This window comes from Chrysemys picta, chromosome 12, assembly GCF_011386835.1.
Source record: "Chrysemys picta bellii isolate R12L10 chromosome 12, ASM1138683v2, whole genome shotgun sequence".
NCBI classification, from domain to species: Eukaryota; Metazoa; Chordata; order Testudines; family Emydidae; genus Chrysemys; species Chrysemys picta.
This window is the reverse complement of record NC_088802.1, coordinates 31,145,732-31,396,196: the sequence shown is the minus strand read 5'-3', so window position 1 is coordinate 31,396,196 and position 250,465 is coordinate 31,145,732. Positions and strand designations below refer to the sequence as shown.

The 250,465-nt window shown below is 48.7% G+C and overlaps 2 protein-coding genes across 9 annotated transcripts; one reads left to right on the top strand and one right to left on the bottom strand.

The window, feature by feature from the left end:
• The first annotated feature begins 10,661 nt into the window (after positions 1-10,661).
• GAS7 (growth arrest specific 7) lies at positions 10,662-235,144 on the top strand. 7 transcript variants are annotated; one of them, XM_065562664.1, is made up of 15 exons: positions 10,707-10,920; positions 100,873-101,139; positions 125,885-126,008; positions 162,568-162,645; positions 170,050-170,135; positions 172,668-172,721; positions 192,194-192,283; positions 193,685-193,800; positions 196,351-196,425; positions 201,708-201,786; positions 203,055-203,183; positions 207,551-207,674; positions 221,618-221,697; positions 227,450-227,548; positions 230,704-233,140. In XM_065562664.1, the coding sequence occupies exons 2-15, from the start codon at positions 101,116-101,118 to the stop codon at positions 230,815-230,817; spliced, it is 1,272 nt and encodes a 423-aa protein (XP_065418736.1). In that variant the 5' UTR covers positions 10,707-10,920; positions 100,873-101,115; the 3' UTR covers positions 230,818-233,140. The 7 variants fall into 7 exon arrangements, with proteins under 7 accessions (XP_005305166.1, XP_005305167.1, XP_065418735.1 ...); XM_005305109.3 differs by lacking the exon at positions 100,873-101,139 and having other exon boundaries at positions 10,662-10,920; positions 230,704-235,144; XM_005305110.3 differs by lacking the exon at positions 100,873-101,139 and having other exon boundaries at positions 10,662-10,920; positions 125,888-126,008.
• Positions 37,724-39,899, bottom strand: LOC135974488 (uncharacterized). Of its 2 annotated transcripts, none has more exons than XM_065562665.1 (2): positions 39,229-39,899; positions 37,724-38,345 (listed from the first exon to the last, which is right to left on the bottom strand). In XM_065562665.1, exons 1-2 carry the CDS (start codon positions 39,764-39,766, stop codon positions 37,843-37,845), a joined length of 1,041 nt encoding a protein of 346 aa, XP_065418737.1. In that variant the 5' UTR covers positions 39,767-39,899; the 3' UTR covers positions 37,724-37,842. The 2 variants fall into 2 exon arrangements, 1 of the variants encoding a protein (XP_065418737.1); XR_010591753.1 differs by lacking the exon at positions 39,229-39,899 and adding an exon at positions 38,997-39,112 and having other exon boundaries at positions 38,233-38,345.
• Positions 235,145-250,465: the final 15,321 nt, after the last annotated feature.

Here is a 250,465-nt window from a genome sequence, read left to right as displayed (position 1 = left end):
ACAGAGGGAAAAGTTAAGGTTGTCTTGGTGAGTGTGTCTGAGTAAGGTTGATTTGCTAGCGGGATGGACAGTATATGTCTCTCTACCTGACAGAAGGATCTCTGATGTACACAAAAGGCTGTTTGGGGGGCCTGGACAGGCATCTCAATTGTCCTCCAGAGTCTCAGCTTTCTTCTTTTTCTCTAGCAATTAGAGACTGACTATGCAAAGAAAACCTTCAGAACTTGAATCAAGTGTAATTGATATAGCAATGGCTCCCTGAGTTTGTGTTGAGCCTGAAACAATAATTCTGAGATATTCTGCTCCATTAATTTCAGTGGAGTAGTAACTCAGATCAATGAAGACACTTCATACACCAACATGGTTAACTTTACTGCTCCTGCCAGCATGTCAGAAAGGCAAGGAGGGATCACACCCTGCACACTTACCCATCACCTGTGAGCGAGAGGAATGGGGATTGGGCTGGGGGTGGGATAGTCAGGGAGCACGATGAGCAGCCTGAAGGGGTGGGTACTCAGCATTCGGAAGCCAGGCAAATGCTGCAGTGGGTTAGTGGCCATCTCCCTGGGCAGTGAGGGGGTTGGATGGCGTCCTTTGCTCTCAGCGACTTGCTGGCACACAGGTGATTTCCCTGTGTTTTTAACGTGTGTAATGAGGAGACAATGAGGGATGAGGAGCTGTAGTGCTCTACATGCCTTGGCCATTCCATCACACAGCCCCCTTTGCCTCTATGACACTCTTCCCATATTACCTGTGGCCTCTGTGCACCAGCTGTGCTGCCAGACCACCTCTGTGGTTAATACCCTGGGAATGGCAGCGCCCCCGACAAGGGAATGCTGGTTTCATCAGTTCTGCACTCCTCTCCCCCGAGTCTGTGCAGGCTTGTGCCGGCTGATCTGTGACTGGGGCACTCCTGCAACCCAGTGAATCTCTGCTGCTGCAACAGCTTGAAGGGGGGTGGAAAATGGGCTGGGGCACCAACCCAGGCAGCCCTCCGGCTTCTCTAACCTGTTTGTGGGGTTGGTCCATCTTCTGCCAGCCACAGCATAGGGGAGGAGAAAGGGTGGGGACTGACAAGGAGCTGTGTCAGTTCTCAGGGTGATCAGGACTAGGAGTTACTTGTTCTTCTTTGAGCAGATGCAGCCGTGTATTCCACTTAGGTGTGTGCGTGCCCAGTGCACCAGGGCTGCAGAATTTTGCCTAGCAATACACCTAGAGCGGTGGTGCTCGCACCTCATGGCCGTAGCCCCTCCCTTGGTTATATAAGGTGGTGCCCCCCCCCCCATCAGTTCCTTCTTACCAGATGTGGATGGAGTTGGAGCTGTGTGGACTTAACCTCACATGCTCTCACTACTTTAGTGTTTTTTTCTAGTTGGCAATACCCTTAGTCTTAGTGTTGGTTGTATTTAGTTAGGAATTCCCTGTGGTGCCCTCACCAGGGTTCAAACACTGTCCAACATGTGGGAGGGAGCGAGCCCTAACCATGATCCCCACATGCGGTGCTTGTTGTGCTTTGAGGCCCATGTCAAGGAGTGGCGTTCGACCTGTAGCTTGTTCAGGATTCTCACCTAAAACAGCACCTGCTTGAACAGGCCTTGTGGCCTGCTTTGGCACCAAGGCCCTTGTCAGATTGGAGGTTGCCATCAGGTTCCAAGAATGCTGCTGCCTTGCGCCTCTCTGAAGAGATGGAGAAGCCGTTCCTTATTGAGTGCACTGAGATCACATAAGACCAACTGAGTTGGCTCCAGATCTCATATGGACTTTCTCTCACCTCTCTCAGGAAGAGCATGGATCGGCACAAGTTAGTGCTGGTACGCCGAATGGCAGAGGTGCCTCTAACCATTCCCTGGTGTAGTAGTAGGATTTTATATTTGTATAATTTAGAATGAAGGATAAAGAATAATAAGATAACAATGTAGCATGTATTAAATGTATTGATGTATGATTTGACCATATCCTGCCAGCCACCCTTTTTGAATAGCAGAAAGGAATGGCCTAATGGGCCATCGGTAGAGATGCATCAGCCAGAATCTCTTTGTGTCTGGATTGATTTCAAGGCAGTAACAGACCTTTGAGGTCACCACTTTGTTGTAGGCTTAGCATTTTAAAATAAGTAAAAGGATGCCATGATTGTTTTTCTTCTGCATTGCAATTTGATGTTCCTGTTCAAAATGTTCTCTGAAAGTGAATTCTGTTTTGTGTGTGAATGAGAAATGGGTGTTAAGAGATATGTGAGAAGGCCATCGCTGAACCAGATGTTCTAGGGAGCACCTCCTGGCACACAAGTGTGCCAGGAGGATGCAACATGTCCCTATTGAAATATCAGAGGCGGGCAGATTGACGACTCCAAAAATGAGACAGGCACCTATCAATGGGGACAAGATAGCTGTGATCAAAACCAGCATGGGATAATTCCCTGAGAGACTTGATGAAAGAACAAGATAAAGGATAAGGACAATTTAAGAAAACAAGTACTCGTCAAACAACAATTGATTACAGCATGACAGTGCAAAACTCATTGGTCCCAATGAAGGAAAATCACTATACAAACAGGGTGCCTTGCCATGAAACTTTGGCTTTGTCCTGCCAAGACTTCCCTGGAGCATTGTGTCGTGACCGACAGAACCTGGCTCCTACCTACTGTGACAAAGTTCCTCCTCTATCTTGGTGGGCAGGGCCGGCCCCAGGCACCAGCCTGGCAAGCAGGTGCTTGGGGTGGCTGCTCGGGAGAGGGGCGGCACGTCCAGCTATTTGGCGGCAATTCAGTGGCAATTCGGCAGACGGTCCCTCACTCCCGCTCGGAGCAAAGGACCTCCCGCTGAATTGCCGCCGCAGATGGTGATCGCGGCTTTTTTTTTTTTTGGGCTGCTTGGGGGGGCCAAAACCCTGGAGCTGGCCCTGTTGGTGGGTCCTGCGCTTCTTGGTGGATTTTCTTGCCTCAGAGATTCACCATGTGGGTTGGGGAACAGCCCAGAGACCTTCCCCTCTGGAAGAACCCACAGTCCAGGACAATTGGGAGGTTTGGACTGGACTCTCACTATCAGCTCCTTGCGCTTCTTGCTCCCAGCTCCTCACACTCGCACCACAAACTGAAGTGAGCTCCTTTTAAAACCCAGGTGCCCTGATTAGCCTGCCTTAATTGATTCTAGCAACTTCTTAATTGGCTCCAGGTGTCCTAATTAGCCTGCCTGAACTGGTTCTAGCAGGTTCCTGATTACTCTAGTGCAGCCCCTTCTCTGGTCACTCAGGGAACAGAAAACTACTCATCCAGTGACCAGTATATTTGCCCTCTACCAGACTCCTGTACCCCACTGGTCTGGGTCTGTCACATATCCCTCCCCCCTGCTCAACGCCAAGGGGTTGGGCAGCTTGGGACGCCAGACAGTGCACACGTGACAAACCATTGGCGTTGCCATGACGGCTCCCTGCTCTGTGTTGCACACGGAACTGGAAAGGTTGGAGGGATAAGAACTATCTGGTCACCCTTGTGTTCTTCTCCTTGTTCCGCTGCATCCATTGAAGAGGGGCATGGTCGGTCACGAGGACAAATCTGCGCCCGAGCAGGTAGTAGCACAATGTTTCCATAGCCCATTTTACAGCAAAGCATTCTCTCTCCACCACTGCATATTTTTGTTCCCTTGAAAGGAGTTTCCGACTGAGGTATAGAATTGGGTGTTCCTCCTCCCCGACCATCTGTGATAGAACGGCCCCCAACCCTACTTCCGATGTATCCGTCTGCAGGATAAACTCCTTGGTGAAATCAGGGGCTATCAGTAAGGGGTTACTGCAGAGGGCAGTCCATAGGTCTGTGAATGCTTCCTCTGCTGCATCAGACCATCTCACCAGATCAGGTCCACAGGCTTTCACTAGGTCTGTCAGGGGGCTTGCCCTTGTAGCAAAGTGGGGGATAAATCATCAGTAATACCCCACCACACCTAGGAACACCCAGACTTGTTTCTTGCGACTTGGTCTGGGCCAATTTTGGATGGCCTCTAACTTGTTCACTAGGGGTTTTACCAGACCTTTTCCCAAAATGTAGCCAAGATATTTGGCCTCTGTAAACCCTACAGCGCACTTGGCAGGGTTTGCTGTAAGGCCAGCTCGCCTGAAGGTATCGAGGACTGCCTCCACCTTCTCCAGGTGGGTTTCCCAGTCTGGGGTATGAATGACCACATCGTCCAAGTAGGCAGCAGCATAACTGTTATGAGGGCGTAATAGCTTGTCCATGAGGCGCTGGAAGGTAACTGGGGCCCCATGTAGTCCAAAAGGGAGGACAGTGTATTGAAAAAGACCCTCTGGTGTAGAGAACGCAGTCTTTTCCTTTGCGTCTTCTGCAAGGGGAATCTGCCAGTACCCCTTTGTCAAGTCTAGGGTAGTCAAGTACCAGGCGTTACCCAGACGGTCCACTAGCTCATCTATGCGAGGTATGGGGTACGCGTCAAACTGGGATACTTCGTTTAGTCGCCGGAAGTCGTTGCAAAATCTTGTGGTGCCATCAGGTTTGGGCACCAGCACGATTGGGCTGGACCATTGACTGTGGGATTCTTTGATGATCCCCAACTCCAGCATTTTTTTTTACTTCTGCTTTTATTTCCTCCCTTTTTGCCGCTGGCACCCAATAGGGCCTCCTTGTTACTCTGGCCCCAGGGTTCGTGATGATGTGGTGATATGTCTCGGTTGTTCGACCAGGTTTTGTCGAGAACACATCTTGGTTCCAGAAGATCATCTCAAACACCTCATTCTTCTGGTCTGGTGTTAAATCGGGAGACACTCTCACCTGTTTGGAAGGCTTGTTTTCCTGGGTTAGGTTTTTTTGGACCGTTGTGCATGCCTCTTATGCATGCCAGGGTTTCAGAAAGTTAACATGATAAATCTGTTCTTGTTTTCTGCGTCCTGGCTGCCGCACCTTGTAGGTTATTTCCCCCACGGGTCCAACCACCTCATAGGACCCGTGCCATTGGGCCAGAAGCTTGCTTTCTGCCGTGGGTACCAACACCATAACCCGATCCTTTGGTTGGAACTGTCGCACTTTTGCCTGGCGATTGTAATGGGTTCGCTGGGCCTCCTGTGCCTTCTCCAAATGTTCCCGTACAATAGGGGTAACCTGGGCTATCCGGTCTCGCATCTGCATTACATGCTCTATTATATTTCTCCCCTCTTTGGGTTCCTCTTCCCAGATCTCTTTGGCAATATCTAGTATGCCACAGGGGTGACGCCTGTATAATAACTCGAAGAGGGAAAACCCAGTTGAGGCCTGAGGTACCTCCCGGATAGCGAGCATAAGGTAGGGTAGTAGGTGACAATCCTTCCTGTCCCGACTTACCACCTTCCTTATCATAGCCTTGCGGGTTCGGTTAAACCTTTCTACCAACCCATCAGTCTGCGGATGGTAGACCGAAGTTTTCAGGGTATGTATATGGAGCAGCGTACAGAGGTCCTTCATTAGCTTCGACATAAATGGGGTTCCTTGGTCGGTTAATATCTCCTTCAGTAGCCCCATTCGGGCAAAGATCCGCACCAGCTCTTTGGCTATAGTTTTAGAGGCCGTGTTCCGCAGGGGGACGGCTTCTGGGTAGCGAGTAGCATAGTCCAAAACAACAAGTATATATTGGTGGCCCTGAGCCGTCTTTTCCAGGGGTCCCACTAGGTCTATGGCTATTCACTCAAAGGGGACCTCTATGATGGGAAGGGGTACTAAAGGTGCCCTCAAGTGGGGACGGGGACTGTGCAGCTGACACTCCGGGCAGGAGGCACAGTACCTCCGCACTTCTTCATGTACTCCGGGCCAGAAGAACCGTCGTAGAACTCGTGCCAGGGTCTTCTCTATCCCCAAATGCCCCCCAAAAAGATGACTATGAGCGAGACTTAATACAGCGTTCTGGTGTTTTTGAGGTACTAGGATCTGCTGTACCTTCTGCCCCTGTACTGGTGCAACCCGGTATAAGAGATCCTTCTTCATTATGAAGTAGGGTCCTGGTCCCTGGGTTTTCCCTTCCACAGAGACCCCATCTATTTCAGTCACCTCCTTCCTAATGTTGTCATACCTTGGGTCTTCTGCCTGGTCCCATCCAAAATTTCCTCTCCTGGGGCTAATCTGCCCAAGATCTAGGGACCCAGTCTCTGTTGCCTCTACTGGTTCAGAAGCATTAGGGTGGGGGTCAGACTCAGGTGCTTCTCCCTCCTGCGTGGCCTCCTTTTCAGCTGCATGGGTCCACCTACCTACAAGAGCGACCCTCTGGCTTTGGATCAGTATTCGGGTTCCCAAGGCCCTAGCTGCCCTTCTTTCCCTATTTGTCCTTCTACCCTGTCTGGGAGTGGAGAACAAATCTGGGGATATTTCAGAGAAGATTGGGGGTTGACAGTCTGCTGTGGATGCCTCACCAATTTTAGGGTCCCCATCTTTCTCCAATCCTCCTACTGGGAGTAAGTTTCCAAACCCTGGGAAGTCCCTCCCTATGAGCACCAGGTATGGGAGTTTAGGGACTACACCTGCTGCTACCTCAGTAGTGTTCCCTTGGATCTCGATTTTTACTGGGACGGTGGGGTAGTAACTAGCTGTCCCATTTGATACATGTTATCCCCGTACATTTAGCCTGCAGCAGCTGACTATGCTTCATGAGCTTCCCTGAGATAAGGGTGATAGCACTCCCCGAATCAACCAGTGCCGTGGTCCCAACCCCATTTAGTTTCACTGGTCTGGTATACATATGTGGGGTTAGTGAGACCCCCACAAGGTGGATTAGGGAGCATGGATCTGTCCAGTTCCCCAGGTTACACTGCATAGGCTCCTCAGCATTGGGACACTGTGCAGCTATGTGTCCCCACTCTCCGCAGGCATAACATCTGTATGGAGCCCGAGGCATTCCCCGGTCTCTTGGTTTGGGCAGTCTAACATCACGATCCTCTTCTCCCTCAGTGCTCCGACTCTTTGTGGCCTCTGATGGGCCTTCAGCCTCTCTCTTTTTCCACCTGGGCCCTTCTGGTGGCCCAGTCACCCGAACTTTAGGGCTTGGTGCTGCTAGTTTAACCTGGGGTGCCTCTTCCTTAACTGGTCGGGTCAGCTCCCTCGCTGTCCTTCGCCTCTCTACCAGGGCAACAACCTCGTCATAGGTGGAGGGTTCGTTCTGGCTTCCCCAGGCACGAAGGTCTGGTGGTAGTCCCCTCATGTATCGGTCGATGACCAGAACCGCTAGTATCTCTTCCGGACTCCGGGACTCTGTTTGCAACCACTTTCGTGCGAGATGGATGAGGTCATACAATTGGGACCGCAGGGTTTGGTCTTCCTGGTACCTCCAACCGTGATACTGCTGGGCCCGCACTGCTGTCATTACCCCAGATCTGGCCAGGATCTCTGCTTTCAGCTGGGGGTAGTCTGCTGCAGCCTCTTCAGGCAGATCATGGTAGGCCTTCTGGGCCTCCCCACACAGGAATGGGGCAAGGATGCCAGACCACTGATCTTGAGGCCAGGCCTCCCGTAGGGCTGTCCTCTCAAAGGCCAGAAGGTATGCCTCTACATCATCCTCCCGTGTCATTTTCTGCAGCCAATGGCTGGCCCGTATGAGCCACGTCCCATCATGGCTGCGATTCAGCTCTGTAAGGGACTTTACCTGGTTTACCAGTTCCCGCAACATAGCTCGGTCTTGAGCAGCCTGGTCCATCAGCAAGCGATTAGTTTCTTGCTGCAGCCGCCCTGCCTCCTGTTGGGCGGCTGCGTGGACACAGGTAGCCTCCTGCTGGGCCGCCATAGCTTGTATCAGTGCCCGCACTACGTCATCCATTGTGGTGAAAAAAAATAAACCCTCTCCTTTTTTTTTTTTTTTTTTTTAGAAAATCACCCTCCTTCTTCTTCCGACGCGCTGTGCACCCCAAGATCCCACTCCTCACACCAGTGTGACAAAGTTCCTCCTCTATCTTGGTGGGTCCTGCGCTTATTGGCGGATTTTCTTGCCTCAGAGATTCACCGTGTGGGTTGGGGAACAACCCAGAGACCTTCCCCTCTGGATGAACCCACACTCCAGGTCAATTGGGAGGTTTGGGGGGAACCCGGGCCCACCCTCTACTCCGGGTTCCAGCCCAGGGCCCTGTGGACTGCAGCTGTCTATAGTGCCTCCTGTAACAGCTGCATGACAGCTACAACTCCCTGGGCTACTTCCCCATAGCCTCCTCCAAACACCTTCCTGAGGCCTTGGCTACACTCACGGCAGCGCTGTGAAGCACGAGTGTAGTCGCGCCACGAGAGCTCTCTCGCAGCGCTGCAAGTACTCCACTCTCCTAGGGGAATAGCTTGCAGCACTGCAGGCACTGATTACACTGGCGCTTTACAGTGCTGCACTCACTGCGCTCAGGGGGGGTGTTTTTTCACACCCCTGAGCACAGCAAGTGCAGCACTGTGAATTGCCAGTGTGGCCAAGGCCTTAGTCTCACCACAGGACCTTCCTCCTGGTGTCTGTTAACGCTCGTACTCCTCAGTCCTCCAGCAGCACACACTCTCACTCTCAGCTCCTTGCGCCTCTTGCTCCCAGCTTCTCACACTCACACCACAAACTGAAGTGAGCTCCTTTTAAAACCCAGGTGCCCTGATTAGCCTGCCTTAATTGATTCTAGCAGCTTCTTAATTGGCTCCAGGTGTCCTAATTAGCCTGCCTGCCTGAACTGGTTCTAGCAGGTTCCTGATTACTCTAGTGCAGCCCCTGCTCTGGTCACTCAGGGAATAGAAAACTACTCATCCAGTGACCCATATATTTGCCCTCTACCAGACTCCTGTACCCTACTGGTCTGGGTCTGTCACACTACTCATGATCAACCTAGCTGGCCACTAGATTGATCCAGACTCTGGACTAGTAACTATAACATCAATGGTGGGACAGTGTGTGTGTGTGCAGTGTGATGGAATGCATATACTAATTGTTGTATCTTCAATAAACAAGGCGCATTGCCTTTTCCCTGAAAAAGATCCTGTGTGCTTCTTATAAGCATTACATTTTTTGGTGGAGAATTGCGAAACGGGGAAGACATGCACTGTGATTGTTGAAAATACTGCTAAATACTGCTAAAAGGTATCCCATACATATAAAGTGATTGATCATTCAGGTGTGCACACTCCCGGTTGCAGAAGTGCCAGGCATACCCCACACATGCACCATGGAGTCACTCCCAGCCACCCCCACCTCTGAGACTTTTCCCCCCCCACCCTGGAGTCACTCTCAGCTCCCGATACATCCCAGCAACCCCCCATACACAAACTGTGGTATCACTCCCAGCCACCCCCACCCCTGAGACACCCCCCCTCACACACACACACTGGACTCATTCTCAACCAACCCTGAGACAACCTCCCCCCCCCACCCTGCACACCCCAGGAGTCACCCACGGCTAACCCTGATACATCCCATCACCCCCCCACACACACACCATGGTGTCACTCCCAGCCACCCCCACCCCAGAGATCCCTCCCCTACACACAAGTCACTCACTCTTAGCACCCCCAATACATCCCATTATCTCCCATGACCACAGACCATAAAGTCACTCACAGCTAACCCCAACACCTCCCCCCCACCTTTGAGTCACAGCCATTTCCCCCACACACACACCCCCTGGAGTCACTCCCAGTCACCCTCACCCCTGAGACTCCTCCCCACACACACCATGGAGTCACTCTCAGCACCCCCGATACATCCCATCACCCCCTCCCCCCCACCACACACACCGTGGTGTCACTCCCAGCCACACCCTTGACACACACTTTGGAGTCACAGCCATCCCTACCCGAGACACTCCCTTCTCCTTCCCACAGCATGGAGTCACCAGCCACCCCTGATACATCCCTTCACCCCCCACCACAGAGTCACTCACAGCTAACCCCAACACCCCCTCCAAACCTTGGAGTCACAGCCATCCTCACCTCTGAGACTCCCATGGACTCACTCTCAGCACCCTGCACCCCCGAGACCCCTCCCTCCCACACCTTGGAGTCACTCTCAGCACCCGGATACATCCCATCACCCCCCCTACACACACTGTGGTGTCACTCCCAGCCACCCCCACTCTCCTGAGACACCCTTCCCCCTCACACACACACTCTGGACTCATTCTCAGCCACCCCAGAGAGAACCTCCCCCCCCGCACATCCTGGAGTCACCCACGGTCACCCCTCCACCAACGCACCTTCCACCCAGACCATAGACTCATTCACAGCTAACCCCAATCGCTCGCCCCCACCTTGGGATCACAGTCATCCCCACACCCGAGACACCCCCCACACACCATGGAGTCACTCTCAGTGCTCCGATACATCCCATCACCCCCCTCCCACCCACCCCCCCCCCCTGTCTAGGGTGACCAGATAACAAGTGTGAAAAATCGGGACGGGGTGGGGGTAATTTGCACCTCTATAAGAAAAAGCCCCAAATATCGGGACTGTACCTATAAAATCGGGACATCTGGTCACCCTACCCGTGTCACTCCCAACCACCCACCCCGGGAGTCACCCACGGCTACCCCCGATACATCCCATCAACCCCCCGCTCGGTGTCACTCCCAGCCACCCCGACCCCCATCCGAGTCACTGCCACTCCCGCAGGCAGGGCCGGGCCCGAGGCGAGCGGCGCTGCCCGCGGGAGGGGCGGGCCGGCGGCGGCCGGGCGGGCTGGGGGCGCGGCCCGGGGGCGGCTCGCGCTCGCTCGCGCTCGCTCCGCACTGCCAGCGCCGGTCGGGCGGGCAGCTCCGCGGCGCAGCATGTCGGGCTCGCGCTGCCAGACGTTGTACCCTTTCTCCGGGGAGCGGCACCGGCAGGGGCTGCGCTTCGCCGCCGGGGAGCTGCTCACCCTGCTGCAGGTGCCGGACGGCGGCTGGTGGGAAGGGCAGAAGGAGGACGGGCTGCGCGGCTGGTTCCCGGCGAGCTACGTGCAGCTGCTGGAGGTAGGAGACTGGAGACACCGAATGCCTGGCGCGGGAGGCTCGGGCCGCGGGGGAGTGCGGGGTAGGAGGCGAGTGTAGGATTGTGGGGAAGGGGGATCAGGAGAGGAGTGCGGGGTTAGGGGAAGGGGGATCAGGAGAGGAGTGCGGGGTTAGGAGTGAAGGGGGTCAGGAGAGGAGTGTGGGGTTGGGGGGAAGGGGGATCAGGAGAGGAGTGCGGGGTTAGGAGGGAAGGGGGTCAGGAGAGGAGTGTGGGGTTGGGGGGAAGGGGATCAGGAGAGGAGTGCGGGGTTAGGAGTGAAGGGGATCAGGAGAGGAGTGCAGGGTTAGGGGTGAAGGGGGTCAGGAGAGGAGTGTGGGGTTGGGGGAAGGGGGATTAGGAGAGGAGTGCAGGGTTTGGGGAGCAGGGGGAAGTGCAGGGTTCGGGGGAAGGGGATCAGGAGAGGAGTGCGGGGTTGGGGGAAGGGGATCAGGAAAGGAGTGCCAGGTTGGAGGACTGCGGGGTTTGGGGAGCAAGGGGAAGTGCAGGGTTGGGGGGAAGGGGATCAGGAGAGGAGTGCGGGGTTAGGGGGGGAAGGGGATCAGGAGAGGACTGCGGGGTTAGGGGGGGAAGGGATCAGGAGAGGAGTGCGGGATTAGGGGGGAAGGAGATACATGAACATCAGCATAGGCACTAGGAGGGAAGGGCTGCACAAGTGGGGCCCCGTGATGGAGCGTACATGAAAAACGCTAGGTGCTGTACGAATCTGTGCAGGTGGCTAGCTCAGGATGGAGCTGTTGCCTTCCCCAGACCCTCTGTCTGGGCACTTGCCACTGGCTCTGCTCACACTCCCTAACCTGTGTGCAGGGCTGAGCCCTGGCAGAGCAGTGTTGCCAGCTTGGGGCCCAGCCCTTCCCAGCACTGGGGGAGAGAGGACACCTGGTGTTAAGGCTCTTGTTAAAGTTGCTAATCACCAGTTGTGTGTTTGTTAATATCGCTTTTCACAGCAAGTCCTGGCAAATTAAGACCGGGATGGGGTGGGGATTGAGGCAGCGGGGGCCAGGGAAGATGGATGTGGGGCTGGGGGAGGCAGCAGAGGCCAGGTGTAATGGATGGGGGGCCCCGGCTACCGCATGGTCGGGGGGTGAGGATTGGCGGCTGGGGGTCAGCACCCGCTGCTGTGTGGTCAGGGCTGGGGATTGGCACCCACTGCAATGTGGCTGGGGGTTGGCACCTAGGGTTGGTGCTTGGGGTCGACACTCGCTGCCGCGTGACTGCGAAAGGGGTAGGTATTGGTGTCCAGGGCTAGCACCAGCTGGATCCCGGGGTTGGCGCCATGTGACCAGAGCCAGGGATTGGCACCGGTGGCCAGCATCCACTGGAGCTCAGGGTCGACATCCAGCAGCAGTGTCCAGTTTCAGTGGCCAGGGTTGGGGATCGGAGTGCGTGGCCGGGGGTTGGCGCCTGGGGCCAGCAGCCGCTACCGGGGATGGCGCTTGGGGTCCACACCTGCTGCCATGCAGCCAGGGTTAGGGGTCAGGATCCAGAGCCAACACCTGCCGGAGCCTGAGGCCAGGGATCTGCACCCAGGGCAGGCAGCCGGGGCTGGGGAGCTGCTGGAGCCCAGGGCCAGCGGCTGGGGGTCACAGTGTGCTGCCGGGGATCAGCACCTGGGGACAGTGGCTGCCGCCGGGATTGGGGGTTGGCGCCATAGGCGAGAGCCAGGGATTGGAGCCTGCGGCTGCGCGGCCAGGGGTTGGCGCCTGAAGCCCCATGGCTGAAGGCCAGGGCTGCGAGGCCAGAGAAGAGCTGGGGGTCAGCGGCCGAAACTCTGCGTCCAGAGCCTGCTGTTGGCGCCTGAAGCCCCATGGCTGGAGCCCTGGTCTGCAGCCAGACTCCCTGAGTCCCCACCACCCAACCACACCAGGGCTAAAGTGTGAGCCCCACTAAGTCCCCCTTCCTCCCAGGTAGAGAGCTCACCTTGCTCCTTCAGCATAGTTCTCCACCTGTCTCCAGAGACAATGCAGGGCAGCGCATCCAGGAGCAACAGGGAGGGAGGGAGAGAGGCCGATGCTTTGACCCCCCATCACCGCCCAGCAGGCTGTCATGGCAGCGGGGAAACCCCCTGGTGGCCTCATGCCAGAAACGCTCATTCCTTTAAAACCCTTTCACCTCTGGTATGTTCCACACCTTGCTGAAGTCATTAGTTGCAGCCACTATGCAATGCAGTGATATCACAATACCCCAGGAATACAGTGCTGGGAGCTCACCAAGGGCATTTATTCAACTCACGTCTGCAGTAAAGCTGTGTTTCACAGTGCTCTGTATGAGACCTTTCCTCCTGGGTTAGGGAGCCTCCCAGTTGCATCTGCTGCATAACTATGTACCCCTCAATGGTGAGCTTGTTCGCATCCAGATCCATGTCCTTTGGTCAGACCTGATTTGCCCTGGGTTCATGATTGTGTTATATAGAGTCTTGGTGTCCATGTGACCTCCTGCTTGGTTAGAAACGTGTGTCTCTTTTCCTGGCTAGTGCTGCATATACTAATAATGACAACCCGCCACTAACACAAGAACGCTTTGGTGAATGGAAACACCCGCTTCATAGCAGGTATTTCCATCTTTGTCACTAACATTGACATTTGCTTCCAGCACCCCAGGTCCAAGCTGTCTTCAGGGCTGTCCAGTTTCAGATTTTAGTCCTGCACTGAAAACCAGCCTCAAGTACACCTCACTACCAAGCACTCATGTTATCTGATTTGCAATAGCTAAAGAGCTGCTGAGAAATTCTCAGAGTTGTGTGTCTGTGTGTGTGGTGGTGTAAGTACAGGAGCTGAGTTGTGCGACCACATGTGATCCTGGGAAGCTCCCTCCTTACCCATGGCCCTGGTGTAGGGGGTGAGCTGAGGGCAGAAAAAGGCTTGGCCCTCAGGACCACTCTCATTTATGCCAAGGACTGTGGTGGCTCCTTTGAAGGGTGTAGAGGTGATGTACAGTGCTTGGGCTGTGCTGTGATATGTCCCCAGGAGCTGTCACCTGTTGTCGGATTGTTTTCTAGGAAGTATTCCCTTCAGAGCCGAATAGTGATGTGATTAGGGGTATAGATTGGCTTCCGTATGAGGAGAAATTAATAAGACTGGGACTTTTCAGCTTGAAAAAGGGGTGACTAATGGGGGGATATGATAGAGGTCTATAAAATCATGAGTGGTATAGATAAAGTAAATAAGGAAGTGTTATTTACTCCTCATAATACAAGAACAAGGGGCCACCAAATGAAATTAATAGGTAGCAGGTTTAAAACAAACACAAGAAAGTATTTTTTCACGCAACCCTCTGTCAACCTCTGGAACTCCTTGTCAGAGGGTGTTGTGAAGGCCAATTCTATAATGGGGTTCAAAAGGGAGCTAGATAGATTCATGGAAGATAGGTCCATCTATGGCTATTAGCCAGGATGGGCAGGAATGGTGTTCCTAGCCTCTGTTTGCCAGAAGCTGGGATTGGGTGACAGGGCATGGATCATTTGATGATTACCTATCTGTTCATTCCCTTTGGGGCACCTGCCATTGGCCACTGTCAGAGGACAGGATACTGGGCTTGATGGACCTTTGGTCTGACCCAGTATGGCCATTCTTATGTTCTTATGTCCTTGAGGTAGTGGAGTGTCTCCTATTTCTGTGTGTTTCATACAGGGTGGAAGACATTTACACAATAGCAGTGTCTCAAGGGGCTTGTTTAAAATTACATTTCAGTGTCTGCTTTTCTGATTTGTGTTTAGCCAGAAATCCCTTATATAAGAAGCAGCAGCAGCATATGCAAATTCTGCTTCACTGAAAATTGTCAGCACTTTTTTATAGGTACTGTCGTCTCCCCTAGCTGCAAATCTTTGTGTGGAGCAGAATGTATGTTCCAACAATGCTGGAGATGGCTTGGGAAGCTGCCTTGGCCAGCAGCCAGCTTTGGACCAAGAACTGCCCCATTATTTTGCCTTCATTGGGTGGCACTTTCACATACTGATGTAAAAAGCAATACAAGGCACTTGTAAGGCCTCTGCGACCTGTTTGTCAGCTGTTTAAGGGTCACCCACTTCTCCATGTTGGCTCTTGCAGAGGGGAGTAACAGCACGGATAATTTCTGTGTGGAGTGGAAAGTGCAGTGGTTATGTGGCTTCATTCCTGCCTTATGCCACTCCATATCCATCTCATTGCCCTCTGCAGCCTCAACATACTGGCTGAGCTGCAGGTGGCCAAGGAAAAGCACGTGGGAGACAGCTTCTGCCCATGAAAGTGACTTAGTTACCAAAGAGTTTAAGACTTATGTAGGATCCTAAGGAACAATGCATGCTGTGCCTGGAGTCTCTGGTGCTTTGGGCAGCAGTAACTCTCTCATTATGTAAAAGCAGCAAAGAGTCCTGTGGCACTTTATAGACTAACAGACGTATTGGAGCATGAGCTTTTGTGGGTGCATGCATCCGAAGAAGTGGGAATTCACCCACGAAAGCTCATGCTCCTGTACGTCTGTTAGTCTATAAAGTGCCACAGGACTCTTTACTGCTTTTACAGATCCAGACTAACACGGCTACCCCTTTGATACTCTCTCATTATGGTGTTTTCAATCCAGGGGCTGACAACACCATACTGTCAGGGAGGCCAGCCATTGCAGCGCGACTGGGGGGATGTATGGGGAGCACAGGCCAGCTGAAATGTATGGCTCTGAGCCTTGACAAGAATTGCAGTCTATCCGTGGGCTTGCTCCGGCAGGAAGTAGAAAGGAAGAGCACGGGACCCCACTGATCTTTCTCCTGACCTCTTTTACCAAAGACAGAGAGAGGATGCAGGTCTGAGGGGAATATATTCAAAAGTGCCTCATTGATGTGGGAGCCTGACTCCCACTGGCTTCCAGTGAGTTCCAGGCTCCTAAGCACTTAAGTCACTTCTGAAAATGGGTCTTGGACTCCCAAGTCACTCAGGTGCTTTTGAAAATGTTCCACTAAGCAACTGTCTGCATGTTCATTGAAGCAAAACCAACGGCCTGGCAAAGGCAGGGCCAGCCTGCCGAGAAAGGTAATCTCAACAGAAGCAGATGTCAGGAATTCAGTCCTGTCTGTCCTGCCCTGCCAGACACAAGGCACAGTAGATTTACCTGCTAAACCCTACAAACCTAGCATAATCCAGGGGAGAATGAGCAGCCATGCTGTGCCCACTGCTATCAGACACTACAGTGTTCTGTGTCTTTTAGCAAGAAAAATGTGGGCTAAATGTCTTTATCAGAGGTGCTTTGATATCATGATGATGGGCTTGGTATAGGAACCTAAATAGCACTGAATTGTCTGGATAGTTCATATAGCAAGACTTAACCTGTTCCTTCTAAAAATTCCACAGGTTAAATTTCCAAAAAAATGTTACACAATATGTGCAAACGATCCAGCCAGTGGCCCAGCTTTGGGTTTCTTAGTATGTTCAAAGGTTTATAGTAAGGTTTCAAACACTTTCACAACAAATCAGTCAAACCCTCTTGAGACTAATCATTATTCCTTTATTTGGCATTCTTTAAAACACCAGCCCCATCCCCATCCTAAGCTGGGGCCCCCTTGAAGGACAACAAAACTTACAGACAAAACCTGCTTTATATTCAGCAGCAGCCAACATGACCTTCTACACAAAGGAACCAATGAAGAAAAAGAATCCACCCTCCCAAAAAATCCCTCTTAAGCCCTAAGAGCCTCATGAATAAAGGTGGTCCTTCCAGTGTGCTCTGCTGGCTCCAGCACCATGAGTCGATGACAGACTATGCAGGGAGAAGGCTCCAATGCAGAGGGCCCCTCATGGAGAACACCCTGTTGGCAGCTCTCTCTTCCACACTGAAGGGAATCCAGTTGGAGCATTCCATTATCTTCAGCTGTGGGACGGTGGCACGGGGGGGAGGTATATCTCAGGGAAGCGAGGAGGTGTATGGCGGGGTGGCACAGGGGAGGTGTATCTCGGGTGGCGCGGGGTGGGTGGCACAGGGGAGGTGTGTGGCAGGGTGACATGGAGGAGGAGTATCTCAGGGAGGGCCACCTGGCCACAGGCAGTGGCAGGAGAGATGGTCTGTCTCCTCCCCTTGCTGGCAGGCTGGGGCTGGAGGAGCAGATTGTCCCTTCCTGAGTCTCTCCTGCAGACTGAGGTTATAGACAGGCCAGTAGCTGGGCCTGGCAGTGCTGTGCTGAGCTGTGCTGACTGGCTGCAGGGAGCTCCTTGCCCCCTGCATTCCCGCTGGTCTCTGTGCGGGGCAAGAGCTGGGCTATCCCAGCTGCCCTCTTGCTGTTCCAGCATCAGGGCTTTGCAAAGGGTCAGAGAATGCTTGCAGTCTGCCTGGCTGTCTTCTGCCTCTCGCTGGCTGCTGGGATTGCTGTTGTCTCCCCTTCTCCATTGGCTGAAGGAGGAGGCTTGCCAGGATGACTGGGGGTTGCATCCCCCTCCCCTCCTGCCTGCTGCTGGGGGAAGTCAACAGCACGGGGCTCTGTGGTAGAGCCCAGGGGCAAGCTACAGTTGCTCAAGGAGTTATTTTGGGGAAGTTCTCTGGCCTGTGCTGTGCAGGAAGTTGGACTAGTTGATCACAGTGCCCCCTTCTGGCCTTAGAATCTATGAATGTTATTGGGTGAAGGAAAGCTCCCTCCATTGCTATCATGAGACAGGGCTGGAGGTGAACGGGAGTACATGTAGGCTGGACTAACTGTACGACTGGCCTTGGCTATGCAGTGTGACTTTGGAGAATTTGGCAGACCCATGCTTGTGTGCAGTTCTGGGCAGCTGCTTTGAGTCCTGCCCTGTGCTCTGGTACTCAGTTTTTTTTTTCTGATCATGTGGGAAGCTAATTATCCCCTGCCAATTCAACCTACAGAATCACAGAGGGCAGCGTATAGAAGGGGGAGTGAGGGCAGGTTATGATTGTCAATTGAACAGAACCGTTATATAGAAATGAATGCAGCGACATCACTACCCATTCCAGAAGCATTAGTTGTAGGGTTTAAGGAAATGAAAGTATTAGAAATGCAAACTCACTAGGGACTGAAATTCAGCTTTGGCATTTATGCAACAGAGATTTTCAGAATGTTGATAAAACCAAACCAAGCCATTTTTCTAAGGATCGTCATGGAGCAAATGCTCAGCACTGGGTGATCATAGGGGAAGATCAGCCCCTGCCCACAAAGGTTACGCTCTATGGGCTCGAGCCTGCTGAGCTGGTTAAGTAGCCAGACGGTGGCACAAGGTCAGCAGTCCTAGGCAGCCTCAGCATAGTGATTAGCTGCCTCTGATACTACCAGGTTTAGTGAAGTTAAGCTACTTTGCTCAGTGTGGATCTACAATTTATGTCAGATTAGAAATACTTACATTTGGATAACCAGCTCAGTACAAGACAAAGTGAAGCATCAGCAGAACTGAGTTCAGATCCCTGCTATGCCACCAACTTATTTCATGAATGTGTCCAAAACACTTGAACTGTCTCTCTTTAATTTTCCTATATGTAAATATGGAGGGAAATAATGCTCAGCTGCCTTTGCTTCCATTGATCTCCTACGGATTTATAAACCAAGTGCTATATTCGTGATAATGTTATCATTATGTTCTCAAAACACATGCATTTCCCTTCACTTTGATAGCACTGCAGCATTCACTTCTTGTGTTAAAGCACAGGCAAGCCAGAGCACAATATATCAGAGTAATGTGGGGGCGGCTGGGCGTGGTGAGGATGACTCCCAGTGCTTTCAGGAATACAGCACAATAAACCTTTGCATGATAGCATGGGTGAGGCCTAATAAGGATTTGTAAGTGGCCAGTAACAACTCATAGCTGTTTTTGCAGTGGCATTCTTGGATTTAACTGGAGATTTTATAGTATATAAATCAGAGCTATTGAAGTGTGATAGAAATACTAGCAGACATGTAGTGGGTATGCTGCAGACCCCAGGAAAATGTGCAAGGGTTTGTTTAGAGAAAGCACACTCCGCACGGAAGCAATGCTTGTAGTTAAGATTGCACAAGCATGTCCATTGTAATGGGTCTTTCCTCAATATCTTTAACTTTAATCTTTCAGTCTGAAACTTTGCACATTGAGCACAAACCATTCAGAGGCTCTCATGTTCAAAGACAGGGGGGAAAATGCTGTTTTGCCATTACAAAAACAGGTTTTGCTCCATATTTTTAAGGGTCTAAGGCCCCAGTAGGACATGACAGACACGTGACATTTGTACAGTTATGGTTCCCATGTCATAGGTGTGGCTAGCACTGGCCTGGTGAAAATTGGTTTGGTTTGGTTTGGCTGAGTTACATGGGTTAGTTAGGTACCAGGTGCATCAACACTGGCTGTTGTTACACTACAATAAAGTACTGGCCACTGACCCATTGACTTTGCATGCATGTGCCTATGTACTCCAGGTGAACAGATCCATGAACAAATATGAAGGGGCTCCTACATGCTGGGTGAAGGTCTCTTTGGGAGACCGCTTACTCCTTCTGTATAAGGTGAGAGCTCTGCAGGAGCCTGGGTTCGTGTGTGCAGAGCTTGTGCAGATGACAGTAAACTACTGCTCTCTTGCAAATAGTTGCACACGGTGGAATTTATTTCTCTATTCACTTTTGTAAACACATTTGGAAACTCCATTAAAAAACTACATGAACATTAAGGTTGCAAAGTGACGCACTTGAAAGTCCGGAAATGTCAAAGATCACTTCTGCAGCCTCAATTCTGCCACTTGTGTGTATGTATTAGGATTAGGGTGCACTCTTTAAATAACTTGATCAGAGACTATTTTTTCCAATCAGATCGACCTGTCTCACTCACAGGGAGTTGTATGGCAATGAAGCTGGGGTGCAGAAGAATACTGCCTCATTCAGCAAGGGTCAGTGAATGCGATAAAGTTCCATTTGGCTGCTGTCTCATTCAGTGCAGTAGGCTGGTGGTATATGGTGGCTACACATTGGACAATAAGTGTACAGATACACATTTAAAACCTGCTTCAGTCCCTGAGCTCTGTCTCCCTTGTGCACTGAATGAGGCAGAAGAAACTAGTATGTGGTCATGCAATTCAAGACTGTATTGTCATGCACGTATACAAAGTGGCATGGGCGACCCTAATGCTGGCCTGTCCTAACTTAGAGTGCCTGAATTTGCAACTTTAACAGCATTAATTGCATCTAGCTATCTATATGTGTAGCCCCCCCCAGTCCACCCAATTACCTCCTTCAGTGCCCATCTCCTTACTGGTTCTGATGGACAGGGCTGGGTTCATCTGGATTCCACCTCCAGTTCATCAGGGTGTAATTTCCTTATTTTCTTCCCATATGAACTTATTTGGTGGTGCCTCCACCCCCCTTGCTCCTTTCTGGCAGGGTCACCGGGGCAGGTTGGAAGAAAAATTCTAACTGCAGGCTACCCCCTGCTTTATAAATTAATGGAGATATCCTATCTCCTAGAACTGGAAGGGACTTTGAAAGGTCATCGAGTCCAGCCCCCTGCCTTCACTAGCAGGACCAAGTACTGATTTTGCCCCAGATCCCTAAGTGGTCAATCCCCTCAAGGATTGAACTTACAACCCTGGGTTTAAGCAGGCCAGTGCTCAAACCACTGAGCTTTCTTGCCACATAGTTAGAGACTCCCAAGAAATAACACCAACACATACAATATATTCAATAGAGTAATAAATGGGTTGTAAATATAACACAACAGGGTAAAACACAACTCTCAGGGTCACCGGTGCCCACACTGTTAACACCCATGAATTTCCCCAGTCACGTGATCTGAGATAGCAAGAGTAAATTTCAGTGTCCCATTGATATGCATCCTTGGAGGGACCCTTGATTGACCTGTGTCAAAGATATCTTCTGTAGCAGCAATAAGCAACTTGGGTGACTTGGTTCAGTCCTGCCCAAGGACTCGCAGGTGGGCTAAGAGGATGAGCCCCTCTGCAGGTTTAATAGGCAGCAGGTAATGAAATCCCCAAACCCTTTCCCCTGGTCTGAAGACACAGTTTAGGGAGCAGGGGTCTCGCAAACAATTTCCCTGACTAGCTAAGTGAAAGATAGTGCACTCAAAATTCCGTGAGTGATCCTTGGGTTCAGAGATGGCTCTGGACTCTTCAGCCACTGATCATCACAGTAGGCAGGTGTCCTCTTAATACAGGAATCAGGCTGCTTCTGTTCCCAAGGTTTCCCCTCTCCACAAAGGGGTGCAGGGCTCAGGTAGTAATTATAATAACTCTGCTAAAATTGCTCTCTCCAGATCTCCTACCCCAGCACTCAGCCACATGCCCGGCCGGCAAGCAGCCCTGAGATAGCACCAGAGCAGCACTTGTCATGTGGTGATGGGTTTATCTAGGCGCTGGAGGGCAACTCACCTGGCTGAGGGGGAGTTTTCCAAACAAAACTCTGTACACTGGGTGTTACCTTGCACAGGGAAAGGACCAAGCTGGCGGGGATTGCTGCCTGGCACCCAGAGGCCGGTTCTCAGGGGACCCTGATGCACCCTGGGTCTCACCTACTCACCCACAGCCAGTCCTGCCCTTTCAGTGGCTGGCTCCATACCCCTCAAAATGGCTTCTCCTCTCTCCCAGTGCTCCTGGGGATGGGTGTCTCTCTGAGGACCTTACTGTTGGTCAGAATAACTCTTCTTCCAGAGCATTTACTTGTCAATCATTCAACTCTAACCACCCAGCCAGACACTGCCCTTCCTCTGAGCAGGCAGCTGGTGGCCGTCCAGGAACCTGCCGTGCTCCCCTGAGTAGCCAGGGCCCCTGTCGCTCTGAATTGCAGCCCTCCTCTCTCTTTCTTGGTTGCCTGGTAGACTGAGTCTGCCCTTGGCCCCCTGCCCCCAGTGACAGTGTGCTACTAGCACACACAGACCCCGGGAAGCTCCTTGGGGGGTTACATATGTAATTTGTATTTCAGGTGGTGTGTAAGTAAAGCTTTAGGGAACAACGGGAGCTGCTGGGTACTGATGAATTCTGAAAATCTGGCCACTCCTTTTTGGTGCAGTCAGTAGGAATTTGATGGAGTTTTGCTTTCTGGATTCATTTGAATTATGTTTGTTTGGTAAATAACTGGCCAATCAGCATTAATGAGATGTAGTAGTCATAGACTATACTATTGCTTTGATCTCTCCCATGGCTGTTTGCTTAGGTGAGCATTTATTTAGTTTGCACAGCAATGGCATGTTATCAGGGCCCTACTTTCCTAAGTATGCACTTATACAGGGCTTGTTTTTATTAGAGCGCGGTGCTTTGGACTGCACTGACTGCTCTCAACTGACACTCTGATTGAGAGTGCAGAGGTAAGCTGTTCTTTTATTAGGGCAAGCTCCCATACTTGTGGTTTTAACTCTGCATTACAGCAGCATGGCATAATAACCAGTTTCTATGGGAATCTTTGGGAATTTTGCATTTGTTTTCACTGTGGACAGAATAAGGCCTGTAACTGAGTGTGGTGAGGAAGTCATAGATTGCGTGTTATGGATTTCTGTACATCTGTCTGTTCGCAGTAAGGTGTGGGGTGTGGGGAGCACCACTGCTGAGCATGGAGGTCATTCATTCAGCACAGCTAGTTTGCACCTCAGGGCCAGTGGCTGTTCAGCGGCTTGCTGCATCACTGCCATTGTGGAGTAACATACCACAGCGACATGTGTTTATCTTGAAAAATAAATGCATGATTTAATGGAGCTGGAATTTTTATGTTTTGCCATTGTGTGGCTGAGTGTAAAACATTACCTGGTAAGGGGGTCATTGTGCAAGAAGCTTTGTGTGTGAGAGAGACCTGGGATGATAGCTACCAGGGCAGTGCTGATGGGTGTGCTTGCAGGGCCAGCTGAGGCCAGCTCTACATTACACACTTCTGCTGGCACAGCTCTGTCAGTCGGGGAGTGATCCCTGACCAGCACAGCTGTGCCAGCGAACCCCTAGTGTAGATGCAATTATAGCAGCAAAACTGCCTCTTTATAGCTTGTTTTGCTCAAGGGATTGGAATAAATTTATCAGTAAAAAGCAGAGTTTTGCTGGTGTGGCCCACACACTTTATGGGTGTGGTGCTCTGTCCCACCTAGTGGCACTGAGACCACTTAGATCTTAGAGAGCGATTAATGTGTCTACAGCATTAGCTAAGGGCCATGTGGCTTTTAGCTCATGCGGTAGAGGCTCATGCACTAAACTCCAGAGATCCCAGGTTCAGTCCTGCCTGCCGATGACCAGAGTCTGTCGATGTTACACTGGTATAAACTATGAGCACTTTGCCAGCATAGTACAGCTGTACTGGCAAAGCACTCCTAGTAATGATGTAATTTATATCAGGAAGAAAGTCCTTTGGCCAGCATAGCTTATACCAGTTCCCTGAACAAAATAAGCTATGCTGGTAAGAAGACATGTAGGGTATGTCTACACTTAAATGCTACAATGGCGCAGCTGCAGCGCCTCAGTGTACCACCTATGCCGGCTCTCCCATCAGCATAGGTACTCCACCTCCCCGAGAGGTGGTAGCTAGGTCAACAGAAGAATTCTTCTGTCAACCTAGTGCTGTCTATACCGGGGATTAGGTCGGCAATAGCTGTGTCTCTCGGGGGGTGGATTTTTCACACCTCTGAGGGACGTAGCTATACTGATGTAAGTTCCTAGTGTAAACCAGGCCGTATGCACGAGAGCTATGTCAGTAAAAACTCACCCCACCCCCCCCAGTGGACATTAGTATGCCAGCAAAACTTTTATGTGGAGACCAGGCCTAAATTACACATCTTACAAAATAAAAAGCACTCAGACAAAGCAGCCTAGAATCCAAAGGCCAGACCTGGGACTGAGCACTTCAACTAGAAGATAAAGAGACCTCTGCACCTGGTTCCTCCATTGCTTGGATCATAGCTGTCTTTGGTCCTAAGAGTACAAGCTTCTGTTGCCGATCAGAGCAGAGCACTGTACACTGATCCCAGTGGTATCTCAGATTGTTTTATAACTTAGCATCTTGAGTGCTGGATGATAACACCTAGGGGGCATAGGAACTAGTAATCTGTATTTTGTAGCAAGGCAGGTGTACATGATGTATAGGAACAAGGGAGTATCCTTTGAAATAGTTTGTGAGCCCTCTAGTGGCCCTTGGCAAGAACTGGTAGTAATCACTGTCCATTCCCAGAAAGCCATTTTATGGCTGGGCTGCTGTAAGGAGAAGCTTCAACCTTGGCTGAAGGTGCCTGAAGCCAGCCCAGGTAGCAGTGTGTATGTACCAAGGCCTGGCATGCTGCACACATTTAATAAACATGGCACTTTGGGCTGCACTGTGCCCATGTGGTTCCGTTATATCGTGTGTTGTGTAAAGACAAGAACTGGCGATGAGGACAGGGTCCTAAGGACCGAACCCTGAAACAGAGAGTGACTGCAAAGGCCTAGGGAATGTAAGAAGGAAACAGCAGCTTGGAACACTGGAACTGGCAATAAACTGCTCATTTAGGAAAAATAGAAAAAGGGTTAAAACATATGATGAATGGATGGCCTGATGCACACAAACAACGGTTTCCATCAGACGTTGCTCCAAAAGAGCAGGAAGTGTATCTCATGGGTGCCTGCTGTGTGTCACTAGAGTGGTACCTACATAGCTCCAGTCCCATGTTCTCCAACAATTATACAAAGGCCATTTGGGAATTGTAAGAGTGGAAGTCCTGGCCAGAGGTTTTGTGTCCTGGCCAGGGATTGGTACAAAAATAGGAAATAGCGAACGCTGTTAAGGTTGTCAGCAAGCACAACACATAACTAAACATGCTCTGTTGTATCATTAGGAGTGGCCAGTTACTCCAGGGCAGTGAATCCACATAGACTGTGCTGGACTGTTTATGGGACAAATGTTTTTGTTTGCAGTAGATGCAATTCTAAATGGCCTGAAATATTATGTACAAATTCCTCTGGTTCCGTGCTGATGGTGGAAATATTCAAACTCTTGTTTTCATGGATGGGGGGTCCTGAACAGATTGTAAGTGACAAAGGAACTAATTCACATCCAAAGAGTTTCAGCTGTTTGTCAAAGGAAATGATATCAAACATGTCACATCAGCTCCTCACCATCCTGTCACAAATGGATTAAAAGGAAATGGAGGAAAGATGTATCCAAACATTCAAAAAGAAGAACAGGAGGACTTGTGGCACCTTAGAGACTAACAAATTTATTAGAGCATAAGCTTTCGTGGACTATAGCCCACTTCTTCGGCATCCGAAGAAGTGGGCTATAGTCCACGAAAGCTTATGCTCTAATAAATTTGTTAGTCTCTAAGGTGCCACAAGTCCTCCTGTTCTTCTTTTTGCGGATACAGACTAACACGGCTGCTACTCTGAAACCAAACATTCAAGCAACTTATTTGGGCTGGGGAAGGTAACTTACAACACAAGATTATAGGAATGCAACCCATGCTACACAAATCAGATGCCAGCCATGTTGTTTATAGGATATAATTTAAGGTCTTGCTGGGACTTGTTAAAGCCTCATCTACAGAGAGACACTGGTAAGAAACAGAGTGATCAAATGGCCACAGCCATCCCTGATTGCACAGATTTCACGAGGGAGAAAAGGTCTCAAAAAGAGATGAGGAAAATAATTAATGGCAACCTGGACTTCTGCAGTATTCTTTTTGAGATGGGATGAACAGTCCTGCACATGGGATCCAGATGAGGCTGCATGTTGATTTATATAATGGCAGTAGAATATTGTCTGTATTGTCTCACTCTTATTTGTTATGCTTGATAACACCTTGTTTCAGGCGTGCTGGAAGAATTTGTATAGTGGGGATGCTGAGAGCCATTGAACCAAACTGTATACCCTGTATATGATGAAAATCACTTCAAGCCGGGGTGGGGCAGCACCCCAAGTTCCAGCACCTATGCCTTGTTTGCTCTTTGGATTGCAGCTGCACAGGATTTTGTTGAACCATCTACAAAGATTCCCAGGTCTTTTTCTGAATTGGTACAGTTTAGAAACCCAGTAAGGTGTCTGAATAGTTCAAGTTTTCCCTCTAATGTTCCTTTATCAAGATTGAATTTAATTAATTTTCCATCATGTTGCCCATTCACCTAGAATCACAGAAAAGCGGAGTTGGAAAGGATCTCCAGAGGTCATCTAGTGACTCGCTCTGGGGCAGGATGAAGTGTTCCTGGGCTATCCCTGAAAGTAGGAGCGGCGCCAGGGTTTTTGCCGCCCTAGGCGGCAGGGCTCCTCCTCTGAGCATTCAGCGGCAGGGGTCCTTCCGCTCCGCGTCTTTGGGACCCGGCAGGTCCCGGAGCAAGTGAAGGACCCACCGCTGAATTTCCGCTGAAGACCCGGAGCGGAAGGACCCCCCGCCGCCGAATTTCTGCCGAGGACGGCAAAATGCCGCCCCCCAAATCCTGCCACCCTAGGCAACCGCCTAGGGTCGCCTAGTGGAAGCACCGGCCTTGCCTGAAAGCTGTTTGTTTAACGTGTTCATAAAAACCTCCAAGGATGGTGATTCCGTAATCTCCCTAGGTAGTGTGTTCCAGTGCTTAACTATTCTTAGAAGTAGAAAGTTTTTCCTAATATCCAACCTAAATCTCCCTTGTACAATTCCTGCAGTCTCTGAGGTGAAATGATGAAGTCTTGTTCTAGAAGCAGCAGCCCCAGGATTTGGCAGGATCCTGGATGCAGGGGGAGGAGAGAGAGGCATGTGAGGTGATTGGGAGGGTAATGGAGATGTTTATGGAGCTCACTGCTCTGGGAAATGGCAGAAGTCTCAGTGTGTTCTGTTTGTGGCAGCAGTGGGACATACAGGAGATGTGAGACTGAACAGAGGGAGAGCTCTGACCTTAAGGATGAGCAAAAATGTCACTAAGGAAGGAACAGCCAGAAGCTGGGCTGATGAATTCAGTGCTGTTCACACTCCCAGAGAAAGACGTCTGGGGCTTCCAGAATTTTTAAAAAAAAAGGTCGGTTGAAGAAATCTTTCCAGCACATGATTGGATGATTTCAGGTTTGCCAATGCAATTGACTGCCTAAGCAGCAGATTTGCTTCCCCTGCACCAGCTGTTTTATAATAGGACTAACTCATTATCTAAAGCCAAGTAATCACTTTCAATAGCAAGATTTAGATGAGAATCCATGATTTACCCTGCTGCAGTATGTGCCACTGGCATTCACAGTGGTAACCCCACTGTCAGATTGGGTTTCTGCTCTGAGCACTGCTCAGATATACCTTTGTGAGTCTGGATAATTACTTTGGGAAGCCACCGCTATGGCATGCATGTGCCAGGAGGGTTAGTGATAATTCTCCAGACTCTGGATGGGGGTCGAGACGATATGGCCTCTAAGGCAGCGGGCCTGGCAGGGTTCATGCTGGCACCATGCATTATCAGTGGGTGCATGTTTAACATGCAGGGCCACAAGGCAGTGTGCTGTTCTGAGGCACTCTGAGGAAGAGGGTGGACTGCACATATCTGAGCAATGCCAGCCTCCAGCAAGTAGCTGTTGTTCATTTGAAGGGGGTGAGTTAATTGAGCTGAGGGGCCTTTCCTCTGAGCAGATCAGTCAGCCTTCTCTGTGTTTCCTTATCAGACTCTGGGCTCTGAAGTCTTTGAACAATAGGGCAGGCTGCCACCTGGATCTGGGTTGTTTCCTGATCCTGCAGCTTTTGTTCCAAAGGCCTTTGAACTAGTGGAAATGACTCTTGTCCTTTACTAGCTTTGTCCCTGGTGTTCATGTGTGTTCTCTGTGTCCTAGTGATGCCGTGGGTATTGTGGGGGCTCAAAGCACAGGCAGTGTCAGAGAAAGGGGAATAGTGGGAGGGGACAGGAGCAAGGACTGTTATAGCCATCTCCCCTGGCAGCCAAGGGCCCACACCAGACTTCTGCACCCATCAGCCACCCAGCCAACAGCAGCCTGTGTTCTGAAGATTAAAGAATTTGGGACCGTGTGCACTATGGAAATCAGGGCTGTTGTATTAACTTAGATGGACTAAATGGGCCCAAAGAGTCAAAAGTGTTAACATGATGCTTTCACTGTCTAACACCGGGGTTGGCAATGTTTGGCACGCAGCTCGCCAGGGTAAGCACCGTGGCGGGCCAGGCCAGTTTATTTACCTGCAAGTTCGGCTGATCGCGGCCCCCACTGGGCCAATGGGGGCGGCGGGAAGCCGCGGCCAGCACATTCCTCGCCCGCGTCGCTTCTCGCCGTCCTCATTGGCCCGGGACGGCGAATCGTGGCGAGTGGGGGCCGCAATCGGCCGAATCTGCCACGTCAGCAGGTAAATAAACTGGCCCGGCCCACCAGGGTGCTTACCCTGGCGAGCCGCATGCCAAACGTTGCTGACCCCTGGTCTAACATTAAACAGTTTTAAACAAGGTTTGGGATTTGGTCTACAGAGACCTCTGCCTACTCAGGACTGGTGAGACACCATGCCCAGCATGGGATGGAGGAGACTTTTACCATGAATGCCTGGGATTCTACTGGCAAGAAATTCTCTGCTTCTGTGAGTGTGTTGAACAAAAGCCATCACTCCACACAGGAATCTGCTGCAGGTCATCAAGTGGAGGTGCTAATGTTCCCACAGGCCAGACCTGGTCAAGAGAGACTGGGTGATCCCCCCGGTAAGGGTTCCTGAAAATGAGAGGGGCCCGTTCCCTAAAAATGTGGTTCAGATCAAATCCAATAGGGATAAAGAGACTGACCTCTTCTACAGCATCACAGGGCAGGAGTGCAGACACCCCTCCCGCAGGCATCGTTTTCATTGAGGAAGAGACGGGCTGAGTGAGGGTGACAGGCATTGGACAGAGAAGACACAGACAAATACCATGACAAGCATGAGGAAACATCCCTTAAACCTTTTATTAAAGATACAGAAAAGAAGGAAACAGCTAAAGCCTTTGAAATGTAAAGGAAGGCTTTTATTTTAACAATCTCCCTTATTCCTTTTCCTTTTATCTGGAGAGAGCCTTTTGAAGGAACCTCCCGTGCCTCTTTCTGGTCACAGGCTTACAGCAGGGTTGCAAATTACACAGTTTTGGACAACTAAGCCAGCTCATATCCCAGGCGGTTGTTGGGATTTAGCTGGAGCTAGTGGAGGTGGTGATGTCATATCCCTCTCTTGGCCCAGACTGGTCAGCACATTTCTCAGGATCAGGATGACAAAGGCCCAATAATGTTATGGTAGATCCTGGAGTCCTAGGAGGTGGCGGGAGTGGGAGTCATGATAGAGAAACCTGCTCCTTCACCTTTCAGTAAGCAATTATTGTGCTCGCTTCTGTCCGTCCATAATTTCCCTCCAAAGGGAGGGCCCCAAAAGGGAGTGATGGGTGGAACAGCTCATCCCCTTGTTATTTTGTTCACCAGGTAGGCCTAATTTTTAACACACCAATTTTCGTCCATTAATTTCTGGACCCACGCTTCTCTTGTTTACCTGGAATGATCTTAACACTGGTATTGGGTTATATCAGGAGGCCTTTTCATCAGGACTAGTTCAGTCTTTTTGTCTCCCTTTTTCACCTTCTGAGTGCACATTGGCTAATCTGAGCCTGCAGAAGAGTCCCGCAGTTAATCCCCAGGGCTGGATTAACCCCTTGGCACAATAGACCTACGTTTAGGGTCGCCAGCTCTGGGATCGTGTGTAGCATGGACTGCATGAGGAGATGACTGCCAAGCTGGAAGGGCATATCAAGTGGGGGCCTGCAGGGATCTGTCCCAGGTCCGGTTCTATTCAGTATCTTCATAAATGATTTGGATAATGGCATAGAGAGTACATAATAAAGTTTGCAGATGATACCAAGATGTGAGGAGTTGCAAGCGCTTTGAGGGACAGGATTAGAATTCAAAATGTTATTAATAAACTGTAGAAATGGTCTGAAATAAACAGGATGAAATTCAATAAGGACAAATGCAAAGTACTCCACTTAGGAAGGAACAATCAGTTGCACACATACTAAAAGGAAAATGACTGTCTACGAAGAGAGTATTGCAGAAAAGGATCTGGGGATTATAGAATCACAAACTAAATATGAGTCAACAATGTAATACTGTTGCAAGACAAGCAAACATCATTCTGAGATGTGTTAGCAGGAGTGGTGTAAGCAAGACACGAGAATTCTTCAGTTCTACTCAGCATTGATAAGGCCTCAGCTTGTGTACTGTGTCCAGTTCTGGGTGCCACTCTTCAGGAAAGATGTGGACAAATTGGAGAAAGTCCAGAGGAGAGCAGCAGCAACAAAAAAGAGGTGTAGAAAACATGATCTATGAGGAGAGAGTGAAAAAAATGGGTCTGTTTAGTCTAGAGAAGAGAAGATTGAGGGGGACATGATAAGTCCTCAAGAACATAAAAGGTTGTTATAAAGAGGATGGCGATAAATGTTTCTCATTAACCACCAAGGACACGATAAAAAGCAGTGGTTTTAAATTGCACCAAGGGAGATTTAGGTTAGACATTAGGAAAAACTTCTGTCAGGGTAGTTAAGCACTGGCACAAATTGCCTAGGAAGTTGTGGAATTTCCGTCATTGAAGGTTTTTAAGAACAGGTTGGACAAACACCTGTCAGGGCTGGTCTAGAGAATACTTATTCCTGCCTCACCATAGGGGCTGGACTAGATGGCCTATGGAAGTCTCTTTCCGCCCTACACTTCTATGATTCCATAGCCCTCTGAGGTCACTTTCCTGCCCACTCAGATGTCCCTCAGAAGCAGGAATGCAGGCCCTGAACCAGGTCAGCTCTGCGGCACCTCTCCTTGGTTGCTGGAGGTAACTCCCAGGACTCTGAGCAGGCAGCCAAGACTTTCTCCTCCTACCTCTCCTCCACGCTGTCCTTCTGCTTCCTCCTTTGTGCCCCTTTGGGCCTCTCAGCGCAGCACAGGGGCAGGAAGGGGAGGAACTCAGGGCCAGTGCTGTGCTTCCTGGCCTTGAGCAGCAAGGCATTCCCTGTTTCCCCTCCCTCTGGAGGCAGCTGAGGCATGAGAGAGATTGGGCAGGGGGTGACAGAAAGTCCAGGCTAGACAAGGACAGGGCAGAAAGAAGCCAGTAGGGAGGGTGCAGGGTGCAGCAGGACAAAAGGAAAGGCTGGTGAAGAGAAGTAGCCCAGGAGAAAGAGTGGGTTTGGGGGCGGGGGGATGAATCTGAAGGGACAAGTCAGGGAAGGTCATATGGCTAATGCACAGCACTGGGGGTTTTGGACTCCTGGATTCCATTCCCAGCTCTGCCACTGACTCGCTGGTTGCCATGGGAAAGTACCATCATTTCTCTGTGTCTCACCTTAAAAGTCTACTTAGAATGATAGTGCAGCCTGACCTCCGAGGTGAGAGACAGCTCCTAGGGGAGCGTGGGTGCAGGTCTGTTGTAATTACAAAGGGGAAAACAAGCTGAATCCAAAAAACTGCTCTCTGCACATACTCATCTCTGCAAAGCTGTCACTCAGTGAGCTACTTGAAACCTAACAGCAGTGATCTATTTAGCTTAACAAAGAGGAAGTTAAGGAGTGACTTGATCACAGTCCATAAGTACCTTCGTGGGGAACAGATAGTGGGGATAGTCTAGCAGAGAAAGGTCAAACACAATCCAGTGGCTGGAAGTTGAAGCTAGACAAATTCAGACTGGAAATAAGGTTTGTTTAGCTTGTTTAGCAGTGAGGGTAATTAACCATTGGAACAATTTACTAAGGCTTGTGGTGGATTCTCCATCACTGACACTTTTAAATCAAGATTGGAAGTTTTTCTAAAAGCTCTGCTGTAGGAATTGTTTTGAGGCAGTTCTCTGGCCTGTGTTATTCATTAAATCAGCTTAGAGATCACAATGGTCCCTTGTGGCTTTGGAATGTACGGGTACGTCTATACTTACCTCCGGGTCCGGCGGTAAGCAATCGATCTTCTGGGTTCGATTTATCGCGTCTTGTCTAGACGCGATAAATCGATCCCGGATTGATCCCGGAAGTGCTCGCCGTCGACGCCGGTACTCCTGCTCCGCGAGAGGAGTACGCAGAGTTGACGGGGGAGCCTGCCTGCCACGTCTGGACCCGCGGTAAGTTTGAACTAAGGTACTTCGACTCCAGCTACATTATTCACGGAGCTGAAGTTGCGTATCTTAGTTCGAAGTGGGGGGGGGGGTTAGTGTGGACCAGGCCTATGAATCTGTGGTGGCCAAGCAGCTGTTGGCTCTTGTGTGTGGATTAAGTAGAGGCTAAGAGTGCTTTCTTCTGCCTGATGGGCAAGCAGGGCTTGCCTGTGCTTGTTGGATGTAGGCGCTCTATTCCATTACCAGTGGAGAAGTGTATCATGTTTTGCTGGGGCCACTATGTGTGTGGAACGTTGCTGCTGGGGGGCCATGACACAGAATAGGCTCCATAGCTGCCTTGCCTTCCGAGTCTGAATGAGATGTAATTCAGGGTGGGCATTTGTTTGAAGTAAATTATTTAAGTTTAGTCCATGGACGTATAAGGAATAAGAGCAGTTTAGAAATCACACCTGCTCAGCAACATGAGTGTGCTGGAGGCAGCTCTCCTGCTCAGTCAGTCCCAACTTGATTCAGTTTTATCCTTTTGGGCTCTAGAGATTTGTAAGAGCTGCCATCAAAGCAGAGTGGAAACACTTTGAGCAGACACTGGGCAATGCCATCAGGTGATTATCACTAAGAACAAACCAGAAGTGGCTCCAGCTGTGAAACTGAATTTGCTTCTTTTTTATCAATCCCATGCTTTCACTTGGGGCCCAGACTGCAGTTCCGTCTGTTTGGCAGAGTGACTCAACTCTGAGTGGGTTTCCTGTTTGAAAACTGCAGGGACAATGTAGTGGGAGGGTGGATCTTGGCCAGGGTGCTTGGGAAGAGGAGGCTTTCAAGTTAACTCTGTCCCCAGCAATATGGAATCTTTCACACACTCTGTGCCCATCATATGCCAGCAATGCCCCTCTGCTATGTACATTGGCCAAACTGGACAGTCACTACGCAAGAGGATAAATGGACACAAGTCAGATATCAGGAATGGCAATATACAAAAACCTGTAGGAGAACACTTCAACCTCCCTGGCCACACAATAGCAGATGTGAAGGTAGCCATCTTACAGCAAAAAAACTTCAGGACCAGACTCCAAAGAGAAACTGCTGAGCTCCAGTTCATTTGCAAATTTGACACCATCAGATCAGGATTAAACAAAGACCGTGAATGGCTATCCAACTACAGAAGCAGTTTCTCCTCCCTTGGTGTTCACACCTCAACTGCTAGCAGAGCACCTCACCCTCCCTGATTGAACTAATCTCGTTATCTCCATACTGATTTATACCTGCCTCTGGAGATTTCCATTACTTGCATCTGAAGAAGTGAGGTTCTTACCCACGAAAGCTTATGCTCCCAATACTTCTGTTAGTCTCAAAGGTGCCACAGGACCCTCTGTTGCTCTGTGCCCGTTGCATGAGATGGCTCCCCAGCAAGTGCAGAACTTGGGAGCTTCTTGACTTTTGTGCATAGAAAATCTTAATCACCCACTGAATTTCCATTGTGAATGTGCATAAGTGTCAGCCAGAGGGCTTCGAATTGCAACAATCCAGCTCTTCAACAGTACTTTACACATAAGTAGCATTATTCATTTGGGGATCTCAAAGAGCTTTACAAACACCATTAATTATGGCTCACTGCTGTACAATTTGCAAATTGGGGCATAGAGAGGTTAGGGAACTTGTCCAAGGTTATACAGCAAGTCACTGGTATAGTGAGAAACAGAATCCAGGAGTCCTGATACCCAACCACCTGCTCTAACCACTAGACATGTTTCTGCTCCATTAATGCTAAGCCAAGGAGTGCTATCTATTACAGGGGAGCAGCAGTGAGCCCAGTATTACAGCTGCTTAACACTTTCCATTAAACAAATTCTTCAAACTGTTTTTATAAAGAGCTCTGGTGCCTCCATGGTTTGCAGCAGAACTTTGCAATTTGGCCAGGGGTGGTTGGGATTCAGGGAGGTGCTTTCCGCTGCCTCCTTGAAAATCTGTGCAGATCTGGCTGACATGAGCAAATCGCCATTTCCCCCATCTGTGTTTTGCTCACTACAGCCTATTCTTGGTTTGCCCACCATTCTGAGCCCATGCACTGTACTTTGCAGCGTGCGACCCACACAGCATCAGGACACAGGCTGAGGGATCTGCCTCCTGTGCTGAATCTTTGCCTCAGCAAAACGCCCTACGGCATAGCGCAGTGATGGCCAGCTCTTGGCCTGAAGGCCCCTTGTTGTCCCCAAGGCAGTGAATTGGAGCCCTTGCAGGTGACTGTTGCTCAGAAAATGTCGATTTGATGATGAATTCAGAATGTGTCCCTGAGATCCTGCCATTTTTAAACTGATGTGTGAATCAGCCCTGGTGCTCTAGGGAGAAGGAAAGAGCACGGACTCTCCCACCACCTCCCTGACTGTCCCTTCCCTGCTATGGCTGACCCCATGGTGCATTGCAGGTGTGAGAGGAGAGTAGCTCTGACTGCTCCATCCCCCACTTCGCTACTAGGCTGGGAATCCGAGGGACAGCCTGACAGAAGCGTGACTGGCTCTGCCTAAGGCTAGGGAATTCCCAAGCAAAGGACAGCTCCCCTCTCCCAAAGCCCCCCGGGCATCAGGAGATGGGGAAAGAGGAGAAGCTGAGACACAACAGCTCCCTGCCCCCTTATCCGAGGCTTAGGGACCATGTTCCCATACCAGATCTGGACTGGCTACAGGCCTTACTTATACACAGCTGGTGTGTTCATCATGAGATCCTTTAAAGCTCTGCCAGGTATGGCTGAGGTTTGTTTAAGTAAGGTAATTTTCACACAGTGCCACCTAGTGGATGGCTAAATGCAGTTTAGCATTCCATTGCATCTTCCTCTTTAAGTTCTGCATTCCTATCGTTTACAACATTTATTCTATCATGCTGTCATTGAGGTTCAGTCTGTTAAGTGGCTCTGAATCATGCTGAATTTTTAATTACACATCCCAAATGTGTAACAACTTGGTCATCTGGATGTCCGTTAGTTGCAATGACTGTCTGTGGTAGGTTTGAAATCCTTGAGTAGTCGTCTTATTCTGCATCTGCAATCTGTAGAGTTTGCGCTATTGATTGCTCTTTCTGAGGCACAAACTGTAGATGTCAATGGTTTCTGCTGAACTCTCCACAGTTGGACTTGATCACATACTATCTCAAGTCTTTTTCTTTACAAGAGCTGGAGCTGTCCATCCATTTTCTCCAGCCAGTTTGACATGAACATGGTCCCCAGATTCTATAGCTGGCAGTTCTCTGATTGAGCAACTTCTGTTGTAAAATAGTTCATTCATAAGATCTTTTATCCCTTTTATCTGATTTCCACCATACTTTGCTACTCTCAGGGTATGTCTACACTACGAAATTAGTTCAAATTTATAGAAGCCGGTTTTATAGAAATCGGTTGTATACAGCCGATTGTGTGTGTCCCCACATAAAATGCTCTAAGTGCTCTAGTCGGCGGACCGCGTCCACAGTACCGAGGCTAGCGTCGACTTCCGAAGCATTGCACTATGGGTAGCTATCCCACAGTTCCCGCAGCCTCTGCCGCCCATTGGAATTCTGGGTTGAGATCCCAATGCCCGGATGATGCAAAACAGTGTCGCGGGAGGTTCTGGGTACATGTCGTCAGGCCCCTCCCCCTCCATCACAGCAACGGCAGACAATAGATTCGCGCCTTTTTACCTGGGTTACCTGTGCAGACAACATACCACGGCGAGCATGGAGCCCACTCAGCTCAGCTGAGCTCACCGTCACCATATGTCCTCTGGGTGCCGGCAGACGTGGGACTGCATTGCTACACAGCAGCAGCTGCTAACTGCCTTTTGGCGGTAGACGGTGCAGTAGACTGGTAGCCTTCATCGGCGATCTGGGTGCTGGCAGCTGTGGGGCTGCATTGCACCAGCCCCTTGCCTTTTGGCAGTAGGTGGTGTATTACGACTGGTAACCATCCTATTACAAGTTGGATCATCGCACATTAGCAGAATCTTCCCTGAGCAGCAGATTGTGCAATAGGCCTGAAGGCCATCGTAATACACTAACTGCCAAGCGCCCAGTATTTGCTGCCAAGCACCCAGAAAGATGTCGAGGGCTATCAGTCACGCTGCACCGTCGTCTTAAGATGTAAAAAATAGATTTGCTCTGTTATCATTTGCTTCCCCTCCCTCCGTCAAATCAACGGCCTGCTAAGCCCAGGGTTTTCAGTTTAATCTTTGGGGGGACCATTCTGTGTGACAGTTGTTTGTGTTTCTCCCTGATGCACAGCCACCTTTCTTGATTTTAATTCCCTGTACCTGTACGCCATGTTGTCACTCGGCCCTCCCTCCCTCCTGCCCTCCCTCCTTCTCCTGGTCCGTCAGATACTAGTTTCGCGCCTTTTTTCTGACCAGGCGCCATAGCTAGCACTGGGATCATGGAGCCCGCTCAGATCACCGTGGCAATTATGAGCACTATGAACACCACGCGCATTGTCCTGGAGTATATGCAGAGCCAGGACATGCCAAGGCGAAACCCGGACCAGCCGAGGAGGTGATTGCAGCGCGGCGAAGAGAGTGATGAGGAAATTGACATGGACATAGACCTCTCACAAGGCACAGGCCCCAGCAATGTGGAAATCATGGTGTCACTGGGGCAGGTTCATGGCGTGGAACGCCGATTCTGGGCCCGGGAAACAAGCACAGACTGGTGGGATCGCATCATGCTGCAGGTGTGGGACGATTCCCAGTGGCTGCGAAACTTTCGTATGCGTAAGGGCACTTTCATGGAACTTTGTGACTTGCTTTCCCCTGCCCTGAAACGCCAGGATACCAGGATTAGAGCAGCCCTCACAGTTGAGAAGCGAGTGGCGATAGCCCTGTGGAAGCTTGCAACGCCAGACAGCTACCGGTCAGTCGGGAATCAATTTGGAGTGGGCAAATCTACGGTGGGGGCTGCTGTGATCCAAGTTGCCAGGGCAATGAAAGACCTGGTGATATCAAGGGTAGTGACTCTGGGCAACGTGCAGGCAATAGTGGATGGTTTTGCTGAAATGGGATTCCCAAACTGTGGCGGGGCCATAGACGGAACCCATATCCCTATCTTGGCACCGGAGCACCAAGCCACCGACTACATAAACCGCAAGGGGTACTTTTCAATGCTGCTGCAAGCCCTGGTGGATCACAAGGGACGTTTCACCAACATCAACGTGGGATGGCCGGGAAAGGTACATGATGCTCGCGTCTTCAGGAACTCTGGTCTGTTTCGAAAGCTGGAGGAAGGGACTTTCTTCCCGGACCAGAAAGTAACCGTTGGGGATGTTGAAATGCCTATCGTGATCCTTGGGGACCCAGCCTACTCCTTAATGCCATGGCTCATGAAGCCGTACACAGGCAGCCTGGACAGTAGTCAGGACCTGTTCAACTACAGGCTGAGCAAGTGCCGAATGGTGGTGGAATGTGCATTTGGACGTTTAAAAGCGCGCTGGCGCAGCTTACTGACTCGCTCAGACCTCAGCGAAAAGAATATCCCCATTGTTATTGCTGCTTGCTGTGCGCTCCACAATATCTGTGAGAGTAAGGGGGAGACATTTATGGCGGGGTGGTAGGTTGAGGCAACTCGCCTGGCCGCTGATTACGCGCAGCCAGACACCAGGGCGGTTAGAGGAGCACAGCAGGGCGCGGTGCGCATCAGAGAAGCTTTGAAAACGAGTTTTGTGACTGGCCAGGCTACTGTGTGAAACTTCTGTTTGTTTCTCCTTGATGAACCCTCCAACCCCCCCCCCCCCCGACCCGGTTCACTCTACTTCCCTGTAAACCAACCACCCCACCCCACCCTCCCCTCCCCAATTCGAGCACCGCTTGCAGAGGCAATAAAGTCATTGTTTTTTCACATTCATGCATTCTTTATTAATTCCTCACAGAAGTAGGGGGATAATTGCCAAGGTAGCCTGGGATGGGTGGGGGAGGAGGGATGGAAAAGGACACACTGCATTTTAAAACTTTAAGTCTTATTGAAGGCCAGCCTTCTGATGCTTGGGCGATCATCTGGGGTGGAGTGACTGGGTGGCCGGAGGCCCCCCCACCGTGTTCTTGGGCGTCTGGGTGAGGAGGCTATGGAACTTGGGGAGGAGGGCTGTTGGTTAAACAGGGGCTGTAGCGGCGGTCTCTGCTCCTGCTGCCTTTCCTGCAGCTCAACCATACGCTCGAGCATATCAGTTTGATGCTCCAGCAGACGGAGCATTGACTCTTGCCGTCTGTCTGCAAGCTGACGCCACCTATCGTCTTCAGCCCGCCACTTGCTCTTTTCATCCCGCCATTCAGCCCGCCACCTCTCCTCTTGTTCATATTGTGCTTTTCTCATGTCCGACATTGACTGCCTCCACGCATTCTGCTGTGCTCTATCAGCGTGGGAGGACATCTGCAGCTCCGTGAACATATCGTCCCGCGTCCTCCGTTTTCTCTTTCTAATGTTCACTAGCCTCTGCGAAGGAGAAACATTTGCAGCTGGTGGAGGAGAAGGGAGAGGTTAAAAAAGACACATTTTAGAGAACAATGGGTACACTCTTTCATTACAAGGTCGCATTTTTCCTCTGCCTGCCGGTTTGGTATGAGAGATCACTCACGCAGTGCCCCAGGCAACATATTTCGGCTTGCAGGCAGCCATGGTAGGCCACAGTCTTTTGGCTTTTTTAACCTTCTTAACATGCAGGAAAGGTTTCAAGCAGCAGCGCATTTCCCATATCAAGGATGAATTGGGTTGGCCATTGAAAATGGGTTTTCAATGTAAAAGGAGGGGCTGCGGTTTCCCGGTTAACATGCGGCACAAACCCAAGTAAACCACCCCCCCCCACACACACACACACGGTTCTCTGGGATGATCATTTCACCCCTCCCCCCACCGCGTGGTTAACAGCGGGGAACATTTCTGTTCAGAAGAGCAGGAACGGGCACCTCTGAATGTCCCCTTAATAAAATCACCCCATTTCAACCAGGTGACCGTGAATGATATCACTCTCCTGAGGATAACAAAGAGAGATAAGGAATGGATATTGTCTGCATGCCAGCCAGCAAACACCGGGACCATACACTGCTATGCTTTGTTATGCAATGATTCCAGACTACGTGCTACTGGCCTGGCGTGGTAAAGTGTCCTACCATGGCGGACGGGATAAGGCAGCCCTCCCCAGAAACCTTTTGCAAAGGCTTTGGGAGTACATGAAGGAGAGCTTTCTGGAGATGTCCCTGGAGGATTTCCGCTCCATCCCCATACACGTTAACAGACTTTTCCAGTAGATGTGCTGGCTGCGATTGCCAGGGCAAATTAATCATTAATCATTAAACACGCTTGCTTTTAAACCATGTGTAATATTTACAAAGGTACACTCACCAGAGGTCTCCTGTGTGCCCTGAGGGTCTTGGGTGAGTTCGGAGGTTACTGGTTCCAGGTCCAGGGTGACAAACATATCCTGGCTGTTGGGGAAACCGGTTTCTCCGCTTCCTTGCTGCTGTGAGCTACCTACAGTACCTCCATCCTCATTTTCCTCGTTCCCCGAACCGTCTTCCCTGTGTGTTTCTCCATTGACGGAGTCATAGCACACGGTTGGGGTAGTGGTGGCTGCACCCCCTAGAATGGCATGCAGCTCCGCGTAGAAGCGGCAAGTTTGCGGCTCTGCCCCGGACCTTCCATTTGCTTCTCTGGCTTTGTGGTAGGCTTGCCGTAGCTCCTTAATTTTCACGCGGCACTGCTGTGTGTCCCTGTTATGGCCCCGGTCCTTCATGGCCTTGGAGACCTTTTCTAATACTTTGCCATTTCTTTTACTGCTACGGAGTTCAGCTAGCACTGATTCATCTCCCCATATGGCGAGCAGATCCCGTACCTCCCGTTCGGTCCATGCTGGAGCTCTTTTGCGATCCTGGGACTCCATCACGGTTACCTGTGCTGATGAGCTCTGCGTGGTCACCTGTGCTCTCCACGCTGGGCAAACAGGAAATGAAATTCAAACGTTCGCGGGTCTTTTCCTGTCTACCTGGTCAGTGCATCTGAGTTGAGAGTGCTGTCCAGAGCGGTCACAATGAAGCACTGTGGGATAGCTCCCGGAGGCCAATAACGTCGAATTCCGTCCACACTACCCCAATTCCGACCCGCAAAGGCCGATTTTATCGCTGATCCCCTCGTCGAAGGTGGTCTAAAGAAACCGGTTTAAAGGGCCCTTTAAGTCGAAAGAAAGGGCTTCGTTGTGTGGACGTGTCCAGGCTTAATTCGATTTAACGCTGCTAAAGTCGACCTAAACCCGTAGTGTAGACCAGGCCTCAGAATGTCTGGGCACTTCTGAAATAGATTCTTTTTGAAAGTTGGAACAGTAGTTATGATTTGTCTTCCCATCAGGAGCTGTGCTGGACTATATCCAGTAGCCACAATTGGTGTTGATCTGTAACTCAGAAGAGCAAAGAATGGATCGACCTGCTGTTGGACTTTCGTGGCTGTCTGTAGAGCTCTCTGTCTCTCCATTCACTTGTGGGTAATGTGGGCTGCCAGTAATAGCACAATCCTATTTCATTCGGAAGGACTTAAATTCTGCTACAATCCATCGTCTGCTACTAGTTGTTCTAGAATAGCAAAATGAGCAAAAGTGCATGTCAGTTTCTTGATAATACTGTGACTTGTTACGTTTTTCAAGTATATTATTTCTATATTCCTGGAAAAATAGGCCATGCCGACCGGGTAATGATGTCTTCTGAATTCACATAAATCTGCAGCTATTCTCTTCCACGGGTCTCTTTGGTCAGGGTGTTGTTATTCAATGTTTTTTGTGTTGTGTTGGTCTGTCAGTTCTGCAATATTCACATGCAGATACTTTATTCTTTATGTTCTTGCTGGTGCCAAGCCACCACACTGACTGGCCCACTTCATGGATGAGGTTTAGGATTTCTCCTCTTATTTTGTTTGGAAATATGATGCAATTGCCTTTAATCATGGGTCCATTTGACTTGCTTAATTGCAATGCACCGCAAAGTACTCTCTTTCAGTTCCTTAGCGTCCTTTATACACATGGGGGGCAGCTTCCTCTAATGTAACTTAGATCTTCCTGAAGTTGCCGGTCTGTTAAGGTTGCTTTTTGTAGCTGGAGTAATCTCTTTTCTGACACTGGTCTGTATGTATCTACAACATTCACATATGCCTTTACATTGTCTTTGAGCTCTAGGTAGTTGAATGTTGGGTTCAAATGTAGAGTGTCTGCTACACCAGATAATTCCCAGGAACATATTTAGCAATTGTGTGAAATCACATTTACCTAAACAATAGATGTTTGGCATCTCAGTCGTGCATTATCAGGTCTTTTCCATTGATGAGGGTTACAAATGGTTTATGGTCTGCTACCAGTGTAACAAATCCAGTCTACATAGATATGTGTAAGAGTTCTCACATGCCCATAAGCTTGCCAGGCACTCCTTTTCAATCTGTGCATATCGTTTTTCTGCTTCTGTGGGTGTGTGAGAACAAAATGCACATGGCTTCCACTCAGAGCCATGTTGTTGCAACTATACATCATCTAGGCCACAGCTGCTTGCATCTGGACTGACCACTGTGGGTTTGTTCACACGTAATACTGGGGAACTAGAGCTATTGAGATCATTTATTTTGCCTGGCTGAAGGCAATTTCTTGATTTGGCCCCCATGGCAAAGATGTGTTGGACTTTAGCAGTTCATTCAGTGGTTTTGTCATTGTAGAAAGATCAGGTAGGTATTGACCAATGTAATTTCCATCCCCAGTATATGTCTCAGTTCTGTATCGGGGGTAGCCGTGTTAGTCTGTATCCACAAAAACAACAAAGAGTCCGGTGGCATCTTAAAGACTAATGGATTTATTTGGGCATAAGCTTTCATGGGTAAAAAACCCACTTCTTCAGTCATGCCTCTGCAGAAGTGGGTTTTTTAACCGCGAAAGCTTATGCCCAAATAAATCTGTTAGTCTTTAAGGTGCCACCGGACTCCTCGTCATTTTTGTCTCAGTTCTGGTACATTAATTGTGCATTCAGTTCTCGAATTGCTTTTACCTTCTCAAGGCTAGGACTGATTCCATCTTTGTTTATTGTTTGTCCCAAAACCTCAATTTGGGGTAGGTGGAAAACACATTTTTCCTTGCTTAGCTTCAGTCCAGACTAACTGATTAGGCTTAGATCTTTGTTGAGGGTTTTGTTGTTTTCTTTAGGATCCACATATCAGAATATCATCCATGAAAACTACTATGCCATTTGTGTCCATTAACAGTTCTGCCATCTTTCTTTGGAAAATTTCAGGTGCACTGGTAATCTCAAAAGGTAATCTTCAAGAGCAAAATCTCCCAAAGGGTGTGATAAATGAAGTCAGTTTAGCACTTTTTTGGCTAAAGGAATTTGCCAGAATCCTCTCGAGGCAGCTAGCTTGGAGAACACTGTAGCTCCTTTCACTTTGGGGAGGAAGTCATCCAGTGTTTTTCTCTCACAACTGCTTCATTAAATATTTTAAAATCCACACAAATAAATATTTTTCCATTTTTCTTTATATTGTGTACCTTTGGGGCACACCATGCTGTTGGTTCAGAGATTTTCTCAATTATGCCAATCCTCTTCATTCTCTTTAACTCAGTTTCCACCCTATGAAGTAATGGGATAGGAATTCTGCAAGGTAGATGTTCATGTTGTCTCTTAGGGTTATTTATACTGGATCTCCATTCAAAAGTCCAATATCACCACATATTCCATTGGGTTCTTCCATCTGTCTCACTAGGCCCATCATAGCTTTCACACTGCAGCTGAGAAGCCTGTTGGTCTGTGATCCTTTGGTCACATGCACTCTGAATGCAAAGCTTTTGTTTATGCAAGTTGTCTCTGTGGTGAACTGGCCCATGCAGCTCAAAACTCCTCCAGAGCTAGTCAGAGCTGTGTCAGGTGATTTAATCTATGAGAAGGGATGCAGCTGTTTGTAAATCCCTTCTGAGATGACTGTGATATAAGCTCCTGCGTCAATTTTAAAGTGTTGCCATGAATATTCAGTTTCACTCTCCAGGTAGGCTGTATGTCATCACATATGATAGATCCCAGAAACAGTGGCTCTTGATTGTCCATAATATAAGTTAACTCCCTGACTTCTTTGGTGCGGCAAACAGCTGCAAAATGTCCATATTTCATGCATTATTACTCTGTGTGCCTCTGGCTGGACATGCATCATCTCTTGGGATATGACTTGTTCCACTCCTTGTGCACGTAGGCTGGAATTTGTCCTTCTTAGCTTGGGGATTCTCTCTCCTTGCCTCAAGGGTTTTATAATGATGACTGTTAACATTCAAATGTCTCTTTACAGTTTCTAAGCTAGTTTCACATTTTTCAAGTTTGGCAAGTTGCTCTCACCAGCTCAGAATGTTTTGCTCTTTGTATAGCTGTAGCTAGGGTTAAATCTCTCTTCAATTGTAGTGGCTGTGAATGGTTTTTATCTGTTAACCCAATAACCCAACCTGTCTCTGATATTTTCATGTTTTGGATTCCCCAAATCACAGTTTTCCACCGCTGTATGCAGAGCTCTTATAAAACATTCACCATTTCCCCATGATTCTTGAATTCTCTGGTGAAAACATGCTCTTTCACAAACATTTATCTGATGCATGTAAAGTATGCATCAAACATAGACAGAGCCCTTTCATAGTCATCTTTGGTAAAGTCAAAGGATTTAAAGAGACACTCTTTTTTCTTCCCTATGGCATACATTAAAGATGATATCTGTATATCATCAGTTTCCTTGTGGAGATTGATAGGAATGTAAAATCTTGCAAAATATCATTTCCAGACTGTCTATTGTGCAGGTTTGTCAAAGCTGAAGTTCTCTGGGGCATTGAAGAGTGGCATATTGATGAGATCCTGCAACCTTTCTTGCTGTTTTCCTTCTGTTTCTGTTCTTAGTTTACTCCTGATTCCATGTCATGTTCCTGTACCAGATATGGATGAGTCACAGTGTGACATTACCCAGGGTACAATCTGGACTGATGGACAGCTATGTCCCCTCAATTCTCCAATATGGGGTGCTTTTTACACTGCTTCGCTGTGAGAGCAGCCACTCCTGGTCTGCTCTCACGCAGCCTCCAGCATGTAATTCACTCTCAGCTATATTGGATGAGTGCTATAGCCAGCCACTCCTGAGTTATACTACAGAGCAACATCAGCAAACTCCCAGTCCCAGACTTGTCCCCAGAAATGTGTGTCTTGTACTGCCCAGCACCCTCCTGCACAATACAAGCTCATATAAAGTCTGTCATTTCATTAATAGAAAATGATATGCACAAAACTTATCTCAAATGAAGTTTCCCAAACACTTCAATCAAAACACACTGTTTTAAATAAAACAATAACACAAGTTTATTAACTACAGGAAGATAGATTTTAAGTGATCGCAAGTAATGAGGCATAAAAGTCCAAATTGTTTGCGAAGAAATAAAAGGTAAAATGCGATTAATACCTAACTTATCAAGCTACATGAATTCAAAGCAAATGTTTCTCTCACCACATGCTTACTGGCTAGATTCCTTTCAGCTAGGACCCTTCCCCCAGTTGAGTGTTACTTCCTTTTCCTTCAGGTGTTGTTGGTGCCGTGAACAGAGAGAAAGGGAGAAGTATTTTGGGGCATCTGTTTCCTTTTTTTAGGGTATGTCCTCACTACCAATGTTACATGGCTGTGTAGTTGCGGCACCAGTGCTGGGAGAGAGCTCTCCCAGCGCTGTTAAAAACCCACCCCCATGAGGGGAGTAGCTTCCCAGCCCTGGGAGCCTGCCACTTCATAGCGCTGAAACTTGCATCGCTCAGGGTTGTTGTTTTTTTTTCCCCACACCCCTGAGCGAGAAAGTTTCAGTGCTGTAAAGTGGCAGGGCAGACAAGGCCTTATCGTTCTTTTTCTTTGAAAATCATCTCCAGCAGAAGTTCAGGAGACAGTCTGTGGAGACAGGAAACTCCATCTGTTTCTTTGCTGTACCTTGTTTCTCGCTCACATCTTATTTCCTGCAAAAGAATGGCTGCTTAACTAGGTGATAGTCCATTTGATTTTGTTGACACCTGGCTGAGGCGTCAGTTTACCTTTTGTCTCTGAGGAACTGGTTTGTGCCTGCTTTTCTAAACTTGGAACATGTCTAAGCAATGTAATACAGTAGAATCTTATAACTTTACATATAATGTTGCTACAGATATTTTACCAGGAGGATAATGATCAGCAAATTATGAGTTTTCAAATGATACCTCACAAGGCATACTATGTACAGAATCCATTATAGTTTTGTAAAAAGGGTGAACATGGGGATACAAACTCTCACACACAGACCTTGTGTATACATACTAGTTGTGTTCATCATAAGATCCTTTAATGCTGTGCCAGGTATGGCTGAGGTTTGTTTAAATAAGGTATTTTATACATAGTGCCGCCAACAGTGGTATAATACAATTTAGCATTCCATTACATATGCCAAGCTCTACAGCTGGAACATAACATACCCCAGCTACTCTGTCACACGAGGGACTGAGGGGACTCAGGGACTGCAGGAAGAGAAAGGACAATCTGATGTTAAAGGCAACTGAATGCTGTTCTGGATAACTGGACCGTTTCCCTCCTTAGCCACACAGTTCCTCTGTGATTTTGGTCAAGTCATGTCAACCCGCAGGTGCAGGTGGCCACTAATTGTGTATTCTTCATTTTACAGTTCAAGACCCTGGGGCCTGATTTCACAGATTAGAGACCCATGAGGAACTAGGGTGATCATCTAGTTTGACCTTCTCTATAACAGAGGCCAGAGAGCATCCCTGAATTAATTCCTATTGGAACTACAGCAGATCTGATAGAAACTGTGATGGGGCAAGGCCAGATGGCTATAGAAAAGTAATGGGAGATAGATATATTAGCCCCAGGCTAAACAAATCCCTGGTACCAGGATAAGTAAATGGTAGCTGCTCCAGGTCAATTAAGACATCTGGGGCCAATTAAGATCTTTCCAGAAGGCAGTGGAGATTGCTAGGTTGATTGGGACACCTGAAGCCAGTTGGGCTGGCTGAAACTAGTTAAAAAGCCTCCCAGTTAGTCAGGTGGGTGCGCATGTCAGGAGCTGTGAGAAGTTGTGCTATCGGAGAGACTGTACGCACCATACTAGATACAAGGAAGGAGACCCTGAGGTAAGGGTGAAGTGGATCTGGAGGAAGTGGGGGCTGCTGTGGGGAAGTAGCCCAGGGAATTGTATGTGTCCTGTTCCTAAAAGGTCAGTTACCATAGCTGATAATATTAGGGTCCCTGGGCTGGAGCCCGGAGTAGAGGGCGGGCCTGGGCTCCCCCCTTTGCCCCCTGCTTAATCACTGAGACTGGGAGACAACAGAGACTGCAAGGGAGGATAGCTTCTCCTCACCTCCCTTGCTGGCTTATGATGAAAATGGCTCAGTAGACAGTGACCCTTGTCCCTAGAGAGAGAAGAGTTAAGGGGAGGGTCACAGTGAGCCTCTGAGGCTAGCGAAATCCATCAGGAAATGCAGGACCCACGGAGACAAGGACAGAGCTTTGTCACAAAACATATCCAGTCTTAATTTAGATACAGTAACTCCTCACTTAAAGTTGTCCCAGTTAATGTTGTTTTGTTGTTATGTTGTTGATCAGTTAGGGAACATGCTCATTTAAAGTTGCGCAATGCTCCTTTATAACATCGTTTGGCAGCCGCCTGCTTTGTCCATTGCTTGCAGGAAGAGAAGTCCATTGGAACTAGCTGGTGGGGGCTTGGAACCAGGGTGGACCGGCAGGCCCCCTATCAGCTCCCCGCTCCTCTAAGTTCCCTGTGTAGCAGCTGCCCATTAGGCTACCAATTGCCGGCAGTTCAGCTGTCCCTCCCCCCACTGCCATGTGCTGCTCCTCCCCTCTGCCTTGGAGTTGCTCCCAGGAGCTCCTGCTTGCTGTGCAGGGGAGGGGGGAAGAGGGGGACTAATGTCAGGGTGTCCCCCTCCTCCCTACTTCTGCCTCCCGCTTACCCCTTCTCCATATAGAGCAGGGGGAGACACAACAGGGCTCAGGATGGAGAGAGCTGGCCGCAGCTGCTGTCTCAACTTCCTGATCTTTTTAAAGGCAATGTACTAGAGTGTGGTGTCAGCGTACTTAAAGGGGCAATACACATCTCTCTCTCTCTCTCCCACACACACAGGGTGTGTGTTTCTGTGTCTGTCTGCCATGCTGTCTCCCCTCCCTCCATTCGAGCTCCTTGTAGCGTGTCAAGTATCAGGGGGTAGCCGTGTTAGTCTGTGATACACTAGTGACCCTATCTCTCGCATGCCAAGGAGATCCCAATGGCTTAGGCCATGATTATCCCTTTTATAGGATTATATGGCCTCTATAAATATTCATGAGGATATTTGGCCTAATCTATCCCTATCTAAACTTCCTCACCCTAACAAAGTTGGGGTGCTCTCCTGTCACAAGTTGTTATACCATTTGCCTCAAGCTTATTAGCATATACATCAATTGATTGGCATAGGATTCTTGTGGATGAACATCTGGAGATGTTCCTATCTTAAAATATCCCAAAGTAGCATCAACTGGTATTTTGCTGTTACCTATTGGGAGTTTAATCATATGTGTTTCTTACAGTATTCTATCTTAAGGTCTAGGTTTACTCCTGGTTAGCTGCTTATGCTAAGGCTTGTTAAGGCCTTAGGCCTCAATTAGTTTGGCTAAGTTACTGTCTTACAGGCCTAGAGGCTTGTAGGCTCATTGTGTTACTGAATTACTTAATACCTATGCCATACCTAGTAAATAGCTATACCTATAGGTTAAGGGCGGAGCCTCACACTGGGGCTGGGTTTTGTGGATTCCAGATAAGCTATTGCCAGCAGGCTGCCGGGCAGAGGATTGGCATGTGGCTGCCTCCATGAACCTTGTATGCCTGGGTTTGAGACTTGTGGGTCATCACATCACCCGCTCCCCAGGAGTGCCCTCTGGGCTACTTGGGTCCAGGTTTCTCTGTGTGGCTTCTATGGAAGGTCTGAACCAGGGAGGGAGCATGAACATTCTCAGCAGGCTCCGAAATGTGTTCATTTGAGCTGTAACCTTCCCGAACAATCAATTACCATAATTTGCCCTGCTTCATCTTACAGTTGAGGACTTTCTGCAGTCTATTCCTCCTGACCGTGTACTTGCACTGGTGGGGATGATGATTGGGCTGTATGGGGTGTGACAAAGTTCCTCCTCTATCTTGGTGGGTCCTGCGCTTATTGGCAGATTTTCTTGCCTCAGAGATTCACCATGTGGGTTGGGGAACAGCCCAGAGACGTTCCCCTCTGGAAGAACCCAGAGTCCAGGTCAATTGGGAGGTTTGGGGGGAACCCGGGCCTGCCCTCTACTCCAGGTTCCAGCCCAGGGCCCTGTGGACTGTAGCTGTCTATAGTGCCTCCTGTAACAGCTGCAACTCCCTGGGCTACTTCCCCATGGCCTCCTCCAAACACCTTCGTTATTCTCACCACAGGACCTTCCTCCCGGTGTCTGATAACACTTGTGCTCCTCAGTCCTCCAGCAGCACACCCTCTCAGCTCCTTGCACCTCTTGCTCCCAGCTCCTCACACTCACACCACAAACTGAAGTGAGCTCCTTTTTAAAGCCCAGGTGCCCTGATTAGCCTGCCTTAATTGATTCTAGCAGTTTCTTCTTAATTGGCTCCAGGTGTCCTAATTAGCCTGCCTGCCTTAACTGGTTCTAGCAGAAAGAACAGGAGTACTTGTGGCACCTTAGAGACTAACAAATTTATTAGAGCATAAGCTTTCGTGGGCTACTGCCCACTTCTTCGGATGCATAGTGCCTCCTGTAACAGCTGCATGACAGCTACATTCTTCGGATGGTTCTAGCAGGTTTCTGATTACTCTAGTGCAGCCCCTGCTCTGGTCACTCAGGGAACAGAAAACTACTCATCCAGTGACCAGTATATTTGTCCTCTACCAGACTCCTGTACCCTACTGGTCTGGGTCTGTCACAGGGGAAATATGTTCACAGTGTATGATTATAGAAGTGAGACTTGGAATACTGTGTGGACTCTAAGAGAATCAGGGAGCTAGAGCTCAAAGGTGGCAAAGTTGATTTGTCACCGAATCTGGTATGGACCAAGAAACTGATAGTCTAGTTTCCGAGAGAGTCTGTCCGTATGAAGGTCCTCTGCTGAAAGCTGTACCTTTTGTCCTACAGAGTGAGTAGGGCCCTTTTGTGTACATTTGCCCATATGACTTTTGTAATGTTCCTTTGCCTTGTTCAGATGTCTCTTCACCTCCTCTTGGAGGCGATGGATATGTTGTATTAGTCTGAGGCAGATGGGCTAGGGGAGGATGTGGGTAATTGTGGGTGCAATCTGGGGTGGGACTCGTAGTTGATAAAAAAGGGGCTGTGGGGGGTGGATGCATGGTGCCCATTATTGTATGGGAACACTGCATAGAGTAACAGTGAAGACTAGTTTCAGAGTAGCAGCCGTGTTAGTCTGTATCCACAAAAAGAACAGGAGTACTTGTGGCACCTTAGAGACTAACACATTTATTTGAGCATAAGCTTTCGTGGGCCTACATCCGATGAAGTAGGCTGTAGCCCACGAAAGCTTATGCTCAAATAAATTTGTTAGTCTCTAAGGTGCCACAAGTACTCCTGTCTTTTTAGTGAAGACTAGTCAACCTGGTGATGGTTGATGTAGGATCGGGTTGATGTTGTTTGACTGAGGATGGTAGGCAGAGAACAAGTGTGCATGGATTCCTAATAAATGTAGGGCCTCAGAAGTGGGCAATAAACCATGGCCCCCAGTCAGGAGGCCATGAAGATAAATAGTGTTGTTTATCCAGAGCTGAGTGGTTTCCTCTGTGGAGGGTAAACCCATTCAGGGAATGAAGTGAGGCATCTTAGAACAATGATCTGTCACCATCAGAATGCTCATGAAACAATTTAATTCTGGTAGTTCCACCACTAAGTCCAAGGAAGTTGCCTGCCAGGGCCAAGATGGGATGTCCACAGATGAGAGGAGATTGTGGGGTCTCTGACATGGGATCTTGTTGCAGGCACACACCTTGCAGGAACCCACAAAGGTCTGCATTGTGGGGCACATTCAGAGCCACCAGAAAAAGAGGACATTAATCATTGAGTTTTATATCACCCTAAGTGTCCTGCCAGGGTGGAGTCATGGCACAGCTGAAAACCTGTCACACACTCAAACCCTGGGAGAACATAGATGCGGTCCCTTATGAACATGATCCTATCCACGGTATTGTGCAGTTCCCAGTTGATAATGGCCATCTTGTTGGGCAAAATGACAGAGGCAAAGTGGATGAGTGTCTGCAGGTTCTAGCACCAAGTAGCATAAAGGTAATTATGGGACTTGAGAATGTGGTTGGGTTCTGTACTGGGCCCTTTATGGGTTGGAGCCATATCTTTGGAAAAAGGTGTCAGCCTTGTCATTTCTGATTCCAAGGAGGTAGGTCAAGGTGAAGTTGAACCAGGAGAATAGGGCCCATCGAAGCTGTTGTTGGTTTAGGGCCTTTGCCCTGTGCGGGTATTCCAGGTTCTTATGGTTAGTAAACACTTGGACCAAATTGTGGGCCCCTTCTACGTAGTGTCACCAGTCTTTGAAGATGGTCTTAATTGCCAGGAGCTCCTTGTCCAAGATCTCGTAGTTTCACTCAGCAGCTTCCTCATGTAGTAGACAACAGGGTGCAATATTTGCCGAGGTTCATACCTTTTGGAGAGGACTGCCCTGATTGCTGTACTAGAGGCATTGGCTTCCACAACGAAAGCTTGCATCACATCTGGGTGGGCCAGTACTGGAACAGTAGTGTAGGCAAGCTTCAGCTGCTCAAATGCATGGTGGGCTTTGAGCTACCAATAGAACTGGGTGTTTTTCCAGCATAGAGCAGTGAGGGACTTGACTTGTTTTGAAAAATTCAAAATGAACCTCCAGTAGAAGTTTGCAAAACCTAAAAAAATATTGTAGGACGTGCACATTGTGGGGGGCAGCCTAGTTGCAAACAGTCTGGATCTTATGTGGATGCATCTTGATTCCTTCTGGGGACAGGATGAAATTTAGAAACTTGGTTGAGGTCTGATTGAATGTGCACTTCTCAAGCTTAACATACAGACTGTGTTGTAGTCTCTCCAGGACTGCGTGGACGTGAATGGTTTGTTGGTCCAGATCATCTGAGAAGATCAATATATCATCTAAGTGCACCACCACGAACTGGTATAGTCAGTCTGGTCACACATCATTAATGAAGTCCAGGAACATCACTGGGGCATTAGGTCAGTCCAAATGGCAGAACTAAATATTCAAAGTGGCCGTAGTGGGTCCGAAAGGCTGTCTTTCATTCGTTCTCCTCTTGGATGCAAACAAAAATGTAAGCTCCCAAGAGATCCAGTTTGGTGAATATGCATGTGGTCCAACAACTTAGGGATCAGGGCACTGGGTAACAGTTACAGATTGTGATCTGATTTTTGGATTGGTAATCAACAATTCAACACAGAGGTGGAGGCTGCCATCCTTTTTTACCAGAAGGACCGGGGCGCTAGCCAGTGAGGTCAACTTGCAAATGAACCCTCAGGCCAGGTTCTCTAGGAGGTATTCTTGCAACACTGCCAGTCAAGCTCTGACATTGCGTGTATCCATCCAACCAGTATCTTTACCCCTGGCTGAAATTCTATTGAGAGTCATAGTTCCAGCATGGGGGGAGGTTTTACACATTCATCTTCTCAAAGATAATCGTTATAGTTGTAGTACTTGCAGGGAGGTTCTGTAGTTCCCCCAGTGGGTGTTTCATTGCAGGTGCCTACACCTACTTGAGCTTTGTTGGGTCTGGTGCAATGTTTGCTGATCCCTGGCCATGCTGTTGGCAAAATTCCAATGGGAAAGTGAACTTCTGTTCTTACCAGTGAATAAGGAGATGCCAGGGATTATGGGAAAATTAAGGGAATGGTATTATTTCTCTGTAATTGCACAACAGCCTCCAGGAGGACAATTGGACCTGAAGACAGTGGGGAACCATCAATAGTTTTGATTGTGTCAGGCATGGCCTTGCAGAGCAGGGGAATCTGTCATGCCTGAGCTGTATCTGCATCCATGAAATTGTTTGCTGCTCCCGAATTGATGAAGACCTACTAGAGGGTAATCTGTCGAAAGTCTCCTTGGGTGTGCAGCTGGATACACACCTGCAAATGAGAAGTCCATGGATTGTGTTCAGGGTGTGTCTCAGTGAGGACTAATGTATGGACAAGGTTCACCTTTCCGTACCTGGGTCAGCTTCTTCCTTAAGCTTCTTGGCGTTTGTACTGGCCAGGCCAAGGCGGCATGGCCAGGATCACAACAGAAGCACAGGTGGCACTGATGGCCACATTCCTTTTTTCAAGAGTGAGTTGCTGACAAGTCTTATCTTCTTGCATGCATTTGGCAGGCAATAGAGAAGCTGAGGTCATGGTACCCGGATAGTTGGGCTTCAGGGAACCCCTTTTCTCCTCCGTTCATTCTTGCAGCCGATTATCTATGTGCAGGGTAAGGTCCACCAAGGTGTCTAGGCCGTAGGCATCCCTATACGGACCAATTCATCTTTCATTTCTTCCTGCAAGCTACGCTGGAACTGATGCAGCTGCTGTCCTTCGTTCTATTCTGTATCCACTGTGAGGCGGTGGAAGTGTGCTGCCCCTGCCGGAGTCCCCTCAGGAGCTCTATACGAGTTAACATCATTTGGAGGAAGATATCCCAGTTCGACAGTACTGGGCTATGGCCTTCCAGCAGAGGGAAGGCCTAATTTAACACATTTATTGTCAGCAGTCTGGTTACCAGAGCCACCTAGAGGCATAGATTTGGGGACACATCAGAAACAGAAGGTGGCTTTGGTTTATGAAACCCCAGAACCATCAGCGGTTCCTGTTGAACCTTTGGGCAAGGATATCACAGGCCCCTATTCAGGGCAAGGTGCTGCAGCCTGAACTGCACCTTGCTTGCCCCTGCAGCCACTGGTTGTCCAAGGTCAGCTGCACAGCTTGGGCCTGCAGTGATTGATTATCCGCCTGGAGGTGGGAGGCCCATTTGGGTAAATCCAGGGCTTCTGGTGGGTCCATTCTTCTCACACTAGGCTTAGTCCTTCAGGGTTATTGTCACGGCCAGGTCCTGGGCAGCCAGAACAAGGAGTCAGAGCGAGAGTCCACAGTCATGAGACAGAGTTGGCTAGATCAGTATATCGGGCGGCCAGGAGACAAACTGAAGATCAGAACCACGTGTCAGGAACCAGACTCGGGCTGGGTCACGATACCAGGGGATCGGAAGGAGACAAACTAGAGATTGGGTACCACAAGTCATACGCCCTGGGACTCTACCAATCGAACCTCCCAAGGGGGCTGGGTTTCACGGGTTTCACGTAAGCTATTGCCCGCAGGCTGCCAAGTGGCTGGTTGGGGCATGGCTGCTCCAGTGGGCCCGGGTTTGAGACCCGTGGGCCATGACAACCCACTGGAAATTCACTGGCTCACTGATGATTCCTCATTTACAGTTACATTTCGAGACCAATAGGGTAGCTTGTTTTTAATCTATTTAATGTGTGCCTTGTTGATTTCATGTATGCAGTGTAGTTGTAGCCTTGTCGGTCACAGGATATTAGAGAGACAACGTGGGTGAGGTAATAGCTTTAATTGGACCAACTTCTGTTGGTGAGAGACACAAGCGTTCTCATGTTAATTTTACATCTTTTTGACTTTTAATGAAAATGCCAGAAGGTACCAAGTCAAACAGTTTACAGAAGTCTAAGTAGATTACATCAGCACTATTAACTTTACAATCAAACTTGTAATTTAATTGAAAGAAGAGATCAAGTTAGTTTCACATGGTCTATTTTCTGTACGTCCATGTTGATTATATTTCCCACATTTAATTCTTTATTCCTGGAGTCCCATATCTGTCATTTCATTGTTTTACCCAGCATAGTTACCAGGTTTATAATTACCCAGGTGTCCTGTTTACTCTTTCTAAGTATTGGTACAACAGTCTTCTGGGACTTCCTCAAGGTTCCACAAACTATTGAAAATCATCATGAACAGTCCTGCAATCCCCTCAGCCAGCTTTTTTTTAAATTCTTGGATGGGAGTTATCTGGTCCTGATGATTTAAAAATGTCCAACTTTAATAGCTGCTGTTTAACATCCTCCTGAGTGGAGTGGAAATGTTTCACCATCATCATATGATATGATTACATGAATTGTTTGTTTCCCAAATACAAACCAGAATTATTTATACAAGACTTCTGAATTTCTGCATTATTTTTCACAGTGTATTTCCATCTAGTAATTGGTCAACATCATTGTTAGGATTTTGTTATTGTTGATGGTTTTTTTTTTTTTTTTACCAATGCAGCCTTCTTTCTTGATTGTGGCTCTTCGGGCATCTAGTAAAATGTTTGCAAATAGTTCCCAATTATCATTCACATTTTTCTGTTTACATTCTCTTTACCAACTATTTGGATTATAATTGTTTTTACCTTTGTGAATTTGGCTCTTTTAAAGCACCAAGTACACCAGACCCCCGCTAGAACGCGGGGTTTTGGATCCATGCGCGGTCTTGCATTACCATGGATTTCAATGAAGGTAATTAAATTTGGGATCCATTCGCAGTCCCGTGCTATAACCGAATTCGCGCTATAAAGACACGTGTTCTAGCGAGGGTCTGCTGTATATGTATTACTGGTTTGGATTTTATTCTCTTGGCAGATTATAAATATGATCTAGTCATGATCATTTGTACCTAAGCTATCATTAAATTTTAGTCCTGTGATCATTTCCTTTTTATCTGTCAAGAGGAGGTCTCGTATAGAATTCTTCCACGTTGGATGCAACACTTCTTTAGTTAGAAAATTGTCATCTACTTTATATTTAGAAATTTCCAGGATATTTCAGTCCGTGCAGCATGAGACCTCCAGCATATGTCACTCAGACTGAAGTCTCCCATGATCACACAGAGGTGCTGAGACTGCTGTCTCACAGACAGTCATATAATCCACTGACAAAGTGTGTCTCATGTCCCCCTCTGTGGGCTAGTGAGCCCCAACACTTGCTCCTTCTGTGCTTAGAGGGGAGTTATGAAAGCTGAAGTTTATGACTATATGCAAGTTATTTGTGAATGTGCAAAATAACTCATTGAATAATGTGCATAAAATGTTACATACAGAGCAGGCAAATTACCCTCATTGCTTTCAGACTTTGGCTGTTGAGCGGGCCTAGATGGCCGAGGCAGAAGTGAAGGTGCTATCCTCATTTAGCAGAGTGTCATTCTTGGGGAGCTCTGTTCTGCCTGACCATCTCTTTCCAAGTTTTTTCCATGGACCTCAGTGGGTTTTGGATCAGGCTCAAAGACTTCACAGTCAGTGGATTTTATTAAAACACTCTAGCTTGTTGTGAATGGGCTTCTCATTGCTCCCTCGCACTCTGTCTCAACAGCCAGCATTTTGATGGGAGTGGGGTGGGGGGTGAGCTCTGACAGGCACTGCTGGTCTGGGCTCAGCTAGCTAAGTGGCACATGCTGCACACTGTGCAAAGCAGTAGCTTCTGGGTCCCCATTCTTACGTATCAATGGCAGCCATTCTTGTAGGGAACTAGGGCTGGTTCCAGCTAATGAAGTGGTTGGTTGACGGGTAAGATGAGGAGCTCTGACAATGAGCCTTTGAGATGGCAACATGGGCATCCTAGTGCAGCTGAGGGGATGAGTGAGTATTCAGTGTTTCACCAGCTGTGCATGGGAGCTGGGACTGACTATGTTAGATGGTAAGTGTCTGGATAAAGGCTCTGAGCCTTTCAATCCTGAGCTGCCAGCAATGAAATCAGACAGCTCCAGTACAAGCCAAGTTTCATGAGACATCTAGAATCCCTGCTGCTCTGCCCATTTCCCCATTCTCACACAGTATTCAGTGCCACCTGGGGGGGACCTGAGGGTGGGCTTTTAGCTGGCTTGGTAGAGGTCCAGTTCTGCTAGGACAAACCCATTGCCTTGCATCTTGGGACAAGGTCTGCCCCATGCCCTATTTCTCACCCACGCTCCTAGCAGAGCATCAGCAGGTTGTATGTATGTGCAGGTCTGATCTAGTAATGAGAGTCCCTGGCTCACTCAGCTGCCCATGTCAGATGCCCATTCGCAGTTTGCAGCTGTTCACATACTCTGCTCCCACACCTATGTTTTTAGGCTGGGAGTCTCAGATTTAGGCTTCCTGGGAACTCATGTGGAGCTGTGCCAAGGTGACATGGAAGTTAGTTTGGTAACTTAAGAACCAGTGCATTGGGAAACTCCTTTACCTACCTCAACAGGGGTGTTTCTGGGGAATGTCTGTCACACCTGCTGCACCCAGGCCTTTCTCCACCAGTGTGATGGGCTGAGACTCACCTTGCCACAGGACCTGGAGGGACAACTTCTTCTTTCCCTGCTTTGGAGTTCTTGACCACTGCACTGATCTGCTTGTCACCTTATCTCCAGTGGGCCCCTGAGGGCTGGGTGGGTCTCGGAAGGGCTACGTCGATCTAAGGAGCTAGTTAGGCTGTGTTCCCAGAATGAACAGCCCCTCCGGGGACCAGAGGCCAATCTTCTGCTCCGAGAGTCCAGGAAAGCCAGGCCTGCCCAGCTAGGTGCCACTACCTACAACTGACTGAAGAAAACTGCTTGCTCTGATGAAGTTTAAAAGGCCTGTGCTATGGGTTTGCTATCTGTGTGAGCTGGCCAGGAAGCAGAGACAAAGGGTCTGTCTACACGACAGCAGAGGTGTGGCCGCAGCCCATGTAGATATACCAGAGCTAGCTTTGATTTAGCCAGAACGAATAACAGTAGGAGTAAAAAGCTACAACAACATGGGTGGTAGCACAGGCTGTCCATACCTGCGCTGGGTATGTATTCAAATGGCTAGCCCATGCTGCCACCCATACAGCTGCGATTTCACTGCTATTGTCACTCAAGATGAAAGCTAGCTTGGGTATGTCTGCAGGTGCTGCAGTCACCCCTCTGATTGCAGTGCAGATACATGCTGAGAGCAGGTGGAAGGTGACATAGGGAGAAAGCCCTTGCCTTCCAGTAGCCTGTTCACTGCCTAAAATAGGGCCAGCAAGGAATAAAGGAGGTGTGGCTGTGGCTGCTGCAGCATGCTGGGAACCCTTTGCCTGGTCTTTGCACAGAGAGCTTGGGCTGGCGAGGCAAAGACTTCCTGGGAGCGAGGGTGTGTGCTGTTCCTGCTCTGGTACCAGCCGCCTCCTCTGATTTGTCAAGTTTTCATTTGCTCCTTTTTGATTTTTTTTTTTAAATAAAGAAACTGCAAATCCGGAGCCAGTGCAAAACTTCCAGCAGGGCCTTGTCCTTTCACCAGCCTCTGTGATAATCCAGTCATTGTAGCTCTTGTTTGTTATCTGAATCAGGGGCGGCAAGTTATATGGGCCCATGGTGCCCGGACTACAGCTATATTCAGGGCCCCGGGCCCCAGCTCCACCAATGTTTGGGACTGGGTCTCTCCCCCGGCCCTGCTTGCTGCCTCCTTGCGCCTCCCCCGAGCGTACGTACCTGTGCCCTGGGAAGCAGGTGGCTACCCAGTGCAGCTCCATGCTGCGCTCCGCTCTGCTGGTTCCTGGCATCAACTGCTGCCCCAGGGTCCTAGCACCCCAACCACTTTTGCCAGGGCAGGCTGATCCAGCCTGATCCTGACCTTGCCCTTCTGTCTCGGATGGACGGACCCTTCCCTTTTCCAGTGGGATCCTCCACCAGCACAGGGGGGCCTCCCAGCCCACAGTCACTGCTCCTGCCCCATGCTTAGCAAGGGGCAGCCCCATCCCCCACCACCAGTGGGGCAGGAGCAGTGACTGCGGGCTGGAGGGTCTCTCCCCCCGAGCTCGCTACTGCCGGCAGAGAGAGGGCTGTGGGGCGTCCTCCTCTCTGGCCCCAGCCCCGGGGCAGCCTGCCTGCACCCCAAACTCCTCATCCCCAGCCCCACCCAAGAGACCACACCCCCAGCCAGAGCCCTCACCCCCCGCACTCCAACCCTCTGCCCCAGCCCTGAGCCCCCTCCTGCACTATGATCCCCTCATCCCCAGCCCCACCCTGCAGCCCTCACCCCTGCACCTCAGCCCTCTGCCTGAGCCCCTTCTACACCCAAAATCTCTCATCACCAGCCCCACCCCAGAGCCCTCACATTTTTATGTTTGTTTTAAAAAATATATATCGGCTTACAAGGCAGGTGGGGGTAGGGGGCGGGACTTGGACCCGTTCTGGGCACCACCAAAAATTATACAAACCTGTTGCCACGATCTGAATATGAGAGTCGCCATCTCACTGTCTTCGGCATCTTCCTGCCCCCAGCGCTGTTCAACCAAAGCCTTATCATAGTGATCATTTAAGCTACTGGTGGAAGATTAACATTTCCTTTAACTAAGGAAACACATCGTGTCTGTTGCTCAGCAGAGATGACCACACGATTAACATTCTGTGACACTGTTTAGTTGCTGATTTATTGCTGACTCTCGAAGCATAGAATGTGTTTGAATGGTTTCATTTCACTCTTGTACTGCAAAATACTTTAAATTGTTTAGTTCCCAGCTAAGTAGCAGGGAAGTGGTCTAGAAGTGGGAACACAACCACAGTGGGCAGGTCTGGGATTGGCCCCTTCCCTGCAGAGGTGTGGCTGCTGTGCTCACACATTCTGGGGATTTGCTGCCACTCGGCAGTCTGGTACAGGTGATCACCAGGTGCCATCCCCAGGGAGCCATCTGTGCACAGAACTCCTGTCACAAAACTGAGGCATCGTGTGTGAAGGAAGTGAGTAACCACATAGCAGAGGGAAGACTGAAAAACCCAAACTGGCTATAGGCCTCTGCTGATTCTAACACACAATTGTTTGTGCTAAAGGTCCAGAGGCAGAGTTGCTGAGCAGCTGCAGCTGCCGTGAGCCATAATTAAAGACCAATGCCAGGATTTTAAACAGTGATCAGCAATTTGGGGAGCCTCATTTTTTGAGATCCCAGATAGAGACACCTTCAGTGCCAGATTTTCAGAGGCCATCTGATAATCAGGCCCACTTAGGACATCTCCAGCTCACTAATCCTTTTTGAAAATCTTGGCCCCAGGTAATATCCTATGTCTTGCTTTGAGTGATGGAGGCTTTGAGGGTGTTTTCTAGGTGATAACTTAACACATTTCCTACTGAAAATGGAAGCTCATCTTCTCCTCACTCTAATGCTAAGGCTGCTGTGTCAGTGAGGGTACTGATGCAGTCACTGACAATGTGGCCTGGATGTAATAGACACTGGTTCTGCTTTGGTTCTACAACCTGGGGCATGGCACACTCAGGGTTGGGTTGGTTCTGGAACCCTCGGTGCACTGGTGCTTCTCCATCATGGAAGGAAGCCCACACGTGGCGGGACAGACTTCTTCCAGCTTCCTGTGGCAGCAAACACCTGTCTCTGGTGCTCCTGAAACTTTAGCCGCCTTTTACTTGAAAGGGGGTGAGTCAGGTCTGGGTATAGGGGGACTTATGAAGGGTCCATGTTGCACAGATAGCCATAGGTTTCTGCCTTTGATTTATGGCTTCATATTGTTTAATTATTTCCACATTTTAGAGTTGCATATTCCTGCTGAACTTGCGTCCTCATGTTCTTTGAGTGATTGCTCATGTCCATTCCAAGTAGGGGTGTGTGTGTGCCGCGTGCACGATCGTCGGAAGGTTTTTCCCTAGCGGTACCCATCACGTCGGCTGTGGAACAACCTGAAGTGGCATCTTCATAACTGTGTATATGGGTCCCTGCCGACCAGCCGCCTCTTCAGTTCCCTCTTACCACCAGTGATGGTTGTTGGAGCAGCTCCTCTCTTGCATTAGCAAGAAATTCCCTAGTGTTCTCTTACTTTTAACTATTTACAGAGAGAAAAGAATACTTAGTGATAATGTTATAGTTAGTGTAATTGCTAAGTTTTAGTTGGGGGTTCCCCTCACCACCACTTCGTTTCCGTCCTGCCTCGGTCTCATGGCTTTAAGCCATGCGGGTCCTGCCTGAAGCCCATGCCGAAGAGAGACCCACACGACTCCTCTCTTGAGAGGGACACCAGTCCAACAGGTGTAAAATCTGCAAGGGATTTAAGCCCAGAACTAAGAAGGAGCGGGACTTTCGCTTAAAGCTCCTTCTGATGGAGTCAGCTCTCCAATCTCAACTGCCTCAGGTGGTGTCTGACCTGGTGCTGGATGCTTTGGTGTGCAGCGCGCCGGTCTCAGTATGGGAAGCCTCAGTACCAAGAAAGGATTCAGCCAAAGTGCCACAGCACCGCCATTCCCCAAGACCGAGGACCAGCTCTAGTGCAAGACACTGCTCGCAGTCGCTGGGGCTGCACAAGAAGAGGAGAGCTGACGGGGTGCTCCCCTGCTAGGGCAGTGGAGCAGGCAAGCACTAATGAGGTGCGTCCTGCATCGGGGCACCCAGCCTTGGACCCGCATAGACCAGTGCCGTCGACTCCGGCCTCTCAGGGAGGTCCGTTGAGTCCGGCTATGGTGGACTCCCTGGTGCGGGAAGATTTGGAGGAGGACTTGGATGCTCCCTCTATGCTGGACACATTTGAGGTGGCCAGGGAGATGATTGCCATGATGACGCAGTTTAACACTCCACTGGCAGGTGAACCGGCACCAGCTCAGGCTCCGGGTCCGGCACCGGCAACATTGTCGGCACCAACGCTGATCCCACATAGGGGTAATCGCCTTCGCCACAGCACCAATCCCGGCACCATCTCAATCTGCACCACCCTGGTCAAATTTGGACTTCTCCTCGGAGTCAGAGGCAGACTCCTGTGGTTCCAGGCGGTGCCAGCACCACTCCCAGCACCGCCTTAGACAAGACGAGGAACAGCTGGTGCCTCCACAATGGCAAGGACCGATGCAGTGGCCCTTTTGGACACCATGGGCCTACCGCCAAGTCCAGGTCCCAGGTTCCAGGTCCCTGTCGGTGATGTCAGAGGTGCGAATCCCTCCTTCAGTCACGTCTGTAGCCTGGGAGCCTCCCCGGGGTAAGGATGCACAAGCCCAGGCTGATGAGAATGTCAGCACCGGCTCCAGCACTGAAGCGGCTGTGGCACCGGGTGGTGCAAGAGGATCCCTGTGAGCCAGAGGGGCAAGAGGACCCAGTGCCTCCGAGGACATCATCTTCGTCCTTCCCAGATGAGGCGGTAGCAGGCACCTCCACGCCTCTGCCCACTGTGGAAACAAGGGCCCATCAAGACCTGCTCAGGAGGGTGTCCCAGAACCTGAGCTTGCAGGCAGAGGAGGTCTCTGAGGACAAGGATCCCATGGTGGATATTCTGGCCCCTAAAGGGCCCTTGAGGGTGGCTCTGCCCCTCATGAAAACTATACAAAATACCACCAAGGTGCCGTGGCACACACCTGCCTCTATCCTGCCGACAGCCAAGGGCATAAAGCGCAAGTACTTTGTGCCTTCTAAGGGGTATGTGCAACTCTTCACCCACCCCAGCCCGGGACTCTGGTGGTGGAGGCAGCAAACCACAAAGAGTATCAGGGGCAACCGGGGCCTACCCCCAAATCCAAGGATGCTAAGAAGCTGGACCTCTTCGGTCGAAATGTCTACTCCACTGGGGGGTTCCAGCTTCGCATAGTGAATCAGCAAGCCGTACTGAGCTGTTATGCTTATAATTCCTGGAGTTCTCTGGCCAAATTCCAGGAATTGCTTCTAGCGGACTCCTGTTCAGAGTTTGGAGCGGTTCTGGAGGAGGGAAAGATGGTGGCCAGAACGTCTCTTCAGCCCACCTGGGACTCAGCTAACTCGTCCACCCTGGCCATAGCCATGAGATGCAGCGCTTGACTATAGGTCTCAGGGCTCCCGCATGAGGTCCACAATACAATTCAGGACCTGCCCTGGTACGTCCGACAGTCCTCTATCTTGGTCTCATCCTCTATGTGGCGAAGTCGACTCTGGCTCCCACTCAAAGAACAGAATTAATCAGGGCTCTCCTGGACTCCACCCAGGCCAGGGCATTTCTGCCTGAGTCTTGTTTTCTAGCTATGAGCACTATCATACAGGGTCTCTACCAGTTCCCCACCACAACGGTCAGAAACTCCCTAAAATTGCTTGGACGTATGGCAGCATGCACTTATGTGGTACAGCACACAATGCTGCACCTCTGTCCCCTCCAGGCGTGGCTGGCCCAAGTGTACAGACCAAACCGGGACCATCTGGACAGTCTGGTCACACTTTCTCCCTAGGCTCTAGAGTCCCTCCGATGGTGGCTTAGTCCACGGACATTCTGTGTGGAAGTACCCTTTTCCAAACCTCAGCCGTCGCTGTCGCTAGTCACGGATGCATCGGTGCTGGGGTGGGGAGTGCACCTGGTGCAACCTCAGGACTCAGGGTCTATAGTCCCAGGAACTATTGCTGTACGTCAACGTCAGGGAGCTACGGGCAGTGCGCCTGTCTTGCCAGATGTTTCAGAACCATCTTCAGGGCAAATGTGTATCGCAGTTGATGGACAACACCACAGCGATGTTCTATATAAACAAACAGGGTGGTGCTCATTCCTCTCCCCTGTGCCAGGAAGCCCTCAGATTGTGGAACTTTTGCATTGCCCACTCAATACAGTTGGAGGCGTTGTATCTGCCAGGTGCACAAAACGAACTGGCCGATTGTTCCATGGCTACGAATAGTCTCCCGACTGGACATCATCAACAATATCTTCCTGAGGTATGGCTCTCCCCAGATAGACCTGTTCATAACATAAGGCAACAGGAAGTGCCAGCAGTTCTGCTCCTTTCTGAATCATAGCCCCAGCTCGTTCGTGGATGCTTTTCTCCTCTCGTGGACAGGGCACCTGCTGTATGCATTCCCGCCGTTTCCACTCATCCACAAGGTCCTTCTCAAGGTCTGGCAGGACAAGGCTTCGCTGGTTCTCATAGCGCCAGCGTGGTCCCGCCAACACTGGTTCTCCACGTTGTTGAACCTCTTGGTGGACATGCCCATGATTCCAGACTTCATTATGCAGGACCACGGCTACCTTCAGCACCCCAACCTGGAATCTCTCCCCCTCACCGTGTGGAAAATCCATGGCTAACCCGTTAGAGCTCCAGTGCTCCGATTTGGTTAGGGAGGTTCTACTTGGTAGTAGAAAGCCCTCCATTCATGCCACTTACTTAGCCAAGTGGAAAAGGTTCTCTATTTGGTCCACACAGAAGGGCACCCCTCCACTGCAGTCCTCAATTCCCTTTATACTGGACTGCTTACTCTATTTAAAGTGACAAGGGCTGGCAGTCTTGTCAATTAAGGTGTACCTAGCAGCTGTTTCCGCTTTCCACAGCGGGGTTGTCGGTATTTGCTAACCCCATGGTTGGACGTTTCCTTAAATGGCTAGACAGACTGTGCTCCCAGGTACAGTAGCCAGTCTCCTTGTGGGACCTTAACCTGGTCCTCTCAAGGCTTGTGGGGCCCCTTTCGAACCTCTAGCAACTTATTCATTGCTTTACCTCTCTTGGAAAGTAGCGTTTCTAGTGGCTAATGTCTGCCAGATGAGTGTCTGAGCTCAAAGCTTTAATGTCTGAGCCCCCTTATACAGTTTTTTTTTATAAGGACAAGGTACAATTGCGGTGGCGCCCGGCCTTCTCCCTAAAGTTGTTTGAGTTTCATTCAAGTCAAGACACCTTTTTGCCAGTGTTCTTTCCAAAGCCACATGCTAATGACAGGGAATGCAGACTCCATTCCCAAGATGTTAGATGGGCCTTGGTTTTTTACATTCAGCGAACAAAGCCATTTAGGAAGTCAACACAACTCTTCATAGCTATTGTTGAGAGAATGAAAGGTCTGCCAATCTCATCCCAATGCATCTCTTCTTGGATCATGACCTGTATCACAACATGCTATGACCTGGCAAAGGTTCCAGCCCCAGCACTGATGGCACACTCCATGAGAGCGCAGGCTTCACCTGCAGCATACCTGGCACAGGTCCCCATCCAGGACATCTGCAGGGCGTCGACTTGGTCATCTATTCATACCTTTACAACACACTATGCCATCCCTCAGCAGGCTAGAGACGATGCCGTGTTTGGTAGAGCAGTGCTCCAGTCTGCAGCTCATTGAACTCCAACCCCTCCTCCGGGGGACTACATGGGCATCACCTATTTGGAATTGACATGAGCAATCACTTGAAGAAGAAAAAACGGTTACCTACCTTTTGTCACTGTTATTCTTCGAGATGTGTTGCTCATGTCCATTCCAAGACCCACGCGCCTCCCCTCTATCGGGGCATCCGGCAAGAAGGAACTGAAGAGGCTGCGGTTCGGCAGGGACCTATATACATGGTCATGAAGGTGCCACTCCAGGGGGCTCCACAGCCGACCCGCCGGGTACTGCTAGGGAAAAACCTTCCGACGATCATGCATGTGGCACGCACACACCTACTTGGAATGGACATGAGCAACACACCTTGAAGAACATCAGTTACTAAAGGTAAGTATCTCACCCTCATTTCCCTTTCTGTCTGGGGTCTGCTATTTGCCAGCTTCTTTCCAGTGGGCAAGTGACAATCAGTAGGCAGGTAGCACATGGTAGTAATGTAAAGGAGTTAAATATATCAGTCAGATGTATGAACTGTCATTGTAAAGTTGGCTCTGAACTTAGACCTTCTGCTTTGTGACCAAAGACTTTTCTCTTTCAAGGAAGATCATCGAATAAAATGTCACATTCTTTTCTGTTGCTCGCAGTATGCAAGGATAACTGCCCTCTGTTCTAGAGCCCTGCCGGCCCCCTGGAAGAAGCTAAGCCTCTGAGGAGTGAGAGGCACAAGTCACAGTGCAAGTTGAAATGATACATGCTTTTTAAACAATATTTTTTGGAGAACAATAATATTAACTGTGTTGCCATGGTGTAATGTGAACGTGGCTAATTAGACAGAGTCAATGTGTTCTGGTATCCATGGCAACTATCAGGCCAAAAATACAGCAACTCAGAATAGTTTTCCCCATATAATGTAGTTCTTGTTTTCCATCACATTGTGAAACATTGCAGCTGCACTGACACAAAGTTCTCATCCTGAATCTCTGCAAACGGAGACAATTGGAATCAGCCTAGAACCTCCCCCATTCCAGTTGGTGAAACAGGCATGGGTTAGAACAGAGTACATTTGCTGTCAGGAGTGCCCTCCCTGAAATAGAGGTGAAAATGGAGCCCGGGTGGTGACGGTGTGTGTGTCCGTCCTTCTAGGGGAAGTGAGCCCTGCACATTGTGAGTGGATGTCCCCCTGTAGGAGAAGTGAGCCCTGCACCGTGTGTGGCTCCATAGGGGAAGTGAGCCTGTGTGTGTGTGTGAGAGAGAGAGAGAAAGAGAGAGAGACAGTGTGGTGGTGGGGGGGTTGGTACAGGGGAGAGTGTACCCAAAGGCTGAGCAATAGCCACTTCTCCTCGTTCCTTAACAAGGGCAGTTTGCAGTAAAGCAGAGGGCATGGTCCCATCCTCAGTCTGAGGCTTCAGAAGAATATAAAAAGCAACAGAGGGTCCTGTGGCACCTTTAAGACTAACAGAAGTATTGGAGCATAAGCTTTCGTGGGTGAATGCCCACTTCATCAGATGCAAGTAATGGAAATTTCCAGAGGCAGGTATAAATCAGTATGGAGATAACGAGGTTAGTTCAATCAGGGAGGGTGAGGTGCTCTGCTAGCAGTTGAGGTGTGAACACTAAGCGGGGAGAAACTGTTTCTGTAGTTGGATAGCCATTCACAGTCTTTGTTTAATCCTGATCTGATGGTGTCAAATTTGCAAATGAACTGGAGCTCAGCAGTTTCTCTTTGGAGTCTGGTCCTGAAGTTTTTTTGCTGTAAGATGGCTACCTTTACACCTGCTATTGTGTGGCCAGGGAGGTTGAAGTGTTCTCCTACAGGTTTTTGTATATTGCCATTCCTGATATCTGACTTGTGTCCATTTATCCTCTTGCGTAGTGACTGTCCAGTTTGGCCAATGTACATAGCAGAGGGGCATTGCTGGCACATGATGTCATATATAACATTGGTGGACGTGCAGGTGAATGAGCCGGTGATGTTGTAGCTGATCTGGTTAGGTCCTGTGATGGTGTTGCTGGTGTGGATATGTGGGCAGAGTTGGCATTCACCCACGAAAGTTTATGCTCCAATACTTCTGTTAGTCTTAAAGGTGCCACAGGACCCTCTGTTGCTTTTTACAGATTCAGACTAACACGGCTACCCCTCTGATACTGTGTTTTTTTTGGTTCAGTTGCTATGTGAACCACATCTAGGCCAAAATGTTCAGGGTCCCACTGATACCGAGTTCCTTGGTGTTTGGGGATTCAACCCAAGATGGCAGCAGCTTGATTTTCAGAGGTGCTGAGCATCTGCAGCTCCCACTGAAATCAATGGAATTGAGAGTGCTCAGGTCCTTAGTGACTAAGGCTTGGTCTACACTACCCCCCTAATTCGAACTAAGGTACGCAACTTCAGCTACGTGAATAACATAGCTGAAGTCGAAGTACCTTAGTTCGAACTTACCTTGGTCCACACTCGGCAGGCAGGCTCCCCCGTCGACTCCGCGGTACTCCTCTCGCCGAGCTGGAGTACCGCAGTCGACGGCAAGCACTTCCGGGTTCGACTTATCGCGTCCAGACTAGACGCGATAAGTCGAACCCAGAAGTTCGATTTCCAGACGTCGAACTAGCGGGTAAGTGTAGCCAAGGCCTAAGGGTGGGCAACCTAAACACTGAGTAAATCAAAGTCAGTGGAATAATATGGCCTTCAATGCCTTACCAAGCTGCATTTCCTACTTCTAGCTGCGAGAGCAAGAGGCTCGGGGAAACCATTATGAACTTGTCTTTTGAACCTGTTCTCCCCTCTGGATCTTCTTCTTCCCCTTGGCATTAGGCTGTAGGTGTTTTGGTATTATGGAAAAAGTGAAGTTTGCGCTTGGAATGTCTGTATTTGTTTATGCTGTGGAATGGCTCTGGTTCTATCACATTGTATCAAGTTCTTCACATGAGCCGCTGCTGTAATAGAGCGTTAGGGATGCAAGGCCCATGCTCACAAGTCAGAAAATGACTGTAGTGCAATCACTTTGTCAGCACCCCCACACTCACATACTTCCCTCCTCTTTCCAGCCTGCAGTGCAGCCTTCCCTGAGTACAGCTCAGGCAGTCTCTCAAGCAGCGAGGACCAATCCCATAGAAGGCTTGGAAATTCAAACTGTGACCTTGACCTGGACTCTGTGTTCAACAGGGAGCCAAGCCAGTGCAGAAAGCATTGTACACTGGAACAAGGCGGCCGGCCTCCAGGGCGGCACGCCGGGCAGCAGAGGTGGCCAGCTCAGAAGAATGGTATTTTCAGATAATTTCAAGGGTGCATTTGTGTGTCTAATGTGATGAATTGCTGCAGAAGTATGCACAAAATGGGTAAGTGCATGTGCAAATGGCCAAATCAAGGGAAGAAATAGCTGTGGTCACTGCACAAGTTTTTCCACCACTGTGTGATACTGAATGCAGCAATAGTTGTATCTAAGCTGGACTACTTCCCATCTTGATGTCTGTGCCGACTGCCGTTGTTACCAGCAGGAGAGCTGCCAGCGACCCAGGGTAGTGTATGGTTTGCTGTTTTATATCTGACCCCCAGACTACAATTTAGAATAGAATCTGACCCTCTCCACAAAATGAGTTTGAAATCCCAGGTCTAATACAAACCTTCTAGAGCTTTGATGTGCAGCTAGTAGCAGATCTTTCTCACTGTACACACCAGTATTCCCTGTGGTGAAGAGCCCAAGGGATTTCAGGTGGAATTGGGGGTAGGGTGAGATTGCTTTGGGGTGCCTTTTTGAGAGAGTGCAGACAGGAGAGTTGTGTGAGGGGGAGGTGCTGTATACAGAGAAAGGAGCAGGCAATGGAATAGAGTGGGGCTGCCAGAAGGGAGTTCCCATAAGGGATCCTGGGCCGTGAGACAAAACTGTCAGCTCTGCACGTCAGCCTTTGGCAGACACTGTCAGATGTTGCAAACGTGTCTGCGGCAGGGCCCTAAGGCTCTTGGCAGAGACCACTTGGCTCAATAGACTCCGTCCAGGTCATAGGTTCGTGAAACCCTCTGAATAATGCAGTGCAGCTTGGCTTTGGAGCTGCACCAGTGAGTGAGCCCGAGTTCTCACCAACACTGGGAAATAGGGGCTTCCCTGCTCGTTCAATGACTTTATGCACTGCTGTTTTAGGGGTATGTCTAGACTGCAGTTAGACACCTGTGGCTGGCCCGTGCCAGCTGACTCAGCCTTGTGGAGCTCAGATTAAGGGGCTGTTTAATTGCGGTGTAGATGTTTGGGCTCAGCCAGGAGCGTGTGCTCTAGGATCCTGTAGGGAGGGAGGGCCCCAGAGCTTGGGCTGCAGCCTGAGGCCCGAAGTCTACACCACAAGCAATGAAAGGGCCTGTTAGCCCGAGCCAGCTGCAGGTGTCTAATTGCAGTGTAGACATTACTGTCATTGTCTGTGAGTCCCTGCTAATGTGAGCTAAGCCAGCGCTCCCCACTCGTTCCAGAAGCCTGCCCTGCTCAGAGGGGTGTTGTGCGAGCCCACAAACCCGCCCCACATGAATGAGGAGTCAGCTGCACAGAGGTGACATGTCTGAGCTCTACAATGAACAAGGACCCTCTAAGCCATTTGGAGAATGGCCGTCTGTCCAGTGTCAAGAGAGCAGAGGTTGCATGTTTTGCTAGCGGAAACTGACTTGCTCATGCTACTCAGAATTAAGGAGAGGTCAACACTCTGTCACTGCAGGCCCTAATGTTTTACTCACTACCGCCGGCACTCGACATTGCTGCATTCACACCTGAGTCTGTTACACTCCAGCATAAAGAGCTAGAGTGCAAGGGTGAAACTGCAGCACAGTAAATCAGTGTCTCTGTGATCCCTCTTCCTGCAATGTGAGTAGTGTTATTAGGTGACATTGTTACAGACTGTTTCATAATGCACATGCCCCAGGTGATGGGGTTATGGTTGCCCAGGCAACCTGAATTCTCACGTTTCCTAACTTTGCAGTGCTTGCCTTTGAAACCTGAACAACATTCCATTAATGTAGATCGGGGTGGGGTGGAGGATTATTTATGTAATTAGCTAATTGCTGTTTTCATATCATATGAAAGTGCACCAACCCCCTCGCCCCTCAAAGGCCATTGGCCTGGTTTGAACTCAGGAGCTTTGTAAAGAACTGTACAGGAGTAACTAATAATCTCTATTGGAAACTCCCTAGGGTAGAGCTTGTCTCTTTATCTATGTATGTATATGTACAGCAGTGGGCACAAGGGGCTCAGTCCTGATGAGCTTTGGTGTGACAACCTAATAACAAGTACACTAGCTGGTGGTATCAGAAGGGCATTATCTTCAGTGGGCCAGCCACCAGAGGGGAATATGTAACACACGGGAATGATAGTTATATAAATAAGATAGCACAGCCAAGCATGTAGGTGTGTCAGATTCCTTCTGAGAGACAGTGTGGCCAAGTGCTGAGATGCGAGTCTGTCACAGCAGAGCTGTAGGCTCTCTTCCTCACTCTGCCAGAAGCACACCCTCACTTCCTTCTCCCATAAATTGTGTGGGTGGATACTTGCTTCCTCCGAGGGTAGGAGTCCTGCTTAGTGCACAGAACTATTAACACTGGTGAGGAGAAGTGGTTAGTCTTGAACTCCTGGCACAGTGTACATCCCCTTGGCCAAAGGGCAAGCACATGAGCACCCATTTTGTCTGTGGCCCATCTGAAGGCTCCCGCACAATGACTCAGGAGGGACGGTGGGGCTGGATTCATGAGCAAGGCAGATAGACCAGGGGTGGCCAACCTGTGGCTCCGGAGCCACATGCGGCTCTTCAGAAGTTAATATGTGGCTCCTTGTATAGGCACTGACTCCGGGGCTAGAGCTACAGGCGCCAACTTTCCAATGTGCCAGGGGGTGCTCACTGCTCAACCCCTGGCTCTGCCACAGGCCCTGCCCCCACTCCACCCCTTCCCGCCCCCCCCCCCCCCCCCGAGCCTCCTGCACATCACGAAACAGCTGATTGGGAAGTGGAGGGAGGGGGAGGTGCTGATCAGCAGGGCGTCCAGTGGGCGGGAGGCGCTGGGAGCAGGGCGGCAGGGAGCTGATGCGGGGCTGCTGACGTATTACTGTGGCTCTTTGGCAATGTACATTGGTAAATTCTGGCTCCTTCTCAGGCTCAGGTTGGCCACCCCTGAGATAGACTGTCAGGAAAGACAGGAGGGAGCCTCTAGGGGGCGCTACTGCAAGTAGCAGCTTTTGTGGTTCATAACTTGGCAATGCAGCCTGATGGTCACGTGCCAGCAAAAGGCCCCTCTCAGGGGCCAGCACTATCCCCTGCTACATTTCACTTTCCTGCTCCAGAATCCTGCGTGCTAGAGAACTCTTTACAAGCCGTGGTTAATGCTGGCAAAGTGACTGATTTCCCACCAGCCTCATCTCGGCAATAGCTGCACCATCGCTGCTAAGATATCTAAAAGATCCAAGGGGAGGCAGAGGCCCAACCTGGAAAACTTCAGCTCCAGTGGTTAAAGTGTGGCAAAGTTCTAAGCACTGAAAAGTATGGGCTGGAATGGGAAGTGTTAGGCAACCCCACCACAGGGGTTGCTACCAGTGCCTCCTAAATTAATAGTGTGACTGGAGAAAGAGGAAGGGGAAGGCAGGAGGGTGAAGTGAGAGGAAGAGCTCTGGGGAAATATGTGCCCTACAGAAAAACACCTTTGCGTAGACAAGGGAGGGCAAGAGCATTTGCGAGGCAGCAAGCAGGGTGAAGGGAAGGAAGCGACAAGTGCTCAGAAGCAGCGTTGCTGGTTCCCAGCACATACTGAATGCCAGTGTGGGGTGGAGAGAGGTAAAATATGGGTTGGACTTGAAGAGGTGGGGCTTGGGGGGAGGGACACATTATTAGCCAAGCTTGGCCCTGCCAGGCACTTGGTCACTTGGCTCTCCCATTGGAGCTGTAGCCCAGCTGTGCCCAGGATGTCACCCATTGTTTATCAGTGTAAGTCTGGTTCAGTCATGGAAATGGTGAATGGCTTGTTAAGGCCCTGGCCTGGTTTACATAAAGGCCATCAGGTTCATTGGGCTTGAACTCAGGCTCTAAGTGAGGGAAGGCTCAGAGTGCCGGTCAGCATCACTTCTGCTTCCACACGTGGCCAGGAGATGCTGTCACTCACTCCCTTTGCATACATCTGTAGGAGACTAAGTGCAGTGAGATGAGTCCAGCTCCAGACACCCACAGCTCCAGCACCATTGCAGTGGGCACCAGTCCAGTCCACCTTTGTGGAGCCCAGTCACTGCACTCCATGGGCTGTCGCAGCAGTCATGTCTGCAGGGCCCCAGGAGCGAGCAGGTTCCGGCAGGCACACAGCGGAGAAAGGAGAAATGGCAGCTCACTGGAGAAAGCTAGCACAGCAGGGCTTGGGGGGAATGCTGGGGCGGGACAGAAGGGGGCTTGCAGGCCTCCTCCTCACCCAGGTGGACTGCGAGGCAGGAATTAGTCAGAGATGTGTCATGGCCGGATCATGGAGGGGTCCCCTCCCCTCCCAACACCAAGCCAAACTGCTGTGTGTCACTCATCTGCTGTGCCTGTCCTATACGCAGGGTGACCATCACACCTGGCCATGCTCCTGAACCAGGGCAGTTCTGTAGCGCCTTCCCTTGTCTCCTGGGGGTGACTCCCAGGGCTCTGAGCAGGCAGTCAAGGCTCCGTCTCCCTCTACTCCATGCTGTCCCTTTGCTGCCGCTGTGGTGCCCCTGGGCCCCTCAGCGTAGCGCAGGAAGGGGGAATCCTAGAATATCAGGGTTGGAAGGGACCTCAGGAGGTCATCTAGTCCAACCCCCTGCTCAAAGCAGGACCTAATCCCAACTAAATCATCCCAGCCAGGGCTTTGTCAAGCCTGACCTTAAAAACCTCTAAGGAAGGAGATTCCACCACCTCCCTAGGTAACCCATTCCAGTGCTTCACCACCCTCCTAGTGAAAAAGTTTTTCCTAATATCCAACCTAAACCTCCCCCACTGCAACTTGAGACCATTACTCCTTGTTCTGTCAAGGGGAGTACCTGAGGCCCAGTTAGGGTGACCAGATGTCCCGATTTCATAGGGACAGTCCTGATTTTTGGGTCTTTTTCGTATATAGGCTCCTATTACTCTCTACCCCCGTCCCGATTTTTCACACTTGCTATCTGGACACTCTAGGGCCAGTGCTGTGCTTCTTGGCCCTGAGCAGCAGCTCAGTGCCTCCCTCCCTGCCCAGGAGGTGGCCATGGTGCCATGATAGCCTCCAGAAGCTGCCACCTGCTTCCCCAAGCCCGGCAGGGTGCGTGAGAGGGGGCTGGGCTGAGGTGCAGTGTGGGGGGTCCACAGGACACAGGCCAGCACAGTCAGTGCAGTGAGGGGGGTCATCTTTTTGGAGCCCAGCAGCCTCTCTGCTCCTTTCTTTGCTATTCTTCTTTAGCCTCTTTATTCCACATCTTCCTGCCCTTCAGCAAACCCAGGCAGCCTGAGATGGGCATGGGCAGAGCTCCCACAGGCTGCTCTAGCACCTCTGCTGGGCGTTTCACTGCTGTATCTGGTGTGTCTGACAGTGGGCTTTGGACTTTCTGTGATTATTTATGCCCGGCCCTGTGCTCCTCAGCTGCAGGGTGGGGCTGGATTATAAATGCAGTGATGGTGATTTCCTCCCACTGAATAGCTGTTTTGGCTGATTTTTTTTCCCCAGCTGCATTTTTCCAGCCTGAATCTCATGTTGTTGTTTCCTGCCCATATTTCTGACCTCTCCACTTTGCTGTGTGGTATGTCTGTCCTGGCTGGAGCTCATTACCCCACACTTTAGGATCATCCATGACTCTTTCTCCCAGCCATGAATTAAGATCGTCATGGCCCTCCCAAGGCACCTTTGCCTTTACTCTTTCCTATTGCCTAAAGCCAATTTATAGGCTGTGCTAGTGTTCCCATTGGTTCGAAGCCAGCCTGAATAATTAAATACTGTACTGAGCTCCAGACACACTGTATTATTCCCTATGGTAGCAACTCTGTCATTTGATTAAAAAAATAAATAAAATGTATCTAGTGTAAACTTCTGCTTTCTAAACTCATCTGCAGTGTATAGTTCATGTTTATTTTTCTTCTCTGTTTACAGACCTTCCTCTTAATCATTATTCTGTTGTGTTTCTTGGCTTGTTCACACAGAAAGTGAAGGCACATTAAAGGTGTGACTGTAAACTGCATTAGGGCCCAGCTATGTTGCTCAGGGGTGTGAAAAATCCACATCTCTGAGTGACATAGTTAAGCCAGGCTAACCCCCCACTTTAGAAAGCATTTGACATAAAATGCTTTTGTTAATTTAGCTATTGCCTCTTGGGGAAATGGAGTACCTACAGCAATGGGAGAACTCCTCCTATTGACATAGTGAGTGTCTACACCAGTGGTTGTCAGCCTGTGGGCGGCCCAGTGAGCACACAACTGCGGCCCATGTGACATCCTCAGGGCCATATAGGTAGTGTGTGTGTGTGTGTGTGTATAGTGTGGATGTGTGTGTGTGTGTGTATATATATATATATATATATATATATATATATATATATATATATATATTGTGTGGATGTGGCCCACATAACACAGAGAGAGCTGCATATGCAGCCCACAATGGTTAATATGTTGAGAACCACTGTTCTACACTGATGCAGTTCGGCAGCATATTAAGGCCCAGCAGAGCTAGAACTTTTGCCTGCCTGGCATAGGTGCTGGAACTAGCGGTGCGGGGGGTGCTGCAGCACCCCCTGGCTGGAAGTGGTTTCCATTATAGACACAGTTTACAGTTTGGTTCAGTGGCTCTCAGCACCCTCACTTTAAAAATTGTTCCAGCACCCCTGCTGCCTGGTAGCTAGCAGACAGCTCAATGCTGCCACTGTAGCTACTTTGCGCCCTACTACTCATGACTATTATGGACACAAACCATGGGAAGTCCCGCCTCAAGGGGTCTGACAGGCAGCAGCCTCATGGCTTCTGTTTGGCTCCCCGCCCTAAACAAACTCAAAGGGCATTCCAGGGAGCTTTCCTGCTCTTGAATGCCTGGCTTTGACCTTGGCTTGATTTGGACTTTGCCTCCTGATCCAGAATCTGAAACCTGACTTGGACTCTGACCTTTGGTATTGATCCTGGCCTGGAACCTGACTGCCAGCTCCTCTGCTACTCCTAGCCTCAGGTCTGACCCTGCTGTGCCCCTTGGTTCTGGATGCCCTTGTTAGGATCCTGATATGCAGTTGGACTGGTGCTGCTGTAGTGGTTTAAATGTAGACATATCCTTAGCTATGTCTACGCTAGAGACCTTAAAGCCGCACAGCTGTACTGCTGCAACTGCACCACTGTAAGATCTCTTGTGTAGCCGTTCTATTCTGATGGGAGAGAGTTCTCCCATCAACATAATTAAACCACCCCAACGAGTGGCAGTACCTATATCAGCAGGAGAAGCTCTCTCACCTACATAGCGCTGTGCACACTATCACTTATGTCCCCAAAACTTATGTCACTCAGGGGAGGTGTTTTTTTTTCTTTATTAAACTTCTTTGTGAACAATCTCATTCAGAAGCAAAGTGGCCTTAATTTGAGGTTTAATGTGCTTTAACTAATGTACTTCACATTAACACATTTTGTTAATTGGGCTTAATTTCCTGTGTAGACAAGAGCCTGAGATCAGATTTACAAGACAGTAAATGCTAGCACTGATTTTCTCTTTAAAAGATTAGTACCATGTGTACTTTACTCTGACCCTGAATATTATTTTATTGTTAAAGTGTAAATATTCCCACACAATAAACTTTGGCCTAGTCTACACTAGAAAAAGTATGACTGTATACAGGTACAGGTATAGCTATATTGGCAAACTCTTAATGGAGCAGGAACTTATACTGGCAAAAAATGCTTTTGCTGGTTTAGCTTATATTAGTCCCCCAATGAAATAAACAATGCCAGCAAAAGAACATTTTGCCAATATAACTATGCCTTCTTTAGGGCTTTTGTTGGTAGAAAAAATGTGTTTAAAAAAATCACACCCCAGCCAACACTATTATACTAGTAAAAGCTTCTAGCATAGACCTGGCCTTTTTTAAGGTTGCAAGCACACATCAGCGGTTTGAGTACAGATTATTTCCCAAGAACTCTAGAAGTAATGGAATTAAAACATGTCCCACCCACCAAAATGTTTGAAATTCAGAGTTAATGTTAGACTTAGAAACTCAAACCTTTGAAAGTATGGAAATTCTGATTTTAAAAATAGTCACCATTTATATATTTCCTATATTCATGATTTGGAACTAAACTCTTTTAATGTTACAAATGTTTTCTTAATTTCACACACATTCTACAAATATTTGTAGACTGTAGACCATTATTTCTGAGCGTTGATCCTAGGCCAATGCAAGTTTCTGGTTCCTGTCATTATTTATATTGTTCTTCCAAACTATTTGTAACCATAGCAAGCTGTAAAATATTGACCTTAAAAGTCAGGTCATTCTGATTACCTGCCTAGTTTCTCACCACCAGGGTTGCTGATTATAATCAGTATTAGGGCTTCTTGCTCAGTTTTGTAGTAAAAGACCAATTCTGCAGAAAAGGACCTCGGGATTACAGTGGACGAGAAGCTGGATATGAGTCAGCAGCGTGCCCTTGTTGCCAAGAAGGCTAACAGCATATTGGGCTGCATTAATAGGAGCACTGCTAGCAGATCAAGGGAAGTGATTATTCCCCTCTGTTTGGCACTGGTGAGGCCACATCTGGAGTATTGCATCCAGTTTTGGGCCCCCCACCACCGAAAGGATGTGGACAAATTGGAGAATGGAGGGCAACGAAAATGATTAGGGGGCTGGGGCACATGACTTATGAGGCGAGGCTGGGATTATTTAGTCTGCAGAAGGGAAAAGTGAGGGTGGATTTGATGACAGCCTTCAACTACCTGAAAGGGGGTTCCAAAGAGGATGGAGCTCGGCTGTTCTCAGTGGTGGTAGATGACAGAACAAGAAGCAATGGTCTCAAGTTGCAGTGGGGGAGGTCTAGGTTGGATATTAGGAAAAACTATTTCACTAAAAGGGTGGTGAAGCACTGGAATGGGTTACCTAGGGAGGTGGTGGAATCTCCATCCTTAGATGTTTTTAAAGCCTGGCTTGATAAAGCCCTGGCTGGGATGATTTAGTTGGTGTTGGTCCTGCTTTGAGCAGGGGATTGGACTAGATGACGTCCTGATCTTACCTAATCAAATCTAATCTTCTATGATTCTATGATAAAAGGGTGCAGAAAGATCTAGAGCCTCAAAAGTTACTTCAAACCTGAATTGCATAAGTGAATATTCCCAGCCAAAACTTTGCTATAGTTAAGATTGTAAACAGACAAACGGTCATCTTTAAAGCAACATATGTATACTGCTGTGTGTGTGTTTTCAACTTTAAAAGCTAAGCAAGGTTGCAGCAGCACCCTAACCTCTGCCTTTTTGGCTCCCTCTCACCTTCACCATGTTACTCTCAATCAGAGGCCACAGAGCCTCACTCAGCTTTGATTACATGGCCTGTCTCTGGGTGGGGTAAGGTGGGCAGAATGTGTATGTACAATGGCTAGCATAGTGGGGTCTAGGTCTGTGACTGGGCCCTTAGGCACTACTGTAATACAGACAATCATACATAATAAGTATTATTTTTATTAATTCTGGAGATCACTTCAGGCACTAGCCCATATGCTGAGAACCCACCTACTAACCAGGTTCTCCCTCCCTTTTTGTCCTTGAGAGAGAAGGTCTCCTGCCCCTTGAGCTTCTCCATGAAGACAACTGTTGGTAGGGGGAGTCAGGGGAAGAAGGGGGCTTGTTGGACACAGCTGGGGCCCTGGGAGCCTGAGTTATAACCATGCAAACCTCTGGGTGTTTCTGGATCTGAATCTAGACATCTGAGACCTCAGTAATTAAGGTTCCCATTAAAAGGTAGGCTAAATCTCATCCCTGTGAATATATCAGCCCAGGACTTCACAGAGGCCGCTTATGCTGTCATGGTGACCAAGGAACTCTTTTTCTGAGGCTGCCATCTTCTGCTCCAGAATCTTATTTTTAAGAAGTCTCTCACTTTTCATAAGGTAAAGAAAAACTTAACAATGTGACCCCAGTGTAAGCAGCCCAGTGAGGCCTGGCGGAGTGTGCAGAGATCGTGAAGCACTAGTTCAGAGAGCTGTGAACTGCCCAGTTCACCTCCGCAAAATGTTAATTCACATGCTCAGTGATAATTTGAATGTAAACTTGAGCTTTTCTGGTGTGGATCAAAGCCTTCCAGGTCACACACACTGTCATGATCTGCATGCTCTGCTGGGAGTGGCAGCAAACGCTGGTGCCATAAATGGGTGGGATTTGGGGGGGTGGGTAGTTTTTTCCTAATTTGACCCATGGTGCCAAAAGGCCAGAGGGGAAGAGAATGGAAACTGGGGGCATATGAGCCTCAGAAGGGGGAGCCAGCCCCAGAGAGCACTGCATGTCTTCCAGTTCCCTGCTGACCAGCCCCGGCTTTTTCCATAACAGCCAGGGCCTGGTCTGCTCTGGAGGTGGGGGTGGGGCCAGGCAGCTTCCTCCCTGGCTGCGGTAGCTGCTGCTGCTCCCTGCACCGGGGGCTCTCTGCAGATTTGGACAGCCATTGCTGCATCACTTACACCTGTCACTTTCAAACTCTTCTTAACAACTACAAGAGCTAGAAACTGTTGTTGTTTTTTTAAAGAAATGAAGCTTAGATTCTGCCACCATCAGATACCATTCTGGGAGCCTGTCATGTGCTTATTGAGCCTGTCTTATGCCAGTCCTGCTCCTGGACTTATCCAAACCACACCGCATAGAGCTGAGCCCTAGCGACCCAGCAGAGCATATATAGTAATGCTTCACATCTGCTGTGAGCAAGCAGAGCTTGGGAGAGGGAGGAGCAGTGCTTTGTTTCTGAAGGAGAGCACTGTCCCACTCTCTAGCTGGGATGGCCTTAGCCCCTCAGTTTTCACTCTCCTGCCCCTCCATGCCTTTCTGGGCATGATGCTCCCACTCAGGGCTGGCCAGATACAAGACAGAGAGAAATACCTCCACATAGAGCCCAAAGAACCCTCGCCCCTCCCCCTCCCTGCCAACATCCTGCCCCCCTCCATCAGCCAGGAATGGATCTGAGATCAGGTTGGCAGCACTGATGCCTGATCTTGTGGCCATGCTCTTGCTGCTGGGCTGCTCTACAGTGCTGGTACCATTAATCAGTCCTTTCCCCGGGAGTCATGAATGGCAGCTGATCCTCCACCGCAGGGCCCACCTCATTCAATGTCCGTTTAAACTGATGGGGGAAGGTGATGATGTAACAGCCAACAAGGTGTAAATGACATCTTGCCTCACCCAAACAGCACCATCTCCTGCCTATCCAAGGGCTTGGCTAAGACCAGCAGCTAACCTAGCTGAAACATCGTAAGACTGAGATGTTAGTGGGGAGAGGGAGGCATTTCCAAACCATCATCGCTATCCACTGAGGGCAGCTATCCACTGAGATTAGGAAGCCAATCTGCAGGCTCTCTGTGCTCTGGGACTCCTCATTGCTTCTGGATACTTAATAGCAACTGCTTCAAACTGTGCTCTTCCCATCTACAGCTGGCAAGGAAACAGTGTTCCCTTTTGGTGGATTTAGTCTTTGGCCGCAGAGATCCACATGTTGGAGATCTCCAGGCTTGGTTACTGTAATTCTCTGTACCTACAGAGGGTCTGTCCACACTGCAATGTAAGCCCAGGGTTAGTAGAACACAAGTTAGTAGACCTTGGGTTTGTTAACCATTGATTTGAGCATCTACACTTATTCGTAACCCCAGGTTAGGAATTGTTGAACCCTGGGCCCCAAACTGGTGCTCCAGTGTCTATACTGCATTGTGCGGGCCTGAGTCCAACCACTCATATCCCAGACTTGCCACTCTAGCTCTTTGTTCATGGTGCAGTGTGGGAAAATGTGATCATCCATCAAACTTGATTGTCCAGAGGACACAGAAAGTTGGCCAGTGGCATTGTGGGATATTTTTGGTGGACCTTCAGGGAATGTCTCCACTGCAATAAAATACCCGTTGCTGGCCTGTGTCAGCTGACGCACGCTGTGGGGCTATAAAATTGCATTGTAGATATTTGGGCTGGAGCCCAGGTTCTGGAGGGTCTCAGAGCCTGGGCCCAAACATCTACAGCACAGTTTTATTCCCCCGCAGCCCAACTCAGCTGACACATGTCTCCCATGGATGTTTTACTGCAGTGTAGACATTCCCTCAGAATCCAGGGGGGCTGCATCTCCACTGCAAAGCAGTAGGACTTGAACCCTGGGTCTGGGCTTGACTGAGGCTTTGATCTGCATCCCCGTGGGGTCCTGGGACCAAGCCCTGGGTTAGCATGACTGGAGTGTAGACAGAAGGGAGTTTTAGGCTTGAGCCTGAGTTCGAGCTCTGGGCTTCCATTGCAGTGTAGACATGCCCAGCAGGACAGCTGGTTATGACCCCAGGAGCCTGTGTGATGAGCAGCACAGACCGTTGAGAGCGCCAGCACTCTGATCTCTGCCTTGTCTCCTTGTGGAGTGTTATGCCAGGGTCTTCCTATCCTGCCATAACAGCTACAGAATAATGGCACCATCTGTCGCAAGGGCGAGGCTCGTTGTGCAGGAATCATAGAATCATAGAATATCAGAGTTGGAAGGGACCTCGAGGTCATCTAGTCCAACCCCCTGCTCAAAGCAGGACCAATTCCCAGCTAAATCATCCCAGCCAGGGCTTTGTCAAGCCGGGCCTTAAAAACCTCCGAGGAAGGAGACTCCACCACCTCCCTAGGTAACGCATTCCAGTGTTTCACCACCCTCCTAGTGAAATAGTTTTTCCTGATATCCAACCTGGACCTCCCCCACTGCAACTTGAGACCATTGCTCCTTGTTCTGTCGTCTGCCACCACTGAGAACAGCCGAGCTCCATCCTCTTTGGAACCCCCCTTCAGGTAGTTGAAGGCTGCTATCAAATCCCCCCTCATTCTTCTCTTCTGGAGACTAAACAATCCCAGTTCCCTCAGCCTCTCCTCATAAGTCATGTGCTCCAGACCCCTAATCATTTTTGTTGCCCTCCGCTGGACTCTTTCCAATTTTTCCACATCCTTCTTGTAGTGTGGGGCCCAAAACTGGACACAGTATTCCAGATGAGGCCTCACCAATGTCGAATAAAGGGGAACGATCATGTCCCTCGATCTGCTGGCAATGCCCCTACTTATACAGCCCAAAATGCCGTTAGCCTTCTTGGCAACAAGAGCACACTGTTGACTCATATCCAGCTTCTCGTCCACTGTGACCCCTAGGTCCTTTTCTGCAGAACTGCTACCTAGCCATTCGGTCCCTAGTCTGTAGCAGTGCATGGGATTCTTCCGTCCTAAGTGCAGGACTCTGCACTTGTCCTTGTTGAACCTCATCAGGTTTTTTTCGGCCCAATCTTCTAATTTGTCTAGGTCCCTCTGTATCCGATCCCTACCCTCTAGTGTATCTACCACGCCTCCTAGTTTAGTGTCATCTGCAAACTTGCTGAGAGTGCAGTCCACACCATCCTCCAGATCATTAATAAAGATATTAAACAAAACCGGCCCCAGGACCGACCCTTGGGGCACTCCGCTTGAAACCGGCTGCCAACTAGACATGGAGCCATTGATCACTACCCGTTGAGCCCGACAATCTAGCCAGCTTTCTATCCACCTTACAGTCCATTCATCCAGCCCATACTTCTTTAACTTGGCGGCAAGAATACTGTGGGAGACCGTATCAAAAGCTTTGCTAAAGTCAAGGAATAACACATCCACTGCTTTCCCCTCATCCACAGAGCCAGTTATCTCATCATAGAAGGCAATTAGGTTAGTCAGGCACGACTTCCCCTTGGTGAATCCATGCTGACTGTTCCTGATCACTTTCCTCTCCTCTAAATGTTTCATAATTGATTCCTTGAGGACCTGCTCCATGATTTTTCCAGGGACTGAGGTGAGGCTGACTGGCCTGTAGTTCCCCGGATCCTCCTTCTTCCCTTTTTTAAAGATGGGCACTACATTAGCCTTTTTCCAGTCATCTGGGACCTCCCCCGATCGCCATGAGTTTTCAAAAATAATGGCTAATGGCTCTGCAATCTCACCCGCCAACTCCTTTAGCACCCTCGGATGCAGCGCATCCGGCCCCATGGACTTGTGCACGTCCAGTTTTTCTAAATAGTCCTGAACCACTTCTTTCTCCACAGAGGGTTGGTCACCTTCTCCCCATGCTGTACTGCCCAGTGCAGCAGTCTGGGAGCTGACCTTGTTCGTGAAGACAGAGGCAAAAAAATCATTGAGTACATTAGGAGACGCAACTTTCCTGGTGACCAGCTTGTGAATCGGGAACTCGCTCCCAAAATACAATGAGGTGCTCACAGAACTTAGAGCAAGGTGCAGAGCCCACTTCAGCTCTTGGCCATGTTGTTCTAGGCAGGGTGTGGGGCACTGCCTAATAAGGTTAAGAGTAGGTTAGATAAATGTCTATCAGGGATGGTCTAGATGGTATTTGGTCCTGCCATGCGGGCAGGGGACTGGACTCGATGACCTCTCGAGGTCCCTTCCAGTCCTAGAATCTATGAATCTATGAATCTATAAGGTTGCTTGCCATGTCCCATTGTAAGATCCTGTTTTCAGTTGCTTATAACTTTGCCAAAGTAACTATTTGGACTGAAATATCCCATGCTGGGTACCTGCCTCGAGGCTGAATTTATTAGAAAACTTCAGTCAAAATGTTTGAGCTGTTTCCAAAAACAAGGATAAAACGTTATCTTGCCCATGTTAAATTCTGCTGACCTCTTCCCTTGGAAAGCTTTAGTGTCCCCAGGATTTGGCAGGTGGGTGGCTATTGTGTCAGGGATGTGCTTTTGCTGGCTCTGTGGAAAAAAATGCCCATGTTTGGCCTAGTTATAAAGCTTTGAAAATCACAGTCTGTATGTGATCAGTAGAAACTTCTTAGAGTTTAGATTCTGCACTGGGCATGCTCCAGCCTGAGGCTGTGGAGGATTTTCTCTGCAATTGCTGCTCTGGGCTGCTGTGGGCCGGGCTGGGTTCAGATGCTGTAACTGAGGCCTTGGATACCATTTGTGGAACTACCTGTACAGCAGTTTCCTGAATTACAAACACTTGGTGTTTAGTGAGAGGCATGGCATTCTAATGCTCCGGTTTGAAACTGGATGTTGTGGTTTAGCTCTAGTTACAACCTTAATTCCAGCTTCACCAGTGTCCATTTCTTCCTAGCACCACTCTTAAAACACTACTTTTCTTCCAAGAGACAGGAGAACTCAGATTCTCTGTATGCTCACAGGAGCAGAACTCTGTAAAGAGAGTAAAAAACTCACAGCTGCACATGTGCTCTGTCAGCTCCCATTCATGTATATGGGGCTGCAGAGTGAGTGCTGGTTAGCAGCAGATGCTCTCTCCAGGGACTCCACCCCCGAGGGAGGTGAAAGTGAAATATTTGGGTGTGGACATAGATGCATATTCCACAGGCCCAGAAAGACCCACTGGATATGAGGACAGAAAAACTCACTAGGTCAGTGGGCTCTTCAGGACAAAGAAGATTCCTTCCCCTCCCTCCCTCTCCCCCCCAAGCAGCTGTGTCTGGGCCTCCTGGACCCACTAGGTCACTCTGCATCTGCAGAGTGTATAAGACATACAAGAGTCTCAGGGGCTGTTTGGACAGGAGAATGTATACATTTATTTTAACTTATAAAAGCCAAAGCTGCCTCTCTGGTGCCAGATAAAGGGACACTGATAGCATACAGATCTGTGCATTGTATCATTTTACAGCAATAAAAATTAAAATTTAAGTATCACATTTGTCTGAAAATGCTTTATCTATGCGTGGTTCAAGCCGCAACTGATTCCTCTGACTGAAAAACATTGGGGGGAAAATGTCCCTCTCTTTTTCCTGTTTGCTTTGTGCATTTGACAGCACTTTGTTTCCAGTCAGTTTTATTGTTTCCCTGCATAGTCATTTTCCCTCTTTGTGTGTGTGGGTCTTTCACACACAAACAGGGGAAAGAAAATCTCATTTTAAAGTGTAAGAAAATAGAATTGTAGTACCCTGGCAGGTGTCGAACTGGAAGTTACTTTCACTATGTTTTAAAATTGTTTAGATTTCAAGTTGATTTCAAGTTTAATGGGCAACAGGTTTAAAACAAATAAAAGGAAGTTCTTTTTCTCACAGCGCACAGTCAACTTGTGAAACTCCTTGCCTGAGGAGGTTGTGAAGGCTAGGACTATAACAGGGTTTAAAAGAGAACTAGATCAATTAATTGAGATTAAGTCCATTAATGGCTATTAGCCAGGATGGGTAAGGAATGGTGTCCCTAGACTCTGTTTGTCAGAGGGTGGAGAAGGATGGCAGGAGAGAGGTCACTTGACCATTACCTGTTAGGTTCACTCCCTCTGGGGCACCTGGGATTGGCCACTTTCAGTAGACAGGATACTGGGCTGGATGGACCTTTGGTCTGACCCGTTCTTATCCCTTTAAAATATCACATACACAGCATTTTAAAATAAAGAAAGGCAGTCTTAAAATACTGTGGGGCCTGGTAGGTGGATGAGTAAGGATTTGTAGTAATTGGCTGTTGGCACGCAGAAGTTTCTGAAAGCTGTGGGCATCATGTTTGGGAAGCTGCAAAGCACAACATGTCTACAAATAAGGCAATACTTAGAATGTCATATTGGAATGGGCAGCGAATTATCCCAAGCCAGTGGCAATACGAGATAAAAGCCAGATCCTCTGCAAAATGCTTAGCATGTAGTACCCACTGCACCATTTATACGTGGCTGTGCTGAGTTGTGCCATTCTTTTCAGAACAATGTTAACTTGCCATTAGTGTTCTGCACAGTTATCTGTTTTTTCTGGGGTAGCACTTTGTTTTTACTCTGACTCCTTCCACTTTCCTTATCCTCCTTTTTGGACTTCTGAACGGAACATTATAGCATCTCAGCCAAAAAGATGATTTTTGGCTTGTGTACAGAATTTGGAAACAATGTGCATAAGCCATGAGAGCAAATGGCAGCCACTTAAATCATGTCAGAACTCAAGTGGAAAACTGCTGGATGGTGATCAGAATGACACACGTGAGTTGGAGCACAAATATCTCCTGACCCACAAGTTGTTTGGAAAATCTCCCCAAATTACAACCCTGATGCTTTGAGAAATAGCTGAATTCGAAATGGTCTCTGAGCCCTGGGGTTGTGGCAATACTTTTCTGGCAGATGTCCAGGGCTGAACATAGTTAGTCCCCATGCTCAGCTGAGCATTTGTGTATAGAGGTTCAGTCTGCCCTCATGATCCCTTCTGAAAAGAGGCATTACATTAATGTGGACAGCAAAGAGAATCTTAACCAGATTAATTTTCAGGAAGACCTCAAGCCCTGGGCAAGAACATTTGGCTACATTCCTGGCCATTTCATTTTGTCAAGACCAGCTGCAGTTGGAGACTTCACAGAGGTTAATAATGATATGTGCCACTTATCACTTCCAAAGAGGTGTACCTCACAACCCCTTGGGGGCTACCTCCCTTACTGTACTTGAGTGGTGTCTTCTATATCGTCCAGCAGCACAGAATGTAAGAGCCACAGAAGGAATACATTGTTCACTCCTGAGGAAATTGTGCACCAAAAATCAAAAATTCTGTAACAAAATATTAAAAATTCTACGCACAATATTTTCAAAATCTGCAAAATCCTGCATATTTATTTGTCAAAATAACACAATATAATCACACCTTTTTCAATTTAAAGACACTGGATTAGCTAAAACAAGTTGAACTACAAAGAGAGAGAATTTAAGTGAATAGAAGTAATGAGGCATAAAAGTCAGAAATGGTTACAAGTAAAATAATGATAAAATGTGTACTGGGATCCTTCTTCTGTTTAATGGCTCCTTCCTTTGTCCCTTCTCATGCAGTGAATCAATGGGCAGAGAGGAGGGGTGCCTTAAGGTGTTTGCCACTGCAAAAAGGAGGGAGAATTTCCCCAGCTTGGAAAACACTTCCAGCTGAGACGCAGGAGACAGTGTCTATAGGAAAGGATGTTCTCTCCTGTTTTTCCTCACCTGTTGGAGCTTTTTTATTTCCCTTCCTGCTTGATGACTCTGTTTACTAGTTAAATGCAGATTGAGCAGAGCACACATTCCTTTGTCTCAGACAGACCTGTTTGCGTACCTCAGTTTGGAACGTGTGTTTATAACACCACACAGTGGAATCTTGTAACTTCACATACAATGTTGGCCCACATATTTAAGCAAGACAGTATTGACCAGCAAATTATGAGTTTTCAGGTGGTACCTCACAGGGCATACTTTGTACAAAGATCATTACACAGCATGTAGGGGACACGGGTACATTGTGCCACACCCTTCCTAGCAAATCCTGCCATGAAGCGTTGACAGGCTAAAGAGACAAGGAAGGCTACCAAGGGACAGAAAGACTGCATGACTTACCTGGGGTCACAGAAGGGGGAGGAATTGAACTCAGGTCTTCTGAGTTACGGGGCAAGAGTCTTAACTATAAGGCCAACCTCTTTCTCTCTCCAAGGTACTTGCCCCGCCCCCCCAGTAGTATTTGAGTGCCTGATGCGTGTGTGACATTAGGCACATGTGAGGAAGTTTGCAGGAGGATGCGGGAGGGGTGTTTGGAGATGACTCATTCACCAGAAGGGGAGGTTTGAATGTGTACAACAAAAAATATTTTTAGATGTAATTATGAAATTACTACTTCAGGTTTAAATCTACTAATTTTGCAAGCACTGTGTGTGTTTGTGAGAGAGAGAGAGACCCACCAGTTGGGTCCAGTGAACACAGCAAATAGGGCTGTGACCACAGGGCGTTTTCTTCTCCGCTGCACGTATGGCACAGCACAGACTGTGCAATGGCAATCTGAGAGCAGGCACGCCATCGCAACTTTGCATGGGTTGAGGCACTACTGGATTCCCCGCCCAAGCCCCAGGCTATGTGTTGTACTCTAACTGTCCCAGATGTGCCTGCTGGACTACATTAACGCACTAGAGTGCACCAACAGGGTCCCCCTGGGGCAGTTAAAGCACAACACAGAGGCTGTGGGTTGGGTGAGGAATCCAGCACCTCAAACCCCACTGAGAATCACCATGGCTTGGCTCCTAGCAGACCTTTGCTATGCAGTCTGCATGGGAGGAGAAGCAGGAGGGAGTGCTGGAGGAGGATCATCCCAGGAAGGATATCCAGGCCCAGGGCTGGCCAAGGTAATTGTGACACTTCCCAGGAGGACCCAGCATTAAAGCACCTCACTATCACCTGTCTTTAATATGAGGAAGTCTTGTCTGTGCCCATGATGGATCAGCTCCTGGAACCACTAACCTCTGGCAACACAAGCCCAGGCCTCTCTTTCTCTGTAGAGGTTAGTAACTGGTACGCATCAACCTCCCAGCATCCCTCTGGAGTGCACCTCCCTGTTTGACCCAGCACTCGCAGAACTCTGAGATCCGCGATTCCCAAAGGAGTAGGACACAGCAGCTTGTAAGATTCAACTGAGGACCAGCACTTTGCTTTACACACAGCACTTAAATAGATCTATAGTGAACACAGGCATTAATTGTATTATCAGAGAACAGATTCAAATGTTAGTGAGAATATTGGAAACAAATGGTGACATATTAAAACCACAACACGCTTTATAGAGACTAAACTTAACTAATAAGTTATCCTCTGTCTAGAAAAGATTCTCACCCTAAGCTTTCTCCAGCTTTTTCAACCAAGCCAGTTTGAGAATCTTTCATGAAGCAAACTCGCTGTCCCTTTATTTCTTAAGTGAGGGATGCCAGGGTGTCTGCCTTGCCCCCCAAATACACCAGATCAAACCTTTGATGTGCACCTCAAGATAGTTTCTCCCTCCCTCATCTCTTACCCCCTGTTACTGTCTTTCTGAAGTCCCTGCAAGCGCTTCATTAGCATTTGACTTAGAATGTTAACAGTTGCCTATTGAGAACCAGACCATACTCACTGTACATGTAAACAGATAAATGGATAAACATCTCAGGCCTGGAGAGAAACCTCCTTTCACCTTTCCTGGTGGCCAACCCCTGCTGCATACCCTAAGAACATATTTTCTGTCTATATACATAGCACCTTACACAGTATCTGTACATACACTTCTCAATGATATTGATGACCAGTGTGACACCAGCTTTCTTCAAGTGCTTGTTCATGTCAATTCCATTCTAGGTGTGTGTGCACCCACATGCACAGTTGTCGGAGATTTTTGCCTTAGCGGTATACATAGGGTGCAACTGCCGACCCTCTGGAGTGCCATGCTCATGTGTCGGTATATTAGGCACAGCTGGCCCTACACCCTCTCAGTTTCTTCTTACTGCTCGTGGTGGTTGGTCGGAGCACCTCTTTCCTTTGCCTAGCAAGGGGTCAGCGGTTTTCTCCTTTGATTTGTGATTGTAGTGTTTGTAAATAGTTTGTTTTCAGTAGTTAGTCAGGTAGTTGTTAAGCACTGTAGTTAGTAAGTTAGGGTCTGGGCGGGGACAAGCCCCGATCTCCAAATTTTAAGCCCCGCTCCGACTGTAACAGGCCTGTGCCTGTCAGTGACTCCCATAGCAGCTGCCTCAAGTGCCTGGAGGAATCACATGTAAAAGAGAAGTGTTGCATCTGTAAGAATTTTCATCCCAGAACACAGAGAGATCGCAACTTCCGCTTAAGGGCCCTCCTCATGGAGGCTGCTCTCCGCCCGGCCTTGGAGTTGTACCAGCCGGACTTGATTCCCAGTACTTCAGCCTCAGTGCACAGTGCACTCCTGGCACCGGGCTCTACCCTGCACCGCTCCCCTTTGCCGGTGCCCAAGAAGAAATCAAAGAAGCATGATCCAGCACTGAGTAAGAAAAACCATGGGGCATTGGGCAAAGGACACTGTTTGGGCTGCCTGCCCACTCCAGAGCCGCATGGGGTGGCTCCCCTATGGGGCCTCATAGCCCCCCGAGGGATCCCCACCAACCCCAGGGAGCGGTAGGGGACCCAGACTTGTGGAAATAAAGAGGCAAGAGGCTGGACCTTTTTGGAAGGAAAATGCATTCCACGGCCAGCCTTCAGTTTAGGGTCACAAACCACCAAGCTCTTCTGGGGAGGTATAACTTCAATTTATGGGACTTTCTCTGTTAAGTTCAAGGATTCCCTGCCACAGGACTTGGCCCAGGAGTTCAGGGCCCTTGTTGAGGAAAGTATTACAGCAGCAAGATGCTCCCTCCAAATGATGTGGGATGCAGCCGATTTGGCGGCTAGGGTGGTCACTTCAGCGTTGGTCATGAGGTGCAATTCCTGGCTTCAAACCATGGCCCTGTCCCAGGAGATGCAGTCCTCAATCCAGAACCTCCCGTTTGATGGATTGAAGGACACTCGGGCTACCCTCTGCTCGCTGGGCCTCAGTCGGTGAGGAAGCAGTGCCGTCCGCCCCTGCTGCCAAGACCCTGGCAGCCTTGTCAAGGGTCTGCAAGAAGAAGGGATAGGGACCTGAGTTTTAGTCATTGCTGCCCTTCCTCCTCCGGTTCACCTGTGCAACCTGGCCCGGCAAAGCATCATGGGGCCAGAAGCACTCGTTTTGATGGTGTGCTCAAGAGCAATGTCGTAGTCGAAATCCTGGATCCACCTCATTCTTTCCTCAACCATCTTCGTCCCTACCATTCGGTCTGTTGCTGGTCACCTCGGACAGTTGGGTGCTAGAAATTGTATCTCTAAGCTACACCTTGCAATTCTCGGCTGCACCCTCTTCAGGGACCCTTCTCATGAGCAATTCCTTATTCAGGAGGTTGACAACCTCCTACAGCTGGGCGCAGTGGAGCTGGTCCCTTGGGAAAGGAGGGGGAGAGGGCTCTACTCCCGCTACTTTCTGATTCCAAAAGCAAAAGGGGGCCTATGACTTTCCTGCCCAAGGTTGTTTCACAGTTTCACATGAGCCAGGACATGTTCTTGCCTGTCTTCTTCCCAAAGCCTCATAAATCTGAGGAGGAGTGTAGATTGCACTCTCTGGACATCGGGAGACCGCTAGCCTTTTACATCCAAAGGACCAAGCCATTCTGCAAGACGACATAGATTTTGTCACAGTGGCAGACAGGATGAAAAGTCGTCCCATGTCCACCCAGAGGATTTCATCATGGATCACTGCTCATAGGCGCTGACTTCCCCTCTATCTGGGGGGGTGCTCGCTCCCTCCACCCAGGCCCCGCCTCCACTCCACCCCTTCCCCACAAGCTTCCACCCCGCCTCTTCCTGCCCCTGCTTTGCCCCTGCCCTGACTCTTTCTGCCCCTTCCCCCGAGTGTGCCGTATCCCTGCTCCTCCCCCTCCCTCCCGGAGCTGACCTTCACGCCGTGAAACAGCTTTTCGTTTCTATTACCTGCCCTCCTGGCCCTGAGAGGGTGTAGGACTGGTGGGGCCTAATATACCAACGCATGAGCTAAGGCAAAAATCTCCGACATCTGTGCACGTGGGCGCGCACACACTTAGAATGGAATGGACATGAGCAGCACATCTCAAAGAACAACAGTTATGAAAGGTAGGTAACTGTTTTTTCTGTAGAGACTTCACATGACACTCCTGTGTGAACTAGCATGTAAATATCATACCCAGGTATTCTAGTAACCTTCATGCAACCCTTATGCCCTCTGCCAGTTGGCAGCAAGAGATTCCTGGGTCACAGTAATGAAGGGCCCTAGGTGGCTAGGAGCTCAGCTTTCCTAGGGCCAACACTCGTCTCTCCTTGCTTGCTCCCCTGACCCCCCCCCAAAGAAGCGGGGGCCTAGGGGGTCCAGGCCCCCCAACCATAGACAAGGAGGGGAACGGGTCTTGGTCCCACTGGGGAAGGGGAGGAGAAGAGTGAGTTCCAACCAACCTCCTTAACTTTTTTCATAAACATTCCTCAAAGTGTCAGACCAAGGCTGGCATCTCTTCAACAGCCCCCCCCTCCCCCCGTCCCCCACCTTTAAGGATGGAGTCCTGCTCCCTGCCCTTCAGTTCTGGCCACCAGAGAGCAAGCGCTGTATAGAGCCCAGCTTCTCCCCTGTAGGGGGCTGCAGTGAGCGGGCTGAGCCTGCGGAGCCAGTAGTGCGAAGGCTGGAGATAAAGGAAGCAGGGCAGTGGGGCCTGCACAAGGTGCCTGGAGGGCCCTGAAGGATGGAGGGGGGTACAAAATAGAGTACTCTGGGGGGGGGGGGGTTGGTAAGGAGCGAGCCCCCAGTGTGTGTGTGGGGGGTGGATACATCTGGATAGGGAGGGGGCAGAGCTCGAGACCTGTGGGGAGCAATCCTGTATAGAGCCTGGGCAGACAGGGCAGAGCAGAGCACGTATCATTCATACAACCCCATCCCTGCACATGCAGCCCTCCCCAGGGAGAGAAGTCACCCTGGCCAGGGCACTCCTGGAAAGTGCTCCGGTACCGCGGTGACGGGGTTGGTAGGAGAACCCAGACAAAACTGGGGGGCAGCACAGATCACTGGGCCGCCTGGGGAAGGAAGCCTCTCAGATGGAGCACAGCCCTTGGGAGACAGGAGGGGCAGACGTGACGGGGTGGGGGTAATGGAGAATGTCAGGGAAGAGCAGGGGCAGGGCTGGGGCCACATGGGTTAACAGGAGCACGACTACAAGGGCTGATCCTGCTTTGGCTGGGTGCTAAGGTGATGGGGCTGGGGCCATTGCAATATACGATTGAGGGCCAGTCCCCTTTCGCCAGAGGCCTGGATCTCTGAGGGCCAGGGCCACGGCATCTGCAAGGACTGGTCCCATCTCAGTCTAAGGGGACTGTTGCCCCCTTACTAACATTCAGTGCGGGTGTTTTGGTTGGCTAGCTCCGAGCACTAAAAGGGGAAGCGTTGATGGGAAATCAGGAGCCTGAGACTGACAGTCCCCAGGTACAATGGGGAGAGTCCAATGCTCCAGATCAGCCTGATTGACAGGGCAGGCAGGCTAATCAGGGAGTCAGGAGGCCAGAGGGGTCCCGTCCTCCATGTGAACTGGAATGGCCTGAGTCAGACAGAGTGGGGCCGAGCTAAGGAGAGAGCAGGGGCCCGAGCTAAGTTGCTGGAAGCAGAGCTGCAGCCCCAAAGCCAGAGCACAGCTCAGAGAGAGCAGACCTGCCTTGGGAGGAGAGCTGCAGCAACCAGAGCCAGAGAAGCAGCCCAGGGAGCTGAAGGCAGAGCAGCAGCAGCAGCCGTGCTGAGGCAGAGTGGAGCTGGAGCTGGGGCTGGAGCAGTCCGGAGCTGGGTGCGGTGAGCAGCTGGGGAGCGGAGGGAGACCTTGGGCAGAGGGCCCAGTGCAGGGAGACACCTCAGCTAAGAGGCTCTGCAGGCCAGACTTGGAGGGGGATCGTAACCCTGTCAGGGCGGGGGCAATGCTGGGAAAAAGGGTCCTGCCACCTAGAGCCTGAGAGCGTGTGGCTACCGCCAGGGGGAGCAAGTGTCCAACCCCCAGCCTCTCTGCAGCACAGCCAGGGCCTGAGAAGGAGGCCTGGGACCTACAAGGAACAGACTGTGAACTGCCCTGATGTTCCAGAGACACTGTTTGTGATGTTCCCTGCCACAGAGCAGGGTGATCTGTTTTCCTTTAACTTTTCCCATTTTTCCTTATTCTTTTTTTTAAATTAATTGTTAAACAACTTGTATTTGCTTTAAATTGTATGAAATGATCAGTGGGTCAGGGAGGTGCCCAGTGCGAAGAGAGTACCCCGGAGTGGGGACATCCTAGTCCCTGTCCTGGGTGACCACTGCAAGGTTGGGGGTCGAGCCCCCCAGGAATCCTGGGCCCAGCCTTGTTGGGGTTTACGAGGACTCTGCCAGACAGGAGAGTGGAAGGGGAGTCCTCAAGGGCAGGGAGGCCTCTGGGTAAAGGAAGTGGGAGCGAGGACTCAGATCCTTTCGCTAGCCCACTTCACTGGGGTAGTGCAGAAGCCAGGAAAGTTCCCCACAATAGCGGGACCATTCCCCCGCTTACATCAGCATGCTCTGGGGCAACGGCAGGACTGTACCAAAGAGGGTACTGATGTGCACCCATGGGGAGTGTCTTGCTGCTTGTGGTGATGGAGCCAGACCCGATTCTGGCCCTGGAGCCCGTACTCAGGAAGCAGTTTCCCTTTTCCTCATCTTACTGACAGCCCTAGTTTTGGCAGCTCCCCCATGTAGAGCAGCCAGGAGCCAGCAGCCTGCCCCAGCCACAGTGATCATCTGGCCACCCACTGTGCAGCCAAAGTGTCTCCCTTCTGGCCATGCCATTGCTCCGCTGCTGGGGCTGGAGGTTTGTGTCACTGGCTGCCTGGCAGCACTGAGATCTCTGTGCCTCACATTCAGCACAGCTCTGCAGCTGGCCTGAGCTGGGCCCTGTGTCTGCATGCATGCGGGGGTGACTCGTGCAGCACCAGGACTGCTCAACAACAGGCCTATTCTCCGCCGCAGGAGAGCACAACAAAGCCCCTTAGAGACTGGCCCAAGTGCTCTGGCTTGTACCAGGTGATGATGTCAGAGACGGGAGCTGGGACCATCCCCCTGCAGTCTAGTGGATGGCTTTGCAGGGCGACATCCTGGGCCAGTTTGCACTGTGGGCCCTGAGCCCGCCCAGCGTAAACACACCTGAATGGCGTCCAGCTCAGAGCTGGGGTGGTGGGCCCTTCCCCTCACCTCTACAAGGACCTTCTTCCAGGACCTGGGGGCCTTGGCCCCTCCTAGGCGAGGCTCTGAGTTCTCTGCGGGCAGCGGTGGATTCCGGCAGAGGCCCACTCGCGGGCTGCTCCATGCCGTTAGCCCATTTGCAGGTGCCAGTCTGAGGCAGAGCCTGTCCTGATTGGCAGCCCCGATAGAGCAGTCCCAGCACTGGCAGGCCATCTGTCAGCCAGTTAGCAGCAGCTTCACACTTAGTCAGATGTGGCCATGGCGCATGGCCTCCCTTGCCCCTCACTGCCCTGGGGATGTTCCCCTCAGCTGCACACCCTCTCACTTTCTTCTCTGAGATATTTAAAAGCAGGCAGCTTAGGTGTGCCAGACACCAAGGTGGTGAGGAAAGTGTGGGGCTGGTGATGTTCAGCCCTGGCCCTCTCCTGTCTCTCTGTACAAAGGCCTAGTCCCTTGGCCATGTGGTAAGCACAGGGGGGCTGGGCAGTGAATCAAGGGGTTGTCCTACCATCAGCCTGTGCTGGGATCATCTGGCCCTGGTCCCCAGACCCTGCTGCTCTGGGGGGTGTGATGGAGCACAGAACATCTTGTCCAAATCCCCCTCATTTTCCAAGAGCTGAGGAAAATGACAATGCAGTGCAGTGCACACGGTGCACTCAGGGCCTCCCCTGATATATTGTACAAACCGAGTGCTAAATAAACACCCATTGAGACAGGGAGAAATCCATGTTGCACGGAAGACCAGATGAATGGGAAGAAAGCCTGTCTTCTAGTTGTGTGGGGGCAGGGGACTCTCCGTGGTGGGGAGAGGTTTACAAACAATTGAAGGACATAGGAAACCTCTCAGGCACTGTGGGAGGGTGGCTGTGCCATGGGAGGGATGGCAGAGTTCCGGGATGGAACCGGACTGCACTGTGTGGGAGGGCATGCATTAAAAGCCAGCTCCTTCCTCACAGGCAGGCCCACCGCTAACAGGAGGGCAAAGGAGACATTTGCCTCCTGAACAATCTTCGGGGGGGGGGGGGGGAGGGGGAGGGGGAGCAAATTACTGTCAGAAAGGCCAAAATATGTACAAAGTTCCAGTGTTAAGCAGTGGAACAGGAGACTATATAAATTATCAATCACAGCAAAATGCTGACCCAGTAGCCAAATGTTGGTTTTTTGCACTTAAAATGCAAGATTTTCAAGGGGTTTGACTAGCCCTGGGGCTCCTGGAAGGTTGTTTTTTAAATAGAAACATCCAGGGGCTTCAGATTACCCCCCCCCCCCCCCGCAATTGATGGGACTCTAGCCTGGGCCCTGCTCACGGTGATTTAATTCTGTTCAAGCAGTCTCATCCAACCTCCATTCAGCAGAGAGAGCTACCACCCCCTTAGGCTGTGCCACAAAGCCGATGGAGCTGCAGAGGCACTGGGAGCTGCCCCAGCCTCCCCTCTGTGCCTGGGGCCTGAGTGCTGCTGCCAGCTGATCACTGTCCTTCCTGTGTGCAGCGGGTTGAAGGCTGCCAGGGAGAAGCACTGGAGCTGAGCATGTGCACACAGTGTAGTGGGCACAATGAAAATGTCTCTGCAACTGGTGAAAACTTTCCAAACATGAAAAACTTCTGAACGGTGCCTGCTGTGCATGCTCGGGGGAGCCCAGGCTTGTGTGAATGGTGCCCACTGAGCATGCGTTGGGGTGGCCAGGCTGGTGTGAACGGTGCCCGCTGTGCATGTTCGGGGGAGGGGCGGGGGGCAGGCTGGTGTGAACAGTGCCTGCTGTGCGTGTTCGGGGGGGCCAGGCTGGTGCGAACAACGCCAGCTGTGCATGCATTGATGGAGGGGGGCAGGCTGGTGCAAACGGCGCCCGCTGTGCATGTTCGGGGAGGGGGGCTGCGAACGGCGCCCGCTGTGCATGTTCGGGGGGGGCCCAGGCTGGTGCAAATGGCATCTGCTGTGTGAGTGCTGGGGGGCCCAGGTTGGTGCACTTTGGGGGCCCAAACTGTAGTTTTCTATCCCATTAGCTCAACTCACCTGGATTCTTCCCTAGCTCTGCTCCCCCCAGCCCAAAGAGGCTCATAAGTATGAGACTCTGTGTGCACTAGAGCTGATATTTCGCTGGAAATTGTGTTTGTTTCGACCTGACGCTGAGTCCAGTTTTCTTGCTGAAATGAAAAATCCAAATAATTTTGTTTGTCCACAAACAATTTTTTTCTGCTTTTTCATTTCATTTTGGGTTGTTTTCAGGGAATTCACTTTTTTCCCAATCAGCTGAAGTTGGAAACAGAATGCCCGTTCAGAACGATAAGTCGGAGCAATTCATGTCAAACCAGCCAAGCTGAAACTGTTTGCCAGAAACAGGCCTTTTCACTGACAGTTTTTTGCCTAGCTCTAGTCTGCACAGGGTGCAGCTAACTTGGGGAGCTAACATCACCCCGGTTGGCTTGTGTCAACCAAACACCTGCTGAGTAGGGTGCATGTGGCACATAGGCTTGTATCTCAACTCTCCATCATTTCCCAACTAAACCTCACAAACATTCCCTTCAATTCTACACACTGACTGCCCCCCTGCAGTGCTTTCCAGTGCAAACACCAGCTCATCCCTCCCCAGGCAGCAGCCGCCATGCAGATTGTCATCACAGGAAACAGGTTTGTCCTGGAACCCTTCCAAGAGTCTTGGGATCAGATATGAGCATAAAGGATGTTTGATTCCCTGAATACAGGAAGGGAAAGCGAAAGGGGGCAAATAAACATGCTTGTTGTTTGTCTTACTGAAGAGTGATTCCAACAGTGACTCTCAACCTTTCCAGACTACTGTACCCCTTTCAGGAGTCTGATTTGTCTTATGTACCCCCAATTTTCACCTCACTTCAAAACTACTTGCTTACAAAATCAGACATAAAAATACAAAATTGTCACAGTTATTGAAAAATTGCTGACTTTCTCCTTTTTACCATATAATTATCAAATAAACTATTTGGAATATAAATATTGTACTTACATTTCAGTGTACAGTATACAGAGCAGTGTAAACACGTCATTGTGTGAAATTTTAGTTTGTACTGACTTTGCAGGTGCTTTTTATGTAGCCTGTTGTTAAACTAGGGGTATGTCTAGTCTGCGAAGTTGTCAACAAAATGTTTGTCTTTCATGGGTACTTAACCCCTCTCCCCTCGCCCCGTGAAAGACAAAAGTTTTGTCGATGCAAGTGGCAGTGTGAATGCGGCTTTGTCGGCAGGAGCGCTCTCCTCAGCCCAGAGCCCGTACCCCCTCCTGCACCCCAGAGCCCACACCCCCACCCAGAGCCCTCACCCCCTGCTCTACCCCAACTCCCTGTCTCAACCTGCAGTCCCCTCCCACACCAAATCCATTGGCCCCACCCCCCAGCTTGGAGCCCCCTCCTACACCCCAAACCTCTCATCCCCAGAGCCCGCACCCCCAGCCAGAGCCCTCACCCCTTCCTGCACCCCAACTCCCTGTCGCAGCCCAGAGCTCCCTCCCGCACCCTGAACCCCTCATTTCTGGTCTCACCCCGGAACCTACACCCCCATTTAGAGCCCTCACCCCTTTCCGCACCCGTTTCCAGCCCAGTGAAAGTGAGTGAGAGTGGGGGAGAGTGAGCCACCGAGGGAAGGGGAAAGTAGTGAGTGGGGGATGGGGCCTCAGGGAAGGGGCGGAGCTAGGGTGTTCAGTTTTGTGTGTTTAAAAAGTTGGCAACCCTACCTCCATTGCACTGTGAGCCTGGCCTGGGGCGAGGGACCAGGGCCTCCATCGCTCTGTGAGCCTGGCCTGGAGCGAGGGTTTGGAGCCTCCATCGCTCTGTGAGCCTGGCCTGGGGTGAGGGACTGGGGTCTTGGTTGCTCTGTGACCTGGGGCGAGAGACCGGAGTGTCTATGAGCTTGGCCTGGATGCTGAGGGGAACAGGCTTGGGGATGACCTAATGTCTAGTGTGGGAGTGGGGGCTACAATTTCTCTTCCAGAGGCTTGTGGAGGCATGGGGAGTGGAAATTGGGCAAGGAGTTTCACAGGATCTTGCAGCACTTGAAACTTGGGTGCAGCACCAGGTCTGTCTGTGTCTCTGACCCTGTGGTACCACTCTGCTGCCACAGCGTGCCAAGGGATACAGTGGGCAGGCCAGTACCAACCCAAGAATCATACTAACTAGGAGTTGTGTTGGTTGCCATAACAACTGAGAGGATGTGCTGGAAAGCTCACATGACCCGCTCCACTTTCTAAATATAAAACCTGCTTTCACACAGTGTATCTGAGACAAGGGGCCAAATATTGTGTAAGAACAAGCAGGGGAAAAGCAGAAATGCAGAATAGAGGAAAATACTGAGATAGGCACAGCTGGGACCCTGTGCTGGGCTCTGTGGGTGCCCAGGACACTAACCATGGCTGAAACCCTCCACCAGGCTCTGTGGGTGCCCAGGACACTAGCCATGGCTGGGACCCTGCACCAGGCTCTGTGGGTGCCCCAGGTCCCCCTCCTCTTGCCCCATCTGTTGCTTGTTGCCACAGTGAATTTCACTCACATGTTACTCTCTGAGTCCCGGCAACAAATGTCCCAGGGCCATGTGGGCCAACAGCGAAATGGCTGTTTCTTGTGTTTTTCAACCATTGAACATGTCTCCCTTTTTGGCTGAGCCCTGAGCAGGGCCCGCTCCCTTGGCACTGGCGCTATCCAACTGGCACTGGCATCAGGGCTCCTGCAGAGGAGTAGAGCATTTGCCAGTGTTGCTAGGGCTCCTCCTCCTCCTTCCTCCCTGACCCCTTGCTCACTGTTCTGGTGAGGTGACCCACTTTTAGCTTTGCTCTGGGTCACCCAAAGGCATCTGATCTTTCCTCACCTGCATCTGTGAGTTGGCAGGATCTTGGGCTCCCACTGCATGCCTGCTGTGGGTACCAGTGTGAGTGTATCGGTGTCCCTGGGACTGGGTCAGGCACCCTGCATGGGCATTGCATAGCGAAGCACCCCATCCTTCTTGAGTGTGGAACCTGAGCCCGCGATCTCAGTGTGGTCAGGCCCTGCCTATGTGGCTAGAGGTTCCCTGCCCTTTGCTCTGCTGGTGGCTGAGAGCACTGCTCCCTGGGGCTGCGCTTGTTGTTCTCCTATAACTTTTGCTTTGCCTGAGGGTGGGTTTCAGCAGGCCCCGCAACGGTGAGAGAAGGCTCTGGCAGTCAGGCAGTGCTGGGGTAGGGCTTGTCTTTCTCTCTCTGCTTCCTTTGGCTCCGCTGCTGGGGTCTTCTCCCTCCTGCCTTCACAGCACTGCTTCCATGGCGCTGGAGGCATGAAAATACTCAGTGCCTCCAGCAACCGCCAGCCTCTGCTGCCCCAGTCCTGGCTCTGCTGCCCATATGCCTGCCCTCGCCTCTGCTACTGCCACCTCCACACCCAGCTGTCCCCCCACTTTTCTCTGCTCTTCCAGTGCCCCACTCCTGGCACCACCACTCCCATCTCTGCATCACTGCTGCCCTGTGTTGCCTGCTGTTATCCCTGTGCTCATCTCTGCCCCTTTGTTGTTCCCACACCAACCTCTGCACACAGTTGCCCTCATGCCTGCCCCAGCATTCCTGCACACCCTGTGCTGTGCTATTGGCTTATGAGAACTCCAGCCGCAGTGGTCAGCGAGGGAACGGCTCACCCTGTCTGTTGTGTGGGGGCAAAGCAGGATTGGTCCTTGCAGGACAGGACGATGTCTGGCATGTTATCCAATTCCATTTGATTAGCTCTAGCAACCGGGATGGGGCCTCTCTCCCTTTCTTAGGGCCTTCCCTTCCACGCCTAACAGCTCCAGCATGGAAGTGACGTAACCAACATGTCCCCTTCCCTAACTTTGCCCTGTCACTGGGCAGATGGCACAGTTGGAGCTGCAGGCCTGGCTTGTGCTGCTGGCTCAGCCACGGTCGGACTATTTTGAACCAGCCAAACAACAGTGGGAGATCGCAGGGTCCATCTACTCTGCAGCCATAGCCCTGTGGCGGGGGGCCTCGGAGCCTGGCTCAGCTGCCTAGGGCTCACGAGACTTGTGCTACAGAGCTAAAAATAGCAGTGTAGACATTCCCGCCGGGTTTCAGAGCCCAGGCTCCACTGGGTAGCTGCAGTGACCTGCGTTGTGGGGTTGTGAGTGGTGAGTCAAGTCCTTACAGCTCCTCAGCTGGGAGGGACCAGGAACACATGCCAGAGGATGGTTCTTGTTACTCCTAGTCCTACCCCTTGTGCCCGCTACACAGCCCCTCTCCTTCCTGAGTTACACTTGCAGATATTTGTCCCATGCCCTAAGCTTTACATCTCCCCTTGTTATCACACCAGGCTGCCTGGGACAATAGGAGCCAGGGACTTGGATCTGTTTCTCCAGGCCGCTTTCCGCATCTGCTGCCTTGCTCGGAACTGTTCCCAGCTGGTCATTGTTTTCCCAGTGATGAGTTGCCCAGAACAGACCTCATTGTTGCAGGTGTATTTGCACCTCAGCCCTGTACAGAAGGACGAACCTGTCTCTCTTTCCTGGATGCCTTTGTGTATGCACTTCAAATATCCGTTTACGCTGGTGCCCTATCTCTTTGCAAACTCATGTCTAATTGGGTCCTGGATACCTGTTGCTGCCTCCTAGATTCCTCCCTCCCATGCAGTAGGGGTGTGGAGTCTGTTACCCCCGAAGGATCAGCGGCATTTGTCCAGGTGGAATCTTAGAGTGACACTGCTGCTGGGGGTCACTTTGTACTGCTTCTCAGTCCCCACTGAGGGTCAGAGATGCTCCTAATTTAGTGTCCTGTGCAAATGTCACTAGTGCCCTCTCCTAGCTCAGCTGTAAACATGTGACATCAGCTGGCACCTAGCACATGGGGGCGGGGATTGGATGTGCTAACTCGAATTGTGTTTCTTTGGCAAAGCTCCAGCCCCGACTTTGCCAGCATGTGCTGTGAGCTACCGCGACTCTGGTGAGTTACACAGATGTTTCCTCTCTAGGATCCCTCCTTTTAATGTGGGTTTTCCTGTCGTTTGAAAATGGGAAACAGTTTTTCTCTGTTGAGCAAGCTGAACTCATCTCAAAGGGTCACCCAGCTTGGAAGAGCTCAGGGGCCATGTGCAGCACGAGTTCCCGCAGTCAGCTTTTGCTGTGTGAGGCACTTCCACCTTATCATGTCTAGAGAGGGCTCAGGCTGGTAGCTGGGCTGTGAAACTCTGCCGAATGTACTGAGCAATACTGGCTTCTCTGGGTACTGGCGAACATCCAGGGAAGAGTAACTGCAACAGGACCTTGCAAAGAATTCCTGGGTTGGGTGGAAATCCGAGAGGAAGGGCAAGTTCTGCAGGGAGCCTGCTGAGCCAGCTGCCCCACATGCACGCTGGCTCTGCTGCAGGGCTGCCCACATACAGCGCAGCCAAAGTGCTGGGAGTGAGGGGTGGCAGCACAGGCCTCAGCGCTGCAGCTTCTGCTCTGCAAGAGATGCTTTTGTTCAAAAGGAATGACTCTGGGCCAGTTCTCTGGCCTGGTAGACAGGAGGTCAGACTAAATGGTCACAGTGGTCCTTCCAGGCCTTGGAATCTATAAGACTCTATTAGTTGTCTTTGCTTGCTGAGGTTCAGATACCCGTATTAGGGATGGGTGGGTGTGTGATGCCACTGGAGGGCTAATTATCAATCTGTTTTGAGAAGTTACTTGATTTCTTGCCCTGGTATATTGGCCATAATGGAATGCTTCTGCCTGGGTCTCCCTAGCTCGGAGTCTGGTCTCTGGTTATGTGGCTGTGGGAGCCCTGGTGCAAGGTTTCTGTGAAAGTAGTGAGCCTCTCCCCCAGCACCTTCCAGCTATCTCTGTCTCTCAAAGGAGCTGTGTTCAGAAACTCTGACTTCTCTGTTTCCCTCTGGGATTCCTCCCACATTTGCTGCCTCTTTCCCTGTGACATGCTGTGACCTTAGCCCGTGGGGTGGCAAGGGCCTGCCTACACCTCCTGACGGATACCGCATGCCTTGGGGGAGAGGGCTTCTCAGGGATGGCAAATCAGACATGGGGTGATTGTCATTAGATGTCCTGGTGCTTCCCTGATCTGGCTGTGGGCATTTAGTTCCCTGCAAACATTCCCAAGGCAGAAGCGTAGGGGCACAGGGTTGGAAGTTTTAAAAGAATTTTTTCCAAATGATATTTTAGCCCTTTTTCAGTTCTGCAAGTGCAGAGGGGAGTAGGAGGAGTCCCTGCAGTTACATGTCTTTCCTGCTCCTACAACTTTAAAATGCCCCATTTCTTGCAATGACATGCTGCAGACAGTTAGTTCCTTAATGGGCCAATACATTTGGGTATTCCCCTGCAGGAGACAGTTGTCGCTCCCATGCATGAGAGGAAGAGGCGGACTGTCTATTCTTCTCCCAGCACTGCCACACTGTCATAGCCGGAGATTTTAAGGCCAGAAGGGACTCAACCAGACTGACCTCCTGCAGAACACAGGCCGGAGAACCTCGCCCAGTGACTCCTGCATCCAGCCAATAACTTGTGGCCGAGTCAGAGCAGAGCTGTTAGAAAGAGACAGACAGCCTTGATTAACAGACTCCGAGAGATGGAGGATCCACTAGGGCCCTGGGTAAGTTATTCCAGGGGTTAATTACCCTCACAATCAACAATTTGTGCCTTTGCTCCAGTCTCAAATTTCTCTAGTCTCAGCTTCCAGCCATTGGCTCTTGCTCTGCTTTTGTTGGCTAGACAGTTTTCTCCTCGTGTAGGCACTTCTAGACAGTGATTTATAATTCTCATCAATTACCCTGTCAATAATTCTCCTGCCATAGAAGAACTGGAAACCATCATAATAAAAAGGCCTTGAAAAATCATACAAATGAGAGGTGGAAAAGCCATATTAGGTCAGCTGCCGCATCTCCCTCCTCCCCACGTGCCTCAGCCAGGGTTTCAAGGTACACAACCGCTAGTTTTATTGGTGTTGCAAAGCCCAGGAACAATGCTACATACTCTTGAGTGCCATCTTCTGATATCTTTTCAACTAACCTATAAAAAGAACAGGAGTACTTGTGGCACCTTAGAGACTAACAAATTTATTAGAGCATAAGCTTTCGTGAACACCTGTTCATGCTCTCTGTATGTGTGTATATATATCTCCTCAATATTTATTCCACTCTATATGCATCCGAAGAAGTGGGCTGTAGTCCACGAAAGCTTATGCTCTAATAAATTTGTTAGTCTCTAAGGTGCCACAAGTACTCCTGTTCTTTTTGCGGATACAGACTAACACGGCTGCTACTCTGAAACTAACCTATAGTTTACATCTATAAGCTGGCCTGCTGGGTGACTGTAGGAGGTCACTTCACCTCTGTGTTCCTGTCCCTCTCTTGTCTGTCTGTCAGTTTAGACTGAATCTTCAGGGCAGGAGCTGGCTCTTACTCTGTGTTCGTACAGCCTTAGTCCAGCCCTGACCCATGTGCATATGTACCAAAGCTTTACAACAGCGAGGTTGCTGGTCATGTTAACCAGCCCTGTCTCATTATGTCTTGTGCTCCCCTGCCATTCTGGTTCCATCTCGTGTCTCTTGGCAGCAATCTGGGGCGGGGACCATCTTTGTCTCCTGTTTCTGTGCAGCACCGAGCTCAGCAGGACCCTGCTACCTGACCTGGCTTCCTAAGTGCTACAGTAACACAGATACATAATAATAATGAATGATGACACAGTCTTTAACAATGCTAGTTGAGATGTATGCAATGAATGCATGAAGTGGGTGTGAATAGGACAAATAGGCAGTGTGGCTGAAAATTAATGCCTATTTATGTAAATATATGTAATTTAGAATCTACTGTTTTATGTTGGCGCTCGACTGGACTCCTCCAGGCACAAAAGTATCTGAAAGCCATTGCTGCCTTCCCTCCGCCCCCCAGGATGCACCTGTGCATGTTGCACTTCCAGGAGGTGCAGACCCAGCCCCAAATTTCCCCCTCTCCTTGGAGGTGGGATTTACACTGGTGTCAGGCAGAGCAGTCAGGGCCAGGTGCTGTCAGTTGAACTCTTGTCTTTGTCCTTTATGGTCACACCCAGAATGTATGCCGAGCAGGGGAAATCATTTCTTTTCCCCTAGTCGATCCCAGTCATTTATATGCTTTAATAAGCTCAGAGCTGCTTTCGTGTGGGCTTGTTTATGTCATTTGGCATATTTGTTTGTCTCTCCGTATTAGCTTAACCTGATTTGTTTGACTCTCCGTATTAGCTTAACCTAGAAGCAGGACAAAAATTACATGCAGGGGAAGGAGAGATTGTCATTTCAATTTGGGATTCAGAAATGATCAGGAGAGAGTAATTGACAGCACTAAAAAAATTCCTCAACAAAATCTTTGTACAGAAAGACTTAGGGCTGGGAGTACACAGCAGTCATGTAGGGCGGAATACATTTACAGGGATGATGTCATCACCCAAACACAGGCGTTATGAACCCAGGACATTCAAAGTAAGAAACCCAAACATGGATAAAATCCAGAAATGCACGAAAGGCACCCAGACTGACATAACTCTGCCCTGCAGTGACAACATGCGGTTTGGAGGGGGGGAGGGGATCCTTGAGTCCAACATTCTCTGCTGTCAGCAAATACTGTGAATCCCACTAGCAAAAACCACTTCCCCCTCAAGTGGTTGGTTCACAGAGAGGATAACAGTCTACTATTGCTATCAGTTATTCAGTAGCTCAAGTGGCTGAGGTCTGTGCAGCGGATCTAAAGGTCCCAATCTTGCGGATGACGAACACTGTGGTCCTGCCATTTACATTTGTTTGGGTAGAGTATTGTTGGAAGAGGATCAACTAAATGGAGACAAGGGAAGGAGAAGGGGACATTGGAGGGAAGAGCTGGGGAGGGCAACAGGGCAGGGGAGATGGAGGAGGGCAGGAAGAGGGAGGGAGGCTGCAGTGAAGAGACTGTGAGTGAAGTGGTGTGAGGGGGCTGGACCAAACAGTAAATCAGCACAGGACAGAGAATGGCCAGGGTGCAGCAAGTTGTATCATCAGTGTCCAGTGGTCCCTGCTGCAGCACCTACTGAGTGAGGCTGCTTCTGTGCCTTCTCCTCCTGCCTTTTGTGTCTTTGGCCTCTGGGGCTGGCTCCTCTCTGGAATTCATTCTTCCTCAATCCCGCCTGGCTTAGGGAAGGGGGGCACTGCCTGGGCCCTACTGCCCCTCTGGTGGGCTGTCTCCCTTGGGCCGAGGATACGAAGATCTCCTCCTCCTGTGCACTGAGTGGGACAGGGTCCTGTGGAAAACTACTCTGGGAGGAGGGCATTCTGCGCGCGCACACACACAGGGCTGGAGTAAGGTGGGGTGGGCAGCTGTAAATCGGCGGTCGTTAACTTTGCAAATGTCATGGCTTTAATACATTTGATAGTGATCTGAAGAGATGAAATCTCAACCTGAAATCGTTTTGAAAGGTTCCCCTCTCAGCTTAGCTTCACTGGTGTGCGCAGACTGCCACATGCCATTGGGGAGCCGCGTAAAGCAACCAGTGTGAACTGCACTGGCCAGTTCAACTGGATTGACTGCTGTTTGCATGGCCAGAGCATTGTGAATTGCATGAGTGCGCACCCCACTTCCTCTGCCCTCTTGTGCTTGACGTTTCCCTGCACACCCCCTGGAAATTCCCACTGACCATGCCCCCCTCCATTCTTCTGAGCTCACATGTGCTGCATCCCCTGCTGACCCCCTGCCTAGCCTTCCCCACCCTCCTGCCCTCCCTGTGGGGTAGATCTGGTACAAGGGGTAGTGGCTGAAAAGAAATATTTCAGATTAATGGTAATTTTTGGCCATTATTTTTCATAACAAAGTTTCTCTGTCACCAGAGGTGGCACATAAAATCTCCATCAGAGAAACACATGAAGAATTCCCTCTGTCAAAAGACAAGGGGTGATACAGGGCATTACAGTTCTTTAAGTGCCTATTTTACAATGAATCTTAACTCCTAAACTAATTAACAGATTAACTTTAATCCATTCTGTGCTCAGAGTAAGTGCTGCATGTTGCGGGAGGAGACACTGAGTGCTTTGTACATACCCGAGAGGGTGAATCCTTGCTTTGAGTGCAAAAACCAACTAGTGGGAAGGGATCCTGTGGAGGACTAAGCCTTGAAGGTCTAGACCTGCAGCTCCTGCCTTCATGTGTGATTTTATCGTGTTGTTATGGATCATCCTTGCCTCTCCTGGGACTGTTTGCAATATTCAGGTCGTGAGAGTCTGGAATACTCCCTTGTACATAGTACAGCCCTTGTGCATAGTACATCCAAGGCAAACATGCTACTTCTTGGCTATGGGAAGCTGCAAAGCCACGACTTCTTTCTTACTTACTTCTGTCCAGCCCTTGGCGGCACTGCACTGGGTGCGTGGGTGTGCCAGTGTTGGTGGGAGGCTTGGCAGCATGAAGCAGCACAGCACATTCTGCCTGCCTGACCCAGCCCTGCCAGCCTCCCCTCCCCCTCCCCCACCCACAGCTTGTCCGTGATATGCCACTTCCGCCTCTGCTCAGTATTTCACAAGCAGGATGTTTTAAGCAAAGTTGGTTCCTCATGCTTCCAGGCGAGAAATAACCATTCCCCTGAAATTTCTCTGGCATGTGACGTTCCCAGCATATGGACGCCTCCACACAAAATGGCGATTGTCTCTGACTGAAGGGATGTGTTACAGGGGGCGCCTTCACCCTTGTCTTCTTGCCCTGCAGAAACTGTGCTGACAGCACAAGTTGTGCAATCACAGTGCCATTGATTTTGAGTTCTCTCCACCAATACCACTATAGTCCCTGTGCAGCAGCCTATTACAATATCCTCTGTGCTTTAGGCACTGCAGGAGCTGAGGGGAATGGAGGCCTCCCTTTCCTGAGGCCACTGTGTGACTTGGTGCAGCTAGCCCTGTTCCTCTCTCTCCCCCCAGGCACTTCCTTCCTGTGCCTCTTTATCTGACTTGGACTGATGGACTATTTATCCCACCCAGCCCGGTTAGCTAATTACCCCCAATCAGCTTCCTCTCGGACACAGATCGGCAGCTAAGTGATCCCCTGTTCACTCCCTGCACTCTGTTCCAGTGGTTTGACACAGTGTGATGGGTTTTCCCAGGGTGCAACCTGAATTGGGGTACTGCTGAGCTCTCTTTGCCACCAACCTGGGCTCCCTCTCACACTGTGATGTTGTTGCTAAGCCACAAACTTCTGTCAGGTCCTGCATTTACACAGGCATCCACAGGCAGGGACACACTCAAATGAGTTACATGAATGCTTCTCCCAGCCACTCATAAACCAACAATAGAGAGGCTCCAGCCAGTTGCCCCCCAGCTCCCCAGCCTTGCACCCCAGAACTGTACCATCTTGCCCTGGTCAGACGCCTGAGCAGTATACATTTATAACCTAGTCTGCCCCTCCCTCACTGTGGAGAGGACATGCACCAGTTTTTGTTCCTGAGCAGATTTCCCAAGCACTTCAACCAAAACACACTGTTTTCCGTAAAACATAAAACAGGTGGTTCTTCGAGTGGTGCCCTGTGGGTGCTCCACTCTAGGCGTTGGTGCGTCCCTGCGCCACAGATCGTAGATTTTTTGCAGCAGTACTCGGTCGGGTGAAGGGCGCGCACAGGAGCTGTCTCGTGCAGCCATTGGTGCCTCCTGTAGTGCGCACACCCCCGACCGTCCCCTCCGTTCCTTCTCAACCATCCTCGGCTGCAGACGGAGCTCCGCGGCAATGCTCTCCTTGATACCTTCTGGGGGGAAAAGAAAAAGTTACAAGTTACATAGGAACTTCTTATTAGTCTATACACCTCTATCCCGATATAACGCAACCCAATATAACACGAATTCGGATATAACGCAGTAAAGCAGTGCGCTGGGGGGGGGGGGGGGGGCAGGGCTTCGCGCTCCAGCAGATCAAAGCAAGTTCTATATAACTTGGTTTCACCTATAACGCGGTAAGATTTTTTGGCTCCCGAGGACAGCGTTATATCGGGGTAGAGGTGTACTTAGTTACATAGTTTCATTAGTATTAGTCTATACATAGTTCCATAGATTCATTAGTTCCTCTTAGAGGTTTTTCTTAAAAAAAAGATCTTTACTTAGTTCTCAGTTTAAGAATAGCTCTACAGTTTACCACTGCAATTAACTCCCACCCTCATCTATCGAGAGTGGGGGAGAGGCTTAACTGAAGTCAGGCCGGGCTCAACAGGGTTTAAAAAGTGTGACTCCTGCCGTGAACCGATGCTGGTCTCTGATGGCCACGCATCCTGCATCCGCTGTCTGGGAGAAACTCATATCTCCCAGAAATGCATACATTGCAGCAACTTGAAGTCAAGAGCAAGACGTGATAGGGATCTCCATTTGAAAATGCTTCTGATGGAGAAATCCCTCCAACCTCCGCAAGAGACGTCCTCCAGGGATCCCATAAACCGAGATCCCTAAATGATGATAAAGCTCTGACTTCCAAAACTAGCTTTTACTGACAGGGCGGCGCTCCGGGTCTTCGGCGGCACTTCGGCGGCGGGACCTTCACTCCCTTTGGGTGTCTTCGGCAGCACTGAAGTTTCATCTCCGAAATGCCGCCAAAGACCCGTGGAGCGAGTGAAGGTGCCGCCGAAGATCCGGAGTGCTGCCCCATCAGTAAAAGCGCCGCAGCTGGTGGTACCTTTTTTTTATTTCCGCTCCCCCTCTTCCCTCCACCTGGCTACGCCACTGAGCGCAGCGGCACCGCGATCAGTGCTGCCGCCACCGGCACTGACTCCAGACTTGATGCTGGCGAACAAGCCGAATCCGGCACCAGTCAGCGCTCCAATGGTCGACTGCAACCCCAAGGCGGGACCAGTGCAACTCTTACATCATGCTGACATAGCGGTTTCCTCTGCACTGCAGTCACCACTGCTCAGCACCGAACACTCCCCGAGCTACAGAGCATGGTACCATCCTTCATCTCCTGCATCGATCTCCATGCATAGTGGGGAGGAAGGAGATGTGCAGTACAACTGCTTCTCCTCCCAACGTTCATCGCCATCACAGATGAGACCTACATGGAATGCTGTGAAGCCTAAGCGTTAATGCCTCCGAGCATTTACAGCCCTGGTATGCACAGCACTGGCTTTACCTGCTATCGCCTTACCCCATGCAATGGCCACAATGGGGTCCTTGGGCAACATACCAGAACCCATATTCTGGCCCCTCTTCCCCAGCCAGAAGAGGATTCAGAGTATCCATCCTTACCACTCAGAGAAACCTCTGACCCCCCTAAGACAGAGATAGAAGAGGAAGAGATACTATCACAGGAAGACCTGGATGATTCACAACCTGCCCCACACTCATCTTCTGCACCAGAGGAAGCGGTGACGCCATCTCCTCCGACGGTACCAGATGACCTGAAACAGTTCCAAGAACTCTTCAAAAGAGTAGCAAACAGCTAAGAAATTGCCTAACATGAGGTGCAGGAGAAACAACATAAGTTGTTAAAAATCTTACATCATCGGCCAAGATCGCCCTTCCCATGGATGAGGCTATAATGGAGCCTGCGGAGGCCATATTGCAAACACCAACATCGGCACCACCCACCAACAAAAGGGCTGACAGGAAATACTTCGTTCCAGCCAAAGGCATGGAATTTTTGTCTTCACACCCTCAAGCCTATTCTCTGGTAGTAGAGGCTGCCAATCAGTGCAGTAAGTAGTCTCATTTCCACTCAACACCACAAGATAAAGAACACAAGTTACTGGACCTCTTTGGGCATAAAGTTTACTCATCAGTCACTCTTCTGCTCAGAGTTGCCAACTATTCTGCTCTACTAGCAAATTACGACTACTCTAACTATAGTAAAATACAAGAGCTCGTGGAAGACCTCCCCGAGCACAAACGTCCTCAACTCAATGCCATTATTAATGAGGGTCAGATAATAGCCCGCACAGCGCTGCAAGCCTCGATGGATGTAGCGGACACAGCTGCCTGAACAACCGCAACAGCTGTGGTTATGAGAAGAACATCATGGTAGCAAGCTTTGGGAATTCCGAAAGAACTACAGCTAAAAGTGGAGGACCTTCCGTTCGATAGGGATAAACTATGATCGTCTCAAACAGACGACGTACTCCATACCATGAAGGACTCCCGAGTGACGCTGCGTACGCTAGGCATACACCCACCACCTGACAAATGCCCACGCTTTACACCATACCAGAGGTCACAAGACACCTCGTTTAACCGTCAACAACCACGATATTTCACTCAGAACAGACCCAAACAACGGGCTCAGAGATGACGAGCTCCACAGAACCAGGCCTCGTCCAACCATCCATCTACATCTAAGCCACAATTTTGAAGAATTGGTCGAGGGTATACACGACCTCCTGACACCTCTAGCGCCAACAGATACTCCATCCCACAGCTTTGGTCACTGCTTACACCCATTTTACCGTGCCTGGGCTGCAATAACTACAGATCAATGGATATTGGAGATTATACAATCTGGTTACACCATCCCTTTCACAACCACCCCACCACCATCCCCCTTCCCCATCCCTCCTCAGGAACCCCTCTCACGAGAACCTTCTGCAACAGGAAGTAGACTACCTCCTACTGCTGGGTGCTGTAGAACCAGTACCACACCAATACCGAGGGAAGGGTTTTTACTCCAAATATTTCCTGACAGAGAAGAAAGGAGGGGGATGGCGACCAATCTTAGATCTCCGAAAACTCAACAGGTTCGTATGCAACCACAGGTTCAAAATGGTCACTCTGGCCACAATAATCCCAGTGCTAGATGGGGAGGACTGGTTTGCAGCCCTCAACCTCCAAGATGCATACTTCCATATTACCATACATCCTGCCCACAGATGGTTCCTGCAGTTCACAGAAGGACCCAACCACTACCAATACAGGGTCCTTCCCTTCGGACTATACACTGCTCCCTGCATAGTCTCAAAAACAGTCGCGGTAGTAGCAGCAGATTTATGATGCAAAGGAGTCATAATCTTCCCCTATTTAGACGATTGCCTACTCAAAGGTGCCAATCGACAAGAAACGGCATGCATGCTGAAGACGACAATAGACCTGTTTCACCAGCTAGGTCTACAGATCAACAAAAAGAAATCCACACTAGAACCAACCCACTGACTGGAGTTTATCGGAGCCAACCTAGACTCCATACAAGCCAAGACAATATTACCAAACCACAGATTCACTACATTGACAAATCTTATTTCCACAGTGACCATCAGTCCACAAACTTCAGTGAGGACATGCCTTCAGATTCTGGGACATATGGCAGCTACGACTTTCGTAGTAAAGAATGCCAGACTCCATATGCGCTGTCTGCAGCACTGGTTGAGCATGGTCTATTCACCCAGCAAACACTCTCTCAACAGATGTGTGACACTACCACCAAGGGTTATTCTCTCCCTACAGTGGTGGGCACAACCAGGGAATGTATGCTCAGGGATTCCTTTCAACAAGACCCCCGGTCAGTGACTATTACAACAGATGCCCCTCTGATAGGTTGGGGCTCTCACTTGGGTCACCACAATGTACAAGGCAAGTGGTCCATGACGGAAACCTGACTACATATCAATCTCCTGGAACTTCGCGCGGTACACAATGCATGCCGCCACTTCCTCCCACTCATATGACAGACCTCAATCTCTATTCTCACCGACAATGTGGCGTGCATGTTTTACATCAATTGCCAAGGGGGAGCCAGGTCTCACTCGCTATGCATAGAAGCCATGAACTTATGGAACTTGTGCATCCGCGATAATATAAATATCACAGCGTCATGCCTACCGGGCTGCCAAAACACTACAGCTGACAACCTCAGCAGGCACTTCTCACAGGAACATGAGTGAGAAATCCATGACAGTGTTCTCAGCACGATATTCCAAAAATGGGGTCACCCAGTAATCGACCTGTTCGCCTCAGCAACAAACTACAAATGTCCACTCTTTTTTGCTCTAGGGCAGGCCTGGTGCTGGAATCATTAGGGGATGCCTTCCTCATCCCGTGGAACGCGTTGCTCATGTACGCCTTCCCGCCGATACCGCTGATCCCACGGGTCATCCGCAAGATATGACTTGACAGAGCATACATCATTCTCAGTGCCCCACAATGGCCCAGACAGACTTGGTTTCTGTACTTGTCACACCTAGCAGTCTGTGCCCCACAACCGCTGCCCTTACGAACGGACCTCCTATCCCAGAACAAGGGCCTGACACTCCATCCAAACCCAGCAAAGCTCCATCTCAAAGCATGGCTCCTGTGTGGTTCCAACATGGAGAATTGATCTGCTCGGAGAAAGTAAAACAGGTATTACTAAATAGCCGTCGCCTCATCACTAGAAATACTTACCGCCACAAGTGGAGAAGATTCTCCCTTTGGTGTCAGCAAAAACAGCTGGATGCCACCAAGGTGCCTCTATCTATGATTCTAGACTACCTACTAGAACTGAAGGAAATGGGGTTAGCCGTAAGTTCTATTAAAGTACACCTGGCTGCCATCACGGCCCTCCATGAACAGATAGAAGGGGCTTCAATATTCGCTCACCTGATTACACAGTGCTTTCTCACAAGCATACAGAACATGTACCCAGAAGCACGCCAACCTACACCACAATGGGATCTCAGTCTTGTGCTCAAATGTCTCACAAGACCACCCTTCGAACCTCTAGCAACCTGCTCCCTGCTTCATATGTCAATGACGGTCGCATTCCTAGTGGCAATCACGTCTGCAAGACGTGACTGCGAAATAGGAGCGTTGATGGCTGAACCACCGTACATGGTATTTACCAAAGACAAAATCATGTTACATCCTCACCCAAAATTCTTGCCCAAAGTGGCTACACATTTTCATATTAACCAAACCATACACTTACCTGCCTTCTATCCCAAGCCACATAAGGATTCTCGAAAAGCAACGTTACTCATGCTAGATGTCAGACGGGCTGTAGCCTTCGACCTGGACAGAACTAAACCATTTAACAAGTCACCAAGACTATTCGTCTCTACAGCAGAGCGCTCTACAATATCGACCCAGATACTCTCCAAATGGGACTCTTCCTGTATTCAAACTTGCTACCACCTACATAACAAAGAACTCCCTGTGGGAATCAGATCCTACTCAACACGAGCCATGGCGACATTGATTGCATTCTTGAACAATGTCCCCTTAATAGACATTTATAGAGCTGCCATCTGGACATCAGAGCACACTTTCACATAGCATTACGCTATCATCCAAGGCCTTGTTTCAGATTCTATTATTGGCCTCACAGTGCTCTCATCACACACTTATACATACCGTTAACGGTACCAGTGAGAATTCAGAAACCAATATGCTTAATGCACTATCATTTATTTGAGAGAGAATCTCACAAGCAGTTAAGGTTACATAGTAGACATCTTTTTCTATAAGCCGTAGCTCCCCAAGCATAAACCCTCAGTAACAGTATCCTGATTGGCAAACAAAGCAGGTATATCTACCGATTCTAGGGGCAGGTCTTCACTACCCGTCGCTAGTGTAGACGCGATAAAATCGATCCCGATGGCGCTCCCCGTCGACCCCGGAACTCCAGCTTGTGAGAGGCGGAAGCGAAGTCGACGGGGGAGTCTCTCGTTGGAGTCTGTTTTTGAAGTTTTTCTGTTGTAATATAGCCACCCGCAGGTCTGTCATCAGGAATCAAAATACTCAAAAACCAGTGGGAGAACACTTTAATCTGTCTGGTCATTCAGTGACAGACCTGCGGGTGGCTATATTACAACAGAAAAACTTCAAAAACAGACTCCAACGAGAGACTGCTGAGCTAGAATTGATATGCAAACTGGACACAATCAACTCCGGTTTGAATAAGGAAGCTGCTTGCCAGGCTGAAGTCTTTGGCTGGCAGCACAGGTGGTTTTGCCTTTCAGGGGGTGTTGCTGCCATTAAGGCTCCTGGGGTGGTTTTGTTCAACATCTTCGTTAATAATTTGGACGATGGGATGGATTACACCCTCAGCAAGTTTGTGGATGACAGTAAGCTGGGGGGAGAGGTAGATATGCTGGAGGGTAGGGATAGGGTCCAGAGTGACCTAGACAAATTTGAGGATTGGGCCAAAAGAAATCTGATGAGGTTCAAGAAGGACAAGTGCAGAGACCTGCACTAAGGACTGAAGAATCCTATGCACTGCTACAGACTGGGGACCGACTGGCTAAGCAGCAGTTCTGCAGAAAAGGACCTGGGGATTACAGTGGACGAGGAGCTGGATATGAGTCAACAGTGCACCCTTGTTGCCAAGAAGGCTAACGGCATATTGGGCTGCATTAGTAGAAACATTGCCAGCAAATCGAGTGAAGTGATTATTCCTCTCTATTCGGCACTGGTGAGGCCACATCTGCAGTATTGCGTCCAGTTTTGGGCCCCCCACTACAGAAAGGATATGGACAAATTGGAGAGAGTCCAGCGGAGGGCAACAAAAATGATTAAGGTGCTGGGGCACATGACTTATGAGGAGAAGCTGAGGGAACTTGGCTTATTTAGTCTGCAGAAGAGAAGAGTGAGGGGGGATTGATAGCAGCCTTCAACTACCTGAAGGGGGTTTCAAAGAGGATGGAGCTCAGCTGTTCTCAGTGGTGGCAGATGACAGAACAAGGAGCAATGGTCTCAAGTTGCAGTGGGGGAGGTCTAAGTTGGATATTAGGAAAAACTATTTCACTAGGAGGGTGGTGAAGCACTGGAATGGGTTACCTAGGGAGGTGGTGGAATCTCCATGCTTAGAGGTTTTTAAGTCCTGGCTTGACAAAGCCCTGGCTGGGATGATTTAGTTGGTGTTGGTCCTGCTTTGAGCAGGGGGTTGGACTAGATGACCTCCCAAGGTCTTTCCAACTCTAATCTTCTATGATTCTTTGACATCCTCAGGAATGAGAGCTTGGCTGAACTTTAACGGATATGCCAGTCGCTCCCAGTGAGACAGGGGAAAGGCCGAGATGCTGTTGCCTGGTGAAGGAGCAGCCACGGGGAGCATGTCCAGCAGCACTTTCTTAACTTTCCTTCCCGTGAGATGGGAGGAAGGCTGTTAGGTCACTTACTCTGTCTCTGTGCTGTTGACAGTGATTCTTCCTCTCTGTCTCTATTCAGAGTGAGAGAGGTGTGTCTGCACAGTGCCCAGAACAAGTAGTCCCTGATCTAGTGCGGTGCCTGAAAGCAGAGCTGTCATGCTGATAGCACACAGCACTTACCCCACCTGGCAGCAGGGAGGGCAAAGCTGCTCCAGCAGGGCTCTTTTCTTTTGCAGTGTTACATTCCAGCAGGCCAGACATTGTACATGGGACTAGGCTGAGACAGTTCCCCAGCAGGACCGGAGGGGACCCAGAAGGTCATAGCAACTGACAAAGCAGCACTTGTTCGCTTGGCTTATGCAAGGAAAGCAACTGGTCAGTGGCACAGACGTGGCCATTGTGCTGTACTACCAGCACAGCCGCTCTCAGGCTCCCAGAAGCTTTGCATCTGGGCCATCTCGAGTGAATCCTTTAGATTCTCAGCCAAGAATAAACCAGTGCTCAGAGCTTTTCACAGGGCCCTGGAAGCAGGCCCCAGTCTTGCTTGGGGATTCAGTCATGCCGTGGAAGCTTTCCACATCCAGAGCGAGCAGGCAGTGAGCTGACTTTATCTGACAACGAGGTCCTTTGTCCTTTCCCTGCTCGGCCCCTGAGCAGTGCAGAGCTGCAACCAGCCCCAGCTCGGAGAAGATCCCCGCTGGGGAGCCGCTAGCTCCGAAATGGTAAGTGAGGGGTGGAGGTGGTTGGCTTTAACTAGGAGGAGAGCTACTCAAAGGGCCTGGGCTGTACCTGGCAGTGCTCTTCATGGCTCAGCTGGAAGTCTAAATGTAGTCAGAGCCTCCTGGGGCAGGGCCTGGGCAAGGAGACTCTCTCCTAGACTTTCCACTGATCCTGAGAGTCAGTGTGGGGGGATAATTCCTTGTCAGCCGGAGCTGCGGGAACTCTTGCTATGGCTGCCTGAAGCCCACAGCAGGTGTGATTCCAGCTACAGAAATGGTGAACCTGGCAGAACAAGAGCCCAGCAATATTTGCCAAAACAGGAATCAGCTCATGTCAAACAAGACATGTTGACCATAGCCCATTTGGAAGCCTGTCTCCTGCAGGCTGCTCATGAGCAGCAGTGTCCTTCCAGCCGCTAGACTATAGCAAGGCCAAGCATAGGAAGGAGCAGTGACATCGTAGCATCTGAAAACCAAGATTGATAGAAAGAGGGGATGGGAAGTGGAGATGAGGAGCCCTCTCTGAGTCATGGCTGGGAAACCATTCAAGCTAGGAATAGGCATTTTTTGTTTGGAAGATATAACACAGAGTGGTGGCTGTGGTGATGAATGAAAGAGCTGGTGAGGGTGAGCAAAGCATGGCTGGCGAGGGGATCCTAGGAGGAGAGTCAGCTGAGCATACTGCTTATCAACTGGCGCCACAGCTCGTGTTCAGAGCAAAGCAAACAGCTAAGCTCATTATGCGGAGTACCACCAAAAGGCAGCAGCCACCTATGGGGGTGATCACACACTGCACCGACAGTGAAGGCAAGGACGCTTTGCCTAAGGAGCTGGGCAAACTGGGACTTGGTGGCTGTGATGGGTTAGACCCCCCCCTTCTGGGATGCCACCTGATGTACTGGGGTTTCACTGAGCCCCTCCTGCTCCACTAGCCTGGATTCCCTCTCCCTGTTTTGCTGAATTAGGCTCTCCGGCCTCTTGCAGCACACACATACAGGTAGGGCCACACCCAGCTGCAGACACAGAATGAAGTCAGCTCTGTGTGAGAGGATTCACCCGGCACACACGTGTACACCCCCTTTGGGGAATAAACCCAAAATAATACTGTCTTGTGCTGTATAGAAAGATCTGCACAGTGTAAGCTCCGAAAAATTCACCCTCTCCCTCAATGTGAAAAGAAATATGCACAACGTCTTGTCCCCCCCCCCCCGCAGTTAGAAATTGCACAAACTGGGATTAATAATAAACAAAACAAATGTATTAACTATAAAAGGCAGATTTTAAGTGATTATAAGGGATAGCAAACAGAACAAAGCAGATTACTGAGCAAATAAAACAAAACACACACACACTAAGCTTATGATCTTAGAGACTACTTTCAAGAAGTAATTTCTTACCCTAAATGTTATTTTAGACAAGTTGCAGAGTTTCTGTAGCTTAGAGTTCCAGTTATTTCTTTTTACAGACTGGACCCCTGTCTCAGTCTGAACTCACCCCTGCCTTTCCCCTCAGGTTAGTTCCTTTGACCACTCAGATACTTTCAGCAGTCTTTCTTCTTGGGTAGGCAATGGAGGAAAGACTAGATTAGCCCCCTCCCAAGCCTTAAAAAGGATTTACCTAAGATGGGAAACCTTTGTCTGATCCCCATCCCCCTATAGAGGAAAAGTACCAGCAGTGTCCAAGGTGGTATTTTGTATCAGATGATCTTATCACCTGACCTTGCAGTGTCAAAGAAACTATGAAACCAGGTTTATTTGCAATGTCCACAGGAAGGAACTCCAGGCAGATGGGAGATCCACATCTTCAAAGAGTCATTGTCTTTTTCTAATGGCCCATTAAGGCTGATTGCATTTCCCCAAGTACATACACAGTTGTAATTGTTATATAGTCAATATTCCTAACTTCAGGTACAGAAATGATACATGCATACAAATTGGATAATCACATTTGGCAAATCATAACCTTTCCAGTGATATCTTACATGAGCCATCTTGCATAAAGTATATCTTAGTTATGTCATATTCATATCATAACCATATTTCTATGACGAATATGGGGTGTAATGTCACAGTGGCAAAGCCCCTTTAATTTTTAGTGGCCCCACAGTACCTTGTATTTTAAGATCCACTCAAAAGCTCCCCAGCAAGGGAACCCCTTGGCATTCCTTGCATTCGTGACGGGCTCCATGACGTGTGCAGCCAGCAGACACTAGTGGGGCATGAACATGCCACCTCCCAGCCACCGATCAGTCTGCACAGATCTAGTAACCAGCTCTCCAGCCATGTGCTGCTTTCCAGAGCTGCCTGAAGTGGAGACGCTCTTATTGTGCAAACAGTTGAATGTTAGACTGCTTCAAAACCTGCGCATGCTGCAATCAGGAGAGTGTCACAGGAGAGTGCCCCTCACCCCACCCCCTTGCACAGCTGATACAATGGTGCCTCACAGCCCCAGAGCCCACGTGGGAGTCCTCCATCTAGGAGAAAAATCCTGGCTTGTCAGACAAATGGTGTGTCATTGATTTCCTTTGAAACATCACTATTAATTATGCCAAAGAGTTTGCTGTAACTCTCAATAGGCAAGAACCTGGCGCTTCTGGTGGCCTCCTGTCCAGCAGCCGAGCTTTTCTAAATGGAAACATCGGGGACTCATTATGTTTGTGCTGCTGCCCACTCGCACTGGGAGCTCCTTGTTTCTTTTCCAGAGCACACCCATCCCCCATTTACAGTGACACTCCAGGCCAGAGTGGAGAGGAGTTGGGGACAAGAGATGTCTTGTCACTGACTGGCCCCTAGTTAATGGGAAAGGAAGGGCCAATGCTGTGCTAACTGCACCCCAGCAAAGCTAGTGAGCCATGGCCAGAGACCTTCACTTCCCCTCAGGCTGCTCAGCAGACCTGCAGGATGTCCCATAGCCGTCAATCATTCAACCTGCTGAGAGAGGCCTAGGAACAGTATCACCAGCCCCAAATTGCTAGAAATCAGCAGTCAGGCCCCCTAATACTGGCTTAATATATAGGAAATTTTCAAAATAATCAGTGTTGGAGGCTTTTATTCACCTCCTGGCTTTTGAGCCTTTGGGTCCCGCTCGGATCATGTTTCCTGGCTTTTCTTCACAATCAGAGGGGTTAGAAATAGATGTTTTAAAATGGAAGATTCTCTTGTAGTGACCTGATTCCAGGAGCTGGGGCTTTAAGGAAAACATCAAATATCACAAGAACTGGCCCCACTGTGGGGAGCCTCAAACCTTGGTAATGAGGCAGGACTGGGACTGCCCCAGCACATTTGGTCACAAGATGTGGCCCTAAAAGCACCCCAGTGCCTGAAGGCCAGGGCTTTCCGGTACTAGCAGTCAGCCTCAGCTGGCCTGACCAGCTTAGCAGACTCAAGCTCACTGGTGTCATAATCTGTGTTTAGAAGGCATCATGGAAGGTGTCATGTGTACACTGGCAACATGCTGGTCATTACTATTATTGTGTGGTGCATGCACAGGTGATATGTGAAAAATAATAAATATGCCCTGGAAATATGTTCTTAAAATGTGGTTGGCAGGTAGGGCTTAAGTCACCTCACCCTGGACAAATGAATGTGGTTCCACCTGCGTGGCTGTGTCTCCAGTGTAAATTCAGCAAAAAGAGAATATACAAGTATATTTACATAAAAGCTAAATACCATAATCAAATTAGGAAATTGGGGAGGCAGCTGCTTAATTATCTGGGTGGGGAAGGGGACTGCAAAAATTCACAATGTGTTAACTCCCTGACGCCCTCAGGAGGACTGCCTGGCTTTGAAAACAAAGATAAACTTTGAGGATAACAGGCAGACAGAAAAAGGCATTTTGGCATCCTTCATCTAAGGGGACAAAGAAAGGCAGCACTTTGGGCTCTGTGTTGGACCCTGGCTAAGGACTGGCCAGCCATCTGGAAGAACATATGTGGTGGGAAAATTACTTTGCTTTGTTAAGTTAGAGTTGAGTCTTATAAGCTTATTTTTACTTTTGTTTGTTTGTAATCATTTCTATCCCAATTGTTTCTACTCGGTATCCCTGAAACATCTGCTCTTTGGTAATAAACTAAATCTTGTTTTATTACACAACCATCTCAGTGCACCTTATCAAATGGAAGGGTAAGATCCTCAGCCAAACTACCAGGCGGTGGAAGGGTAAGATCCTCAGCCAAACTACCAGGCGGGTGCTGTGTCCCATCTCTTGAAAGGAGCAGAGAACTTGGTAAGGTTTTATGAGTGCTGCAGGGAGAGGGGCTGAGCAGTGCAGAGGAGACAGTTTTGGGGAGAGTCGGGACTGAAGTGCTGTTGGTGGTATCACCCTGAGAGGCGTAACCAGGCTGGTGGAAACCAAGGTGAGGCTGTCGTGCTGTGAGCAGGCTGCTGGCATCAGGGTGCTGAGCCAAAGCTGTACAGCACAGAAGCACCCAGCGTTACAGGGAACACAACCCCCTACTGGTCTGGATTGAACCCCCAAAGCATCACTCACGGTAGTGATGGGCCAGCCCGAAGGAGACCAGAAAGCCTGGAAAAAGGAGGCTGAGACCCTTGGAGCTCTCTTGAATGCCTTGACTATTAAGTTAATTCAGACTGAAATGGCTCATCATCTTGGTTTTTATTTCTAGCCTGCAGTAAAGGTAGCACATGTGTCTCAGAACTCCAACGTGCACTCCAGCTCGCAAGGGAACTGGGGAGCCGCCTCCTGCCCCCTCTTCATGTCAGTCACAGCAAGGGGTTTAGGGATACGACTGACTCATATTGCTCCTCTTTGCCCAACTCTGCGGGAGGGAGCTTAAGTTTGTTCCTTCAAAACTGCTGCCTGGGCCTGTCTTCCACAATGGAAGGCTGTGGGACCACACAGGGGTCACGGAGGATCTCCAGCCGACCTGTCAGAATGTGTTCAGGCTGAGTCTGAGCCCTCTTGGTTTCCTAGCCTTCCTAGTATTTGGGCTTTTCTCCTCCTCAGTCATGGGTATACGGCTGATCAGTGCAGACTGAGAGCGATGCCTATCAGATTGCCGGAGCTGTGAATTAGAGAGCAGGGCTGAAGCTGTTTCACTGCTGCAGTGAGAGGGACTCTTGGCTGCCGTTTGAAGAGAGAACTGTGCGGTGGCATGGTAGGTGTCCTTGCAGCGGAGCCTGGCTGAGCGCTCTGCCTGTACACACAGCCTCATTACTGCACTTCTGCCTGGATCAGTCACTTCTCTGCAATTCCAGGTCATCCCAAATACCAAACCTGGAGCTGCCCAGCCCTCTGCTATATGCTCAGCTCATAGCGACCTTGACCAGCAGCTCTCTGGCCCATGGAGTTACCGTGGGGGGAGATCTGATCCAGGCTTCCTGTCTCCCGGATGAGACTTCAGTATAATGTCCCCAGACCCTGACCAGCTCCTCCACAGCCATGCCAGCTCTGGCCAGCCACCCTGGCCACCACGCTGCCCCCAGTACACAGCAGTGGACACAAGAGTGTGGCTAACTCTCTCTATTCTATCTTGAGTTTTGTTCTATTTGGTGCTTCAGTGAAGGCCCCAGCTCCTGAAATCACAGGAGCCCCAGAGAATGTCAGCTTTTGTCTGAGTGAAAAGTAAGTTTCCAGCACTTGTGGTTGTAGAGAAAACATTAAACCCTCCAGCATCCACAGGCAAATAGAAACCTCACCGCTATTATTTTTAAATCTCATGGTTTTGGGGTCTGATTGATGATTTTCAAATGCTTTCAGCTGGCAACACTGCAGTGACCATGACAGTGCTGAGCACTTGGCAGCCATGGCTCTCCAAGTGCATCCCCAAAGGCTGGGTGTACTGGCCCCATTACAGATGGCCCAGGGAGGGGACGTGATTCACACAAGGTCACCCAGCACATCAGTAGCAGAGTCACAAACAAGACCCAGATCCCCTGTCCCCCAGGCCTGAGCCCTGGAGACAGATTTTCACAAGAGCTCAGGGCCAGGTTTCCAGGGGTGCTTGGCAGCTCCAACTGGGGCCAGACCTTTGAAAGAGCTCATCTCCCAGCCAGATACCCACCTGCAGGAGATGTTCTGCACGATGCTCAGCATCCAAGGCCAGCCAGAGGGCCAAGCATGGTGCAGAGTCTGGCCTCTGATTTGGGGGCCTTCCCAAGAGTTGGCCGATCTCTCCTCCCCCAGCCTTAGGCTCCACACTCTTTCCCTCTACTGGTTTAACCTTCACTTTCTCGCCCCCACATCATCATCATTTCATTTCTTTTGCCTGCCCCAGAACTTCTAGGACAGTGTTTCCGTCATGTTCTACTCTTAAAGGGACATGCACACCTTCCCAGGCAGAAGTCATCTAGTTTTCCTCCCCTCGGAATGACTGGAAAAGGGGGCAGGAGGAAGTGAGAGGAAAAGGATTGTGTTGGCAATGGAGACAGAAGGGAAGAAGTGCAAGAGCGGGTGCAGCAGCCTGGCTGTAGGGGTGGACACAGGGCTCCACAGAAATGCTGTTAAAGTGACGAGCACCATGTGAGCAAGGGCAGGGCTTGGGACATAGCTATACAACACCCCAGTGATGCCTTTCCCATTAGCAAGGTCCTGTTCCTGTGTCTCCCTAATCCTGGGCCTTTGAAACGCCACCTGCAGCCGTGCATCCAAGGTAGTGTGTTATAATCTCTCCAGCAGGAGTCCGGAAGGCCCTGTGTCCAGGGCTCTCCTAGCTCAGGCTGTCACCCGGACAGCGTTCCCGCCCTTTCGTTTGGGAATGCCATCAGAAAAAGAAAGGCATTTGTCTGGCAGATTTGTTCCTGCTCAGTCTGTTCCACAGGTTGCTGTCTTGTGTGACAGAGCAGAGGGGGGTGATGTGTCCCTCCTTCTCCCCTTAGTATTCCTCCCACAGCTGCAGGTTTGTTATGAGCCCTGGGGGCTGAGAGCCACCAAACAAAACTATAAGAGAACACTCCCCCTCAAAGCCAGAGCCTGCTGGCCCTGGCCAAGTGACTCTGTTTTCACTTGCCCTCGAGGGTAGCGGCAAAGGGCACATGACACTTTTGTGCTGAGAGAGGGAAGGGCTTGATCTAGTAGTTCCCTGTCCTAGGTTTAGGATGCAAACCCCCACACCATGCCTGATATTGGGTGCATTAATCTGCAAGCCCAGAAATGGTGAGCTCTAGTCCCAGCTCTTCCACTGACTGGTGTTAACATTTCTGTGCTTAACAGACATCTTTGTGAGCCCAGGTGTCATGCCATAGGGGTCACGCTCATTTGCCCATCTCCTTGAAAGGAGAGCTACAAAGAGTTACCCCTTTCAGCGCTGAGACCAGAGACCAGGTCCTGCAGAGAGCAGAGCTGCACTTACTCTACTTTGCCACACAGGGGTTCAGAAGGACAGTGTCACCCACCCTAGCTCCACGTTGCCCTCTAGCAGCTAGACCACATGTACATGTGTTTCAGAGTGGTAGCCGTGTTAGTCTGCATCAGCAAAAACAACGAGGAGTACTTGTGGCACCTTAGAGACTAACAAATTTATTTGAGCATAAGCTTTCGTGGGCTAAAACCCACTTCATCGGATACATGCAGTTTTGTTTGGACATATTCTTAGAGGTCCTGTGAATGAGATCTGATTTGGGGCCCACCAGCAGAGCTTGCATCACTGCAGGCTGGAGGATGTAGGGTCAGTGAGGTGGGGCCCCCTCACTGAAGAGCAAGGATTAAATAAATATTCCTCAGGTACCTCATTCACTTGGCACTACCCAGAGGGCTTTCCTGGAGCATGAATCAGGCCTTGAAAAGGGTGTGAGTAATGTGGAGCTCTCATCACATGTAATTAAAGACTGTCTCTGGATGCACATGCCTGGGGGCTGAGCAGAGGGTGCATGGCCCCCTAAGAGCCTCAGTTTTGCCTCTTCTGAGGTTTGAGTGCTTGGCTTTGGAACCTGAACCTTGTGTGAATGCAGATTTGAGACTGAACAGGTCTAGTGGCATATTGCTCTGGTGTTAGCGATGCCTGGGCAGGAACAGCTAAACACCATGCACCATAGCATGGGGCTGAGTCCTCTACATGCATTGTTATGCCTGGTGATCTAGGTTATGGTACTAGCCCTCAGTAGTGCCTTGATGTGACATGCTGGCTGGCACAACCGGGACAAGGGCGGTCAGACCTAGTGGTTGGAGCAGCAGTCGGGCCGAGTCAGGTACTGGCAGATCAGAGTCTGAGACCAGCCAGAGGGTGAATGGAGAGTCAGGCAGGATCAGGTCACCAGGAGATCGGGGTCAGACGCCAGCTTGCAGGCAGCAATTGAAGAGCAAAGCCAAGGACAAACCAGGGCTGGAAGCCAGAGTCTAGGATCTATTGTGAGTAGGTGCTGGAGCTGTCACTTCCTGGTTTAAGCCCTAGTATCAGCCAATCAATGGGCTATAAGGGGCTGCCACTCAGGGCCTGCTGGGCCAAGTGGGGCCAGCTGTGGGGGTGGGCAGGCTGGGCGATGCCCAACATATGCCTTCCTGGGGAGGCACTTCCAGAGCAGGGGAGTCCTGTCCCTCTTGCTCCTCTTCAGCTGTCTGCTGCCACCACTGCTCCTGCCCGCTCCCCCCGCTTGGAGCTGCCCCTGGCCAACCTGCTCCTGAGAGCCTCCTGTGTGCTGTGCAGAGGGTGGGGGGCTGATGTTGGGGAATCCCCATCCCCCTGCCTGTGTACCACGTCTCCGCTGAGCTGGGGTGGGGAGACAGGAGTCCGTGTGTGTGCTGCTGCGCTGCTGTGGGTTAGGAGTGGGAGCTGCTGGCAACTGCTGCTGGACTGAGCAAGCCTTCAGAGTGCTGGGCTTAAAGCAGGGGTGGGCAAACTTTTGGGCCCAAGGGTCACACGGGAATAGAAATTGTATGGAGGGCCATGAATGCTTACAAAATTGGGGTTGGGGTGCGGGAGGGGGTATGGGCTCTGGGGTGGGGCTGAGGAGTTTGGGGTGTAGGAGGGTGCTCTGGGCTGGGACTGAGGGGTTCGGAGGGCGGGAGGCAGATCAGGGCTGGGGCAGGGGTGTGGCCTCAGACCCCGTGGCCCAGCTGGAGCGGCCGAGCCACCCACGTAGTGCAGCCCCCGACCCAGCGCCCCGGCTGGAGCGGGGCTGAGCCGCTTGGTGCGGCTCAGGGGCTGGCTTAAAACGACTCGTGGGCTGGAAACACACACACACTCACACTCTCACATTCCCCCAACACACACACTTGTGTTGTTATTACTTCTTGGTATTTCCTATCGAAATGTGCAAGGCCCATATAGTCTGTGTAATTTTATTCTTTCAAAGTTCGTTAAGGATTACAGTGCTGTTATTTTATTTTTTTGACTGAGAAATAATTTTATTTCTCTCATATGCTTAAATTTAATTCTTTGAGTAGTCAGTTCTAAAATGCCTAACCCCCTGTCCTTGCTGGAGTAATTATCATTATTACTTTTATTATCATATTGTGCTTTGTCATTTATTATTTAAAGTGGTACAATCAAATAATAGTATCCTCCTAGAATGTAAATTTAGCTTGTAGTCATCTTAGCAGTGTCAGTTAAAAAAAACATTAGGTAAACACACAACTTGCAGCCTTGTGCAGATGAAGGTTGCTTATTTTCAAATTGTATTTTTAGTTATATCTGTAAAATAACTTATACTTTGTATGAAAATAAATGCAGTTCCAAGTATGATACTAATAGCAATGATGGAGTCAAATTTGAGTTTCACGTACATGATTGTGATCAGTAAACATAAATGCAAAAATAATTAGAAAAATAAATTCCCTTTCTTAATAAAAGAGTAAAAACCCCTACTCACATATGTTAAAATTAAGTAAATACATTTTTAATGGAGTGAAAAAAACCTAACTGAAATATAGTAGATATAGTGGCAGTAACAGCGTGTGTCTGTTAAGAAAGTAAGCCGATTTTATTTTTCTCTACTAAAGATAGTGTACAAAGTATCAAACTTGTGTTTCTGATATCTGTGTTAAAGCCGCAGAGTTGATCTGTCTAGGTTTGGGATTGGGAATATTTTGCTGTATTATCTCCTGATTGTTCTAAATTTACATATAAACTGAAAATGTGGCTTTAATTGGTGTTTGTATGTATTTTTTCTTTCTTTATATAACAATTAAATACAATGCTCCTGTCAGCTAATTCCTAAATTATTATCTCCAAAAACACTATAGTTTTCGGGAACCTAAGTAGTCCCTGGAATCACGGTTAAAGTTGCCTTCCACCCCACAAAATCTGAAATGGTGCCCCGGTGAGCCAGGAGTGGTTACAGGGCTGCAGGATGGCAGTGGGCTCTGGCAAGATGCAGCCCCTGTGTGACAGTACAAAGCCCACGTTAAGCCACAGGCTGAGTGCCAGGCACCACAAGTCGCAGCAGTAGTGCAGAAGGGTGGCAATACACCATATAGTATGCCACCCTTACTTCTGCGCTGCTGCTGGCAGTGGCGTTGCCTTCAGAGCTGGGTGCCCAACCAGCAGCTGCCGCTATCAGTCCACACTGCCAGTGCTTAATTGGTGCCAGGACTGAGGTCTGGCAGCTCTTTCAATACAAATTAAGCACTAAGGGAAGGCAGCAGGGCCTGAAAGTGTTGAGGTGGGGGGAGGGGGAGAGGGGAAAGCCTAGGGAACCTATGGGGGCCAAGGGTGATGGGGAAACCAAAATACAAGTTCGCCCAGGGCACCATTTTCCCTAAGGCTGGTCCTGCTGCCCAGCCCAGCCTCACAGGCTCCTCCCATGGGTCCAGCCTAAGCCTGCAGTGGTGTCAGCAGCACAGCATCCCTGTGGGTCCAGGTTCCTACACTGGCTCCATGGCTAGCTCACCTTTTCCTGGACTGCTTGGCAGACTTTTCCTCAGTTCTTGCTTGTGCCGGTGTTGACAGCAGAGCTGGAGCCCCAGGAGAATACAGTGAGGTCAGAACTGGGATTCCCTGCTGGGTACATGCAGCAGCCAAGGGTCTGTCCACACAGCAAAGAAAACCTGCAGCTGGCCCATGCCAGCCGACTTGGGCTCGCAGTGCTCAGGTTGTGGGGCAGTTTCACTGCTGTGCGGATTTATGGGCTCTAGGAACCTGTGGGGTAGGAGGGTCCCAGAGCTCAGGCTCCAGCCCAAGCCCACACAGCAATTAACCAGCCCCACAGCCCAAGTCAGGTGGCAAAGGCCAACCATGGGTTTTTCTTTGCTGTGTAGACAGACCCTAGTGGCCCAGGCAGGGACTTCCCCTCTCACAGCCTGGCTTGCTCACTGCCTGCTTTGCACCTTGCTGTTCAATGAGTCACATTGCTCCTCCCCAGAGAGCCTCTGCCTCCCAGACTCCTCCCAAAGTCACGTGCTCTGCACAGCATGTTGTATTAGCATAAAGAGTTGATACAAGACACACAGCAGACCCTCACACTCTGTGCCTCTCCAGGGAACGTCTCCAGGAAATGAGGGGTGCTGCACGATCTTGTTGGAATCTAGGGCACTCTTGACAGGCTGCGGATGGGCAGAGAATAGGGGGGTAGAATTGGCAATTATTAGCTGTGTTTGTTTGTCTCACTCCTGCCCCCAGACCTTCAGATTGTAGGCCCACTTTCCGTATCCATCTCTGTTTAGACTTTGCCTTGTCTGAAAGCCAACTTAACAGGACCCTCTTCTTCTTCCCAGCAGAAACCCAGGAAGGTCACTCCTCAGCCAGGAGAAGATTCTCTGAATTGCCCTCTGCCTCCCGGCTGGCAGAGCTACATGTCTCCCCAGGGCCACAGGTACTATGTGAACACCTTCACCAACGGTAAGCCCCATTCAGGCGCATAGCACCTTGGCTTTGCTGTAATGAAGGGTCTCGCAGGTCTGTTTCTGGGTGTTTCTAATTCACCTCTGGACTGGTCCACACTGGTTTTCAGGGAAACAATGCAAAGAACAAAAGCATGTGAATGGTACAAATAAATTTCATTGACAAATTCCAGCGACATCAAGAGGAACTCCAAGGAAGCATGGTTAAGCACTCACTCTGAAGTGCCAGAGTGAGGGATGTCTGTGCCACCTTAATGCGGACCCTGCAGTGTGTGCTGTAAGAGGCCGTCTTTAGTTCCATAGTACTTTTCTGGCGTACAGGATTCAGACTGGTGCATGGCTGATTTCAGACATGGCCATTATAGTTTTAAACTGAAAACTATTTTTTCCATCAGCTAACAAAAATGTCTGTGTGATTCCAAGTGCAAAGTGTTCCATTGCATAAGGTAGTGATAATGGCAGTCCATGTGTCTTGGCTCTTACAGAGCCCATGTGCTGTGATAATTGGTGCTTTATAGGCAGAGGGATAAATATGGATGTAGAACCACTGATCGTGTGTAGTCACAGTTTGAATGTTGTAAGTTTGTTCTGATCTATAAATGAAAAATGTCTGTGGGTTAAAAGTTCCAAAAGTGGTTATGTGACTTAGGAGCCAAAGTCCTCTTTTCCAAAGGCCCTTAGGCATTTAGGAGCCAATCTTACTGGATGTCAATGGAACTTCAGCTCCTGTGTCACTTGGGCACTTTTGAAAATTTTACCCTAATTCTTAAACTTGCAAAAAGACCCCATTTCTAACCTGAACTGAGTGTGTGTCAATGCAAGGGGTCTGTGGATAGCCTGAACCAGTGGCTCTAAGGGCTGTGAAATAGCTTGGGATAAGCACAGAATAAACTGACAGGAACCCATTCATCTTTCTTGGTCTGAGCCAAATCTCTCTAGATTTGAGCCACTGGCGTCAGAAAGAGAATGATTTTTCAAACATGGTGCTTAGGCCACTCAGGCTGCCACCCTCTCCCAAGAGGGCCTGTGCTCTGGATTGCTGCTTTGGGGACTGCCTTTTTCATTTCCTTTTAAAATCAGCTTTTTTCTTCACTCTAAAATGTTTATGCCAAACATTTCCTCCCTCCTCCCCAATTTGTTCAGGCTCTGTGCATGTGTAACCCACACACCGCCTGGGTGTGGTGTTCTGTCCCCTCTAGTGGCACCGAGACCGCTTAGAGAGAGAGATTAATGTGTCTGCTCTACAGCCTTAGCTAACAGCCATATGGCTTTTAGCTCATGCAGTAGAGGCTCATGCATTTAGCTCCCAGGCTCGATCCTGCCCACTAACGACCGGGGTCTGTCGGCGTTACATATAGCCAGAGATGCTGGGAGAGAATGAGTGGACTTTGCTCCTGCCCCATGCAGTGGTCTGGTCCTCCACGCTGCAGGGGCAGACAATAATAATGAGAGGTGTCCCCAGAGCTGTATCTTTATGTAACCCTTCTGCCCATCTAAGTTGGCAGCAACAAGGGCCGGGTTCTGTATCTAGGGGTTCCGTTTCAATAACGCGATGCAAAACCGGCTCGAGCCCTCACCCAGCGACCAGGGACAATTACATACCACCCCCTGGGTACCTCTAAGAGGCAACACTTCCCCTCTCGCAAGCACGGAGTCTGAGTGTAGCAAAAAATGTTTAATAACATGAGGTAAACGACATCAGCATTAAATTGGAAAAACACCACAAACAGGATTCATAACACAAACCATGAGCAAAAAAACCCACCCCAGCAAATTGGGCTGTGTCCTTTCCCTTTGGTTCTTGAATCCAGCAACCCAAAAATCACCCAGAGTCCCCAAAGTCCAACACCCCCAAAGTCTCTTGGGTCCAGCAACCACCCGAAGTCCCAAAAGTCCAACAACCCCCAAAGTCTCTGTTCCTGGTCAGTGCAGCCCCAGAGTAAAAGGGGGGCACACAGGGTGTTAAGGGGCACCTTACGTGATCCGAGGCCAGCCGTCTCTCTGTGGGGTATCGCCACAGCCTTCACCACGAGCCAGTCCACTTCCTGCCGTCCCACGAACCGCTCCACTCTACAAGCTGCTCCGCTCACCGACCTGTGAGCCACTCCAGCCGTCCCCGCAAACAGCTCCACTTGCCGTTCCTTGGGCCGCTCCAACTGTTCCCACAAGGCTCCGCTGCTCCTCCAGTCGTCCCCACAAATTGCTCCACCAGCTGCTTAGTAATACAGCTTCAGGCTCCCCACTAGTTAACACAGCACTTAATAACTTTAACTCTTTTGTGATTTCAGCTCAGAGTAGAGGAGCCCCAATACTGGTGCACCATTAGCCTAAAGTGAATTCAGCTCAGCAACCTGTAACTAGACTCCTAATAGAATCAAAGTTAGCTCTGATAGTTAATAGGGGGGAGAGAGAGAGAGAGAGAAGATAGTACAATTGGTGTTTCAAACCCTCAGAGAAGGTTGCCTATACCATCAGGTACAAATACCCATCCTCTGTCAATTCACTGGGTTTTGTAACCCATACCCCTTGTCAAGCAAGTGCTACTTAGGTAATGGTGAAGAACTCACTCAGTCCTTCTGTCATACAACAGTTCCACTGGTCTTGATTCACAGAATCAGGGTAACAAAACTTTATTCTTCCTGCCCCAATAACAGAGAAACTGGGGATCCCACACCAGCCAAAGTAACCACTTTCAGTTGCTGTTGTTTCATGCCAGGCGGGTGGGTGTGCCTATGCAAACAAGATCAGCCCCTGGAGTTCTTTTCCATACTCACCATAATTCACCACCAGATGTCAGGGTAGAGCTCATCCTGACTCTGCTTACATTTACAAGGCACCATCCCAGCATTCCTGACAAGCTCCACACAGAGCTAGGGCAGAGCCAGTAGCCTACTTTTCCAGATGGTGAAATGGGGTGGAAAAGTAGCTTCCCAAGGCTATGCAGCAAGGAAGTGTCCGATGGGGTAGTGGAAGCCAGGGCAGTGCTAACCCACACCCCACATGGCCAGCCCACCCTGCATATCCAGCTGCCTATAGTCTCTCCACTCTTCTGTGTGCACAGTCAGGCTGACACAAACTCGTGGCCAACTCTCACACAGCACTTTCTCCACTGGAAATCTCAAAGTGCTGACAAAGGGGAAGCACAAGTAGCCCTATTTTCCAGGCAGCATAACTAAGCATCTCTAAAGCCACTGTTTCTGAGGTCCTGTCAGCTGGTGTCTGAGGCAGGGATCTATTGTCACATCAGAGATATGGCTCCTGGTACCTGCTCTGCCACAAGTACCCCTGCTGTCATTCATCATTCCTCATAAGTTGCCCCATCAGTTCAGGAAGAGACATAACATTTACAGTCCACGCGCAGCACGTGGCTGGAGGATTCCCCAAGCAGCAGTGGTGAAGTGCAGAGCATTGCTAAGACTAGTTGTAAGCATGGGTGGGAATAGAACGTGGCTTCATTGAGTCCGGGGCTCATAGGTGCTAGAACTAGGGGTGTGGCAGCACCCCCTGGCTGGAGGTGGTTTCCATCATATAGAGGGTTTACATTTTGGTTCATTGTCTCTCAGCCCCCCCATTATAAAAATTGTTCCAGCACCTATGTCTGGGCTCTGAGATGCTCAGAGTGGGGTGAAGAAGGCAGGGGAGAGTGGGGACCCTGTTTCAATGCTGTGTGACTCCCAGAACAGCTGAGTGCTGATGGCTGTAGGGCATTCTAGGGGTTCTTTAACTGCACTCCATGTCTGCTGCTGCCAGCGCTGGTGATAAGCCAGAAAACGGAGTGGCCGAACCACGGGTCATGAGCTGCAGGCGGCTCTTTTACAGTTAAAGTGCGGCTCGTGGAGGACCCCCTCTCCATTTTCCACCTACCAAACTGCGGGGGAGCTCGGGGCTTCTGCCCTGCGGCGGGGTGGTAGGGCTAGGGGCGACTTCCTCTCTGACCCGTGGGTGCTTGACCCCCCTCCTCCCCCGCTCCTGACTGCCCCTGCACCACCCTCACCCCACCCCAATTCCACTCCCTTCCCCCATGTTCACGACCCTGCCCCGCCTCTTTAACGCCTCCTCCCCTGAGCACGCCACGTACTCACTCCTCTCCCTCCCTCCCGGAAAGTCCTAAGCGCCGCCAAACAGCTGTTAGACGGCAGGCAGGAAGTGTTGGGAGGGGGAGGAGTGGGGACGTGGTGTGCTCTGGGGTGGAGGAGGCGAGGAGAGGGTGGGGGCGGGGAAAGCTTGGCTGCTGGTGGGTTCGGAGCACCCCCTAATTTTTCCCTGTGGGTGTTGCCGTGGCGCCCTCGTCTCCCTGCCCTCCCCCGCCATGGGACCCTCGTCCCCCTGCCCTCCCCTGTCATGGGACCCTTGTCCTCCTGCCTTCCCCTGCTGCGGGACCCTCGTCCTCTTGCTCTCCCCTGCCATGGAACCCTTGTCCTGCCCTCCCCCACCGCAGGGACCTCGTCCCCCTGCCCTTCCTCGCTGCAGGCCCTCGTCTTCCTGCCCTCTCCCCCGCTGCAGGACCCTTGTCCCCCTGACCTCCCCCTCATCCTCCTGCCCTCCCCTGCTGTGGGGCCCTCGTGTCCCTGCTCTTGCTGTTGCAAGGCCCTTGTCCCCCTGCCCTCCATGCCATGGTCCTCCCTCCTGAGACACAGGTTGGGTGAGGATCTGGCTGTCTGAAAGAGCAGCTCCCTATTCACACACTGCTGGGATAGGGGCTGGTAGCTGGTCACACCAACAGTGAGACTCTGCCGCTCTGGCATCAGAGCAGAGGCCATGGTGGGCTACCATCTGATGGGGTTCATCCAAATAGGCAGCTCTCCTAGTGAATATTGAATGGAGAGGGTGAAAGATGATCTAGGAAAGAAGGAAAAAGAAGTTAAAAACACACAAAGCCAGTCGGAAATCCTGGAGGTGAACTGGACTGAAATGAACTGAAATTGCTTGATCCATTGGCTGTGCTCCTTTACTGGTCCTGGCTGCCTACATACTTTGGTATCTCTAGGACAGGCAGCAGGTAGGATTCCAGGACTGATGGATGGCGTGCTGTTCCACTTCAGAAAATCCTCCTTTCCTCTTTTGCAACATCAGCAAAACGCTCTTATGAAGGGCTGTTGTTTTACAAACTAAGGAACATGTTTGATATGCTGCAGATAAAACACAATCTTTTATTTATTCCCTTTGCAAAATTAGGAACAGAGCATTGTTTGTTATACAAAATATGCAACATACTTGCATGATTTGTCCTTTCATGAACATGTGGAAAATTTGGCAACAGCTTGGCTCATCTTATCCAGTGCTCCGTGCATTTCAGTCTAGTATGTATGGGAAACTTCAGAGAACATTGCCTTGTTGATCACAGTAGAAAACAGGCTGTATTTTCAATTAAGAAGGTTATAGTCAAATTCTATCCTCCTTTCATTCTTGTAGACAATGGATTAAAAAGGTCATAAAATAGTGCAGAATTGTGGACCCATTGTATAGTATATTATATATCACCATGACCACCAAAAACCAACCCTTTTCCCTAAAAACAACTACAAAAATCAACCATTATTTAGATTGCAAACTCAAGTACTTTAAAGTTAGGGGATACCAGATTTAAGGTAGCTCTCAGAGCCTTCATTTGGACCTTTATACTAGGTATTTTAAAACAAAAAGAACAGGAGTACTTGTGGCACCTTAGAGACTAACAAATTTATTAGAGCATAAGCTTTCGTGGACTACAGCCCACTTCTTCGGATGCATATAGAGTGGAACATATATTGAGGAGATATATATATACACATACAGAGAGCATGAACAGGTGGGAGTTGTCTTACCTATCTGAAACCTATTTTAAAACAGTGTTTAATTACATGATCACATATTTTTTCCTCAGTGGGTTTTTAGCGGGGTTTGAATCTAGAAGCTTCAAATCCCCAGCACAGACTTCTGCTACTTGAGCTAAATGAGCAGTAGTCTGTTATCTGTGGCCACTAGAGGACACGCTACATTTGCCAGTTGGTTACACAGCTATTAGTGACAGAGGTGGAGTGTTGAAAATCTGGATTCCTGCATAACCAAGCACAGATTTGGTGCATTTATTCTGAAATGCAATGTTGTGATGTGAATGAGATGTGATTTTGTCCAGTTTGGGACCTAGGTTCTTCTACCAGCAGTTATCTTGTGCTGCCTTTCTGTTACTTTATTTGTGAATTGGATGAAAGATACTCGTCTGCCTCCCAGGGCCGGGATATGGGGTCTTGGTCAGTAATGAAAGCTGGGAACAGGAACATTAACCCTGCTAGGAGAAGTGAGGCCAGAACCCATGTGTGATGGGTTGGATCCCCCTTCTGGGATGCCACGCGATGTGCTGGGGTTTAACTGACCCTCCCCTGCTCAGTCAGCCTGGGTTCCCTCTTATGCTTTGCTGGAATAGGCTTTCCTGCTCCTTGCAGCGCGCGCACACAGGTAAGGCCACTCTGTGAGAGGGCTCCCCCAGCACTCATGTGCCCACTCCCTTTAAGCGATACAAACCCAAAGGTTTTATGAAATTTGCCTGCTCCCTCAATGTGGAGGGAGATATGCACAACTTCTTGCCCCCCCCCCCGTTAGAAATTACACACACTGGATTTTATTATGAACAAGGAATACATTTATTAACTACAAAAGGTGAATTTTAAGTGAATATAAGAGATAGACAGAACAAAGCAGATTACTGAGCAAATAAAACAAAATACTCAAGCTAAGCTCAATATACTTAAGAAACGATACAAAATGTAATTTCTTATCCTAAATATTATTTTAGGCAGATTGCAAAGTTTCTGTGGTTTAGAGTTCCAGTTATATTTCTTTTCCGACTGAACCCCTGTCTGAGTCTGGACCCCCCCTCTCCCGCCTTTCTTTCGGGTGGCTTTATCAGTCTTCCTCCTTGGGCAGACAGACTACGGAGAGGAGGAGTCCCATTTGCCTTCCTCCCCACCCTTAAACAGGATTTACATAAGGCAGGAATCCTTTGTTTCCCAAATTTGTCCCCCCCTTCCTTTCCAGTGGAAAGTTACAAGAAGACCCAGGTAATGTTTAGCATCAGGTGACAAGACCGCTTTACTGTAGTGTCACAGTTACATGCCTCCCAGGAGGGGGAGAGATTAGTATCTTCATGTTTTTGTTGTTCCTTCAGGATGGCTCATCAAATTTGATGGCCTGTCGTCTGGTGGGTGTCTTCCCAATACACACCCAGTTGTAATTGTTACATAGTCCATATTTCTAACTTCAGATACAGAAATGATACAGGCATGCAAATTGGATAATCACATTCAGTAAATCATAACCTTTCCAGTGATACCTTACAAGATCCATCTTGCATAAAGTATATCTCAGTTATGTCATATTCATATCATAAGCATATTTTTGCAAAGCGCATCATCCCCAGAGTCAGAGAGTCTGTTCCGTCACATGGGGGAATGTGGCAAATTGTGTGACTGAATTACCTACATCAGAGGGTTACAGAGGCTTGGGACTGTGTCTCTATGTGTGAGAGAGTAGGGGAGGTTGGAAACCCATGTGTGAACACTGCAGCTCTGACCTGAGAGTGAAGAGGGGCTAGTTTTGAGGTTCCCTGCCCAGTAAATCCCAGCAACAAGAGTAGCTACAACTCAGCCAGGTGTGAGAGTGCCTGCCCCGCCCGTCACTGCTTAGTGCTTCCCTTCTCCAGACACTGGGCTCTCACACAAAGTTTGTGCTAATTTACGCAATGAAAAACTGGATTTCATGCTAGCTCAGATTGCATCAGGACAGCCTCTCCCTGCCACCCAGAAAGCATGGAAATAAAGAGAAAAGTCTCCAGCATTCCTTGCTCCTGGCCCATCACTCCAAATGCAGTCACAGCACTCTGCAGAACCTTAGCTCTGACCTCATGAAATCATAGGACTGGAAGGGTGTGACGAAGTGGGGATTTTCCCTTGTTATTTTGTAGGCAAGTCTTACTGTTGAGCCTATGTGAGTTTTACTGATTTGCATGAGCACTGTGTGTGCCTCAGTTTCCCTGTGTGCTGCACCAATACCTCGGTGGTGGAAATAAGGGTGTGTGACTTTGGCTGAGACCTCTGGGGCAGGTGAGGCTGCTCCAGTTGCCTGCACATATACTATGACCGGTGCCCTTCGTAACCTGAGACCCAGGATGGGGATGCAACCAGGTGACGACCACATGACTCTTTGTCCCGAAAGCGAGACAAAGACAAGGAGGAGCAGCAATGGGGGGAGGTCTGAGGTTGGGTCGCTGAAAGCTGGCAGTCTTCTTGGGGGGACTGGAAGAGGGGGAGTCCAGGGCTTCTGGCCCAGGACTCCCCAAGATGGACTTGGCTGAAGGTCACTGATTTCTGTGATAGCAAGCTCTGTTCTGCACTGTGTTCCTGTCAACTAATAAACCTTCTGTTTTACCGGCTGGCTGTGAGCCATATCTGATTGCGGAGCTGGGGTGCAAGGCCCTCTGGCTTCCCCAGGAGCCCTGCCCGGGCAGACTCGCTGCGGGAAACACACGGTGTGGAAGGGGATGCTGAATGCGCTGAGGTCAGACCCAGGAAGGTTGAATCTGCGTAAGCTTCTTGCCCTGGCGACAGTATGCTCAGAGAGAGGAGGCTTCCCCAGAATCCTGACTGGCTTCGTATGGAGTAGTTCAGAGCATCGCCCGGTGACTCCGTGACACAGCTTCGACCTTCCTGGGCCTGACCTCGGAGCATTCAGCATCCCCTTCCACACCGAGCTGATGAAAACCAGACTCCCTGCCCAGAGCTCTCCTGAAAGAGAAGAACCTAGCCCCATGGTGCAACACAGCAGAGAAGTCCATTTTGCAATCTGGCAATGGCCAGGGTGGGAGGGCTGGTACACACTGAAGATTGGCTTATTTCATTTCAGGCAGTGAGAAAAACAGGTTTTACACTTCTACACTTAAAACCCATGATGATCTGTGGTGTATGATGCAGTATGCTACTTCCTCTGTGTGTGTTTCACCTATCACAGGGGAGGGCAAACTGCGGGCCGGATCCGACCAATCAGGGCTTTTAATCCAGCCCGTGGGATTGCCAGCCCTGTGGTGCAGCAGGGCTAAGGCAGGCTCCCTGCCTGCCGTGGCCCTGTGCTGCTCCCGGAAGTGGCTGGCACCATGTCCCCGCGGCCCCTGAAGGAGTGGCGGGGACAGAGGGTTCCATGCGCTGCTCTTGCCTGCAGGCCCCACCCCCTGCAGCTCCCATTGGCCGGGAATGTGGAACCCGACATTGGGAGCTTCTGGGGTGGTACCCGCAGGTGAGGGCAGTGCACGGCAGAGCCACCTGCCCCATCCCACCCCACCCTCAGGAGCCACTGCCAGACATGCTGGCCACTTCCGGGAGCGGTGCGGCGCAGGGCCAGGGCAGGCAGGGAGCCTGCCTTAGCCCTGCTGCGCACCACTGCCACCCCGGATCCGCTCGAGGTAAACAGTGCCAGGCTGGAGCCTGCACCCCGCACCCTTCCTGCACCCCGCACTCCTCCTACACCCCAATCCCCTGCCCTGAGTCCCTTCCTGAACACCGCACCCCCTCCCGCACCCCGCACTCCCTCACATACCACAAGCCCCTGCCCCAGCCTTGCATTCATGGCCCTGCATGCAATTTCCCCACCCAGATGTGGCCCGAAGGCCAAAAAGTTTGCCCACCCCTGACCTATCAGCTCAGGTGAAGATGGGGGGTGCTATCCAGGCTGCTGAGGTTATTGAGGAGGGGACTCCTACCTCTCATTGTCAATTCATGCTACCCGTCCCCTGCTTACAATTCATTCTCTCCCCTCACTCTATACATGCCTGTATACACCCCCCCCCATGTACATGCACCCCTACACATACATGCACACATGCAGACTCACGCCTACCTGTACATGCACACACACTTCATACAGAAAGAGCCCCACAGCTCAGGGCAGGCTGGCCCCTCCCGTACCTAAAACCCCCAGTCTGCCGGGCAAGAATCCTGCATGGAGCAGCTCTCTTCGTCCCCACTTAAATGGCAGTGCTGAGCCCTGGAAGCCCCTTTCTGAGGGGCCCCTTAGCAGACCCCAGCCCCTGAATGTCCTGGCCTGACCTTACATTTTACATTGCTCTTCTCCCTTTCTCTCATCTGAAAAGAAAGGGCACTCTGTGGCCAATGCTGTTTGTGTGAATGTCTGTGCCTGGCATTGCCCAGCCTCCAGGAGTTCTGCGCCTTCCAAGCTGTTTCTCTGGCCTGGCACACTAGGCACTCCATCCTTAGCTACCGTGGAGAGGTGACGTTTGTGCATCTCCCTCACACATGCCGATGGCCAGGGCTTTCCGTGGCTTTCATCTAACTCCTTGCTGTCGGCACTTAGTCTCTGAGGAAATGAGAACTTGACAAAGATGTGTTGTCACTTTTGGGGAAGGTAATTGTGGTTTCAGAGGCAAATTATAGTACAGCTCTTTTCAGCCTTCAAAACATGGCAGAACCTGCCCATTGGGAGAGTGAATATTATCCTGTCAGCCGATTCCAGCACAAACAAGGCTCCTGTTCTCCCATTCAGGCTTAGCGTCCTGGCAACGTTTGTGACTGTCTGTCAGTGTTACCCATATGTCCCAGTGGCTGTGCTCTGGCAGGGGACGGGGGGTGTCTGCCTGCTCGAACGCTCATTGTCTGTAGCGGGGAATGTGAGGAGTTAGGCACTTAACCGGAAGGAATGAGAACTGCTACAACACATTCATATTCAGAAAAAGCTTTATGAAAAGATTTGTAATTTTCTGTAGGGATTGGAATGGCTCCTTGGGAAGGCACAGGCCCTCGCCAGTACAGCCAGCAGTCTAATGGGCATTCTCAGCGCCACCCCTCAGAGGCTGACCTGGACTAACTCCTGGATCGGATCTGTTGGGCCTTGGAACTAGGGGGCCCCATCTCGCTGCCATTCTGCAGCCAGAACTCCCCCTAGGTCCTGTCTGTGCAGTGTCTGAGGAGCTGGTCCGATGGGATCCTGTTATGGCTCAGTTCGCCAAAGTGGAAGGCTCATTTGTTGCTGCAGCAGGAGCTGCTGTAGGGTGGACGGTTCTGTACAAAGTCCAGCTACCTCGAGCTTGATACGAACACGCGGCATCTCCCTTGTGTGACATTTAGAGACACCCTGATTTGTTACACCCAGTGTTTCATGTGGAAGCTCAAGTAAGGGAGGGAGGATCTCATCGCATGCTCAGTCCCTCCAGCCCCACGCTTAGTTCCCTCAGCCTCACACTCCCTCCCTCCTGCCCCTCGCTCAGTCCCCCCAGCCCCAGGCTCAGTCCCTCCCTTCATTCTCAGTCCCATGCCAGTCCCCACAGCCTCCACTGGAAGAGGGGCCTATATTGGCTCTTCTGTGGCTTGTCTGTGGCCTAGCATAGCTGCGGTGGGGGTGCTAGAGGGATGCAAGGATGGAAAGAGGGCTCAGGTGGGATCGGTTTCTTGCCAGGTGCTTCATTTCTGATGTTATGGAAAAAATCACAGTTGCAGATTTGCTCACGTCATTTCCTCCCCATGTAAACTGAACTAGAAGAGCTGCTCCCTGCACTGGTTCCACGCTGCACCAGTGGGCTGCGTGGTTCCGATCTGGGCCCACCAGCCTGCATGTTCTGGGCCTGTCTGGCTTTAGATGTCAGATGCTGATTCTGTCCCCTCTGACACAAAGTGAAATGAGACTTCAGGGAGCTGCTGGTTTCCTTAAGGTGCAGTCTCTCAACAAGCACTGTTGAAATTGTGAACTGGAAAAGGTGTTTGACAACGCCCGGGCTCACTCCCAGCTGGGAAGAGCAGAAATTCCTGCTTTTCACACCCACTCGCTCCTGGCTGACTGGCTGGTGGTCAGCCAAGTGAGGTGTAGGCTGGGGTGATGCCTCCAGCAGTGTCTAGCAGTGGACGCTGTTCAGGACTGTAGGCAGCTATTCTGTCTCTGCGAAGTGTTGCACATGCCTGCTTGCTCCTGAGACACAAATGTATCCAGTTTGCTGTACAACTCGGGTTACTGGCTGCTTTTCTGCACTTCAAGCAGCCTGTATATTCTCTCCAGTGTGAAGAGTCAACTAGAAACTCAGTTGTTCTGCCGGAATATCAGGAAATAAATGTCCCCAGGCTGGTTTGGATTGCAAAAACCATTGTGTTATGAGGCATTCAGAAGTTCTTGCATACATAACCTGATGGAAGGAATGTGTGTGGGAAGAACGCATCTGTCTGAGACAGAAGGTGACTTGGCTGGGTGCTGACATTTGGATTCAAACTTGGGCACGTCTCTAGATACTGTGGATCTTTTGGGGGTCAAATCCAGGTAAGCTGGAACCATTTCTGGTCTCTTTTATTTTCCTGCTACCTTGACAGTCACAGTGAAATAAGAAATAACCTGACCAGTGGATGCACCATTTGTGCAATCAGTGCCGAATTCCTAGCTGGCACTATCTGAGCCCAAAGCAGGGAGCATGGTATTATAACCACTATGTTACAGGATGGGGGACTGTATCCTGGAAAAGGACATGGGGTTATGGTGGATAATCAGCTGAACATGAGCTCCCAGTGCAACGCTGTGGCCAAAAGGGCTAATGCAATGCTTGGATGTATAAACTGGAATCTCGAGTAGCAGCAGAGAGGTTATTTTACCTCTGAATTTGACACTGGTGCAATCACTGCTGGAATCCTGTGTCCTGCTCTGGTGCCCACAATTCAAGAAGGATGTGGATAAATTGGAGAGGGGTCAGAGAAGAGCCACAAGAATGATTAAAGGTTGGGAAAACCTGCCTTATAGTGACTGAGCTCCTTGAGTCTATCTATTTAGTTTAACAAAGGCTAGGTCTACACTACCCGCCTGAATCGGCGGGTAGAAATCGACCTCTCGGGGATCTTACTCCACCAGCGGAGGTGGGAGTAAGGGCCGTCGACAGAAAGCCGCAGAAGTCGATTTTGCTGCCGTCCTCACAGTGGGGTAAGTCGGCTGCGATACGTCGAATTCAGCTACGCTATTCACGTAGCTGAATTTGCGTATCTTAAATCGACTCCCCCCTGTAGTGTAGATGTACCCAAAGAAAAAGTTAAGGGATGACTTGATCACAGTCTGTATGTACCTACCCAGAGAACAGAAATTTGGTAATAGAGGGTTCTTCAGTCTAGCAGACAAAACTAACTAGATCCAATGGCTGGAAAATATTGAACAGTGAGGGTAATTAGCCACTGGAACAGTTTACCAAGGATCTTGGAGGAGTCTCCATCACTGACCATTATAAAATCAAGATTGGATGTTTTTTCTAAAAGGTCTGCTCTAGTTCAAAGTAGGGTGTCAGCTCAGAAAAATTCTGGAGGGTGGGGGAGGGATCAAAACTAGATGAATAACAAAGGTGAAGGGTTAAGAGCCAAGTCAGGGCAGAGCACAAAGTGGAGGACATAATAGAGCCTACAGACCTATGAAAAGGTGGGGAGAGCAAACCAAGGTCAGGGGGACAACTGCCCCCTTTCCCCATAATAAATGATACCCATTGTTCAAAAAGCAGTTAATTCACTCTAGCCTGTGTTATGCAGGAGGTCAGGCTAGATGGCCTTTCCAGCCCTACAATCCATGAATCTATGGAATGGGAAGGGAGGAGGGGCCAGACAAGGGGATACAGCAAGGTGACTCATGTACTGACTTCCCTGATGTACTTTGACACTGAATTGATCCTCTCAGGGCCGGCTTTAGCAAGTGCAGGGCCTCATTCCTGGGGCGTCACTTCGGATTGCTGGCTGGAGGAGGGGGGGCCGCAGGGCTTGCCGCGCTCCGGCTGGCGCTCCGGCCGGGGTCACGGGGCTGCCGCACTCCGGCCGGGAGAGTGGGGCCGGGGCTGCTGCGCTCCGGCCGGATGTCCAGCCGGGGTCGCGGGGCTGCCGCGCTCCAGCTGGTGGTCTGGCCAGGGTCGCGGGGCTGCCACGCTGCGGCCGGAGCTCCGGCTGGGAGAGCGGGGCTGCGGGGCTGGCCACACTCCGGCCGGAGCTCCAGCCGGGAGAGTGGGACTGCGGGGTTGGCCGCACTCCAGCCGGAGCTCCAGCTGGGAGAGCGGAGCCGCGGGGCTTGCCGCGTTCCAGCGGCGCTCTGGCCAGGGGTGCGGGGCTCCCGAAGACGACTGCTGCCAGGGTGAGTGCGCGGGGCCCTCTTAGGCGCGAATCGGCCTAAAGCCAGCCCTGGATCCCCTTAATGCAGAGAGAATCTCTTGTGTGCTGGGTGGGGCTGTCCCATGCCAGTGTCTGAATGCTGGATGCAGAGCAGTGTGAGACTGGACACATGCCCAGGATGTGGAAAAGGGTTCTGCTCTATGATTGAGGTGACTAGCTCTGCACGAGGCCCTGATTCAGGACCGCGTATAAACACATGCTTGCGCCCATCCCTACTCAGGAGAGCACTGAGGCTTAACTTTAAGCATATGCTTAAGTGCTTTTACAGTGAATGGTGCCTTGCTCAACTGGGTCTTATGGGTGTGAGTGTACAGCGTGTCTGCATGGTTAGGCCATCTGGGTGAGCAGTGTTGGGAAGCTGGCAGTGTTCTCCAGTTGTGTGGGTGATGGTTTCAGCTGGAAGATATTTGTCAGCATGTGAAGGACTTTCCTGTTGTTGCTCTGATGTGATACAGCTGTGATGCCTCTCACATTAGTCAAGGAATAACGCTCTGGAAACCTTGTCCACCTTGTACTGGATGAATCACATGTTTCTGACAAGCAAGAGTGTATATTGCTGCTGTTTCCTGTTCCAGATTGAGGTCCAGTTAGATTAGGGGTTCTCACAAGAAATTTTTGGTGGCCTCACAGTTACCATAGGGATAATTACTCCAGCCAGAACAGGTTAGGCATTTTAGAACTCACTACTCAAATAATTAAATTTATGTGTAAGAGAGAAATAAAAATTATGAAATGAATAGACCAGTCAAAAAAATCATAGCACACTTTGAAAGAATAAAATTACAGAGAATATATGTGCAAGAAGTAACAACAACAATAGGAGGTGAGTGTGAAAGACTCTGTGTGTGTGTGTGTGTGTGTGTGTGTGTGTGTGACACAGAGACTGTGTGTGTGTGCTGGCTGCTATGAAGTTTCTGAGAGACACCGTGCGCTGTCTCTTTAAGGCACTCATTGAAAGCTTTCCTGCTCCTGAGCCCTGTCCCCTCCACAGAGATGGGTACATGGGCAGAGAGGAGGGGGAGAGACAGAGTGTGTATGTGTGTGCAGGACCGGCTCCAAGGTTTTGGCTGCCCCAAGCAGCCAAAAAAAAAAAAAAAAGCTGCGATCGCAATCTGCGGCGGCAATTCAGCGGGAGGTCCTTCGCTCCGAGCGGGAGTGAGGGACCGTCCGCCGAATTGCCGCCGAATACCTGGACGTGCCGCCCCTCTCCGGAGCGGCGGCCCCAAGCACTTGCTTGCCAGGCTGGTGCCTGGAGCCGGCCCTGTGTGTGTGTGTGAGAGAGAGAGATTGTGTGAGCTGTCCGTGTGCTGTCTCTTTAAGGCACTCACTCACCGCCCAAAGGCTCTTTCAGATCTCAGATCACAGGAACTCTCTCCTGCTCTGAGTCCTGAGCCCTGTCCCCTCTATCCTGGTCTGTGGAGATGGGGTGCAGGGGAAGGGGGACACCCTGACATCAGCGTCTCCCTCCTCCCCTTCCCGCTCTTCACAGCCAGCAGGAGGGTCATTCACTTTTGCTACCTAACAATAATCTTGTTTGCAAATGTGAAATAAAAATCTTCTTTTTCCTAGGCAGACACTTCCAGACCCGAGGGAGTCTCTGAGACTATTTCTGCTCACTTATAATATTATCTTGTAGTCTTTAATAGCTTCCAGTAGATGGCATTGTGACAATGTATTTTTGCTGGGAGCCAATTGCTATTTAACTAGTATGAAGTTGCATACTTCATTTGCTCATGTGTGAACAGAGGGTTGCTCAGTTGATTTTTTTTTCTCTAAGCAAGTAAGACAAACAAGGTTTAAAAATATTTTCTTGGTCACTTCAGTAATTCTCTGAAGGGAATAGGAATTTCTCTTTCTTTCTTTCTTTCTTTCTTTCTTTCTTTCTTTCTTTCTTTCTTTCTTTCTTTCTTTCTTTCTTTCTTCTAGTATGTAGGATTTTGTTTGTTTCTGCTACACACTATTTCATGACCACCTCTGTTCAACAGAGGCAGAAATCCTTTACTCAAACCAGAAGGTATTTTTCCTTGTTACTGTACTTTGCTTATTTTACTATTGCCATGCAAGGGGGAGGAGGGAGTCTTCTGAGTGACCGGTTTTGTTTGTTTGGTTTACTTGGTGCTACTTCTTGTCTTTGCTAGATCAATACCAGGTTAAAGTTATGCAGAAGTTATAGATTTAAGGCTGGAAGAGAATGCTGTCCTCATCTAGTCTGACGTCCTGCATAACACACGCCATAACTTCTGATTGCCCTAGAGCATGTCTTCTAGAGAGAAAGACATCTAGTCTTTGTTCCTTGTGTTCTGTTAGGCTGCATTTTACCTTTATTGCTAGTAAAATCTCCAGTAGGGGGTTTAGGCACTGATTTCAACACGGATTTCTTTACCTCAGTAAGCACAAACTAATGTCTTTCTTCTCATGGGGCACTGGTTTGGATGCACTGTGGCTGAGTTGGTAAGAACATTCCAGTTCTAATCCCAGTGTTTCTGTCACTCATAACCTTTGGAAACTTTCACCTTTGAACTGACATTTTCCGTGTGAGGGTCCCATTATATGCTAAGCACAGAGGATATGAGCTGCTACAGAGGCTTGGCAGTTTAGTTCAAGCTGTAAGAGGTGTTGCTTTTTAACTCGATGTAACGATGCGAGGACTCACCCCTGCGGCGCCTCCTGCTGGTCTCTCAGGGAATTAACTTCCAGCCTCCGGGGCGCCCTCTGTTGGCCGGTGTCTTGCTACCTCTAGTACCCCGTATCCCTCCCGGACCCCGGTGCCCCTTTCCACTGGGGTGCTGCCCCCTGGCAGTAACCCCACAGTCTCCGGGTCTCCCCCTTCCAGGGGAACACCCACCACCAATCCCCCCCTCGCCTCAGTACATGGCTACTGCCCAGTCCCCATCTAGCCCCCGTTCACTTTTTTGCAGAATATAAGCCACTCATCACAGGCAAGGGGGGTTTGGACCTGTTGCCTCTGCCTACCCTTGGGTGCCCCGTGCAACCCCAGTACCTATTCGGCCTTATACTAGGTCTGCAGCCTGGGGGGTTTCCAGGCCGGAGCTCCCCAGCTCCTCTGGCCTTCCCCCAGCCCTGCTCCTACTCAGGTACACTCCCCAGCAGTCAGACCCCTCCCTCTCAAAGGCTAGAAAGAGAGTAAGGAAAAGTGCCTTTGCTTGTCCTGGAGAAAATGAATTGATCAAGTGATGAGCCCTTGAGAGTCACACACTGCACATGCCCAGCCCATGGGGCACAAGTGAGGCATTCAGCTCACATAAGGCAAAGCTGAGCAAGATCGAGCTACAGAAAGAAAGAAATCTCAGTACGGTTATGGTAAGAGACTTGCTGAGATTGTACTGCAAAGAATAAGTATCCCTGTCTCTGCCCAAAGCCTGATGCCTTCCTCAGAGAGTCAGTGGGCATGGGGGGGGGAGGGGGGGCTCCAATGGACAAGTGGAGAGGGAAGGAAATACAATTGGCAGAGCAGTTAGCCTCTGAAAGCCTCTGAAAGGAAATTCATACATTTTAAGGCCAGAAGGGACCACTGTGATCATCTAGCCTGCCCGCCGGAAAAGCATCCAGAATTGCCAGTGATGGAGAATGCAGCACAACCCTTGACAAATTGCTCCAGTCACTGTTAAAAATGTGTGCCTTATTTCTATCTTCAACTTCCAGCCATTGGCTCATGTTAGAGCTTTCTCTGCTAGATTGAAAAGTCCATTAGTAACTATTTGTTCCCAGTGTAGATACTTACAGACTTAAGTCACCCCTTAACCTTCTCTTTGTTAAGCTAAATACATTGAGCTCCTTGAGGCTATGACTCTAAGGCAGGTTTTCTAATCTTTTAATCATTCCCATCTTCTTTGAGCCTGTTCCAATTTATCAGCATCCTTCTTGAACTGTGGGCACCAGAAAGGAGGGGGTAGGAGAGTGAACTTATCATCTGGTTTGTGAGATTTACTCTCCCTGAAGCCACTGGCTCAGATCTAGACAGGTTTGTCTCAGACCTAGATGGGTGAATGGCATTCCCTGCAGGTTATTCTGGGCACTTTCCCAGCCAGACCTCACAAGCTGAAGCTGTGCACTTATATCTGTCAGTGTGAAAGGGGTTTAATTTTATGAATTTGCCAAAATTGCCAGTTAGATTTTAAAGCTGAAGTCTACCAAATGAGGTTTGCAGAATACCAGTTGTTGTGGCACAGGTGGAATGTGGAGTTTTTATAGCATGTTGAGGGGGCCTCAGAAAGAAAAAGGTTGAGATAGCTATAATGGACTGGGGGTACGAAGGCACTTGATCGGGTTTATTGTAAACAAAGCATGGTCCTAGCGACCCGGATCAATTTCTACAGTTATACTAACACAACAAGGAGTCTGGTGGCACCGTCTTTAAGGTGCCACCAGACTCCTTGTTGTTTTTGTAGATACAGACTAACACGGCTAACCCCTGATACAGTTATACTAGCAGGCTATAATGGACCAGGGGCTGCTCTTGCCCGCCCCCTTTCTCCCACTGCAGGCAGGTGGTCAGGATCAATTCCAAATTCCTTCATGTCTTGCTTGCATATGCCTTTATAGCGAAGCTTGGGACGTCCTGTTGTTCTTGTTCTCTCTGATAGCTCCCCATATAGCATGTCCTTGGGTGTGCATGTCCTTCCAGCCTACTTAGATGGCCCAGACAGCGCAGTCATCTTTGCTTTAGCGGGGCTGTCACACTTGGGAAATTTGCCCTTTGAAGAACCTCTGTGTTAGTGACTTTATCTTGCCATTTGGTGTTGAGTATTTGGCGTAAACAACGTAACCTTTTCTCCTGATGAGCATAAGTTGTCCATGTTTCCCCACTATACACAAGAGTGCTGAGGATGCAGGCTTGGTACACTAGCATTTTGGTCTTAATGGTCAGCTTTGAGTTATTCCATGCTCTTTTAATTAGTCTGCTAAAGATGGTGGCAGCCTTTCTAATGCAAACATTTAGTTCTTCATCCAATGAAAGGTTGGTGGTCACTGTAGAACCTGAACAGCTGAACTTTTGGACTACATCTAGCCGGTTTGCATTTAAGGTTATTGAAGGATCTTGTGTAACCCCCTCTCCTAATACAACCGTTTTCTTGATGCTGATGGTGAGAGCAAATGCCTGACAGGTACTTGAAAGGCAGTCCATGAGTTCTTGTAGTAGATCTTCATTATGGGCTATGAGGGCAGCGGCATCAGCAAACAGCTGATAGCACCTTTTTGACTTTGGTCTTTGACTTAAGTCAGAATGGGTTGAAGAGTTTCACATCTCTATTGCTATAGCAAAAAAAATGTAGAATATTGCAATTAATGGCCATGGCACTAAAACGGTTTAAACATCATGCCACAATACTGGCCAGGCAAGTAATGGAAATAACCAGAGAAGTAGGTAACCCAGGCTTTGGAAGAAGCATCCCGGGCTGTCGAGCACTGGAAAGCCCAAGCTCTTTTAGCAGGGCAACAGGCAGTCTAGAGGCATGATATGCTCAAACAAATAAAGCAGGAAAATAAAAAGTTGGAAACAACTGTGGAAAACCTACAAAAGAAAGGTGCCGTCCCCTGTTACCCAACAACAGACTTCATGAGCTTTTATAGTGCCTGAAGGATGGGGACAGAAATGAAAACAGGTGACCCTAGCCAAACTAAAAGATGGAACATGGGATAAATGGAATGGATGCTGCCTTGGGGACATGTGGAATGACCCATGGAGGCCACCATCCAATAGCCCATAGGCAGGGCTACTGCACCGCAATCACCACCTTCTGATGGAGGACCAGGTTTTGGAAAAACCTTCACCAAAACCTAGATCAGTTCCTGTTAAAACAGGAACATCTGGTGAAGAAGAGAGGGGGAGCCCAGAATTGTAAATTGAGGATGGCACCTCACCAATACCTCGATTCACCCTTGAAACCACTCCACAAATAACTTAAAGCAGATTGAAATTATTAAGAGAGAGAGAACAGGCAACTCAGAAATTAGAAAACAATCTGAAACAGTCATGGCTCCACAATGATTGTGAAAGAAGGGATAATATTGCACCCTAATAGACTATACACCTCATCCACCTCGAGCTAGTGATTTAATAGCCAAGCTCGATGCCTTAAAAGTCAATGAATTAAGTGTCCTAGTAGGAGATGCTGGTCCTCCGCCTTCTGAAAATGTTAATGTGTTTTTGGCATGGTTACACAAATGTACACAATTCCTAAAAGCAGTGGGGATTACCATTGTACAGGAGCCAATGCTAGTACAAACTTTGCTAGTATATAACCAACATTATTGGTTTTGATGATGATGTTATTCAAATGATTCAAAAGCATTTTAAACTATCTTGTGGGTTAGCTGCATTAAAAGGTATCACAATAATGTCATGAGAGGCTCCTGCCAAGCTGGCTGACACAATCAAATGTACATTATGTTAACAGCAGGAAAGATGAATCTTAAGGAGTTAAAGTAGTGTTACAAGCACTGCCTTCAGGAGTGGCCATGGAATGAATAGAGGCAGAGGAATGAACAGAGAGCGTGAATGAGTGTCACCTGGAGTACTGAAGCAGGAGAATCAGGATCTTAAAGGAGAGAAATTGAAGTTACAAGCACAACTGCAAGCATGTATGGTTAGTAGAGTTTCTAAGGAAGGAGACGATAAGCCTGTAACAAAGGTTGCTGAAGTGACTGCTCTGGCTTCTGGATTGAATGATCCTGTGGTTAGCGATCAGGTGACATAGGACAGCCCTTGCCGAGACTCAAAATGCATTTTTCAGCAACCCATGACAATAGATGTGTGGGGGTGCCCCCACTTAAGCATCCGAGTCAGGGATGGGCTTGTGTTGTACTTAAAGTACTGCACAGGATCTTTTCAGGGGGAATAAGGCAAAACACCACATTTATTAGTAATACATGTATTTATTAACACTGTATTATATGCATATAATATATTACACTTACGCTTACACACACACACACACACACACACACACACACACACACACAAACCCATTCCGTCTTGTTGTTACCAATTAGTTGCTCCCCTTAACTTCACTGGCCAGGTGAGTTAGATGGGGGAGGGGGTGGAGCCGGGCTTCTGCCGATCCGGATCGATGCTCCCATGTTGACAAGACGAGACCCGGGGTCCTCTGCAAGACACCTTACTTTTATAGCAGCTTTCCTCTCATGCAAATCTAGACCAGATTCAAACTTTGTGTCTGTGTTCATTGGTCCTTTGTGCTGCTTTCTTTTGAGTGTTGTCCCAATGCTGCAAAAAGGGTGTTTTTAAAAGAAGGTGCTTGCTTCTAACCCCCGAGGACGTCAGTATGTCTGCTTGTTTTTAATGAGCCCACTTGACATGCTTTATTGTTTTTGGGTTTGGCTTCCAGCCCCTCTCCAACAGTTGAGGCTGTCTGGAGGTGCTGCCTTTCATGCCTTGCTCATTTACACCTCATTCATTTAACAGGGCAATTGATTAAGGGGGGGGGAGAGCTCTTGTTCTACTGCTAGCAAAAAGAAATTTTTCTTCTATCTTATTCTATTCTTAGGGTCTATAATATTATACCAAGGGCAATGCAAAGTTTCTAAAGGAGGCTTTGATACAAAGTCCCATGAAAACAGAGGTCACACATGGGTAGACCCACCACAAGGTTATATGAAGAGGCACAATGTAAAGTCATATGAAAATTATCAGAGATTTATCTACATTGTCCCCCTTTTGACCTCTCAAGAACAATTCTTGAGTGGTCACCATATAAATCTTTTGTATTTGTTGCAAACCAACCAAACAATTATAACCAGGTGAATATAACTAAAACCATTACAATTGACTAAACACCAGATATAACATAAACACAAATGCAAACAATTATAATTATAATAATTGGAAATACAACAAAACCATTACCATTACAAAAATTGGGTACATTGACAAACAAAATGAGGCCCAAGTTTGATGCTGCAATAGCCATCAAACAATAAAAGTCACTGAGGTTAGGACATTTTTAAGCACACACAACAAATAAGATTTTGTAGGAGTACCACAGTTGTTATGCAAGGTTAAGCTGATTTGGACTTAAACTAACATTCAGTTGCTAAAATGTTTTAGAATTTTCTATTTTTAAGAGTTGTTTTTAGAGGTTTCTAGGGACATGAAAGATGGGGCCATACAATTATGGGCCAAGGTCTTACAGGTTATGGGGGCCCAAGAACTACCCTTCAGGGCTTGGGGAAATAGAACCAGAGTGCATAGAGGAAAATGTGGAATTAACAATACAAGCAAATGTAACTAACAATACAAATGTATTAAGAACAAAAATTAACAACAAAATGACTATTAGAGAACCTAACAACAAATAAACCTGATGCATTGGGGACCAAAGTTTTTTGGACACAAGTGGTGATTGATAAATTGGATGGACATGGGGGAAGTAGAGAGAGGAAAAGACATTTACCCTGTCTAGTGTAGTATCTTCTCTTTTTTTGGACCCAATGCTAGCACAGGACACCACTAGAGACAGACACAGAACATGCAACACAGAACACTGAACACAGACTTTGTCATGACACTATAACCATGGTATTTTATAACTTTTCAGCTGGTACCAGCTCTCCTGATGTTTTGGTTTAGAGCCTGAAAGATAGAAGCTTGGAAACAAATTAGCACAGTGCTTCCACCATGGCAGAACCTGCTTAGTCTCTGCCACAGTGTGTTTGGTACTTGGGGCTGCACAAATGCTAATTAAGTGGTGCATTTCTTGTGAGTGTAAATCCTCCCTTTTTCTCAGTAAAAGGGCGTTAACACTTTATCTAGAAAAAAAATTCTGTTTTAAAATCTCCAGCCATTTTGCCATGGCCTGGAGATCTGAGGCAGAAGCAGGCACTGTTGTTAACTGTTTCAATGGCATTTTGGCCCTGGGAGGAGGAATTTACCCAAATATCCCAAATATCCCCCTTCCCAATCTCCAGAGGGGTCCCAAAGGTCTGCCCCCTTCTGGGGTCTCAAATCTTTCTTCTTTTGATGTTACTGCTGCTGTAAGATTTGAGAGTGCTGTTTTAACTCTTTGTACCCAACCTGTTTTTCAGTTTCTTTATTTATTGCTTGCCTGGGCCCGATCCTGCTTTTTTCAATAAACAGTTTTTTTTCGTGGGCACAAGCCTTGTTTCACTACCAATTTAGCAAGGAGGGTGGGCTTTTCAACTAGCCCCCACCCTTCCTGGTTCCGTTTCTTAAACATTTTCTTTAAAATTGTGAAATTACCACAATATTACTTACAAAAACAAACAAACAAACATAAACCACACTACACTGCCCAAACTCCTATATCCTTCAGAGTTTGGTTTAACAGAACAAGATCTGCATCTTATGTTTTTAACCCACTCTGGGCCAGAGGGAGAGACGCTAAGCTTCCCTCTGTATTACTTGGTTTGCTACCACCGAGGGTTCATACACCAATTATACAAATTCTTTCCCGGATTAGATCCTTCCCCGGATCAGAGTGAGAAACACTAAGTTCTCCTCTTTAACTCAGTCTTGCTACGGCTGAGGGTGTATGTACCTCTATAACACAATTTAAACCTAAACTCCTATATCCTTCAGAGTTTGGTTAATCCTTCCCCGGATTAGAGTGAGAAACACTAAATTCTCCTCTTTAGCTAAGTCATGAACACAATTTAAACCTAAACTCCTATATCCTTCAGAGTTTGGTTAATTAACTGAAAGTTTACACTCTTTTTCCTCTAGTGCCAGGCTTGCTAAAGCTGGCGGTGTGCACACCAGTTTTATAATAACTGTGGATTTTATGCTTGCTCCCCCTTTCGCATTCTCCACCAAAATGTTGTACTTAAAGTACTGCACAGGATCTTTTCAGGGGGAATAAGGCAAAACACCACATTTATTAGTAATACATGTATTCATTAACACTGTATTATATGCATATAATATATTACACTTACGCTCACACACACACACACACACACACACACACACACACACACACACACACACACACACACACAAACCCATTCCGTCTTGTTGTTACCAATTAGTTGCTCCCCTTAACTTCACTGGCCAGGTGAGTTAGATGGGGGAGGGGGTGGAGCCGGGCTTCTGCCGATCCGGATCGATGCTCCCATGTTGACAAGACGAGACCCGGGGTCCTCTGCAAGACACCTCACTTTTATAGCAGCTTTCCTCTCATGCAAATCTAGACCAGATTCAAACTCTGTGTCTGTGTTCATTGGTCCTTTGTGCTGCTTTCTTTTGAGTGTTGTCCCAATGCTGCAAAAAGGGTGTTTCCAAAAGAAGGTGCTTGCTTCTAACCCCCGAGGACGTCAGTATGTCTGCTTGTCTTTAATGAGCCCACTTGACATGCTTTATTGTCCTTGGGTTTGGCTCCCAGCCCCTCTCCAACAGTTGAGGCTGTCTGGAGGTGCTGCCTTCCATGCCTTGCTCATTCACACCTCATTCATTCAACAGGGCAATTGATTAAGGGGGGGGGAGAGCTCTTGTTCTACTGCTAGCAAAAAGAAATTTTTCTTCTATCTTATTCTATCCTTAGGGTCTATAATATTATACCAAGGGCAATGCAAAGTTTCTAAAGGAGGCTTTGATACAAAGTCCCATGAAAACAGAGGTCACACATGGGTAGACCCACCACAAGGTTATATGAAGAGGCACAATGTAAAGTCATATGAAAATTATCAGAGATTTATCTACACTTGCAGATTTTCTATTGGATTCTAATGGGGACAGGAATCCCCATAGTAAAAGACATATTTAGTGCATATCCAGTTACAGACTCTACAAATACAGGAAATATCAGGAAATAAGCAAACACTTACTGTAAAAACACCACCTCTCCAGTTTGGTGCACATGCCATTCAGGAGAAGTGTGCTATAGCAGGGAGAGAAAATGTGATTGGAGCTAAAACAATAAAGCAGCTGGGAATAATCATAGATTTCCCAAACACTTGTATCCGACAAGCCCTCACTGTAAAAGAGGGGAAGGACAATGTTAATCTGATCCCCATGGGGCTTGCTAACTCAAACTGTAAAAGCAATAATACCGAAAAAGCCACCTCCTGTGCCGAAAGGTTGGGAAACCTGCTGGACTGAAATACAAACTGTGTGGGCTGCAGACTCTTTAGATACAAGAAAGGTACAAACTTCAGTTTCACTAGAAGGAGACATGCCTCTACACATTAAACATATCCAATACCTCAGGAAGCAAAGGAATCACTAAGACAAGACATAGAAGAACTGGAAAAACAGAAATTAACCCAGAGGTGCTCAGCGCATAACCAGTAAAAAAGCCAGATGGAACATGGAGATTAAATGTCGACTATTGAGGGCTAAACAAAACTGCTTACATCGGGGCCTCTTATAGTAGCGGCTTAGCCTGAGCTGGTGGAGGTGGTATCCCCCGAAATGAAATGGTTTTCTGAACTGGATGTGGCAAATGGGTTTTGGAGTTTACCTTTGAGTCCAGAATCCCAGTATCGAACGGCTTTTGTATTCCAGGGTACTCAATATTGCTGGAATGTTTTGACTATGGGGTTCTGCAGTGCACCCATAATATTCCATGTTGCTGTAAGGAACATGCTGGAAAAGGAAGGATTGTTACAAACGGGAAAGATAGTTCAGTATCAACAGAGAGTCCAACAAGACAAAAGGGTGCCCCAAGAATTGAACGATCACCACCTAACAGCTGGACACACCAGCAGGTGGGACTTGGGAACGGAGCTGGAGAGCAAGGTGTCAGGTGACTGGAAGAAGGGGGCTTTTTGGAGAGACCCAGAAGCCTGGACCGGGGTGGAGGGGAGACAAGAGGGGATGAGAGAGAGAGAGAGCCAGAGGTGGAGTCCATCACAGCTTGGCCGGCTCATCAGGGCACTGGTTTGACCGGATGGACTGTGACTAAATTTCTGCCTCTTTGTGCCAACCTAAGAACTGTCCAATTTTGTGTGCTATGTGACTGATAAATGGTAACCTTGACCTTGATTCCTGGAGATTTCATCACTTGACCTAGTCTTTAATTAAAGATTAACCTTTAATTCCTGGAGACTCCAGGACACCCCCCGAGGGTTGGCAACCCTAGTCCCGCCCACCAGGTTTCCCGCCCAGGCCAGGTGGAGGCTAGGTCTGAGCCAGCTCCCCACAGCTGCCCACACGGCTCTTACCATGGCTGGGCTGCAGCTCTGAGGGCCTGCCTCCTATCCGCAGCTGGATTGGGGTAAGAGCCACGCGGGCAGCTGTGGGGAGCCAGCGTGGACCAGGCCTCCACCTGCCCTGGGTGGGGATACAGGCCCAAGGCTCCTCTCAGGCCTCCCACATCCTGGGCAGGTGGAAGGTCCACATGGCTCCCCACAACTGCCCAGGCTCACCGGCCGGGCTCCACCAGTTGCTGGCCTGGCCAGGGGGCAGGGCCTCAGGGGGAAGAGGAGGGGAAGGGGGCGGGGTCTGTAGCGAAAAGTGGATGGGCCAGGCCTGTCTACTTTCAAAAGTGGGAGGGCCATGGCCCCATGGCTCACCCTGTTCTGGCGCCCCTGCCTAGGGGTCAAGTTCCCAGCAAGAAACTTTCTCCATCCCATAATGCCATCCATATCCATAATTGTTGTGCCTTTTATAACAAATTCCACAGATGATGTGGAAAAAGCTGAAGTACTCAATGCTTTTTTTGCCTCGGTCTTCACAGACAAGGTCAGCTCCCAGACTGCTGCCTTGGGCAACACAGTATGGGAAGGAGATGAGCAGCCCTCAGTGGTGAAAGAACAGGTTAAGGACTATTTAGAAAAGCTGGACATGCACAAGTCCATGGGTCCAGCTCTAATGCACCCAAGGGAATTGGCTTATGTGATTGCAGAGCCATTGGCCTTCATCTTTGAAAATTTGTGTCGATCGGGGGAGGTACCGGACGATTGGAAAAAGGCAAATATAGTGCCCATCTTTTAAAAAGGGAAGAAAGGAAAGAAAAAGGGAACTACAGCCTCGCTTCAGTCCCCAGCAAAATTATAGAGCAGGTCCTCAAGGAATCCATTTTGAAGCACTTGGAGGAAAGGAAGGTGATCAGGAACAATCAACATGGATTCACCAAGGGCAAGTCATGCCTGACCAACCTGATTGCCTTCTATCATGAGATAACTTGCTCTGAGGATATGGGGAAAGTGGTGGATGACTTTAGCAAAGTTTTTGATACGGTCTCCAACAATATTCTTGCCAGCAAGTTAAAAAAGTATGGATTGGATGAATGGACTATAAGGTAGATAGAAAGCTGGCTAGATCATCGGGCTCAATGGGTAGTGATCAATGGCTCCATGTCTAGTTGGCAGCTGGTATCAAGTGGAGTGCCCCAGGGGTCAGTCCTGGGGCTGGTTTTGTTCAACATCTTTATCAATGATCTGGATGGTGGGATTAATTGCACCCTCAGCAAATTCACAGATGACACTAAGCTGGGGGGAGAGGTAGATACGCTGGAGGGTAGGGATAGGATCTAGAGTGACCTAGACAAATTGGAGAATTGGGCCAAAAGAAATCTGATGAGGTTCAACAAGGACAAGTGCAGAGTCCTGCACTTAGGAAGGAAGAATCCCATGCACCACAACAGGCTGGGGACCGACTGGCTAAGCAGCAGTTCTGCAGAAAAGGACCTGGGGATTACAATGGTCGAGAAGCTGGATATGAATCAGCAGTGTGCCCTCGTTGCCAAGAAGGCCAACGGCATATTGGGCTGTATTAGTAGGAGCATTGCCAGCAGATCGAGGGTAGTGATTATTCCCCTCTATTCGGCACTGGTGAAGCCATACCTGGAGTATTGCGTCCAGTTTTGGTCCCCCCAATACAGAAGGGATTTGGACAAATTGGAGACAGTCCAGCGGAGGCCAACAAAAATGATTAGGGGGCTGGGGCACATGACTTATGAGGAAAGGCTGAGGGAACTGGGCTTATTTAGTCTACAGAAGAGAAGAGTGAGGGGGGATTTGACAGGAGCCTTCAACTACCTGAAGGGGGGTTCCAAAGAGGATGGAGCTAGGCTGTTCTCAGTGATGGCAGATGACAGAACAAGAAGCAATGGTCTCAAGTTGCAGTGGGGGAGGTCTAGGTTGGATATTAGGAAAAACTATTTCACTAGGAGGGTGGTGAAGCACTGGAATGGGTTAACTCGGGAGGTGGTGGAATCTCCATCCTTAGAGATTTTTAAGGCCCTGCTTGACAAAGCCTTGGCTGGGATAATTTAGTTCGTGTTGGTCCTGCTTTGAGCAGGGGATTGGACTAGATGACTTCCTGAGGTCTCTTCCAACCCTAATGTTCTATGATTCTATGGTAGGGGTCTATTACAGACCACGTAACCAGGAAGAAGAAGTGGATGAGGCTTTTTTTGTTTGTTTTTTGTTTTTGTTAGAGAACTAACAAAATCATCCAAAGCACAGGAGTTGGTGGTAATGGGGGACTTCAACTGCCTAGACATCTGTTGGGAAAATAACCTGTGCCCTGCTGTGTTATCCCACAAGTTATTGGAATGCATTGGAGACAATTTTTTATTTGAGAAGGGGGAGAAAGCTACTACGGGTAAGGCTGTTCTACATGTGATTTTAACAAATAGGGAGGAACTGGTTGAGAATTTGAAAGTGGAAGGCAGCTTGGGTGAAAGTGATCATGAAATGATGAGTTCATGATTCTAACGAATGGTTGGAGGGAAAAGAGCACAATAAAGATAATGGATTTCAAGAAGGCAGACTTTAGCAAACTCAGGGAGTTGGTAGGTAAGATCCTACGGGAAGCAAGGGTAAAAACAGTTTCAGAGAGCTGGCAATTTTTCAAAGAGACATTATTAAGAGCATAAGAGCACACTATCCCACTGCATAGGAAAGATAGGAAGTATGGCAAGAAACCACTCTGGATTAACCAGGAGATCTTCAGTCATCTGAAACTCAAAAAAGAGTCCTACAAAAAGTGGAAACTAAGTCAAATTACAAAGGATGAATATAAACAAACAACACAAGTATGTAGAGATAAAATTAGAAATGTCAAGGCATGAAATGAGATTAAACTAGTTAAACATTCTACAAATGCATTAGAAGCAAGAGGAATCCAAGGACAGGGTGGGCCTGTTACTCAATATGTGGAAATGGCAGAAATGCTAAAAGACTTTTTTGTTTTAGTTTTCACCAAAAAGTTTAACAGTGATTGGATGTCAAACATAGTGAATGCCAATAAAAATGAGGTAGGATCATCTGAGACTAAAGTCGGGAAAGAACAAGTTAAAAATTAATTAGACAAGTTAGATTCTTCAAGTCACCAGGGCCTTGAATACTTAGGCAGCTGACTGAGGAGTAAGCTGAGCCATTAGCAAATATCTTCAAAAAGTCATGGAAGATGGGTGAGATTCCAGAGGCAAATATAGTGCCACTCTATAAAAAAGGGAATAAGAACAACCGGGGGAATTACAGACCAATCAGCTAAACTTCAGTACCCAGAAAGATAATGGAGCAAATAATTAACCAATCAATTTGCAGACACCCAGAAGACAATAAGAAGATAAATAACAGCATGGATTTGTCAAGAACAAATCGTGTCAAACCAACCTAATAGCTTTCTTTGACAGGGTAACAAACCTTGTGGATGAGGGAAGCAGTAGACGTGGTATATCTTGACTTTAGTAAGGCTTTTGAAACTGTCTCTCATGACCTTCTCATAAACAAACTAGGGAAATACAACCTAGATGGAGCTACTTTAAGGTGGGTGCATAACTGGTTGGAAAACCATTCCCAGAGAGTAGTTATCAGTGGTTTACAGTCAAACTTGACAGGGATCAGTTCTGGGTCCAGTTCTGTTCAATATCTTCATCAATGATTTAGATAATGGCATAAAGAGTACACTTATAAAGTTTGCAGATGATACCAAGCTGGGAGGGGTTGCAAGTGCTTTGGAGGATAGGATTAAAATTCAAAATGATGTGGACAAACTGGAGAAATGGTCTGAAGTAAATAGATGAAATTCAATAAGGGCAAATGCAAGGTACTCCACTTAGTACAATTAAATGCATACAAAACGGGAAATGACTGCCAGCGGAAAGAGCTGGGGGTCATAGTGGATCACAAGCTAAATATGAGTCAACAGTGTAACACTGTTGCAAAACAAGCAAACATCATTCTGGGATGTATTAGCAGGAGTGTTGTAAGCAAAATACAAGCAGTAATACTTCTTCGAGTGCTGTCCCTGTGGGTGCTCCTCTCCAGGTGACGGTGCGTCCCGGCGCTGTTAATCAGAGATCTTTGGTAGCAGTGCCTGGTCGGGACGCACGCGCTCAGCTGCTGCCTCGTGGTCTCGTTAGAGTCTGCCTGAGCGCGCGCATCCCGCACCCCCCTCAGTTCCTTCTCAACTTTCCTTGGCTGAAGACAGGACTCGGGGCAGTGCTGATCCTCTTCCCGGGTCTCTGAAAGAAACAATTACAAAGAACTTAGAAATAGTTAGTTAGAAACATCCCAGTTGTTTCCCTTCCCTTAGAAAAGTTACTTAGTTTAAAAAACAAACAAACAAAAAAACCTTCCTTTTCCTCAAGTTTGTCTCCCGCTGAGACGCTCTCCCCTGGCATTCCTAGTGCAATAATGCCAAGGGCGTCAGGATTCAAGAAATGTGCTCCCTGTCAAGATTCTATACCACGGTCTGATGGACACTCACGTTGTGTGAAGTGCCTCAGCGAGACACATGTCCGTGCCAAGTGTGTCCATTGTACGAGCCTCAAAACCAGGGCTCGTCCTGACAGGGACCTGTGGCTGAAAATGCTTCTGATGGAGAAATCCCTATAGCCACCTATGGAGACGGGCAATGGCAAGCCCTCTCCCTCATGCTCCCCGACCAGGTCCAAACCAATTGGGAGCATGGCTTCACCCTCTCAGGTAAAGAGGCAGGAAGCCCAACTGTCTCTGTGCAGAGACTTTCACAAGGGTAAAGGGTCTCCTGCGGGATCCTTACCCTCAGTGCTGACAGTGCCGAAGGCAGGCGCCTCCGACCATCCCAGCACCTCAACCATGGCTCCCGCGGAGCGCAGAGGCAGGGACCCGACTTTCTGTCTGGGAAGGTCTCCTCAGCACTGGTCCCCTCGGCACCAAAAATAGAACCGGTGCCGACAGCGCATTCTGCCCCGGTGCTGACAGGAACGTCGACACTGAACCTGCCACTCCAATAGCAGCACTGGACCTCCCGCAGGGCACCTACAAACGACCCATGGCACTGGGAAAAGCCAAACAGAAGTCCGTGCACACTTCTGAGCACAGATCGCGCTCAGCGGAATCACAGCCCAGGGAGCAGCAGCAAGAGTTCCTAAGTCAGGATGACCTCTCAGTGGCACCTCAGCCTAACTCTCCGCTCCTTGACACACAGTGCTCACTCTTTGACCAGCCGCTCTCTCCACCTGACCTGGCTACCTTTACTGACAGTGAGCCTGATATGCAGCAGCAGGCGGAATTCTCCCCACCTGCCTCTCCTCCTCCACTGGAACCTTTTTCACCTCAGATCAGAGCTCACAACCACCAGCCTCAGTTTCCCTACTTTGCTCCCCACCCCCATGGGCAGCGCCTTACTTCTCTTATCCTATGCCTCGGCCTCAGTGGTACCCGTGGCCAGCTCCTACTGCCACTCGCCCTCATGCTTCTTCCACCAGATCACAAGCTCCTTCTGCGCCTCTATCTCCAGCTCCGTCTACTTCTAGAGCGCCTGAACCCACCCTGCAGAGGTGGGCTATGAACCATACCCTGATTCACCGACTCCTAACTCTCCATCAGCTCCAGACAGAGCTCTCATGCCTCCGCCTCCAGAATGTGGACGACTTTAAACAATTCCAAGAACTTTTCAAGAGGGTGGCACTCAGCCAGGACATCCCTTTAGAGGAGGTCCAGGAGACGAAACACAAACTCCTTAAAATCCTCCAACCCTCTGTGCCTTCAAAGATCGCGCTTCCCATAAATGAAGCACTCCTAGAACCAGCTGACACCCTCTGGGAGACACCACCGTCTATCTTACCAACTTGCCAAAAGGCTGAGCGTAAATATTATGTTCCTGCTAAGGATATAGACTTCTTATTCTCCCATCCATAACCAAATTCTCTTGTAGTGGATGCAGCGACACACAGGATGAAACAGCCACACTACCGGCCCACCCCTCAAGACAAGAATCTCAAACACCTTGACCTCTTGGACTGCAAGGTTTATACCTTCTCCACTCTGCAATTCAGAATTGCAAACTATTCCGCCCTACTTGCAAGCTACGATTTTGACAATTACAATAAACTCTTTGATTTTACCTCCCATATCCCAGAGGACAGGAGAGCAGACTTTAAGTCAGTCCTTGTCAAGGGCCAATTGGTCTCCAGAACGGCCCTACAAGCATCTGTAGACATGGCAGACACAGCAGCCCGCACTACCGCAACTGCAGTGGATATGCGCAAATCTTCCAGGCTATCTGCATCCGGTATCCCCAAAGACCTGCAGACCAAAGTGGAGGATCTCCCCTTTGATAAAGATAAACTTTTTTCACACACACACAAAAAAAAAAAACCCGACGAAGTTCTTCACACCATGAAAGACTCTAGAGCGACCCTGCATACTGTGGGCATTTACCCATCCTTTCCCAGGAGACAATGGTATCAACCTTATCAGAGCATGAGCTTTCGTGGGTGAATACCCACTTCGTCGCATGCATGCGACGAAGTGGGTATTCACCCACGAAAGCTCATGCTCCAATACGTCTGTTAGTCTATAAGGTGCCACAGGACTCTTTGCTGCTTTTACAGATCCAGACTAACACAGCTACCCCTCTGATACTTAACCTTATCAGAGGCCATGCACACAACAGTATCACCGGCCTCAGCCCAGACTGAGAGGGGACATGGTAACAGTTTTCAAGTACATAAAAGTTTGTTACAAGGAGGTGGGAGAAAAATTGTTCTTGTTAACCTTTGAGGATAGGACAAGAAGCAATGGGCTTAAATTGTAGCAAGGGCGGTGTAGGTTGGACATTAGGAAAAACTTCCTAACTGTCAAGGTGGTTAAGCACTTGAATAAATTGCCTAGGGAGATTGTGGATTCTCCGTCATTGGAGGTTTTTAAGAGTAGGTTAGAGAAATACTTGTCAGGGGTGGTCTAAATCAGTGGTTCTCAAAGCCGGTCTGCCGCTTGTTCAGGGAAAGCCCCTGGCGGGACGGGACAGTTTGTTTACCTGCCGCATCCGCAGGTTCAGCCAATCGCTGCTCCCACTGGCTGCGGTTTGCCGCTCCAGGCCAATGGGGGTTGCGGCAAGCGGCGCAGGCTGAGGGATGTGCTGGCCGCCCTTCCTGCAGGAAACCCACCCACTGCAGTTACATCCTATGTGTTCCAGGCCTCAGAAATGCTTGGTCTGGCTTGTGTGCTGAGGTGAGCCATCTGTGTGTGTGTGTGAGAGGGGGAGCAACTGTAATGCATTGGGATTTAGCCTTCGGCTGCCCTGCCTTATTGGGCTCTATACAGCTGAGAGTAATGAAAGCTCTTTGCTGTGGCTAACTCAGTCCCTAGCCTGAACTGATTAGTGCCATGTATGGAAACCTGTCATCTATTTACTCTCTGCCAGTTGTTGAGACTCTGCAGGAGATGCTCAGGGTTGTATTGCATCAACCCCAAAGCATGGATGGCAGAGTTCCTGTTCTCCTCTCTGTACCGTACCCCACGGCTATCGCCTTCTGATCCTTTTCTGTGCCCTGGACACTTGGCTCACTTCTCATTCACTCAGGTCACATAGCTTGTGTTCATAATTGTTTCCCTGGTCAGGTCGCTTGGGGCCCGGTCAGGCAGGATGTGTTCCCTCATGTAGCATCTTCAGGCTCCTTTGGCCACTCTCCACCCACTTACCATTGTGGTGACTTCACCTCTGACTGAGGAATGCGGAGTACAACTCCCATGAGAGCCCTCTGCAGAAAGCTGCAGCTCAAGAGGCAATTCCTGGCAGAGCAGAGAGACAGCAAACATCAAGCCTCCAGCTGCAGCAAAATGTGGAATTGAATGGCATCTCAGTAAAACGTCTAACTCCATGCTCGTGGACTCAGAGTCCAAGAGCCCTGATTGAGATGACTGGGGCAGTTCCCACCTCTTACTGCTCTTGTTTCTGCTCAGGCAGGTGACATTGGGGCTGTTTACACTCCATCCACATTTTCATGGTTGTCTCTTACGATTATTTCCCTTTGTTTGGGCCATTTAGTTCCTTTGAGTCTTTATCTCTATGTTGGCTGCTGCAAATGACATTTGATCTGGGGTTCGCAATGGGGGGAAAAATTGACCACATGAGGGAGCCCAAGAAGCACATGTGAATAGTGTGCATATGTGCTTCCTCTCAGCTTTAGGCCCCTCCCCAGCAATTCCAGAAATGACTGTTGGTGGAGGTATCCTGGAATCACTGAGGCGAGGAATGTGACAGGAAGGTCTGGCCCACCTTTGTATGCTCTGAGTCACAGGTTATCTTCCTGCACACACTTTCCTTGCTGAGCTAGTTATTTGTTCCTCTGCTCTGTGCTTCTCCTTGGAGCTGAAGCTGAAGAGGCAGCAGTAGCAGAGCCATGCATCCAGCAAGAGCCAGTACGCCGTGCCAGACCGCACCAGCTTCCGCGGCGGGGATTTAAAGGGCTCTGGGCTCCCGCGGCTGTGGGGAGCCCAGAGCCCTTTAAATCCCGCCCGCAGCTCTGGCGGCTGGGCTGGGGCTGGGATTTAAAGGGCTCGAGGCTCCCTGCAGCGGCAGAAGCTCCGGGCCCTTTAAATCCCAGCCCCAGCCCGGCAAGGCTCCGGGTTCCCCGCAGCTGCGGGAGCTCCGGGCCCTTTAAATCCTGCCTGCAGCTCCGGCAGCTGGAGCTGCAGTGGGGATTTAAAGGGCCTGGAGCTCCGCGGCGGCCGGAGCCCCGGGCCCTTTAATTTGCCCCTGAGCCCCGGGGAGCCATCTCTGCAGCTGGGAGCCCCGGGTTGATTTAAAGGCCCTGGGGCTCCCAGCCACAGCCAGTGCCCCAGGGCCTTTAAATCTTGAGAGGCCCACCTCTTCCGGATGAGGTCATGCCTCTTTCGGATGAGGCCACGCCCCCTCAGGACTTCGGCAGTACCGGTAAATCCCGTAAATTACTTTCACCCCTGCATGCATCCCATAACTCTGTTCCACAAGGTTACTGACATGTATTAGGATGGCTTTGACTTTGAGGCTGGTACTGTCTTGTAGTATGAGTTGTAACCTGCTCTGCCTGCAGTGAATGGTGCCACCTTCCTTGTTTGCCTCTGGGCAGGGCCACCTTTTTGGGTTGCTGATCTGAGGCCAGGTCTACACTACAGCCTTTTGCTGGCATAGCTCTGATGGTGAGGGGTCTGATTTGTAACGGATAGAGCTGTGCCAGCAAAAGCCGCTAGTGTAGCTGCTGTTCTACAGACAACACTGATCCATACAGCTTATTTCACTCGGGGGCTGGAGTCAAGAACCCCGGTGCAGAGCACAGATTTGCCAGCCGGGCTGTGTCCACACAGCCACATCCCCTGCCTGGGGTTTTCTGCCATCTCCCCAGGCTCCTCCTGCACAGACCCTCAGCAGTCAGAGTTTGCTGAATCCCACAATCAGCTGCTCACCTAGCAAACACTCATGAAGACAAGGGACCATGGCTTCCATGAAGCCACTGCCACCAGTCCCAATCCTGGCTCCTTGCAATCACTGTCAGAGAGGGGCAGGACAGAGACCCTAGCTAGGGCTCCTCTCCATACAGTAATTCAGTGTTGCCAACTCCACATAGCAGGAAGTCGCCAGACAAACCCTGAAAAGTCGCTAGATGTTGCTGTTTAAGCACGCAAACAGAGTCAAAAATGTCACTAAACAAAATCTCCACGGAATTTTGTATATAAATCCATTCCATACTCTTCTCACTACATTCTGTTGCACATAAGTCAATGTCATTACATCTCAGTTGAGCATGTCCAGGGCTTCTTGGGCTGAGATCACTGTAATCTCCTGGTGAGGAAAAGAAGACTGTGGAGGCTAATTAAATACTTTGCTAAAGCCAGGTGCACTTTGGTGAGAACAGCACATTAGCCAGGGCTTGTTTTTTTGCAAATATGTTCCTTCTCACTGCTCCCTAGTAGGTGGCACACCCTGTGATGCAGGGAAAAATGGCTAATGAAGTTGGCAGGATGGGGGAGGCAGGGGGAGGCAGGTTAGCCGGCGAGGAGAGCTGCACAGATGGAAGGTGGGGTGGGATCTCTGTGGGAGGGTGGGGGGAAGCATCAGGCAGTGGGTGGCACTGCACTGGCCAAACAGGGAGCTGGCAGTGTGGGGCCGAGGCAGGGCGGTGGGTGACCCATTCATTCTGTAACTGTGACCCATGGCACTGTGCCGTGCTCATAGGGCCCTGGTGCACTCACTGTGCTGTTCTCTTTGAACAGAAACCACGTGGGAACGGCCGAGCAGCGTGCCTGGGACCCCCAGGAACCCCGGGAGCCAGAAGAGTGCTGTGCCTGCAGGTACTGTTTCCTCGGCTGGGCCTGCTCTGGAGGTTTGCCCAGGCTGCCGGGAGGGTGAGGCATTTCCGGCTGGGAAAGGAGCTCAGCGTCCCCGGGCTCTGGCCTGACAGGCACTTCCCAGCTCAGGCATGACTGGCGGGCTCCAGGGCAGTGGCTGGTGCCCCTCTCACCATGAGCGCCTTCCCAGCCCCGAGCACAGCTGATGTGGCTCTGCCCCCGGCAGAGAGCCAGCTCAGCTACAGCTGCTGCCCCAGGTGCGGCGCAGAGGCCACAAGGGGTGCAGGAGGGAGGCAGGGTAAATGCAATCCCCACAGAGGACACAGCCTGGGTAACCCAGGCCTGCTGGATGTGGTGCTCTGTCTTCCTCTAGTGACACCTAGACTAGTTAGGGATTGATGCTACAGCCTTGGCTAAGAGACCCGTGTCTTGTGACTCAGGCAGTAGAGGCTCACACATTAAGCTCCAGAGGGCCCAGGTTTGATCCCAGCCACCACAAACCGAGGTCTGTTGACCTTACACCTGCATGGGGGAAAGGCCTTAGCCCAGCTCAGCGAACATGCCAGCCCGCCAAGGAGCTGCACAGCAGTGTGAGAGCGAAGGTGTGTGCCCTGCTTGGGGAAGCCAAGGACAGGCTCATGGCTCAGCTGCTGGGCAACAGCCCATCTCCTGGTGACAAGGCCTCTGTCAGCTACAGCATCTGTGTGGAGGGGAATGCTGCACGGGGGAGGGGAAGAGAGCCCTGCATAGGGGAGGGAAGGGGAGCATTGCACAGGTGAGGGGAGCCTCGAAGGGAGGGGAGCACGGCCCAGAGGAGCATCAAAGGAAGGGAGTGCTGCATGGGGGAGGGGAGTGTCAAAGGGAAAGCTGCATTGGGGAGGAGAGGAGAGCAGTGCACACAGGGGAGGAGAAGACAGAAGTACCTTTCCTCTGGGCTGGCTCCCACCCCTTCACAGTGAAGAAGGCTGACAGCAGAGTAGGGAGCTCCTGGGGGCAGTATGGGGAGTCCCTACAGAGGCCAGGCTGTGCCCTGTTAGAGGGGGCTGGCCCACACGTAGCCCTACCACCCCCAGGGAAGGGTAAGTTACAGCAGCAAGCAGTCTGGTTCCTGCAGCAGCCCTCAAGGGGAGTGCAAAGCTGTTCGGGCCAGTTGGGTGTAGTGGAGCCTTCTGAGGGCTCCCCCATTCACAGTCCCTCTGCATAGGGGCCGCTGAAGAGCAGACAACGGGTCTGGGCAGATGGTGGGCCCGGGGCAATGCTATGCTTGGGGTAGCTGTGACTCTGCTGAGCAGAAAGGGGAGCCCCACAATCCCCTCCCACACCAGGAACCAACTGAAGCGCGCACAGCTCTGAGGAGGGGCTGAAAACAGGCAGAGCCATTGGATCATGTTATATCTTTCTCTGCTAGATTGAAGAGCTCATTATCAAATTTTTGTTCCCCATTATAGACTGTAATCAAGCCCCTCTTTACTCTTCTCTTTCTTAAACTAAATAGATTAATCTCCTAGAGTCTGTCACTCTAAAACATGTTTTCCAATCCTTTAATCATTCTGATGGCTCTACTCTGAACATTATCCAATTTATCAACCTCCTTCTTCAATTGTGGGCTCCAAAACTGGACCCAGGATTCCTGCACCAGTGCCAAATTCAGAGGTAACACAACCAATCTACTTCTGCTCGAGATTCTCCCATTTATACATCCAAGGATCCCCTTCTACAGATCTACATTAGCTGGGGATCTAGTCCATTGACTCCAATGGAGCGATACCAATTTACCTCAGTTGAAGATCCGGCCTTCACTTTGCCTGTAGATTCTGCGTTATGTGAGTGTGCCATGCAGGCCGCGTCGCTCCAGGGCGGGGGACAGTTTGAGGCTGCAGGTCGGATGTTTATTTGGCACTGGTGAGGCCACATCTGGAGTATTGTGTCCAGTTTTGGGCTCCCCACTACAGGAAGGATGTGGACAAATTGGAAAGAGTCCAGTGGAGGGCAACAAAAATGATTAGGGGGCTGGGTCACATGACTTATGAGGCGAGGCTGGGATTATTTAGTCTGCAGAAGAGAAAAGTGAGGGTGGATTTGATGACAGCCTTCAACTACCTGAAAGGGGGTTCCAAAGAGGATGGAGCTCGGCTGTTCTCAGTGGTGGCAGATGACAGAACAAGAAGCAATGGTCTCAAGTTGCAGTGGGGGAGGTCTAGGTTGGATATTAGGAAAAAACTATTTCACTAGGAGGGTGGTCAAGCACTGGAATGGGTTACCTAGGGAGGTGGTGGAATCTCCATCCTTAGCGGTTTTTAAGGCCTGGCTTGACAAAGCCCTGCTGGGATGATTTAGTTGGGGATGGTCCTGCTTTGAGCAGGGGGTTGGACTAGATGACCTCCTGAGGTCTCTTCCAACCCTATTCTTCTATGATTCTTTGAAACTCACTCAGTAGAGCCCCACCCAGACAGCCACCAGAATGAGCTCATTTAGTTCGGAGGGCTGCACTTCCAGTGCCCGTTTCCTGGCACCTCGGCCGTGAGCCCCAGAGCTGTCAGCACTGCACTCTCTGCAGCCCATGCTGACCTGACCAGCTGCTCGCTAGCTGGTTGCAGTCCCATCAGCAGAAGGGAGGGGAGACTTCCCTGGCACTCACCAGCACAGGCAGGGGATCCGTAGAGCCACACCTTCCACCCAGACCCACCCACCTTTAGGCTCAGAGCAAGTAGAGCTAGTTTGCAAAGGTTTCAAATCCTGTATTCTTCATGGGAATGTAGGTGACTCAATTTGTCTCCTATACGCAGGGGAGGGGCTCAGCCCTAGCACCTCCCCTACCTTATACCAGGGTTCACTCTTCAGGAAGTGCAGCCCATGACTGGGAGAGAGAGCGGAGGGAGAGGAGTAGCTGGGGATCCAGCTTTCGGGCAGGGACTGGCCACAAGCACCCTACTCCCGAGACGGGTGGGTAGAAAGCAGCCAGCAGCAGAACTCCAGTGGGGCAATGGCAGTTGGGGAAGAAGGGGTGTTGTAAATTCTTGAGCACCAAGTAACTTTATCCCCTAAAATACTAAAAATGTAGAATGCAGCTAAACAAGAAAAGGTAGGGGCCAGATCTGATTGGCTATCTCAATGCCCACTCAAGGAGGTGATGCCCTCTACCGTAGGCACATGGGGTTCTTCGCAGGCATTAGGGGAGGCACTGCGTGATGAAAGACAAGCAATATACTCCCAAGGATTAACTGCCAATCTCCTGTAACTAAGGAAAGGAAAGGAAGAAAAAGATAAACAAATCTCATCCCAGACAGAACACAAGCAATCAGAAAACAAAGGTTCCTTCAGTTACACGTTCCTCTTGTGTCTGTCTCGGAGAGCTGTCCTCAGAGATTACACCTTGAAGTGTGGGCCTGGTCTGTGGGATGCTCTCCTCTGTGTAAGTTAGGACTAGAGTGCATTATTCCCCAACTCAGCAATGAGTCCTTACTCAGAGATGGGCATAGGGGCTTTGTCTAAGGGTCAGTGAATCCTGCTTGGTTTATCATGGATAATCTAAACAGTCGATAAATAGGCAGAGGTGAGTGACCTGAACTAAATCCTATGAAATTGGACAAAGTTAATAAAAGAACCAATTCAAAAAGCAGTGTGGAGACAGGCAAATTAATAAATATTAAGAACTTTAAATTTAAATTAAATCTGTTTACCAAGGTTAGCTGCTGTCTTCTCTCCCGGTGTATGCGGACTGAACAATCTGATGTTTAACAGGAGAAGCTTTTAGTACCTTAAACTACCATATCAGAGGAGTAGCCGTGTTAGTCTGAATCTGTAAAAAGCAACAGAGGGTCCTGTGGCACCTTTAAGACTAACAGAAGTATTGGGAGCATAAGCTTTCATGGGTAAGAACCTCACTTCTTGCATCTAAGAAGTGAGGTTCTTACCCATGAAAGCTTATGCTCCCAATACTTCTGTTAGTCTTAAAGGTGTCACAGGACCCTCTGTTGCTTTAAACTACCATAGTATTTCCATATTCCATTAGAATTATTGCAAGAACAATTTAAATCTAAACCCTTGGCAGTGCTTTTGCAAACTCCATTTCACCAATAGTGCTGAGGTCTCTGAGATATCACCGTGTGCAGAAGCTGTGCTGGACTGAAAGTTACCTCTTGGTGCTGTGTTGTAGCTTCTTGGTTCTTCTTGGTTGTCTTGCTGCTCTTTGTTTGCTTCTTGAGGTGTTGGCTTGGAGGTTTGATGAGCATACATTAACAGGCTGAGTTTGTGTGAGAATGAACATAAAAGCTCAAGAGAGTGTAAGTGTGTGTAAGAGCATAAAACCATAATCAGAGAGGGAGTCTCTCACTTCAGAGGAATTATACTCCTCTCTTGCCATGATCTGACTGGAGCTGGACAGCACATCTCTTTCAAGGGCTTGACTGGACTCAAGTATCAGCCACTGTCACCTTTCATTGGCTCAACCCCTTCATGGGCTGATCTTGGTAGTATCTTCCATTCTCAGGTATGCATGTGCAGCAGGGCTGTAACTCTTTTATTCATTCCATTTTCTGAGCTATCCCACTAGTTCCATCAGGTTTTAATAGGAGTTTAAATTCTGTTTCAAATGAATACAGACACTGCTATTTCCTATATTTCAGCCCTTAACATCATTTTTAAAAACAAATTATTCTTAAAGAGAGTCTTTAAACTTAAATGGGGATCAAATAAAACACTGTCTTTTTTTTCTTAACTGTCCGTGGAGAAGTTCTTCTTGTCTTCCTGAATTTGATAAGGAGTTGCTTAAGCCCTGGCAGATAACTAATTAATTTCCTAATGAATATAAATAATTGTATACTCAAGTGGCTTCTTATATTAGTTCTCAATTCTAGCAAGGTCATTTTATTCCATATTTGTACAGAAAACATCTCAATATTCATATAACTTGTATGGAGTGATTGAATTTAAATACAAAACATTTGCAAATAAACATCTCAAACAAAGCTTATATCATCTTAAGTATTTGAAAGACAACTCAAAGGTTCACCTTCAAGAGAAACATTAGTTAGAAGTAATCAGTCTTCTGTAAAACATTTCCCAACCATAAATGTTCTTAAAGTTTGAAGAATGAAGGCTTTAGAAAACATATAAAAGAAATCCGTTTCAGGGAGGATATTTCTAGAATTCTTTGTGTGGGTTTAAAACTAAAGGTTTTTCTCTTTGCAAAGAGGAAGGGTGAATAGGGTGCTTTTATGACTTTGTTTATGACTCTGGTAGCACATCTTAAGCATCACTCGTCTTTGTAATATCCTGAATAAACCAAATCTCTTTATAACTTGGTTTTTTTAGATAAAGTACACATGTATGCCAGCCTTGTGTTTTTCACAAGGAGAGGTGTCTTATCCTCAGGGAAGACTCTCTTTGTTAGTTGTTTGTCTTTTGACCAGTTGTTCCTAGATTTGCAGCCTGCGATTTATAGGTAGAGCCCTGTGCAGATACAGATATAGGTAGAGCCCTGTGCAGATACAGCATCCGATCCGCTAACCGCAAAAATTATCTGTGGATATTCGCATCCGCAGATTTGCAGGGTTCTACACTGAGGGCCAGGCTGAGGCTCTGAGGCATCCCCCCCCGCCGGAGCCCAGTCGGGGAAAGCCATGGTGCAGCTGTGGGGGACCCCACCTTTCTTGGGTGGGAGGCCCAAGCAGCCCCTCGCCAAGTGTCCCAGCCCCCCCACCTAGTGTCCCTGCCCCCCATCCCCCTGCCAAATGTCCCTGCCCCCCTGCCCAGCATCCCTGCCCCCTAACCCTCCCACCCAGGGCACGTGGAGAGACCTAGGCTCCCCAGAGCTGCCAGAGTGGCGCTCCTGGACCCGTCTCGAGGGGTGTGGGGGGGTGTCAGCTCAGAGCCCAAGCAGCCTCCGGCTTGTGTTCCTGCCCCCCCGGTCCACTGCCCAGGGCAGGTGGAGGATCCGAGTCAGAGCCCTACTTTGTATCCGCATCCGCGCTGCTATCTGTCGTAATGGTCTGTGGATATCCATAGATATAAAGTGGATGCCTGCGGATTTGCAGGGCTCTATTTATAGGACATTTACAATTTGCAATTAAAGGTTCCTATGAAAGGCACAAATCCAATAACTATCACGTAAGTACCTCTTTCCAACCTGGCTAGGATGTTGTCTCTTTCTGTTTGTCTATCTGGTCTATTCAGATTGTAATATCTTTGGGGCAGGGACAGTCTGCTTCCCTGTGTATTCTGTGCACAGCACAAAGGAGTCCTGACCTCACTCCATGTGCTCCCAGAATATAAACAGTGACTCATTTCTAATAGCACAGCAGCTCAGAACTGCAGGTTTCTCTCTCCCAACACCCCTCCCTCACTCCCAGGACATTATGCAGTCCCAGTTTAGGTGCCACTTTGAGTTCCGTGGCAGCTCATACCATCAGCCTGACAGGGTAATGGCAGAGCTCTAATAGCCCTGCAGCTGCCTGACTGACATTCAGTCCCCCAGGAGCCCTCCAGTGAGTCACATCCCAGGGGAACAGCCCTTAGTAGTAGAAATGGCTGTTTCCACAAACACCTTCTGGAGCAATCATCCCGGAGTGTGGTGGAGCCAGGAGCAGATGCTGAGGGCTATGTACATGGATTCCTCCCTCACTCGAGACAGGATCAGTGTACTCTATCCCCATTTCTCAGGCTCTATGCAACAGGCAGCTGCAGACATCCGTCCCTTAGGGAGACATTCGGATTTGGGCATGGACCCAAGCTACATGCTCTGAAAATGAGGATCCGGGATGTATGAGCCCCTGAAAACTGAGGGTGCAGAGTCCTTTGCACTCATTATTTGTTGTCAGGACTGGTTTCTGCTTTATACTTAGTGTCGGCTTTTCAAGGAGTAGATGCAGTATCCAGCCCCAAGCAGCCACAAGTCAGGCCTCAGAAAATCAGGGAATGGGCTTTCAAATCATGCAGTTTTAAAATATAATCAGCGTTGGATTGTTGTCCTTTGCCTCTAGTTTTTGGGGTGCTGGTTTGCAGAACAGAAGTGGAACTAGTATCTGCCACATGGGGGGCTGTTGGGAATTGATTCAAGTTCTAGGGCGTCTCCCTTAGACCTTTCTACAGCCGTCTAACTCTGCTGACTTCAGTCTGCCCTGGAACAGTGAGAGGAGGCCTGGGCCCAGAGGCTAGACACACTACTGGGTTGTGGGTTGGCACTGCCCCATCCAATTCTATTGAGTCAGGCCCATGCCTGTTTAGAGGTCTGTTCAGTTCAGGCACCTCTGGGGTAAGACGGCACATAGGGAAGGCAAGTATCTTGTTACAGGGTTCTGAGAGTTTACCTTTATGATAAATAAAGTGACTAAGAACCATTGAAAGTCTGTATTTAAGTATTTGCTGCCTAGAGCAGCCCTTCTAACCTCCTCTGTGTGTTCCTTACAGCGAATGGATATCACACCCCTGTGACACCCATGCATCAAATGGAGCCTGGTCATATGAGTCTCCGGAAACCCAGCGGGGACCCCCAGGTAGGTTTTGGGGAACATTCTGAGCAGGAGTGTAAAGGAGTAGGGTAGTTTGTGAGTCCTCCAATGACACTCACAATCAGGGCCAGCTTTAGCAAGAGCGGGGCCCGATTCTGGCTGAAGCTCCGGCCAGGGTCGTGGGGCTTGGGTCCGGCCCGGAGCCGAGCTGCGGGGGCTGGAGCCGAGCCGAGCCGCGGGGGCCGGGCCCGAGCCGAGCCAGAGCCGCGCCAAGCCGCGGGGGCCGGAGCCGAGCCGCGCCAAGCCGCGGGGGCCGGAGCCGAGCCGCGCCGAGCCGCGGGGGCCGGGCCGAGCCGCGGGGGCCGGGCCAGAGCCGAGCCGCACCGCGGGGGCCGGGCCGGGCCGAGCTGCGCCGCGGGGGCCAGGCCAAGCCGCGGGGGGCGGGCCGGAGCCGAGCTGAGCGGGCCGGGCCAGAGCCGAGCCGCGGGGGCCGGGCCGGGCCGAGCCGAGCCAAGCCTAGCCGCGGGTGCCAGGCCGAGCCAAGCCAAGCCGAGCCGCGGGGGCCGGGCCAGGCCGGGCCGAGCCGAGCCAAGCCTAGCCGCGGGGGCCGGGCCGGAGCCAAGTCGCAGGGGTCGGGTCAGGCCAGAGTCGAGCCGCGGGGGCCGGGCCAGGCCGAGCCGAGCCGAGCCGAGCTGTGGGGGCCGGGCCGGGCTGAGCCGAGCCAAGGCGTAGCCGCAAGGGCCGGGCCAGAGCCGAGCCGCGGGGGCCAGGCCGGGCCAAAGCCGAGCCGCGGGGGCCGGGCCGGGCCAGAGCCGAGCCGTGGGGGCCGGGCCGGAGCCGAGCCGGGTCAGAGCCGCTGAGGCCGGGGGTGCTCGGCCGAGGCCGGGCCGGCGCACTCGGCCAGAACCGGGGCCAGAGTGAGCTGCTTGGCCGGGGCTGGACTGGGCCGCGCCGCGCCTCCCCGGAGCCCTTCTCGCGCCCCCCGCCACCTCAGTTTACCTGGTGCTGCCAGCCTGCCTGCCCGCCCCTGCTTCTTTTCAGACTTCCCGCGAACCTCTGATTCGCGGGAAGCAGGGGACGGGGAGGAGCAGGAGGCGGAGTGTTCAGGAGAGGGAAGGAGGAAGAAGTGAGCTGGGGGTGGGGTGGAGAGCTGCGGCGTGGGGCCCTCTTAGCGCGGGGCCCGATTCAGCCGAATCAGCTGAATCGGCCTAAGGCCGGCCCTGCTTACAGTGAGCATGCTTTAGAAGCCGCCAGAACCCAGTCAGAGCAGCAGTGTGTATGTAGCTGGACCAGGCATGTTTGTCTATAGGCAGGAAACAGTGGAACCCCACTGTACCGTGTACCATGAAAAAACTCATACAGATACAGACAGACATCATCTTCCTTTCCAAATGCAACCAGATGGACATCATACCAAAAGGGACTAAAGGTAAACAGCTGCTACTCTGAAAACTGTATCGTGTGGTTTCCTCATGTTTCCACCACCTCCCCTGCTAAGCTGTTCCAATGTTTAATCACTGCTAGGAAATGACATCTTATTTCAAGGCTGAATTTGTCAAACTTCCATTTCCAGCCATTGAATCTTGTTAGGTCTTGGTCATCAAGTCTGAAAACACCCTGCTCTCAGATCTCTGTACCATGATGTGTCAGTGCCTAGACACAGTGATCATGTCATCTCTCAACCTCTCTTCAATAAGCTGAGTAAATGGAGCTCCTTGAGCCTCACATGGAAAATCTTGTTTCCCAGCTCCTGGATCATTTGGTGGCCCTCCTTTGACCTTACTCCAGAACTTCCAATCCTTCCTGCAGTGTGGACACCAGAACTGGACACAGTATCCTAGTAGTGGTCCTACCAATGGTCTGTCCACAAGCAAGATTATTTTCCTTTAATATTCCCCTTTTCTTACATTAGCCCTTTTTGCAACAGCATTGCACTGAGAGCTCATGTTGAGGTGATTGTTTGCAGTGACCTCTAAGTCTAAGTTGTTACAACACACAGCACAAGGCCCTGCTCTGGATCAGGGCCTGAGGGCATTACTAGAATAGAGAATTAGTTGAATTCTCCAAAGTGACACATCCCATCAGGATCAGTTCAGTACTGCAGGAATTCAGAGCTTGGCCTTGTGGGCAGTACCATGGGGCGCAGCAGGTTCAGTGGCTCTGGGGGGCTGCACGGGTACAGTGCTTCAGTGGATGGGCACAGTGCTCAGTTGCTGGACATAGAGGGTACAGTGGCAGTGGTGGCACAGCCAGGAAGGGGCCCAGGGCTCAGTGGTGGGGGGGTAGGGGTGCAGTGGAGGGATGCAGGGGCTTAGTGGAGGCGCGCAGCGGGGAATGGGCACCAGGGCTCAGTGGAGGAGAGTGGTGGCTCAGGGGTTCCTTGGTGCCCAAGGCTGCTCCTCAGCTCCTGCCCGGCCTCCCCCTCATCCCCGCATCGCTCCCCTGCCCACTGCCCCACCTTTCTCGGCCAGACACTGACATCTTTCAGTGATTCACTGCGCAGCTCGGGCCAAGCACACTCGCACACCCTCCCGCCATGGAGCGCATGCTGATGATACCTCTTTCCTCTCTCTGCAGAGTCCGGGGTCCCCGCGTGTGCCCAGGAGGCTGGCCAGGGAGAGCTCGAGGACGGTAAGTACAGCCAGGACAGCCGGCAGTGTTGCAGGCAGGGGGTGAGGCCTGGACAGTGATCCCTGCCGCTGTGCCGAGGGCCAGCAGTATGTGGGCCAGCTTCAGGGGCAGGGCAGAGCAGCCTGGGATAGCAAAGAAAGCCCCTGGCGGGTGGGGTGGCCCTGGGGCAGCCAGTCAAACCAGAGGGCACATTTCTAAAGCTCTGTCTGGGGGCTCCCTGCTCTGTTTTTAAGGGGCACTGAAGAAAAAACTTTAACAAAACGGCCTGGGTCAAACATGTCAGGCCAGTTCTTAGCAAAGTGGCCACATCACAAAAATGGAATTGACACTAATTGCAATCCTGTGCGTACTGCCAACAGAGGCCCCGAGTCTCAATGAGCAATAGACATTGAACTGCTCGGAGCCCTAGCAGTGCTACCTCCAGGCAGAGGTGAGGAACATTGGTAGCGAAGCCTGTTCTGCCTGTGTAGAACCTGTTCTGTGAATGAATGGAAATCTTCATTCTTCCGGGCTACCAGGCCAGCATCTTTCACCGGCACTGAAGGTCACACCCCGAAAAACAATACAAATCAAAGTGATACAATTTCACAAGAGATATCTGTGCCCTGAAATGTCATCCATACCTATTGTGTGAGGACTTCTGCCAAGAGTGGCCCACGTGGCCTTCATTCTCTACCCTTTTTCTGCCATTATATATGCTTTTAAGCATGTACATGCACTGAATTCCCCAGACTTAGAAGAAAAAGAGTGATTCCGTTCTAGCACTGATAGAGCTGAAATGGACCCTTTCCTTTGCTTCCAACTTTGTTGGTTTTGTCAGATAAAGTTAAGGCTCACAATAATTGGATTCATCTTCTGCTGCTCTGGGATTTGGAAACTGATTAGTTCATCTGTATGTTACATGGTGGCAGAAAACTGTCTGAGATCCAAAACTCTTTTTCTAAATCTGTCTTCAATAAAAAATCTAGAAAAGAAGTTCGAGCAATTAGTAAGGAATGCTGACTCTGCAAAATAACTATTGCTGATAAACAGCTGGTAAGGAAGTACTTGGGAAATGTGAATACCTACTATACAAATCAGCTGTTCTGGGTGATGTGTCTAACAAGCTTATTGATCCACTACCATTTATTTTTTAAAACTCAGGGACAATTCAGGAGGTAATGAAATACTGGAGAAATGGAAATTTAGCACCTTATTTTCAATGAAGAATGATTCTGCCAATTACCACCCTAGAAGTGGAACTTCTCTCTCTAGCTGAAAGAGAGTAATGCAAGGGCATTAATATCTGGAAACGCATCCAGTTTGGTGGAGATTTCTGGAAGAAGGTGCAGGGATTGCTAGTAGGATCAGTGTTAATTAACATCTTCATTACTGAACCACATTGAATAGTTTGCAACTTTGCATTACAGAAAAGGGTGTTATTAATCTCCCTAGATGAAACTTTGTGACCATATCTGGGCTTTAGTGTTCAGTTCTGGGCACCTCAATGCCAGAAAGATATTTAAAAGTGGAAGGAATTCAGAGAACAACACCACAACTGCTTGGGGCTGGATGGGATTTACTTAAGAGGAAAGATTAAAAGAACCAAGTGAGCTAAGCATTGACTAAGGGAGAGGGGAGGGAGCATGCTCATAACCTACAAATATTGGAAGAGTATAAAGCCCAAGGGAGGGAGAGGAATTATTTGAAGTCATACATTGTACGGGCGTAACTAGGAGTAATGGGAGAACAGTCTATTGAGCTGCCCTTCCGTCAATGAGGAGTGTTCTTGTGCCCATGTACAGATTTGTTACAGGCCATTTTGGTGGCCATTGGTGAGTCACTGAGGCTCGATGGAAGTTAATTCAGTTGTCTGAGTGCCCATATGATGCATCCCTCTGCTGTGGTAGCCCAGTCACCTCCATCAGTCCTCCCACTGCTGTCCCAGAGTGCATCAGTCACTGAAAAAGTGGCCAGTCTGGTCACCTTTCTGTCCAGCAGTCACCTAGCAGCCATGCATGCTGTGTGGAGCTCACTTGTAAGCCATTTCAGAGCAAGGAACCTCTTTGTCCTGCGCAGTGCTTCCCAAGGTCTGGTAAATGCCCGGGCCCCTGCTTGCACCACTGCTAAAGTCCTCACCTTCATCTGCCTGGGGCTGCTGGGCATGCCCATTGCCAACTGGGAACGTGGCATAGAGAGGCCAGGAGGTAGCCACTGTCCACACTGGGAGTCGAGCGCTCTGTGGGGTTGGCAGAAGGGATAGGACCAGATAGGGTGTAAAAACACACCTAGGACAACAGTGAAACACCAGGAAATTCCCCCACAGTGTGTTCATTCTACTGTGAATTACACCTGGTCCTCTGCAAGTATCCCACCAGTCAGCCCATCTTGGTGATCGACAGCCCTTACTGTTAACAAATTGCACTTTATTTCCTGTCTCAATTTGTCATTAAACCCATACCATAATATACAGGTGATAATTTTGAAGCCCTTCAAATTTCTCTGGTATTTAAGCAGTACTGTGGGCTCTTATGCCACTTTAACCAAAGATACAAACAGTGCTAAAATCTTTAGTTTACAAGCCAATTCAAGGCTTCTTCCTCTTGTTGTCTATGAACTGTCAATTCTCTTGTCAACAAAGTCTGTGTGATTTAGGCTGAGCTCTTTGAAACACTCAGGGTTTCATCTTACAAATTGTACAACTCTTAGTATGATGAGTTTCTCCAGCCTCCACATTCTCAACTGAGTTAGTGATTAGACATGATTTCTAGACAACTAAGACAAACGATGAGTGAAATACAAGTAGATGTCATACATTTTAGTCATTCAGAGGGTTTTAACTCAGTTACGTGCTTTCTGGGAAGCATTTAGTTTAACATAACCATGTTGTCAGTTGATGAAACAATATATGTATAACTAGGCTTGGCAGACTTTGTTTTTTTTATATATTTTTGACAGATCATAGAATCATAGAATATCAGGGTTGGAAGGGACCTCAGGAGGTAATCTAGTCCAACCCCCTGCTTAATCCCCAACTAAATCGTCCCAGCCAGGGCTTTGCCAAACCTGACCTTAAAAACCTCTAAGAAAGGAGATTCCACCACCTCTCTAGGTAACCTATTCATATGTACGGTGAAATGGACATTTACTAATACAAATCTAATCCTTCCAAGACTGTATATAGGTCATTTTGCTACTTATCAGTTGGAACTGGCCTGAAGCTGGCTTCTCCAGCACATCTGCACAGTTGCAACGACTGGTTCCTTGAGTTAGCTAGAGAGTTCATTCATTCAGGTAATTCACTAAGGGTGTTGTGATACCAAGTTCTTGTCTCTTCCAGATTTTGCAGCAGTCTCCCTAGATCAGTGGTCCCCAACACGGTGCCCGCGGGTGCCATGGCGCCCGCCGGGGCATCTATGTACGCCCGCGTACTGGCCGGCGGAGAAGCATCCGCTGAAATGCCACCAAGAAGCAGCCTCATCAAGAGGCGTCGCCGCCAAAATGCAGCTGATTTTCGGCGGATTTTTGGCGGCGACGCCTCTTGATGACGCTGCTTCTCGGCGGCATTTTGGCGGCGACGCCTCTTGATGTTGCCGCTTCTCGGCATTTCGGCGGATACTTTTCCGCTGGCCACGGTCCTTCATGGCTCGTCGTCCAGCACCCGCCACACTGAAAAGGTTGGAGACCACTGCCCTAGATGGTACTTTACCCGATAGGGTTAATAGGTGCTTGTCAGTGATAGGCTTTAGTTGTTAACAGCAGGACATATGTTCACTGGGCTAGGTGATGAATCTTTCTTGTCCAGCTGATTCTGGTGCATGGAGCACCGTGCTGAACAACACAGGGCATATTATACGTGATGCAGCAAAGCACAGTCAAATAGCGACCCAGGCTCCTGCCAATGATTTGAAAAGTCTATACAGGTTATAAGCTGTGTCGCTTCTCATCATCATGATAATAAAATACTGATGGAATAGAATTGCAAGATACTAATACATCATCTTGCTTCTCTCCAAATACAGAACAAAAAAAAGTTGTGGAATACTTCTGCCTTTTGTGCATCGTGGTTGATAATTTTATGTCCTTATCCTATCATAATGGCACTGTACCAGGGGTAGGCAACCTATGGCACATGTGCCGAAGGTGGCATGCGAGCTGATTTTCAGTGGCATTCACAGGTCATGCCCACCGCTCCGGGGGGCTCTGTATTTTAATTTAATTTTAAATGAAGCTTCTTAAATATTTTGAAACCTTATTTACTTTACTACAACAATAGTTTAGTTATATATTATAGGCTTATATAAAGAGACCTTCTAAAAAGGTTAAAATGTATTACTGGCACGTGAAACTTTAAATTAGAGTGAATAAACGAAGATTTGGCACACTACTTCTGAAAGGTTGCTGACCCCTGCACTATACCATTGTTTGGATTTCATTTGTTTTTGACACATTTAAAGAATTGCTTCTTACTGGCCATAGATTTTTCATTGATATCTTTATCAGTAGTTTGCATTTCCTAACTGCTGATGAGTAGTCATTGCTACCAGCTTCCTCATTTTTCAGTTTTGTTTATTTATATTTTAATTGCTGTTTTAATTTCCCTCTGAACCAGAATGATTTTTTAACCAAAGAAGCCGTCTTATATCATTGTAGAGTTGTGGGACTTGGGGGCATCTAACAGAGCATTTTTATGTCTGTTGCTGATATCACTGCTCTACAGCCAAAATGCTTCTGAAATAAATGTAGTCAAACTTTACTAATTCTGGGTCACTGAGAACGAAAATGATGCTTAAAATTGTTGATTGGCTCTAGTTTTCAAGATATGCTATTGGGTCAATATATATGACCCTTGACTTGGGAACGGCGGAGGATAAGTGAGTTATAAAGGGAAGGGATCTCAATTTAAACCAGAAATGACTAAAATACATCTTTGACTGGATCTATGAATAAATCTATGACTGGGTTTGGACAGTACTTGCTTTTTAGGCAAAACAATGAATGATGCAATCTGAAGCTGGTATTGCGTCATCCATGATATGAATTGCATCATGTTATTCCTAGAAGTCATGGATGATGCAATCATAATGAAGCTTACATCACTCTGCTGAACAAATTGCCCTATATCAGCTCTAGAAATCATACAGTGTCGTGCTCTCTTATTTGTCAGTGTTTGATTTTGCAAAGGGACACATTTCTGTTTAGCCAGAGTGAGCAGAGATGCCTCGTACTTGTGTGAACAGTGCAGATAACTTCTGCTATGTTTGTGGTGAAGTGACCTTTGCATCACAAAAGCGCAGTATAACCACTATGGTTAAGAAAGCCTATCACTTTTATTTTGGCTGCAAAATTGGAGATCAGGACAAGAGGTGGGCTCCACACATATGCTGCAACACTTGTGCAACCAATCTTTGCCAGTGGTTGAACAGGAAAAGGAAATCTATGCCTTTTGCAGTGCCAATGATTTGGAGAGAGCCAACAGATCATACCAGCAATTGTTACTTCTGCATGGTGCCTCCAGTTGGGAAAGGTGTGTCAAAGAAGAAAAAGTGGACTGTGCATTATCCAAACATTCCATCAGCTATACTCCCACTACCCCACGTAGAAGGACTGCCGGTTGATGCACCAGAATCATTCTCACTTGAGTCAGACGAGGAAGAGGAAGAGGATGAAACTTCTGGTCCTGAACCATCAATGTCACAGGACCCACATTTTCTCCCATCCTCCTCCTCTGAACCACACCTCATAACACAAGGTGAACTGAATGACCTTCTCAGGGATTTGGAACTACCCAAGAGTAAGGCAGAGCTGTTGGGCTCCAGACTACAGCAGTGGAATCTCCTGGCAGGTGATGTTAGGGTTTCCATGTTCCGTGACCGTCAAAAGGATCTTGTCCCATTCATAGAATCATAGAATCCTAGAATATCAGGGTTGGAAGGGACCTCGGGAGGTCATCTAGTCCAACCCCCTGCTCAAAGCAGGACCAATTCCCAACTAAATCATCCCAGCCAGGGCTTTGTCAAGCCGGGCCTTAAAAACCTCCAAAGAAGGAGACTGCACTACCTCCCTAGGTAACACATTCCAGTGCTTCACCACTCTCCTAGTGAAAAAGTTTTTCCTAATATCCAACCTAGACCTCCCCCACTGCAACTTGAGACCATTGCTCCTTGTTCTGTCATCTGCCACCACTGAGAACAGCCGAGCTCCAGCCTCTTTAGAACCCCCCCTCAGGTAGTTGAAAGCAGCTATCAAATCCTCCCTCATTCTTCTCTTCTGGAGACTAAACAATCCCAGTTCCCTCAGCCTCTCCTCATAAGTCATGTGCTCCAGACCCCTAATCATTTTTGTTGCCCTCCGCTGGACTCCTTCCAATTTTTCCACATCCTTCTTGTAGTGTGGGGCTCAAAACTGGACACAGGATTCCAGATGAGGCCTCACCAATGTCGAATAAAGGGGAACGATCACGTTCCTCGATCTGCTGGCAATGCCCCTACTTATACAGCCCAAAATGCCGTTAGCCTTCTTGGCAACAAGAGCACACTGTTGACTCATATCCAGTTTCTCGTCCACTGTGACCCCTAGGTCCTTTTCTGCAGAACTGCCACCCAGCCATTCGGTCCCTAGTCTGTAGCAGTGCATGGGATTCTTCCGTCCTAAGTGCAGGACTCTGCACTTGTCGTTGTTGAACCTCATCAGGTTTTTTTTGGCCCAATCCTCTAATTTGTCTAGGTCCCTCTGTATCCGATCCCTACCCTCTAGTGTATCTACCACGCCTCCCAGTTTAGTGTCATCTGCAAACTTGCTGAGAGTGCAGTCCACACCATCCTCCAGATCATTAATAAAGATATTAAACAAAACCAGCCCCAGGACCGACCCTTGGGGCACTCCGCTTGAAACCGGCTGCCAACTAGACATGGAGCCATTGATCACTACCCGTTGAGCCCAACGATCTAGCCAGCTTTCTATCCACCTTACAGTCCATTCATCCAGCCCATACTTCTTTAACTTGGCGGCAAGAATACTGTGGGAGACCGTATCAAAAGCTTTGCTAAAGTCAAGGAATAACACATTTCCCCTCATCCACAGAGCCAGTTATCTCATCATAGAAGGCAATTAGGTTAGTCAGGCATGACTTGCCCTTGGTGAATCCCTACTGACTGTTCCTGATCACTTTCCTCTCCTCTAAGTGCTTCATAATTGATTCCTTGAGGACCTGCTCCATGATTTTTCCAGGGACTGAGGTGAGGATGACTGGCCTGTAGTTACCCGGATCCTCCTTCTTCCCTTTTTTAAAGATGGGCACTACATTAGCCTTTTTCCAGTCATCTGGGACCTCCCCCGATCACCATGAGTTTTCAAAAATAATGGCTAATGGCTCTGCAATCTCATCCGCCAACTCCTTTAGCACCCTGGGATGCAGCGCATCCGGCCCCATGGACTTGTGCACGTCCAGTTTTTCTAAATAGTCCCGAACCACTTCTTTCTCCACAGAGGGCTGGTCACCTTCTCCCCATACTGTGCTGCTCAGTGCTGTAGTCTGGGAGCTGACCTTGTTCGTGAAGACAGAGGCAAAAAAAAAAAAAGATCTTCATGGAAGGTGATCTTGTAGCCTGCAACAACATCGATGGTGTGATGGCAACCCTCAACATCGTTCACGATCCAGATGAGTGGAGACTGTTCATTGATTCATTGAAGACGAGTCTTAAAGCTGTTTTACTGCATGATGGCAATGTTTTGCCATCAATTCCAGTTGGTCATGCAGTCCATATGAAGGAAACCTATGACAACATGAAACAACTTTTGAGGTGCATAAACTACGACCAACATCAGTGGCAGCTTTGTGGCGATTTGAAGATTGTTGCTCTCTTGCTTGGTCTGCAGACTGGATACACAAAGTACTGCTGTTTTCTCTGCAAATGGGATAGTCGTGCAAGAGATTCCCACTACATCAAGAAAGATTGGCGACTCCGACAGTCATTGGAGCCAGGGAGGAAAAGTGTTCAGCATCCACCACTTGTTGAATCAAGGAAGATTTTGTTACCACCCTTACACATCAAGCTGGGTCTGATGAAGAACTTTGTCAAGGCCATTGACAAAACACAAGCAGCTTTCAAGTACCTCCATGGAAAATTTCCAAGGTTAAGTGAAGCTAAGATAAAGGAAGGTGTCTTTGTTGGTCCTCAGATTCGTGAACTTTTTCGAGATGATGCATTTGACCATGCACTGCGTGGCAAGGAAAAGACAGCATGGAAAGCCTTCCAGTTAGTGGCAATAAATTTTCTCGGAAACAACAAGGCAGACAACTACAGGTTGTTGGTGGAAAACCTCCTCAAGGCATACAAAATCCTTGGTTGCAACATGTCACTAAAGATACATTTTTTGCACTCTCATCTAGATTTTTTTCCACCGAACTGCGGAGCAGTGAGCGACGAGCACGACGAGCGATTTCACCAGGACATTGCAACAATGGAGAAACGCTATCAGGGCAAATGGAGCCCATCAATGCTTGCAGACTATTTCTGGACAGTGACAAGAGATGCTCCATTTAATGAATACAAGAGACAAGCCAAGAAGCGCCGAGTAGACACTGAATAGGACTAAACTATGTACATAATAATTTTTTGCCTTTTGTTTCATAATAAATTTTATTTATATAACCCTTTTGCTGATTTTTAAAGTGTTACATAAACAGGACAGGTGAAATATTATCATGTAAAGCAACCATAAACACATGAAAAGACCTAGGTTTACAATTTATGATTAAAACTCTACTATCTACACAATATACATAGACATAAAATGTAAAAACTTAAATATCTTAGAAATAGTAGCCAATCCGTTGTTTTAATTGTCATATTTGAATTCAGCACATCAAAATACATAATAGATAGCACATTTTATCTCTGAAGCAGACGACTTCTCAAAAATTGTAGACCAGTGTATCGTGTGGATTATAAAGACCTGGCCTATTTGCAAGATTGGGAAAGTCATTCTCAGGGGTTGAGGACTGTGGGAGGTGCTTGTGAAAATACAGGTGGTCTAAAAGTCAGTTGTGACTGAAGAATTTGGAAACCGCTGCATTAGAGGATTGTTGCCTGAAGGACTGTGGAGAAAAGCTGGTTTGGGAGATGGCAAATGGCTTGCGATACAGGACTCGGGAGCATGGTCCAGGGTTAAGGGGCAGTTTGGGGAGAAGCATGGAGATACTTGTGGAAGGAGTGCACAAAGAGGGAGTCAGAACTGTCCAAGCACAAGATGTGCACAGGAAAGTTTCAGGGACCTAGCAAAGAGACGCAGCTGGGCATAGCATGGGACGAGAGGCCCTGGAAAAAGCAACCTGCTCTTTCTATTATCTTTGATCAGCACCTGGAGGCACGGGACCAGTTGCTTACTGAGCTTGCAAATGAAGTTCCTTGGAATGTCTCTCTCCACCTGTGCAAGAGTAGTTAAAGCAAATGTGTCACCCCCAGCAGCTGGCTTCCTTGGCAGTAAGGACAAGAAGAGACAAAGCAGCCTTGGGTTTCTTGGAAAATCAACATCTCCTGAAGCCCATTCCCAGTATGGAAGCAAGGAAGGGAAGAGGCCCGACAGGCTGAACCAGCAGTAGTGGGAAATCTCTTAACCATAGACTCACTCCTGTTCCCATTGAAGGCAAAGGTGAAACTTTTGTTGATCACGGTGGGAGTCAGACTGAGCTCAGTGTGCAAGAGTATATGCGAGAGGAGGGGCCTGTCAGTAAGATAAACCCAGGCAGGGTTTGCGCTCAGTTCCCTTCATGGGATTCCAGGGATGGATGAGGTTTGGAATTGGCTTGGTTCTCAGTCTGTGGAAGCCAGGGGTCCTCCCCCACCTCTGCCTCCATGGCTCCAGCATACAGTAGTCTCATGCTCCTGTGGGGTTTGGAGGGCCAGCGTGCCCTGGTCATTGTGGCTTCCATTCTCACAGTGCCAGGGACGTCACACTATAGACCCAGAGGCTGTAGAAACTGTGACTATAGCTCGAGGATGGCCAAACCGCGGCTTTTACAGTTAAAGTCCGGCTTGCGGAGCCCCGCCCCATTCTCCACCTACCAGACTTGGGGGAGGGAGAGGGCAGCTCGGGACCTCTGTTTTGCAGGGAAGTGGTGGGGTAGGGGCTTCTGCCCAGTGGGGAGGGAGGTCTCGGGGCTTCAGCCCCGCAAGGTGCATCTGTTGGGGATCGGGGCTTCAGCAGGAGTGAGCTGAAGCCCCAAGCCCCGGCAGGCGCATCCTGTGAGGCAGAAGCCCCAAGGTCTGGCAGGCATGCCTCGGCTCTTGAACTTATGAATATGGTTGTATGCGGCTCGGAGGGTCAGTAAGTTTGGCCACCGATGCTATGGTGTATTGCAGTGGTTTTCAAAAATTTTAGGTTGCACACCTTTCCAAATAATGGAGTCTACCACGTACCCCCTTCTGAGAAAGTGTCATAATATACCTATGATTGCCAAATCTTACTAAATAAAATGCATTGTCCACCATTGTGGGATTTTTCTCATGTACTTCCTGATAACCCCTAAAGACACAAGTACCCATTTGAAAACCATTGGTGTATTGCATTATGTTAGCATGTGACCATGTCATCCAAGTTGCATTGTGATAATGCATATGCACAATGGCAGAGTAGAAGGTGTGCACACACCCTTGACACTGGTATTTCCTGCCTTGTGGGCAACTCCCATTGTAATCACAGGATTGAATTCATTTTGGGATTGTCATTTAATTAAAGAAACATCCTCATTTTGTCCCCAGAGGACGTTTCACTTGAGTAGTATGCCATGCCGACCCAGCAGTGTCTGTCAGGAGCTCCCCATTTGACTGCACACCGGAAGCAACACTTTCATTTTGCCTTTTGACATTTTACTGCTTTTCCCAAGTATTTTTCAAAGGTCCTTCCAGTCTAATCCACTTTGGAGATCAAAGCAAAGAGGGAAAAAGTGCAGTGTTAGAAATCAGTTCCAATAGGGTGTTAAACTATTCTCTATCTGCTGTAAACGGTCCAGTGTACAGGGACTGAGGGCTGCTGGCCAAATCCTCCTTTGTTCTGGGTGTAGAGGACAAAAGAAGAAAGGCTTAACTCCAAGAGATTGGCCAGCCCAGTCCTAGGATCCTCTGAAAATCCCTCCAGCTGATATGATTTGATCCAACAGCAGCTCCTTGAGGTAGAGGTAAAGAAGACAATACTTTTGCATTTCAGAGTTATTGCTGAGTCACTTGGCAGGAATTTGTCTCTGTAGAGCCCTTTAACAATTCCAAAAATGAACAGACTTTCCACATTACATAAATGTAAAGAGACTGTACAGTGCCTTGCCTTAGAGCAGTCACATAGCTGTGCTTAGCACAGATCACACAGAGAAGCCTTTCGAGAAGCTGGAGTACTTGGGGATGGGAAAGGGAGGAGCAAAAAACCCATTGCTAGAGGTAAACAGTTGTTTTCTGCAAAAAGCCAAAGGTGTTGACCAGGACTGTACTGTTAGACATGTACTGTATAAAACCTCTGGAGTTTGTTTTCCGTTGCGGTGCTGCTCTGTGGAGAATTGTTCCCATTTCATGATATGATACAAAAGAGACCTTTTAAAAATGATTTTAAATATATAATTTAGCCCCCTGGGATCCCTGTGATAGAGGAAAAGTGCGTGAGGGGAAAGGGAGAAAAAGGACAAGTTGGAAGAGATAATTGAAGAAGGGGTCATTGGCACTGCAAAAGCCTATGAGCACTGAGCAGTCCCATTGATTTTGCTGGGGCTATTCATAGACGGATACACTGAGTACATATAGAACAACATATTATATAAATCTCTTGGATACCACAGTGATCAGCAAGACAAGACAGAGATTAGAGTTTATGGCTGCAATCTGCTTCCTTTCCGCAGCTTTGCCCCATATTTAATCTTACACTTTGTTTTGTTATTATAGGGTTGCTCAGTAGCGGCGTGCACAGCCAAGCACTTCACTTGTTAATGTAGGGTTGCTCAGCAGTGCTATGTGCTGCCCAGCACCTCATTTATTATTGTACGGTTGCTTAGCAGTGTGCACAGCCAAGAGTTTGTGAGTGCTAGACTGTGCACATTGGTTTTCAATTTTAGGATAACTCATCCAAGAACAATTGAACCCAGTGAATTTGGCAATATATCTGAGTATTTTCTCACCACACCTGACCAAGTCTCTGTACTTTCTATTGAGAGGAAGCAGTTTTCTTGTTGATGTTTTTACTATCAAATCTTACTGCAAGACACAAGGAAAGTCATTTGTAAGTATTTATTATTTTTTAAAACTCAGACAGCTTGAAAAGAAATCCCAGGACTCCTCCATCATCCACAATGGCTTTGAAAACAGCACTTATAAAAACAACAAAGGACTTCTTTTCCCCAGTAGCTGAAGATCTATTTACTGTGGTACAGACCTGTTTCTCCTCCCTTTGTTTAATGGAAACTCACTTTGTCTGGATCCTGTGTGTCTCATCTGCATGTCCAAGTGCCCATCACTGTTGCTGTGACAGCACTGAGGAGAATCTCACAGCAGGTTCTCTTCCGAATGAGGCCGTATCTGCACATGCGCTACAGTGGCACAACTACATCACTGCAGCTATGCCTCTGTAGTGCCACAGTGTAGACACTTCCTAAAGCAACAGAAGGGGTTTTTCCATCCGTATAGGAAATCCACTTCCTAGAGCAGCGGTAGCTAGGTTGATGAAAAAGTTCTTCTTCAGTACCACAGTCTGAAAGGGCAGAAACCCAGCAATGCGTCTGCACTCAGAGGTCAGGAGTCCTGGGCAGAGTTCCAGTCCAGTGGTGAGTCTTGAGTGCTCCTGGTCATCTTCGGCGCCAGTAACCTTTCCCCAGCAAACTCCTCCAGTGTCCTCTTCTGCTGCTCTCTGCAATGCCACACAGAGCGACAACCTCCCCCACTTAACTAGCTAACAGCCTCTCTCCTTATTCCGAATGCAAAGTCACAAGCTCCAGTACTCACGGTCCCACACCACTTGGGGCAGCAGTGATACTTGGTCCAGCTCTGGTGTGTCCTTCTCAGGACATTCCTCCCTGGCACAGTGCTCCTCTTGGCTCCTGTCCTGGGGTGTCCCTGGTCAGCCGCTCTGTCCCTCCTGGGCTCTGGGCTGGTTCTTGGCTGCTTCACTCTGTGAGGGCCTGCTTGCTGTAGCCCTTCTGTCTGGAGTCCCAGACACACCACCCTGTCACTCTCCCTTTCTCACTGCTCTTCCCCCTGTCCCCCGCCCCCAAAAGGCAGCACATCCTCTGCCTGGAACAATCAGCTCTCCCACCCTCAGGACAAAGATTTAAAGGGGCCATGCTCTCTAAACCGCAAGGGGGTTACACAAGTAAAAGGTACTGTGTACATCCTCTGAAACTAGATTGAACCAAGAAACTTCCTATCTTGTTTTTCTGGTACTGTGGTTTACCTCTTATCTCTTTGCTCTGAACACATGCATTTCAGGTATCAAAGAGCATGAAGGCACCTCCTAGGTTTGTACTAGGGTAGAACAATCACATCTCTTGTCCTCTTCCTTTGGGACATTCCAATTCAGGCTAGTGAGAGTAACTCCCTTTCTGTTGCTGTGGTAAACCAGACATCTGTCCTGATCTTGTCAGCTTCCCTATTTGCTTAAGCCAAAACTTACTTCAGTGAATGCAAGGGGATATGGGATACTTAGCATAAGAGAGCAAGGTTATGTAAAAATCATAGTCCATTTAGGCTATATAACTGCTGTAATATTTGTGCTTAATGCATACTAATAACTATATGGTGTGGATAACACATATTATTAATATGATATGTATCTATGCTAGCTAGCATATATTAGTCAACAGGTATGTACGCCCTGTCACAATTTCCATCTCTGAGATTTGTCAGGCACAACTTGGGCCATGTCTACACTACAAAGTTAAGTCTACTTCATGTAAGTCAACATCGAGCCTCCAATTTAAGCAAGTTGATCTTGCATGTCTACACTACGTTCATTGTGTCGGAGGAATGCATCCCCATTAGCAGGGCTTGCATCGATGCATGGAGCACTGCACTATGGGTAGCTATCCCACAGTGCACGTAGCCAAGTGGAATTTTGGGTTGGGCTTGCACTGGCTTATGGGACCAAACATTGGCGTGGGTGGTCATGCGAACATGGTATTAGCCTCCCATGATGCACTTACCTCCCTCTCTCCCTCCCTCCCTGAAATCAACTGCAAACAAACCAAGCCTTTTTCGCACCTTTTTTTGTAAGCTTGGGTTACCCGTGCAGATGCCACAGCATGATAAGCATGGACCCTGCTCAGCTGTACACTGTTGTTGTAAGCATTACAAACACCTCGCGCCTTATCCTGCAGTATTTACACAGCTAATACAGGAGTCACCACATGGAACAATGTGATGCCATGCAAGCAGCCCTGCTGGAAGACATAGAGCGGAGCAATTCACAGTTGCTGGCGACAGTCATGCATCACCTTGACACGGTTGAGCGCCGTTTCTGGGCCTGGGAAACAAGCGCTGACTGGTGGAACCACATTGTTATGCAGCTATGGGATGATGAGCAGTGGCTGCAGAACTTTTGAATGCGTAAGGCCACTTTCCAGGAACTGTGTGAAGAGCTTTCCCCAGCCCTGAAGCACAGCAATACTAAAATGAGAGCTGCTCTGACAGATGAGAAGCAAGTGGGGATTGCTCGGTGGAAGCTTGCAGCGCCAGACTGCTACCAGTCAATGGGGCATCAATTTGGAGTGAGTAAATCTACCTTGAGATCTGTTATGATCCAAGTTTGCAAGGCCATCAACAGACTTCTGCTAGGAAGGGTAGTGACTCCGAGCAAGGTGCAGGACATACTGGATGGTTTTACCATGATGAGGTTCCCTAACTGCAGTGGGGCAATAGATGGAATGCATATCCCTATCTTGGCACCAGACCACCTTGCCAAAGAGTACATAAACCAAAAGACATACTTCTCAATGGTGTTGCAAGCGCTGGTGGATCATAGGGGCCATTTCACCAACATCAACATGGGATGGTTGGGGAAAGGTGCATGACACGTGTATCGTTAGGAACACAGGTCTGTTCAGAAAGCTGCAAAGAGGTACTTTCTTTCCAGCCTGCAAAATAACCATTGGTGATATTGCAATGCCAGTTGTGATCCTGGGAGACCCAGCCTACCCCTTGCTCCCATGGCTCATGAAGCCGTACACAGGCAGCCTGGACAGCAGTAAGGACTGGTTCACCCATAGGCTGAGCAAGTGCAGAATGGTGGTGAAATGTGCTTTTGGACGTTTAAAAGGTTGCTGGTATTGTTTGCTTACTATGTTAGACCTCAGTGAAAGTAATATCCTCATTGTTATTGCTGCCTTCTGTGTGCTCCATAATATCTGTGAAACAAAGAGAGAAAAGTTTCTGCTGGGGTGGGGGGTTGAGGCAGATCACTTAACAGCCAATTTTGAGCAGTCAGACACCAGGGCAATAAGAACAGCATGTTGAGGAGCTCTCCATCTCCATGAGGCTTTGAAAACCAGTTTCAGCAATGAGCCAGAGTAATGTGACACTTATCTGTGTTCCTTACCAAACTGTCCCCTCCATTGCGTTTTCTCCCCTGTAAACTCCACCTCACCAACCACTGGTGTTGAATGAAAAAATAGCCTTTTCTCCTCAATCCGTTAAGTTATATTATGCACACAAACACACAGAGACAGCAAAGAAAAGTAAGATAACCTGGGGCAAAAGCGCCGATAACACTGTGGTGGGAGAAACAAGGAAAGCTTGCTTACAGGTGCACTGCAATAACTATTAAAGGTCTGGGAATGGGCGCCTTCTGGTCCTTGTACCCTCCCCTGGTGTTAAGTGCAAGGGATACCGAATTCCCCCTCCTCCACCTCATAGGATGTTTGGGGGAAGAGGATGTAGAACTGGGCGATTATGGCAGCAGATTCAGCATAGGCTGCAGAGGGACTCTAGCATCCAGCTGCCTTTCTTGAACCTCAACCAGAGGCCTCAACATGTCTGATTGCTCCTTCATAATCCTCAGCATCTCTTCTTGCATGGCACGTCTTGTTCCCTGCATGCTCTCCTCTCCTCCCTGTCCATGTCCAGGTTCTCGGACAGTGCAATCCTCCATGCTCTGAGCTCCGTCTTGTCACTCTGGAGGTGTGCATTAACTCATTGAACATGTCCTCCTGAGTCTTCTTTTTTGCACCTTCTCATCTGGGAACATCTCTGTCCCAGTGTGCGTTGACAGACAAGTTTTCAGCTGCTAGGAATGCAAAGCACCAAGGTAGCATTGACAGTGCATAGATTATTTCTGGTGCAAGGTTAATTTTTTTTAATTAAAAAAACCACCCCTCAATACACTTCACTGCAGGCCACAATGTAATCACAACCGCTGGCTACTGCAAGAGTCGGTTTGCTGCTCCGGCCATGGTGAGTAAGAACACGAGGCATGGGCAAGAGGTCTTGTGCTGCTGCTTTTGTGAAGACATCCTTGGATTCCCTTTCCCCTGGCAATCTGAGGAGAGGCACTGGTGTAAAGCCCCCCAAATAGTTTGCTTTTACAAAAGCAGCATCGGGTTGGGAGGGGGACAAACAGGAAGCTGCCCTCCCCACCTTTTTTTTTCAATGCTGTTTGCAGTACATGGTTATCTCTTCCAACCACAACCACAGCACGTTTGGGAAAGCATCGTTGTGTGAGCCAGATTTCACCAAATGGGGTGGATTACTTGTTGAATTGTTTGCGGTTTAAGGGCTAGCATTGAAAACTTCCCCCGTTTCCCCTCAGTGACCCTATGCACTATCACTCTCCTGAGAGTAACAGAGCAAATGCTGCAAGCGTCTGGGTAGAGACCTGGTCCTTTATGCTACAATGCCATGTGCTGCAATGATGCCAGCAGAGGTAATACTGGAGTGGCGTGGGAAAGTGTCCTACCATGGTGGACGAAATAAGGCAGCCCTTCCCAGAAGCCTTCTGCAAAGGATTGTGGAGTACCTTCATGAAGGCTTCCTAGAGATCTCCATGGAGGATTCCTGGGCCATCCCTGTACACATAAACAGTCTTTTTTCGGAGAGCACTCTCTGTGTAGCTGGAGTGGCCACTGATACCTACTACCCCTACTTTTTTGTTGAGATTAAACATAAAAAATAATTGCATGTAACCCCTACAGTTTGATTGGTAATGTGTACTCACCAGACGTGCCTTCCCTGGCATCATGCTCCACCGCCAACTGGTCCTGGGAAGGGATGGGCTCCAGGGTTAAAAACAGTTCTTGGCTGTCAGTGAGAGGGAATCCTCCACTTGCCTGCCTCACATTCTCCTCCGCCTCCTCCTCTTCCTTGTCAGCAAAGTCCTTCTCGTTGTTGCTCGAGGTCGCCCAGGGTTCCTGGGAGGTATCCACAGAGTGTTTTGGGGTAGTGATGGGGTCGCCGCAGAGAATCACATGCAGCTCCTCATAAAAGTGACATGTCTGTAGGGCAGAACCAGAGCAACTATTCGCCTCCCTTGTCCTCTGATACGCTTGCCGTAGCTCCTTTATTTTCACACGGCACTGTTCTTCTGTGTAGCCTTTTCCCCCATGCCCCACACAATCTTGGCATAGATGTCAGTGTTTCTTCTGCTGGATCGGAACTGTGCCTGCATAGACTCTTCTCCCCACACAGCAATAAGATCCACCATCTCCTGTGTACTCCATTCTGGAGTGTGTTTGGGGCCTTGCGTCTCCATGATCAGCTGTGCTGAATGAATGGACTATAAGGTGGATAGAAAGCTGGCTAGATCGTTGGGCTCAATGTCTAGTTGGCAGCCGGTATCAAGCAGAGTGCCTCAGGGATCGGTCTTATTCAACATCTTCATTAATGATCTGGATGATGGGATGGATTGCACTCTCAGCAAGTTTGTGGATGACACTAAGATGGGGGGAGAGGTAGATATGCTGGACGGTAGGGATAGGGTCCAGAGGGACCTAGACAAATTGGAGGATTGGGCCAAAAGAAATCTGATGAGGTTCAAGAAGGACAAGTGCAGAGTCCTGCACTTAGGATGGAAGAATCCCATGCACTGCTATAAGCTGGGGACTGACTGCTGAGCGGCAGTTCTGCAGAAAAGGACTTGGGGATTACAATGGACGAGAAGCTGGATATGAGTCAACGGTGTGCCCTTGTTACCAAGAAGGCTAATGGCATATTGGGCTGCAGTAGTAGGAGCATTGCCAGCAGATTGAGGGAAGTGATTATTCCCCTCTATTCAGCACTGGTGAGGCCACATCTGCAGTATTGCATCCAATTTTGGGGGCCCCACCACAGAAAGGATGTGGAAAAATTGGAGAGAATCCAACGGAGGGCAACGAAAATGATTAGGAGGCTCGGGCACATGATTTAGGAGGAAAGGCTGAGGGAACTGGGCTTATTTAGTCTGCAGAAGAGAAGAGTGAAGGGGGATTTGATAGCAGCCTTCCACTACCTAAAGGGGGTTCCAAAGAGGATGGAGCTCGGCTGTTCTCAGATGATTTAGTTGGTGTTGGTCCTGCTTTAAGCAGGGGATTGGACTAGATGACCTCCTGAGGTCTCTTCCAACCCTGATCTCCCTAGTCTTCTATGATTCTAGATTAGGTATTCCTGAATAACTCCATGTATGGACATTCTTATTCCGGAATCAGAGCGCTTTGTTCCTGTTACACTTAATCTGCTTTCAGAGTGGATTAAACTAAAGAGGAACAAAGTGCTCTTATTCCGGAATAAGAGTATTCAGACATGGGGTTATTCCAGAATGGTTACTGCATTTTGCATTTACACCCCACCTCAATCGGAATTAATTTTCAAGTGTAGACAAGCCGTAAAAGAGCTGCTAGGTTATTGCTCAAACCCTTGGCCTTCCTTACACTTTCTTAGTTGCTGTTAATTGCTGTGCAATAGCCACTGTCTTGGAAACTGCTCTGTGTGGGCACCTACATGAAGCCTAGTTGACTTCAGAGTGGCCTATAGAGCATTTGGCAGGTCTGGGGCTTTCATCTGAATGCTCTTTGGGCACATGTATTCCTGTGCAATAGGAATAACAAAAAATGTGATTCTGTCAAACACCAAAGTAACCACGTGTGGCTGAGGTGATGTGCAATTTGTAAAACCCTCAGTGCTGCCTGTTTCTCGTGGTTCTGTTTATTCTTTAGATGTTTGCAGTTTTCTTTTCATCTGTGTTCCATTGTTTCATTAGAGATACAGGTTAAACGCACTGGATGACAGTTGCCAGAATCTGGCTTCTTTCGTTTTTTGAAAATGGGTACCATATTTGCTTTCATCTAAGCTGTCACTACCTCTGAGTTTTTCCAAATATCATTGTCTATAATTCAGCAAATTAAACAGCTACTTCTCTGACAGTGAGATGCATGTCATCTAGACTTGCTGGTTTGGAGGTGCACAAATTCCACTCACTTGCTTCTTATTAATTCACTAGCATTTCATTGTTTTTTACCTGCCCTGTCTGACAGGCCTTTTGCTTGTTTTTTGCAGATAAACTGTGTGACTTTTCCCCACCCAGACACAATGCAAGAACAGCAGTTGCTGAAACCCACTGAATGGAGCTACTGTGATTATTTCTGGGTAAGTAGGCAGCCAGCCACATGCCACTCGCAGCAGCTTCTGAGTTTCAGGAAGAGCAGAACAAATTGCTAGGTTTGTGTTACGGAGCAAATCAGAATTCAGTGTGGCTGAAAAAGACACACTAGCAAGGAGCAGCACCAACTCTGCTGCGTCACTTCTGCAGGGCCTTTAATAAAGCACAGGGGACGGTGTGGTGCTAGAGGTGCTCTCCAGAACAAAGAGAAAACAAGGGAAAGGCTTAAGGGAGGGAACATCGCTCCTGCAGGAAGAGTGGAGTGTTTGTTAGCCTCAGTCCCAACCACCAGACCAGGCTGCACTGAGGAGAGAGGGAGCAGCTAAGGTGCTGATGTAACTCCGACAGACCCCGTTGTCAGCGGGCAGGATTGAACCTTGGACCTCTGGAGTTTAGTGCATGAGCCACTACTGCATGAGCTAAAAGGCATATGGCTGTTAGCCAAGGCTGTAGAGCAGACTCATTAATCTCTCTCTAAGTGGTCATTCAGCCCACGTCCTCTTTTCATGCTGATGATTCGCAGAGCTACCTCTCTGCTCTGGACCTGGCCAAAATGGAACTCCTGATCCACCACCACCGCCACCAGCACAAGCCCTTCTATCTTCTCTGTCATGATGGACAGCACCACCACCTTCCCTGTCATTCAGACTAGCAACCTTGATTCTATCTTTGCCTGAGCCCTCTCTGTTGACCTACCCATCAGCCACGTCACTTGCCACTTCTTCCTGCACAGCTTCTCTAGGATCTGGCCTGTCATCATGGCCAAAACTCTCATCCAAGCCCTGATCATCTTGCTTTTTGATTACTGCAGTCTTTACTGTATATGTGAGTACAGCATGCAGCGCAGTGAGGCAAAAAGCATAGCAATTCTGAAAATATCCCCTATGCCCCAGAGACATGGGGGGTGGAGTTAGACATTAATCGAAAGTATAGGGAAGAGGGAAAGAAAAAAGGTGAAAATGAAACACAGAGAGAGGGGGCTCCAAACTGCTCCAAAGTCAATGGAATTATCCTAGGGATGAACTGGGCCAAGTAACGAAACAAACAATGATTGAAAGAATGAATGAATGGCATTATTATTAGCCCATGAAATGAGGTGGTCTTTTACATACTAAAGGGGCTATCACACTGGGTACATTCTATCAGGCACTGATGGAGTAGATGCTCAGCAGAGGGGAGGAAGTCATTTAATGGTCTTCCGAGGCGCATTTCAAAGTGTTTTTAATGTTCTGATCAGCAGCTTAGATCCCAGGAGGAGCCTCCTGCGAAGAAAAGCAGCTGTTCCCACCCCTGGAATGACATCTTTTGGCAGCATTGCTGTAGTTAGGATTCTAGGAGCCATGACATGTCTTGTGTTGTACACGTCCTAGCTGCCATTTCTCTTCCAGGCTGATAAGAAGGATCCGCAAGGGAACAACACAGTATCAGGGTTTGAAATTCTGCTCCAAAAGCAACTCAAGGGGAAACAAATGCAAAAAGAAATGGCAGAGTTTGTTCGAGAAAGGTAATTGGAAGCTTTCTGTTGAGTTTAATATTTCTTGTAATCACTTTATTTCCATGAATCGAGCACGTAGCCTGAACTCTGGAAGTTGTGCATATTTTATGAAACACATACAGATATTTAATTTCATCACTATCCATCCAAACTCTCCAATTTTTGCCAAAAAATGTTCTCCTTCGGTGCATCTATTAGCTTTAGACTTCCCATGTCTCTTTAAGGTTTGTGAGTCACTTAACTTGGTGGAATGAGGATAATCAATGGGACATAGTAATACCAGGGTACGAAACATATAGGAATGGCAGAATAGGTCGTACTGGTGGGGGAGTGGCACTACAGGTGAAAGAAAGCATAGAGTCAAATAAAGTGAAAATCTTGAATGAATCAAACTGTACCATAGAATCTCTATGGATAGAAATTCCATGCTTGAAATATGAGACAATTTAGATGCTAAAGGAGCACTCAAGGAAGATAAGGCCATTGCAAGAAGTTAAATGAATTCTTTGAATCGGTCTTCACTTCAGAGAATGTGAGGGAGATTCCCACACCTGGGCCATTCTTTTTAGGTGAAACATCTGAGACACTGTCCCAGATTGAGGTGTCAATCAAGGGGATTTTGGAACAAATTGATAAATTAAACAGTAATGAGTCATCAGTACCAGATGGTATTCACCCAAGAGTTGTGAAGGAACTCAAATGTGAAGTTGCAGAACTACTAACTAATATATAAACTATTGCTTAAATCAGCCTCTGTACCATATGTCTGGAGGATAGCTAATGGTAATATCAATTTTTTAAAAGGGCATCAGAGGCTATCCTGGCAATTATAGGTCAGTAAGCCTAACTTCAGTACCAGGCACATTGTTTGAAACAGAACTATGACACACAGATAAACAGGATATGTTGGCAAAAAATAAACATGGTTATTGCAAAGGGAAATCATGCTTCACCAATCTATTCAAATTCTTTGAGGGGGTCAACAAGTACATGGACAATGGTGCTCCACTTGATATAGTGTACTTGGACTTTTAGAAAACCTTTGACAAAGGCTCTTAAGCAAAGTAAGTAGTCGTGGGATAAGAGGGAAGGTCCTCTCATGGATCAGTAACTGGTTAATAGGAATCAACAGGTAGAAATAAATGGTCAGTTTTCACAATGGAGAGAAGTAAATAGCAGGGTCCACTAAGGACCTGTAATGGGATGAATGCTTTTGAACATATTCATAAATGATCTGGAAAAGGGGGTGATCAGCTAGGTGGCAAAATTTACAGACAATACAAAATTACTCAAGAAATTTAAGTCTAAGCTGAATGTGAAGAGATACAAAGGGCTGTTATTGAACTGGGTGACTGGGCCACAAAATGACAGATGAAATTAAATGCTGGTAAGTGCAAAGTAATGCACATTGGGAAAAAACATGTTATCACTCAAGAAAGAATTGGAGTCATTGTGGATACTTCTCTGAAAACATCCACTTAATGTGCAACTGCAGTCAAAAAATCTAACAGAATGTTAGGAACCATTTGAAAAGTGATAGATAATAAAACAGAATATTTCACAATGCTCCCATGCTCTAGGTGCCCCTAAACCTCTGACTGACAGAAGCTTGGACTGGACAACAGGGATTGGGATCGCTCAATAATTGCCCTGTTCTGTTCATTTCCTCTGAAGCATCTGGCATTGGCCACTGTCAGAAGAGAGGCTACTGTGCTAGATGAACCATTGGTCTAACCCAGTATGGAGAGTCTTATGTTCTTCTAATACCACTATATAAATCCATAGTACCCCACACCTTGAATACGACATGTAGTTCTGGTTGCCCTACCTCAAAAAAGATATATTAGAATTGGAAACGGTATGGTGAAAGGCAACAAAAATTATTAGGGGTATGGAAAAACATCCATATGAGGAGAGATTAAAAAGACGGGGACTGTTCATTTTAGACTAAGGGGGGTATGTTAGAGGTCTATAAAATTATGAATGATATGGAGAATATGAATAGAGAAGTGTTATTTAGCCCTTTCCTAATACAAGAACTTTATTAAATTAATAGGCAGCAGGTTTGAAACAAAGTACTTCTTTACACAATACACAGTCAACCTTTGGAACTCTCTGCCAGGGGATGTTGTTAAGGCCAAAAGTATAATTGAGTTCAGAAAATAATTATATAAGTTCATGGAGCATAGATCCATCCATGGCTATTAGCCAGGATGGTCAGGGATGCAATCCCATGCTCTGGGTGTCCCTAGACCTCCAACTATGAGAAGATGGGACTGGACAACAGGGAATGGATCACTCAGAAGTGCCTCAGACGCATTTGGCACTGTCCACTGTCAGAACATAGGATACTGGGCTAGCTGAATCATTGGTTTGCCCCAGTCTGACCATTCTTATGGGTCAACAATATCTTTTATCAGTGAGTTCCACAGGTTGATTATAATAGATAAAAAGAAACACTCATGAGTAAGGCCCCACTGGAAAATCTGATGATTTACTTTGCCGTGTGGTGGTTTTGTCCATATTTAATATATGTTCACTGCTGTCTGTTTTCTGTAGGATAAAGATTGAGGAAGAATATGCCAAGAACTTGTCCAAACTGTCTCAGAACTCACTGGCTGCTCAAGAAGAAGGGTAAGGAGCCTTTGCACAAAAGGCATTTCCCCTAACTTAGGCACATGCTCTTCTCTTGAGGCCCTCCATAGAGCAATGGGTGATTCAGACTATTATCCTGGCTTTGTTAGTGGGGGGTAGAACCTTCTGGAGCAGTAGTCCATTGATTGACAGGGCCAGTATGTTTTTAAGAGCAGTTGTGCAAAATATTAAAAATTTTAATCATTTATGTTTAATATTATAGCTGTTCTAAACTATAGCAATTCTTGGGGTTCAGCACATGGCAGCACTGCATTGCTGGAATCACAGAGGGATCTGTGCATTAAATGAAGTTGCTGATTGCTGTCCCTCAGGGGACCCAGTAGCATCAGGACAGAGGGAGATGCAACAGCATCTTCTAATCCTGGGTTCTTTCCTCCCGTGGAGCAAAAGGAGAGAGCCTCTCTCCTTTGCGCTGTGTCTGCCCTGGGGAGGAGGTAGGATGCCCAGAAGTGATATGCCAAAGAAGGCAGGGGAGGGCTCATGTACACTGCTTTAGTTTCCCTGCACTAGCACGTTTCTGTGCCATTGACAGAAGTCACTGATGTGGAGGCCCCGTCACTAGATGTGTTCAAGAGAAGACCAGGAGAATCTTTTGGGGGCTAGAGTACAGGGGTGCTAGGAGTTGGTTTCACAATTAATGGTCTCTAATTATAAATCCTTATAATAGAATTCATTTAATGAACAAAAACCATTTAAAAGGGGTTAAAGTTCGGCTGTCAATTAATCGCAGTTAACTCACGCAATTAACTAAAAAAAATTAATCGCAATTAAAAAAATTAATCGCAATTAATTGTAGTTTTAATTGCACTGTTAAAAATAGACTACCAATTGAAATTTATTAAATATATTTGGATTTTTTTCTACATTTTCAAATATATTGATTTCAATTATAACACCCTACACAAAGTAGACAGTGCTCACTTTACATTATTATTTTTTATTACAAATATTTGCACTGTAAAAATGGCAAACAAAAGAAATAGTATTTTTCAATTCACCTCATACAAGTACTGTAGTGCAATCTCTTTATCATGAAAGTGCAACTTACAAATGTAGATTTTTTGTTACATAACTGCACTCAAAAACAAAACAATGTAAAACTTTGGAGCCTACTTCTTGTTCAGCCAATCGCTAAGACAAACAAGTTTGTTTACATTTACGGGCGGTAATGCTGCCTGTTTCTTATTTACAATGTCACCTGAAAGTGAGAATGGCACTTTTGTAGCTGGCATTGCAAAGTATTTACGTGCCAGATAATATTTAAAAATAAAGACGGTACAAACGATTCAAGGAGTCAGGTGTCAGTCATTGGGGGGAACATACAGAGTATGGGGGGATGTTGTTATGTTGGGGTTGGCAGCTCACATAATACATACGGACTGTAGTGTCCCCAATGGGGGGGTGGGTGGTGGGCGAGATCAAGACCTAGTTGATAATCGGTGAGGGTCAATCATCCACACATGGGGTACAAATAGCCATGGGCACAAGTAGGTGGGTTGGGTGATGGTGATGGGGCGACCCTCACGGGGTGGGATCCAGGGGAAAGAAGCCCTGCAGGGTGGGGGGGGGGTTGATAGGTCCCATCCCCCTTGCGGGCAGGTGAGGTCTCCCCGGCTCACTCCTTGGCATTGACGGTGGCCGGTGAGGTTGGGTGGGTTCAGGGCTCAAGAGACAAGGCCCATCGGGGGGGGGGGGGAATATAGGCCACTTCCCCCTTGCCGGTGGGCAGGGTCCCCTTGGCACACTCTCGTTATCGGTGGTGGCCGATGGGGTTGGACGGGTTCAGGGCTGGGGCGGGGGGGGGGGGGAAGGATGGGACCCCTCCACCTTACAAGTGGGCAAGGTCTTCCTGGTTCGCCCTCAGCACTGGAAGCGGCCGGTGGGGTTGGGTGGGAAGGGGCTCAGGGGGTAGGATCTCTGCCCCCTTGTCGGTGGGCAAGGGCTCCCCGGCTCGCTCTTGGCATTGGCGGCGGCCAGTGAGGTTGGGTGGGCGGATTTGGGGCTCAGGCCCAGCGGGGGGGGGGTGGTAGATCCCTTGTGGGTGGGCGAGGTTTCCCTGGCTCGCTCCCGGAGTTGGCGGTGGCCGGTGAGGTTGGGTGGGTTAGGGGCTCAGGGGGTAAGGTCCAGTGGGGGGAGGAGGGGGGGGTTAGCGAGTCCCTTCTCCCTTGCAGGTGGGCGAGGTCTAATCGGCTCGCTCTTGGTATTGGCGGTGGCCGGTGATGTGTTCCGTGTAAATGCTGCCTGTTTCTTATTTACAATGTCACCTGAAAGTGAGAATGGCACTTTTGTAGCTGGCATTGCAAAGTATTTACGTGCCAGATATGCTAAACATTCGTATGCCCCTTCATGCTTCGGCCAACATTCCAGAGGACATGCTTCCATGCTGATGATGCTCGTTAAAAAACTAATACATTAATTAAATTTGTGACTGAATTCCTTGGGGGGAGAATTGTATGTCTCCTACTCTGTTTACCCACATTCTGCCATATATTTCACGTTATAGCAGTCTCGGATGATGACCCAGCACATGTTCATTTTAAGAACACTTTCACAGCAGATTTGACAAAACGCAAAGAAGGTACAAATGTGAGATTTCTAAAGATAGCAACAGCACTTGATCCAATGTTTAAGAATCTGAAGTGCCTTCCAAAACCTGAGAGGGACGAGGTGTGGAGCATGCTTTCAGAAGTCTTAAAAGAGCAAGGGAATGGTTTAATGGTAAAACATAGTAGTCAAGGAAAGCCAAGCAATGGTGGGTAAATAGTATAATGGCTAACGGGGTCGGGCTGGAGACTCTTGCCTATATGCTCGGGGTCTTACTGATCGCCACATTTGGGGTCGGGAAGGAATTTTCCTCCAGGGCAGATTGGCTGAGCCTCTGGAGGTTTTTCGCCTTCCTCCGCAGCATGGGGCAGGGATCTCTAGCAGGAGGGTCTCTGCCGATTGAAGTCACTAAAAACAGGATTGGGGACTTCAACAGCAGAGTCCAGGGAAGGGGTAGGGACGGTTTTATGGCCTGCAGCATGCAGGGGGTCAGACCAGATGATCATAATGGTCCCTTCTGACCTTAAAGTCTATGAGTCTATGAGTCTATGAGTCTATAAGTCAGATGCGGAAACTACAGAACCCAAACCACCAAAGATGAAAATCAACCTTCTGCAGGTGGCATCTGACTCGGCTAATGAGAATGAACATGTGTCAGTCCGCACTGCTTTGGATGGTTATCGAGCAAAACTCATTATCAGGATGGACGCAGGTCCCCTGGAATGGTGGTTGAAGCATGAAGGGACATATGAATCTTTAGCACATCTGGCACATAAATATCTTGCAACGCCGCCTACAACAGCACCATGAGAACGCCTGTTCTTACTTTCAGGTGATAGGCACATGATTGTGGGCAGCATTATGCCCTGCAAATGTAAACAAACTTGTTTGCGCGATTGGCTGAATAAGAAGTAGGACTGGGTGGACTTGTAGACTCTAAAGTTTTACATTGTTTTATTTTTGAATGCAGTTATTTTTTTGTACATAATTCTATATATGTAAGTTCAACTTTCATGATAAAGAGATTACACTACAATACTTGTATTAGGTGAATTGAAAATACTGTTACAGTACTTTTCTTTTTTACAGTGGAAATATTTGTAATAAAAAATAAATATAAAGTGAGCACTGTACACTTTGTACTCTGTGATGTAAGTGAAATCAATATATTTGAAAATGTAGAAAATATCCAAAACTGTTTAAATAAATGGTATTCTGTTATTGTTTAACAGTGCGATAAATCGTGTGATTAATCACGATTATTCTTTTAAATTGTGTGATTAATCGTGATTAATTTTTTTAATCGCTTGACAGCCCTAGTTTAAAGTTAGGTAAGCGGAACAGCCCTCCAGGCAAATACTTCAAACAAAAGAAAGCCAAGTTATGGGACATCTCTTATCTGTGTCCTAACATGACCCAGCACCTTTCTACTGGCAGCGAGAGATTCCACAGCTTCACAGAGAGCTTCCTTCTTCTTCCAGTGCAAGAAACACCTTTACCCACCACACATTAATCCCCTTCACTGTGTAACACCACACCTTGATTACAAGCTGAGCAGCAGCTTCTCCAATTCAGCACTGCCATCTGTGTGCCATCTGTGTGCAGACTCAGTGTGTGGTGTGTGTTTCTGGGGAAGTCTAAGGTTCTGTGCAGGTGGGGTTGGATTCTGTGGAGAGCATTGATGTGTTCATCTACCTAGCTGCACACAGAGTTCAAACGGCTGCAACAAACTGGATGTTCTTCAGTGAACAGAGCTTGCCACCTCCAGCATGAAGTCCATGTCTCACTTATGGATGCAAAAATGTCTTTGTACTGAGACAGAATTCAGGATCTATCAAACTTGTGTACCGCCTGTATTGCTATGCGGGTCAGAAAGCTGGACCTTCCTACAGGCAGACTTGGAGCAGCTAGAGGCATTCCATAAAGGAAACATTTTTAGTTTATTTTTACTCATCATCTGAATACTAAATTTACTTGAAATCCTCTAGAAATTCAGTCTTCACTCACAGATTAGGTGTTGTAAATTTGGGGAGGGTACACTTATCTTCATACAGAAACAAAAACAAATCCATAGATTGAATTCCTGCTTACAATGAAAGATGAAATTCAGTGTTAATTTGAAAATATTAATCTGATCCTACCATTATTTGGCTTTTTGCCTTCTGGGCACTCTGCTACTGTTGCTCTCTTGACTGCCTGTAATTGAAGGTTTTTATTTCCATCATTTTCACTGTGGAAAGTGGGACACTGTGTGCACTTCGGTGATTTGCCTGGAGATCTGACAATGTTTTCAGCGGCAGGTGTCTTTAAGACGGAACTGAGGGCTATGAAGCAGACACGCAGCTAAACCACTTTTGTACATAGGGTTTCAGAGGTCTGCAGGCGCCGGGATTCTAAACATTGTGGATGATAGAAGGTTTTTACATTTTCCATTAGCTAATGTGAGGGAATTCTATTGGGAGGGGGCTGTCCAGGTCTTTGTGTCTGAGATGTGAGAGGTGTGAACTGGTACTACTGTCTTAATGCTGGAGGGGACAACAGTCTGATTGATTAAGCTGTAGTAGTTGAATGGTGCATACATGTATATTGAGTATGATACAATGCAGGGGCTGATACACTGCACAAATGAAAGGTTGCCTCATGAATTCCAGTGGGGGCCATGCATGGGTACAAGGCACAGATCAGGGCACTGACCAGTGATGCATTGTGTTTTTCAGCACCTTAGGCGAGGCCTGGGCCCAGCTGAAGAAAAGTCTGGCGGATGAGGCAGAGGTTCATCTCAAATTTTCCTCTAAGGTAATCTGCAAGCTCCTTTGTTCACACAGAGCATTCTCCAGGAGTTTGGTAGTGGTCTAGCCTTTGGGGGATATTAATAAGGAAAATATGAACATACACAGGTGGTCCAAATGGCAAACATCTGAGAGCACTAAGGAAATCTGTCAAAGCTGTGTGTTTTCCTATGCTCTCTGCAACACTGTTCTAACCCGTTAGATCCCACTCTGCTGCCAGAGCTGGGAACAGAACCTAAGAGTCAGATGGGGGAGTATTATTATTATCACCCTGTCCTACAGAGAGGGACACTGACACCAAAAGGCAAAGGGTACCGATAGCCTTGGCTGTAGCAGCAGGATTCAAACTCACAGGCCAATGTGTGGCCAGCTCATGTGCAGGGGTTATGTGGGGGGGGACCAAGACACCTCCTTCCTCTTGCACACCTGATGAGAGGGCTGGAAAACACTGCAGGCCATTTGCTCAGTGGAGCACAGAGCCACCTCTGTCCAAGTATGTTGAGCAGCATGCGATTTCCCAATGCAAAGGGAAAGAGGCAGAGCCATAGTCCCACTCCCTTCTTTCCTCCCTCCCTCCCACTCACTGTTGTCCAAGGCCACCTGCAGTGAGGGATGCACTGACAGTCTGTGTGGTCCCAGTTCACTGGAGAACTCAGGGTGTGACTGTGATGCCTGCACTGCACCTGGGAGAGGCAGCTTCCTGCCACCTTCGAGCTGGGGCGGGGACAGTCTTGTGGTTAAGGCACAGGAGGTTTGGGTTTAATTCCTGGTCCTGCCACTGGCTCCCTGGATCACCTGGGGTAAGTCACTCTCTCTCTCTCTGGGCCTCAGTTCCCATCAGAAAATGGGGATAACAGCACTATCCCCCCAGGGCGTGGGCTGGGGAAATCCGTTACCTGTGTACGAGGCACTGTGACGGTGGCTGTTACAAGTATCTCTATTGGAGATTAAAGGTTTCAGGCTTTCCAATGAGAGAGGATAGCAAGAGCTTAAGAATTTGTGACCTTTGAGAAATTGCTCCTATGCTCCCTTAACTGATGGGTTGGGGTGGAGGCAGCTTTGCTCCAGGCTTTCTTTGGGAAGGGAAAGATCCTTAGTCCATTCTGCCATCATGCTGCTAAAATTACATCTCTGGCTAAGTATGAGCACCGCATTCTCGTCCATTGTGAGCAAGCCTTTCAGGAGAAACAGCTAACTTCATCCAGTCCTGTTATGCTCCTGATCAGCGCTTGGCTGTTTGCACTTCCCAGTGCCCCTTTCTATTGTCATTCCCAGCTCCAGAGTGAGGTGGAGAAACCACTGCTCAACTTCAGAGAGAACTTTAAGAAAGACATGAAGAAATATGACCATCACATCGCGGATTTAAGGAAGCAGCTGGCTAGTCGCTACACAGCAGTAGAAAAGGTAAGAGCAGAGAATGAAGCAGAGTGAGCTTTGGTGGGATAATCTCATCTGGGTGACAAGAAAAAACAACTCATGGAATGCTTCTCTTCAGCTTCTAACTACACAGGAGAGAACTCTGCCAGAGGCTGTGTGTGGTCTCCCGTGCTAAACTCCTAAAGTCTTGTTCTGTTCTGGTGATTAATAGGAAACCAGAGAGGCAGCGTCATATCTGGAGATATTTTTGTTACACTGAATTGTGTCTCTAACCCAACCCTTCTCACTCTCTAAGTTAATATATTGCTATGGCATTAGGTGAAAATATCCATCCTGATGCATGCTCCATGGTCACATTAGCCAGACAGGGCCTGGCAGGGATGTCAATCTAACTTGGGTCACCTAAGGTCACCAGCAAAGCCTCTGCCTGTTGTACACACACCTTCAGCAGACAGCTGAGGTCATGCTCCACCCCTTCTCCTGACTGACTCTCTGACTGGAGAAAGGGCAGGAAAAGCCAGGTGCCAGCACTGTTTGTGTCCTGTATGAAGCCGAAACACAATACTGCTGAATGATCCAGGTGTTGGTTGTTAAGTCCCTGCTGAGTATTCTCACAGGAATCAAACTATATGCTGGAGTGCACATCACATTGCCTTCCCAGACAGCCAGGGACACAGCACATGGAAAACTGTCAGTCTGCACTGCTTACATGGAAAGCACTTTTCCCAGCTGTGCTAAGTTCTTTAGACTCATGTCTGAAGCAAGCATTATCCAACCATTTATCCAGAGGGATAATTAAATCAGTGGATCAGAAAACAAATACAGACCCCTTGGGTGGCATCTGCTCAGCATGACACAGACAAAGGAGATAGCCTTCTGCCAGGCTCCATTACCATCAGCTTCAATGCCCTCTAAGCCCAACACCAAATATTCCTCTCTCAAAATCTTTCAAAGCTGCAAAATTAACCCATCAGTAATTGCCTGTGAAGTCGATGTAGAGAGCCATTATTCCAGAGCTGGGATGTCGGTGTGTAACTCAGCACATACACAAATAGCAGCCTCCAAATTACGTCAAAATCTCCAATATGTTACAGGGGGCAAAAGAGTGTTGGCCTGATTTTTAACTAAACAGGCAACATCTTGTGCAAAACACGTCTAACTTGTGTGTTTAGGTAACCTCAGCAACTGTGCATACAGAAAGGGTAAATGTATTCACAGGTGGGTAACATGATAATGTGTGCCTACAGTTTCCTCACCTGCATGTACAGTGGCAGTAATTATACTCTCAAATTAGGTCTGTTAACATGATGGAGCAATTTAAATCAAGGTGATTGATTTAAATCATTATTTAAATCACTTGATTTTTTAAATAAATTGTTAATTTAAATCAGATTAAGACTATGTAAAAACTAATTTAAAATTTTGTTACTGCAACTTCAGATTAAAATGTTAAAAAAAAAGAAAAGAAAACAGAAAAAATCCCTGAAATTCTATATCAGAAAACTAAAGAAAAGTTCAAGACATCCACATTCACAATTGAAGACTATAGAATAAGAAGACAGTAAAGAACAAGCACCATGCAAATAACAAAATCTGATCAACACATTAAAAATAAGGATTTGAATTTAAAAATCAGTTTGTAATCATGATTTTTAACAACCCTGGTCTTAAATGCTTAGACCCTGAAAAGCCCTTTGCTAGAGCAGGTGAACTGAGCCCTTTTTTGCTTGCTGTCCAAGATATACTTTTTCTTCCCTGGCTGTCTAGCTTTATATTTTATCTCTGCTACACAGAAACAGGCTGATATAAAGCACTCTGTAGATTAAACTCATTCTGAATTGCACTGTGAAAGCCTTTTTGTATATGAATTCATTTGGCACATTGAAGGAGCCCAGATCTCCAACAATTTTTTTTTTCAATGGACAGTATTGCAAGGGCTGAGTGTCTGGCTTGCTCCATTGGTGACTGGAGATGATTCATATTTTTGGACTATCTGCACTGCTTTCATCATTGCCTCACAATCATTCATGAATTTTATCCTCACAACACTGCTGTGGTGCAGGGAAATGCTATCCCTGCTTTTACAGAGGGGAACTGAGGCACAGAATATATTGAGGAACTTGCCTAAGGTCACCCAGGAAGCCTGTGGCTGAGTCAGAAATTGAAAGCAGATCCCCTGCATCTCTGTGCAGTACCGTAGCCATTGGACCTCCCTTCCTGTAATTACTCTCACCCATTGCAAGAGGCGAGGGCATGAGCAAGAAGCTGTGGCACACCCCCCAAGCCTTGTACTTACATGTCATAGGAATGTAGGCATTGCCAGGCTGCATCAGACCTGAGGACTATCTAGTCTAGGATCCTGTCTCTGATAGTGGCCAGCACTTGCCACTGCAGAGGAAAGTGCCAGAACCCTGCAGTAGCAGATGTGGGGCAATGACTCCCCATGAAAGTCTCCTCTTAGGCCCTCATACTCAGAGCCTGGTAGCAGGAGGGTTTGTATTCCTTTCAACGTTCTCTCCTTTTAGTATTTACTATGATAACTCTGGATATTTTTGTAATATAAAAAATGTCCAATCCCCCTTTAAATCTTGGTAAGCTTTGGGCCTCAGTGACATCCAGTGGCAGTGAGTTCCATAGGCTGATTACACATTGTGTGAAAAAGTATTTTCTTTTATCAGTTTTGAATTTTCCACCTTTTAATTTCACCTGTTCTTGTGCCCCAAGACAGAAATATTAGACCCATGGCTTCTCCCTCCCTCCTGCAGTGCCCCATCTCCCTTCAAGCCCCAGACCTGACCCAGATCGCCAGTTTCTCTGCAGGGTTTCCCTTCATCACGGGGAAACCCCTTGCACTCTGGGCCACCAGATTTCAGTTTGCCAGTGTGTCTGCACTATGTGGGGAGGGCAGCAGCCCTTCGTCTGATGACACGAGTGCACATCTGTCAAATTGGGGGTGGCAGTGTCCCCCCCCTTAGCAGCTGCTGGAGATGGGGACCCCAACCAGCCACCCCAGAAGGTAACAGGAACAAAATGGAGAGGCCTTTGTGTCCCTAACATAAGACCCGTGGGTAATGGGGCAGCAATTAGGACTATCAAATGAATCTGCTGTTTAATATCGCTAACCCTTATAACACGAGTCCTCGCTACATCGGACTAAAGCTGAGCAATAATCAGTTCATCAGTTTGTTGGTCAAACCAAAAACCCAACCCCAGTTCATTTCAGATCAACCCAAAATGAAAATTCTTTGGTTTTCTCAGTGAAACAAACATTTTGGGTCATATGAATGTATCACTTAGATTCTGGGTATTTTAAACCACTTTTTCTATTAAAAGCAAATGAAATTTGGAGATGCCATTCACAAAGCCACTAAAGGAAGAGGTACCCCCCACTCCAGATCCTATAGGATGGTGGTTAGGGCTCTTGCTTTTAAAGTGCAAGACTTAAGGTCATAGTCTTGCTCTACATCAGGCACAAGGGACTAGAACTTGGGTTTCTAGGGTTATAGCCAAGGGCCACATCCACTGAGCTATCGGATATTCTGGGGCTGGGGTGGGCTCTTGCAGTCTCTCCTGCTAAAGCTGTAGCACTTTGTTTAATATTAAATATGTATTGAGCCAGAGAAAGAGCAGAAGAGTGACTCTGTAAGCCCAGTGATCTGGGGGGCATGTGGGTTCCAGTCCCTGCTGCAATGAATAGTTGATTAATTATACAGAATGGAACAGCTTCAAGAGGAAATTGAGACCCACCCCCCGCGGACCCAAGAGTCCAGTGCTTAGAGTACTCACCTACAATATGGGAAACCCACTTATTGTACTCACTACTAGCTCCAGCTGATTTAAAACTACATTTTTGGCTAATAAATGATTCATCCAGAAAATTTCACCGAGCTCTAATGGGTCATTGACTATAGGGTAACACCCGGGTTCTTGTAAGTTGTCATTTCTTCTCATGAAATTGCCTGGCCAGGTCCCCAGTGTCTGTGGATTGTTAAGCAGACCACAGAGCCATCAAGAGCAGTCCTAACAAGGGCTCTGTGCCACTTGGTGCATGATCACCTGTGCAGCTTGTATTGTCATTGCCATAGAGGGTTTTCAATCTAAGTCAGGAGGGACAATTCCCTCAGCTTTTCACTTGGCTTCTTGGTTAGCAAACGAGAGGTTTCTGTCCTCAAACCTAATCACTGCTGAGACAGGCTGGCTGAAGCTGATGAGAACCGGGCTTTAAAGGACACATTGGGTGACATAAAATGTCCCCAACATACATATCACTACAGAGTACCTACTTTCTGTACAGGGATGATTTCATTTGGGAGGAGACGGACTCTATAGACATCATGAGGCAGCTGGAAGTTCTTCTCCTGTAAGGCATGTCTGGTGTGCTTTGTTTATTACAGGCCCGGAAAGCCCTGACAGAGAGGCAGAAGGATCTGGAAATGAAAACCCAGCAGTTGGAGATAAAGCTCAGCAACAAGACAGAAGAGGAGATCAAGAAAGCGAGGCGGAAGTCCACTCAGGCTGGTGAGTGGGTGAGGCTTGAGGTTCATATCTGGTAAACTGAATTAGGGAAGCCAGTATGTTGCAGTAGATGAGTTGGGGTGCAAAGGAGGCCAGAATGAGAGATGAGGCTGTCGGGATGGGAAAAAAAAGATGTTCCTGGCGAGGTGATGAGCAAGCAGCAGCAGAATTTGCATGTATGGGGGAAGGAAAAGGGGGGAGGAAAAAGTAACCACCAGATTGTGGGTCTGAGTGGTGTGGAGGATGGGGATGATGTCAACAATGATAGAGAAGCGGGGAACCGGAGAAGATTTGGGAAGGAAGAGAAGGAGCTTGATTTTGGCCATGGTAAGCTTAACGGATGACAAGACATCCAAGAGGCGATATCGGCGAGACAGGCCAAGCTAGGAAATTGGATGGAAGGAGAAACGTCAATGGTGGAAAGAGATTTGAGAGTCAGCAGCGTAGAGCTGGCTTTGAATGGGGCCCAATCTGGCAGTCAGTCTCTGAACATGCCTACCAGATTAGGCCCCACAGGTATCTTCCCGCAGGTATCACCCGGTTCATGGATTGCAGTAGAATTTAGGCAGAAGTGCGCATACCCCAGTGCAGAAATTTAGGCAGCTAGGGAACTGTTATAGCAAAAAGTTAGGTGCCACGTGAATTTAACACCTGCAGGGTTCAGTGGCAGCTAAGTAGGGGTTTTGTGGACTCAGTGGTGCCTAACACTACGACTTAGGCACCTAAATCTGAGGTTTAGGCATCTAAGTACATTTGAGTATCTGGGCCTTATTCTTCATAGCTTTCACAATTACTGGCCTTTACAAAACTATGAATATGTTGGTTGATTCTGTCCACTAGGTGGCAGGAGAGAGCCTTGGGATGATCCATTTGGGACAACACATGATCTGAGAACATCATCAAAACAATGTTGTTTTTTTTATATAATAGTTTATTTTTGCCTATCTGTAAATCAAACAGATCCTCTGGCTCCTGTTGGAGTTGATAAGGAGCACAGAGGCAGCAGCAGAAGCTGTCCACAGACAGCCTTGCAAGGGATGTGGCTGCATCTTCCAAAACTTCCATAAATCACTGACTTTTGTACCCAAAATAGCTGTCAGTGGTGCAGGTATCACATGCTCCACTGTCTGCAGATTGGCCATGTTCTGAGTGAAACACTGGATCCTCCCTGGCCGCCCATGTGTCTAGGGGCCGCCAGGATCTGGCAGCCGCTTCTGGTAGCCACGCGGAGCCAGGGCAGGCAGGGAGCCTGCTCTAGGCCCGGGCCCCCGCCGCCAACTGGACTTTTAACGGCACAGTTGGCGGTGCCGACCAGAGCCGCCAAGGTCCCTTTTCGACCAGGCATTCCAGTCGAAAACCGGATGCCTGGCAACCCTATTCCCTCCACACCTATCTCCCCCATCCTGAGAACCCCCCACCCACCACGCCTCGGGTCTGAACCCCCCCACCCAAGCTCTGAATGCTGCCACACACTCACACGCTATTGCCTGCATACACACGTGCACCCACCAGGCTTGGGGCTCTTCCCCATTCCCTGGCACCCACCACTAGACTCCTCCTGGATCTGGCAGAGCAGGAGAACAGGCAGAAAGGGACGTGTGCACATGATCTGGAGTTGCCCCACAGAAGCCTGAGCTCCCTACTCTGTGCTTTCTCTTCCTGGGATCTATGCTGCAGGGCCAGGAGCCCCATTGGCAGCCAGCTGTGCTGCAATGTGCAGTATGGCAGCCACGCCACAGGGGGGGCCTTCACCACAGTGACCCCGCATCCCTAATGAATAGCTAATTAATCCGGAAAGCAGATTTACTCTTTCAAAGAAAGGCTGGGCCTCAGCCCATCTAACCTAACCCAAGGTTTTCCTGGTGCTCAGCCCCAAGATGTCTGAAAGAGCCAAATCCGGAGAGGTGCTGAGTGCCTCCAGCACAGGCTGGGCTCTGCTGCCTTGGCAGAAACCGCAGCTAGTGCAAGTAAAATCCATGATCTGGAGGTAGCTAGCTAATTGCCCCCGGAATGCTGCTCCATTGCCAAGGCCCTGGACACTGTCTGAGACAGAGCGCAAGGAAAATGGTGCTGGAATACATAGAATGCAGCTTATTCATTGCTGTGTATAATAATAACTCAGTGCTCGCCCCAGGCTCTGTGTCTTTTGATGTGTCACAGCAAGAAATGAAATGGAAACTCATATAATAAATTGTTTACGAGCTGCCCATCTTACCCTGATAATTACAGCTATGGCTGCCTGCCAACAAGCAAAATAACATCCCCTTCCATCAGTCTTCTCTCCAAATGCTAGGGGAAAATACAGCTCTTACAGTATATGCAGAAGGCCAAAAATCCAGGCTCTGGTGGAGCAGGGGGAAGGGAATTCCAGAGGCCAGTGTATTCCTAAAGAACAAGCTGCCCCTGCCCCTGGAGCTCCACTGCTTACAACCAGCAGTTTGGCACAGGGAGAGGTGGTCTTCCAGGCTCCAAACCTGAGAGCATAGGCGCCAACTTTCCCTGGCGCCGGTGGGTACTTGCCCCCCTGCCCAACTCCACCCTTTCTCCACCCCATCCCTTTCCCAAGTCCCCACCCCAACTCCGCAACCTCCCTGCCACTATTGGACCCCTTCCCCAAATCCCCGCCCTGGCCCCACCTCTTCCCCAAGCACGCCACGTTCCCCCTCCTTCCCCCTCCCTCCCAGCCTTGTGAAACAGCTGTTTCGCAGCGGGAAGCGCTGGGAGCTAGGGGGGAAAAGCGGGCACGCAGTGCGCTCAGGGGAGGAGGCAGAGGTGAGCTGGGGGGGGTGGGGAGCTGCTGTGCACCCATTGATTTTTCCCGATGGGTGCTCCGGCCCCGGAGCACCCACGGAGTCGGCGCCTATCCCTGAGAGTGCTTTGAAGATCCAAATGGACATTTTGATCTGTACTTGGAACCTGCTAGGCAGACAGTGCAGCTTACAAAGCACATTGGTAAAGGCACCCCCTAACAAGCAGGCTGTTGTATTTCTGCACAAGCTTCATCTTCCAAGCAGTCACACACGATAGTCCCCATACAGAGAATATTAGAGTAGTCTAGTCTTGCAATCTTAAAGAGGCTGGATGGTCTGGTGGTTAGGATGCTAGCCATGGCCTGGGGAGACCCAGGTTCACTTCCCTGCTGTGTCACGCATTCCCTGTGTGCCTTTGGGCTAGTCACTTAGCCTCTCTGGGCTGCAGTTCCTGCTCTGTGAAATGGTGGGAATTGCACTGCCCTCCCTCACGGGAGTTGTGCAGCTACCTTCATCAAAGACTGTGAGGTGCGGAGGTGCCATGTTGATAAGTGACAAAGGAGTGAATAAGTGTTGCAAAGTCTGCATGTGAAAGGAAAGAGCTGACTCACTTTAACAGGCATAGATGGGGGGGAAAAAGCACATTTACCACTGTGCAAACCTTGAGCAGCAATGGCAAATCTGCCCCATAAGTACCCTGAATTGTCAACCTGTATCACTCGGAGCAGCTCTGCTCCCTCAGTCACTGGTCCTGATACAATTCTCACCAGTCCTTTCAGGGTTTTCCCTTAACATTACCACAACTTGGTTCTCCTGCAAACACTGGGTTGCTGTACTACTGTTGGGATTGCATCTGCTACAGACCTGGGGCTGGGTGCCAGCAAAACACTGTCATCTGCGTTTCTTCACTAAAACACTTAGGAAACTCCTTTCTGCATTTAAGTGGGAGTAGAGAGAGATCGCTGCTGTAGCCCGTCATGTCATGCTTTCTATAAGGAATAGTGCAAATACTGTGGCAGTGTTACCAACTAAAAAAGGCAGCTGGGTGATTGTAGTCTAAAATGCCATCAAGGGCTTCTATGTTTACCTGGTCTCAGTAATTTCCATATTCAATGTGCTCAGATCACTAGGAAAATGATCTTGAACTTCCAGGCCTGCCAACTCAATGTGTGGTGACCTTCTCACAAGTGAGCACACTCTGCAGGCCAGATTAGACCCTAAATTCTTCTTCAAGTAGATGCAGACGTATATTCCACTTAGGTGTGCTATTGGTTCAACCTTTCGTACCCTTCCTCCCTATCGCTCTAGGCATCAGCAAAGCAAGCACGTGCTTGGGGCAGCCCATTTGCAGGGGTAGCTGGGATCCAGCATGGGAGCTAAGAACCAACAGGGGGCCCTGGGAGCTGTAGTTCCTTGGTTAGCTCCCTGCCTATAGAGCCAGCCCTGGAGCAGGGAAAGAACTACATTTCCCAGAATTCCCTTGGCCACTACCAACAGGAAAGAGAGGGAGGGAGTGAGGAAGCTGAGACTTCATGCTACAGCCCTGCTATGAATGGAGAGCTGCACTGGGAAGGGTAGGGATACCATATTTTAACATTCAAAAAACAGGACACTCCACGGGGAGGGAGGGTAGCCCCACCTTGCCACCATCCACTCCCTCCGACTGCCCCCCACAGAAACCCCAACCATCCAACCCCCCTGCTCCCTGTCCCCTGATCACCCCCTCCTGGGACCCCTGCCTCAACTGCCCCCCAGAACCCCACCCCCTATCTAAGCCTCCCTTCTCCTTGTCCCCAACTGCCCGCTCCTGAGACCCCCCCCCCAAGTCCCCCCCTAGGACTCCACCCCCACCTGTCCCCTGACAAACCCCTGGGACTCCCATGCCTATCCAACTGCTGCCTGTCCCCTGAGTGCCCCCCCGAACCACTGACCCATCTACCCCCCTTCTCCCTGCCCCCCTGAACCTCCGCCCCATCCAACCCCCCTGCTCTCTGTCCCTTGACTGCCCCCGGAATCTCTTACCCCTTCTCCAACCTCCCAGCCCCCTTACCGTGCCACTCAGACCAGCGTTTCTGGCTTCGCGCAGTGCCAGACACGCTGCTGCATACATGCTGCCGTGCTCCCCTGCGGAGCCACAGCCCCCGCTCCCCCCAGCACCTGCCTTCCAGATTTGAACACCTCAAAATTCAGGAATGCTCAAGCTCAGTTTGGGCAGCTGTTACTTCATTTCTCCCAAATCAAATATACTGATCCACTGTAACTTGCTGTAGAAAAAGTAGGATAAAATTGAGCAATAAATGCTTCCCAGTGGTTATTAGGACTGGAATTGCTATTTTCAACAGCCATTGCCTTTTTTGTTTGTTTGTTTGTTTGTTTGTTTGTTTGTTTGTTTGTTTGTTTGTTTGTTTAAAAGGAAGACAGTGATATTGCATTGGCAAATTCCCCATAGAAAGAAAGAGTAGAACAAAAGAATAATAAAGGCACCTCAACTTTTCCTCATTTATGGAGGACAGTCTTATAATATGCATCCAGATATCCTCCAATCACACAAGCTGAAAATTGTTTCACTTTACTGCATTTCTGTAACCATATGGGAACCAGTCCTGTCTGTGTTCTGTGCACATCTAAAATTCCTGCCTGAATGACGTGCCCTGGGAGCGAGTTACCAGTGACCCAGGGCTGCGGCGGAAGGAGGGTGCAGGTGGGGGGCGGGGAGAGCCCAGGGCTGGGGCAGCAGGAGGTGTGGGGGGGGGCAATGGTGGGGGGGTAGGGCAGAGCCCAGGGCTGGGACGGCTGGGGATGCGAGTGGGGGGATGAGAGCCCAGGGCTGGGGCGGCAGGGGTGTGTGTGTGGGGGGGGGGGGAGAGCCCAGGGCTGGGGCAGTAGGGGGGTGCGGGTGGTGGAGGAGAGCCCAGGGTTTGGGCGGCAGGGGGGGTGCGGTGAGGAGTCCAGGGCTGGGATGGGGGGGCGGAGGGGAGCAGCCAAAATTTTTTTTGCTTGGGGCAGCAAAAAACCTAGAGCCGGCCCTGATCCCAACCTGCCCACTCAGAACCAGAGCCGCACCCTCCATCTTGTGCTCAGCTCCCTGCACCTTACGGCATGGTTGCTGCATGATTGGGATGAAGAAGATTGGTCTGCGGGATGTAACTGATGTAGTCTTCTATCCAGGACAACTTTGAGTACCTGCTACATCTTCAGAAATTGGGCCTTGTGCTCAGTTCACTGAGAGTGCCTCTGGCAGCAGTATCAGAGTTTCACCCTCCCAACTCCCCTATTCAGGGAAAATCATTTTTTTCCAATGCCATGATGACGAGATTTGTAAAAGGACTTCTCCAATTACGTTCTCCAGTCCTAGAGCCTGTTCCCTTGTGGAACCTAAACATGGGTTTGGCCGCTCTTTCTGAGCCTTCCATTCAAGCCCCTGGCATCCTGTCCACTGCCCTTTTTGTCTCAGAAAACCACATTCCTGATAGCCATTACATCTGCAAGGAGAGTGTGTGCGGAATTCTCACACATCTCCACCGACATGGTAACTTTATGACCACACTCAAAGTTTTTAACCAGAGTGGTCTCAGTTTCATTTGAACAAGGTGGTATAGTTGCCTGTGTTTTTTTCTAAGCCGCATTCATAACCAGAGGAGCAGCGCCTTCACACATTAGATGTCAGAAGATGTCTGACCTTCTGCCTGGACAGGACTAAACTCTTCCATGCTTCGCCTCATCTGTTTGTGTCGGATACAGACCGTATGAAAGGACAGGCAATCTCCTCTCAGACAAACTCTAAGTGGATAACTCCCTGCATCAAGACTGCCTATGAAACAGCTTCAGCTATGCCCCCTCAACAGGTCCAAGCCCGTTCTGCGAGACCACAGGCTACATCACTAGCATTCTTAAGTGACATCTGAATATTGGATATTTACAGGACTGCTGCATGGTTGTTGATACAGATATACATTCACAAACCATTATGCCATTACTGTGGCATCCAGAGTAGATGCAAAATTTGGGAAGGTGGTCCTGCAGTCTGTTTAAATAGACTCTGAGCCCCACCCCTGGGGGTACTGTTTGTGAGTCACCTAAATAAAATACACAGCTGCACCTACTCAAAGAAGGAGAAACGGTTACTTACTATAATTGTATTTCTTCGAAATGTGATGCAGACGTATTCCACGACCCACTCTCCACCCCCTCTGCATCAGAGTCTCATCTCTGGGCATTCGGTGTGAAGGAACTGAAGGGGGTCAGATCGGTACCGCCTCATATGCCAAGGGGACAGGCTATGGCCATGAGGCATGAATGCCACCCTTCTACAGGTATTGTTAGATAAAATTATTTGGCTTCAGGTGCTCTGGGCATGCACACACCTGAGTGGAATACACGGCTGCATCACATCTCGAAGAACCACAGTTACAGTAAGTAACCGTTTCTTCCTGATATATTTTTAAAACTCGGCCATCTAGTTTCAGCAGAAAACAGGGATTATACCTCATGTTAAACCCATTTTCAAATGCAGTCTTAACTGTGAAGTTGCTACCAGGCGAATCCAGAATTCATTGTTCTTCTTCGAGTGATTGTTCACATCCATTACACATGAGGTGTGCGTGCGCCGCGTGCATGGACGTTGGAAACTTTTTCCCTTAGCGGCTCCCGTCGGGTCGGCAGGGTCCCCCCCCTCCCGTCAGAGCAGCACCCCGCTCTAGGGTATATATATCCCTGCAGACCCGACCCCTTCAGTTCCTTCTTACCGTCCGTGGCGGCGTTGGAACAACTGTCTCTCGTCTGAGAGTGTCCCTTAGCATAGTCATTAGTGTTATCTGCAACAGTTATCAGTTCTTTAGTGGTTAGTGTTAAGCTTAGTAGTTAACAGTTCTTTAGAAGTACTTGAAGTTCTTGTTGTAGGTGTTTGGTCAACCCCGGCACCGGCCTTGGGCGGCGGGGCATGCCGCACGCCCAAGGCTTCAAGGCTTGTGCCACGTGCCGTAAGCCTATGCCATTGAGCGACCCTCACGACTCGTGTCTCCGTTGCCTGGGGGAAGCTCACCAGAAAGAGCGCTGCAAGATCTGTAAGGCCTTTAAGCCCAGGACTAAGAAAGAAAGAGACTTTCACCTCAAGCAGCTGCTGATGGAGACGGCGTTGCAGCCCTCCACTTCGATGGCACCATCTGCCTCAGTGCGGAGCGCCCTGGCATCGGTCCGGGACCCAGCGCCGGCGGGTCACCCGAAGCCCACGGCACCGATCCAGCGGGGGCATTTACGGCAACGGTCGTCTTCGCCGGCAAAATTGAAGGGCCAACCCAAGGCCCGAGGACGCTCCCCGCATAAGAGGGCAGCGCCAGCGAAGACCTCGAGTGCGCCTAAGGCCGTTACGGCCCCGGCACAGGTCCCGGTGTCAGTGGCTCCGGCGCCGAAAGGCCCGTCAAGCCCCGGGATAGGCGCGTCAAGTGAGGAAGAAGGGCTGGAGGAGCTCTTGGAACAGCCCTCCACTCCGGACACTTTTGAGGCAGCAAAAGACCTCATTGAATTGTCCGTTGAGGGCCCTCCACAAACTAAGGACGCTCCGCCGAGACTGCCATCCAGAGGCATCACCGTCGCCATCTCGGCACCGTTCACGGCACCGGTCCCGGTCGAGTTCCGCCTCGGGGGACTCCCGGTTGCCCTCCGCGCAGAAAGCGCCACAGCCATCGGGCCTCAATAAGCAATCGGCACCGACCCAGCAGCCATACTCGAGTCGGCACCGGGACGCGTCGGTTACACATTCCCCGAGACCGGCCACCCGTAGCCATTCCCGGTCCCGTGGTCACCGGTACCGATCCAGGTCCAGATCGGCGAGACGCTACTCCAGGTCCTGGTCGCGGAGACACTACTCTCCAAACCCGGACCGGCACCGTTCCACGGCACCGCCGTGGCCCTCAAGATCACCATCCGTGGTGTCGGAGACCGACTCGGGCCGGTATGGCAGGTATGCCCACAGGGCACAGGCCAGTAGAGACCACGAAGCCTCTGGTCATCCTCAATGGGGCCAGCCAGGCCAATGGCCATTCTGGACACCTTGGGCCTACCACCTTGGGCCTACCACCAGCAAGGCCCCCCATCTAGGGCCTCGAGATCTGGGCCATCAGGGTCCCGCTCTCCGCGGTACCGCCCGCCCTCTCACAAGGAGGCAACGATCTCTAGACCGCAGGAACGGGAAGGAGTGGACTCGGCACCGAGCACGGTACCGTCTCAGTCCCACGCCATGGGACAGGCCTCAGAGGAGCAACCAATCGATGACGGGTTGCAGGAAGGCGAGGATGGGCGAAAGGCCCAGACCTCTTCCTCCTCGCCGGACGAGGCCGTAGCGGGCACAACAGTGTCTGGCCCTCCCCCGATTGATCATCAGGCGCATCAGGACCTGCTCCGCCGGGTAGCCCTCAATCTGGGCTTGCAGGCAGAGGAGGACCGTAGAGCAGGAGGACCCCATGGTCGTCATCCTGAGCCCGGAAGGCCCCTCCAGAATCGCTCACCCGATTATACGGACGGTCCAGTCTAACTACAAGACGGTATGGCAAACGCCGGCCTCCAGTGCACCAACTGCAAGGGGCGTGGAGAGGAAATACTTGGCCCCATCTAGAGGGTTTGACTTCCTCTTTTTGCACCCGTCTCCTTGTTCGCTGGTAGTCTCTGCGGTCAACGAACGAGAGCGTCATGGCCAGCAAGCCCCTGTGCCCAAGGCCAAGGAGGCGAAACGCTTGGACTTATTCGGGAGGAAGGTCTACTCGTCTGGGGGCCTCCAGCTGAGGATCGCTAATCAGCAGGCGATTCTAAATAGACACAACTTTAATTCTTGGGCATCAGTCTCCAAGTTCAAAGAATCTCTGCCTCCGGACGCACATCCAGAGTTCATGGCCCTAGTGGACGAAGGGATGGCGGTGGCCAAAACTTCATTGCAGGCCTCCCTTGACTCCGCTGATGCAGCGGCTAGGACAGTCGCGTTAGGGGTAGTGATGAGGCACTCGGCATGGTTACAGGCTTCAGGCCTTCCGCCAGAGGTGCAGACCACCCTGCAGGACCTTCCGTTTGAAGGGTCAGGCTTGTTTTCAGACCAAACGGACGCCAGGCTACATAGCCTCAAGGACTCGCGAGCGACCCTAAAGTCGTTGGGAATGCATACCCTGGTGACACAGCGAAAGCCCTTTAAGCCCCACCCACCACAGAGGCAGTACCACCCTCGCCCTCAGCACGAACTGTACCACTGTCGTGGCAGGGATAACAGGCGGAGACGCAACAATACGCCTAACCAAGACCAAGGTCATGGCCAGGGCAAGCCGCAGCCAGGAAATAAACCAGGCTTTTGAAGTTACGCTCGAGGACAGCGTACCACATCCCATTCCGGATCCACCTCTATGTTTCAAGGACTGTCTGTCCCATTTCTACCGTGCATGGTCGTGCATAACATCGGACCGCTGGGTCCTGCGCACAGTGAAGGCGGGCTATACCCTCCAGTTTTCCTCGCCCCCTCCCTTCCATCCCCCTTCCCCGTCCCTCTTCAGGAACCCCTCTCACGAGCAACTTCTCATGCAGGAGGTGCAGACCCTCCTCACAGTGGGAGCAGTGGAAGAGGTCCCACCAGACCTAAGGGGAAAAGGATTCTACTCCAGGTACTTCCTGATTCCCAAGGCAAAAGGGGGCCTCCGTCCCATTTTGGACCTGCGCGGACTAAACAAGTTTCTGGTCAAAACGCGTTTCCGTATGGTCTCCCTTGGAACTATTATCCCATCCCTGGATCCGGGGGATTGGTACGCTACCCTCGATATGAAAGATGCGTATTTTCACATCGCCATCAACCCGGCCCACCGGCGGTTCCTGCGCTTCACCATCAACCAGCGCCATTTTCAGTTTACGGTCCTGCCCTTCGGCCTAGCATCGGCACCGCGAGTGTTCACGAAATGCATGTCCGTGGTAGCAGCCTTCCTTCGGAAGAGAAGGATGTGCGTGTACCTGTACTTGGACGACTGGCTCCTCGCAGGCAGGTCAGAGGCCAAGGTCCGCTCCCACGTGACGCTGGCCTTACAGATGTTCGGCAGGCTCGGCCTACTGGTCAGCGTGCCCAAGTCCACGTTAACTCCCACGCAGAGACTGGACTTTATAGGTGCAGTCCTGGACTCAGTGACGGCGCGGGCAAGTCTCCCAGAGTCGCGGTTCTTGGCAATTCAAGGGATCGTAAGCTCCGTCCAGAAATTTCCCACGACTACGGCAAGGTGCTGTATGCAGCTCCTGGGACACATGGCAGCCTGCACTCACGTAGTCAGACATGCCCGCCTAAGGCTCAGACCTTTGCAGCTGTGGTTTACCCAAGCATACCGCCCCAACAGAGACCCCTTGGATCTGGTGGTGACAATTCCGGCTTGGGTGTTGAGCTCCCTCCGCTGGTGGCTCGATCAACAGCAGGTTTGCGAAGGGATCCCCTTCGCTGCCCCACAACCCACTCTGACGTTAGTAACAGATGCATCGGACCTGGGTTGGGGGGCGCATCTGGGGGAACTGCGGACCCAGGGGCTGTGGTCCAGGGAAGACAGGTTGCTTCACATCAATCTGAAGGAGCTGAGGGCGGTTCGCCTCGCCTGTCAGACCTTCCACGCCACCATAGAAGGTCACAGCGTGGCAGTTCTGACGGACAACACTACCGCCATGTTCTATATAAACAATCAGGGCGGGTCCCGGTGCTCTCCCCTCTGTCGCGAGGCGCTCCGTCTATGGGACTTCTGTATAGCCCATTCGGTCCATCTAATCGCAACGTATCTCCCAGGGATCCAAAACAGGTTAGCAGACCGCCTCAGCCGATCCTACCACATGCACGAATGGGCTTTGAGGCAGGATGTCCTGCATTCAATCTTCCGGAGGTGGGGGTTTCCCCGGGTGGATCTTTTCGCCACCAAGGACAACAGGCAATGCCCTCAGTTTTGCTCTTTCCAGAACCTCAGCCCGGGGTCGTTGGCAGATGCCTTCGCGATTCCATGGGGAGGGAGCCTGGGGTATGCCTTCCCTCCATTCCCGCTCATCCACAAGGTCCTCCTCAAGACCCGCAGGGACAAGGCGACAATCATCCTCATCGCCCCGGCATGGCCACGACAGCATTGGTTCACAACCCTGCTGGAATTGTCCATAGCCAACCCGATTACCCTCCCCCTCCATCGCGACCTAGTCACACAGGACAGGGGTCGCTTGCTCCACCCGAACCTATCGTCGCTACATCTCACAGCGTGGTATCTCTCTGGCTGAACGATGCGGAACACAGGTGCTCTCACCAGGTACAGCAAATTCTCCTTGGTAGTAGGAAGCCCTCCACAAGAGCGACCTACCTGGCCAAATGGAAGAGGTTCTCCCACTGGTGCGAGCCTCAGCACATACAGCCTCCGCAGGCCTCAGTTCCATCAATCCTGGCCTACTTACTGCACCTCAAGCATCAAGGGCTCACCCCCGCCTTGATTAAAGTACATTTGGCTGCCATATCGGAGTTCCATCTGGGGGAGTTGGGAGTGTCAGTGTTCTCCAACCCCACAGTAGCCCGATTCCTCAAGGGACTGGAGAGGGTGTTTCCCTATTCGCGCCCACCGGTCCCTGCGTGGAGTCTGAACCTAGTCCTAACTAAGCTCATGGGGCCCCCCTTTGAACCCTAGCCGCTTGCTCCCTCATGCACCTCTCGTGGAAGGTGGCGTTTCTCATGGCCATCACATCGGCCAGGAGGGTATCGGAATTGAGGGCCCTCACTTCAGAACCCCCTTATACAGTTTTCCATAAGGATAAGGTGCAACTAAGGCCGCACCCTAAATTCCTTCCAAAGGTGGTCTCGCAGTTTCACATGGGGCAAGACATTTGTCTACCAGTGTTCTTCCCTAAGCCCCATGCGAACCCTAGCCACCGCAGCCTGCATACCCTCGATGTTCGGAGGGCATTGGCGTTTTACCTGAAGCGGACCAGGTCGTTCTGCAAAACACCTCAGCTGTTTATTGCCGTTGCGGAACGTATGAGAGGCCTGCCTATCTTGACACAGCGCTCGTCAGCATGGATTGTGCGTTGTATACGCACGTGTTATGAGCTCGCCAACGTACCAGCCCCAGAGATCCGGGCTCACTCGACTAGGGCCCAAGCGTCCTCGGCGGCTTTCTTGGCGCAGGTTCCGATCCAGGAAATCTGTAAAGCGGCCACCTGGTCGTCCGTGCACACGTTCACAGCCCACTACGCGATCCACCATCAGGCCAGAGAGGACGCAGTGGTTGGCAGGGCTGTGCTACAATCAGTTATACCTTGACTCCTACCCGCCTCCAATAGTAAGCTTGTGAGTCACCTAATGTGTAATGGACGTGAACAATCACTCGAAGAAGAAAAAACGGTTACTTACCTTCTGTAACTGTTGTTCTTCGAGATGTGTTGTTCACGTCCATTACATTTCCCACCCTCCTTTCCCTCTGTCGGAGTCTCCGGCAAGAAGGAACCGAAGGGGTCGGGTCTGCAGGGATATATATACCCTAGAGCGGGGCGCTGCTCTGGCGGGAAGGGGGGGACCCTGCCGACCCGACGGAAGCCGCTAAGGGAAAAAGTTTCCAACGTCCGTGCACGCGGCGCGCTCACACCTAATGTGTAATGGATGTGAACAACACATCTCGAAGAACAAAAGTTACAGAAGGTAAGTAACCGTTTTTTTTCAAATTCTCCTAGTTTCAGTTTGTCATAAGTTGTTGTTTTAAACTTTTTATTGCTGCTTTCACTTTTCATCTTAACCAGGATGTATTTTGAACTGAAGTTGCCTTCTTTCATGACTGCAGAATTGTGGCTTTTTGGGCACCTAGTAAAATGTTTTTAAAGGAGTCCCAATTATCGTTCACATTTTTATGTGTAAATCCGTCCCGCCCACCCACCCACCCGCTTAGTTTTGCTAATAAATGTTTTCAGCTTTGGGAAACTGGCTAACTGGCCCTTTTCTAGCACTGAGTATATGGTGAGATTGTTTTCTGTTTGCACATAACAAATCTAATACAGATGTGCTCTAGTTCATCCGGAAATTATGGCTGTTCTGTGCAGGGGGGGTCAAACTAGATGACCTAATGGTCAATTCTGGCCTTCAAATGTATGACTATAAATGAAAAGTAATCTGTCACTTCCCACTCCATTCCTTTATGAGGACTAGGAGGATGACTTACTGATATCTTGATCTTTCAGGAGATGACCTGATGCGTTGTGTGGATCTTTATAATCAAGCCCAATCCAAGTGGTTTGAAGAAATGGTGACCAGCACTCTGGTATGTATCAGTGTGTAGCATTTTGTGTTTCTAATACTACTCTTTTTTTATTTCTCCTTGTGACGAAAGCCCTACAAGATAATCTATCATGTTGATCACCCTAGTATCTCTCTATTTACAGCCACAGAAGAGATAACAGACTTTAACCTGCCACTATATTGCTCATCCAATAAATCAAGCATAGTGTCATTTGGGGAGGAAAAAAGAAAACATTTTCCTCGCAGTCTGAGTGTAAAGGGGCAGTAATTTGAAGCTGCTTGGGTGTTAGAAATGGTGGCAGTAGGCCAGGAAAAGTGGGGTAATGGGAAGAGGGCAGAGCAGTAAAAGATGCATGCTAAATTGTGAGTACATTTATAAATTAATAATGTTTGCAATCATTTTTTATCCCATGGTTTTGCAATTTAGCACATAAGTATCCCCAGCACATAGTGTGAGATAATTGCTGGTAATTCTGCTTCTCTGAAGGCATCATATCACAGATCTCTCACTCTTGGGGCTCATACTTCCAGGGTTACTCGTGGGAAATGTCCTGGCATTTATGTATTTAGTACTCCTGGGGGCATTCTGCGCCTAATATTTTAAAATTCTGCAAAATTCTGCAAATTTTATTTGTCAAAATAACACTACATAATCATACCAGTTTCAATTATTTGGGTAATTTATTTCAAAATTCCTGTCAGCAAGTATGTCTGTAACAGTACAAAGACACACAAAAATTCCCCCAGGAGTAGAGTTAAAGAAACCCCTGTGACAACCCAGTTCCTGTTTCTCTGCCTCCTTTCCCCCCCTCAGAGCCCAGCCAGGGGACCAAACACCCACAACCCCTCCCCGCCCCAGAGTCCAGCCCCGGGGGCCCCCGGCCCAGATACCCGCACACACACCCCGAGCCCAGGGATCCAGAAGGAGAAAAAGCCTGATGCTCCGTCCAAGGCTTGCATGGAGTTTCCTGTGTGCCACCCTCTCCTTCCCTCAGGGCATGCTGGGAACCCTCTAGCTCCTCAGCAGTGTCTTCTATGTGCGAGCTGGGCTCTGCTGGGTCCAGCAGCCCCTAGTGGTGGCTAGCAGTGGGGGAAAGGAAATTCTGTGCACACCATGTTAATTTCTGCAAAATTCTGCATTGCGCTGTGGCGCATAATTCTCCCAGGAGTAATTTAAGGCCTTCTGAAGCACCTGTACGTGGGCTCCAGGGCTCTTCTCCAATCCACCTCACATGCTCCCTATGGGCATGCTCCAAACAGTGGTACCTCAAGGGCTTTAAAGTTTGCAACCAGTTCCTTTCAAGAATGGGAACTAGGAGCTCTCCTGACAGGCAATTAAAAAGCTACCCATTTTTTTCCTTCAAACAAATACAAAAGAATGAGCTGGGCAATTCAGAACTGAGTGCCCAGTGGGCAGACCCAGCATTCAACACTCAAAGCTCACTAACTCCCAGGGGAGGCAGGTGGGTGAGTGAAAATCCTGAGAGATGATCTCTTCAGGGAAGCAGATTGACGGACAGTAAGTAATTCTCTGTCTCTCCTACTGTGGGGCTGGATTGATTCGTCTCTCATTTACACTGGGGCAAATCCATAGACCTCCACGGCGCAATGACTCTTGCTATGCACTGGTGTAAATGAGCAGGATTCTCACTCCTGGGGAGTTGATAGAGCTCACAAGTCCGGCAGCAGCAGACTGAGGCCACTGCCCAACTAGCAACAGGAAAGATTTGTTTTAAATCAAAGTAGGTTGAGAAATGTCCCCATAAGGCTGTATCTTCATACACATAAAGACTCTTGACTGAAATGCAGTTCAGTTCCACATGAAACCCATACTCAGATTTTGATTTTTTTTTTTGTTTAATTTTCTTTATTTAATGTCCTCAGGGAAGTTTCTGTCTAAGGGCATGCCTACATGGCAGCTGGAGATGTAATTTCCAGCTTGGATAGATGTACATACACTACTTTTGATTGACCTAGCATACTAAAAATAGACATGTAGTCACCACTGCTCAAGCAGCAAGATGGGCTAGCTGCACCTAGGCCCTGGGCGGAATTGTATGTGGTGTGGCTAGCCGGTCCTACTGCCCGTGCCACTGCAGCTACACCACTCTTTATAGTGCACTAGCTCAATGAAAGCCACTATGGGTATTTCTGTCCATGCTGGAAATTATACCTTCAGCTCCTGCACAGAGGTGTCCTTATCCACATGCAAATCAGTCACATGATCCTCCTCACAAAGATTTGTTTGGTTCCTTTTCGAGTGATGGTCCCTATTGTATTCCACTGAGGGTTTACACATGCACATGTGTCCAGAGCCAAAGAATTTGAAAGTAGTGTCTGTTGGTCCACACATGCGCCCTTGCTCCACCTCATGGTTTCATCCAAGGCATTAAAGGGCGAGGTGGACTGACCACGCCCTCAGTTCCTTCTCACCGCCCCCCACAGTCCAAGTTGGAGCTGCTAGTGTCCCCTCATCTCTCACTGACACATTTAAAAAAATTTTTAGAATTGTGCAGAGTTTTTCTTGTTGTTTTTACTTGTAGTTCTAGTGGTTTTCGTGTTAATTTGGGGAATTAAGAGACTTTGGGGATCTGTTTTTTCACCAGTCCCCCCCTCCCCACCCAGCACCCACAAATGGGTACTGAATTATTCCGAAGATGCCAGGGTTCAAGATCTGCGCATCCTGCCTTCATTCATTCTTGGTCAACAACAAGTGCCAACTCTGTCTCTAGTGCTTGGGAGAAGCCTACAGTTCATCCAGGTGCAGTATCTGCCTGTCCTTCCCAAGCCGTACCCAAGAGGGCTGTGCTCTCTGCCTCAAGAAGCACTTCGTGGAGGTGTCCGTGAGGCCTCAATTGGATCCATGCTGGGGAACCCTCCTGTACATCAGTCTGAGAAACCCAGGAGCACGCCTCCACCACGGAGATTGAGTCTAGTTCAGCCAGTACCAGCACTATGGACCCCATACCAGTGCCTAGTTGGGAGGGAAGGAAGCATGCTCATAAGCATGGCAGTAAGTCTTCTTCCAGGCCCAAGAAGGGTGATGCCCATGAGTTCCACCCATGGAGAAGTGGCATGTTCCAATGCACAAAAGCATGATAAAAATTTGCACAGGTTGGCAGATCCATCGGTACCAACCAGAAACCACGCATGCCTTCCAAGTTGGCACCCCCTAAATCAAGGCAACCATCGATTCCAAAACAGCCCTCCATTCTGGCTCCAGTTCCAGCTTTGGAGCGTATCAACTACCTGAAGGGAGGTTCCAAAGAGGATGGAGCTAGGCTGTTCTCAGTGATGACAGAACAAGGAGCAATGGTCTCAAGTTGCAGTGGGAGAGGACTAGGTTGGATATTAGGAAACACTATTTCACTAGGAGGGTGGTGAAGCACTGGAATGGACTACCTAGGGAGGTGGTGGAATTTCCATTCTTAGAGGTTTTTAAGGCCTGTCTTGACCAAAGCCCTGGCTGGGATGATTTAATTGGGGTTGGTCCTGCTTTGAGCAGGGGGTTGGACTAGATGACCTCCTGAGGTCTCTTCCAACCCTAATCTTCTATGAGTCTATGACAGGATGATGTATCTCTTGCTCATCTGGGAGTTTTGGATGGCATTGGAAGTTCTTTCTTTGGAAAGGTATTTAACAAAGAGACAGCATATAACAGGTACATGAAGAAACTTGCCAGCATTAGTGCACCTGCTCCCCTATCCCCAAACTGCATTCCACTGTGCTTCGCAGTAAGTGGCCACCAGAAATGCCCCGTGAATATGGTTTCTCATGATGGAACGCAGATTGGGGAGTCATTGTAGGAGACAGAGCTTTCTTCCTGACAGAACAGGATTGGGGAGTCAGCCAACCAGTATGTTCTTATGTTCTTGTTGTTTTTACTTGTAGTTCTAGTGGGTTTTAGTGTTAATTTGGGGAATTAAGAGACTTTGGGATCTGTTTTTTCACCAGTCCCCCCCTCCCCACCCAGCACCCACGAATGGGTACTGAATTATTCCGAAGATGCCAGGGTTCAAAATCTGCGCATCCTGCCTTCATTCATTCTTGGTCAACAACAAGTGCCAAGTCTGTCTCTAGTGCTTGGGAGAAGTCTACAGTTCATCCAGGTGCAGTATCTGCCTGTCCTTCCCAAGCCGTACCCAAGAGTGTGTCAGTGAGAGATGAGGGGATACTAGCAGCTCCAACTTGGACCATGGGGGGTGGTGAGAAGGAACTGGGGGCGTGGTCAGTCCACCTCGCCCTTTATTGCCTTGGATGAAACCATGAGGTGGAGCAAGAGCGCATGTGTGGACCAACAGACACTACTTTCAAATTAATATAAGAACATACTGTGTACAGATGTGGTCTCCTCATTTAAAAAAAGATATACTGGCACTAGAAAAGGTTCAGAAAGGGCAACTAAAATGATTAGGGGTTTGGAACGGGTCCCATATGAGGAGAGATTAAAGAGGCTAGGACTCTTCAGCTTGGAAAAGAGGAGACTAAGGGGGGATATGATAGAGGTATATAAAATCATGAGTGATGTGGAGAAAGTGGATAAGGAAATGTTATTTACTTATTCCCATAATACAAGAACTAGGGGTCACCAAATGAAATTAGTAGGCAGCAGGTTTAAAACAAATACAAGGAAGTTCTTCTTCACGCAGCGCACAGTCAACTTGTGGAACTCCTTACCTGAGGAGGTTGTGAAGGCTAGGACTATAACAGCGTTTAAAAGAGAACTGGATAAATTCATGGTGGTTAAGTCCATTAATGTCTATTAGCCAGGATGGGTAAGGAATGGTGTCCCTAGCCTCTGTTTGTCAGGGGATGGAGATGGATGGCAGGAGAGAGATCACTTGATCATTGCCTGTTGGTCCACTCCCTCTGGGGCACCTGGCATTGGCCACTGTCGGTAGACAGGATACTGGGCTAGATGGACCTTTGGTCTGACCCGGTACAGCCGTTCTTATGTTCTTATGTTATGTTAACCAACCTGGCAGGCATGTGATGGTGCTGCTAGGAATGTTTTTTCCTTGGTATAAAGGCCTGACAGGTCTGACAGGCCAAACTCTCCCAGCAGCATCAAAAAGCAAGCAGGGACCACGTTCAAGGGGCTTGGATACATCATCAGAATCCAAGAAACACAGTGGCCTGAGGCTAGGCTGACCCTCAGTGGGAGCAGAAAAGGATAGGCTCTGAACTAACAGTCAACTAAAATCTCGATTGTGTCCATTCCTGGCCACTCCTGGCTGGCTGAGTTATGGGAAGCTATTGTACACATAGCCATTTCCCCAGTGAATGAGCTCTCTGGGCATAACCCATGTTGCCAGACCTCCAGAGCAGTGCTTCCAGGGTAACTTCTGAAGCTAGCAGCACAGTAAGCAGAGCTGCAGCCAGGAAACAGGGCCTCCTTGTCCCTGTCCTGCCCCTGCCTCCAGAGACAGCAGCCCTCCACAGATCCTGTAGTTCCTGCCTTTCCTCATCTCCAAGGACTCTCACCTTCGGCAAGGTTCAGAATTGTCGAGGAACTGCACAAGTCTCCTTCCCTGCTGCACTGGTTCCTTGCTGGTTCCCCCACCAGCTGCACTGGACACAGGCCAGACCTGCTGTTGCTGCTGCTGCTCCTGCACTAAGTGTACTTACTGAGACACTGTGCACACAGCCCGACTCTGAAGCCCAGACCTGGGGCAGCTGCCCCAGCTGTTGCCAGTGGTGGGAACTTTGACCATTAGCAAACCCTACGCTGGGCCTGCCACTGATCAAGATATGGGCCTATTTTTCTCTCACAGGAGCTGGAAAGGCTGGAGGTGGAGCGGGTGGAAATGATTCGGCAGCACCTTTGCCAGTACACACAGCTGCGGCACGAGACAGACATGTTCAACCAAAGCGTGAGTCTACTCTTTGTTTAGGTCCCTTTGGTCCAAGAGCTGTAGTGAGGCTCTGCTGAACTCCAGCCTGGTTGTGTATACAGTGTGCTAAATTCCACTGTCTAATGGAGACTGAGATGTAAGTGGTGCCAGTTTGGGAGTCTGTGGTTGTGCACCTACCATGTATCTCAGAGACATTCAGAACCTGGGGGCGAGACAAATGGAAGAACAGAGAAGTGGGTCAGAAGGGGCACATCCACTGGAAGGTTTCATCGTGAAAGCCCTGTGGTGCAGGGTGTGGCTCAGAAGTGCTTGACAGGAAGGCATAAGGCAAAGCAGCCCCTTACTTTAATTTACACCTCTCCTAGATAGATGCTTCTCACTCTCCCAATAGCACACACAGCTCCACACAGTCCTTCATTGTTGCAAGAAAGATGGCAATCACAGCAACCATTATTTCAAAATGAAAATGTAAAATCTTGTAAAACTGGCACCTTTTCAAATACTTGCATATGTGGTATGGATTCTGATGTGCATGGTATTCAGTATATTGTGATATATTTGAGGCTATATATTCACATTACAGAAATCATACAATCATAGCCATATACATCATAACATATATTGATAATTGTCATAGTGCAGGTAGTCCCAGCGCTCTCCACTGCGCGCAGGCTTAGTGCCATGGGTGAGCCCTGCCTTGGTTTCCCCTTACCCAGGCAATAAACAAGTCCAAGCAGGCCTTTGGGAACCACAGAGCACCTTCTTCGGCGGGTCTGTTATGAAATAGAAAAGAACCACACAAAGCATAAGCAAAATCTTCAGTCAGCTCTTCCACTGGAAACCCTCTGCCTCTGGGTGTAACTAATCTTACATCCTGGCCCTTTAGCCATGGAGCACTCGCACGCTGAATTCCTTGCCTGGGGCGTGGGCCTTTGCGGGGCGTTCTGCTGGCTGCCACTCTTCCCCGACCATGCTGCTCTTTGCTGAGTAAGTCCCTAGTGGCTCCCCAAGAGATCCCATGCCCAGTTCATTCTCCTGGGCTGCTCCTGTCCCTTCCCTGGGAGAACTTTTTCTCTGGGACTGCTCCTCTCTCCAGGAGCCCCTCTCTCTGAGAGCAGCTTCCCCAACCAAACTCAGGTAGCCTTTTTTATTAGCTCCAGGTGCTTGTTTATTAATTAACCACTAAGCAGCCACCTAGGACAGTGAATTACTCCCAGATATACCTTCAGAAGGCAGTCACTGGGCAAACTGGGCCGTGACTCTCCTTAAAGGGCCAGTCACCCCATGATAATATTTAAAAGAATGTTATTATGGTTGAAAAGTCAAGCATCTAAAAGTTAGGAAATACCAGAGTTACAGCTGCCTGTGCAACCTTAATTTGGATCCTTGTGCATATGCATTATGGTACTCTCTAATTACATGACTACATATTTTATTCACAGCATGATCATGTAGTTTATCCTCAGTATTCAACATGTGCCTCAATTACTACAAACCATCTAAACATTACACTCAGTTTTTATTTCTTCAGGGTCTTTCTGTGGTGCTCATCACCATAGCATCTCAATCTCACAAACATTAATGAATTTACCTTTACAACACCTCACAGGCAGGGAAGTACTAGTAGCCCCATTGTATGAATGGGGACAGGAGGCACAGAGAAATTAAACTCAAACTGCAAAAGTCCCCAGTAATTTTGGGTGCCACAGTGATTGGGTGATCAAGTTTTCTGAGTTGTTGAGCTATTGAATTCAGTTGCAGTTGCAAGTGCTCAGCACTAGTGCAAATCAGGCCTCAGATGTCTGAGGCTGGTCACCCACAAAATAGGAACACATAATTAGTGGCCACTTCTGAAAATTTTCATTTTAAGTAGTTTGCCTAATATCACATAGGAACTCTGTTGCAGAGCCGAGGAAAGAACCCAGATTTCACAAGTCCCAGGAAGACTGCTTTAAACACATGTTCCTGTTTTCCCTTTCTGCAATTCACTGCCACAGTCACTGCATCCTTTCTATCTTCTGCTATGGACAGCCTCCTTCACTACACAGCCCTGCCTCTTAACATCCATCCCGTGCACCATATGAGGCAGGTGTCCTGTGAAAATAATAGTACCTGATCATGCAATTAAATACTTTTCCATAATGCAAACACACAAGGGGCCAAATTAAGGTTGCACAGCCAGTCTTAATTCTGGGATTGGAGTCCTTCATTTTACAACTGTTTGACAATTCTTTTAATGTAATTTTTGTATGGAATTCCCTGGCTGGTCACGTGTTTTAAGAAAAATGGATCAGCACATGTGCAACTATTTGCTAAGGAGCAGAATACTATCAATCAATTATTCCTAGCTCTTGGAGGGATGGGTGATCTAGTAGTTAGATCAGCCGATTGGGAATTAGGATTCCTGTGTTCTGTTGTATAAAATGATGTGTACATTTATCAGTGAGTTTGTAATGGTAAACAAAGAAGAGAATTTTACAGAAAGGAAGATGAAACACATAGATGTGGAACTTCCTTTGTGAGAAGTATAGGTCAAGAATTGGGGTTCTATTCAAGCTGTCCCAGAAGCAACTGTTCTAGTCTTTAGTTATCCTGTCTGTAAAATATGGGAAATAATTCTTAACTCCCCATGCAGTACAGAGAGGAGGTGCTCCTGCCATAGACCAAGGCGTGTTTTGATTTGCAGGAGCAGGTATTTTGCCTGAAACCCATATGGAAACACAGTTCCATGCAATCATTCCAAAACAATACAATGTGACAAGATTGAGCAGTCATTGAACAAGTTCAGCTGCAAATGGTGATTTTCCACATTTTAGAACTGTGGGGAAATGTAGTCAGCAGAGGGCAGAGCCTCGAGGAAAGGGGGCGTGGTGTCATGGCAGGGACGGGGCTAGGATGTTCGGTTTTGTGCGATTACAAAGTTGGCAACCCTACTGTCACACTAGGAATTGGATGCAGCATACACTGGACTTGCCTCACCAATGGTATGATTCCTCTTGCAAAGCCTGTATTTTGTCTGACCTCCCATTTATGGATCCAGCTAATTGAGAGGAGGCTGTTACTCCTGCGACAGTGACACAGCTAATTCAGTTGCAAGGAGATCTTGCAGCAGGAATTGCTCTGTGTTCTGATATGTGCTTTTGATACTTTGCTTCTCATTCTGATCTTTTTAGACAATAGAGCCTGTCGATCAGTTACTTCAAAAAGTGGAGCCTGCCAAAGACAGGGAACTGTGGGTACAAGAACACAAAACTGGAGATATCAGACCTGTGGACATGGAAATATAGACTGATCTGATTAGTGATATGTGATGGGTTCGCTGGTTTAACCAGGCTAATGGGTCCTGTAAAGGTTCAGAAGAGGTACAGGACGACAAAAAGGTTGCTCTGCTACCAGATACCTTGTATTTATTGTCTGTAGGGAGTATCTCTGTCACATTTGATCATCACATCAGTTCCCGTTGTGCTATGCCTTAAGCTCCCAACATTCCAGGGTTAAGAAGCCAGATGTCTGTTCTTCCTGTCAGAAGTTTCCAGCTGCCAGGGATGTGCTGCTGCCAGGAGAAACCGAGGCCTTTGCTTCCTGGTACAGAGAGAGCTCTGTTCTTCAGTGACTGTGCACTACACCCATTGCATGACTCTCTTTGTGTAGAATGTAAGAACAGCCATGCAGCAAGCCTCTGCCATGGAAGCAGACTAGTGATTTGACTATGATGCTGGAAGCAAGGAGCTCCTGAACATGGATCCCAGCACTGCCACTGCTCAGCTGGATGGCCTTGGGCACATCACATAACTTTTCTGGTTCCTCCATTTATAATAAGGGGCTCATAATACTTACCTACCTCACAGGGGTGTTGTGAGGGTACATTGATTTTGTATAATACTTTTTAGCACAACTACCTTGCTACGGTAGTATGTCTGAGTGCAGGGAGGTACGGGCTTTTCCCCAAAGCAGTAAACAAGGCGAAAGGCTAGGAGAAAACCCCACAGAGGAAAGACACCTGTTCAAGCCCTTCCTGTTTTATAATCCCACTCAGAGACATATAGATCCTCGATCATCTCCATTTCTCTTTGAGGCTAATAGAAAGTAAGATTGAAAGGGACCTCTTGCACTATCTGTTTACCAGGAAGGACTCGGTTGTGCTGTAGCTACCTCATTAATTGTCTGGTTGACTTAAGTGACAAAAAGAGGACACCTACCATGGAATAAATTTGATCTTCAAGTCCATTCCTGCCTATATAGTGTGATGTCTTACAGTCTCTGCTTTCTGCAGGATCTTCTAACACTCCCTTTGGGAGGTCATTTCCCAACCAAATGGATCCAAGTTTAAATTAGCCTTTGTTTAATTTCCTCGAAATAACTCCTAGTTTGTAGCCTTTTGGATGCCCATGCACTCCATGTCTCTCCATCCCTTTCTCGCTTTCCTTGGTGTTTACACCCATCAGATGTCTGCAGATAGTTAGCAGGTCTATTCTATTCTATTCTGTTTAGGTTTTTATACTGCACTCATCACTAGTATCTGAGCTCTTTCCAGCAGTGCATTAACAAGTGCAGCTACACATCTGTCACATGTTGTTTGTTCTCGCATCCTCCCCCAGAAGGAGAAACATGCAGTGAAGTGTCTTGTTTTGGTAGTTTTTAAAAAAATCTTATTTATTAAATATCCCTGTCTCTACATGTTTATATTGGAGAAGGCAAGGTCAAAGTAATGTGCCTTGCACTTGGAGCTTGAAAGTGGTGAGGTTATAATAGTCATTACTTCCTGGGGGAGTTCATTCCACAGTCTTGGACTGGCCCCAAAGAAAATTCTGTCTCCTGCACAAATAAGCTTGACTCTTTTGTTGAGTGTTCCACTGTGCCAAAAGAGCGTAGCTAACCATGGGCTTCATCTTGGAGCTGTACATGGTCTTTTTGGGCCCTGACCATGCAGTGCTTTGAAGATAAGGACCTAGACCATGAACTTGATTTGAAATTCTATGGGAAGGTCACAGTGTAGAGCAGGAGGACAGGCTCCCGATAGCCTGTATTGCAAAGGGAAGACACTGCAGTGTTTTGCACTAGTTGGAGTTTCCAAACAGCTGAAGGTTTCATGCCCAGGTATATCACATTGTTGTAGTCCAGCAGTGATAAAGGCACAAATAACAGGCTAGGTTTTCATCTGCCAGGATGGGACAGAGATTACTCACAGCTGTTGTGATGAGAGAAGTCAACATTAGCGAGGAATCCATGAGTACTTCTAGACTACAGACTGAATTGACCAGTTGTGGATATGTACCTTCAACCGAAGAAGACTTCATTGGGGCTGCAAACTCTTCAAAATATTTTCCTCTGCCAAATAGATTTTCTAAGGCACCAAGCACGTGCATATCTATCTGACTTTCGGTGTAGTTGAGGGTGCCCAATACTTTTGAAAATCAGGCCCTTAACCTGTCCTTATAATGTAGCCCCTTGTCCAATTTTGTTGCTTTTCTCTGAATTTGTTCCTGTTTCGCACTGTCAGAACTAGGGACAGAATGCTTACCAATGCCATTTGATATTTATAGCTCTTCGATGTTATATAGCTATGTAAGTTTGACATTATCTTTGAATTACAGTTTTTTCTTGTCTCCAGTATTATTCCTGTTAAACTTTGCAGTTAACCCCTTTTTGACATTGCACAGGACTGCAAGTTCCCTTTTTTAGATTCAGCAGAAATCTTGGTTATGGCTCTTTTGGTCCTGCCACTTGATCATCACATTGGTAACTGGAACAGGTTTGGAGAAGGGCTATTAGGATGATCAGGGGAATGGAAAGATGATTTTAGAGGAAATTAAAAGAGCTTGGCTTGTTTAGCCCAGCAAATACCTTCACACTTTCTCCCACACCACCCAATATGCATAGGAGCACCCTGTAAAAACCTGCAATGCCTTTACACTGTCCTCCTTCAAATGCCACCTTACAGCTCTCCTCTGCCATCATGCCTACAAAGCTAGTGCACCGGCATGCTGGGACTGTAGCTTAGCACTCTGATCAGAATCATCTCCCTGTTACCGTGAGTTGTTGGGCTTTCTGCTCCTTCCTTGCCTGTGAGAAAGGTGTCAACTCCTGAGGGGTGGGGGAGAGAATTGCCTGGTTCCTGCAGCAGCCGTGATTGGCTGCTCTTCCCCAGGAGGCAGACAAATGGGGCCAGACAGTCAATCAGAGAGAAATTTTCCCTAGATGGTGTTAAAAATGTGTGCCCCTCAGCCACCTGTCTCACTATTTAGAAATGTTATTTCCTGGAGATACACCACTGCACATTCTGAGCACTGGCTAGACTAGAACCCAGTTCCTCTGACTTGCCTTGCTGCTCTAATGGGTACATCACATTGTGATGACCTGCCTTTCCTGCTGTTTCTCTGATCACTCCCCATCCTCATCAATTGTTTGGTTTGATTATTATTACATTGGTTTTCTGCTTTAGTGATGTGTCCTTCTGTTACCTTTACTGAGCACTTTAGATGACAGGCACTGGAAAAGTCAATAAAATGTAAGGTAATGTTTTCAAAAGTACAATTTCAAAAGTACAATTTCCAAAAGCCAAAAAACTCTGGCATTTAGGAACCTAAGTCTTACTGCAGGTAAATTTGAAAATGTTGTCTATTAGCACAAGAGTGGCTTTCTTCCAGGCCTCTTGTACTATCCCAGTTTCCAAGCTTTAGTACAAATTAAAATGAATAATTTGGAGAACTCTTCAGCCAACTCTTTTAAAACTTTTGCAAGCAAATGATCAGTTTTGCAGATTTTGTGCAACATTTGTTTTAGTTACTGTTGAAACAGAAAGTGTTTCACCATAATTATATAAATAAATAACTACATAATCCAACTTCATTCCAAATGCAGGACATAAATATTTATTGAACACTTCTGCCTTTTCTGCATCATTACTGACTATTTTAGTACTCCATCTAGTAATGAAACCTACATCACTGGACATAAATAAATTAAAATTATTCTAACCATATTGACCATAGATTTTTTGATAATACCTTTAGCTTCTCTTATCAATTATCTGCATTTCTTAACTTTAATTTATATTTATTATTATCAATTTCCCCTTTTTTATTCATCATTTTTTTTCCTGTTTCACATCCCTTCTTAAGCTAGTGAAGGGTTTTATGGGTATTTGTTTTTGTTTGCTTTTTAACTGAACAGCCTTTTCTCATGACTGAAGAATTGTGGACTTTGGGACATGTAGTAAAGCATTCTTAAATGAGTAACTATTTTAATGCATACATTTCTATTTAAGTTTTTTATTCCCAATCAGTTTTGCTCATAATTAATTTACCTTTTGGAAACTGGCCCATTTAAAATGCTAAGTATATATACATATTACTAGTTGGGATTGTATTATTTTTGCTCATAAATATTTCAGGCAGATCATGATAACTAGCACTTTTTATGTCAGTAATAAATTAATCTTCGAGTCAGAATGAGGACAGCAATACTTTTTTGTGTTAGAAAATTGTCATGTTTAATTTAAAGAGACTCCAAAGAAGTTTTACTGTTGGAACTAGAAGATCTCCAGTTTATGATTTGTGTATTTGTTTCCACATAAAGGACAATTAGTGAGAATTTCCCAGCATTTCTCAGGATGCTCTTTGTCACATGCCTTGTTTTTCACCCCAGAGGTGATATACTGTTCTTTTAGCTAAATCTGAAACAAATGCAGGTATTCTGAGCCACATCCATCAGCGGTGGGTCCCCAGCCTCTTGTATCCAGCTGACTGTCAGTCTTGGGTTTTCAGTAGCCACTCTTCTCAGCTTGTTTGTCCTCTAGCTCACTAAGGGTGGAATATTTATTACCATTGTCTAGGTTGAATGGCTTTGTATGCTCCTCTTCATTTCTCCCACATTGTTCAATCTCATTCACATCTTCTCCCTCCATAGCCTCAGACACTTCCTTTCCCCTCACAACTGCAGCGTAATCTACCCATTTTAACTTCTTGATGTTGTCAGCAAACTGAGCTTGTCTGAGTCCTTCACATTCTACCACAGGATGCAAAACAGTTTGCATGTCACACACACGTAGCCTTTTCGGTCTTCATACACCAGCCTGCCATGTATTTTTGGGCAGCCATTTATTGATGTATCTTACTTAAAACAAACCATCTTTTTAAGGCCTATCTTTCTCACTCTTTGAATTCCTTCTGGAACCAACCCATTTGCTGTTTCCAGTTCATTGCTAGGTGGATGTGCTAAGCCCTGGCTTTAACAAAGAAGTCAGATCTGCCTCTTCAGTGACTGACAAGCCCCCTGCTGTTCTCACAGATGAAGAGCTACCAAACAAGGCTGCTGAAAGATTCCCAACCTGCTCTAAAAGCTCTCAGCTCCATAGCCAGCATTTCTGTGCAGCCACTCAGCGCTCAGGTTGCTGTAAGCCTGCGAGAACTCACCCTTAGGAACACTGGGTCGGTGATTGTGACAGCCTGAGAGCTCTGGAGGCTGCATTTTTCAAGACGAGTTATTCTAAAAAAGTCATGAAGTCATGGAACAAAATCCTATTAAAATAGCTGTTTTCTCCTACCAAAGTAATTTTCTCATATACAACTTTGCCTGAGTGCACATCTGGAGCAGCTTCCCTGGAACAGCTGTAACTTTGTTTGCAATGAGCACTAGAAGCAAACCTTCTCCATTGCAGCGTATAAAAGAGGAAAATGTTTGCTTGCTCATGGGGTTATTGTCTCATTGTGTTTCACTTTGCTGTGCAGTTTCACACTGCTTTGTTGCTGCTTTTCATTTGCATGTTTCCTACACAACAGTGTTACCGGTGTGCTTAACTATTCTCTGGCAGAAAGTTACATTCCCAACACCCTATTTTAACAATGTATCCGATATTTTCAATGGGAATTCTGACTAAAGCTTTTAGAGAAGGTTAGGTCAATGGATTCAAACCAGCACTAGTAATAACTGCTCAGACTGAGAAGGGTACTACCCAACCTCTGCATTTCAGCAAGGTTTTAAAAAATGGGTTAATTGGACTCCTCGGTCCACATATAGAAATACATGGCCTGCTCTCCAGAAGTGCTGAGCATTTACAACTCTCTTGGAAGTAAATGGGAGGTAATAGGCAAAGAGAATCTTTGGAAATCAAACTACTGATCTAGGTGCCTAAATAAGGACTTGGTCCTAATTAAGGCTTCCATTTAAATAAAAAATTGTGACCTTTCAAGTCACCAGCAGATGTCTTCCCACCCCAGTACAAAAACACCAGTTCTGCTACTAATTATGAATGAAATTGTGGCCAAAACAATGCTGTAAAGAATTCAAACTGTACAAGATCCATAATGTGCCCATAGAGAAATACCCTACTGTTGTTCCAGCTCCTTTTCACCACGGCATGTGAACTGGCTTGCCTGATACTCAGTAATATAGTGATTCCCTGGTCACTTCTCAAGGGTTCATCAGGATACTAATGTATGGCAACACCCAAGTCATGTCCAAAGATTTCCCAGGTTCCTGGGAGGGCGGTGATGTCCAGAATCACACCAGGCCACCACATGACTCAGGGTCCCACATACACAAACCCTACCCCAGGCATCCTCCAAGACTTGGGAGCACATGCATTCTTTCTCTGACATAATGAGGACACGTTCTTTTTCATTTGCATGTCTTTTCTTTGGGGATTTCTTCTGCACACCTGCTATCTGTGCAATGGTCATTACGTCATGTTTTAAAGTAGATCTTATCCATAAAGGTATGTGATTTCTGTTTCTGAATGCTCAGCTCCTAATTGTTATTTTAGACACATTTCCACCAGAGCTTTATCTGTTTCCAAGCATCTTGTTCTTCAGTTTAGATTTTCAGATGTCACTGTCATGTTTATATTGCACTAATGTTCAGAACAAGATGTCATGCTTCTTGGATACATTTCTAAAAGTGACTGGTGCTCAAACTATGCTTCAAGCTCCAGTGGTTGGAAGTGCAATTACGCCTTTTTGGGCTATACACCATAGACTCCACTAATCCTTCCAAGTCTGTTCACCAATGGGACCAACACTTGGCATAGTTTGATTTCTAATTTTTAATCCCATGCACTCCACAAGGCAGAATCCTTTTGTGCCTGTCTAAAGATATGATTCTAATATGCGTACATTACTAAAGTCTTGTAAAGACCTTTTAAATAACATTTCAGGTCAATAGCATAAGAAACAGAGAAAATATTTACTCGGATTTGAAACAGAGATGTGCAAATATAAATTCCCTCAACTTATATTAAGTTGGACTATTTTTAAAATATGGTATGAAAGACAAACTCAGTAGGAATGCAGACAAAGCCTACCAGTTACTATGTTCAGATTCCCTGAGCTTCCAGGAATACAATTTGAGCAAATTGGTTTCATTTCTGCAGATTTCTTAGGTAACTGAACAATGGTTTGAACCTCAACTGCAATTCCACAAAAATACAATTAGTAACTCCCCCAAATTCTAAGTGCCTCTTTCAATTGTACCTGCTACAGTTACACAAGTATAAAAATGCATAGACCCACCTCATGAACTTCCACAGCTCAGGAGCAGCCAGTGTACAGACCTCGGCAGCTTTCTCAGTTCCCCTTTGATGCTCCCATACTGTCACTCAGTGCAGACCCAAACCCATTTGATGTTACCTCACTGATTATTAATGTCAAGTATGGACATCAGAAATGCTTGCCACTGAAATTGAGGGGATAGCAAACTCTAGTCATGCTAAAGAGAAGGCCCATCCACTGCCTCTTCGTCTTGCACCAGCCTCTGCTTCCTTCTCCGCTGCTCTTTGTTGGGTCTATTCCTTGTTTTGGGAGGGATCCGATGAGCTTTCTAGTGCACATTCATTTCAGTGGAAGTTGAGGTCATTCAGCATTTCACATGATCAGGAGCTTTGTCACACTTGCCTTGGAAGGGTAGAGTCCTTCATGCCACTCAAAGAGAAATGACCCTCTCCTAAAGGGCATTCAGAACAACCTCCTACGCTAATCTTCCAACAAAGGAGCCTTCTATACAGGGGTGCCATTGAAACAAGCTGCAAACGTCACATAATGGGTCTGAATAAAGGCCACACTGGACCCAAGCAAATGCTGTTTTCTGATGAGGTCCCTGTAAATGAGGACTCGTCTCTCTGGGGCTGTCACTGTGTCAAAGTGACTCAGCATGGGAGTGGGGTCACCATGTGTATTGGCTGAGGACTGGGACTGGCGTTTGAAGAGTATTTCTTGGGGTACTCGGGTTTGCAAGACGTCACTGTCTAGTCATTTGGATTTAGGAAGGTTTGTCCTGAGACTTGCCGCTCCTTCAGAGTAATGGGTACTAGGGCTGCGATTTTTAAAGCTGCCTTGGGGGTTTGCCCAATTTCCATTCACTTGGTCATACACAGAGAGAACAGCATCTAAGAGCAACAGTATCAGTCTGTTCTGGACAGAGCAGGTGGCAATATCAAACAAATGGAATCTCCTCTTTTTAAAATTGCTTTCTTTGTTTCAACAGTCCAAAAGAAGGTGGGAAATGCAGTGAGTAGTTTGGCAGACAGTCTAACTGCAGTTGTTCAAAAGCAGATCAGATCAGTGGTGAGCCATGTTCTAAAGCAGTTTTCTAATCAAATGAAGTTGCCTATATGGTCCTTTTGCTAAATACTGACTAAATTTTTAAAGTAACAATTGTCTTTTGCCAGTACTAATGACCTCTTTTTTAAATGTGTTTAATCAAAATTTTATATCTTTCCACAAATATTGTCTGAATAGACCCGTAAATAACTTATGTAACATAAGATCTGTATCTGAATAACAATAGTAAATCTTTGATCAGTGTGTAAATTGTAATGTGGTCATTGTCCCATAAAAACATATGATCGAATCATTTTGGCTGAAGAATTGAATGCTCAAGAGGTTTAAGGACCTTAGCTGGGTTAATTGGCATAGCTCCACTGAAGTTAATAGGGCGGTGCTGATTTACACCAGCTGTGGATCTGGTTCTTAAGTGTTGAAAGCATTTGCTATACATAATTTTTCTGTCTTGCAAAAAGTTTAACTGTATTTTCCTGCATTATTCATGAGTGTGTATGCACCTCAGTGCTTCATCTCATCCTTTGTAAAATAAATTGTACAGAGATACATCGGCTGACCGTGGTGTTATATTTACCAAATTGTTGTTTTAAATTAAAAGCACACTGTCATAACAATTACACACGTGGCTGTATCTCCTCCACCTGCTGCTCCAAAGAATTTCTGCTATACGATGGGGCTCATCAGTTGAAAGTGACAAAGGAGGAGAAAGACCTGGTTGTATTAGTTGATTATAGGATGACTATGAACCATCAATGTGATGCAGCTGTGAAAAACGCAAATGCAATCCTAGGATGTATCAGGCAAGGTATATCCAGTAAAAATAGACTCACCTTGGTGAGACCTCTTCTGGAATACCGTGTACAATTTTGGTCACCCTTGTTCAAGAAAGATTAGTTCAAACTGGAATAGGTGCAGAGAAGAGGTATCAGGATGGTGAATCTATTTTGTGAGAAAAAGCACGTAAGTTGTTTAGCCTAGCAAAATGAAGGCTGAGAGGAGATCTGATTGCTGTCTATAAATACATCTGGGGAGGGGGTAAACACCAGGGAGGGTGAAGGGCTATTTAAGCTAATGGACAGAGTTGGCCCAAGAATAAATGGGGATAATCTGCTCATGAATACATTTAGGTTGAAAATTAGAAGGTTTCTAATAGACCTTGGCAAAAAAAAGTGGTGAGTAGTTTATTTGCGGAAATATGCAGTTTTGGTTGACCGAAAACTATTCGTGAATTTGTGTCAAGTTCACCAAATAGTTTCATCTGAACTGAAAAATTTAAATGTTTCAGTAATAGCAAAATGAATAATTTTTGTTTTGACATTACTAAAGCATTTTGATTTTTTGGGCTAGAGTCACAAAACCGCTGGAGGAGGCAGTAGTGTTCTTCTTATAACTTCTAGCCCAATTGTTAGGGCACTCACCTTGGATGTGGGGGATCCAGGTTCGCAGAAGAGATTTCAACGTGGGTTTTCTACAGTGCAGGAGAATGCCCTAGCTACTAACCTATGGGACAGTCTAGCTTCACAAGGGTCTATCTCAATCACACCTGTTGAGGCTGTTCAACTTTTTAAAAATAATTAGCGTCATGGAAGCAGATACTTGAACTTGGGTCTCATAGCTCATAGGTGAATGCCCTTAGCACCAGGCTATAGAGTCATTCTTTTTTTTCAGCCTTGGCTGAGTAAATATTAGTCATTCATATTGTGTGATTCATAATGAAGTGCTATATTAGATTATCCCATACCCCAATGGCTAGGATACTCTTCTGCAATGTGGGATACTTAAGTTCAAGTTCCTTTCCCATATCAGATGGATAGGAATTGGCTCCAGGTCTCCCTCCAACAAGGTAAGTTCTGCAACCAATGGGCTAAAAGCTATCAAGAAGAAACCTCCACCCCCACCTCTTTTTCTGGCCATTCAGTGAATGTAGGTCTCCTTTGCTGTTGTTAAAAAGCCCAAAAACAAAGCAAAAAAAAAAAAAATCAAGTCACATCCAGCTTGTCATTCAACCCGTCTCAACATTTTTCTTTTTTTTTTCAAATACATAGAAATGTATTTCTTTTTAAATGACTTTTCAATTTGCCAAACGTTTTGAACATTTTTGTTTCCAGTTTGACCCAGAATGAAACCTTTTTGAACTTGCCAGCTGTGACACTCCCTGGAGTGCAACATGGCCCATTGAACTGCTGTATCCCCTTAACACTCCAGCCAGGGGTGCCTTTCACACTGCTTTGCTGGTAAACAGCAATCTCCTTCAGGCTCTGCTCACACACTGCCACTAGCATGTAAAAATCCCTCCCAGCAGAATACATGAATGCTCTCCCAGCCAGCCATGAATTACGTACAGGACAATATCTGCATATTCTTAGTCCCAGCCTGGCACCCCAGAAATGTGCATCTTAAATGTGCTCAGTAGACCCCTGGGCAGTATAAGCTCATAAATAGCCTGACATTCCAAAGGGTAATGTTTATGCACCAGCCTTTGTTATCTCAAGTAGCGTTTTCCCAAACACTTCAATCAAACACACTGGTTTAGATAAAATAATAGAATAAGTTTATTAGCTAGAGAAAAATAGATTTTAAGTGATTATAAGTGATAAGGCATAAAAGTCAGAATTGGTGACAAAAGAAACAAAGAGATAAAATTGCAATCTAATGCCTAAACTTTCCTAAAGTCAATAGTTCTAGAAGCAAAATAGGTGTCTCACCATTAGCTGCAACACATTTCACAGCCTGCATCTGCTTCCGTGTTCTTCAGGTGATGTCATGGAGATGGAGAGGAAAGGAGAGGAGAGAGGACCAGAGGCCTTTTTTCCTCTTCTTATATGCTAACCCTTTGTACTAGAAAAGTCTTTGCTGGGTCATGGGGTCAGGCAGTTCTATTGCGTATGTGAGCTGCCAACTGTCCGTCAGTTAAATTGTAAATACTTTGTTTATACCTTCCCCGCCCCCTTGCTGGGGAATGTCGGATTAAGTAGGTAATAGATCTTTAGCACCTGGCTGGCGTGCAAGTGTGTCTTTGTCTCTGGGAAATTGGCTTATGGGTGTTACTCAGAATTACAACACATTTCAGTAACACTCATATTGCAAAATCTCATAATTTTATGTGCATTGTTGTTATACACATTTCAACAGGATAATAATATGCAGTAGATTATGAATTTTCAAATGATACCACACAAGGCGTACGTTGTACAAAATACATCATAACCATGTGGGGTACAGGGCATCACACCAGCAAACCGACAACTCCATTGTCCTATTTCTAGTTTCTAATAATCAGATGAGTCAGGTTCTGGAGCAGCCATGCAATAGGAGTGGGGGTTGCCTGCAATAGCAGAGATTGGACTTGATGACTTCGGGGGTCCCTTCCAGTCCTAAGTTCCTAATGGCCAATTTGAGCACCCAAAAAATTAGAAGGGGCATCTTGTGTGTTAGTCATGCTCTTCTGCTATGTTGAGATTTTCCTATCAGAAACTCCATAGAAATTATGACTTAAAACATAGAAACACTAATGTCACCTTCCGCTTTTCTAAATTGCTGTCTCAGACATTCTACAAATAAAAAATAAGTTTTATAAACTGGTCCTACTGAAATATTTACACCAAAGACAAACATTTCTGCTGAACCAGCCAAAAATTCATGCGCTCCTGTTTGTAATGATTTTACTTACACAAGTTGCTATGGAGAGAGGACATGAACTTTCAACTTCAATTTTATTTTCATTTCCTGATGTCTAATATAGAAAACCAAACACTCAACCCTTCTGAAGGTACTACATAAATTATACCCTTTTATATACAGAGCTATGACTTGTTTTAGACCCAACAAATATATTAACACTACATCAGTTTAAACAACTTGTTTCTTTAAGACCTAAACTGTCCTTTAGTTGTCAGTTGTTTACATGTATCCTAGCTGACCTCTCCAGTGTGAGCTGTCTCCTCAGATGACATGAACATTTGACACGTTCTGCTCAGAGTTTCAGGCCTCAGTATCTTTTCCCTACTATGAGGTCACTTTTTGGAACATCTCTTTCATGGGGAGGAGGGGCAGGAAAGGATGTTGCTGTGGCAGAGGCACAGGCATGGGAAGAGCGCTCACACTGCTTGTGTAAACCATTTTGGGTCATAGTCTCAAAGTAAAAAGTACAGACTTTTGCATATCTATAATTACAGGCACAAGAGGGACTTTGCAGGCTCAAATTGGTCCAAATACAGTTGAACACCTAATTGTATTCATAAATGACCAGTTTGCACATGCTGTTGTAGTAAAAGCACATACCAAAGAAATGTGTATAGACCATGGGCCTTTTCATTCTGAATGTTGTCCCATTATCTCTCTGTACTTCATTTTATTTATCTGTATTACAGAAGAGCTCTGTGCACCTTGCAAGGTTGTCTCTTTCATCAGTAGAAGTTGGACCAGATGTCCCGATTTTGGGGTCTTTTTCTTATACAGGCTTCTATTTTAACTGAGGGCTTATCCACATGAACACTTAGTTTCCAGCACATGTAACTCTACCCCACACTAGCCTGCCACGCCCTAACTGTCCATTAATGCTGCTGACTCTACTGCTGTGCACGGTAAGTTCTCTAGTGCACTTTGAAACTAGAATAATTAAAATGCACTAGGGACCAGTTACTGTGCAGCAGCAGGGTCCACATGGCCATTTAGTGGGCAGCAGGTAGATTTACACCCCCTCTTGCTGCAAACTATATGTGTAGACAAGCCCTGAATAACAACTAACTGATCATAGGGTTTGGCCCTGATGTTTATAAAGGTCTTTGAGATTCTTGAATGGAAGTTGCTCTATAAGTGCAAATATCAAATGTGGCCAGAGGGCCGTCGTCCGTGATGTGTGGTATTGTCTGTCTTTGGCCACAGCCTAGGGTTACCATATTGCAGTCCTGGAAAAAGAGGACACTCCAAGGGGCCCCAACTCCGCCCCTTCCCCGCCCCAACTCTGCCCCTTCCCCAAAGTCCCCCGCCCCGACTCCGCCCCCCTCCCCTGAACGCTCCGCCCCCTACTCTTCCCCCTCCCCTGCTTCCCGCGAATCAAATGTTCGGAGAACGGCGTGGTCTCTAGTAGTCAAAGACCCTTCTTCCCCATCCCCTCCAGTCTATGTCTATCCTATTGCTGTCTAACCCGCCCCAGCTCCTCATCTGATTTCAACTCCCCCACTACCGCTCTGGATTCCTTGTCCCAGTTTCCTGGTCCTGTCTCACTCTCCTCTCTCCCTGCCCCCATCCCTCAGATGGGATGTTCATTCCAGATTGGCAAAATTATAAGACTTCCCAACATTTCAACATTTCCCATTCTACATTTTCGGTTGCTGAACTATAGGCTAGTTCTGCCCACAACAAAGCATATTCAGAACTTCTGATTAAAGGGATTATAAGTGTAGCAACCTCCATCATAGCTAGTCACCAAAGATTGAACCCGAGCCATCCAGACTTAAAAGCCTGAGCTTCTACTACTTGAGTTCAAGATATAACTCCCTTAGCTGGTACAGTTATCCTCTAAAAATCCACCAGAGGAGGGCACAAAACACATGTTGGACAGTGAATTACAAAAGTGCCAAATATTATTATTAGACCTGCAATACTTTTCACAATGAACATCAGCGGGGGATAAACTGGGAGTTTAAGAATATTTGGAAAACAATTTTAGAATAACATTCAGTGCTGTGGTTTAAAAGAAAAAAACTGTTAAAACTCATAACTTAGCAGCATTCAGTGTTTGAAAAAAAAAACTTCTAGGAGGGATACAAGTTAAGAATGTTGAAACAGGAAAATGTTATGCTTAGTTACCACTTGGGCAAAGCGGCGTGCTATGTAATACTTGCAAGATTTCACAGTAATGTTTTACAATATATAGCAGCGCAATGCTGATTCCATTGATATTGTTGAGCAATTCATGCTGATTTTATTTCAGCCCACATCTTAATAGTTTTGAATACAAGATCACAATTTTCAGCTCAGTTGGTCTGAACATGCAGAGCTTTAAAATTGCTATACTCTAAACTGTATATTAACTACAATTTTATAAACCTGCATGTCAGAGAACTGTGTGCCACTACTACTAGACAGTGGCACAAGGCAATTCAGTGTGAATCACAGAAATGTAGGACTGGAAGGGACATCAACAGGTCATCTAGTCAAACCCCTGCACTGAGGCAGGACTGAGTAATAACAACTAGACTATCCTTGACAGGTGTTTGTCTAACCTCTTAAAAAACTCCAATGACTGCTATTCCATAACCTCTCTAGGTAATTTGTCCAGTGCTTAACTACCTTTACAGTTAGGAAGTTTTTCCTAATGTCTTAACCTAAATCTCCCTTGCTACAATTTAAGCCCATTGCTTCTTTTTCATGCATGTCCTGAGTGGGACGGAGGTGGGTCAAGGCAGTGGGATTGGGGGGAGGGAGGTCGAGGGAGTCGGTGGGTGTGTGGAGATGGACCGGGGGAAGCAGGGTGGAGGAACTGAGGGGGACAGGACTGGGACTGGGGGGGGGGCTGAGGGGGATGGGACAGGACGGAGATGGGGGGAGTAGGGTAGGGGCTGAGGGGAGCATGAATGGGACAGAGTAGAGAGAGCTGTGTAGAGTGGGGTGGGGCGGGGCGGGGGAGACAATGGGGCTGGGCTGGGGAGGGTTGGGGGGTTGGGGAGAGGGACAGGGTCTGGAGGGGATGAGACAGAGGGGAGCAGGACTGGAATGGGGTGAAGTTGAGGGGGTGGGACAGCAGGGGGAGCGATGGGGGTGGGATGGCGGGGGAGGCTGAAGAAGAGATTTGGGGTAGGGCAAGGCTGAGGGCAGTGGGTTGGGGGGAGCAGGGGGACTGTGGGGAAGGCTGTTGGAACGGGGGCAGGGACTGAGGGCAGTGGGTTCGGGGTGGGAGGTACAGGGGGAACTGCGGGGGAGGCTGAGGGAACAGGGTGGGGGCTGAGGGCAGTGGGTTGGGTCTACACTGGCACCTCTCAGCATTGCTGTGCCGGGCAGCAGACCTGCACCAGCGCTACCCTGGCGATGGAAGAGTCCTCAGTGGAAATGCAGACTTCATGACACAGACCCTCCTCGTCACTTCAAACCTGGCGCTGCTCTGGTCAGTCGCTAGGCTCTTGTCACTTTCAAACCCATGCAGGGTATCTGGCTCTTTTTCAGTGCTCAGGTTAAGAAAAGCCTCTGCATTTTGTGAGGGCTTCAGCATTCACTTTCCTACTTGACAAACTGTCTGCCTGACACATTGCTCCCAGGGCATTCATCTTTATTCATTATCAGCAGGTCCATCAGATTAACGAGCAACACAGGGGGAAGCAACACAATGGTGTCATGGATTTTTAATTTTTCAAACCACTTTGGCCTCAACAGGGATAACAGCAAATCTGGACAGAGCAGATGGGTGTCAGGATGGGGTTGGGTATTTTATTTTTTTTAAGTGAAAATGTTTGGGTCTGAGCAAAGGCTGCAAGCTTCCCTTTGGAAACCTATGCTGATCTTTTGCCCCAGGGGCTAACGACAGCCTGGAATCTGGGACAGATTTCCACATCCATGCAGGGTGAGATGATCGGGGGATGGCGGGGTGAGGGACTGTGGGGGAGGCAGAGGGAACAGGGTCAGGGTGGGGGCTGAGGGCAGTGGGGCTGAGGGGAGCCCCGCCAGAGGGACCTGCCAGGGGGCCAGGTGAGTCCAGCAGTGCTTACCTGGAGTGGCTCCCAGGAAGCATCCAGCAGGCAGGTCCCTCTGGCTCCTTCCTACGGTTGGGTCGGGTCGAGGGGAGGGGGGCAGGAGAGGGGGAAACCCGGACATATGGTAACCCTACCACAGCCGCATGTAGGAGCCTCTCATTGGCCCCAGGTGTGAAGGCCGGCTGCACGTTGACTCTGGCCTGTTCAAAATCAGAAGAGCCCATGAACGTCATGGCAAATCAAAGCCAGGTACATGCATGGGCAAGTGAGTTACAAGAAACTGGTTTCTGACAGCTGCAGACCACTCTTCAAGCCACATCGGAGGTGCAGAGAAATCAGGGCAGGGCAAGTGGGCCCACAATGAGTCCATCAACAACAAGCATGTCTTGGGTGGTCAAAGAGGTCTGTGTAAAGTGGTAGGCTCGGGTTTGCTTTGAAATTCTCAACCAGCCTGGTTCTAACATCAGCATGGTCCATCATCAGTTTAACACAACACAGTCAAAACTGGATCTTCCCTCCCAGGGCCTCTTCTCTCCCTGCTTCGCTGTCACTGTTAATATCACCGGCCTCCTTGTCCCTAGCTCATAGGCTGGGAGTCCTCTTCAGTACTTCCCAATCTCTTGTCCGCACTCCATTCAGGCTTTTTCCAAATCTTCTTCCTCCATAACATCTCCCAGCTCAGCTCTCTGCTTCCTGTGCAGCCGGCTGAAACTCTTCTGTATTGACTGCTGTCGCCTCCTGCTCTCCAGCCTCCTCAAACCCCTGTTGCTCCACTTCAGGAAATACAAACCCAAGGGTAGCTCCCCACAGCTGCCCATATGGCTCTTACCATAGCCAGGCTGTGGCTCCCCAGCTGGAGCTGGGTCCAGGTAAGAGCCGCGTGTGGCGCAGCAGCTTTGGGAAGTAGGGTTGCCAACTGTTTAATCGTTCAAACCCAAAGACCCTTGCCCTGCACCCTGCCCCGCCACTTCCCCTCACCCCCGCTCACTCCATCCCCCCTCCCTGTCGCTCACTCGCTCTCCCCCACCTTCACTCACTTTCACCAGGCTGGGGCAGGGGGGTTGGGTTCAGGAGGGGATGAGGGTTGGGCTCTGGGAGGAAGTTTGGGTGCAGGAGGGGGTTCAGGGTGCAGGCTCTGGGAGGGAGTTTGTGTTCGGGATGCGGGTTCTAGGCTGGGGCAGGGGATTGGGATGCAGCAGCAGGACAGGGGGTCGGCGCTTACCTCGGGTGGCTCCTAAAAGCGACCGGAACATCCCTCTGGCAGCAGCTCTTAAGCCAGGGGGCCAGAGGGTCTCTGTGTGTGATGCTGCCCACAGGCACCACTCCCGCAGCTCTCATTGGGCACAGTTCCCGGCCAATGGGAGCTGCAGAGTCCGTGCTCGGGGTGGGGGTAGTGCACAGAGACCCCCTGCCCCCCTCCGGGTGCTGCAGGGATGGTGCTGGCCACTTCCAGGAGCGGCGCGGAGCCAAGGCAGATAAGGGATCCTGCCTGAGCCCCGCTGCGCCGCTGGACTTTTAGCACCCATAATCCCCCAATTTGGCTGAAGTAGCCTCCAGGAGATAGAGCGTGATTCCAGGAGACTCCCGGCGAAAGCAGGAGGGTTGGCAGCCCTACGCCATGGACCCTCCTGCCTTGCGTGGTGTGTGCAGCGCAGGGACATGGGCCAGGGGCTGCTCTCGGCCCCTGCATCCCAGGCAGATGGAGGGTCCATGGCATGGCTCCCCACAGCTGCCTGAGCTCCCCGGCTGGGCTCCGGCTGCTGCCACCTGATGGGGGGGCGGGGCCTTTGGGGGGAAGAGGAGGGGCGGGGGTGAAGCTGGGCCTCTGCCAAAATGTGGACAGGGCAGGCCCATCCACTTTCAAACATGGGAGGGCCCTGGCCCCCCCCATTCTGGCACCCCTCCAACCCACTGCTGCTAAGATCATCTCCTTGCCTGCCACTCTGACCCCATCGTCTCCTTTCAATCACTGTGCAGAGACCTGTCATGCAGCTCAGGAAACACACACACACTTCAGGACTGTCACAAATTCCCATGTGACCAGCAACACGTCATGCATTTTTTTTCAAACACAAGAGCTTCCCTTGCACAACATAGTGAAGTCTGGGAAGAGGTGCATCAACCTACCAGCCAAGCACCCATGAGTTCTAATTCCAGCTGTTCTCCTGACTTTTCTTAATATTTCTGTGCACTGCACAACCCTTACTAACCAATCCCTCTAGCCTTACCTTAATGGAGGCAATCATCATTCACTCATTTCACAGATAAGGTAACAGCTCTTGGACAAGGCCACTGTAGGCAAACTGGGTAGAGAACCCTGGTCTCTAATATGTCAGAGCTGAGTCACAACCACTTTACCAGATGCCTTTGGAGAGACAGGGCCAAACTATCTCCTGCTCTAACTCACAGTAACACAGAGTGGATCTTAGTCCAACATGAGCCTCTAGGCACCATGTGGAGGATTACGAGTCTGCTGCTATCTCCACACTCCTATGCTGGTGGCAGCAGTTCCTGTGTTTACACTGAGCAAGCCTATGGTCAGCCTTTGTAAGTGACCCAAATAGTGTCATTGCTGCTGCTGACGATACTGTCTTTACCCACTGGAGCATTCCCTGGTCAAAGAGCAGGAAGAGGACCCAGGACTCCTGACCAGAGCTGGTCAAAATATTTGCAATGGAACAAATTTTGTCAGAAAATGCGGTTTTGTCAAATCGAACTATTTTTCAGGAACATATTGATTTTGACATTTTTTATGGCAACTGTCAAATGGTTTGTTTCACCTTTATTGTTTGCTAAAAATGAAGTGTTTTATTATGACTTTATTGGCTCTATTTTGTTTAGCTATTTATATATTACTTTAATATAATATAATGTAATATGTTAATACAATATTAACATTAATAAAATATTATATTTAATAGTTGGTATTATACTGTTTTGATGTTATGGAAACATATTTTTACTTTGTAAAAACAATATGACATTATCAAAATAAAATGTTTAGATGTTTCCAAATTGATTTTTTCAGAATTTCAGTTTTGCTCAAATTTCATTCTGATCCAGCATGAAAACAGTTTTTGAAATGTCAGAATTTCCCATCGAGTAGAATTCTGTTTTCTGTCCCGCCTGATCCTGACACACGACATTCCTTGGGTTCACAAAGAGATGTCTAACCCCGTGAGTGTGCAGTGTGGCCCCGGCTAGGGGCTGAGCCTCACAGATCATAGAACAACAGGATTCCCTCACCAGGGACTCCTATAGTTGACATGCTAGATGTCTGTGCTGCTGGTCTTAAGACTGTGGATTCAAACCTGCCTCCTAGCCATGTGTGAGGAAAATATATGTAATTATTGTGAGAGCTCTGGCATAATTTTTGAAATTATTATATATTGCAGATATTTAGAGGTGAACATGGATGTTGTGCTAATGTTTTTTAAAGTCTGTATTTTGGTTAATGGGAGCTTTAAGTTAAGGGTGTGACTGTCCCTTTAAGAACAGTGTGGGACATCACTAACATGCTAAGCAGGCTGGGCAGGACCCAACTTTTTGTTTGTTTGTTTATACAGCACCTCACACAATGAGGCCCTGGTCCATGGCTGAGACTCCTAGGCACTATGGTAATACAAACAATAATACTATGATTTGTTGGAGGAGGTTGATCACATTGATGCTCCCTGTGTGTTGATGTTCCT

What these genes read in the sequence shown, in the direction of transcription:
- GAS7 (XM_005305109.3), top strand. Translation starts at nt 10,738, where the DNA reads ATGTCGGGCTCGCGCTGCCAGACGTTGTACCCTTTCTCCGGGGAGCGG. An exon ending in GAAGAGTGCTGTGCCTGCAG is followed by an intron (nt 162,646 to 170,049) that starts GTACTGTTTCCT and finishes TGTTCCTTACAG; the next exon opens with CGAATGGATATCACACCCCT. An exon ending in GCAGAGTTTGTTCGAGAAAG is followed by an intron (nt 193,801 to 196,350) that starts GTAATTGGAAGC and finishes TGTTTTCTGTAG; the next exon opens with GATAAAGATTGAGGAAGAAT.
- LOC135974488 (XM_065562665.1), bottom strand. Translation starts at nt 39,766, where the DNA reads ATGGAGTCCCAGGATCGCAAAAGAGCTCCAGCATGGACCGAACGGGAG. An exon ending in GGGCACACAGGAGACCTCTG is followed by an intron (nt 38,346 to 39,228) that starts GTGAGTGTACCT and finishes CTCCTCCACCAG; the next exon opens with CTGCAAATGTTTCTCCTTCG.